Here is a 288358-nt window from a genome sequence, read left to right on the forward strand (position 1 = left end):
ATCCATGCTGTGGACACAACCCCCATGCGCTGATCCATGCTGTGGCAAACCCTGTGCGCTGACCCATGCTGTGGACACCCCCGTGCGCTGATCCATGCTGTGGACACCCCCGTGCACGGATCCATGCTGTGGACACCCCTGTGCGCTGATCCATGCTGTGGCAAACCCCGTGCGCTGACCCATGCTGTGGACCCCCCTGTGCGCTGATCCATGCTGTGGACACAACCCCTGTGCGCGGATCCATGCTGTGGACACTTCCCCCGTGCACAGATACACAACCCCCGTGCCTGATCCATGCTGTGGACACCCCCGTGCACTGATCCATGCTGTGGACACAACCCCTGTGCACGGATCCACGCTATGGACACCCCCGTGCACTGATCCATGATGTTGACACCCCTGTGCACTGATCCATGCTGTGGACACCCCCGTGCACGGATCCATGCTGTGGACACCCCTGTGTGCTGATCCATGCTGTGGACACAACCCCGTGCGCGTATCCATGCTGTGGTGGACACAACCCCATGCGCGTATCCATGCTGTGGCAAACCCTGTGCGCTGATCCATGCTGTGGACACCCCCGTGCACGGATCCATGCTGTGGACACAACCCCCGTGCGCGGATCCATGCTGTGGCCACCACCCCCGCGCGCTGACCCTTGGTGTGGACACCCCCGTGCATGGATCCATGCTGTGGACTCAACCCCTGTGCGCGGATCGGATCCATGCTGTGGACACACCCCCCCCCCGTGTGCTGTGCCAACCCCTGTGCGCTGATCCATGCTGTGGGCACCCCCCGTGCATGGATCCATGCTGTGGACACAATCCCCGTGCGCGGATCCATGCTGTGGACACAACCCCCGTGTGCGGATCCATGCTGTGGATACTCTCCCCTGTGCGCGGATCCATGCTGTGGATACTCTCCCCTGTGCGCGGATCCATGCTGTGGGTACTAAGTGCGCGGATCCATGCTGTTGATACTAAGTGCGCCGATCCATGCTGTGGATACTAAGTGCGCGGATCCATGCTGTGGATACTAAGTGAGCGGATCCATGCAGCAGCACACACCCGCGCGGACCCATGATGCTCGTGCAAGCTCAGTTAAGGAAGCTATTTCTCACAAAGAAAAAGTGAAAACTGAATCTTGAATCCAACCTAGGATGGGTTCACACCCAATACCTCATCATGAGTGCTACGAATTTCCAATTTACAAGGATGAGAGTCTGAGACAACTCTGCTGGGGTCCAAGGCTGCGGGCCTGATCACGAGAGTCCCTATTAGATGCAACAGTTATTACACCTGAGAACTGAAGAGATGAAAGCTAAAGATGGAACATGCAATGGGGAAGTGGAGGGAACGGAGAGAAGGAGGCGGTGCATGGGAGAGAGGGAGGCAGAGGGAACATGCAGGACAGAGGCAAAATAGCCAGGGAGGCTTGTCTATTAAGGTATAGGAGCGTCGCCTTGCTGGTTTAAATGCCCTATATGCCTCAGTGATGAAAAATAAATTGGTAATAAAGTTAATTTATTATCAGTATATTTTTCAAAAACCCCGTCCCTAGTCAGCGTCAGGACAGGGGCAGCAGAACAAAGTTATGGGCAGGGCAGTTTAAGCTTAAAGTGCGCATGTCTCCTTGGCCGGCTGTCTTGGATGGCCAGCCAGACAAGAGCACTTAAAACCTCTTTAAGCACTGAGAAATCCTGCTCTATCCAATCCTGGGGCTGCACTCATGCCAGGATGGGTTAGGGGGGTTGGATGGGGCCCGCGCTGGAGCAGAGAAGGGCACCGGACCTAAGGGAGGGCATGCAGCAAGGTAAGGAAGTTTTTCATCCTCTTTTTACGTTTTGAATGTATTTTGTGTATGTGCAGTGAATCGCCAACATGCATTACATCACCGTTTTAAAGTTAAGATGATGTAATGCATGTCAGCAATGTTGTTGCTGTGATATTGCGCCTGCACGCACCCGTGATCCTGCCCCACCCCTCCCCGCAGGTGGCAGCCCCCTCAACTGTAGCAGCATAGCCCAGGTTCACCAGCAACAGGCTTGAGAAGGGAAGGGGTCGTAGAGAAAGACACTAAATATGTGTAGTTTTATCCAGCGCGAACAGGACCCGACGGCATTGGAGCGCTTTATATGAGCACCGGATACGGGGAGGGGAAGTGTTTGCACAAAATCACAGGTTGTGGAACAGACGCCGAGACTCGAACCGGGTTTCTCAGGCTCCAGAGTCGGCAGCTCAGGTCTCTATGCCACATTTATACCGCAAACAGGAGGGAACAAAGGATGTGGGCCTACGGTCAGAACTGCCGACTTTGAATGTGGGGAACCACGGTCGAGCCTCGGCTCAGCATCCAGTGATGTTGGGCAAATCGCTAATCTCCCTGTTCCTACCAAAAATGAATGTAAAGCGCTTCAAACCCTGTGGGTCGTTAGCGCTTTATAAATCTGTAAAAAAAAAAAAAAACACCCATTACCTAACACACGCTGACAATTCACCTGCAGAAGATCACACGGCGCGCCAGTTCAGGCAGCATTTAGGAATGCCCCGGTTACTTACCGGTAATCTTCATTACTCCGAGTCCATGTCTTCCTCGCCACAGTAATTACCCATGAGCCTCCGGCTCCACACAGAACTCCAAGTATAAAAAAACGTTCTAGCCTCCCTCTCCCTCCTCCAAGATGGCCCCCAGTGGCTCCAGCCAATCATATAAAGGGATACAGATACAGCCAATCGACCTGAAAAACCAAGCCGCAGACATGAAGCCACCACCAGGGCCGGGAGGGAAGGAAAACTATACTGTGGCGAGGAAGACATGGACTCGGAGTAATGAAGATTACCGGTAAGTAACCGGGGCATTACCTCCTTGTCCTGTCTACCTTACCACAGTAATTACCCATGAGCCGATACCAAAGCAATCAGCTTCATGCAAGGAAAACACTCCACAGAAATCATGCAGAGAAACATATTTCAAACACAAGAGGTACAAATATTCCACAGAAACATACACCTCAAGGAATCCCAGCCGACAGTACAGAAGAGGCAAAGGAAACAGAACCCCCACTCCCAAACCGAAGGTGACAACGGGACATGAAAGTATGCCGGGAACGACCAAGAGGCAGCCCGGCAAACATCCCTCATGGACACCCCCATAAAAGCGGCCCACGATAGAGAAACAGATCTGGTGGACCAACCCCGAACAGGAAGAGGGGGAAGTACAGAAATAGAACCATAAGCCAACAGTATAGCCTCCTGAAACCAACGACTGACAGTGGACAGGGAGGCCTACAGGCCCCGACGAGACAAACCAAAATTGACATACAAATTGTCAACCTCACAAAAGGAAGAAGTGCGTGATAAATAAACCAACAATGCACGACGCATCCAACAGGCGGAGAAGGCAATCCACAGCCGAGGAAGGATCAGGACAAAGAATCGGAAGAACCACATCAGCAGAATGGTGAAAACAAGAATCCACCCCAGGAATAAACGTAGGATGAGGGCGCAAGACTACACGATCAGACAAAATGACCCAAAATGGAGCAGACCGCAGGAAGGCACCCAGCTCACCAATATGCCTGGCAGATGCAATAGCCACAAGAAACACCACTTTGAGTGCCAAGAACTTCAGGCCCACCGACTCCAAAGGCTCAAAAGGAGCCGTCTGCCAGGAACGCAATACCAGAGTAAGGTCCCAAGGAGGAGAACAGAAGATAGGACGGGGACGTGGCAAAGAAAGCGACTTAAAAAGCTGAGCCACCAAAGTAGAAAATTTAACCAAAGGCAGGACATGAAATGCCCGAAAGGCAGCCCATTGAGCCCCGAGTTTGGAAAATGGCCAAGCCCAAAAGGAAACCATCAAGCAAAAAATCCAGAATCCGAGCAGGGTCCAAAGAAGCCAACGACAGCCTGTGACACACACATCAAGAGGCAAAGTCATCCCAATGCTAAGCGTAGGACAGAAGAGAAGAAGGCCACCGAGATTGCTGAATGAAACCAGCAACCACAAAGAACAACCAGCACGCAACAGCGTACCCCACTCAAGAGCCAGGCCCGCAGACCCAGGGACCGAAACACAGGCAGAGGCAGAAGAGGACCCAACAGAGGATATGGCACGAACGGAAACGTCCAGCCCGGAGATACAGCCAATTCCAGCAATAGGGGATACCAAGGACAACAGCACCACCCCGGAGCAACCAGAAGGACAAACGACCCCTCCCTCATGATCACCCGCAACACCTTCGGAATCAGGGGAACAAGAGGAAAGGCATACAACAGGCCCCTCGGTCAAAGGAACGACAGAGCGACCACACCCCAAGCAACCAGACAAGTGTAAAAACAGCGGAATGTGGCAGAGGTCTGGGAAGCAAAAAGGACTACAATCTGAGACCCAAACATCCACCGCAACCATCTGAACATCAAGGGTGGCAGGGACAAAGACCCCATGGACGGAAACACACGGATCAGACAATCCGACACAAAGCACACCCGACCAGTCAGGAAAAGCTCAGACAGGGACGCCAGGCACATCTCCGCCCAACAACAAACCGACGGCCGAGGCAACCGAGGCAACGTGACAGTCCATCCGGACCCACACACGTTGACCCCATGGAGATCCGAAAAGGTCAACAGACCCAACAGGAAGGACCTAGCCTCTCGTAGTCGGAAGAACAAGACAACACCACCAGAGGATAAACCCCCGACGCATAGAAACCCCCTGAGAAGCACCCCACCTCAGCAGGCCGGGATCGGCAGTGAGAACCCGCGAGGGAAAAACCAGAAACGGGCGGCCCCTGGACAGACGACATTCGGCCAACCACCACTTCAGGACCAACCCCCGGGGACACAGGGAACAAAACACTGATAACTAGGGAACAGGGGTTCCAAATGCAACAAAAGTGCGGGACACCTACAGATATATGTGTAGGCGAGCCCATGGCACGGTCAGCAAAGAAGCAGATAACAGACCCCGAACCCGCAATCACAGGCTCACAGGATGAGAAGGCCTCGACAACAGGGACCGCACAGCAGACACCAGGGACAGAATCCGAGCAGGACACAGGAACACCATCCCCATCCGAGACCCGAACAGAGCCCCAACGAAAGTCGACACCAGCGCCGGAACCGGGGAGGATAATGGAACAATCACCAGGAACCCGTGAGGCACCAGTCCAAGGCACACCTACCGGACATGCAACTCCGCCTCCGAAGAGAAGAAGCAGAGATCGAAACATCGGAGATGAAGGGAAAAACACCAATGCCCTGCCCTTGCAAATGGCCAATAAGAGGAGCCAGAACCATAGTAAAAATCCTGGGCGAAGGTACCCGGAACCGAAAGTGATGACCCAGGATGCAGAAATAGAGAAACCTCTGAGAATCCGGGTGAACAGGCACATGCAGATAAGCATCCCTCAAGGCCACGGAGGCCAGGAAATCCCCATGAGATATCAGAGGGAGGAGCATCTGGAGGGAAACCAAAATGAACGTCGAACGACGAACGAGAGAATGCACCCACAGCAAAACCATCACAGGTCCGAGATCCCATGTGCGTCTTGACACCAGAAAGAGGATGGAACAAACCCCCAACCCCAATCAAACGTCAGGCACGGTAACGACGGCCCCCAACAGAACAAGGGACTCGACCCCTCCCAAATGAGCCACTCGCATCAAAGTGTCACTGGAACAAGGAGTGGACATGAAACCGTCCGGGGGAGCCAGGGAAAATCCAAGATGAACACCTCCTGTAGCACCCACTGATCTGACACAGACCAGCGCCAAGATACCACGTAGAAAGTGATGCGAACCCTAACCAGACCCACACCAGTAGAGAACCAGCCAGGACTAGGAAGCGGGAGCGGAGGATGAGGAAGCACCCGAGAACCGGGAGCAACCAAAAACAAGCACACCCCGGACACGCCCCCTCCCACGAAAGGGCCGACCAGCACGACCCCACCCGGAAGGACCAAAAGCCCTCCGAGAACAAACGGAACGGAATCGACCAGCCCGTTCAGGGGAAGGACCACACGGGCCACCGCCTACATCAGGAGACACTGCAGCGCAGCATCCGCCTTCCAGGAGCGAAGCCACAACTGACGCCTTGCAGCGACAGAAGACCCCGCCGCAGAAGCCGTCACCTCCAAGTAATCAAAGAGACATCAGAAATCAGGCGAACCTGGAGCTCCAACATAGCCAGAGTAGAAGAGACATCGTCCCCCTGGCCTAACAATTCAGCCAAAGACTGAAAACCCTCAATCAAGGAAAGGAGCGCGCAAGAGGAATAGGCCGCAGCCCGGACATAAAATCCAGCAGCTGCAAAAGTGCGACAAATCGCCCCATCCACCATACGAACCACAGGATCCGCAGGAGAGGAATCCTCAGAAACAACAGCCCCCTGAGAGGACATACAGGCCAACAATAAATCAACCCCAACCGAGGGCAAGAAAATATCAGCAAAGTCCAACAGAGGATAGCGACTTCAAAGAAAAAACGCGAAAAAGAGCCCATGCCCAAAAACCTTCAATACAGAAGAATACAGAGGCAAAGAATCAGGCTCAGGACGTAGATACCGTGAAAAAAATCATCCCCCAGAGGCACGACCGACCCGGGAAAAACCCAGTACAAGTTGCAAAAGTGACACAGCAGCACCTCAAGGTCGGCACCCTGCACAAAGCGACCCCTGACATTAACTACATCCTCAATGTCAGAATCAGCAGTAGCAGCTCCATCAACCTTCGCCATCTCAGGAGGAACAGGCACCTGCCCATGTAACACTGCAGACACAGCAGAATTGACCACCAGCCGTAACAATTCCATAGAAGGAACATGCACTCCTGAACCAGAAGCCTCTATCAAGGAAGCAGGAGCAGGACATACTGGCGAACCACTCTCCATCACAGCCCCCCCACGAGCGAAGCAACGGAAAGAATACAGGCAAGGAACGGGACAACACGCCCCGCACAAAAAGGACCTGAGGTTGCTAGGCAACCAGACAAACCAGCCCACGCCCGACTTTCAACATAGAAAGGCAGCACGAAGATCCACCTGCAAGCGCAAATACAGCTCATAACGCTACCGTCTGCAGGAGCAACGGAGACCCGAAGGCGCTCCCACCGCACCATGTGAAGATGTACAGAAACAGGCAGCAAGCAATAAGCGAACGGGAGCACCCGGCCCCCACAGCAAGCTCACCTGGCCCTGGGAATATGCACCAAACGCTTCCGGGAGCCTCCAGCCCCCAGACCAAGCGCACCGGCCTGCTTTGGGAGGGAAAAATCATACATATATTTTGGAGCCTCCGGTGCCCAGAGCAGGCGTACCGTGCCGCGCCACGTCCGCTCAGCAGGACGCGCGGCCGGAAGGAAATATATACAATCGGCAGAGCAGGTCCAGGCGACATGCACAACGAGCCATAAAAACGACTCAATAGCCCATAAAAAATGCCACGAAAAGCCCGCTAAGCAGGACAAGAGGAATCGAGGCAGAAGAAGGGGGGAAAAACATTATAAGAAGCACAGAAACACCAAACTACTTCCCCCAAACTAGATACCCTAGAACATAAGAGGACTGCTCAAGCAGGACCCCAGCCCCACTCACCTGACCAGCGGGGAACACAGCACTTGGAGAAGTGCAGAAAAAAGAACAGGTCGATTGGCTGTATCTGTATCCCTTTATAGGATTGGCTGGAGCCACTGGGGGCCATCTTGGAGGAGGGAGAGGGAGACTAGAACGTTTTCTTATACTTGGAGTTCTGTGTGGAGCCAGAGGCTCATGGGTAATTACTGTGGCGAGGAAGACAGGACGAGGAGGTAATGAAACTAAGAAAACTGTCCGCGGTGTGCACCTGTTTCAACGCATTTTTTACAACGCACTACCGTTACAACGCATCTATTACAACGCAGGTACTGTTACAACTCATGTTTTTACAACGCATTTTTTTACAACGCAGGTACCTTTACAACGCATACCATTACAACGTAAGTATTGGTAAGTATATAGTTATATTTTAAATGTTATATGTTTGTGGTTAAGGGGTATTTTTAGGGGTTAGGGTCAGTTTTCAGTTTTAGGGTTCAGGGGTATTTTTAGGGTTCAGGGTCAGTTTTCAGTTTTAGGGTTAAGGGGTATTTTTAGGGTTCAGGGTCAGTTTTCAGTTTTAGGGTTAAGGGGTATTTTTAGGGTTCAGGGTCAGTTTTCAGTTTTAGGGTTAAGGGGTATTTTTTAGGGTTCAGGGTCAGTTTTCAGTTTTAGGGTTAAGGGGTATTTTTAGGGTTCAGGGTCAGTTTTCAGTTTTAGGGTTAAGGGGTATTTTTAGGGTTCAGGGTCAGTTTTCAGTTTTAGGGTTAAGGGGTATTTTTAGGGTTCAGGGTCAGTTTTCAGTTTTAGGGTTAAGGGGTATTTTTAGGGTTCAGGGTCAGTTTTCAGTTTTAGGGTTAAGGGGTATTTTTAGGGTTCAGGGTCAGTTTTCAGTTTTAGGGTTAAGGGGTATTTTTAGGGTTCAGGGTCAGTTTTCAGTTTTAGGGTTAAGGGGTATTTTTAGGGTTCAGGGTCAGTTTTCAGTTTTAGGGTTAAGGGGTATTTTTAGGGTTCAGGGTCAGTTTTCAGTTATAGGGTAAAGGGGTATTTTTAGGGTTCAGGGTCAGTTTTCAGTTATAGGGTAAAGGGGTATTTTTAGGGTTCAGGGTCAGTTTATTTAAATTAATTAATTTTAATTATATTTAAATAAATTAACTTATTTTTAGGGGGGTGTTTGGGGTCAGTTTAGAGTGTCTGGGGTACAGGGGTACATGGTAAAAATAAAGTAATATTAATTTAAATTTAAATTAATTAATGGAAATTTAATTATTTAAAATTACATTTAATTATACTTTTAAAATTAAGTTACTATTATATTATTCTTATTAATATATACTTACCTATACTTACGTTGTAATGGTCTGCGTTGTAAAGGTACCTGCGTTGTAAAAAAATGCGTTGTAAATACATGCGTTGTAACATGACCCGCGTTGTAAATACCGCGTTGTAACGGTATGCGGAGTAAAAGTCCGCGTTGTAACATCATATATCCACTGTCCGCGTCTGCCATCCAGGGCTTTTGTGGTCGCCTCGCCATTACCAGTGACGTCAGAAGTGCGTCATCTAGTGGGGGTTGGTCAGCCGGGGGCAGCCCCAGAATCCCCTCTAATCCCCCCACCTAACCCATGATGAGGGATTGCAGGATGGAGGGATGAGGGGCGGAGCCTACAAGAACTGCTCAGCTGGTCCTGTATTGAAAGCTCAGTTCAGGAGTCTGCGTTTAGATGTCTTTATATACATTGAGGCAAATCTAACGCCCCCAGCCTCCCTCACACTCTGATTGACAGGCGTCAGTGAGCCCCCAGCCTCCCTCACACTCTGATTGACAGGAGTGAGTGAGCCCCAGCCTCCCACACACTGAAGAGGATACAAACAAGCACTGGCGCTGTGGACAGTTCAATTCTCCTGGCTGTGAGAGGAGATACAAACAAGCATTGGCGCTGTGCACACTACAATACTTCTGGCTGTGAGAAGAGGATACAAACAAGCATTGGTGCTGTGATTACAGGCTGTGTAAAGAAAGGGCTCGAGCACTAGGGACTGTGCTGGTAATTCAGAGCTGAGACAACGAGTCTGATCTGATCTCAGTTGTTTATTCCTGGATCTCCTGCTGGATTACAACACACAGGGTGCTCCGTTACAGGGATTACTGCCTGGTACTTTGCTGGATTACAACACACAGGGAGCTCCGTTACAGGGATTACTGCCTGGCACTCTGCTGGATTACAACACACAGGGTGCTCCGTTACAGGGATTACTGCCTGGCACTCTGATGGATTACAACACACAGGGAGCTCAGTTACAGGGATTACTGCCTGGTACTCTGCTGGATTACAACACACAGGGAGCTCCGTTACAGGGATTACTGCCTGGCACTCTGCTGGATTACAACACACAGGGAGCTCCGTTACAGGGATTACTGCCTGGGGGAAAAAAATGTGAAGGCGTTTTTAAGGATACGGGTATTGTGAGACCCGAGTTTTCTTGGTGTCGTGCACGTTGGTGCTTACCTTCACAATGGACTACAACCGCTTTGAAGTACCGGGTTTTTAAGAACCCAGCGATGCCAGGGAGAACACCCGTAGACTTCGAGTCCTTCCTGTTTCAGACTACAGAAACACAGAGTCTTCTTGGTGAAGTCCAAGATCGTATTTATTGGCTGCAGCCAGTGACAGATATCCTAGAGGTACAACAGCTTGTAAATTCTCAGGAGACTGCTCAATCTTACAAATCCAGCCTTCTCCTTTTATACAAAATAATATGCTTTAGGCAAACATTCCTTATTTTACGGTTGACCATTGACATATTTTCACTATAAAGAAAAAGCAGAGTCATGATGACAAGCCCATATTTCAGTTTGTCCAGCCCACGATCAATTGCCCGGCAAGGTCCAGTATTCTCATCAGATATCGACGAAACCCCAATAAAAACGGGCACCTCCTGCTCGTAAAGCAAGTCATAAAGCAAGAAACAGAGACAGGTGTGTGTAAGATTAGGCATGGTTTGTGTGCGATGAAAGGTTTATGATATGTTGTGCCTTGATACTAATCTCGCTCGGCCACTGGAAAAGGAACTGGTCGGACAGGTTTGGCTTCAGGCAGTGGAGTCAGCTTGCCCAGGTCACAGAGGAGGCAGCAAAGGTGTACGTGTCATTCAAACTCGTTTCTGGCTTAGTCATTTGGCTATGTGAGGGCAATCACAAAATGGCTGCCGTTCACAAAATGGAACCCAAGGGTTCATGACGGAAACGCCGATTTCAGGGTGATTCCGTCACCCGATCATGACGAAAATGCTTGTGGATAATATTGAAATCATTACCGGTCAGCTGACACCAAAATCGTCATGATACGAGCATGTTTATAACACGGGTCCAGAATTTTCAGTACCACAGCTTCCCGGGTCGGTGCAAGGCAGACCAGCCAGGAAATAAGATATAGCCAAACCATGATTGGGAGAGAGGGTCACATGGTTGAATAGAAATAAAAGAAGGACACGGAGGAGGCCATGTTGGGTGAATAAGAGTGAAGGGTCACATTGGCTAATTGCGACAGTGATTAGGGTGACAGGTTGACGGGGTGAGATCATGCAGTGGCAGTAATGCAGATAAAAACAAGGTTTAACATACACAAGTTAAAGACCCACACATTTCACTTGATATTTAGACTAGATAAGCCCAGTTTACAACAATCTATGTTAAGTTGGTCCAGTCCTCTTGTTGGTTGAGTCCAGAATTCAGACTGTCAGTTCGTAGTATCCATTTAAGTTCTTCCTTATTGAGAAGTTTGGATAGGTCCCCGCCCCTGGGGGGTAGGATTATTTGGCTGATCACAGTCCACCTCACATCGTTTTCAGTATGGCCTTTGTTGATAAAATGTCCGACGAGAGGGGATTTTTCGGTTTCGCATCTAATCCTGCTGTGGTGTTGTGATATTCTCAGTTTAATTTTCTGTTTGGTCTGTCCCACGTAGATTAAATTGCACGGGCACAGAATTGTGTAAACCAAATTGCAGCTGTTACAATTGGTGAAGGTACGCAACACATTTTTCGTTTCACCAAAGACAAATTCTTTTGATTCAATGCAGAAATCACACACCACACAACAACCACATTTAGAATGTCCTTTCAATGGGGGAAGTTCCCATAGATCTATGAGAGTGTTAGACGGTTTGGGAGGTGGAAGAGCAGCCCTTACCAAATGGTCTTTGAGATTTTTACTTCTCTTGAAGGCAAACACGGGGGCTTCAAGTTTTAGATCTCCAGAATTAAGAATGTGCCAATTCTTCTTAATACTTTTACGAATTTTTTTGACACTGCAGAGAAAGTCGTGACACATACCAATTGGTCGGATTGCTTTTTGTCTTTAGGCTCAAGAAGGGATTCACGGGGATAGTACCAAGCCCTTTTCATGGCATTTCTGACTAACCGCTGAGGATAGCCTCTAGATTTTAGTTTATCTGCCAGTGTATTGGCTTCCCTAAAATAGTCCGTTTTGAGAAAGCAATTCCGTCTCAAACGTAGGAACTGGGAGTAGGGTAGGCTATCTTTCAAGGCCCGTGGGTGACAGCTACTGTAACTCAGTAGAGTATTCCTTTCCGTAGGTTTCCGGAATAAGGACGTGAACAGTAGGCCATCTCTGTGCTGTATGCAGAGGTCCAGGAATGGGATGCTAGTTTTACTGTGGGTTAAGGTAAAAGTTAAACCATTACAGTTATTGTTAAGCCAATGTTGGAATAGTGGCAGTGTGGTATCGGGTTCCCAAGGCCTACATGCTCCGTAGATAACCCACTTACACTGAAAGAACTGTTGGCACGGAAACTGAAAAGTACAAAGAACAAGTTTATTAAGACCCCATGGGGTGGTGGTACATTCCTACAGCACCCTTCGGTAATGCAAGAAGTATCACCCCGAACGTTGGTGTGATTCGATCTTTTATACAGTTTACAGGTAATAAAAAGATAGGCGGTACAAAGTTACAGAGCTTTATGTACATATATGGTCATTTTTGGAACACAGCCAACTCATGGGAGGGGTTACAATCTCACTGGTCAGTTTGGGCGGCACATTCCTGAGGGACGACTGGTCAGTTGGGACTGCGCATGTACAGGCTTGACCGTTACTAAAAATAGCCTGTTGCTGGGCAAACTCGAGTGGTCAGTGGCACGGACAACAGACTAAAGGGCACGCTGGCCACGAGGCTGCTCATGATCTAAGATGGCCGCCGTAACATACAAGATGGCGTTTTCTAATATAGCCAAGGTAAGGAGAATAACATGTAGCAAAGCCAAACGCTAACCCAGCCATCGTCAAATTACGACAGACGACCCTTTTAGCGTTTAGCTGAAGCTACCTCATAGTGGACATAGGCCGGGTATTCATCCTCGATATCAATCAGCATTATTTGAGCAACTTCTTTATGTAGTACCATTTCATTCTGAGCAAGAGTACGTCTGGATGGGATGCAGGCTGATAAACACATGGAACACAGGGCAGGACCGCATTGCATACATAAGCATATGAAAAACAGTACCCCAATAATGACACATAGAATTGTTAACAGTTTCCAACCCCAAGCTGTAAGCGTTGACCAGAACCATCCTGAAAGAGTCCAAGTTCCATTGTCTGGGTGTATTTCGGCAGCTATTTTATGCAACTTCGAAATGGCATCATAAACAGATGGCGAATTATCAGGTACGTATACACAGCAGCTGCTTCTGATGATTCTACATGCCCCCCCCCCCACGGTCAGCTAGAACCACATCTAGAACCATTCTGTTCTGAAGCGTAACAATCCTAGAAATCTGGAGTTCTTCAGTAATATTTCCTAGTGCAATAGCAGTGTCATTGGCTACAGCCTCAACAACACGGGTCAATCGTCGTATTTTCCGACTATTCAAAGCAGCCCCCACAAAGGAAAACAATCCCAAATTGAAGTCCACATATTGTTGCAAAGCAGTATCAGTCTGGTTGATGTCGTCCAGAACAACAGTACGTTTAACACGATTCAACACGAAGTCGTGATAAAGTACATAGTCATTATGATACATTGGTGGGGCAATGAATACAGGGGGCAATACAAAGGATACGTAACAAGTGCCTAACCATCCCAACGGGAGCTGATGATAACCTTTAGTTCCACAGATAAAATAAGTATTACGAGATGCCACAAACGATATGCCATTCGGACTGTCAAATGTAAGTGTAGTGTTGCATTCACTTTTTCCAACCGGGATTGTACCTTTATTACGTACGCACAAATCAGCTTTAGTTGCAATAACATTAATAACATGTGAACTGGATATGTTAATGTTCCTTTGGTTGCTGTAAATACGGGGTGCAGATGCATTGTCGGGGCGGTATTCCTCCCATTCAAATCGAGTACCCTCAGCTCGTGGATACCCATCCCGGTCATGATAGCAAATTTTATTCAAACGAAAAAGCACCCCACCTTTCGTTGGCCATCGCAAAGTGAATAGAAGAGTGTACCAGGCATTGCAGGATCCATTATGTGAAAACGGGAGTGGAATGAGTGGAGTGCCCCCTTTCTTCTGATGACCAGGCAACATCCCACACACCCAACAATTGGACGTATTTGTCATATTATGAGTATGATGCAGAATCTGAATAAAACTATTGTTCAAATAAGTCTGTTGGTGTCGTTCTTCATGGTAGGGTAAGGTGAAGTGAAAATGTTCAGATGGAGCCGGGGTAGTCGGCAGCAAATGTTCACGTGCAGGCACCACGAGTTCAACTACCCAAGCTATCACTGCTATTACCACAATTGTCAAGACGAATAAAATGGCACCAAGTATTCTTTTATCTCGCGATGCAGTGGACGCCATAGTTCAAAGAGTTCACAAAGTCTCAAATAGTTCGAAAAGTTCACAAAGTCTCAAATGTACATATATATATACCAAAAAAAGAAAAATACGGTGCTGAGCTCCGAGGTAGCCGCTGTTTTCTTCTCCGGGGTCAAGACGGGTGTCGCTACTCTTGGCAGAACTGATCCCCCCCCTTGAGATTCCCGGTCTCCGTTTCACAAACCCCAGAGCGGTAACCAACCAGTTTCGAAAACCAAAAAAAATCTTCTTATCGTGGCCGCAGATTGTAACGCTGTCGTCCAGAAACAGTGTGGTCCGGGAAGGCTCCCTCGACTTCGGCCGACGTCACAGCTGGCCTCTTTTCTTTATCCAGAATCTCCTTGTAGTCAGTCAACACGGCAGGATTCACCAGGTCCGGAGAGACACGCCGGCAGTGAGTTGAGTGTATCCACCGCTTTCTGTTGGTCACCCGAACAGCTGTTCGGGTAGCCAGGAGGACCTGCTCGGGGCCACGCCACCTCAGTTCCAAGCTATTCGCCCTCTCAAACGACTTCAACATCACAAAGTCACCAGGACGAAGATTGTGAGCCTCTCCAGTAGAATTGTCAGGGAGCGCTTCTCGAACCTGATGATGAATAGAAAGCAAATCATTTGTTAATCGTGCCAAATAGTCGTTCATCATTATACAAGGCACATCATGTATCAATCGCGGCTTAGGCACTCCCCAAATATTCATAGGCCTTCCGAACACCACTTCATACGGTGTGAGGCCTGTTCGAGAGTGGGGCACTGATCTGAGAGAGAGCAATGCTAGCGGTAAAGCATCCGGCCACTTCAATGACGTAGATGCTACAATCTTAGCCAGTTTTAGCTTCAACGTAGCATTGTACCGCTCAACAAGACCTGCTGACTGAGGGTGGAACACAGCATGGAACTTCTGCTGGATCCCTAACCCCTTCAGCACATACTCCACAATTTTCCCGACAAAATGAGGCCCATTATCGCTCCACAAAAATTTGCAAACTCCGAAGCGAGGAAAATACTCCTTAAGCAACACCTTAGCTGTTGTCAAAGCTGTATTATCTTTCGTGGGGAAGGCCTCAACCCATTTGCTAAAAGCGCATACCACCACTAGGATATACTTAAGGTTATTGCAACGCTCAAGCTGGATATAATCCATTTGGAGTACCTCGAATGGTGCAGAAGGTGGAACGAACCCTCCTTTCGGAGTATGGGTCCCTTTCGCAGGATTGTGTTGTAAACATATCGGACAGGTCTGCACTACTCTCTTGGCTGTATTGGCAATCTCGGGATGCTCCCAAACTCGTGATAACAATCGAGTGATTGCAAGAGCTCCCACATGTGCTAATCCGTGAGTCATCTGAACCATCGCTTGCAAGTAAGCTGCAGGCAATTTCCATTTCTCCATGTCTTTGCTTCTCCAACAACCCTCATCGTCTAGCACCCCATCTGCTGCCCATGCCGCAAGTTCTGATTCAGTAGCTGATTTCTGAATATCTAGTATCTCTGCTCTAGCATCATACCATCGCTCAGCCTGTGATTGTGTCACGTACATGGGGGAGTCAGTTCGAGACATAGCCGTTTGTCTCGCTATGCTGTCCGCAAAAGCATTTCCTTGGCCCACTTTATCAGTGATCTTTTTGTGGGCACTGCATTTAATAGTCGCTACTTTCTTTGGACAAAGCAACGCGTTTAGGAGATCACGCACTAGTTCTCCGTGCATAATGTGTACTCCATGAGAAGTCAAAAACCCACGTTCTCTCCAGAGTAGCCCGAAATCATGCGCTACTCCGAAGGCGTACCGGCTGTCCATGTATATGTTCACACATAGGCCAACACTCAATTCCCAGGCTCTCGTCAAAGCTATCAGCTCTGCTGCCGGGGCTGATTTTTGTGGTATTCGTGCTGTTTCTACCACTGTCTTAAGTGTCGTGATCGCGTATGCTGCGGAAGTCGTACCATCTGGCAGCCTCAAACACGATCCATCAACCCACAGTTCCCCATCCACATCTGGAAGTGGCATATCCTGTAAGTCGATACGACCCTTTGTCTGTTCCTCGGTCAGGAAAACACAATCATGATATTTTTCTTCCTGACCCTCCTCAACCAGATAGGGCAATAAAGTGGCAGGGTTCAGGGTAGCGCATCTTTTCAGTGTGATATGTGGCGCCAAAAGTGTAAGCTCATATCCTGTCAAACGTGCACTCGTGAGATACTGGGTTTTCGTCTGATTCAACAGGGCATCAACTGCATGGGGAACTAACACCAACAATTTGTGCGATAAAACTATTCCCTCACTCTGTCGTATAGCTACCGCTGTTGCTGCAACTGCTCGAAAGCACCCAGGTAACCCTCGTGCTACAGGGTCAAGAACCGCCGAGAAGTATGCGCATGGCCTTTGTTTGTCCCCGTGTGCTTGCACTAACACTGATAACGCGCACCCATCTTTCTCGTGCACGTACAACGTGAAAATCTTTGTATAATCTGGTGTACCTAACACGGGTGCAGAACAAAGGGCTTGTCTCAATTGTTCAAAGGCATTTTGACATTCATCTGTCCATTCAAGGGGCATTGGTGTAGTTTTGGACAGTAATGCTAACAAAGGTTTAATGATGTACGAAAACCCCATGATCCACTGTCTACAGAAGGACGTTAATCCTATAAAAGCACGTACATCTCTCTGTGTGCGGGGGACTGGTGTATCTAAAATCGCCTGGATTCGATCTGATGTTAATGCACGCCCCTCCTTAGACAAAAGATGACCGAGGTATGTCACCTTGGGTCTACAGTATTGAAGCTTTTTCTTGGAAACCTTATGATTGTTCTGTGCCAAAAAGGAAAGCAAAGCAACTGTACTCTCCTCACATTGTGCATAAGAGTCTGCAGCTAGCAAAAGGTCATCGACGTACTGGATAAGGACAACCCCAGATTGTAACTCAAAAGAATCAAGCTGTCTTTTCAAAGCCTGGCTGTAGATACTAGGGCTCTCAGTGTAACCTTGAGGAACATGACAAAATCTATACGATTTATTATTTAACGTGAAGCCAAACAAATATCTGCTGTCAGGGTGAACAGGGATAGAAAAGAACACATTTTTCAAGTCAATAACACTAAATGTTGTTGCCGTTGGTGGCACCAGTGTAAGCAATGTTGTGATGTCAGACACCACCGGGTATTGGGGAATGACAATTTTGTTAATTTCTCTCAAATCAATAATAAAATGATAGACTTTGTCGTCAGTATCTTTCTTAAGGATCGGGAGAATAGGACTGTTACAAACATTATAGGGAACCTCCTCCACCACTCCTGCAGTTATCAAATCTTGGACAATCCGTGTCAGGGCAATTTCACCTTCCCTGGAAATCTTATACTGTGGCACACGTGGCAAAGAGACTCCCTCCTTTACAGTAATTCGAATAGGTGGAATACGCATCTCTCCCACATCCGTGTCTGAGGTCGCCCATAACGTATGCGGGAGAGAGGCCAAGCTGCAGTGTCTTGTATAGTGCAAAAAAAATTCCGATTCTGGGTAATTGTCATTCAAAATAACCCGCACTCCCTCGGGAGCGCAGCATATAGTTGCTCGGAAGTATTTGAGCAAGTCAATACCCAAGATGTTATCTGGTGTATGGGGAGATAGCAAAAATTGACCAAAACTGAAAAATTTATCGAGACAAAGTGCAAGGGGTTTTGACAATGGGCTAGGGGAGGGTGTGCCATCAAACCCTACACATGTTATCATTTCGCCAGACAGGGGAGCCCTCGGGACCAAGTTTTTTGACAAAGCGCTACGAGTAGCTCCTGTGTCAACTAAAAACTGATCAGTAGAACCCAAAATGCCCGCTGATACATATGGACCACTCTGATCTACTGGCACTTCAACTGATTCCTTACTCCATCCTACGCAATCCTATGCATGTACATAATCCTGATGCTCCACATTCTCGCCTTCCGATATCTGGTACTGGTTCTGTCTATCAAAGGTGTTACGCTCATCCTGGCCACGGCCCCTCTCCTCAAACCTGCCACGATCACCTCCACTACCTCTCACCCCCGAATAACTTCCCCTCGACCGTCCACCTCCACGACCACGCTGACTACGTTGCTCACGAAGTACCGGGCAATCATCAGCCCAATGCCCAAACTCCTTACAATAGGCACATTGATCCTCCGCTATATCCGTACGCCCGTACGACACATTACCCCCTCCTCGTCTGCCTCTATCATTCCCTCTAGATTGCGTTCCCCGAACCTGCGCCAACATCACCTTTGTTTTCAATCCCTTCGCTTTCTTATCAACACTTTCCTTAGCCTCCAATTCCTGTCGCTCATAATACTGAGCCATAGTTAACAAAGAAGCAGGGGTCGCCGTGGCCCAGGAACTTTCACTCGATTTTAATCGTTTTGCAATCTCCGGTAGGAGATTAGCCACATACTTATCTACAAATAAATGCCTACCCGTATCGTCTGTTAACGATTGACCACTGTAATCGTGAAACGCCTCTTCGAAGCTTGTAAAGAAATCTGAAACCGTTTCATCTGACTTTTGTTTACACTAAGCTAACATGGTCCAATCAATCTTTTTGGAAGGAACAAGCGTTTTTAATTTAATCAAAATAGCCGCCGGGAGGTTTAGAATCAACTCACATGGCTTGCATGCAGGTTCCCTATCTAAATCAGCTGCGTTTATTTCTTTCCATGTTCCCCCAAGTATTGTTTCATCATTATTTTTACGAATTAGTCTCCACATGTCAGGCGGAAGAATTAACCCAAAAAACAAATCTATATCAACCAGAGTCATGACACAAGACGAAATAGCCCCTTCAACCCCTTCATAAAATGCTGCCGGGATTTTACGAAGGTCAGGCAAAGAATTTTTCAACGCCATAACATCCGCTCTATTCCAAGGCGTATACACCCAATTATATATAAAATATCCCTTCGCATCCTTTGACATTTTATCATCATCTATACCCTCCCCTTTAGGCGGAACATACAAAGGTGCGGCTTCACGCATAGGCATAACATGCACGTTAGAATTCTTATCTGAACCCAGGAGAGAACACTCCTTAGCCTGTCCAGTAGTCTCCGACCCGGACTCCTTATTCTTTTTCCGCTCGTCCCGCAATCTGGAAGTCTCATCCCGCAGCTGGATCAGTTGCTTGAAACATGTATCAACATCTGCAAGAACAAATATACCTTTATCTAGATTCTCATGATGAACTGATACAGCCTTAGGTTCTAAAGTATCCGAATATTTACGGTATGCGGCAACAACTTCATCAGCCAAAGTAGACAAAAAACACATCAAATCTTGCTCTGTCCAGTTACTTCTCTCGGCAACAACGTCAGACACAGTTACAGAATTCTTATTCAATTTATGGGCCCAACTACGCAAATCCGCGGCTCTTTCCGCAGATAACCTGACACTCGACTTGCTCCCTTTCACCGACTTGTCCTGTTCGTCATCGTCCGAATCCACAGTCGGAGCCGTAGGTAGAACATACGGAGGCGGCGTTCGATCTAGTAACGAAAAATCATCAATTTCATTATTAAGGACAGGATAAAGCGGTCGACGAATAGGGAATTGACCAGTCGTTTGCAATTTGCGTTCCCGTTCCTCTCTCTCTCTCTTTTCCTGAGCCTCCTTTTCCTCAAGCTGTAAAGCCTTATCACGAGCAGCCTTGCGCTGCTCTTTGTCCGCCAAGGCAACCTCACGTTTCATTCGTTCACGCACCGCTTTCTCCCACATTTGCACACAATCAAACATATTTTGTCTAGACCTTCGTTGAAACAAACACTGCTCCACAAACTGAACCTTTCGCAAATCGAACGACCCATGTAGTGGCCATTGCAATTCAGGATCGGTTCTGGTGTATTTATGTATTTATTTATGTATTTAGTGAAGCAGTGTGGCTCACTGGTTAGAGGCGGCAGACCCGAGAGCAGAGGACGGCCCAGGACCAGGGTTCGATTCCCGGTGCGGCAGGTTTCTGGACCAGGGTCAGCGGACTCGATAATTCTCTCGCCTCGGTGCCCACTCTGATCAGCGATCACACTCGGCAACTCTGGGCATTAGCTTGCCTCATCTTCACTAACGGCCCCACCAGACCGCCGGGGATGCCTGGTCTCACCCTGGAGATACCCATTAAGGGACCATCTCTCAGGGAAGCCAGGAAGGGTTTCGCAGCGGTCGAAGCGCCTTGGGACCCTACGGGTAAGTAGTGCGCTATATAAATGCCAATACATTTACATTTACATTTACAATACATGCCATAATTTACTGTACATTATAGGGGGAAGACCAAATTTGATGTACATTTCACGGTTTGGAGTTCCTTCTGGGGGAGCCGGCTGTGATTCCGCTAACCTAATTGTGGTACCATTCCCAAGACAGCACATCCCTCGGAGTGTGCTTAAAACAGGCATGTTCAAAAAGTATCACAAAAGCGTGATACCGTATAAAATGGCATGTACAGTACTTCACACAAATGTGCCGCTCACAGTAGAAAACAAGATTAGAGAAACATCTCTACATGCCTGCCTATGTGAAGTGCACTACACATATGAATTCAAAGTTCACAAATTCACAAATGTTAGCTAATTCAAATCAAAGTCACAGTCACAGAACTTCGGCAAGCGTCCGTAGACTACCTTACCGATCACAAATCATAGAACTTCAGTAAGCGTCCGCAGACTACCTTACCGATCACAAGTCTTACCCAAATCTCAAAGGTCCAGATTCCAACTGCCAAGGTCTTTAATCGAATCAGCCAAACGGCACTTATCCAGCAACGCAGACGATCAAGAACTCAGTCGGAGACCGGCGCCACCTGGAAGGTCAGATCGGAAGGAAAGGAAGAAACACCGTGGGTGCCAAGACTCGGGTCACTCAGTGGCAGCGTACACATCCATGGCGAGTGCCCAAACCTTTGTCACGACCTCTCCTTCGAGCATCCGAGTCGCCGATGAGTCCCTTCGTGGTCGCCAATTTGTGGTATCGGGTTCCCAAGGCCTACATGCTCCGTAGATAACCCACTTACACTGAAAGAACTGTTGGCACGGAAACTGAAAAGTACAAAGAACAAGTTTATTAAGACCCCATGGGGTGGTGGTACATTCCTACAGCACCCTTCGGTAATGCAAGAAGTACCACCCCGAACGTTGGTGTGATTCGATCTTTTATACAGTTTACAGGTAATAAAAAGATAGACGGTACAAAGTTACAGAGCTTTATGTACATATATGGTCATTTTTGGAACACAGCCAACTCATGGGAGGGGTTACAATCTCACTGGTCAGTTTGGGCGGCACATTCCTGAGGGACGACTGGTCAGTTGGGACTGCGCATGTACAGGCTTGACCGTTACTAAAAATAGCCTGTTGCTGGGCAAACTCGAGTGGTCAGTGGCACGGACAACGGACTAAAGGGCACGCTGGCCACGAGGCTGCTCATGATCTAAGATGGCCGCCGTAACATACAAGATGGCGTTTTCTAATATAGCCAAGTTAAGGAGAATAACGTGTAGCAAAGCCAAACGCTAACCCAGCCATCGTCAAATTACGACAGCAGGGCTTCAATCGGTCCGTTCCAAATCATAAAGACATCATCTATATAACGTTTCCATTGTACCAGTCCTAGATGGAATGGATTGGTAGAAGGTAAGATGATGTCGCATTCAAGCCAATCCATGTAGAGAATGGCCAGGGTAGGGGCAAAAATTGCACCCATCGAAGTACCTTTCACCTGCTGATAGTATTCACCATCAAACATAAAGAAATTTTGGGTTAAGCAAATTTCAAGTAATTGAATAATGAAGAGAGTTGGTACAGTGTGAGGGCGTGGCCGGGTATTAAGAATTTTTTCCATGACCAGTAGGGCTTCTGTTTGGGGAATGTTAGTATACAATGATTTAACATCAAGAGTACATAGAGTTTCACTAGCTGGATCAAAAGGATGGTTCTCGATCAGGTTAATCATATACATGCTATCACGCACATAACAGACAGTACAAGGCACAAAATCTTTCAAGAAGTAGTTCACATAGTGACCAAGGGGTTCCAACACAGACCCACAACCAGAGACTATAGGGCGGCCGGGGGGATCCTCCAACCGTTCATGAATCTTTGGCAGGGTATAAATAACCAGAGTTCTGGGGTGGTCCACATTTAGGAAACTCAGTTCCTGTTTGGTCAGGAATCCGGTTTCAAAGGCCTCTGTCGTGACCTTTTTGATTAAAGTTTGAAGTTCTCTCGTGGGGTTGGTGTTAAGTCTGCAGTAGTGATCTGTGTTGGAAACCTGACGTGACAATTCGGTTTTGTAGTTAGCTATATTTTGAAGTACAATACCACCCCCTTTGTCAGCGGGCTTAATGATTAATTCATTCCTATCACGTAGAGAGGAAATGGCATTTTTTTCCTCAAGGGAGATGTTGTAAGGGATAAAGGTATGAGATTTGGCCAGGGTAGTTGTTTCTTTCAGGATGACTTTTTCAAAGGTAGTAATCTCTTTAGGTATCATGCTCGATGTGGGAGAAAAAGTAGAAGGGGGTCGGAAGGGGGTCAGAGCAGCTCTGGGTTGAGCTGGGTTGAGAGCAAAGAAGGCTCGGAGTCTAATCTTACGGAAGAACCCCATCAACTCAGACTGGAGATTTAAAAAGTCGGGGTAGATTGTTGGTACATAAGAGAGTCCTTTACTCAGAATGGAAATTTCTTGTGATGAGAGATTGTGTTCAGACAAGTTATATATGGGAATAGTCATGTCAGCAGGAGCAGTGTCGGCTACCACTGATAGAACTTGCTCCTCGTTTGTCCCTCCCCCGGGGGATTGTGCCATCTCGCTTGCTGTTTTACCCGCCCCCGTTTTGGTTCTTCCCCTCGTCCTCACCCTAAAAAATGTTGGTTAGGGTTACGATTTGAGGTACTACGGCCTTCACAGGAATCAGAGTTGTCAGAGGAGTCAGCAGAAGAATCTGTAAAACCAACCACAGTATTTCTTCGGTTGAAGCGGCCCCAGGGTCTGGGATTCTGTGGGTTCCTGTTGAAGTTACGGTTGGTATACACACAATAGATTCCAGGAGTCAGATGGAGTGGATTGACTGCCCTCGCCACTCACACAAAAAAGCCCACCCAAGGGGAAGGGAGAAGAAGAACTAGGGTCTAACTTTAAAACCCCTGAAACTATCATTAGCAACAGGGAAGAAACTGGTTGTAAAGGCTGCGGAGATGTCGCACCCACAAAAGCTTTGGTTTTTAACCCAAGTGGGATCAATGGACCACGAGATCAACTAAAAGATAGTGTAAGTCTAAAAATAATTTCATGGAACATTGCAGGCTTGATAAAGAACACAAAAGACCCGGGGTGGAATGAATATGTGAAGAAAAGCGATATATGCTTATTACAGGAAACTTGGGCCATCAAAACGATCCATCGTGCAGGATATAAAACCTTCTGTATAGATGCAATTCCGTCTAAAAAAGGTAGGCCATCAGGGGGCCTACTGATTTGGACAAAAGTCACCTTTAATGGTATTGTAAAACAGGTAGAGACAAATTCCCCTAACATACTGGGCATACAAATAGTGACCAACGAGAACAGGGTTCTGAATATTTATAATTTATATAATCGCCCTGGTCTGGCATCTAAGGAATCCCAGGTATTTGCCCAATTGGAGCAGGCTTTAAGTAAAACGCAAATTGGTACAGGCATAATTCTAGGGGGAGATTTCAACTGTGAGTATGAACCAATAAAAGGGTTGGACTGCATCCATGAAGATGAGGATATGGTGAATGAGATCCCCGAGTTATCTAGCGTGAAGCAGGTTGCATGCATATCCCTAGCTCTTCAAATAACAAGTATAATGACCACTCATGGACTAAGAGCATGCAATGGTCGACACACTTCTGATGTACCGATGGTTCCCACATTCTTAAAGAACGATATGCGAAGTAAGATAGACTATCTGGCTCTATCCCTTGACCTATGGCAATACATAGTAGACTTTAAAGTCAAGAAAAGGGTTGAAAGCGACCATCGGCCACTTGAATTAATACTAAAAAGAAAGGTTATATCTAGTACACTGGAATATAAACCTCCTGCTCTAGATACTTGTGATAATATAACTGTGACAATCAATCTTCGAGCAGTTAAATGGGCCCATACATTGGACAACAACGTGAAACTGGCAAACATTTATGATACACTGAGGTACTGGGTTTTTCAGAACCGGTACTGATCCGGTAACCCAGCGGTGTCAGGGGCAACACCCAAAGACCTCGAGTACTTTCCTGATTCAGACCACAGAAACACGAGTCTTCTAGGTGAAGTCAAAGATCGAATTTATTGGCTGCAACCAAGTAACAAGCGTCCTAGAAGTACAACAACACGGTGCGTATATTCTGAGGAGACTGCTCAAATTTAAAAAGCCTGGCATCTCCTTTTATACAGATTTTTAAGCTTCAGGCAAGCATTCTTAGATTTACAGTGCAAACATTCTTGGATTTACAGTGAGCTATTCACATATTTTCACTACAAAGAAAAAGCAGAGTCATGATGACAAGTCCACATTTAGTGTGTCCAGTTCGTGATCAATTACCCGGCAAGGCCCAACATTTTCATCAGATATCGGTGTACCCTCAATAAAACCGGGCTCCTCCTCATCATAAAGCAAAAGAAGAGAAAAGAGCAGGGACAGGTGTGAGCAAGATTTGGGCGGGGGTGTGTGCGATGGGAACAGTTTATGGCCTGTTGTGCTTTGATGCTATCTCGTTCGGCCACTGGGAGAGGACTGACCAAACAGGTTTGGCTTGGGGCAATGGTTCCAGCTTTCCCAGGTAACAGAAAAGTCAATTAAGGTGTATGTGTCCTTTGATAGCGAATTCAGCTGTGGTTACAAGCCTATGTGAAGGGCAACTCACAAAATGGCTGCCAAGCGTAAAATGGAACCCAAGGGTTCAAAAACGAAAATGACGATTTCGAGGTGAAATCGTTACTCGATTATGACGAAAATGCTTGTGCATAGTGTACTAGCCATTATCGGTCTTTTGATATAAAAATCGTCATGCTACGACAAAGTTTGTTGCACGAGTCCAGAATTTTCAGAACTACAACTCTTGCCAGCACCTTTTCTATTTATATAGCAATAGAGATAGAAATCGAGGGGAACCAATTCTTAGAACTACACAAAAGATTTATATTGGAAATAACTCCATTAATAACTAAGTTACTTAGGCCAGACTCTGAGAATAGAAACAAAAAATGATGGGGGAAACCTTGGTACGACAAAGCTTGCCGTTGTGCCAAATCTGAGCTAGTAATAGCAATTAAAACTAAATGTAATAGCTCCAAGGTGAGGGAAGCACGACAGAAGTACAAAACATCACTTGAGACTGCTAAGAAGAACTGGGATGAAGCAATATGGGCAGACATGCTGACCGCAGTAAAGAGCAAGGATTCCTTTCGCTTTTGGAAAATTGTTGCAAATAAGAATAGGGAAGCGAAGGGTTCTAGAGATGTTTTTCTGGAAGAAAAGACTTGGGTGGATCATTTTACAAACCTATATGCAGCACCTGACTCAGGGGTCTAATTGGATACTCTAAATTCTCCAAATCCACCTGAGCATAACTTAGAATTTACCCTTAAGGAAACAGGCTCAGCCATTAACTCTGTGAAATCTGGTAAAGCCCCAGGACTTGACTCCATACCAGGAGACTTGTTCAAGCACGACGTAAAAATTTGGGGACCATATCTTAATCACTTGTGTAATTATATAGCTGCGGGTGCTAGTATGCCTGATACTTGGAGGGGGGGCGGAAATCATTTGTATTTTTAAAAAGGGCGACAGGAGTGATCCTGCGAACTATCGCCCGATAAGTTTAATAGACATACAGCAAAAAATGTATGCAAGGCACCTTTTAAATCGGATCAATGAATGGATTGAGGAAGGAGATGTCCTCACCAAATACCAAGCAGGCTTCAGAGCAAGAGTTAGCACTATAGACCAACTATTTAGGTTCTGCTGCCTATGCTGGAAATACGTAAATCTACGGAAGGGCCATTTGTATGTGGCATTTGTTGATCTTAGAGCCGCATTAGACCTCATACCCAGACACTTGTTGTGGAAAGCGCTTGCCAATCAGGGCTTACCAAAAAATATCTTGGAGCAGGTACAAAGACTCCACCATAACAACTTTGCGAAAGTGAGGTGGGGTCCAGGCGGCGAACTCACTAAAGCGATACCAATATAAAGGGGTGTTCGCCAAGGCTGTGTCCTTGCCCCAAACCTTTTTTCCCTGTTCGTTAATGACATGCCCATATTCCTAAGCAAGTGTAAAAATGACTCACCAAAATTGGGGGGTGAAATTGTGTCTTCCTAACTATTTGCGGATGATACCATCTTGATATCCCAAACATCGAGAGGGTTACGATCACTGCTTAATACCTTTCACTCATATTTAGGCTGTCCGGAATTCGGTTTAAACTGAAGGTAGCCGATAATACCATACCGGATGAAAATCAGCTGACTCGGTTTAAACAGAGTGTCGCTGATTTTCTGAGTTATTGCATAACTTGGCCACTTGATGGAGCCAAAACATTACATGCAAACAGCAATTTTGACCAGCGAAGAAAGCAGCTCCGAAGGTGAGTCACCCCATTAGGTGTGAATGGCCCAAGGGCCAGGCCAACACCAGTCACCCTGCCTTGCTCGAGTGGGGGGAGAGGAGCTGTTGTTATCTGCCGTCTGTCTGACTGCAGCCGCCGCACCCACGTACTTCACAGGTCTTTGAAAAGACCATTTGCTTAACGAGTCTTTATTGTTATTTCGGCACTTCTTATAGCCCCTGCAGCTACCCTGTCTCCGGCTTTGCTCATGACTGTGCCCTGCTCCTAGCAGCCGAGGGCACCCATTGCGACTGGAGCCAATCAATCAGCCACTGCACTGCTGTGTAAAGTTGAAACCACACAAATAAGATTAGAAGTGTAGTTTATTGAAGGAACACAGGAGCAAGGTAGGGAACAGCCTACACAGGACTTCTTCATCAGCAACTACCATAGTTGCTAGGGAGGGGAAACCAGGATACAGTGGAATACCTACAGATACATTCTAAAAGAATTAAAGGGCAACATAACACATCTTCCCCTTTTACAAATGGAAAAGAGGAAAAAATAAACAAGTAAAAGAAATAAGACAATCAGCAAACAAAATCTTCTAACCACTTGGGTTTAGAGCAAATGCGTTTCCGGTTTGCAAATACATCACTGCTACATGGGGGTTCATTAACAGAAGTTGAATTGACATCATGGTTCGGTGAAATGGAAACAGAGGTAGCAGGAACTGACACATCTGAATTAGGAGGAGGGTTAATTACATTTGTACTGGGAGGGGCATTACATACATTGGAGGAGGAAGGGTTGGAATTGGAGGAAAGATTTTCAGAAACACTAAAACCACCATGATCCCCACAAGGAGTAGAATTAGGAGTGGAAGTACATGGAAGGTCAGGAGAAATAAAGAAGTCATTAGTTAGACAATTTTTTCCTCTGTAGATGGCAATTCTTTTAAGATTCCACACTTTACCATCGCTAAGAAGGACGGCATTTCGAAGTATCTTCTTGACCATAAGAGGTTCAGAAAATTGGGAATCTCCTTTACGGACTTTCCAGGGTTTTTTAACTTTGACCCACATACCAACATGAACTTCTGCAGTGCTAGAGCAACATTTCTTATCAAAGTTCCTCTTATATTCTAAGTGCTTATTGATAACATCAGTTCTAACTTTATTCATGCAAATGTCTAAGCAAGATTTTTTATGTAACCATTTGGGATTGCATTTAGTTCTGGCAACACGACCTCTCATGATTTCAAAGGGAGACATCTTTAAAGCATCGTGAATATTGGTCCTATATGACCAGACAGCTTTGAAGGCAGAAATTTCCCAATCCTCACCATTTTGTATAGCTATTTGTATAGCATTTTTCAAAACTCTGTTGAACCTCTCGCAAAGTCCATTACCGCTAGGGTTGTAAAGGGAGGTAGTCTTATGGACAATACCCACACGTTCAAAATAGGATTTAGTTAATTTGGACGTGAACTGAACGCCATTATCACTGATAACTTGGTTGGGAAGGCCTTCTTCAATGAACACTCTATCAATAAAATTCAAAACAGAAGAAGAATCAACCTTTTCAACAATGGTGATATTAGGCCATCTGGAAAATACATCAATCATAGAAATAATAAATTTATGATCGTCTCCGATTGGTCCCATAATGTCTATGGCAACAGTATGCCAAGGACCCTCTGGAATTAAGGGTTCACACATGTCGGGTTTGAGTGTGTTAAGAACTTTATCAGAATTAGCACAAGTGACGCATTCACGAACAATTCTTTCAGTAAGGACATCAATACCTGGCCACCAATACCATTGTTTAACATTCTGTTTGGTTTTTACAATACCACAATGATCTTTGTGGCACAGATCAATGATGCCCTTCCTTAAAGAAGAAGGTGGAATGGCTTTTTCACCCCTAAAAATTGTATCATCACAAACAGTTAGTTCATTTCTAACCTCCCAATAGGGTTTAAGATCGGAAGACAAATCTTTTTTCTCTGTCCAACCTTCACGAATGGAGGTGATAATAGAAATTAAAATATTATCTTTGAGATAATCATCCTTCCACAATTTTTTGTCTATACAGAAAGGATTACTGTCAAGAATATAGGCAATGTGAAGGGAATCCCACTCATTCACCTCACATTCTTGTAAATCAGTAGGCATTCGGGAGAGAAAATCAGCAATAACGTTGCTTTTACCAGGTAGATATTCAATTTTAACAATAAAATCTTGTAGCCGCATGGACATTCTGGCAATTCTGGCAGTAGCATTATAAAGACCTTCAGTAGAAAGGAGTTTAGTGAGAGGTTTATGGTCAGATCGCACAACACACTCTCTTCCCCATACAAAACTGCGAAAGTGCTCAAGAGCCCATACTACAGCTAAAGTTTCCTTCTCAATGACTGAGAATTTGCTCTCCGGAACAGAAAGTGCTCTAGACGCAAAAGCTACGATGCGTTCTTTACCTGAGCTGTCAATTTGAGATAAAACACTTCCCAAGCCTTTATTACTAGCATCAACTGTGACTACAGAACTTAGATCTAAATCAAAAGGACACAACACAGGAGCATTAATGATATCCAATTTGATACTGTTGAACTCATCTTCACAAAAAGGAGACCATTCAAATTTAACTTTGCTTTTTAGGAGTTGTCTAATATTGAATACTTTGGAAGAGAAATTTTTAACAAATTTAGAATAGAATTCTACCATTCCTAGAAATGATCTCACATCATCTCTACTGGCAGGAGGAGGAGCATCTTTTATGGCATCAACTAATTTAGCCTTGGTTGAAACACCATCACCACACAGCACGTGTCCAAGATAAGTCACAGATTTGACTGCAAAATGGCATTTAGAATATTCAATGGTTAGACCCTTATTCTCAAGAATGCTTAGAACCTCTTCTAGGATGGTGTTATGCTCATCTTTATCTTTACCGTACACTAGGATATCGTCCTGAAAAAATTTCACTTTAGGATGTTTCCCAAAAAGTTGGTGCATGATACGCTGGAAAATGGCAGCGGCAGACGCTAAACCAAATGGCATGCGTTTAAATTGGAAACACCCCATGGGAGTGATGAACGCAGTAAGTTGTCTACTCTCAGTGTCTAGGGAAATCTGATGATATGCGGAGGATAAGTCTATTGTGGAAAAGTACATAGCACCATTAACTAGGGACAGCATTTCATTAATCTTGGGTAAAGGGAATTTGTCAACGACAATATTCTCATTTAAGTGGCGGAGGTCCACGCAAAGACGGATTTTGCCATTGGCACGCCTTGCGATAACTACTGGAGAAATCCAATTAGAGGACTCAATAGGTTCAATGATGTCTTCCTTGACAAGTTTCTCTAATTCTTTTTCAACATCGCCCCGAACCAGAATGGGAATATTTCTGGCTTTGAAAATTTTAGGGTTAGCATTATCTTTGAGAACAATGTGGTGAGAAAAACCTTGAAAATTTCCTATTTTACCACTAAAAACTTTAGGAAATTTTTTAAGCATGGAATCACCAATTTCAGTTCCCTCATTGATAACTAAAACAGGATCTGGACTGTTAGGATTTAAGACGATATCTAAATCCCACTGATCTCTCCACCCAAGGACAGAAGGTCCAACCTTGGCAACATATAATTTACAAACAGCTTCTCTTCCTTTGAACTTAAAATTTAGAGGTTTGTAACCAATTACATCAATCTTACCACCGTTAAATCCTTCAGCAGAGATGTCAGGAGAGTAAAGTTCATTACCTAAATACCGAACAAATTTAGAATTCCAAACATTTTCATTAATGATGGAATATGGAGAACCAGAGTCAGCATATATGTCAATAGGAACTCCACCAATAAGCATGTTACAAATAGGTTTCTTGAGGACATTCCTTTTCCCTGAATCATTAATATTAAAAATGTAAACTTTCTCAAGAGGTTTAGGCATGCAGATCTCATTCATAGAACAAGGTGTGATACTCTTTACGCAGTCATCATCAACATAACAGTGCATAACCTTGTTACTTAAAACTTCTTCATCATCAGAAGATGAATCATAAACAATTTTAACTTTTTTGCTTTTTAGTCTGTTGCAAGCTCTTGAATAATGACCAATTAAATTGCAATTAGAACACTTTTCTTTCAAAGCTGGACAAAGCTTGTAATTAGCTAAGTGCGAACTGCTACCACAACGAAAGCATTTTAAATTATCACTCTTTTTAAATTCAGTAGGTTTGTTTTTATATTGAAACTTTTGCTTATAGTTGGATTTCCCTTGAACTTTTGAAACAGTTTGGTCACTAGTAGTTTTAGCATCAGGAATGGCTTTTTCTTCATTTTTGATAGCTTTAGCGCTTCGACCAGAAAGTTCTGCTTTTCTGACAATAGCCAATATATCTTTGAGATCTGAATCTCCATTTATCCACAATCTGTCTTGAATGGAAGGATCCGAAGCATGCATAACTACTTGGTCTCTAATAAACTGTTCTTGAAGATGATCAAATTTACAATCTTCAGCTATTTTTTTAAGTTCAGCAATATAAACATCAATGTTTTCTCCAGGTCTTTGTTTCCTGTGAAAAAACTTGTAGCGAGTAATACCTATACAAACTTTAGGCGAAAAATGACTGTCAAAATCTTTTAAGATGTCGTCAAAAACATTAGAATCACCACTTCCACTACTTTTGGGCATTTCTTCATAAACTTTAAGACCACCTGCACCTAATGAGTGTAAGAATAGTTTTTTCTTTCTCTCTGGTTTCATCTTACCATCCTCATCAATAGTGTCAATAAAGTTCATAAAATATGCTTTCCATTGAAGCCATTTCATACAAGGTTCCAAACCAGTAGGCCAAAAGGGTTGTGGTGACTGAATTGTGAAGTTTTGAGACGTCATTGTGAATTAGATGAGTGAATAAATAAATAAATAAATCTTACTTGGAGTTTCCAGAAGACAGGTGCAACAGGATTGCTTGAAAATAGAACGCTTTAAAATGATGAAAAACGAAAATAAGTAAGTTGAGAAAATTACTTATTAAACTTATTTAAATTATTTTTCAGTACTTGTAAGAAAAATTAGATAATTCCGTTTAATTAACGAGCGAATATACAGAAAAACGCTCTTAAAACGCGTTAAGAAAAGCGATGCGTTATTATGTTGTCATGGAGATGACTTCCTTCCTCTGAAGCGTCAATGCGTAGAGCGCGCTACTGTGATGTCATGGGGACGTCTATGCGTGAAGCTTTTCAAACGTCCTGACGCGCTCAACTTGACGAGCAACGTAGCTTGACGAGGTACGTCGGTAACAAGTGGCAGAGTAAACAATGGAGGGCGAGCCGGTTCAGAGCGCGCTGAAGAAGAATGTCGCGCTAAAGGTAACGGTCTCGCTGTGTTTTTAAAAGATGCAAGCAGAGTAACCCTAAGTCTCGGAGCTGAGTAGAAAGTCAATAATGTAAAAACGGATAGAATTCTGTATTTATTGAAGGAACACAGGAGCAAGGTAGGGAACAGCCTACACAGGACTTCTTCATCAGCAACTACCATAGTTGCTAGGGAGGGGAAACCAGGATACAGTGGAATACCTACAGATACATTCTAAAAGAATTAAAGGGCAACATAACATGCTGTCTTTGCTCATCTTGAATAGTGCGGAATATAGCGTGAACTTGGCCCAAAGCTGTTAGCGCATATTCCCCATATCAGTTGCCACTTAAAATTTAAAATAGTAACGTGAATAGCTGCTCCCCGGCACTAATCTGTACAAGTCCTGGCAGGAGTTGATGGAATCAGGTGCGGCAGCATGAGGGGCGTGTGTGTGTGTGTGTGTGAGGGGGGGGGGGGGGGGGCGGTGAAGCAGTGACCGGCGGTTGCAGCTGTCGACATCAAAGGTTTGAGGGGTCAGGCCGGGCAGCTTCCACACTCCTACGTCGCATCCTATGCTGTTGTCTGTCTAGCACTCGTCTGCTCTCAAACGTTATTAAGTGGTTATTCAGCTGCAATGAAGTAACTCAAACCCCCTCGCCCCCCTTAGCCCCCCCCCCTTCTCACAGTAAAACATGATGGTTTGAAGTATAAAACCTTCAGAAACTCCCTGCTGTTACCCCTTTCTGCCGATCATTGTGGAGTTATTTTTCATTTCAAATGGGGAGCTCTCTTCTGTGATTCTGCACGCTGGGAAATATGGAGGTTGTGTTCAATATTGTACACGAGTTACGTTTTATTGTTAGCAGATGTCTGAACTCGCAGCAGATACTTAGTTGGTTTACAATAGCGAGTGCGTGCACGCCTGAGCCTAATCTCCAGCTCCGCTTGCCGCGCCCTGCCCGGCAGTTACCAGATCTGAAATCCTCGGCCCCTTTGTATTGAACCATGGCGCCATTCTGGCAAGGTTGTATTAATTCTAAGGTGCAACACGTCAAAGATGAAACGGCTTGCGATTCAGTCTTGTTACACAAAAAGTATTAGTTTGCAGAGATAACATGTGAACTACTTTGAAATATAGCTTTATATAATCAATAATTTGAGATCACATGTAATGGACGCAGCTAATGAAGACTTTTGAAGTTTGTTTTGTCTGTGTTTTTTTGTTCATCTGTGTGTTCTTGGAATGTGACATTCCTAAGACTTCATTTGGTGAACAGCCTCTGTTCATGACGTGTTGCTCTCTTTGGGGAATATCCAGGTTTTAGTACATTCAAAAGTTTAAGAAAAGACTTAAGGCTGGCATGTGAGAGAAAAGCGCAACTTTACAAAGCACAGACAGCAATAGGCCATGGACAGGAATATGTTATCAGCCTCTCCCAGCCCGTGCTCCCACCCCCTGCCCCCCTTTAAACACAACACCCCACACTCTCAGACCCCGCCTTCCTTCCTGCCTGTGGTCTGGCATCAGCCCTGAAGCGGTAGGTGGAGGGGTGCGGCGGTTGCACTCAGCACCCGGAGAATGAGGTGCGAGGCCCGGACACATACATCACATGAGATCTCAGCAGCAGGTGCAATAACACACTGAGCTACCAGCTCGTGGGGGTTACAAGGAGAACCGGATTCACACCACGGATCTGCTGGTCACTACATATCTCCTGCACCTGCAGCTGACCTTCAGTGGGGAAGTTGCACAGTCTGATAAGGGTGTAATGAGTTGTTTTCTCCTGTCTTGCTTGGGGTGGAATACACACCAGCGCTGGTGGCCCTCGCGGGCAGCGTCTGCTAATTAAATTGGCATGCACAACTGAAAGGACATGCGTGGTAAACAAGAAGTGCAGGTGACTTTTCTTGGCAAGGAGCAGTCAAATGAAAGGCATTAAGGCACGGACTGCAGGTAAGAAGGCGCACTTATTTAAACGCTCACTGCTGACATCTTTGGCGATTTGCGTGCTATGGGCTTGAATCTGAGCAATGATAATTGTAATCCTTTAGAAGTACGTTAACTGAAATCCCATCACATTGAGTAATAGTAACACGTTGTTAAAAGTACTTAACAACAGAAGTGCACAATGAAGCTCTACATAAAAAGAAGCCATTGGTATCAATTGGCAAATTGAACTTAGTTCTCTCCGGTTAATGTATTGTTAGAGCTGCATGGAAAAAAAAAATTCAGTTGATATATGCCTTTAAGGCAAACAGATTTAAATAATAATAGGTATTTGTCGGTGTAAATTTTAATTCAGTAAGGTAAATCCAGTGAAGATTCATCATAAAATCTTTATTCAGCATGTAAAAACAACCATTAAAGAACAAGATAACACAGCAAAAGTTACAGTGCAAATATAAAACACATGCGCAACATTTAAATAAATAACATTTAACTACCAAACGTCAATAGGACAAGATAAACAAGCATTGGCATAGCCAATAGGTCTTGTCTTTGGGACCTTATAAGTGTTTAGTTATCCAGCACAATATCCTTATTGCAACAACATCAACTGTTGCATGGCTAAACACTTATTAAGGTCCCAAAGGCGAGACCTATTGGCTGTGCCAATGCTTGTTATATTTTGTTTTACTAGTGCCGGTTTTCGGAAAAGACAGCATTCAATGATTTGGTGCTTTCCCATGACCATTTCATTTAGAACACCAGTTTCCAAACACAGAAATTAACATAAGATTGCTTTTCCAGTTGGGAAAATACGAGACTAATGTCATTAATTCACCGGTAAAACACTGTTTCAGTTGTTTTTTATGGCGCGAAAATGAGTAACCACTGAAAAGCACTGTTTTTTTGAGGTATTGAAACCACTGGAAAACACTGAAAAAACACCACCAGAATTTACCGAAAATAGAAACTGAAAACAGGAAAGCCTACTCATATTGCAATATAAAAGGCCTTGAGATAAACACCAGCAAACCAAGTACATGGCAATAAACCCACATAGTTCCTTCAAGGGAAACTTGGTTTTAGAAAATCAAAAGTTGGAACATGTCAAAACTTTTATATACTTGGGTGTATCCTTTGACTCTAAAATGCAGTGGAAATCCCAAATAGCAAAATGTAAGCTAGTTTTAACACAGAATAGTCGTCCCATACTAAAAAGGCAAAGGGATAGCTGGAATAAAGCTGTGCAACCGGCACTTGAAGTTCTTCGGGCAAAAGCCCAATCGGCAGCCCTATAAGGGGCTGAGCTGTGGGGACCTCTCTGTAGAAAATCCTTTGAGGTCAAAGAGAATGATTTCTATAGAGCACTTTTAAAATTGCCAGTGCACACCCCAACAACACCAATGCTTCTTGACCTAAATATGAAGCGGACAGATCACCACGCCATACTAAGACCGCTAATGTTATGGGTTAGCCTATGGATTACACCTGAGCTGATACACTATAGAGTAGCTCTAGTTGAGTTAAAAGACCTTGATGTTTTTAGCCGTATTGCATGGTACGACCACATCAGAACATGGCTAGCGAGGGTTGGACTAGCCCATTTTTGGACAAATCCATCTGCACTTACTTCATGTTCAAAAAGGATTTTAAAAATCTCCTTCTGGGCTTACATGAATGAACGGAGAACTAGTGATTTATCTAATGGCTCTTTTTTTTAAGTTCAAAATGATTTTATTGAAATTTTGAGACAAAAGAAATAAACAAGAGCAAAACATAACAAAAAATTCTTTAACTAAAGAATTGTACTTGTTTAAAACAGAGCCTTGCTTCGAGACCTTTATGAATGAAGTAAACCCTCCCTTAGCAAAAACATTAGACCTAAAGCTTAGATATGGATCATTGATGATCAAAAGCCGTACAGCAAAGTGGAGATCAAACGGCAAAGATAGCGAAGACATGAAGGAGGACAACGCACACACACTGTTGTTTTGTCCCGCACATTTGGCACCCAGGAAAAAACGGATCAAACCCCTTTGTATGGATAGTGGTGTTAGGATGTACAGAGTGGCAGAAAGAACCTTAACAACTGATACACGACAAGTAATAGTTTCCTGTATTAGGAGGTACCTGCTTGCTGTTTTTTTTTATTAGGAAAAAAGAGGGCGAAAAACTGTAAAAATATGTAAAAATTAATTGGAAATCTCTGCTGATTTTATGTGCATTTTTTAATTAGTCATCTTTTAAAATATAATATGCCTCCCTCCAATAGATACTCTATCCAGACAGTCACCCACAATGGACTATGGAAAATGTAAATGAAAATGTTTTATCTTTATCTGCACATTTTATGATGTTTTATCGAAATAAAGGATATATAAATAAATAAATAAAATACAAACTGCAGCTGGTGTCCACAGGGGGCGGGTCACCCACAATTAATGTAGAGCCTGAACAAGGTAGGGGTGCTGTGTCTTCCAGCAACGGACATATCCACGTGACAGCACAGTTCCCTCTACACACAACTTGAGCACATTTGAAAATAAACATAGCGCCCTTCACTAGCATAATGAGTGCATGAACCATCAGAGCGCGTGCTGCTGAGCCGGCATTATAGACGTCATCTCCCCTATGCCCGGAAACAAAACAGGATCAAACTTAAACAAGCTTTCCTGTGAAAAATGCTCAGGAAAGCACAGAATCATAAAAGAAAAGCACTTTGGCCTTCTCTTATTGAGGAATCCAGCGGGTTCGTGCCAGGGTGCGCCTTGAAGGCGCTCGCACCCACTGACACTTAAGTTTTGTTGGTTTGCATTCGAACAAGTGTTTTTCTCAGCTGGGGTTTTAAGGTGGGGGCGTGAGAAGACGCATCCCCTGGTGGGGAACGGGATGTGAAAGAAGAGCTCCTTCTGTGGCCCCCAGCACTTGCCTTGAGAGCAGGGTAGCGCCTCGAAGGCAGCGCTATAGCGCTCCAGAGGGGGTGCGAACAGCGGAAGCGCACAGGAGGAGTGTCTTCTCCCCGCTGCCCTGACACTTGCCCCGTGCCCCCCCCCCCCACCCCCCACTCCACAATTTGGGGGGCGGGGGGGTAAACCCCCACACTTTCTACGCCCATGACTGCCAGAATAGGTGACCAACTGCAGGGATCTCTTTTAATTAATCCATTTATGCGTGATCACATGGCGCTGACATGACCCGGAGGTCGAGAGAAAGAAGAGGGTTCAGGTCCGTGGGAGGGGGCCGCGCCGAGCTGGGGGGACGAGAGCCGGAGCCTGGACTGTGTTTAGTGCGTGTGGGAGAAAAGTGTGCCAGCCCCCCCCCCCCCCCCCCCCGCAGTACGCGTGAGAGAGGGGAGTCCACGGGACCGAGCCTGGCAGGAGAGGCGCTCCAGGGATGAAGGGGAGAGTCTGCCCTGTCACCAGGGAGACGAAGGGCAGGCTCCGCCCCTTATCCCCCCTCCCGTCTCATCATTGCTTCGGGTGGGGCTGATTAGAGGGGATTCTGGGGCTGCCCCCGGCTGACCACCCCCACTAAATGACGCATGTCTAACGTCACTGGTAATGGCGGGGCGACCACACCAGCCCTGGATGGCAGACACAGACACTTGCATTCTTTTAAACCCGAAGTGCTGCTGTGTGAAGTGAGCGCGCCGTGTGATCTGCGGCAGGTGAGTTTGCGGTGTAATTGTGGCGTCAAGGCCTGAGCTGCCGACTCTGGGAGTCCAGGTTGGAGTCTCGGCGTGTGTCCTACATTCGGTGATTCTGGGCACATCCTCGCCCGTGCCTGCAGCAACACATGAATGTATCCCGGACGCATCTGCCCTCCGCGGAGGGGCTCCCTGGCGCGGGCTGGGCCCGTCCCGTGCATGCCCAGGGCTTGGAGGAGTCCGGGCCGGGCCACCACACTAGGCTCCGTGCTTCATACACTCCATGTTTTATGATTTGTGTGCATTATTCTTGCATTTCTTTTTGGGACAACTTGGCGCTATACCTCATATATATGTAATGCTCATACTCTGCGGAGGGCTCTGCGTGCGACTGACGCAAATGTTAAGGCCCAAGTTGTGCCCGAATCTGGAAGGGGCCTCGCCCAAGAACTGCGCCCCTTCGAGGGGTGCATGGAAAAGGCAGTGGGTGTCCTTGTCAAAGAAACCCTCCTCGCTGAAGGACCTCTGTAGACCCCGGGACTCCAGGTGGCAGAGGTGTGCGCCCCGCACAAGCAGGGACCTCCATCCTAGTCAGGGCAGGTCACAACACAACCCAGACTATCCCGGCTCACCCTTTGGTAGCGTGGCACAGACCAGGCAGGCTTGACTTGGAAGGCAATGTGTGATGTATTTGTGCCATATCTCATACAGCAAATACACCACAAAACCAGACCCCACACCTGGCTGGAAGAAATAATACATCTTTATCCGGGCAAAATGAAACCAAAACTACAGAAATCCAGGCAGGATATCACAAGCGATGCTTCTGTAACGGTGACGGTCAAAAACAATACTTTAGCACCAATGAGCTCCTCTCAGTGCCAGGGGCGGCTGGTGACATTTGAAAGTGGTGAGGCGTAAATACTGCACTGTGGCGAGCGCGCGCAGCGTGCAAGGCCCAACCACCTATGGGGGATTCGTGGGTTCTCCCACGAGAACATTTTGAAAAAAGAGTGGGCAAATGGTGCATTCTTAAGCACATTTAAGAAAGAGGTATCTTGGCCACTACATCTCTGGGAGTAGCCAGACAAGTCTCTTTGCACTTGCACAGATACATCTCTCTCCCTGCATTCGCATAGGCACAGTCACCCTGCACTCATAGACCCATTACTCACCCTTCCCTGACACATCACTAAGCCAGCATTCACCCATCCACATCACTCACCCTGGACTCACACAGACATCACTCACCCAGGACTCACACAGGCACACTGCACACCCTGCGCTCACACAGACATCACCCACCCTGCACTGTCACAGACATCACTCACACAGGCACACTGCTGACCCTGCGCTCACACAGACATCACCGACCCTGCACTGTCACAGACATCACTCACCCTGGACTCACACAGACATCACTCACCCAGGACTCACACAGGCACACTGCACACCCTGCGCTCACACAGACATCACCGACCCTGCACTGTCACAGACATCACTCACCCTGGACTCACACAGGCACACTGCTCACCCTAAGCTTACGCAGACATCACCGACCCTGCACTGTCACAGACATCACTCACGCAGGCACACTGCACACCCTGCGCTCACACAGACATCACCGACCCTGCACTGTCACAGACATCACTCACCCTGGACTCACACAGGCACACTGCTCACCCTGCGCTTACGCAGACATCACCGACCCTGCACTGTCACAGACATCACTCACGCAGGCACACTGCACACCCTGCGCTCACACAGACATCACCTACCCTGCACTGTCACAGACATCACTCACCCTGGACTCACACAGGCACACTGCTGACCCTGCACTCACACAGACATCACCGACCCTGCACTGTCACAGACATCACTCACACAGGCACACTGCTGACCCTGCGCTCACACAGACATCACCGACCCTGCACTGTCACAGACATCACTCACACAGGCACACTGCTGACCCTGCGCTTACACAGACATCACCAACCCTGCACTGTCACAGACATCACTCACACAGGCACACTGCTGACCCTGCGCTCACACAGACATCACTGACCCTGCACTGTCACAGACATCACTCACACAGGCACACTGCTGACCCTGCGCTTACACAGACATCACCGACCCTGCACTGTCACAGACATCACTCACACAGGCACACTGCTGACCCTGCGCTCACACAGACATCACCGACCCTGCACTGTCACAGACATCACTCACACAGGCACACTGCTGACCCTGCGCTCACACAGACATCACCGACCCTGCACTGTCACAGACATCACTCACACAGGCACACTGCTGACCCTGCGCTCACACAGACATCACCGACCCTGCACTGTCACAGACATCACTCACACAGGCACACTGCTGACCCTGCGCTTACACAGACATCACCGAACCTGCACTGTCACAGACATCACTCACATAGGCACACTGCTCACCCTGCGCTCACACAGACATCACCGACCCTGCACTGTCACAGACATCACTCACACAGGCACACTGCTGACCCTGCGCTCACACAGACATCACCGACCCTGCACTGTCACAGACATCACTCACACAGGCACACTGCTGACCCTGCACTCACACAGACATCACCGACCCTGCACTGTCACAGACATCACTCACACAGGCACACTGCTGACCCTGCGCTTACACAGACATCACCGACCCTGCACTGTCACAGACATCACTCACACAGGCACACTGCTCACCCTGCGCTCACACAGACATCACCGACCCTGCACTGTCACAGACATCACTCACACAGGCACACTGCTGACCCTGCGCTCACACAGACATCACCGACCCTGCACTGTCACAGACATCACTCACACAGGCACACTGCTGACCCTGCACTCACACAGACATCACCGACCCTGCACTGTCACAGACATCACTCACACAGGCACACTGCTGACCCTGCGCTCACACAGACATCACCGACCCTGCACTGTCACAGACATCACTCACACAGGCACACTGCTGACCCTGCGCTCACACAGACATCACCGACCCTGCACTGTCACAGACATCACTCACACAGGCACACTGCTGACCCTGCGCTCACACAGACATCACTGACCCTGCACTGTCACAGACATCACTCACACAGGCACACTGCTCACCCTGCGCTCACACAGACATCACCGACCCTGCACTGTCACAGACATCACTCACACAGGCACACTGCTCACCCTGCGCTCACACAGACATCACCGACCCTGCACTGTCACAGACATCACTCACACAGGCACACTGCTGACCCTGCGCTCACACAGACATCACCGACCCTGCACTGTCACAGACATCACTCACACAGGCACACTGCTCACCCTGCGCTCACACAGACATCACCGACCCTGCACTGTCACAGACATCACTCACACAGGCACACTGCTCACCCTGCGCTCACACAGACATCACCGACCCTGCACTGTCACAGACATCACTCACCCTGGACTCACACAGGCACACTGCTCACCCTGCGCTTACGCAGACATCACCGACCCTGCACTGTCACAGACATCACTCACACATGCACACTGCTCACCCTGCGCTTACACAGTCATCACCGACCCTGCACTGTCACAGACATCACTCACACAGGCACACTGCTGACCCTGCGCTTACACAGACATCACCGACCCTGCACTGTCACAGACATCACTCACACAGGCACACTGCTGACCCTGCGCTTACACAGACATCACCGACCCTGCACTGTCACAGACATCACTCACACAGGCACACTGCTGACCCTGCGCTCACACAGACATCACTGACCCTGCACTGTCACAGACATCACTCACACAGGCACACTGCTGACCCTGCGCTTACACAGACATCACCAACCCTGCACTGTCACAGACATCACTCACACAGGCACACTGCTGACCCTGCGCTCACACAGACATCACCGACCCTGCACTGTCACAGACATCACTCACACAGGCACACTGCTGACCCTGCGCTTACACAGACATCACCGACCCTGCACTGTCACAGACATCACTCACACAGGCACACTGCTCACCCTGCGCTCACACAGACATCACCGACCATGCACTGTCACAGACATCACTCACACAGGCACACTGCTCACCCTGCGCTCACACAGACATCACCGACCCTGCACTGTCACAGACATCACTCACACAGGCACACTGCTGACCCTGCGCTTACACAGACATCACCAACCCTGCACTGTCACAGACATCACTCACACAGGCACACTGCTGACCCTGCGCTTACACAGACATCACCGACCCTGCACTGTCACAGACATCACTCACACAGGCACACTGCTCACCCTGCGCTTACACAGACATCACCGACCCTGCACTGTCACAGACATCACTCACACAGGCACACTGCTGACCCTGCGCTTACACAGACATCACCGACCCTGCACTGTCACAGACATCACTCACACAGGCACACTGCTGACCCTGCGCTCACACAGACATCACTGACCCTGCACTGTCACAGACATCACTCACACAGGCACACTGCTGACCCTGCGCTTACACAGACATCACCCACCCTGCACTGTCACAGACATCACTCACACAGGCACACTGCTGACCCTGCGCTCACACAAACATCACCGACCCTGCACTGTCACAGACATCACTCACACAGGCACACTGCTGACCCTGCGCTTACACAGACATCACCCACCCTGCACTGTCACAGACATCACTCACCCTGGACTCACACAGGCACACTGCTCACCCTGGACTCACACAGGCACACTGCTCACCCTGCGCTCACACAGACATCACTGACCCTGCACTGTCACAGACATCACTCACACAGGCACACTGCTGACCCTGCGCTCACACAGACATCACTGACCCTGCACTGTCACAGACATCACTCACACAGGCACACTGCTGACCCTGCGCTTACACAGACATCACCCACCCTGCACTGTCACAGACATCACTCACCCTGGACTCACACAGGCACACTGCTCACCCTGGACTCACACAGGCACACTGCTCACCCTGCGCTCACACAGACATCACCGACCCTGCACTGTCACAGACATCACTCACACAGGCACACTGCTGACCCTGCGCTTACACAGACATCACCCACCCTGCACTGTCACAGACATCACTCACCCTGGACTCACACAGGCACACTGCTCACCCTGCGCTCACACAGACATCACCGACCCTGCACTGTCACAGACATCACTCACACAGGCACACTGCTGACCCTGCGCTTACACAGACATCACCCACCCTGCACTGTCACAGACATCACTCACCCTGGACTCACACAGGCACACTGCTCACCCTGCGCTCACACAGACATCACCGACCCTGCACTGTCACAGACATCACTCACACAGGCACACTGCTGACCCTGCGCTCACACAGACATCACCGACCCTGCACTGTCACAGACATCGCTCACACAGGCACACTGCTGACCCTGCGCTCACACAGACATCACCGACCCTGCACTGTCACAGACATCGCTCACACAGGCACACTGCACACCCTGCGCTCACACAGACATCACCGACCCTGCACTGTCACAGACATCACTCACACAGGCACACTGCTGACCCTGCGCTCACACAGACATCACCGACCCTGCACTGTCACAGACATCACTCACACAGGCACACTGCTGACCCTGCGCTCACACAGACATCACCGACCCTGCACTGTCACAGACATCACTCACACAGGCACACTGCTGACCCTGCGCTCACACAGACATCACCGACCCTGCACTGTCACAGACATCACTCACACAGGCACACTGCTGACCCTGCGCTCACACAGACATCACCGACCCTGCACTGTCACAGACATCACTCACACAGGCACACTGCTGACCCTGCGCTTACACAGACATCACCGACCCTGCACTGTCACAGACATCACTCACACAGGCACACTGCTGACCCTGCGCTCACACAGACATCACTGACCCTGCACTGTCACAGACATCACTCACACAGGCACACTGCTGACCCTGCGCTCACACAGACATCACTGACCCTGCACTGTCACAGACATCACTCACACAGGCACACTGCTGACCCTGCGCTCACACAGACATCACCGACCCTGCACTGTCACAGACATCACTCACACAGGCTCACTTCTGACTCTGCGCTCACACAGACATCACTGACCCTGCACTGTCACAGACATCACTCACACAGGCACACTGCTGACCCTGCGCTTACACAGACATCACCGACCCTGCACTGTCACAGACATCACTCACACAGGCACACTGCTGACCCTGCGCTCACACAGACATCACCGACCCTGCACTGTCACAGACATCACTCACACAGGCACACTGCTGACCCTGCGCTTACACAGACATCACCGACCCTGCACTGTCACAGACATCACTCACACAGGCACACTGCTCACCCTGCGCTCACACAGACATCACCGACCCTGCACTGTCACAGACATCACTCACACAGGCACACTGCTGACCCTGCGCTCACACAGACATCACCGACCCTGCACTGTCACAGACATCACTCACACAGGCACACTGCTGACCCTGCGCTCACACAGACATCACTGACCCTGCACTGTCACAAACATCACTCACACAGGCACACTGCTGACCCTGCGCTTACACAGACATCACCGACCCTGCACTGTCACAGACATCACTCACACAGGCACACTGCTGACCCTGCGCTCACACAGACATCACCGACCCTGCACTGTCACAGACATCACTCACACAGGCACATTGCTGACCCTGCGCTCACACAGACATCACCGACCCTGCACTGTCACAGACATCACTCACACAGGCACACTGCTCACCCTGCGCTCACACAGACATCACTGACCCTGCACTGTCACAGACATCACTCACACAGGCACACTGCTGACCCTGCGCTCACACAGACATCACCGACCCTGCACTGTCACAGACATCACTCACACAGGCACACTGCTCACCCTGCGCTCACACAGACATCACCGACCCTGCACTGTCACAGACATCACTCACACAGGCACACTGCTGACCCTGCGCTCACACAGACATCACCGACCCTGCACTGTCACAGACATCACTCACACAGGCACACTGCTGACCCTGCGCTCGCACAGACATCACTGACCCTGCACTGTCACAGACATCACTCACACAGGCACACTGCTCACCCTGCGCTCACACAGACATCACCGACCCTGCACTGTCACAGACATCACTCACACAGGCACACTGCTCACCCTGCGCTCACACAGACATCACCGAACCTGCACTGTCACAGACATCACTCACACAGGCACACTGCTGACCCTGCGCTCACACAGACATCACCGACCCTGCACTGTCACAGACATCACTCACACAGGCACACTGCTCACCCTGCGCTCACACAGACATCACCGACCCTGCACTGTCACAGACATCACTCACACAGGCACACTGCTGACCCTGCGCTCACACAGACATCTAGCCTACATACCATTGCTTAATACCAAAACTGTTTCCAATCAGCTGTTGGGCTTTGAGAAGGCAACAGTCTATATAAATGATGCCATTCCCTGGCTCTGAAATATTCAGATAAGGCCTGGCCTTCACTGAGAAGGTTTGCAGGACACACCTCGTATGAAGCACCCAAGAAAAGCAGAAGATGTTTCCCCCTGAAGATGTGTCTGAACCAGACTTAAATACCCTTTTGTGGTTATTATGCTGCACCACATGATTGATGATGGAAAATGCGAGTATTAGAAGGCGTTCTATTACACATTCACTAAAATATGCTAAATATTTTAATGAAGTAATACATGATATTTGAGCAATTGGCGCACCATTAAGCTATAATAAATCAAGCAATATGTGATAAATGTTCATTTGATACTAAATGAAACATACATTTATAAATGAAAATTATGCACTGGAATATATGAATACATGGAAACGCATACATTGCACAAGGGTCTAGGGTCACGTGCTTTATAATCAGAAGCAAAGATAGCACCCTGAGCTGCTGCAGCACTAGTACTAGCAACACCCCCCCCAGCTCTCTCAATGCAGCGCCAAGGCACAGTTAATCCTCGCCCGCAGCACGCCCATTAAGAGACCGAGGGGCTCCTAATGGGCATGCGCTAACAAGTTAAAACACAAGTGCGCATGAGTGGGCAAGGTGCGAAAATTCGCCCTCCGTCCCCACTCATGCGCACTTGTGTTGTGCTGCCTGCTGCCCCCATGTCTGACAATGCATGTCAGTCAACATGACGCCAGACCGTGGTCTGACATCAGGCCGGCTGGCATGCATTGTCAGTTCTCCCTCGGCGTCGGTCTTTGAACTTAAGTAAACTATTCAGTTTACTTAAGTTCATAAACGTCGGAGCTGCGGGCGGCTGCGGGCGGGGGAGCTACGCCCCCATGCCTTAATGGACGCACCGCGCCTGCTCAGTGCGTTACAATAATCCTTTACTCGTGTGACGTAAATAATTAATTTACTCTCTTAATTTCTATGCAGGTAAGTACTTAATCAATAATAACTCAGATCGGAAGAAGGAGACAGAGTCCGTGGTGTTAGAGTTCTTAGGGGTTTTATTCCTCAAAAAGGAATGGTCATGGCCAGGATATCATGTTCTGACCACCACAGGGGTGTCAGAAGGGATAGAGCGCTTTATTTTATTAACAGTACATAGCTTATATACTTAATTTACACCATTGGAAACAGTATAGAAGGCGTAACAGCTGAGAGAAGACAAGATAACAGTATACACGTGGTACAAGTGCGTAATCAAGAGGCGTGAACTAGAGGTGTGTGCTAGAAACGTCACTGATAGGTGTCACCAAAGGGGTGGCACTAACAGAAATGTTGCAATGTCAGCAGAAATCGGAAACTTGGATGCGCGCGCAGCTGCATGACGTGTGATTGACGTGAAGCTGGAGGGTGCAGGGGACTTGACATTTACACTGACGGAAAGAGACAGAAGTCTGGCATGTCAGATCAACTTGTGCTTCTATCATATCTGATATCTGATGTTTAGAAACTAAGCTATCTGGGCGGAAAGGTCTCTAGGGCAGAAGCTATTCTATACTTGCTGTGAGTGCGTGTATAAGCGCCTGAGTGTCTGTATGAGAAGCGTGGGGGCATGGGCCTTCCATGGAAGCATGGCAACAGAGGCTATGAATTTACTTGAATTAGTTGCATAGAGACAGGTCGGCCCTTTGGCCCTGCAGCTGGGGAAGGATGTTTACTGAAGCTAGCAGGCAGGAATGTATTTTTGGGGAGGGAAACAGATAACTCGAAGGTTATAGTCGATCTTGGCAGGCAGCAGGCTGAGCTGAGCGCGAGGGGCCGCGCTGAAAGTAAGTCAGAGTTCACGGGTACAGAGCCAGCCTGGGCAGAGGCCCTTGTAGTCAGAAGCCAGAAAAGAGGCTCGGTGGCAGAGATTCAGGGCCTACTCAGCCAGGGCTGAAAAACGTAGAAGTGTACTACAAAAAGACGTTGGCATAGCATACTTAGGAACGGACCATTCAACCCATTCATGGTGGGTCTGAAAGAGGACATATTAACGTTGGACGCAAATGTATTTGCGTCTTCATAGCTGGTACAGGAGGGAAGTTACATGAACTTTAACTCGTACATGGAGACGGTGGGGTACGCGCTAGGGAACACATCTTGACCATAAAATTTATATTTCCTCATTCCCTCCTTGTTCCCTACGGACCCTTCATGATATATCAATCATCATAAATTGATCAGTTTGTTCTTGTAACATCATTTGCTCATCTTTCTTTCTTTGACGGTTTGAGAGGAAACTGGAATGTTCAATGCATGATGTGGCACACAGTCCACATATCGCCGGCCCACACTGTAGGCACAGGCAGCAGCTGAATACTATGACAAGGCCGAAACCTAGGAAGGATAGGATCTTCCATCCCCAGGCAGTTAACGTTGTCCAGAACCAACCGGACCAAGTCCAGGTGCCTGGATTCTGATGTATCTGATTTGCAATTTTATGCAGACGGGTAATAGCTTGATAGACAGATGGTGCGTTTTGTGGAATGAAAACACAGCAACTCGACCCGATGACCTTACAGGCTCCACCTCTATCTGCCAAGATGACGTCAATTACAAGACGATTTTGAAGGACAACAACCCGCATAGCAGATTGCTCCTCTGTTAGGTTACCTAAGGCGGAGGCAGTTTCATGTACTACAGCTTCAAGTGTTCTAGTTAATCTACGTATTAATTTACTGTTTTGGACGGGGCCTAGAAAGAAAAAGAATCCTTTATTAAAATCAGTGTACTGTTCCCATGCCGTTTCTGTGTAGTCGACAAGTGGGATATCTCTTCTGGGTCTATTCTTTACTAGATTCGTATTTCTATGGTAATCAGGGGGAGCTAGAAAAACAGGTGGCAGAAGGAATGCAAACAGGTACCATCCCAATCCGGAGGCAAGCGTATGTATGCGGTATGACCACAAACAAAATAGGAGTGACTGATAGCTTTAAAGGACGATTTACCATGGTCACTGAATTCGACCACAGTAGTGCATTTACTATGACCTAAGTGTACTGAACCTTTCTTACGGACACATAATTCACCAGTGACTGGTAATACTAGCATGTGGGGCAGAACTGGAGCAGCTTCGGATTCAACAGTGAGGATCATAAGGCTAATTGTGTAGTTACCTAATCCATATACTTCATTTTCTAGATCAGTTCCTATTCGAGTAGGGAGTCCCTCCTTATCAGGGTAACAGACGTCGAGCAGGACTAAGTTCAGGTTTCCCCAAACCCAGCCTCCATCGAAAACAGCAATATCAGGATCTAAGGAATTAATTATTTTAAACCATGCCCCACAGGAGCCATTGTGAGTGAACGGGTACGGAAAGAGGGGCAGAGCTCCCTTGTAGTTCTGGTAGGGAGGGAGTCGGCCACATATCCAGCAGTCTGTAGCATTGTTCGTCTGATGGGAATGGTGTAACATACTAATGAACGTATTGTTGCGCAGCGCAAGTCTGTAAGAAAGTTCGTGTGCAGGTAATTCACTAAAAGTGTGTTCAGCAGAGACATTGTAAACAGATTGTTCACGCCTGAAAATAGGCCAATAGATAGGTAGCAGAATGCTGGCAATAATAATTAGAACACTTAGAAAAAACATTATTAACAACGTCACTATACAGTGACTACGCAGTGATTTGCAGTATGTATTTCTTTTGACTTGTCTCTCTCTCTCTCTATCTCGATCTAGGGGATACATGTCAGGAACTATTTAACCGATTCACCTAGGGGAGGACTTAAACAATTAAACTGTCTGACTTGCTAGATCGGAGTTTCATACGGTATTTTTCTTGGGGAGTTTTTTCTCGTTCGGATACTGTAAAGTCTTTTTCCTCAACACAGTCTTTGGTGGGGGTGGACGAGTCTCGATCAGGTTTCAGTCCAGAAATTTTTTTCACATGACTCGTGTGGACCCACCCCTTTCTCCCCTCTATCTTCACGGCGGTCCTCGTGGTGAGAAGGACGGTCTTCGGAGATTTCCAGCGGGGCTCCAACGGATTTTTCCGGTCGAAATTCCGGACGAGTACCAGGTCCCCAGGACGGACCTCGTGCGGCTTTACATCAGTGTTGTCGGGGAAGGCTGCGGCAACCTGTGAACGACATGATTGGAGTGCAGACATCAAGGAGGCAAGGTAATCTGTCAACATATTACAATCGATATCAGTGATTTTCTTCGGAATGGGCGTCCCCCACATATTCGGTGGTCTGCCAAAGACCACTTCGTACGGGGATAGCCCTGATCTTGAGTGGGCGACCATCCTCATGTAGAATAGCGCCACTGGCAGGGCGACTATCCAGTCGACCCCTTTCTCCTGACATATCTTTGCAAGGCGAATCTTTAGTGTCTGGTTATGCCTTTCTACAAGGCCTGCTGCTTCAGGATGTCGGACACAATGGAATTTCCACTGGTATCCTAGCAAAAGGGAAACCTGCTTCATTAACTCGGATGAGAATGGCTGTCCATTATCTGAGTACACGACACGGGGCAAACCGTACCGGGGGAAGAATTCACGAACCAACTGTCTGGCAGTGGTCGGAGCAGTGTAGTCTGGAACTGGGTATGCTTCGGTCCAACGGGACAGAGCACAAACAATTACAAGGACATACTTGAATCCTCGACAACTGTTCATCTGGATATAATCCATCTGGAGGACTTCAAAAGGGTGATCGGGAGGATGAAATCCACCTTGCTCTACAGGGACGCTTTTACCTGGATTGAACTGACAACAGATCATGCAAGTACGCACTTTCTGTTTTGCTGCTGCTCGTAAGTGTTTATTGTACCAGAGATTCTGTAGACTGTCTAACATCGCTTTCTCTCCTAGATGTGCCGGGCTATGTGCTGTATTAATCATGACTTGAACCATAGAGTCAGGGAGAAACCATATAGATTTTCCCTTCGTCATCCAACCTTGATCTGTCTGGATCCCTCCTAGTTCAGTCCATTTCTTTATTTCATCGGGAGTCGCATGTGTCTGGATATCGATTACGTCTAGGGTGGGATCTCTAACTGCCATACACTTTGTCGGTACTATTGTCTTTGTCACATCAGTAATCTGGGTGTGAGTCAGTGCTGTATGTTTTGCTGTCTGGTCTGCCAGGTCGTTACCCTGGGAAACAGAATCTGTAACTTTAGTATGTGCTTTACACTTCATGACTGATATGCCCGAGGGCAAATGTATTGCTTCTAACAGTGCTTGAATGAGGGGACCATGTTGAATCTTGGCCCCATGAGAGGTCAGGAAACCTTGTTCTTGCCAGAGGACTCCGAAGTCGTGTACAACTCCGAATGCATAACGGGAATCAGTGTATATGTTAACATTTCTGTTCTTGGCTAGAATACAAGCTCGGGTCAGAGCAATGAGCTCTGCTGCTTGAGCAGACAGTGTGTCAATACGATGTGTTTCTTTAACTTCAGTTTCAGTGGTCACGGCATACGCGGCCACTAATTCTCCTGTACTTGTTCTCATACATGAACCGTCCACATAAAGTGTCAGGTCTGGATTTGTCAATGGGACATCTGTTAAGTCTCGTCGTGGCTTTGTTACTGCATTAATTATTTCTATACAATCATGCTGAACTGAATCTGTCATAATTGTAGGTAACAATGTTGCGGGGTTCAGGATACTGCAGCGTCTGATTTCTATGTGTGGCTGGAATAGTGTTAATTCATAACCTGTCAATCGTGCTATAGTTAAGTGCTGAGTCTGGGTTCTGTTTAACAAAACCTCTACAGAGTGTGGTACTTGAACTGTTAACTGATGACCTAAAACAATTGAGTCGCTTTGTCTGATTGCTAACGCTGTTGCTGCTACTGACTTCAAACATGCAGGGAGTGCCTGAGCTACTGAATCCAATGTACTTGAGAAATAAGCGCAAGGCTTATGTGAACCTGCTTGATCTTGGGTGAGGACAGACAACGCTGTACCATCACGTTCTGTGACGAAAAGTGTAAACGGTTTGCTGTAACATGGTGTCGCTAAAACTGGTGCTTGGCATAATGCTTTCTTTAATTCTTCAAAAGCTTGTGTGTGTTCCTGAGTCCAAGGGAGGGCAGTCGAAGTTGCTGCCTCCTGTGTCGTTAACTGGATGAGTGGTTTAGCTAGAAATGCATATTGAGGAATCCATTGTCTGCAGTATGAGGTGAGGCCTATGAAGGCCCGCACTTCCTTTTGTGTCTGGGGTTGCGGCATATTTACAATTAACTGAATGCGATCGGGAGTGAGCTGTCTCCCCACTTTGGACAGCAAGTGACCCAAGTACACAACTTGCTGAACACAGAATTGTAGCTTCGAAGGAGACACCTTGTGCCCCTTGTCGGCCAAGAAATGTAAAACTGTCAATGATGCTTGTTCACATTCGGGCTCACTTCGTGCGGTGATCAGTAGATCATCGACGTATTGCAGTAAAGCGGTGTTAACTGGCATTTGAATACAATCTAGTTGTCTTTTCAGTGCTTGACTATAGATGCTGGGGCTTTCTGTGAATCCTTGAGGTGCGCGCGAAAATTTGAAGCTGCGTCCATTTAAACTGAATCCGAAGAGATATTGGCTCTCTGGATCAATAGGCACGCTGAAGAAGGCGTTCTTGAGATCAATTACAGTAAAGAACGTTGCTTCTGAATCAATGGCAGTCAATAGGGATGAGATATCTGGGACCACAGGGTACTGTGGTATGATGCATTTATTTAATTCTCGAAGATCAATCACCAACCGGTATACTGGCGGTGCATTGGGATCAGTACGTTTAAGAATCGGAATGATGGGTGAATTACAGATATTGGAGTCGGTCTCGACGACCACTCCTTGGGCAATGAGCTCGTCAATGATTTTCAGTAAAACCACTACAGCATCGGTGATAACTTGTATTGTCTGATTCGGGGTAATACAACACCTGCCTTGAGTGTAACACAGTATGGTGTAATGTGCATACAGCCTACATCTGTTGGGCCTTTTGCCCACAGGTAATCTGGTACATTTTTCAATCTGACATCGAATTCTCGCAAAACATAATGACCCTTGAAATCCCGCAGAAAGAGTCTAACTCCCTCCGGGGAACAGCATATTATAGCTCCTAGAGCCTTCAATGTTTTAATTCCTAACAGATTTTCTGGACATGATTTTGTAAGTAACAAGTCTGTAACACGTGATAACGGACCCACAGCCAGGGGAACTGGTTCTGATACCTCATTTACAATAGGCTGTCCTGAAAAACCAAGGGAAACATTCTGTGAGCCTGAGAGGGGTGCCCCTGGGACTTCATCATGGCTGATCGTAGTGCGACTTGCCCCTGTGTCAATTAAAAACTTTCTGTCTTTTCCCAATACTTGACTGTGTACATAAGGACCTTCTTGATCTACAGGAATCTCAATAAGAGGCAAGCCACCTTCCCTCTCTAGGCTGTTTCATGTATATCGGGAATATTCGGGATAAGCAGACTGGGCATACTGGTACATCTGTTGTGAAACTTGCTGAGACGCGGCAATAGGCTGTGGCTGTGGTATCGCTACTGTCTGTGCTGGAGTCGAAGAAGCATGCATAGGCTGTGTATTCTGTGTATTCTGTGAAGACTGATGCTGGTTATGGTCTTGTCTAGGTGGATGCGGTCTTTCTTTAGTTTTACCTGTCGCTATGTTATGTTTCAGGACTGGGCATTCATGTACATAATGACCTGGCTGCTTGCAATAATTGCATGTCCCTTTAACGGGAACTGCAGTGTGACCTGTCTGGGTCGTACCCTTTCTGTGACTGTCGGCTGGGACCGTTTGTGCTACTAACATTTTCATCTTCGTGTCTTTCATACGTTTCTGTTCCTGATCTTGTTCTTCTCTAATTCTGTTCTGGTGATATTGTAACATTTGTAACATCTGTGATGGCGTGTTCGCTTGCCATGTACTCTCGACCTTGTATACACGGTTTTCAACTAACGGTAGGGAATTCTCCACTAACTTTGATACAAAAAGATGCGGGTACGACTCGCTACTTGGCTTGAGGCCACTATTAATAATAAAACATTTCTCGAATCTTGAATAGAAGTCACTAGTATCTTCATCATGTTTCTGTTTACAGGACGAGATGGCGTCCCAATCTTCCTTTCTAGTTGTCAATAATCTGGGCAGAACCTGTACTATCAAACCTGGTAATGCTTTAGTTTTGTCCCCAAGGCCTAACCCCGGGACCCGTTTTCTTTCTTCGTCCTCTATTTCTGCCCATGCAATCTTTGTGTCCCCCACCTCCCATTCCTTTTCTTTTAATTTCTCGAAGATGCCCGTGGGCAACAGTACTTTTAACATTTTCATAATGTCATCATATGTGTAATCCCCCATCAGTAACATGTCTTTAAGCTCTCTGTGAAAACCTGCAGGGTCTTTATCATGGCACGGTACTAGTTTCTTCATTTCTAACAGTTCCAATTTAGTCAGAGGCGTGTGTACATACACGCGTTTCAAGACATTATCCTCACCCATAACAGGGTGCACTTCTCGTAAGGGGTTCTGACTTTCAATGCCACCCCCGCATTGCATGTGATACATTTTCCTTTCTGGGGGCGGGGCGGGAACGTATTCGGAGCTTACAAAAGTATTATATCTGTGTCGTTGTTCTAGAATTATTTGAATTAATTTGGTGCTTAAGCCTCTCCATCTATCCATGAGTAGTGCTTCTAGTGTTTCGTGTAAGGGACCGGGATCAGAATAGTGTTTCCTGTATTTTATGAGAAGGTGCTGAATCATGTATACACCTGCTAATTTCTGTTCGTCGGGGGAGAGGTTCAGAAATGTCTGCGCCACTGTGTCATCATTATATATGTCTGCATTTTCGGCCCATGATACAGCTGACTAGTTCTTGTTCATCCATAGAATTGAGTACGTGGTACCCAACTCGATCTCGAAGCCTTTTATCAGTTTCCTGGAACTGATGCTCAGCAGAATTCGGATTTGTCAAAGCAGAGAAGAAAACTCTCTTGCTTTCTGGACGGATGCCCTTCCTAAGGTAAGTTCCCTTACCTACATATGCTATGGTACCTGCAGTCTTTTCTGGTTCTTCAGGTTCTTCTTCCTCCTCGGAGGAAGCTTTGTCTTTCTCTTTTTGGTGTATCTCTATTACTGTTTTTCTTATTTTCTTGTACATACTGGCTATGCAATTTTGTCTATCATGTTTTCCTTCCGATATATTTTGACCCCACTTGTGGAGTGCCTCTATTTCATCCCGATCTGTCTCAGGCCGGTCTCGTTCTCTTATTAGACAATTTATGAAAAAACGTAATATATATGCTTGAGTGTCAACTTTCTGATGCTCCAAGGCATCTTTAATGCTTTCGGGATCTTTTCCAGTCTGTATAAACCGGTAGATTCTGTCCAGGTGCTCTTTCATACCGGAGAACATTAACAGAAAGTCAGTAGCGGCACGTAACCGCAATGATGCCATCATCATTCTATCCTCTTTTCCGGGTACTGGATCATATCTGCAGACTGTAAGTTGTCCTTTGAGTGCATCAAGACGAGGGGATTTGTACACGGTGGGACTCCGCAAGTCCCCTAGGGATAACCTGTGCGTTACGGGCGGGGTCCGGGGACCCGCGGTCGCACCTCCTGAAGCGGAAGCTTGGGCATCCTCCCTGTGTGGAGTCTGTAATTGAATTTGTCTTTTAGTAGGATCTGGTAGACGTGGTTTCGGTAGGTCTGTTTTGAGTGCAGGAAGCGGCGGGGCTGGCGGAACAGGGGAAGTCTGTCGTAGTACTGGCGAAGCATGATCTGGGGGCGGGGTGCCACCCCCGTCCCTGTCAGTAGGCAGGGCACGGACAGGCAGATTGGTGTAAGCTGGAGCTACATCTTCTAGGTAGGAATTCAGGAATATATCTTTAGTAGTCTTATGCATTACTTTAGTTGGAACCAGTGGTGGCGGCAGATTTTTCGGTATTTCTGAAATGGCGTCAGGTGTACCCTCGGCCATAAGATACATGCCGTTTACTTGGCTATTTCGGATGCGATCTATTTGTTCTGATTTTACTCGGATTCCTTCAGTAACTAATTCGTTTTCTTGAGCTTTCTCTGATTCTTTAAGTCTGTCTTCTCTACGGAGTGCTCTTTCAGCACGTTTATGTGATTCCTTACGCCAAAATTCTATGGCGTCTTTCTGAGATTGTCTGGCTTTCTTTTTCCGTAATGCCTCTTCTACCTTTATGATGCATTCGGCATCCCATGTTCCATTAGCTGGCCATCGGTATCTTTCGTCTAGGTGCTTTGTATAATCGGTCCATAATTCTAGATACAATATGGCATCTATGCCATGCTTGTTATACATAAAGTTACCTGGAGTGTCCCTAGGGGGGATAGGAATTTCTTCCTCTAACATCCCTTTCCTAGTTCCTATCTGCTTTAACTTGTTGAAGAACGGCATTGTGCCTACTTGATACTGAAATGCGTGATGCTTGATACTTAATTCTGAATATAACTAGTTATACACGAAAACACAATAATGCACATAAAAAAAAACAGTCACATTCATACCACGACATTAATTACATGAAAAGACATTTGAGACATAGATGACTACCCCCTATACCGGATGTACTGCTAAACAGTACAGATACACTGGTGTAACAGTGCAGAAATTCAGAAATTCGGAATACTAGATATACTGCTAAACAGTACAGATACACTGCCTAAAAACAGTGCAGACCGGACTTGTGTACCCAAACCCGTCTAGATACGTCCCAGCAATGGTACTCACCGGGAAGCACGGAAACAGAAGGCCTCGGAAAACTCGACTGGACTCGGCTCGATACTTCGGAAAACTTCGGAAAACTTCGGAAAACCTCGGAAAACTTCGGAAACCTGGTGGGCCTCTGGACACCTCGGACCTTGTTTCCTTCGGCTAGGCTCTGGTCGGGATCCTCCGCACTCCTCACCGCCTCGTCTGGGCACTGATCGCAGTCTTCGTCACCTCCGTGGGTTAGAGGGAGATGCAGGAAATCCTGCCGGTACGCGTATGGTCCATCTAACTGATGGCAGGGGACAGAGCTTGCAATGCGCCAACCGGCGCGTGAGGTGGGGGAGGGGTCCCTATTCGGGCGCCAAATGACGTAAATAATTAATTTACTCTCTTAATTTCTATGCAGGTAAGTACTTAATCAATAATAACTCAGATCGGAAGAAGGAGACAGAGTCCGTGGTGTTAGAGTTCTTAGGGGTTTTATTCCTCAAAAAGGAATGGTCATGGCCAGGATATCATGTTCTGACCACCACAGGGGTGTCAGAAGGGATAGAGCGCTTTATTTTATTAACAGTACATAGCTTATATACTTAATTTACACCATTGGAAACAGTATAGAAGGCGTAACAGCTGAGAGAAGACAAGATAACAGTATACACGTGGTACAAGTGCGTAATCAAGAGGCGTGAACTAGAGGTGTGTGCTAGAAACGTCACTGATAGGTGTCACCAAAGGGGTGGCACTAACAGAAATGTTGCAATGTCAGCAGAAATCGGAAGCTTGGATGCGCGCGCAGCTGCATGACGTGTGATTGACGTGAAGCTGGAGGGTGCAGGGGACTTGACATTTACACTGACGGAAAGAGACAGAAGTCTGGCATGTCAGATCAACTTGTGCTTCTATCATATCTGATATCTGATGTTTAGAAACTAAGCTATCTGGGCGGAAAGGTCTCTAGGGCAGAAGCTATTCTATACTTGCTGTGAGTGCGTGTATAAGCGCCTGAGTGTCTGTATGAGAAGCGTGGGGGCATGGGCCTTCCATGGAAGCATGGCAACAGAGGCTATGAATTTACTTGAATTAGTTGCATAGAGACAGGTCGGCCCTTTGGCCCTGCAGCTGGGGAAGGATGTTTACTGAAGCTAGCAGGCAGGAATGTATTTTTGGGGAGGGAAACAGATAACTCGAAGGTTATAGTCGATCTTGGCAGGCAGCAGGCTGAGCTGAGCGCGAGGGGCCGCGCTGAAAGTAAGTCAGAGTTCACGGGTACAGAGCCAGCCTGGGCAGAGGCCCTTGTAGTCAGAAGCCAGAAAAGAGGCTCGGTGGCAGAGATTCAGGGCCTACTCAGCCAGGGCTGAAAAACGTAGAAGTGTACTACAAAAAGACGTTGGCATAGCATACTTAGGAACGGACCATTCAACCCATTCATGGTGGGTCTGAAAGAGGACATATTAACGTTGGACGCAAATGTATTTGCGTCTTCATAGCTGGTACAGGAGGGAAGTTACATGCACTTTAACTCGTACATGGAGACGGTGGGGTACGCGCTAGGGAACACATCTTGACCATAAAATTTATATTTCCTCACGTGAACAAAAATAGAACCGGTGTGCCTGGGGACTCAGTGTATCCCTTCATTTTGGTACCTTTTGGGCGAGATAGGCATGTCTAGGAGTCTCCACCCCAGGACCCTCGCTGTTGCGGATGAGGGCCCAGTGTCTGGGTCTGCCTGAAAGCTGGGCCGAGTCCCACACAGTGGTCGGGGTCTCCAGCGGCAACAGACCCGCTGCAGGACGGAACTGGGTGGGAAGTGAAGCACCGCGCTCACTTCTCCGACTTGCCAGCGGCAACACTCAGGCCTGGGTGGTGCAGGGGTTAAGATGAAGCATGAGGTCTTTGATATTCCTGAGAACTCGAAGAGAACAGGGGGCACGCCGACAACCTCTTGGAGATCACTTTGGGGGGAAAGCAGAGTCAAACACTCCTTAAACAGAGTCAGGGAGTAGCAGGCAGCAGGGCAACAAACAGGAGCAGTCCAGTGGAGTCCTTTGGGCAGCAGTGCAGTTCTTCTGACAGAGTTTCAGTCCAAGGTCCAAAAGTGCTGGATTGTTTGGGGGAAGGGTAGTGAGAGGTCCAGTACTTATACCCTAATGTGCCTTTGATGTGGGGGGAACTTCAAACAGTGGTTTTGAAGTTCACCCGTACCCCCTTCAAACCAGTCTTGTCTGCCAGGCTATCTGTGGGGGTCATTAGCTCATTGTGTGAGGTCAGGACATTACTCTCTGATGTGCCAGTGCGAGCCCCTTCCTCTCATCTGCCAAGGCACGGCCATCAGAATGCAGATGGGTGCTCAGACACACCTGGCCTTCCTGTGTTTGAGGCTGTCCAAAGGAAAGCACAGAGGGGAACTGTCACCCAGTCCAGACGTGTGCTGGTGACAGGCTGCAGGTCAACAGAGTAAAGTTAAGAGCAGAGAAATAACCTCTTTCCAAAAAGGGCATTTCTACCATAGTAGTGTTAAATCTGCCTTAACCAGCAAGGAGGATTCATGACTACCATTCCAACCACACCAAACATGAGAAATCTACTCCTCTGGGGTCAGGAACTATCAACTAACTGAATGTCAGGAGATTCCCAATGCTAGTCTCAGTTGCCTTGCTAGACATTCCTCTGGTCTAGTAAAAGCAGCAGGGCCAATCCTTGGTGGCACTTCTAGATGCAACCATCCTCCAGCTGTGTGTCCCTGCATGGCTATTCTAGCAGATGTTCCAGTGTTATGACCTAGTGCAAGTGAGTCCACCCTCAACTCTGTAGACTGGATAAAAAAGATTACCAGGCTCCGTGGACGCCTCTTCTCGGATATCCTCATGGTCAGGAAGGAATGTGCATAAGGAATTTAAGGGGATTGTGTCATCGCGTCACCCTTAGGAATGGCTAGGGAACTAATTGGGTAACCAAAGCTGGCCAAATATATCAGTGGTAAAATAATAGTTCTGCCCCTGGATTAACACCACATGCCCTATCCCCTCGTCAACATCACAATTCTCTCTCTCTGTTTTTCACTGCATTACTCTCCAGGGTGATTTATCTGAAAATGACTGACTTAACCCTGCAATGTGCGTGACCCCTCATCTACCCCGGTGTCTAGTCGGGCCTGACCCATCTCGCTGCCCACCCCATCAGACCCCCTACTTTGGACCTCCCTATTGTCTCTACGTGTATCCGGACTCCCGCCCCCCTAATGAGCTGATTCTTTCTACACATGAGGACTTGGGAAATTATGCAGATATACTATTTTGGAAAATTAGAGGCCTTGTAAGCATATCAGATTGTGAAGAATAGGGACACTACATACATATTTATGATATGTTTTTTGCCAGGAGGCTTGGACCACTGAGGTCATTATTATGGATGGATGTTATTCCCACTCAATCCCGGAAGGGCAGAGGCGGGTCTAACTTCGTGGTTGAAAGTCACCCTGGAGTGTAGCATTATCCAAACTCGCACAGGTACCCTCCTATTCCAAGCTTTTGTATCCTTGTGGCCTAATTGCATGAGTATTGTTTTAATTAATTTTTACAATGGCTACTTTGACCTAGACCAGGTTGCTAATCGAAACAAATTGTCAAGAGTGTATCTCAGGCCTGGAGGGCCAGTACGCATCTTTGCACAATGGTTTTGATATTATGTTAGGAGGCGATTAGGTGGCAATTTTAATGTTAAATTAGAGCCAACCCTAGTGGAAAATGTCCAACTCATGTTTGAATGTTTTAGTATTGAGAATGACAGGTGACTCAGGGTGAAGGGGGCTGGGCTCTTTTTCAGTTTACCACAATGTTCCATCTCTCTGATATCACGGAACGTCAAGATCCACATTATACGACTTCGTGAGGGGGAGACTTCCTCGGAGATAGATTACATTTTTGTTAGTGTGGAGTTGGGTCCTTGGGTCTCTGGGGCCATAATTAACGGAAGCCGCCATAGCGATCATAACCCCCTCAGCCCTGGATTACGAACTTCCAGGAGAGGGGTGTGCCCAAAGATCCTGACTGCACAGACCCTTGAAGTTAAGACCCAGGGGTTAACTCTGGCATGGAGAAATGTGGATATGGATTCCCTCTTTAGAAACATTTGCTCTGATCACTTCCCTGCACTACGTGTCTGGTACCGCCCTAGAGGTACCATGTAGTGTCGACTCAGTCTGTTAAATTGGGTTCAGAGGTCAGTAGTCTGCAGACGAAACCTTGCAAACTCAGGCCAGACGGACCCCAGTGGTTTGATCATTCGTGCAGAAAGGCCTCAAAGCGACACCAAACCAAGGGACGCACTTTAGTGCACTAATCCCGAAAGGATTGTAGGCTTGCACCAAGGGTTAGATGTCAAGATCTACACGATGAGTCCTGGCGTGAGATGGTGGTGGCACTGATGCTGAAAGGATTGTAGGCTTGCACCAAGGGTTAGACGTAAAGATCTACACGATGAGTCCTGGCGTGAGATGGTGGTGGCACCCAGGATGAAAGGATTGCAGGCTTGCACCAAGGGCTAGACGTAAAGATCTACACGATGAGTCCTGGCATGAGAAGGTGGTGGCACCGATGCCGAAAGGATTGTAGGCTTGCACCAAGGGCTAGACGTAAAGATTTGCACGATGAGTCCTGGCGTGAGATGGTGGTGGCACCGATGCCGAAAGGATTGTAGGCTTACACCAAGGGTTAAACGTAAAGATCTGCACGATGAGTCCTGGCGTGAGATGGTGGTGGCACCCAGGATGAAAGGATTGTAGGCTTGCACCAAGGGTTAGACGTAAAGATCTACAAGATGAGTCCTGGCGTGAGATGGTGGTGACACCGATGCAGAAAGGATTGTAGGCTTGCACCAAGGGTTAGACGTAAAGATCTACACGATGAGTGCTGGCGTGAGATGGTGGTGGCACCCAGGATGAAAGGATTGTAGGCTTGCACCAAGGGTTAGACGTAAAGATCTACAAGATGAGTCCTGGCGTGAGATGGTGGTGGCACTGATGCCGAAAGGATTGTAGGCTTGCACCAAGGGTTAGACGTAAAGATCTACACGATAAGTCCTAGCGTGAGATGGTGGTGGCACCGATGCTGAAAGGATTGTAGGCTTACACCAAGGGTTAGACGTAAAGATCTGCACGATGAGTCCTGGCGTGAGATGGTGGTGGCACCCAGGATGAAAGGATTGTAGGCTTGCACCAAGGGTTAGATGTAAAGATCTACAAGATGAGTCCTGGCGTGAGATGGTGGTGGCACCCAGGCTGAAAGGATTGTAGGCTTGCACCAATGCTTAGACGTAAAGATCTACACAATAAGTCCTGGCGTGAGATGGTGGTGGCACCGATGCCGAAAGGATTGTAGGCTTGCACCAAGGGTTAGACGTAAAGATCTGCACGATGAGTCCTGGCGTGAGATGGTGGTGGCACCCAGGATGAAAGGATTGTAGGCTTGCACCAAGGGTTAGACGTAAAGATTTGCACGATGAGTCCTGGCGTGAGATGGTGGTGGCACCGATGCCGAAAGGATTGTAGGCTTACACCAAGGGTTAGACGTAAAGATCTGCACGATGAGTCCTGGCGTGAGATGGTGGTGGCACCCAGGATGAAAGGATTGTAGGCTTGCACCAAGGGTTAGACTTAAAGATCTACAAGATGAGTCCTGGCGTGAGATGGTGGTGACACCGATGCTGAAAGGATTGTAGGCTTGCACCAAGGGTTAGACGTAAAGATCTACACGATGAGTGCTGGCGTGAGATGGTGGTGGCACCCAGGATGAAAGGATTGTAGGCTTGCACCAAGGGTTAGACGTAAAGATCTACAAGATGAGTCCTGGCATGAGATGGTGATGGCACCCAGGCTGAAAGGATTGTAGGCTTACACCAAGGGTTAGACGTAAAGATCTACACGATGAGTCCTGGCGTGAGATGGTGGTGGCACCCAGGATGAAAGGATTGTAGGCTTGCACCAAGGGTTAGACGTAAAGTTCTACAAGATGAGTCCTGGCGTGAGATGGTGATGGCACCCAGGCTGAAAGGATTGTAGGCTTACACCAAGGGTTAGACGTAAAGATCTACACGATGAGTCCTGGCGTGAGATGGTGGTGGCACCCAGGATGAAGGGATTGTAGGCTTGCACCAAGGGTTAGATGTAAAGATCTACACGATAAGTCCTGGCGTGAGATGGTGGTGGCACCGATGCTGAAAGGATTGTAGGCTTGCACCAAGGGTTAGACATAAAGATCTACAAGATGAGTCCTGGCGTGGGATGGTGGTGGCACCGATGCTGAAAGGATTGTAGGCTTGCACCAAGGGTTAGACGTAAAGATCTACACGATAAGTCCTAGCGTGAGATGGTGGTGGCACCGATGCTGAAAGGATTGTAGGCTTACACCAAGGGTTAGACGTAAAGATCTGCACGATGAGTCCTGGCGTGAGATGGTGGTGGCACCCAGGATGAAAGGATTGTAGGCTTGCACCAAGGGTTAGATGTAAAGATCTACAAGATGAGTCCTGGCGTGAGATGGTGGTGGCACCCAGGCTGAAAGGATTGTAGGCTTGCACCAATGCTTAGACGTAAAGATCTACACAATAAGTCCTGGCGTGAGATGGTGGTGGCACCGATGCCGAAAGGATTGTAGGCTTGCACCAAGGGTTAGACGTAAAGATCTGCACGATGAGTCCTGGCGTGAGATGGTGGTGGCACCCAGGATGAAAGGATTGTAGGCTTGCACCAAGGGTTAGACGTAAAGATTTGCACGATGAGTCCTGGCGTGAGATGGTGGTGGCACCGATGCCGAAAGGATTGTAGGCTTACACCAAGGGTTAGACGTAAAGATCTGCACGATGAGTCCTGGCGTGAGATGGTGGTGGCACCCAGGATGAAAGGATTGTAGGCTTGCACCAAGGGTTAGACTTAAAGATCTACAAGATGAGTCCTGGCGTGAGATGGTGGTGACACCGATGCTGAAAGGATTGTAGGCTTGCACCAAGGGTTAGACGTAAAGATCTACACGATGAGTGCTGGCGTGAGATGGTGGTGGCACCCAGGATGAAAGGATTGTAGGCTTGCACCAAGGGTTAGACGTAAAGATCTACAAGATGAGTCCTGGCGTGAGATGGTGGTGGCACCGATGCCGAAAGGATTGTATGCTTGCACCAAGGGTTAGACGTAAAGATCTACAAGATGAGTCCTGGCGTGAGATGGTGATGGCACCCAGGCTGAAAGGATTGTAGGCTTACACCAAGGGTTAGACGTAAAGATCTACACGATGAGTCCTGGCGTGAGATGGTGGTGGCACCCAGGATGAAGGGATTGTAGGCTTGCACCAAGGGTTAGATGTAAAGATCTACACGATAAGTCCTGGCGTGAGATGGTGGTGGCACCGATGCTGAAAGGATTGTAGGCTTGCACCAAGGGTTAGACATAAAGATCTACAAGATGAGTCCTGGCGTGGGATGGTGGTGGCACCGATGCTGAAAGGATTGTAGGCTTGCACCAAGGGTTAGACGTAAAGATCTACACAATAAGTCCTGGCGTGAGATGGTGGTGGCACCGATGCCGAAAGGATTGTAGGCTTGCACCAAGGGTTAGACGTAAAGATCTACAAGATGAGTCCTGGCGTGAGATGGTGGTGGCACCGATGCCGAAAGGATTGTATGCTTGCACCAAGGGTTAGACGTAAAGATCTACAAGATGAGTCCTGGCGTGAGATGGTGATGGCACCCAGGCTGAAAGGATTGTAGGCTTGCACCAAGGGTTAGACGTAAAGATCTACACGATGAGTCCTGGCGTGAGATGGTGGTGGCACCGATGCTGAAAGGATTGTAGGCTTGCACCAAGGGTTAGACATAAAGATCTGCGCGAGGAGTCCTGGCGTGAGATGGTGGTGGCACCGATGCCGAAAGGATTGTAGGCTTGCACCAAGGGTTAGACATAAAGATCTACAAGATGAGTCCTGGCGTGAGATGGTGGTGGCACCGATGCTGAAAGGATTGCAGGCTTGCACCAAGGGTTAGACGTAAAGATCTACACGATGAGTCCTGGCGTGAGATGGTGGTGGCACCGATGCCGAAAGGATTGTAGGCTTGCACCAAGGGTTAGACATAAAGATCTACACGATGAGTCCTGGCGTGAGATGGTGGTGGCACCCAGGATGAAAGGATTGCAGGCTTGCACCAAGGGTTAGACGTAAAGATCTACACGATAAGTCCTGGCGTGAGATGGTGGTGGCACCGATGCCGAAAGGATTGCAGGCTTGCACCAAAGGGTTAGACGTAAAGATCTACACGATGAGTCCTGGCGTGAGATGGTGGTGGCACCCAGGATGAAGGGATTGTAGGCTTGCTCCAAGGGTTAGACGTAAAGATCTACACGATGAGTCCTGGCGTGAGATGGTGGTGGCACCGATGCCGAAAGGATTGTAGGCTTGCACCAAGGGTTAGACATAAAGATCTACAAGATGAGTCCTGGCGTGAGATGGTGGTGGCACCAATGCCGAATGGATTGTAGGCTTGCACCAAGGGTTAGACGTAAAGATCTACAAGATGAGTCCTGGTGTGAGATGGAGGTAGCACGTGGGCTAAAAGGCACCACAGCCGCTTGGGCAGCCATAGGTAACATCAAAACTGTGGGGGTGAAGTCCAGGACGGTCCTTACCACTATTAGTCAGGAGGCATGGGGCTGTCACTTTAAGCAGTCTGTGGATCCTCAAATGAAATTCTAGTGGATGAGGAAGAGGTGGGTTTCCCTTTCTCAGTGGAATTTTCTGTAGAAGAGGTAAGTGAGGCAGTCATTAGAAGTCTGTGTAAGAAGACACCTGGCCCGGATGGGGTCCCTATGGACTTACATTAATCTGCCCAAGGCCTCTGGGCCCCTCTACTGTGCAATAGCTTCAATGCTCTCTATAAGACACTCTGCCGTATGTGTCCTAGTTTTTAGAAAGGGCAACCCCCAATCCCCAGAATGCTATCATCCAATATTGTTGGTGAATTCTGCTGTTAATCTGGTCGAGAGAATGGTCTTCACACGCCTGTTGGACTGAGGGGGCAAGGCTGGCATTCTGTCGGTGAGTAGTATGGTTCCATGAGGGGTGGGGCACAATGGAGCAGTGTTTAAACTTACACCCGCAGGTGAGTAAATACACCATTGTCAAGCAGGGCTGCATCTGCCTGGCCGCCATGGACCTGTCATACGCCTTCGGCAGTGTGGTGAGGTTTAAACTCTGAGAAACACTGACTGACGTGTGGGTGGAGGGCGGCCTGGTTCCGTTTCTCAGAGCCCTTCACTACGACCACTCTGCCTCTTTCAGGGTTGATCCCTCTGGAGAGAGGACAGACAGGTATAATAAGGGGCTAGGGGTACGTCAGGGGGCACGTTTTAGCCTCCCCCCTCTCTTTCTAATGTATATAAATAGTCTAGGTACAGCTCTGTTCGCTCAAATCTCAGAGGCCCCCTCCGCAGGCAGCAGAAAGGTCCCCGTCCTTTTATACACTGACAGCGTCGTCCTGCTGCCTAGGATCCCCAATGGTTTGCATTGCTTGTTCCAAGAATTTGTCATCTTAATGGGCTCCCAAGGACTGGTTACTAATCGTTTTAAAACCTTTATAATGACAAATTAAAACAGACCAAGCTGTAGGGTATTACATTACAAGGTCTCCCAGTGGCTCTCACCCAGGAGGTTTCTTACCTGGGTATTGTTTTTGGTGCAAATTGTAATAGGGGTCCCTCTGTGGCTAAATTCCACCAGGAAAACTGTTGTATATTCATGGAAGGAGACTGGTTTCTTTAGCGTAGTTAGGCTTTATTCTACAAGAAAGAGCGAAGAGAAAAACCCAACAGCAGTGCTAGGCTCCCTCCCCTTCCCTGCCAACGGCTGTCCCCAGAACGCTCGGCTCGCAGGCACGAGAGGAAGCTGCCACGAGCCCAGCACGAGACAAGGAATAAGACACAAGCAATGAAAATGACATATCTCCTTTCCTTGTACATAAAACAGAGAACAAAAATGGAAATGAATTGATAAAGTATTGATTTAAGAAGTAAGTTGCTTCAAACGTGAAAGTTATGTGATTACAGAAACAAAGAAGGAGGAAATGTGGTTAATGCAGTAAAGAGAATAAAATATGCTAATCACTATATGCTAATAACTGCAATTTTATAACTATATGCTAATAACTACAAAATAGTCTTCCATCTCTTTCGATGTGAACTGTGTGCAATTGTCTGACAGGACTAGAGCTGGAATCCCTTCCCTTCTGAAAATATCATTAAGCACTTTAATGGTTGATTGCGCATTAATATTCTCTAAAAATGCAACTTCAACCCACCTTGAAGCAGAATCAACTAACACCATTGTGAATTTCTCACTCTCCTGAAGCTCATGAAACGGGCCTATGAAATCAATACACACTTTCTTCCAAACGCCCTCCTCAGATACTATTTGTCCACCAAGTCGAGCCTTCGCTCCCACCTGAAGTCTCTTTTCTGACTCTCTACATGGTTCACAGCGTTCCACCCAAGCCTTGACCTGTAAATCGATGGCTGGCCACCAAAAATGTTCTTTAAGACGTCTTGCAGTGAGAGTCTGGCCTAAGTGACCTTCATGTGCTAAGCCAATGATGCGAGATCTCAATGAAACTGGGGGAATATACCTTTCCCCTCTGACCACGATGAAATCACCATGCATGGATATCTCGTCTTGTAGTTGTACATAAGGTCTATGTCAGGTGACACAGTGCTCTGTCTAGACACTCCTTCCCTGCATACTTTAATCAGACTCCCCATAAGCTGGTCTTTCTTCATAGCCTGTACCCATTCATCCTTAGAAATAGAGCTTGAAAGATCTCCTACCAGATCCTCCAAATAAGCAACAACATTCTCAGTCTCAAATCCCTCTGGTCTAACCTTGGTGTCTGGCAACCTGGACAGGCAATCTGCTTCACTATTACTCCATCCAGGTACATACTCTATGTTGCACGTAAAGTCTTGGACACTAACAGCCAACCTAGCTAGTCTGCCGGAACAACTTTTAATTCCCCCTGGAGCCAAAATTTTCAACAGAGGTTTATGGTCTTTCCTGAGTGTGAATTTAACTCCCCACAAATAAACCCTAAAGTATCTTGTTGCCCATGCAGCTGCTAATGCCTCTCGCTCGATGACCGAATAGTTCCTCTCACATGCGGTCAAAGAACGAGACGCAAAAGCAACTGTGTTCAATTGTGCACCTTGTTTCTGTTGTAAAACTGCCCTAATTCCCACAGAGCTAGCATCCACAGTGAGGAATGTAGGCATAGAATGTTCAAAACTTGACAAAATGTTGGCATTTACAATATTATTCTTAATTAGTTCAAAAGCATCCCTTTGTGCTGCCCCCCACGTAAATACTTTTCCTTTCCTCAATATATCTCTCAGGGGTTCGACCTTTTCTGAAAAATTGTGCACAAATTTCGCATAGTACTCCACCATGCCCATAAAGGAACGAAGTTTATCCTTGTCATCAGGTTGTGCAACATTACATATAGCACTAATAAGATCTTTTTTTGGTTGAATACCATTTCCAGTAACATGGTACCTTAGATAGTCAACTTCTTTAACTGCAAAGACACATTTGTCTTTTTGCAATGTCAGTCCAGCTTGTGTTAGGCACGACAGTACTTTCTCCAAAATGCAATTGTGGTCATTCAAGTCTTTACCATATATTAATATGTTGTCATGAAAAAAAACAACTCTTTCAATATTCTTGAGGATGTTAGTGATAATCCTTTGAAAAGCACTCGCAGCTGAACAAAGTCCAAAAGGTAACCTCTTGAACTGATATGTGCCCTCTGGGGTGATGAACGAAGTGTACTCTTTAGAATCTTGATGGAGTTTTATCTGGTGGTAGGCACTTCGTAGATCAAGTTTGGAGAACACCTTACTACCACCCAAGCTTAATATAATTTCATTGATGTTGGGCAGGGGAAAATTATCCATCACTACTGCTTTGTTCAAGCTTCTCATATCGACACACAAGCGTAATGAGCCATCCTGTTTTTGAGTGATGACGACCGTACTTAACCATTGTGTTACTTCTATTGGCTCAATGATATCCTCTTCCAACATTTGACTAATGATCTTCCTCACCTCATCTCTGGCGGACAAGGGTATCTTTCGCGCAACATGTTTTACTGGTACAGCATTCTTTTTTATTTTAATAACATGTTGGTATCATATTGCCTCTCCCAACACTGTGTTGAAAACCTTCTCATACTTATTTAAAATTACATTTATATCACTTTTATCATCATCAATGCACATGACTGGTGGATCAGCCCTAGGGTCTATTCTTATATTTAAAGCATATTTATGTAACCAGCCCAAAATAGCAGTACCATGAGGCGAAACATAGATCCTACCGTGAGTGGATCTTCCTTTGGAGGTGATGGATGTTTCAAAATACCCTAAAACTCCAACGCTCACCCCTTGATAACCTTTTAAAATGACATCCGTCACAATTAACTTCTTTGTAGAACAAGAAGTGTCATACAATTCCTTTGGGATGATCGTGTACAGTGAACCAGTATCTACTAAAAGACTCAACGTCTTCCCATTCACATCAAAATCTGCTTTTGGACGGGACAAGAGAATGTGCCCCGTTTCCCCTGGATCATGGTTAGAAACAATCATCATGACTTCTGCCTCGTCATCCGTCGTGTCACATTCAGCCATCGCTATCTTTTTAGTGTTTCCAGTCTTACACATACGTGCAAAATATCTCCTCCTTCCGCATTTCAAGCAATCTCTCGTTAAAGCACTACAATTCCTAGAGTCAGCTAAATGAAATGGACCTCCACATCTAGTGCAAGAACGTACATTCTGTTTATACCTACTTTGTGGAGTTGATTTAGGAAATGAAATAGCACCCTTGTTGCTTGTTTTAAAAGGGACATGTTTTGTGCGTATTGGATTTATAGTTTTACTACTCTCACCTTGTACCGCTGCAATCTCTGTGGTGTTACCTTGCTGAATACTTTTCAATTCTCTCATACACCTGACACTTTCTTCTGCCACTTCCGCTATGGTAATGGCTTCATTCACGGTGGGGTTCTTAGCAGCCCATAATTTTTCTTGAGTTTTCTTACTGTGACACTGCACTATTAACTGATCCCCGATCATTTTGTCCTGTATGCCACCAAATTAGGACTTAACGGACAACTCCCATAGCCTGGAAACAAAATCATCAATAGATTCATGTTGTTTCTGCGGCTGTGTGACTTCTTCTTCTGTTGTATTTCGCTCGTTCGCCTCTCCTTTTCGCTGCTCGTTCGCCTCTCCTTAGCGCTGCCCTTCGAGTTACTGCTCCGTGGACCAAGTCGCCAGAAAATGTTGTATATTCATGGATGGAGACTGGTTGCTTTAGCGTAGTTAGGCTTTATTCTACAAGAAAGAGCGAAGAGAAAAACCCAACAGCAGTGCTAGGCTCCCTCCCCTGCCAAAGGCTGTTCCCAGAACGCTCAGCTCGCAGGCACGAGAGGAAGCTGCCACAAGCCCAGCACGAGACAAGGAATAAGACACAAGCAATGAATATGACAAAAACGTAGGTTCTCTTAACCCCTTCACCGTGGGGGTAATTCCCCAGCGGTGCAGGTGGGCAGGGCGGGTGCCGGGCGCTGCGGCGCGGAGCTCATGACGCAGCACGGTGGTGCTGTGCTCATGACGAGCTGAGCTCGTCATGACCACGCCCGTTTCCGTAGAACGCTCAGCACAGCAGGGGAATTATCCCCGCGTGGGAGAGCAGCGGCGGTTATGACGAGCTCGGCTCATTATGAGCACAGTGCCACTGTGCCTCATGACAAGCTGAGCTCGTCATGAGCACAGATGGTGTTCAGTTTGCTTGTTAATTCGGCCGGACGTATCAGAAAAAAAACAGTGGCCCCTTTTCTGGAAATATATAGGAGTGTCACCATATTTCAACTTACGGATCAGGCATCTGGGGATATATTAACCCCAAAATTTTTAGGGCACACAAAATGGAGAGTTAAGGAGACTCATGGGCTTCCCCCTGACTTGTTCCACTTTCATCTTTCACCAGGAGCTAGGAATGGATAATGTGGAGAACTCTATTAACCCGGCTCCCCTCCTGCTATGGTGTTCTATCTGGAACAAGCCATATGCTGCTTTTTTAGCAGGGAAATTGATCAGGATTGCTTATCTTGTGACAGAGGTCTGGATATTCCCTGGATTAGCGACGTTAAACGTTAAATCCTCCTTAACGGATTTGGGTGAGCCGCAGCTTTTTGTAAGCCCAAAACTTTGTCCAAACACAGGGCCTGTGTGAAAACCTTGATCGAAATGAAACAGCGCAATCTCAGAGAGGGGAATGAGTGATCTAAATCTAATGCTAGGGAGTATGTTGCTACTCCTAATACTCCAGACAGGGCACCCTCTCTGGAGGGGAAAGACTCCTCCTGGGACAGATGCTACTCACACGCTATCATTTGGGCTTTGTGAGGCGGCATTTGGGTTTTCCTTTGGGACAGTTTGGCCAATCCAAGATCATGATATGTCCATGTGATGCATCATCTGCCAGAGCCTGCCTTACTTATTTTTGTAAATGTTATTATAATTTTAGTAAGCAGTACTTACTTCCCATCCTCAGCGGTGTGTGCTGTCACTTGAATATCTGCGATTGCTGGATTCCCCATTGAATTGTGTCCATATATGCTCTTTCCTAAAATGTGCTGTTAATAGGAGAAATGTAATGCTTTTTAATCAGAGGGTTGTTTTTCCCTTAGAACAGAAGTAAATGTACAAGATTGTTGTTAGCTGGGCGATCCTTAAAGTGTGATATGTGGGGTCTATAGCGGGCGTGTGCACTTTAGTAGCTCAATGCAGAGGTGGGACGTAGATAGTTTTAACTAAGGGGGTTGACGCCACCTTATATGAGATTTGTCGGACCCTATTTGATGCCTTCTGCCCTGAATATTGTAGTTTATTGATGTTGTTTTTTGATGTATGGCCAATGTTATTTGATACTTGTTGTTTTTGATAATGTGCTCTATTTATACTTGCTGCACTTTTATGGCTACTTTGGTGGCCGAAAAAATATCTTAATAATAATTAAACAAAAGTGGGGGTCTGAGTAAGTTATGAAGTTTGCAAGTGACATCATGGCACGTGACATCATGATGTGTTACATCGCACGTGGAGTCACAGGAAGTGACATCAGATCTTTAGACCTCACACATGTTAAGCAGGTCTATCATAAGCTCATATGAGCGCATTACAATATTTAACAAATATGTTTTTGTGTTAGGGTTGTCCTATAAAAGTGACACAACCTTGACGCAAAATCCGGCCCCCAACTTTTACATACATTTTTTAAAACTCTACCAAAAGAAAATGACAGCAACGAGAAATGTGGCAGTAAATCTATTCTGCTTAGTTGGTTGAAAAGTCTGCATTATAAAATGTCTTATGGGCTGATGCAGAGATCTTTGTGTGCCAACTAAATCTCAGGGAATAATAATAATGTTAGATAACTCTGGAGGTTAACGTTCTTGCTGGAGAGATCTGAGTTTTGTCTAGTCTCAGTTTTGAATCAAAGTAGCACGGAGGGCTAATATGTCTCCTGCAAAGCACATTAATTAAAATGCCGATAACAGATTCTTATTTTATGTAACTGGGCGAGTTACTGCTTATAACACAGAGATGGTTTTCTTAACTGCAGTTTATAAATTGTAATCCTCCTAATATTGCACAATGAGTGGTGAAAGGCGTGATTCCTACACCTTGTAATTCTCACTGTCTTATGTAAGACATACTGTACACTGATTGATACACAATTGGTTTATTGTCACTCAGGAGCAGCTGGTGGAGGGAGTGCTGCGGGGGAGGAGCAGGGTGGGGGTAGTAAACTACGGAATACGGATAAACGGCGGTAAATAAATAAATAAATAAAACAGATTTCACTGCGGACGCTGCATTGCCAAATGCGATGCAGCACTCGCAACAAAATTGAAAGCAACACTCAGTCCAAGTAATGGGCACTGGAATGTAGACACTAAATGTAAGTTACAGGCAGTGAATGGACCGACGAGAGAGGCGTGGGTGTGAGAAATGGGGGACACAAGAGAGGTGCAAGAGGTAGGACATGAGAGAGGCGCTAGACAGAAGCCACAGGCACCTCTGAGTGCCCCTTGTCCTCACCTGTAACAGATCCGGAGTCACTCGGACCCCAAAAGTAAATAAGGCACGGTATTATACACTGCATTTCAGAAAAAGCGTTCTGTTGTGAAGGCACGGCTAGAAAGAGTCCAGTTCCACAATGGGTGGCATCATAGCAAATTATATTACATGGTACCTTGCCCCTAGTGTTTAAATAAAAGCGCAACTCAGCCCCTTAATCTGATTTCATCACTGAAATGACAAAACAAGGCCTGTAATTTGCAGCTAGAGTAGGTACTTTTAATTAGTGACTCAGAAGTTTGGAGACATCACTCCTCAGCATAAGGACAGTCAATTTATTGATCAGGCCCACTTTACTCATCCATTACCAATAATGCTGAGCTTACTCTGCATTCTTGTTAATCAATGTTTTGATTAATCTAATTTCTGATGACATTCAGAATCACTCAGTTGATGATAACACCCATTCGATATATTATTGATAGCGCCTACACACCGCCACAGCTCTTCTTCTAACAGCCACCCTATTACAGTCGTACAGTCCACACAATGCCTCATTAGGTCTCGCCTGTCGATGCGCATGCGCATCGAGCTTGCGAGACTATGGGGGCTTATCCACTCTTTACCCAACTTGCAAGGAATCGTGGTGATTCCTTGCAGTGCACGAGAAATTTAAGCTCAATGCGCATGCGCATTGAGCTTAAAAGCGCGTGCACATGCCCCCAGCCGCCTGCCTTGCCTACTCTCTCTCTTACAGCCTCCCCCAGCTCCGCCCCCTCACTTCCTGATTGCACGGCCGCTAGGCCGTGCCTCCCCTACTCTCCTCCCCCCTCCAGCCCGTCTGCAATCTGACTCATAGCGGCCGTGCCTCCCCTACTCTCCTCCCCCCTCCAGCCCATCTGCAATCTGACTCATGACCCTGAGAAGTCCGAGCCCGTCGGTGGCAACAGCTTCCTCCACTGCACTTCCCTACGCCAACCACCCTCTGTTCAGCACCGCCTTGTGATGACTCTACCCTTCGACCTGTGCCTCTGGTGCATCTAGTCCACACTGCCTTGTTTCCTTTCTTATCCGCTGCCATCACCCTCCAGAAACTCCTTGCACAGCTTACGGCCCACAGAGAGCTGAGCCTGTCCTCTGGGTGAACTGTGACTGGTGTGTCTGTCCCCGACTCCCGCGCCATTCAATCCAGCCGTAATCTTTCCCTTTGTGGGGGTACACATGATGCCAAAACACTTGAATAAATGAATTTGTATCCTTAACATGACATGTCACGTTCCTTGTCCGCCAGCACCAGGATACCAGTATTGGTGACAATCGTTCTCTATAAATGTCATAAATAAATAAAATAACAGTCTATCATGTATAGCAGGCTGAATGCTGTTCTAGAGGAAGGGTCACAATGACTTCAGTGTCATGGGGAGCAGCAGCCTTTGATGTGCCGGCCGGCCATGCAGTGAGGAGAAATGCCATCTGTTGCTTTGCGCTCGGCCTCAGGCCGGCATTTCTCCTCCCCTAATTATTCAAAGGCTGCTGCTCCCCATGCGTCTCGTCATCACCCTTCCTCCCTTGTTTACATCTCTCCTTCCGCTAACACGCTGTTCTCTCCCGAATCCTCCCTTCCCTCACAACCCATTACTTGCTCATTACATTTCTTGTTTGATATTCTAACGCACTTACTTCTGCCCAGATGCATAAATATAAAAATGGTCATGTATTTCTACGCCCTCCCCTAACGTGTGTTGTATGCTGCGCTAAAGAAACATCTAGCAGGGTTTGCAGTTTCAGCACTCTTATTTTGTTTGGCTGATTTGAGCACGACTGTGTATATGCACTTAGATGCAAAATATAACCTAATTTCATTGCACAATACATGCTGCTGATACTTTTAATATATAAACTACATTGTGCTTGATTTCTTTTTAATAGATTCGTATTATATTTTGTGAAACTGACACTCTGCAAAAAAGGTGCGATAGACTATTTTATAAAATCGAGCTCCTGACATTTGCTCGTAGCTCTGTAAGTGATTGCAGTTCTTGGGCATTCCAGCCAGTTCCCGCCAGTGCGCTGTGCTCTGGGTTCAAGGCGCTGTGTTTGGCTCGTGCCTTCGCTGGACACAGTCTCAGGCTTGGGGGCGATTGTGTTTCTTAATTTGCCGTGATTTCGAGGTCTACCTTTGTGCCAGTGCATCCCGCCAGCCTCTTTGTCGAGGAACTAGTAGACCGCGATGGACAGGGCTGACCTTTTTGCAAACCATAGATGTAACTATGGTCATGTACTTCTACGTGTGTTGTATGCTGCGCTAAAGAAACATTTAGCAGTGTTTACAGTTTCAGGACTCTTATTTTGTTTATTCAGTTCAAAGGGCATTCTAAATGTAGTGCTTAATGGCTGGTCGATTTTAAGATACATTTATTTTTCACTTGTCTTGAAAAGTTGAAGTGCATAAAAAAGTATGGAAACTGTAATCCTGAGTGACTCTCCTCCCCCCTCCTCCTCCTACTCTCCTCCCCTGCCTGCTGTGTCGCACCTCTCCCCTCTCCACCCCCTCCCCTGCCCGCCGTGTTACGGTCTTTGCAACTCCCCAGCCATATGTTGCTTTGTTTTCGCTGCTTCTTTGTTGTTGTGTCGCCCCACATCCGCCTCTCACCGCACCGACGCCACCTCGCCTCAGACAGCCCCCTCCCTCCCCTCTCTTTCTCGCACACTTCTTTCGCCCTTTAGCCTCCACCCTCAACACCTCACCCTCACTCACCCTCACCCTCACCACCCTCAACTCCTCACCCTCACTCACCCTCACCCTCACTCACCCTCAACCTCACTCACCCTCACCCTCACTCACCCTCACTCACCCTCACCCTCACTCACCCTCACCCTCACTCACCCTCACCCTCTCACCCTCAACCCCTCATTCACCCTCACTCTCACTCATCCTCACTCACCCTCAACCCCTCACCCTCACCCTCACTCACCCTCAACCCCTCACCCTAACTCACCCTCACCCTCACTCAACCTCAACCCCTCACTCACCCTCACCCTCACTCACCCTCAACCCCTCACCCTCAACCTCAACCCCTCACCCTCACTCACCCTCACCCTCACTCACCCTCACCCTCACTCACCCTCACTCTCACTCACCCTCAACCCCTCACCCTCACTCACCCTCACTCACCCTCAACCCCTCACCCTCACTCACCCTCACCCACCCTCACCCTCACCCTCACCCTCACTCACCCTCAACCCCTCACCTCACACAGTGCAATAGGTCTCGGAGCATTTGAGTTACAGATTTTAGAAATGTTTATGGCTTTTTTTATTTGTAATTCTTTAGCATTGGCTACAGGAAACAAAAATGCTAAAGATTTACAAAAAAAACCCATAAACAATTCTAAAAGCACTAACTCTAATGAAGCGAGACCTATTGTATTTCCAATGCTTGTTTATATCATTGGCACTCTGTCTGTTCTGTATTCTTCCCAGACTCACTTTGCTGTCGGTAGCGCCTAGCCCCACAGTGTTCTTCATAGCCCCTGCACTTGCTCCGCAAAAGGTTGTGCCTAGACCCGCTGCTCTAGATGGCATCTACACCTGCTCTGTTCAGGGTCATACCTTATTGTGCCCTTAACATTGCTATATCCGCTCTGCTATAGATAGTGCCTAGATCCACTGTGCAGTGCAAAGCACCTACCCTTTCTGAGCTATACTTTAGCGCCTATACCCGTTCCTAAATAGCATCTACACCTCCTCTGGGTCCTACCTTATTTTACCTTTAATATTCCTGTTCTCTCTCTGCTACAGCTATCGCCTAGATGCTCTTTGGTCTGTATAGGACCCTTGACCGCTCTGCATGGGGGTGTAACTGTGCTCTGTCCAGGAGTATTAACCTGCTGTGCTCTGGATAGTCATGTTGTTGCTCTGTGAGAGATAGTGCCCAGACCCACGATGATTGCAATCGCACCTACACCCGCCCTGCTCGGGTTATCTGTGGTGTCGCTCCGCTCTGCATAGTGCCTAGACCCATTGTGTTCTTTGTAGGCCCTGCACTGGTTCTGCTATAGGTAGCGCGTAGACCTGCTTCTCTAGATCGTATCTACATGTGTTCTGTTCAGGGTTATACCTTAATGTGCCTTTAATATTCTGATTTCTGCTCTACCAAACATTGTGCTTAGACCCGCTGTGCATAACGCATACACTTGCTGTGGATTAGCCCCAAGACCCACTGTGAATATCGCCCAGTTTCATAAACTGTTCAAACGCCGACCGCGGTCAAGGGTCAGTCGAGATGCGTGACTTCAGAAAGATTGAAAAATAACTGCCTCAGTAATAATAGGGTCACGTTTGCTCTGCACCATGTACTCTTTAAGGTAGTAGCTCTTATTTTAAAACTATTATGACAATTTGAGTAACATTTTAGGTCATCCTGAGCACATTTCTAATAAAAATCTAAAGCCAAATTTAAAAAAACAAATGCACACTTGTTCCCCTGAATTTTGGGGTGATTCTGCTGAAACCGTACGAAGACACCAACATACTTGACTAGGACCCCTGAGCCCCACTATTGACTACGGGATAATGTTATTAGGTTCTGGGACACCCCACACTTCCCTAATGAAGAGGCACTCCAAAGAGAGACCGTATGGTTTCTTGCATTGGTTTTGGGTAGACAGGTCTTTATTGCTTTTCTGAATTCTAGATCAGTATTGCCGGTCCATATTCTCTTTGGAAGTTTGCTCCACGGGTTGTATGTCTGTATGGAGAAAGACCTTCCAACAATTCAAAGTTTGTACCATGAGAGGAGCCATTCTTGAAATGAGGGTTCTCCTCTGAGTGCACAGGTTGAGTTTAGATTGTGAGAAGGTTGATCCATTCCACAGAAGGCTCAGTTTGAAATGAGGGTTCTCCTCTGAGTGCACAGGTTGAGTTTAGATTGTGAGAAGGTTGATCCATTCCACAGAAGGCTCAGTTTGAAATGCTCCGAATTACATAATCTTCCTACTGGATGCCAGTGTAGAACCCCAGTTGCAGGTGAAATTCCTTTCAGGAATCTACTCAAAACGTTCATATAAAAGTTCACCCATGTTGCGTTCTGCATTGCAGCTTTTGTGCAGGCCCTCCAACTGGGGGACAAACGTGGGCTTTCCTATTTTAATTCCCACAGGAACCTTTGCTCTCAAATACAGAATCAAAACTCTGAAGGATTTAACCCAACACGCGGCATCAATGTAGAACTTTTCTCAAGGAACTGTCTTTTCTTGGATTGGTTTAAATTGATTTAGTAGCTTCCAAGAAATGAGTGTTTAAAAACATTTTTGTTGGGTTTGAAATTGTTCACACGCAATCTGTGTTAGCCGATTTCTGTGGCCCCACCATTAAAAGAATGACTTAATCCTAATGGTTGAGGAAGCAATTTTTTGTGTCGTCCGTATCTGGTTCCTGAAATTGTCTGTGAATCTGATTGACTGGCTGTGACAACAACCAATCAGCATTTGTAGAGCACAGCACTGTCATCCCTAGGGGTATCAGGGCGCTGTCGGTGGGAAGTCCCCATCGAAAAGGCAGACAAATTAGCAGAAAAGGGCAAAATAGAGTGCAGAAAATGAACAGATGCAGCACAATCAGAAGGAAGGAGAGGGTCGGGGACTGTGGGCAAGCTGGACCAGAGAATTGTTGCAGAGGGAGCTGGCACGGAGACCTGCACAATGGGGTCGCACTGCGGCCTCTATTAAGGAATTCTGTAGGGAAGGCGGGGTCCTGGATGGCAGGAGGAGAGAGGCAGATAGAGGAGGGAGATAGTGGCATGAGCAGAAAAGGCAAAATGGAGTGCTGAAAAGGAGCAGGCGACGCAGAAAAATAAGCAGAAAATACACCAATTTTTGTAGGATTCACTCGCAGCCAAAACAACACTACAGGGCAAAATGAAAAATTAATCTCAGAGATGCTCTCCCTTGGTTCTAACCTTAAAGAACCCCTAAATTGACACAACAGATTAAATAACGATTTTCATTTCATCTAAATTCTGTATAATTCATTTTAATTACATGTGTTATGTAAATGCAGCGGTTTTAATGAATCATACATAAAAAATTACCTTACCAATGGGGCCACGCTGCAGCCTCCATTTAGTAAGTTCTGGTGGGAGGAGTGAAACAGCGGGAAGAGGGAAGAAAAGAGCAGAAAAAGGCAAAATAAAGTGCAGAAAAGCAGCAGCAGAACCAGAAAAAAAAGCATACTTGGTGGAAAAACTTGGAGAAAATGAACAGAAAAAGGCAAATAGAGTGCAGAAAAACAAGCAGAGGAGGCCCAAACAGAAGACAGCAGAGGGTAGCAGACTGTAGGCAAGCTGGGCAAGAGACTGTTGTAGGGGGATATAGCACAAGGACCTACTCCAACATAAGAAAAATGTTCCAGCTGTCATTATAGAAATCAGCCACTCGCTCCCCACATCCTAAAAGGTAAGGCACACTAACCTCAGACGGCCATGTTGAGCGACCCGAATGGTTCCCCTTCAAAAAACGACATTTTTAAAAGGTATATTTTGTTGTGGAACACTTCAGCATGACTCCCGAGATATGCAAACGTGCAGCAAGAGATAATGGTAAATTGTGGACCTCCTGCTGTTTTGTGAACCCCATGGGAGGTTGGACAAGGGACCAAGACCGTGCAAGAGATCCCAAATGGTTGACTACAGTCCACAAACCTCAGCAACATTTTTAGATAACTCCAGGCATTCACTGAAAAAGAAAGTTTAAAGTGAAGTTATAATTTGCGTTTGTTTATATGATCTTAATTATGTTAAAACAAATTTAGAGGTGTAAGGCTACCTTCTGCCATGGTGGTGGAGGACTTAATGCCTGAAACCCTGACAGATAGTAGTTCATACTAAAAAGAGATGACAGCTGACTAGCGGGAAGCTCTTTATGTTGAAAGGAAACACACAACACATCAAAGTAGTTTCCTTCATTATGCAAAAAGTTTCATAGCTTGCTGTCGTTTTTTTTTTACGGCTATCCACCAGACATATAATAATGTTTGTTTTTCAAAAACCAACTCCAGATGTAGTTATTGACTGTCTGTCTGTCTGTCCTTTTTAATTTCCAATGTCCCTCCCAACCAGGCAAGCCTGAAGCCACGTTACATTCTCACTGTAGTGGATGGCACCATAAATGCTGCAGTCCAGGCCTGAAACGACTTTTCATTGCCACTTTAGTGGATGAGACAATAAATGCTGCAGTCCAGGCATGAGGCCATGTTTCGTTGACACTCTAGTGGATGACACTATAAATGCTGAATGCCAGGCCTGAAGCCACGTTTTGTTGCCACTCTAGCGGATGACACGATAAATGCTGCAGTCCAAGGCAACAGTTTTGGCGTTAGCCTCCAGCCTTTTGACTTTGGAAATTCTTGATTTGTTCTGTCATGGTTTTTGCAAAATGTTATTGGTGAGGAAGCTGCCATGCCCTCAGCAAACTAAAAACATTGAGTAAAAGAATAAATACTAAAAAGTGAATGACACTACTGATGCAGTCTGACTGAAAGAGACCATATGTAGCTATGTATTACACATACATTTTGTTTTAAAAAAAACTAACACCTAACCTAAAAAAGCCAATTGATTTGGTGTTGGCTGCTAGCCTCTTCCTTTTCTAAGGCTTTTTATTTTTTGTAAACCTTTATTACAAATAGATATGGTTGAAAAGATAGCTAAATGGAGGCTTGCAAAATAGATAGATCGGCTCACAAAGACAGGTGGACACTGTTGGATAGATAGATTAATAGATATAACTTTGCAGATAAAGATAGATAGATACACTTCAAAAGGTAGGCACATTGATAGATTTGCAGAGATAGGAGTTGCATAGATAGAGGGATAAACAGGTACATAGAGGCAGAGTAGATAGGTTAATAGAAAGGTAGATACATAGACGAGCAGGTAGATAGACGGGTAGATTGACACACACAGAGCTAGATAGATAGGATTGCAAAGCTAGACTGCACAGCGAAGGTTCAATTAGTAATATAATAATTGAATATATAAGCACGGCAAACAAGAGCACAGAAAGCAAAATAGCAAGACAGACAAACAGAACGTACATACGAACTTAGTTTAAAGAATAGATGTATTCCTCAATTAAAATACATACAGGAGTGCAGTTATAAGTGCATTTCTTTGCATACATTCTAAAAAGTAAATTACTTTATAAAGAATAGATTCAAATGGACCACTCCTGGGATACTGTTACGTAACATCAACCAAATAAACACAGACAGCTACAAAAGAAATTTCAACATCATTAGCAGGAACTGATACGCTGGAATGTGTCCTGTGCTGTGAAGAGTTGGTAGAAAGTGTTCTGCTATACCCTGAGGCTTTAAGCGCACAGGCAACACTAACGTCATTAAGTACAAACGAGAACATTGGCACTGAAGGAAGCTACCTTCTTGTGAAATAGTAAAATGCAGTCACTTAAAGTGAAGTTAGCCTGTAGCTGAAGTAGGCAGACCCACTGCCTGATGCTGCATTCTCTAGTGGGCAGCAGTAAAATGTGGATGGCACAACAGCGGACCTATGGATGCAGAGCTGAAAGCCCCTTTAAGTAAGCATGTAATTCTTGTAATTTCTGTAAAAAAATGAATTAAGTTAACAACAGACCAAAAATGGGAAATGATGCATGTGTCATTCTGTAGGTGTACAAATTTGTAGAGAAACACCTGCATGCATGCAGAATGATGAAACAGTACCCACATCATTGCACCTTTTGTTTTTCTTTCTTGATGTTTTGCAGCATTGGGAAAGCCTATACATCGAAAAGGTGAGACTTATAGACTTTGCCAATGTGAGTTTAAAAGGGTTGTAAAACTCCTGTTTCTTGTGTAGCTCTGGTCAGAGCCTCAGATTTCTGGAGTTACACTGTGTCGGTGTAGAAGATGCTCAGATTACCTGTCCGGTTCCTATCCCGGGCTCTCTGACAGTATAATGGACTTGCTTGCAGCAGTTGCTTATGTTTCTCGCCATTATTGTAATGCTCTGTATTGCATGGTCCATTCACTGGAAAAGGCTCCATCTTGCATTATTTGTTACACTGTGTGATAATAGGAAGCATTCGCTGGATAAGAATGGAGGCATCTTGTCGCTATGGATTTAACATTGTAGTGTGTTGTGGGGAGAGGGTCTTACTCACTGAACAAGTAACCTCCTCTGGTGTCTTTGTTACCCCTTGAGTCCAAACTCTTCGATAATGGGATCACTGACGGATTGTGTGCCCTTACTCTGCCTACTGCATCTTTACCTTGAATGTATAATCTACAATTTCTTTAGCACACTTGTCTATATGGACAATTAAATAGCTCAATGAGTTCCAATAGATGTTTGTGAGTGACTCTGCATTTCAGCCTATTCATGACATTTTTCTTAATCTAACAGGTTAAATAAATGCAGTACTAAATGAAAAAGTTCAAGGCTTTAAACATCACTTGTGTAGGCAGCAATCTAAAAACAGTATGTCTTGAAATCTCTTCCCTTGAAGGCTTAAGCCTCACCAAAGTCTTTCTACAGCAGAAAAAGCAAACTGCCCAATGAGGCATGTACTTTGCTTTTGGGTATCAGATGATATACCAAGAAGACATAACACACTGACCTACTAAAGCATGTCTGATGAGGTGCTCATGACGAAGAAGTGCTAACCTGGAATCAGAAAGAAGACACAAGTGAGAAACTGTATAAATATCCGAAATGTGACAACTCATATATTAGACAGAGAAAGAGCAAGTGTGACATCAGCAGTGTCATATTGGAAAAAAACATATTGATGGACTGAGTGTGGAAAAGTGTTCTTTGCAATGAACGACCTAATGCAGCATCACAGTGTTCTTGTAGAGGAGAACCCATATACATGTATGGACTGTAATAAAGTGTTCAGAACAAATGGAAACCTAAAACAGCATCAAAAAATCCACAAGGGTGAGAAACTCTATAAATGTACAGAATGTGACAAAGCATTTATTAACAATGGACACCTAACTCAGCATCTGAAAGTCCACACCGGGGAGAAACCCTATAAATGCAATAAATGTGACAAAGTATTTAAAACAAATAGACAGCTAAAACGACATCAGAAAATCCACACTGGGGAGAAACCATATCAATGTACTGTGTGTGACAAAGCATTTATAACAAATGGAGAGCTGAAGCAACATCAAAAAGTTCACACTGAGGAGAAACAATATAAATGTACTGAATGTAATAAAGTGTTCAAGTGGAAGAGTAATCTAAAGCTCCATAGGCAAACCCACACTTGGGAGAACCCAGGTGAACGTACAGAATGTAATAAAGTATTACAAAGCAAAACAAACCTAAAGCAGCATCAACAAATTGACACTGGGGAGAAACTGTATAAATGCACAGAATGTGAAAAAGCATTTATGACAAATGGAGTGTTAAAGCAACATCAAAAAGTCCACACAGGGGAGAAACCATATCAATGTACTGAATGTGACAAGGCATTTATTAGAAAGTCATATCTAATGCAACATCAAAAAGTTCACACAGGGAAGAAACCCTATGAATGTACAGTATGTGACAAAGCATTTATAACAAATGGAGAGATAAAACGACATCAGAAAATCCACACTGGAGAGAGACCATATCAATGTACAGAATGTGACAAAGCATTTATTACAAATGGAGAGCTGAAGCAACATCAGAAAATCCACACTGGGGAGAAACCATATCAATGTACAGAATGTGACAAAGCATTTATAACAAATGGAGAGCTAAAACAACATCTGAAAGTCCACACCGGAGAGAAACCGTATCAATGTACAGAATGTAAGAAAGTGTTCCGAAGGAAGAAGAATCTAAAACAGCATCAAAAATTCCACACTGGTGATAAACCCTATAAATGTACTAAATGCAACAAGGCATATATTACCAACGCACACCTAGCGCAACATCAGAAAGTCCACGCAGGAGAGAAACCATATCAATGTGCTGAATGTGACAAGGCTTTTATTACAAATGGTGGGCTGAAACGACATGAAAAAGTCCACACTGGAGAGAGACTATTCAACTGCACTGATTGCGACAAGGCATTTATTAGAAAGTCACATCTAGCTGAACATCAAAAAGTCCACACAGGAGAGAAACCCTATGAATGTACAGAATGTGAGAAGTCATTTATTAGAAAGTCCCATCTAATGCGACATCAGAAAGTCCACACCAGGGAGCCACCGTATGAATGTACTGAAAGTGACCAGGCACTTAATACTCATGGAAAGCTAATGCAACATCAGAAAATCTATGCTGGGGAGAAACCGTATAAATGCACTGAATGTGACAAGGGATTTATTGCAAAGCTAAGTTTAATACACCACGTGAAAATTCACACAGGAGAGAAACCATATAAATGTACTGAATGTGACAAGGGATTTATTACAAAGCAAAGGTTACTAGTACATCAGAGAGTCCATACAAGGGAGGAACTGTATGAATGTACAGAATGCAACATGTCATTTATTACAAGGAAGAGGTTAATAGTACATCAGAAAGTTCATACCGAGGAGAAACCTTATGAATGTACGGAATGTAATAAAGTGTTCCAAAGGAAGAAGTATCTAAAACAGCATAAAAAAATCCACGCTGGTGAGAAACCGTATAAATGTACTGAATGCGACAATGCATATTTCACCAATGGACAGCTAATGCTACATCAGAAAGTTCACACAGGAGAGAAACCATATCAATGTCCTAAATGTGACCAGGCATTCATAACAAATGGAATGCTGAGGCGACATCAAAATGTCCACACTGGAGAGAGACCATTCAACTGCACTGATTGCGAGAAGGCATTTATTATAAAGTCACAGCTAACACAACATCAGAAAATCCACACTGGAGAGAAACCCTATGAATGTACAGAATGTGAGAAGGCATTTATTAGAAGGTCACATCTAATGCAACATCAGAAAGTCCACACCGGGGAGAAGCCGTATGAATGCACTGAATGTGACAAGGCATTTATTACTCATGGAAACCTAATGCAACATCAGAAAATCCACACTGGGGAGAAACTGTATATATGCACTGAATGTGACAAGGGATTTATTGAAAAGCAAAAATTAATACACCACCTGAAAATTCACACAGGAGAGAAACCATATGAATGTTCGGAATGTGATAAGGCATTTATTACAAGGCAAAGGTTACTAGTACATCAGAGAGTCCACACAGGGGAGAAACCATATGAATGTAGTGAATGCAACAAGGCATTCATTACAAGACAAAGGTTAATAGTACATCAGATAGTCCATACTGGGGAAAAACCATATGAATGCACAGAATGTGAAAAAACATTTATTGCAAAGCAAAATTTAACACACCATCTGAAAGTTCACACTGGGGAGAAACAATTCAACTGCACAGAATTAGAGAAGACATTTATCAGAGAGTCACAATTAATGCAACATCAAAGTGTCCACATAGGGACAGAAACGTTATGAATGTACTGAATGTGACAAGGGAACTATTAAAAGGTGATTGTTAATACTACATCAGAAAGTCCATACTGGGGAGAAACCATATGAACGTCCTGAATGGAAATAAGCATGTATTGCAAAGCACAGTTTAATGCAACATCATTAAGTTCATAAAGGAGAAAGACCATATTTATATCAAAATGTAATAAAGTGTTCAGAAGGAAGACTAGCCTAAAGCGGCTTCAACAGATCCACCCTGGGGAGTAGGTGAATAAATGTACTGAATGTGCCAATTATTTTATTTGCAGGGCCCAGCTGACACAGTAATAATAAATTAACACAGAGTCAAGTCAAGTCAAGTCATAAAATTTGTATAGCGCACTACATACCCAGAGGGTTTCAAGGCGCTTAGGAGGGGGAGGAGGATTATTTGTCAAATATCCACGTTTTAAGCTGCTTTCTGAACGCTAGGTGATTCTGGGTGAGGCGAAGGTAAGCGGGGAGTGAATTCCATGTTTTGGCAGCCAGGTATGAAAAGGATCTGCCTCCCATGGTGGTCTTGTTGATGCGAGGTACCGTGGCGAAGGCTTGGCTGGAAGAGCGAAGTTGGCGGGAGGGGGTGTAGAAGGACAGTCGAGAGTTGAGGCAATCTGGTCCGATGTCGTAGAGTGATTTGTGTGCGTGGGTAAGCAGTCGGAAAGTGATCCTCTTATTAACGGGTAGCCAGTGGAGGTCTTTAAGGTGACCAGAAATGTGTTCGTTGCGTGGGATGTCTAGTATGAGCCTGGCTGAGGCGTTTTGGATTCATTGTAGTTTCTTCTGGAGTTTAGCGGTGGTGCCTGCGTATAGGGTGTTTCCGTAGTCCAGTCGGCTCGTGACTAGAGCGTGGGTGACTGTTTTCCTTGTTTCGGAGGGGATCCAGCGAAATGTTTTTCTGAGCATGCGAAGAATGTTAAAGCAGGAAGAGGATACGGCGTTGACTTGTCTGTTCATGGAGAGTGAAGAATCCAGGATGACGCCAAGGTTCCGTGCGTGGTCTGTCGGGATGGGTGCTTTTCCGAGGGCTTCCGGCCACCAGGAGTCGTCCCATGCGGAGGGGGATGTACCTAAGATGAGGACTTCTGTTTTGTCTGAATTCAGTTTCAGACGGCTTTGTTTCATCCATTCGGCGACTTCTTTCATTCCTTCGTGTAGGTTAGTTTTGGCGGTGCTGGGGTCCTTGGTGAGAGAAAGGATCAGTTGAGTGTCGTCCGCGTAAGAGATGATGTTGAGGTTGTGTTGGCGGGCGATGGTCGCAAGGGGGCTCATGTATACGTTGAAGAGGGTGGGACTGAGTGAAGATCCTTGAGGTACGCCGCAAATGATTTCAGAGGCCTCGGATTTGAATGGTGGGAGGCGGACTCTCTGAGTTCTTCCGGTGAGGAACGAGGTGATCCATTCCAGTGCTTTTCCTTGGATTCCGATGTTTCTGAGGCGTTGTAAAAGGGTGCTGTGGCCGACTGTGTCGAAGGCTGCAGAGAGGTCGAGGAGGATGAGGGCAACTGTGTCTCCATTGTCCAGTAGAGTTCGAATGTCGTCTGTTGCTGCGATGAGGGCGGTCTCAGTGCTGTGTTTGGCTCGGAAGCCAGATTGTGAGGGGTCGAGTGATTTGTTGGCTTCGAGGAAGGCGGCCAGCTGGATGTTGACGGCTTTCTCGATGACTTTGGCCGGGAATGGAAGAAGCGAGATGGGGCGGTAGTTTTTGAGTTCGGTGGGGTCTGCTGTTGGTTTTTTCAGAAGGGCGGTGAGTTCAGCGTGTTTCCAGTCTTCTGGGAAGGTAGCGGAGTTGAAGGAGCAGTTGATGACGTCTCGGAGGTGCGGGGCTATGATGGAGTCTGCTTTGTTGAAGATGTGGTGAGGGCATGGGTCTGTGGGGGATCCAGAGTGGATGGAATTCATCAGGCGGATGGTGTCTTCAGTGGAGATTGGGTTCCAGGCGTTAAGGGTGTTTACGGGGGGAAGATGGTCAGCAGAAGGTAGGGCGGGTTGGCTTCCGGGTTGGTTGTCAAAGCTGTTGTGGATGTCAGCAATCTTGTTGTGGAAAAAAGAGGCAAGGGAGTCGCAGAGGGTTTGGGAGGGGGTGATGTCATTGGAGTTGGCCGAGGGGTTGGAAAATTCCTTGACGATGTTGAAAAGTTCCTTGCTGTTGTGGGCGTTGTTGTCAAGTCGATCCTTGAATGCTGTTTTCTTGGCTTTTCGGATCAGTTGGTGGTGAGTACGGGTGGCGCTTTTGAAGGCGTCCTTGTTGCTAGTGGATGGGTCTTTTTTCCAGGCCTTTTCAAGGGAGCGGCATAGTTTCTTGGACTTCTTGAGATCATCGTTGAACCATGAGGCCTTCTTGTTGTCAAGTTTGTGTTGACGTTTTTTCAGTGGTGCTAAGGTGTCGGCGGTGTTGGATAACCAAAGGGTGAGGTTGGAGGCACAGAGGAGAAAGTCATGATATTGGAGAATGCACATCATTGCACTCAATGTGGCAAGTCATCCTTTACAAAGGCAAGGCTAATGCAAAATCAGAAAGTCATTACTAGTGGGACACCTGTCCTCCACACAGGAGCAACACCATATCAGGTCTCAAAATCCACTCACCGACTCGCCACTGCGAGTTATATTTGATCAGGTCAGGTTGTTTTTAGGATCTAATGGTCCATTCTGGTGAGTGAACTCAAGCTGAAAGAAACAGGTGTTCTGTTCCTTCAGAAAATGAATGAGCATTAAAGATGTCTTTAAATCTTGTTTTTATCTTGAAAGATTTGCTGTCTGTTGAAGGAGAGAGGTCAAATATTAGTTTGTCTTTTTACTAATTGCTGCTGATCTTGGAAAATTGTATTTACTTTTCTTTATCTTACTACAGTTGGAGTTTTTGCCAACAGAGCTGTTGAATAATCATTGGGAAACAAAAAGGCTGTATTATATCATTTTTCTTTCTAACAAAATTTAAAAAGCTTGCAAATTTATAGTAAAGAAATTCAAAAATATGTCAGGAATTATGAAAGCACATTTTATTAACATTTAGAAGTGTGATGCAAACAAACATTTAACATCAAAATAAATCAGAACACTTTACTTGAGGTGCAAGTGACAAATATTTGCAGAAACTCAATTTACAAACATTGTTCGTACACTCCATAATTATATCAATAAAACCACATATCAGTGGGAAATCTTGTGGCCATTTCAATAGAAAATCGGCTTACTGCAAATGACTGTGTGCTACCACTTCATGCTTTAGTTATGTATTTATTAAAAGTGATAGTTTTTAAATATGATTTGAGAAAGATTCCTGCCCGTGCAACGATGACAATGCTGATAATGCTGTTAATAAACAAAGCAGCAAATTAGGGGTCATTTGTATTCTATATGTGGCTAGATTTGTATTATATATGGAGCAAATGTTTAGTCTATTAAAACAAACAAATAAAATCGTTTTTTGTACAGCAGACCTGCTGAACTCATATATTTGAAGGTGCTCTTACATTTAATAATGAAGAAAATGGCAGCTCAGTGAATTAAAATATTTTCCTTGGATCACATAGTTTGAAAGCAGTTTACGGGTCAAGAGCATTACAATTTGTTCAAGTAGGTTATTTATGTCAACAGACCTGCAGGTCTGGTAAAATGTTTATGATTTTTTGAATGTGACCAACCCATCATTACAAAGGGACAATTAATGCAGCATCTGAAAATTCACACTGGGAAGTAACTGAAGCAAAACATGTGACCAGTTGTTGATCAGATAGTCTATATTGGCAGAAACAACTTTTTCTTGTGAAAATGTTTTTTCACAGGTTTAACCTAATGTGTCAACATGCATTCCAGGTAGAAACTGTATTTGCCTTCGGTGTGACAAGACATTAATTACAAAGGAATAGCTAACATTTGATCAGAAATTATACACTGGAGAGAAGCTATGTGCATATTATACATGTGAAGGAGCATTTCCTACCACAAGCTCTCTGATGAGGCATCAAAAAGGCCACCTGGCTTTAAAATGTATTGATTGTAAAGTCCTTCAGTGAAAATAGCCTAAGTTCCTATGTCACAAAATCCACACCTGCACACAGATATAGGGGGATAAAATACCTAAACAAAATGTGCAACAAAGGAACAGAAATAGTGTCAGTGATCGCAGTTGCTGAAGGATTGGTCAAGAAAATGTCCTAGGACAACTTAGATCTTTCCCACAGAGGTGACAAAATGAAAATTCCAGAGAGCATCAACCTTCAACAGAATGCAAATGTTCTAGAAAGCAACAGCGAGCTTTCTTTTCCTGTTCCCAGCCTACTGTGGCATAAGGACTAGTTTGGCTGCCTTTTGATAAGACCTGGCTCTGCCTATTTTCGCAGTTTTATGAAATTGTTCTGCAAGGCCTTCTAGGGCTCAAGTCACAGTTTTGGGGACATTTGTGATAATAATATTCAGAGTTTATATAGGATGTTATGCTCATGCTGTTTATTGTTGACATTTTATTTCTTTCATTAATAATAATGTCCGGGAGTGGACGAGAGTAGTTTTGTAGTCGGTTGGAAGTCAGATGCCACTGGCCTTATAGGTGTACAGTGTAGTGTATTTTTAACATGCTGATCTGCAATAAATAAATATCTGCTGAAAGTGCCGACTGCAATCCTAGATGTTTGAACACTGTAAACATTCTTATACTGTTCATTTTATATAGGTATTTACTTTTCTAAAGCGCTCTCATGTCCATTCAGGCTATGCCTGCGCAATAGAAAAAAAACATATAAATAAATCTGTTTGTCTGAATAAAGAAAGACAAAGCAAACGTTTTATCTCCCCACGAGCCTTGTTCCAAAAGGGTAAACTCTGTGGCCACAATCCGGCGAGAGGGAGGGGATGTTGATGAGGAGAATCATACAGAGGATTTACGTTTAGAGGCCACTTAGAGGGACTCAAAATGTCAGCAATGTTTACCCCACCCCTTAGTCGCATAAAATGTGGACACCTCATTAATTGACCCCCTTGGTTTATTCTAGTGTGAGTAAATGGTATAGTATCCCCCTTGGTGTCTTGATGTGGATAAAATTCATTCAATTCCGATCCTTTCTATAATTATTTATACATTTTTATTTAGAGTGCTTTATAAAATGCGAACATGACCCAAAAGAATCCGAGCACAGTACGTAGGAAAAGATAGTGCAATTTGATCAACTTTATGTCCCCATACCTAGATTGAGGTGGTCTACGATGTCACTGTTTGTTATGTTGACGGGATAACACATCCAATGATGTGTCCCATTTACAATGGTGACTCATGGTCACTAAACATCTTGTCAAAGTTATTTCCTGTTCCAGAGCCTACTATAATGCACTGTCCTGACAAATACAACAGAGCTGTACCACACTCTTGTCCGATCTGGCCTCCAACTGGGCTCCCACCTAGTAACAATGAAAAAAGCCCATATTGTTACTGAACTGAATGGGCCCATCTGGTGACCGAAGAGCTACAGTGGAAGAATACAAAGCTGAATATTCAGTTTATGAATGGAGAGACGGTGGCAATTGATAGGCCATTATATCACCATCCTGAAGACATTGAAACTTGGATAGCGGCTCTCCACACATAGTCTTCTTTCTCCGATTGCAGCCCGGCCTCCAGGAAACTCCCTTGACCAATGCTGGTGCTGCTCTCATGCAGCATTAGAGCACCGCTCTGATTGGAGGGAGCAGGCTCACTCGGTGCTTCACAGCGCCCTGGAGGCTTGCACTTGCTCTAACCCAGCTGTCTCATGACAGCTGGGCCAGAGATGTTTAAAGTGAGTATGTGTGGCTGGCCATCGCAAGATGGCTGGCCAAAAAGACATGTGCAATTTAAACAGTGTATTCGCATCCCTCCCTGCTTACGTCACCCAGCAGGCCCCACCCATCCTGCTGTTCTGTTCAGGATGGAGGATGAAAAATAAAATGCTAATGAATTACCATTTTATATTTCATCTCTGGGGGTAATTTACGTAGGGGATGCTCATCTGCTCCAGAGGAGGAGGTACCCCTGCTCTCTTGCCTTTAAGATTGTAAAAGAGGAAGGCACTCAAACAGTTTCTGAATTACTGCCACAGCTCACCTCTCATGACTATCACAATATACCAGCATGACTCATATCATTCCTTCCAACACTTAGGAATGAACAAACGTCTTGTATCCTGGCTTTTGACCATATTACATGTTGTTGGTAATAGCTGGATACAGCTGGTGTTCATAGATTTTACAAATGATTTACCATGCATATGCAAGGTCAGGTTTCAAGCATCATGGAAACAGAATAAGCAACAAGCAATCGGCATAGATTATCTCAACTGGGACCTTCCGGAAGGCAGGCTTCATCAAATTAATCCGCTGCAATTGTTCCCGGCAATAAGCATTTAAAGAATGCAACCTTAGTGAACAGTCTAAACCACCTAGACGACAGCCTCATCAAATTATTCATATGACCTGTTCCTTGCTATAAGCAATTAGAACGTGACCTTTGTGAACATTCTAAAACATCTTCCAGAAGAGAGCCTCATCAAATTAATCATCTGCATTTCTTCTCTATATGCAATTAGAATGCAACATTTGTGAATGTTCTAAAGCAGTCTTATTTAAAGACTACCCATACACTTCCCCTTCACTAAGTCTCTTCACCTGCCACTTACCTGTTTCCCGACTTCTCACAATATATGACCAGTGTTTGAACACAAAGTCTGTGGCATCTGACTATCTGAGTCACAATAATCATGGGAGGAAGATCCTTCTCCTACCTGGCGGCTAAAACCTGGAACTCACTTCCCATTCACCTTCGCCTCACTCAAAACCACCTAGCATTCAGAAAGCAACTTAAAACCTGGTTATTCGACAAGTAATTCCCCACCCTTCCCCAAGCGCCTTGAGACCCTCTGGGTATGTAGCGTGCTATATAAATTAATTGAATTGAATTGAATTATTAACTCAGGGACCACAGGCAATTTCTTTCATCTGACCTGAGATGTTAAGCTCAGACTCACAAAGTTCCCAAAGAAAAACCTGAGCCTGTATGAGAAGTAGATGGTTCAGAGTTGTCTTCTGGACTAATTTGTTTTCAGACAAAGGTTCTAAACCTAGTGTGCAATAATGGGCTTACTGATTGAATAGTCTTTGATCTAATAGACACTCCCACCTTCGTGGTAATTTTGGGAGTACCTTGGCTAGAACACTATGATCCGAAAATTAATTGGGCACACCGCACAGTAACCTTGGACTCACCATTCTGCACTACGACCTGCTACCATGAGGCTCCAGAGGTGGGAATACCTTGCATTGCGTCTTGGTCCAATAAACAGAAACTTTAAACTGCCCAAAGAATACCAGGACTTTCAAGATGTTTTTGACCCTGTGAAAAGCTACCCAACTGCCCCCACACAGAGCCTTTGATTGCGGCATGGATCTCCTTCCAGGAGCAATGCTGCCCTGCAGTAGAGAATACACATTAACAGAACCTGAAACATAATATCTATGCAAGTATCTGGATGAACTACTATGATAGGTTTTATACACCTCTCCACATCGCCTGTGTTTTCCCCACTCTTCTTGGTACCTAAGAAGAATGGGGAGTTGCAAGCTTATGTGGATTATAGGGTGGTCAATAAGGTGACTATTAAGAACTGCTATCCTCTCCTATTAATTACGGTACTACTTGATCAGGTCAGAAATTTCACCATGTACATGAAACTCGATTTAAGGGGAGCTTACCACTTAATCTGTGTACTCAAAGACGATGAATGGAAAACCGCCTTCAGGACTCACTTCATGCTGTTTGAGTATACTGGAATGTCCTTTGTGTCATATAATGCTCTTGATGCATTTCACTATTTAATTAAAGAGGCCGTGATGGAGATTTTGGATGTTTGTGCAATTGTCTACATAAACAACATTCTGATTTATTCAGACTCAGAACAAAAAGATGTACAGCATGTACGCGCCATCTTGCAGCGCCTTAGTTAAAATGCTCTCTTTGCTGAATTAAAACAAAATTTCCTTCCATGTACAATCAGGAGTGTTTTTTGGGTACCACGTATCTCCAACAGGCATGACTATGAACCCCAGAAATGTAGAAGCCATTACCAATTGGACAACTCCAACACATGCCAATGAAATTCAACAGATAGTTGGCTTTTGCCAATTTTTATCATTGTTTCATCCCACACTTTTCAGAAATAGTAGCACCCATAACACAGCTGCTAAAAAAAGGGCCAATAATTTGCGTGGTCTTCAGAAGCCAATCAGGCTTTGCTACTGTTGAAAGCTAAATTCACCACCGCACCCATTCTTCATCATCCCAATCCAGACCAACCCTATTATATCAAAGCTGATGCTTCTCAGGTAGCCGTAGGAGGAATTTTATCTTAAAAGAACCCAGGAACTGGCCACAAGCATGCCATAGCTGTTTACCCCCAAAAACTTCTACTTATGGGGAAAATTATACGGTGGCTGAAAGAGAACTTCTGGCCATCAAACTGGTGTTCACTGAATGGAATTACTGTCACAATATTCTCAGATCATAACAATTTACAATTCTTTTAACTCTGTTAGGGCTCTTACCCCCTGTCAAATGAGATGGCTGCATTTCTTTAGAGGGTTTGATTTCATCATCACCTATCGCCCAGGGACCAAGCAGTTACAGGCTGATGATCTTTCTAGACTGGGTTTTGTTCACTCTTCCCATTCCCCATCATACTCCCCTACTATCCTTCCACGAGAAAAGATAGCCGCAGCCAGAATTGGTGACACTGTTATGGCAGCCTTGCATGAAGAATATAAAAAACAAAAAGCCGAAGAAGGGATAAAAAACACCTAACCCTACAATCACATACTAACTGTTCCTTTATGCTCACAAACTGTACATCCCTACTATAGAATTAAGACATCAGGTAAGTCAATGGAATAGCAACACAGCATTAGCAGGACCACCAGGTATAATGAAAACTCTAAGGAATTGTCAAAAAACCTTCTGGTGGAACAACATGCAGAAGGATACACATAAATATGTATCTGGTTGAAACAAGAACACTCACACTTCACCTGCAGGTTTATTGCAGCCTCTGCCTATACCTCCAGTTCCTTGACACATCATTAGTCTGGATTGTATTACCAACCTTTCAGCAAGCAATACCTTCACTACTATTCTAGTAGTTGTGGACATGTTATCAAAAATGGCACGTTTCATCACCCTCAAAAAGAAACCTACCGCCACAGAATTTAATCAAATATTCATTTATCATATCGTAAGACTGCATGGTCTACCAGCTAAAATCATCTCAGAGTTCAGTTCACACCAAATTTGGGAGGATAAATTAGGAAGAGAGTAGCCTTGTTGTCATCTGCCTTCCATCCATATACCAAAGGACAAACTGATGGATTCAACCAATCCCTAGAAACTACACTAAGATGCTTACTATCCATGTACACATGACAATGGGATAAGGCCTATCCCCTAGCTGAATTCACTTATAATAACAGCACCCACTCAGCCACCAACTACACACCGTTTGTCAGGCTCAGTCTTCCGATGTGTTCGGGATTGTGCTGAAGATAAAGGGTTCCACCTCTTGACGTCCCCGGTGTCTGGAGTTTGAATATACAGATCACCAGGATAATCAAGCGAGGAAGGGAAAGGAAGGGGACAGCGGGGAGGGAGATCTGCAACAACAATAAGTGTATTAAGAATACACACTACGAGGCTGCATATAGTCTAACTGAATTTCCTTCCTTTACCACTTAACAGCAGTGAGAACACTTTCCTGCCTGAAAAGGAAAATACGGGAGCCTCAAATGTAAGAAGAGATAAGGAGATACCAGGGGTTTTAGACCTACTAGAAAGAAACAAAGAACATATTGGAAACACGGAATTTGTGGCAGTAGAACTTTAGATAAGACGTCTCATAACATACCAACACGCTTCATGTAACGTTGTTAGGTCTGTAAATCCCAAGAGAATCCCCTGTAACTCTCTCTTCTGTGTCTCAGACAAAATAAACAGGTTGCGGAGAAAGAAAGCAGGTAGGGACAACAGATGTCGTTAATACGTCTTATCGTATCTGCACCCCAGCAAAGTCCTTTACTCAGTGAATACTTTCAGTCTTTAAGTGGCTGAACAAAACTCTTCGGAATCCTGTGAAAAAGGCGAGTCCTAGCTTGGACCCCCCCAAACCTGGTAGCAACAATTGCCCAATACACTTAATGTCTCGTGTTTTGACTCCACACGTCAAGTGTTTGGAATATAGGTCAGAGACCAGTTCGCAGAACGTCTGTTCCGTTCCACTGAACACAATAGAGGCACTCCCGTCCTCGGGAGCAACAAACCAATTCAGGATAGCAGGATCAGCCTACACAAAGAAAAACGCTAGCAAAACGTTTTCTTCCCGCTGAGCCAAGATCAACATACAGCAAAGTACCCAACCCAATACGGGGTACGAAGGAGTCAGTGCAAGCTCTCTAAGCACTTACCCCGATTCTGAAGACTCTCCGATTACCAGGGTCCACAGGCAAGAATATTCGGCAGCGCCGGCTCCAGCTCGCTACACTTTATTTCCTGCTTGTACGCGGATGCGTATCACGCCGCTTACGTCCCGGGCATGATGGGAAATGTAGTTCAAGACCCTAGAACTCAACTGAAGATTGGAACAAAGAGGTCAGCGTTACCGGTGCATAAACCGTGACACCGTTCTTCTGCATGTCAGAACAACATCCTTGGGCCCTTTCCATTGATATATATTGTGAGTTTCCACTACTCTACCTTCAGTCAAAGAAAGATCAGAACAACTGCAGGTGATTAAAAAACGCACGTGAACAAGTTTAGCAATCGCCAAATTGGTCATGAAGGCACAAGATAACAAGCATAGAATCCCTGCACCTATATACAAGGAAGGAGATGGGGTATGTTATCAACATGACACCTAAAGCAAGAAGGCCCGAGGAAACTATGACCAAAGTTTATAGGTCCTAATGACATTATCATGACAATCAATCCAGTCGCCATCATGCTATGGCTTTCCCCTGAATATACTATCCACCCAGTGTTTTACATTTCACTGATAAAGCCATACCAAATCGCCACATGAAAAGATACACTACCCCCCCCGTTCTGATTAATGGCCAACAAGAGTACGAAGTTCACTGTATCCTGGACTCTAATCGATCTCAGGGAAAACTATATTACCTTATAAATTGGAAGTGTTATGACCCTTCAGAGAGTTCCTGGGAACCATCCTCCTTGGTTCATGCCCCCCGTCTGGTTTGATGATTTCCTGTCCTCCACCCCGCCAAACTATGAATTGTAAGACTGCCTTTGGGAGGGGCGACTGTCAGGTTTCCTGCCACAGCTCACCTCTCGACTAACACAGTATAGGGCATGACAAATGTCATTTCTTCCAACACTTATGAATGAACAAACATCTTGTACCCTGACTTTTGACCATATTACATGCTGTTGGTAATAGCTAGCTGTAGCTGGTGTTCCCTGGTTTGTTTGAAAAGGCTCAAAAGCTTTTACAAATATTTTACAATGCACATCGAAGGTCAGGTTTCAGCTGCCATAGAAACATCCAGAAATTCCACCAGAATAAGCATCAAGCAACTGGCATAGATGACCTCAAAGTGAACCTTCTGGAAGACAACCCTCATCATATTTCCCCCTGTTCCTTGCTCTAAGCAATTAGAATGCGACCTTTGTGAGCATTCTAAAACACCTTCTAGAAGACAGCCTCATCAAACTAATCATCTGCACCTGTTCCTTGCTATAAGCAATTAGAATGTGACCTTTATGAACATTCTAAAGCAGTCTTATTTAAAGACAGTCCACACTCCCCTTCACCTAACCTCTTCTCCTGTCACTTGCATGTTTTCCGGCTCCCAGGACTCTGTCTTGCCAGCTTCCTTGATCCTCCCGATTCAACCTCACTGCGAAGAACTTCCCGCATTAGTCTCACTCCTGGATGGAAAAAAGAACAAGAAGAAAAGGAGAGACACATTAACAGATTTGATTTTACTATGCACTGAGCTCAGTCACATCGTGCTGCAAACAAATGTACACAATGTTTTTGTTCAACTTGTATCTACTGTTGGCAGGGCTGTGACAGAGAGGAGTTGGGTGAAGCTACCCCACTCAAATGTGGGTTTGATGCTGAAATCATACTCACTCCCGTTTCCAAAATTTTGATTAAAGGAGCCTCTATGGACAATCTAAATAAAAACAAAACTACTCTAAAACTAAAGGTTGGTTGAGATTTGAAAAGCTTTCATGAGATGATACTTTAAGCGATAGAGTTAATACTAGACTAAAGCCTTATTATTTCTTTGTTTATAGGTACCATATCTGCCGGAACCATTCTTCAGACTGGTGTGAATGCCTGCTGCAGTGTTGCTGTTGAGTAGACGAGCTATAGAATATTTGCTTCTACACGTTCTCTCCATCCCAACCCCCTTCCCCCTGGGATTTGCCATCAGAGCAGTGTCTGCTCATGTTAACCTGAGGACAAGTCTTGGAAGGATACGGGAACTAGAGTTGCAGTCCCATTGGAATCATCTGGAATCCAGGTAGGTGGCTTTTGACAGACAGTGTTAGAGCAAGAACAGGTCTCCCCCGCCCATAATTCACCAGCTACTAATTCTAAAATAATCACCCACAGTCTCAAGACAAGTTACATCTCTCATTGATATGAAACAAGGACAGGCATTTAACACTGCACTTATAACGAACACTGTGTAGCATCACATGAGTCTGAGAGACAATGTTATTGATGCCAATCTAGCCATTGAGGCGGGACAGTAATGCTCTGGCAAGGTTATTCATGAAATGTGGGTAGGGGTTTGTTGGGAACGCTGTTTGAGTGACTATGTCTAGAACACAGGTAGCAGAAGGGTTTGATGTCAAAAATACTTCTAATCCGACAGATAAGCTTAGAGGAAAGAGAGGTTTGACACTACAGATACAACACATATAGTTAGGTCAAGCACGGCATTTAAGATTAAGCTGCCCACCTAGAATGTGAGAGGGGTGAATGACCACCACCAGGCTCAAATGATGATTGTGTACCTCAATAGACCTAAGGTGGATGTTACAGTAATTCAGGACACATGTTCTGCTTCTGTGATTGTTAATCATTTTGCCAAACGATGGAGCTCATACCTCTATTTCGCTCCCCAGTCCTCCTTTGCTAGGTAAGTGTGATATTGGTTGAACAAGGCTTGTGATACAGTCCTGTTTATGTTTATGTTTACATGCTTATATAGCGCTCGATTGCCATGGCATCTTGGCGCTGGGGTGTGTGGACAGGAACAGTGCACTGGGTTGACAAAAACCTATGCAGACGTGAACAGCCAGGTTTTCAGGCTCTTCCTGATGAGCTGCAGGTTGGATTGGAGCTTCATGGATAGTGGTAGTTTATTCCAAAGCTTTGCAGCACATTGGGATATCGCCCTGTCTCCCCATCTTGCCCCTCTGGTCTTTGAGATCTTAATGAGACCCAGGCTGGCAGATCTATGGGCGCGTGCGGGAATGTACGGTGGGAACAGTTGTTGAATGTCCTCAGCACCACCACCATATATTGCCTTGTGCACAAGGCTAAGAGATTTGAATTCCACGTGCTGTTCGATGGGAAGCCAATGGAGTGATTTAATTCCTGCAGGGGTTGACTGTCTTCTGGGAATGTCCAGGAGTAATCTCGCTGCGGCGTTTTGTAAGGACTGCATTTTTTCTCAGTTGGAATTTGTCAATGCCCAAAAAGAGGGCACTGCAATAGTCCAGCTTGGAAATGAAGAGTGATGCCATCACCGTCTTTTGCTGCTCTTGAGAAATGTATGGAAACATTTTTCTCAAGGTTTTTAGTAAAAAAAGCAGGATGAAGTACGGCTGTTTTTACCTGGGCACCAAAGTTTAGTTTGTCATCAAAGATGATCCCTAGGTTCATGACCTTATTTACCGGGCGGGGACATTCTCCGGCCTCAATTGGCTACCCGGACTTGTTCCACAGGGGCTGGCCCGGGCCGAATTCCATCACCTCTGTCTTGTCTGTATTTATTTTCAGGAAGCTGTGCTTCATCCAGGTCATGATCTCAGTGAGACAGACATGGAACCTCGCTACTGTGGTCTCAGGCTTATTGGTAACAGAAATGACAAGTTGTGAATCATCAGCGTAAGAGACCAGGGCGAAACCATGCCTCGTAATAAGATTAGCCAGTGGGGTGACGTAGAGATTGAACATTGTTGGAGAAAGGGCAGACCTCTGTGGAACACCGCATGGGAGGTGGAAACTATCTGATTTCAAGCCATCCCAGAACAACCTCGGCTCTCTTGCCTCAAAGAAGGAGGACAGGAGGGCCAAGGCGGTTCCCTCGACCCCTACATCCCTCAGCCGTTGCACCGGAACCGCGTGGTTCACTGTGTCAAGCACGGCTGATAGATCCAGGAGTACGAGGACCACCCTACCCCCCTCGTCCACCACCCTGCAGATCTCTTCGTGGCAAGAATTAAGGCAGATTCAGTGGAATGGCGTGAACGGAAGCCATGCTGGGAGGTGTCCAGTAGGTTATTAACGTCTAAGTAGTCAGTCAGCACTGTATTTAATTGTTTTTCCAGGATCTTAGCCACCATATGTAGGCCAGCAATGGGGCAATAGTTTTTTGGTTTGTTGGGGTCCAGATTGGGTTTCTTTAAAAGAGGTGTAATCGATACCTTTTCCCAGATATCTGGATAGCAGCCTGATTCCAAGACTTGGTTTAAGAGGGGGTGAGATTGTCACAGAACTTATGAGCAGCCTGATGCATAATAGCGGGGGGACAGGGCGAGCCTGTTTTCATGCAAAGCAGGAGTTTTTGTGCTTCCTCGCTAGTTATTGGCTGGAAAAAGGATAGTCTGCAGTGGGTAGGTCCCATTGATACAATTTTGTCCTGAGGCCCTGGAGCAATTAAAAAATTGTTGTAAATTCCTTGCACCTTGTCTTGAAAAAACACAGCAAGTTTGTTGCACAAGGTTTGATCAGGCTTAAAGGCATTATCCTGTTGCGGTTTAGCAGGCATATTGACAGATTTAAACAATTCCTTTGTGGAGTTGCCGGCCTTCTTTATTTTGGTTGAAAAAAAATATTTTTTGCGGCAATTATCACCTCCTTGTATTGTAAGATAGCTAAGTTATACATTGATTTCATTTGATTATTATAGTCTTGTCTCCAGTGGGGCTCGGCTCTTCTACAGTTGATTTTTAAACGTTTGAGCTCTGGGGTATAACAGGATGACGATTTCTTGACTCTCTTCACCGTCAGTAGTTTTTTAGGTGCAACCTGATCGGCTGCTGACAGTAGCCAGCCAATAAACTGCAGGGCTGATTCATTGCTGTCCTTTCCTAGTGTTTGTTACTAAAGACAGGGGTCCCTAGAAAACGAATACTGGAAATCAAATTAACATACGCTAAATGGACGATATACTCTTTGTCCAGCCGGACAGAGTTTATTTAATCAGTGTAGGTGATAACAACATTATTATCAACAAGGGGGCACAGCCTGTGACCCACACAAACAAGAAAAAACAACAATAGGAAAAAGAAAATTCAGGCAAAAAGAGAAGGGGTCTGTTTTCTAGTAATCAGTAGACAGGCTTAATTGCATATAAGTACCATTGCGCAAAACATTCAGAATTTTTAACGCATATGGCACATTAGTGTCGACGATTCGATCCCTTAACTAAGATGTATGGGACCATCTTCAGGACAATAGTATTAAAGCATGTCTGTCTTGGACACTGGAGTGGGAGGATAAAATTTCACTTTACGCCAACGACATCCTGCTGTACCTCACCAACCCTAGGGAATCCCTGGTCTGCTTTCTTGACGTGCTTGCTATAATTGGGAGATACCCCATCTTCGGGATTAACTGGTTGAAGTCAGTGCTCTTTGTCCTTAGAGGAGAACCCCCGATGCTCCCGTGTACCTGCCTGACACAGATTGAGCCGGTGAAAGTCACTGATTATTTGCTAAGATTGGTCTGTGCCTAGCAACTGTCTAAATATTGCCTTTTCTCTTCTTTTTGCCCCCCCCTTTTCTAACCCTCATTCCTTCTTGTTAATGACCTATGTTTAAATGCATATATAAAGGATTTACATATGCATTTAAACATAGGTCATTAACAAGAAGGAATGAGGGTTAGAAAAGGGGGGCAAAAAGAAGAGAAAAGGCAATATTAAGACAGTTGCTAGGCACAGACCAATCTTAGCAAATAATCAGTGACTTTCACCGGCTCAATCTGTATCAGGCAGGTACACGGGAGCACCGGGGGTTCTCCCCTAAGGACAAAGAGCACTTACTTCGACCAGTTAATCCCGAAGCTGGGGTATCTCCCAAATATAGCAAGCACGTCAAGAAAGCAGATAAGGGATTCCCTACGGTTGCTGAGGTACAGCAGGATGTCGTTGGTGTAAAGTGAAATTTTATCCTCCCACTCCAGTGTCCAACGCAGCCCTCTGATTGACCGGTCCCACCAGACCCACGCCGCCAACGGCTCAAGTGCCAGGGCAAATAATAGTAAGGACATGGGACACCCCTGTCTGGTGCACCTGCCCTGAGAAAAGTCAGCGGACTTCCGATTATTCAGCACCACCCTGGCGAGGGGGTTTGCATACAGGAGACGGACCCAGCTAATGACTTTAGGGCCGAAGCCCATCTTCCCCAAAACTGCAAATAAGTAGGGCCACTCGACCCTGTCAAAGGCCATGGTGGCATCCAGAGGCACCACCGGCTCCTGAATCTTTGGGGCACCTTCCAATATCCCGTGCAGCCTCCGCAGGTGTAGGGCCGTGCTCCGACGCGGCATAAAGCCGACTGGTCTGGGTGAACCAGGGTGGTAATGACTTTGGCTTATTTCGTCAACAGGAGTTTCGCCAGAATTTTAGGCTCCGCATTAAGCAGTGAAATGGGCCTGTAGGACAAGCAGTGTGACTTAGGCTTCCCTGGTTTATAAATAACAACGATATTAGCTACCCGTTGGTCATAGGGGAACTTACCCCCCTCTTAACTCTCAACAAACATAGCACGGAGAAACGGAGCCAGCCTGTTCGCACTCAGTTTGTACAGTTCTACAGGGATACCAAAATGTACTCCCCTAACGGCTTGCGCCACTTCATCGTTCATGAGAGGGAAATCAAGGTATTTCTGGTCGCCCTCTGATAGTGTGGGCATAAGAATATCGTGTATCATGGCCGCGTTTTCTGCCTCTGTGAATCCTCCAGTAGAGGTATACACTTCACCATAATATTCCGAGAATTCATTAGCTATAAGTTGCAGGTCAGTTATCCTTCCGGAGTCACCTTTCCGCAATTCCGGCACCAGTGTCGACGCCCACACTTCCCTCTCGAGCCACGCTATCAGTTTGCCCGCCCTATCTCCTGGTTCGTATATCCCGCTTTGGGTGTACGCGTGCTGGGATTTGGCCCTATCTCTAGCTAGCTTCCTGTATTCATCATGAAGGAGCTGCAACCGGTGTTTGCCCTCAGGGGTCACTTCCTAGGATACCTCAGTCTCCATCCTAGTTAACTCCGCCTCTACTCGGTCTACTTCTGCCCAACTTTTCCTTTTTATCCGTGCAATTAAAGACAAGGCCTCCCCTCTGACAGACGTCTTGTACACCTCCCACAAGATCAGAGCCCAACTGGCTGTGTGCCTGACACACTCTAGCAATACACACTAACTAAAGGTAGTAACGGGGAGGAGAATCAATGTCCCATGCTCCCCTCCCAGCTCCACCCCAAACACAAGTCTACTGCCTCAGAGACGCCCGCTCACACCTTACAGCGCTGCACCTACAGGCAAAGCCCCAAAACAGGATCAGACTCCCAAAGTCTACATTGTCACAGTTTTACAATCAAGTCCAACACCTTCACTTTCACTCCCACTGTTCTTCTTCTCCCTCATGGGATTGTCCCTCTGCTTCGGCCGGATGGAATCAACCCAGTCTGCTGACACCTCCGGATTGTCAAAAAACCATGTTTTCCCTTTGGCTTAACTCTCAATCTCACAGGAAACATCATCCCGTACCTCATGCCCTTGTCTCTAAGTTTCTTTTTCACCAGTAGGAAGCTTTGTCGTTGTTTCTGCACGAGTTGTGTAAAGTCCGGAAAGAAGGAGAGGGAGGCATTTTCATACTGGAGGGGCCCTCCCAAGCGGTCCGCCTGTAATATAACATCTCGGTCCCTAAAATTCAGGACCCTCGCCTCATCGGGCGGGGTGGGGCTCCAGGTCTGGGCCGACCCCCAGGGACCCTGTGCGCCCGTTCAACAGTGAAGAAATTTCCCAGTCCCTTGGGTTTGGGGTGATTGAGGATTATATCTTCTACAAACAGGTCATGGGCAGGGTTCTCCGCCCCCTCCGGGACCCCAAGGATGCGAATGTTATTTCCTCTGGCCCTTCCCTCAAAATCATCAGGCTTCCTACCTGTCAGGGCTCGAGAGGCCATTAGATCACGCACCTCTTGCTGGAGCAGGGCCATATCATCTATGAGGCTGGCCGTCTTAATATCCAATGACTTCACCTTCTCGCTTGCTTTTGTAAGGTCTGCCTGGATGATATTTACTTCTATCTTTATCGTATCCAGTTTGGTGTCCAATGATTTCATTTGTTGCCCTAACGATGTCCGGATACCTTCTATTGCCACTATCACATCTGATAACGTCAGTTCCGACGGCGTTCCCGAAGAGTCACCACTCGTTGATTGGGCCCGTAGCCTTCACAGGCGAATCCCTGGGCATGGTGTAGCGGTCCAGCTTGTTGGACTGGACCTGCTTAGTTCCTCTAGAAGAACTGGGCAGGTTTTTTATCAGCATCTGCCTTGGCCGCCATCTGTAAAAGATTTAACATTCTTTCTCCTCTGACAAGCCGACACTCCAAATGCAGATATCTGCCAGTGAAGACTCCTGCTCTGCCATCATAGAGCTGTTATTCCCTAGCCAGAGCCGCACTTGTAGTCCCAGTCAGATGTACACATAAAGCCTTATAAAAGAACACAAGAGCACAAACAGAGACAACACCTTGTTGTTGGAGAAACCTTGGCATAATTGTATTTAAACTTAGGCACATGTAATGTGTTATCTTGAAAGCAATCCAAGGGTAGATGGTAGGATCTAAGATGCTTGCCCACCTGATAATCCACTGAGCTCAAGACTTATCCTTCATCCTGTGCTTAGACCTTCTGAGTCATCTGAGCTGCAGTCATCCAAAGAGGTGTAAATTTATGTAGGATGTGAGTAGGTTGTGCAAGTTCTTAAAGTTTGTGTTGCTCAATGAGTGTAATTTCTGATAATTATATGTTTCTAGTGTCTTCATTGCTTGATTTTTGCTTACGAGGAAGTGTCACTCATAGTAGTTGAATGTCACTCATAATTACACTGAAATTGTGAGAATGTCACACATAAGCAATCTGAAACCTTGGCAGCTATGGAGATCGTTTGGGTTGCCGGGTGTGGCAGGGCAAACATTGAAGTTCATTAATAGGGAAACGTATTTATTTGTTAACTGATGTTCAGTGAGGACGTGCCAGGGGGGCACGTCGACTGCTTAATGCGACAAGACACAGTGAGCATGCACCTTGGAGCATTGACATCCACAGCCCTCCAGTGCACCACCCCCCTACCTCGGGTCAGTTCAAAGCAGAACAAAAGCAAGCTCACAGCTGTTTCTTTATTAGCGCTTACTTGTCTTGAAGTTCCAGCTTAGTCTGGGAGACCGAAGACACCTACAATACGGAGGCCAGAGTCAGACTGGCAACATTGTGAGTGCAGCGATTTCTGGCTCCTCATCTGCTCCCAGCCTCGCTCACTGACCACAATCCCCATTTCAGATCCTGGCTCCATCCCTTCTTCTCCTCCTCACCCCAGCTCCTCTGCTTTCCGCGAAGGCCCAGGTGGTGTATAGTGCGCGCGCTTAGGGTAGGAAAGAAACGAAAATTGGTTCATGTTGACATTGTGCCAAGGTGAACCTAACCAATCCTGCAGCTGCTCTCAGCATGAGAGAAGCCCCAGGATTGGTTTGAGCAGGCTAACCTAGTGTTCCTTTTGAGCCTAGGTCCCTGTTCCTGTAATACGCGTCAGGTTAACACAAGCTGTACATTGTGCAGTGTGAAGTGCGCATGTCTAGCTGGCCGTTGCAAGACGGCCAGCCATTCCGACATGCGCACTGGGCAGCCAGCTTCCAAACTCACCCCACTCCTGCCTCTGCCAGGTTGACCGCCCTGAAACTCTGACACTCGCCACTAGAACAGCACGCACGTGCCTGACTGCCTGTGATAATTATAAAGTAGTAACAATGGTATGGTCTAGAGGCTGGGGGAGAGTCACCGCAGGTGGGGCGACGCTCCTCCGCCCTTTAAAAGGAACCCCCCAGGGGTCATATTAGATACAGTGCCATAGGGGCCCAATTGGCACTTGTGCACATTTTCTTCACATAGCGCTGTATAATTTTAGGCCAAGCGCCTGTTTGTTTTTTGTTCGAGTCTGGGCAGCGCATGTGCTGCTCTGCGAGTGTTGGACTTGGCCCTTCTGGCAGGTCCACCCCTGAAGTTTTTTCTTGTTATATGTAACCTGGGGATGGTGATTCCCACTCTGAGTGCGTGTGGTGAGAGAGGCCTACCCTCCCATAGGAATGCATGGGGAATGTATGTGTCCCTGGTAGTTCCTGATGCGTGGGGTGTGCAGGGTCAAGTCTAGTATGTGCGAACTCGTGAGATTGAATGCTGCGCAATGGTATATGCGGTATGATTGTGTCTAGTGTAGAAGCGCCACTTTTAGAAGTTGGCATGTTTGTGTAATTTGCGTCTGGCGTGTGATTGGCTGAGGTTGGCTGGTGAGCCTGGCTCCACGAGTCTGGGAGGGTCTGCCCCGGTGGTGAATGGAGTGTTTAGCATTCTGATTTGAGGGGAGGAGGAGCCTGGGCCTGCTTGTGGATTGACTGTCTGGTTTGAGGGTCCTGAATGAGGCTGGGGTTTCCCCACAGAATGCTGGCTCCACCCCCTGTGGTGCGTATGATGTCCCTAGCCTGGCCAGTGAAAAGAATCCCCCATAACCAGTTCTAGCTGGTTCTCCCCCTGCCTGCCCCTTTAGACTTAGGATGTTGTGTATAAAAAGGGTGCTGTGACACTCTGAAAATGTTCTTGTTTCTGACTTGAATCCTGCCAGGGGCGTGCTGCTGCTTGGGCTCAGGGGAAGGCTTGCCTCCCTGAGCCCTGCCCAGCCCCTGAACTACTGCTGTCCTGGACTCTACCAAGACTCTGCTACTTTTTGAGACCCTAGTGCCTGGAAGCGCTTTACTTTCTGCCTAGCGCTTGGGAAGCGCTCTACTTTCTGCCTAGCGCTTGGGAAGCGCTTTATTTCCCCTCTCGCCGCTGCCCTCGCCGCTGCTTGCCGATGGTAACCTCCCCTGATAAATGCATACCCTGCCCAGGGACCCTGCTCTGTTCCCATCGAGTGCCACCTCGATTTATGGCAAATTCTAAACGAACCGGTGCCCACCCGGCATTGCCCTGAGATTGTCCCCGTCAACGCCGCAGCCCGGAGTCAGCTGTGGAGGCGCTGCGCCCGCCTCCCTATCCAGGGCCGCGCTGCCATTGAAAGCATCGCCGCAAGTTCATTGGTTCCGGCCGCCGGGACTCCTGCTGGGCCGCGCAGGGATTGGCCCGACCTTGAGGGCTTCCCCACGCGCACCCGGGAGTCCCGGGAGCCCTGCCGCCTCATCGGAAAGCAGAAAAGAAGAAAGGCAAAGAGACAGTAAGCGGCAGGCGCCTACTCTGCGCCCCTGCTTCTCCCCCAAGAATCTGTCGTCTCCCCCCCAGGGGCTCTCAGGAGCGAGAGAGAGCCCCGGAGAGTGAGAAGAGACCGGCACGTCTCCATTGCTGCCCGACCCGGTGAGTGCTTCAGACACAGAGAGGAGGGGCGTCGGGGTACATTGCCGGTGCCCGCCCTTCCCTCCAGCACGAGCGCCGGTTGCTCGAAGGCCCGTGGGGTCCCCCCTAATGCCGAGTCCCCCAAGAAGGACTCCACCAAGCCCCCCCCGTTATTCTTGAGCCCAGAGAGGCTCGAGTGCCAGTCCTTGTGTGCAGAGCCCGAGGGGCTTACAGGCGGCCCAGTTGTTTCTAGAGCCCGAGAGGCTCCACTATTTGGCGCTCATTTCCTCCGAGCCTGCGAGGCTCCCACGATGGCCCTATCATTTACAGCTGCCCAGCACTTCGTGGGCAACTGCCACGTTTAGGTTTATATTGGCTACCTGCAGCCTGTCCTGACATTGAGACTTTTGGGGCGTCCTAGCCCATAGAGGCCAGATGGCCTGTTAAAGTTGTGAGCTCCTTCTAATGTGATTCCTGAGAGTTATTCTGTGTTACCTCCCTTCAGGTGCTTCGAACGCGTTATGTACCTTATCATTTTCCCCTCTTGAATATCCTGTGCCTCATGTATGTTGCTGCTGGTTAGAGTGAGTTCTAAGCTAGTTCTATGAATCTTCCAGTTTTTATATGTTCTAATGCCAATTCCATCATGTGCATATTCCTAGCAGTGGTCCCTTGGCCCTGCCCTGTACATAGTCCCTTGTAAATCCTGCCCGTGCCACTGGCACCTTGTAAAGTGTGTGTTCCTATCTAATGTGTCCTTTTTAATACAAAGACTATTTTCCTATATACCTTGTGTGGAGTTCCTTTTGTAGGGGGCCCTGGATGTTGTTGCTGGTGGGTGCGCGCGCAAATTTATTTATTTTTATTTATTTTAGGATTTTATAGAGCGCACGGCTACCCCCGAGGGGGTGTCCCGGCGCTAACAACTAAAGAGCCCAGAGACAAGAAAAAGAACAGAAAATCAAGAGGAGAACAACCAAGTCTTTAATTTGCGGCGAAAGATGGGTTCAGTAGAGGCAAATCTTAGCTCCAAGGGGAGATTATTCCACAATCTGGCTGCTGCTACTCCAAATGCTCTACCGCCTACTCTAGATAGGCGGAAGCGTGGGACAACCAGAAGACGTAGACTATTAGAACGTAAGGATCTCACAGAATGTGAGAGAACAAGCCTTTTTTTCAGATAGCCTGGGCCGAGGTTGTTCAAGGCTCGATAAGCAAGTATCAGTATCTTAAAGTGGATACGTTTTGTGATAGGGAGCCAGTGCAGTTGTTTACGATAGGATGCTACGGATTGACGATAAGGAATATTACCAATCAATCTAGCCGCGGCGTTCTGCACGATTGGTAGCCGTTCAATCTGGTATAAAGGGGCACCTGCGTAGAGACTGTTGGCATAGTCTAAGTGAGACGTAATTAATGACTGAACCACCGTTCTACGAGCATTCACAGGAAGGTATGGCAGAATCTTTTTAATCATACACAGTTTCGCAAAACAAGCAGATGTAGTTTTGTTAATGTGGGGAGCACAGGAAAGGGTATTGTCAAACTGGAAGCCCAGATTGCGAACTGTAATAGCTGGAATCGGGGGGGGGTCAAGGGCCATTGGCCACCACAGGCTGGAGGGGATGGTCGTTTTCTGATTAAAAAACATTACCTCCGTTTTATCAGTATTAAGCCTGAGGTGGTTAGTGGTCATCCAGTTGCAGATGTTATTAAGACACTGACGGAAGTTGGCAAAAGAGGTGTCAGAGTGATCCCTAAAAGAAAACACCAGCTGGGTATCATCAGCGTAGGAGATCACTCTGACTCCCCAGGATTCCACCACCTTGGCCAGAGGGGCAAGATATACATTAAATAACAAAGGGCTCAAGGCCGAGCCCTGGGGGACACCACAAAGAAGGGGTTTCCCAGCCGATGTAAAAGGCCTCAAAAAGACCCTCTGAGAACGATCCTTCAAGAAAGAACTAATCCATGTCAACACAGTACCTCCTATGCCCACCTGGCTCAGGCGATCCAATAAGATCGTATGGGAAACCGTATCAAAGGCGGCGGATAGGTCGAGGAGGACCAACATGGCCTCCTCGCCCCTATCCACACACTCTCTGACAGTTTCGGAGACTTCGAGCAGAGCCGTCTCCGTGCTGAAGCCTGCTCTAAAACCCGACTGAGAATCATGGAGGAGCATATTAGTCTCCAGAAATTCAGCCAGTTGCAGTTGAACTGCTTTCTCCAGGATCTTAGCTGACTGAGGGAGGAGGGAAATGGGCCGATAGTTTGAGAAAAGGCCGGGATCTGAATTCGCCTTTTTGAGGATCGGGACCAGCATGGCCTCCTTCCATATAGAGGGGAACTGGCCCGAACCAAGAGAGCAATTCCAGATATCAAGGAGGGGCTCAGTCAATAAAGGGGCTAGAATACCCATCATTGTAGCCGGAATCAGGTCAAGAGGGGAACCAGATTTGCATTGGGTAATTAATCTGTGAGAAGATTCAATAGTCATCTCCTTGAAAGATTCAAGGAGAGGATTGTCCCCGTAAATCTCACTAGGAGCTGGTAAAATTCCCTCCGCGGGGAAGGAAGACCTGATGGTCACGATCTTCTCCTGAAAGTATTCCGAGAGACCATTACATAGTGCCTGGCTAGCCAGGATCTGGGAAGATAAGGCAGCAGGATGCGAAAAATCCTTTACAATTTTAAAAAGGGATTTGGAGGAATTCTTAGATTTCTCAATTTGGAGAGAGAAAAAATCTCTCATAGTCGACCGTTTTAAGGAAAGAAATTTTCTCAGAGCGGCTTTGTAAATGGATTTGGCCTCTGAATCATAGTTTTTACGCCATAGACGTTCAAGTTTTTTACAACGGCTCTTCTCCTCCCTAAGAGTCGAAGAGAACCAGGGAGATGAAGGACGGGATCTAGAGGACGTGATGGGTTGAAGGGGCGCGATAGTATCTATGGCGCTCAGCAAGGTTGCATTAAGCTTAGACACCCTTTCATCAACAGTGTTACAGGACATGGGTTCATCGCCATAGAGCAAAAGAGGACTCAGAGTGGCACAGGTGACTTTGTGCCATTTTCTCCCGTACTCCTTATTGAGTGCGATAGGTAAGGGCGCCACGGTAAGGGTAAGATCAAAAGGCAAGAGATAGTGGTCCGACCAAATAAGCGGAAGAGGTGGGTGAAGCAAGATGGCCAGGTGCCTTGAAAAAATTAAATCCAGAGTATGGCCTGCTTTATGCGTTGGGCCCTGAACTAGTTGAGATAAATTTAGACCCTTCAAAGTATCCAAAAACTGGGTGGCCGGGGAACATAGTGGATCATCCACGTGTAAATTAAAGTCACCAAGCACAATAAAGTTCGAATGTTTAAGGGACAGATTTGCAATCAAGTGTACAAGCGACATAAGAGAACCAGACGAGGCGGTGGGTGGATTATATACCAGAATCCCGGCTAAAATGACGGCCGCGGAATCTGCCAAAGTGAAGTGCATGGCTTCAATTTTTCCAATATTTACGAGTTTAGTGGTCGTCACTTTGAGATGGGCCTTGGCTATAATAGCAATACCCCCACCCATTTGGCCACCTTCACGATGACAACCTTTGAAGAGGTAGCCCGGAGGCGTGGCCAAAAGGATATCAGGGTTCGAGGAATCCTTCAACCACGTCTCAGTGAGAAACAGTACATCCCAAGCGTCTAAAGTGAGGGATGACCAGATCTCACCAGCATGGCGTGGCAGCGAACGACAGTTAAGCAACGCAATTTTAAGCGTAGGCGCTCGAGTCTGCCGCTTATTTATATTACCATACTGAGAAACACGTTTTCTAGCTGGTAGCAGTCTAAATGTACATAGCGGGCATTCAAACGAGGAATCCTCTAGTAGACTAGGGCAGCATGAAGGAGTCAGGGTACACACCCTCGGGCGCAGTTGTAATAATGCTGTTTTGGACCAAGTTACGCTAGGAGCCCCTAAAAGACGGGCAGGGGGACCGGCACTAAGCACTGGCCAGGCGCGGACGGGCGCAGACGGGCTTGCCTTAGGCGCGCCTTCAGCGCGCCATCGGCGCGCCCGCTGCGCCCGTCCGCTGCAAATACTTAACCTACATAGCCTCCGAGTTTAGCCTTGCTGTTCGCCCCACGTTACCTAGAGGGTGAGCAGGGGTTATCTTGGCGTGTAACTCCCTTGCCCTGACTTAGGAGTGATGGTCTCTGACTGACTTTGGCGCAAGCCCTGGCCAGCCGGGGATCCCATTTCTAACAGCGAGGCATGCTATATTGAGGTATGGCATAGAAGCCCTGCCCATTTCCCAACAATCTTTTTAATTGGCTCTTGTTACTGTCCTTTCAAAATCGTTGCTTTTCATTTGTGAATAGGCTTAGTTGTCCCTCCTTGGTACCGCCTTGTCTGCATTTGTATCCTCTCATAACGACTGGACTTTTTACTTGTGTTGTTACAAGGTCTGCTTTTTCTAGTGGGTGAGCACTATTTTCTTTAATGGTCTTCCCTATTCCACCCACGATGTCGCAGCATGCCACCACCTTTTATATGATGTCATTTGCTCATGTATTTTTTTCATTTCCAGCGCAGTCCACTTTAACTACTGTGGTCGCGCTCATTTATTTAATTTTCATTGCGGTCCGCTTTCACTTGAGCAGCTGAGCTTATTTATTTATTTAATTTACAGTACAGCCGCTTTCACTTTAGTGGCTGTGCTACAAAAGCGTTCTTCCTTTCTTTTTATTACACTTTGTCTAAATGCACCCCAAAGGAACTTTCACTTTAATGTTGGCCACACCCCTTTTCTTAGATGCTGCACCCACACACGCGGTCTTGTTCCTGGCGCACATAACCTTGGCTGCCGCGCACAGAGACCTTACACTGCTGCACACAGAGGAAAAGAATTAGAGGGAACATTGATCTCAACACAAGAGCTGAGTCTGAAGCAGCTCCCCAGCAGGTACCAGAGGGGGCGTAGATCTCTGTCAGAGTCTGGTTACCCCAAAGAATGCCTGGTCCGTGCCGGTGCACCGGAGTAAGGATGGCAGGAGTAACTCGATCTGGAAACACCTACCCTCGAGGCAGAGAGACTGACTTGAAGGTGGGACTCGCAGCGATTCCTCCATGGGACTATAGTATGGCATTGGAGTACACAGCGTAGGCCACACAGTCCTGTGGAAGCCTGGTGAAGAGGACCTCAGGGAATCCCATGAGAGGGGAATCCTGGTGAGAGATGGGTGCTGGAGTTTACGCCACCGTCATGCAGCTGGAAGCGCTGCGGCATCTGAGGAAGACTCATCAGCAGTAACCAGCATGTCATCAGTCTTAGGAGGCTGGATGGTCTTGGAACCAGGACGTACTTTGAGAATGCATCATCCACAGACTTCACTATTGCTCCACGTGCACCCTCACAGCAAACTGTGCCTATAGACATTGCATATAGACTTCCACACATTGAGTCCAGGTGGGAGAGCATCCACAGTGCCCAACTGAACTGTGACAACTGGAACTGGTGAGCGAGAAATCCAGAGTTCATCTACACTGCCATTCATGCCAAGAGGAGACTGGTTAAACCGGCCCAGGCGTGCCATGATGCCTGGTGACCCCCGCTGCACTCGTTCGTTCATCCTGTCCGAAAAGCAGCCGAACAGACTCTGTGGAGTTGTTTTGTGTGGTTTTATTCTCTCCCACAGGTTGGACTTGTTCCATTTTCAATAAAGTTTGGGAGGGATGTTTTGACCGGCTGGTCATTGTTCTAGTGTTTCTAATTGTATGATCGTACCACCCACTCCCTGAGGGCTGGCGCACACCATCACCCGCACCCATCCACCACAGGGGTCACAGGTCATGTGAACTTGTCAATAAAAGTGGCCGGGCGCACATGCCATGGGCCCGTTCCTGTGTCTGTGTGGTTATTATTAGTGTATGGGGCCTAGGGCCTTGACACTTTACAATGCCCTGTGTAGTCCAATGCATAATATGTGTTTGTGGTTCAGGAAATTACCATATACCTGATGCCAGAGAATACATGTTATTCTTGTCAAATGGCCCTGATGTCTCACAATGTATATCACTCGTCCCAAGCGAACCCAGGTCAATGCATGTACAGCGCAGTATGTATGAACCCCCCTAACTTGCTATGACAGAGGGCCAGTGTCCCTCACCAGGATAGTGTAGGGCCATAACACTTACTCCACTCATAGACCTTTCCAAATACACGTTCAACAGTGTAAGATTGTAATGCATGGTTTACATTTAAAGTTGCATTCTGGGACTTGTAGTTTCATGTACTATTTGTCTATGTGCTTAAATATGGCAGGAAGCGAGCCAGGGATCGTTCCAAAAGACCCTCATCCAGACAGCAGCAGCTCTCTGGATGAGGGTCTGCTGCCTCCCAGCTGCCAAGGCCCTCTTGATGACTCGTCCCACAACAGAGTGCGTCAAAGCGCTGCATATGAAGAGAGGGTTCCCTGGGGGCTGTTAATATAACAGCCCCAACCCTCAAGAATTTGGTTGGGTAGGACTCCAGGGGGCAGGAATGAGGGCTATCGGAATAAGTGAACAGCCCCTGCTGTTAAAATCTAGTTTGCGGCATCAACACTATTGGCGCCATCTTGTCCCTTTTTAGGTCCCTTTGTGCGCGTAAGTGGCAGCCATTTTGAAAGCCATGGCCTCTCTGCCCACTGCCGACAGCCAGCGCGTCTCTTTCTCTCTCTCTCTTAACCTCGCAAGCATCCCCCGCGCGATGGCGGCCCCCGTTCTCACACGCTTGGACCATAAAAACCCCTCTCCAGCGCAACCCTGCCTCGGAACCCCATCCTGTTCCCGGCTCAACACCTCCCTCCATTCCTTTCATCATCCCGCGTCCTTTGATAAGACCCCCCCCCCCTTTTCTCTGTGCCCGATTGTCCTGCTTGTTCCCAGGCCACCACCTGGCCCTGTGGATGCTGTTTATTGCCCTCGTACAGTAGGAAGCTTCCCCATCAAAGGATCCGATTGATCAAGGCCCCCCCACCCCGTGAGATCCGATCAGATGTGCCCATTCCAGGAATCGGCGGAATATCCTGCTGTGGGATGATCATCACCTACCGTGACCGGGGTGGGGACTTCTACTGTAAATGTGTGTGGGAACGGGTTTGAAGTGGGGATTCTGTGGATGTCTTTTCCGAACATCAAAGTATTGACAAGGATGTGTCTTATGTAATAAAGTTATAAACCCGTGTATAAGAGGCCAGGCCACCAGGATGCGTTTAGAGCACCTCGAGGAGATACCCTGTTGTCTGATTTGACGTGTTCTGCTCCGTCGGAATAAACTCCTGTTTCCTGTCTTCCAGTCTCCAGCGCCTGCCTCTTTGTTTGGTAATATCGAATGGTATGAGAGGCGGCTAACGCCGGGCAAATACTGAAGCGTTCCAGGTCGAAATCAGCCCCTACTGTTTTACAATTGGCGTCCCAAACGCGGGGCCCATCAGCGACACGTGGATCCAGTGGGAGAGGTCCTGACGACAGAGTGAACGACGGCAGCGATCGGGAGGGCTCCTGTCCGATAGACCCTCGTCTGACAGCCGATCATCCGAACTTCACTGGTTCCGAACAGACCTCTCTCGAGTGATCTACGGTCCTGACTGGGAACCATCAGGAGTGCCGCGACAGAAGATAGAGGACGATCGGGCGCTGGATTCGGTAGACAAGAAACTGCCCATGCGGTCCGGGTAAGGTCGTGTAACACGACAAAATTGCGAAATGATTGTTGTTTGATTGTTTGGAAAATACTAGTATTACTCTTCGAATTGTTGGTTCTCTTTGGAGATTCTCTGTCTGCAAACGGAGAAGAATAGAAAGATTCTCTCTTCCTTTGCGGGTAGTGAAGGGTAGGTAACGCAGACTTTTGTCCCCAGTTGTAACCCATCGTGCCTATTTTTCTCCCCCACTGATTGATTGTTTGCCCGAACATTGTTTGTTCGAGGATTGTTCTCTCGAGAATTCTCTGTCTACAAACGGGGAAAAAGTACCCTATCCTCCTTTGCAGATAGTGAAGGGTAGGTAACGCAGACTTTTGTCTCCCGTTGTAACCCGTCGTGCCTATCTCTTTCTCGCCATTGATTGTTTGATTGTCCGAACACTGGTTGTTCGATATTGGTTCTTTGGAGGTATTCTCTGCTTACAAATAACGTGGAATAGAGATATTCTGTCTAGTCTTTGCAAGCAGTGAAAAGATAGGTAGTGCAGACTTTTGTCTCCCGTTGTAACCCGTCATGCCCATCTTCTCCCCACTGATTGGTAGTTGGGTCAGCCCGGACCGCTTATTAGAGATGAACCATCCGGCTCCACTGGAGGGCACTCCTAATAAGGACATGTACACAAAGCATGGACTAGTCGCCATAGCCTATAGTAGACTGTGGCATAAATACACCAAAAAGGATCAAGAAAGTCAGTGGCCACTGATAGGATCCTTCGATGAAGATAAAATAAGCGCGCTAGAAACAGCTCTTCGTAACAGCAAGACAACGTCTACTATGCTTGATGGCTTCGGCATGTGGCGTAAAGAAACAGAACAACGTAAGAAAAGAAACAAGATTAGATTAGAGAAAGAACAACGGAAAGCAGCTCACCTAGCTGCTAGGAAATTGGAAGAAGAGATTAAGGAGAGAGAGGAAGCCAAGCGGAAACAAGAGTCCGAAACATCAAGTAGGTGTCCTGTTAGAACGCCCTCTACGCTCTACCCTGAATTACCCTCGAAACAGCGAGCCAACGATGATCTCTTATTAGGTCCTCCGATCATCTACATGCCCCCTCCATATGCCCCCTCCCAACCATTAGCACAGCACCCACCGCCCCCAAGCACAGGTGAGAGTAGCACCAGGGCCTCGGCCCTCATGGCCTCTGTGCCGGCCGAACCCCTTGTACTAGATACAGCACAAGCAACAATGTTAGATGACCCGAGACCCGCAAGTCAGATTCCACAAGAATGAACAGGTTGAGCAAAGATGAGCGAGCAGGGATTGACAAGGTAGTGAGGACACTAGTAGAACGAAAGGAGAGTGAGGAACACATCATGGATATGTTCAACTCATATGCTGGGAGCCACAGACGACACTTTGTTGTACGATTATGTTATCATGCCCTAAACGCATATGAGGATCGATACCAAGAAAAAGGGCCAGAGAGCCTAACGAGCCTATATAGAAAGGTCGATATCGGGGATGAGAGTGAGAGTGATGTGACGGACCTCCTTGTGCGAACGCTCGAGGTTCTCCGCCACCTCACTGGACAGGAGTTGGAAGCTAAACCTACGATACCTGTAGCAACCGAAGCACAAACAGAACAAGCTAGCACCATGATGCCGATAAGAGAGGCCGCTCCCTATTGGGTCCCCCCACGAGGTCAGGGAACGCACGATGATGTTAACCATCAGGATGCAAGAGGGAGGGTCATGTATAAATGGGTTTACCAACCATGGGGCCGGCAAGACATCTAGACGTTCCGAAACTCTATGCCCGATTTGCGGAAAAACCCCACTGCCTTCTACACTGAACTAGGTACAGCCTTAGGTTCCACGATTATGACTCTAGCCGACATCGACTTGTTTTTCGGGTTATGTCTGCCAGCTGATGTGTGGAAGCAAATCCGGAAAGTCGACCACCTTGAGCTGTTCGGACATACCTGGTCACAACTCGATGGCATAGATAGACAACGAGAGCCCGGACAGAAGCCTCTGAAACCCATTTTAGAACTCCCAGACAAAATTGTACAGAAATTGAAAACCCTGATCCCAGAAAAGAAAGTAGACTGGTCGATAGTGACGGCCTGCCGCCAGAAACCCCAGGAAGACGTGTCAGAATATTTCTCCCGATTTGAAACGGTGTTTTCCGATTACAGTGGCCAAGACATGACCTCTGCAACTGGACACCACCTATTTGTCCAGAACTACGCCAAAGGTCTGTTGCAGGAAGTCTCCCAGAAACTGCAAGCCAGCGAGAGTAGTTGGGCAGCCTCCAAACCCGCGGCAATCCTCCAGATGGCTCAATATTACGAGCATCAGAAAAACGAGAATGACAGAGCGACGGAGAGAAAGAAAAAGGACTTGAAGAAAAGGGTGATGATTGCACAGTTGCAAGGGGTGACTATAGGACGAGAGCAGTACAAGGGAAATTACCAAACGAATGCCCCTAGGAACCCACCCCCTAAAGACCGTACTCCTGCACCCCATGTTGGACGTGAAGACATTAGCGAAGACCAAAGCGCATTTTGCAAGGGATTCGGCCACTGGAAATCCCAGTGTCCGGTTTTGTTGGAAATGAATACGAATAGGGACCCCCGAAACGTAGCGGGTGGTCCGAGAAATAGAGGTCAGGGGCGAGGGTCCACAAATGATAGGAATAACGACAGATCAGGCAGACCGAATACGTTTGACCGTCCCCGACAGAACCAATACCAACAGTCTGACTGCGACGACACTCACGACTCCGCATAGGACTGCCTAGGGCAAGGGAGGGATCCAGTCGAGCTCTATGTTGACCAGCAAGGTCCTTATGTCACCGCTAAGGTCCTTGGTACAAAGTCTCCGTTCCTGGTAGACACTGGCACAACACGTAGTGCGTTATCTAAACGACTGATTCCAAGGGCACCCTTGTCTGGCTCACTTGTAACATCGATAGGTTTCGATGGAACGCCCTCCACTAACCCTTTGTCCACACCGATCTCCTTTGACTTGGAAAATAACACCACTGACACGACGTTTTTGCTTTCCTCCAATACCCCCGACGCCATTATGGGTCTTGACTTGCTGAAGCACTTCCGAGCCACTATTAGGTGCTCGCAAGATGGAGTTCGAGTCTTTTTGTATGACAACCCGGCCCTGCTCAGACTTTGTCCCTCCCGACGCATGTTTTCCATTTCCGATGCTGACTCGTCCCTACTTGACACCCTACCCCCGTACCTGTGGGCCAAAACTGACTCGGACGTAGGGCGCATGATGATTGACCCAGTGCACATAACTGTTCGGCAGGATGCAATACTCCCAAAACTTCCACAATACCGGATATCGCCCGAGGGCGAGAAGGCCTTGGTAAAGATTATTCAGTCCCTGATAGATGCAGGAGTAGTAGAGGAGGTGGTTAGCAATGTTTGCAACAGCCCTATCCTACCCATCATAAAGAAACAAGGAGAGGGAGATGAGAAAGCGTACCGCTTTATCATCGACCTACGAGAAGTCAACAAGCTGGTGGTACCCCAGTACCCCGTAGTTTCGGACATCACCACTATTCTGACTCTGATTCCTTCCACTGCCACTACCTTCACTGTTATTGACCTCAAAAACGCATTTTTCCCCATCTCCATCCACCCAGACAGCCGGTACCTCTTCGGCTTCACCCTGAAAGCCCGCTCATATAGATTTTGTCGAGCACCACAGGGCTACACCGAAAGTCCCAGCATCTATAGCCAGGCCCTAAAGAGACAACTAGACACAGTCCAGCTACCGGATGGAGTGGTGTTGATACAGTACGTCGATGACATCCTTCTGGCGGCCGACACCACTCCGCTTGCAGGCAAGGCCACCATCCAACTCCTGCACTTCCTTGCGGAAAATGGCCACAAGGTCTCCAAAAAGAAGCTACAATTCTGCCAACCCCAGGTCACTTACTTAGGCCACCTTTTGTCCAAAGACGGAAGAAAACTTACTCCTGATCGAATCCAAACAATTCTAGAGACCCCCGTCCCAAAAACCCAGAAACAAGTCCTTTCCCTCTTAGGCCTCACTTCCTTCTGCCGACAGTGGTTGCCAAATTTCAGCCTCATTGTAAAACCACTGCTTTCCCTACTGGCTAAAGATGTCCCTTTCCCACTCCCTTGGACCACTGAATGTCAATCTTCCTTCTTAGAATTAAGAAATGCCCTCTGCTCAGCCCCTGTCCTAGGAACCCCCGACTACACGAAGCCCTTCTCCCTCTACACTCACGAAAGGGAGGGATGTGCCTTGTCTGTCTTGACCCAGTCTATTGGCCCGAAGCAACGCCCATGCGCCTACTTCTCTGCCACTCTGGACTCCGTAGCCAGAGCTTTGCCTGCCTGCCTCCGAGCTGTAGCTGCCGCTGCTATCTCTATCCGACAGAGTGAAGGGATCGTACTCTCAAACTCCCTCACGGTGCTGGTACCCCATGCAGTTGATACCCTTCTGAACCAGACCAAGACGCAACACCTGACTAGTGCACGACTGACTGGGTACGAGTTGACTCTGCTTGCTCCCCACATCACCCTGAAGAGATGCACCACCCTGAACCCAGCGACTTTGTTACCCCTACCAGAGAACGACCCCAATGTGCCCCCTGTACATGACTGTGTGACCCTCACAGACGAACAGACGAGGAGTAGGGCTGACCTCAGAGACACAGCCTTCCCAGACCCCGACGGAGAGCTGTGGGTGGACGGCTCTTGCATCAAACTCCCCGATGGCACCACCTCAGCCGCTTATGCAGTTACCACAGCCCAAACTGTAGTGGAAACCGCACGCATTGCACAACGATCTGCACAGGCAGCAGAACTGATTGCCCTCACCCGAGCATGCATCTTAGCAGCAGGAACCACAACAAACATTTACACCGACAGCCAGTACGCCTTCGGGGTGGTTCACCATTTTGGGCTCCTTTGGAAGGAGAGGGGATTCCTGACTTCACATGGTACACCCATCTTACACGGAGATCTAGTCTCCGCCCTGACTGAAGCCGTCCTCCTCCCAAAATGACTTGCGGTCATCAAATGCCAGGCACACAAGAAAGTGACAGACATCATTGGACGAGGAAACGCACTAGCCGACATCACTGCCCGAACAACAGCTGAGAATAGGACAATGACACGCATGTACGTGACTAGGTCACAGGCAGAGAAGTGGACGAACACTAGGGATACTATTAGAGACATCCAAATGGCCAGCACACAACACAAATTGACTGAATGGGCACGGGTGGGACTGAAAGATGATGAAGGCTGCTGGCGGACAAAAGACACGAACAAATGGCTGCTACCCGATTCATACCTGATCCCCATACTGACCATGGCACACTCCCCTGCTCACATAGGACCAGCCCCCATGAACGAACTTGTTTCCAAAGTCTGGCACAATGATAAGATCGCAGACTCCGCCAAACGATTAGTCCAGCAATGTTTGATATGCTTACAACACAACCCTGGGAAAGGAACTGTAGTACCCCGGGGAGGGTTTGGGGTTCCCAATCATCCATTCGAAGTCCTACAAATGGACTACATCCAGCTGGAAAGATGTCAAGGCCTGAAGTACGTGCTTGTTGTTGTGTGTGCCTTTAGCAAGTGGGTGGAGGCCTATCCAACCCGTGACAACACTGCCATTGCCACCGCAGAGGTACTACTAAAAGAATTCTTCCCTCGCTACGGCCTTTGTCGAATTTTGTGGAGCGATAATGGCCCCCACTTCGTAGCCGAAGTTATCCAACTCATCTTGAAAGGGTTGGGTGTAAAACAAAAGTTCCACGCGGTCTTCCACCCCCAATCTGCTGGACTAGTTGAACGACATAATGCCACACTGAAACTCAAATTGGCCAAAATAGTGGCTACCACAGGACTGAAATGGCCAGACGCTCTCCCACTAGCATTGCTCTCAATGCGTTCCACTCCCACCAAACACCACTTGACACCTTACGAGGTCGTATTCGGCCGTCCAATGAATGTCTGGTCTGCACCAAAACCGACGTCCATTCATGACGTCCCAGACGTCCTGATGTCTGATTACTTGTACCAGTTGACTAAAACACTGTCTGTTATCCACCAACAGGTGCTGCATGCTATACCCGAAGCTTCCAGGGGTCCCGGAAACACCATCCAACCTGGAGATTTTGTGCTGATCCGGAACTTCCAGCGTGCAAAGAGTCTGGAACCTCGATGGACAGGCCCCTGGCAAGTTCTAATCACCACCCGAACGGTGCTTCGAGTTTAAGGAAAACGCAACTGGGTACATGCACACCACTGCAAAAGAATCCCTTCGACTCTGACGACGACCGAAGACGTGGCCACCCAAGAAGAGCTCCTGAACAAAGACCGACCGTCACTGAACTGCTATCCGGACACAGAGACACTTGAATTGCCAAAAACTCCCGACCCCACTGTGCCATCCAGAGAAGGGTATAACCTGCGACGAAAGGAGGGAGCTTCGGCTAAGCAGACCATTGACTAAGTCGAAATTCTGAGAGCGGTGGCCTAACACTACTAGGGCCACCAGGAGAGAAGTCAGACGAAGTTTGTGGTTCTGCCCGCTATCGAGCCCCTTGAAGATGATGGAAGCGCCCGACAAGAAGGTGATGGAAGCAACCGGACATCAGAAGATCCACTACAGGAACCCAAAGACTGACAAAATCCACAGTTTTAAGACTATTGCCCTTTTTATCACCCTTCTCTTTTGCCTCCTCCTCATGACCACCCTCTGGATTGTGGAAGAGAGCACACCGGCCCATGAGACATTCCTAACCACTGCACAACCAACCACAATGAAGGAAAATTATCTGATTTCTCTTTCACCCCAGCTCCGAGAGAGGCGGAGGGAGTTTTGGAACAACTCCTTCGTGCAACTGCTGCACCAGCAAAATCTCGCTACCAATGCCACCAACTGCTGGATCTGCGGGTTGCTACCCCACGCCACTGGACATTCCATACCCTTCATCCCTTCGCCCTTCTCAGTTCACGGCTCCTGCCTTGCTTGGCTGATCCTCTTGCAAGAAAGCTATAGGGATAATACCACCTCCAGCAGGACTGTGGCGCACTTCTTTCATGAGGTTTGGCAGAACAGAACGAAGACGCACTTCTGCCCGCAGACTTCCAACGATTCCATCCATATGGACATCCCCGTCAAAGAACGGATTGAGATGCAGGTGTTTAACAATCCGACCAGGCCCACCTTCTCCTACCTCCGTAAGCGAACGGCCGCCACCCTGACCGTGGCCTTATCCGTCATCAACGTCACAGGCCTTATGTGCATCGAAGGGCTTGGGACACAGCTGGTAGGCCGTAGCGCTTGCCACATCATCAGAAACTTGGACTCCATTGATCCACCCTCTTTTGTCTCCTCACCAAATATGTACTTTGTTTGTGGTACAAGGGCCTACACCTGGCTCCCCAAAGGCTGGAGGGACACCTGTTATATTGCCTTCATCCTTCCCCTGACCTATGTGGCTCCAGCGAATCATCACAGACAGAAACGAGCCAAGGACATCGAACAAGCCGACTCCACCGGAACGCAGTTCCTCGATGCAATGAAGGGACTTGTTCCATTCTGGGGTCCGATGGCGAACAGCCGTGCCATCCGACATCTGACTCAGGCAGTTGAAATGACAATGAATATCACAGCTGGCATCCTCACGAACAATACGGCCGAGCTTCAGGTGGTCCGCTTAGTGGCTCTTCAAAACCGCCTTGTTCTAGATGTGGTTCTAGCAGACCGTGGAGGAGCATGCCGCATCATCGGGTCCAGCTGCTGCACCTACATACCGGATAATTCACCTTCGGTGTACAAAGCCATCGAACATCTCCACAGACTTTCCTCAGAAGTTCACCAGGAACAAGAAGAATGGTCACTTGGTGGATGGTTCTGGAGTACTGTAAAGAACTGGGGGTGGAGGCTGTTTACAATTATATTGATACCTATTGTTGTGATATGTGGGTTCTGCCTAGGAATCCAGTGCCTGCCACCTCTGTGTTCACTATGCGCAAATTGTATCTGCCCTAAGACTTTGGACTTCGAAAGGGAACGCATGAGAGCAATGTACGATGTTGAGGTTGGGAACCTGATGAAGATAGATGTCGATTAGGGCAAGCTGGCTAGATATGTTGAAAAGGGAGGACTGTTAAAATCTAGTTTGAGGCATCAACATTATCGGCGCCATCTTGTCCCTTTTTAGGTCCCTTCGTGCGCGTAAGTGGCAGCCATTTTGAAAGCCATGGCCTCTCTGCCCACTGCCGACAGCCAGCGCGTCTCTCTCTCTCTCTCTCTCTCTCTCTCTCTTAACCTCGCAAGCATCCCCCGCGTGCTGGCGGCCCCCGTTCTCACACGCTTGGACCATAAAAACCCCTCTCCAGCGCAACCCTGCCTCGGAACCCCATCCTGTTCCCAGCTCAACACCTCCCTCCATTCCTTTCATCATCCTGCGTCCTTTGATAAGACCCCCCCCTTTTCTCTGTGCCCGATTGTCCTGCTTGTTCCCAGGCCACCACCTGACACTGTGGATGCTGTTTATTGCCCTCGTACAGTAGGAAGCTTCCCCATCAAAGGATCCGATTGATCAAGGCCCCCCCCCACCCCGTGAGATCCGATCAGATGCGCCCATTCCAGGAATCGGCGGAATATCCTGCTGTGGGATGATCATCACCTACCGTGACCGGGGTGGGGACTTCTACTGTAAATGTGTGTGGGAACGGGTTTGAAGTGGGGATTCTGGGGATGTCTTTTCCGAACATCAAAGTATTGACAAGGATGTGCCTTATGTAATAAAGTTATAAACCCGTGTATAAGAGGCCAGGCCACCAGGATGCGTTTAGAGCACCTCGAGGAGATACCCTGTTGTCTGATTTGACGTGTTCTGCTCCGTCGGAATAAACTCCTGTTTCCTGTCTTCCAGTCTCCAGCGCCTGCCTCTTTGTTTGGTAATATCGAATGGTATGAGAGGCGGCTAACGCCGGCCAAATACTGAAGCGTTCCAGGTCGAAATCGGCCCCTACTGTTTTACACTGCCTCAAGCTTTTAGCGGAGGGAAGGTGAGTCTGCGGTGGTACGAACGGGGCCTGTCAGCAGGGGTGTAGGAGACAATACATTTTGGGGGGGCAGGGTCAACCTCAGGGCCCTACTACAAGTTGCATGTGGTCTTGACTCCGCTTGCTCAGATAAACCTGTACAATCAGAGTTTAGAAGGGAAATAGTAATATTAAAATAAGGTATTTTTATATAAAGTTAAGGTGCAGTTTTATCAAACACAGAGGTTAAGCCCAATGACAGGAACCAGGTAGGGCCAATAATACAACATACACAGAAAGAGAACCCGGATTCCCACTCTTAGTTTTTTCAATATACCACACTATATTCTTTTTGTGGTTGGGTTATTTTATTCAACCTCTTATTTTTCCTTTTCTGTATTTATTCTGAATAGGAAATCTCTTCTATTCTCAGAAGTACATATGCTTTACACCACAATTACACATTGAATACAACATATACACATAACTTTGGACAAAATCAATTAAACCAAATGGACATACTTATATACACAAAATTGCTCCAAAATTGCAACATACAATACAACGCACTACATTTCATTTATGCGTGTATAACCACGTTTCTTTTTTGGTTCAAAGAAAATGCTGCTCCATACAATTCATCAACAAAGCAACAAAGCAGATAATTGCCTATTTATAAAATCAATTCATTCAATTAAGAATATGCCTTCAATTAAGAATATGCCGACGTGTTTCCAGCCACAATTAAATTCTTCGTGGGCTTTCATCAGGGCTTCTTATTATGGGCATAATGAGGCAATCTTTTGGGCGTTTCTTAAATGGGGAGCGTATAGTGACTTCAAAAACAATTGTCATTCTTCAGATCTACAAGGGCCTTCTGCTGTCCTACAGTTATGTTTCTCTTTACATATTTAGAGCGTTTCTCTAGTTGTATCAATGAGGACATCACTGCTTGTTCATTCGCCCCGATTGCTTTTGGGACACTAGAGGCAGTGGGAATGAATTTAGATTTGTTTGCCAACCCTGTATCTTCAAGGTTCTGTTTATATTCTTTATCCGCAAAAAACACCTTTAGACGGATCTTGCGGCAAAACTCAAATGTTTCTAATTTCAATTTTGTAAAGTCCATCATTCGATTGGGAACAAATTTTAAACCTAATTCTAACACTGAACGCTCACTCGGGGTCAGTGTTTTTGTTGACAGATTTACGATCGAACTTTCTTCTAGGATTTTTAAAACTGCCTCCTTGTTCGCATCTCCCAAGGGGTTTGCTTGAACCTTACTTTGTTTTTTTGCTGGCCCTTTTCTAAAAAAGAAGCCCCACCCTGTTTCTTTTGTTGTTGTTGTCCTGTTCTAGAGTCTGAGTCAGTAGAGGAGTCAGATGATGAAGTTTCAGAAAGGGTCTTGAACCTATTTCTGGAGCGGCCCTGGTAATTTGCCAGTGCTCTTCGGGCCTCGCCTAATGTATAATAATCCTCTTTTAAATAAGGATAAGCTTGTTCTAAGCTGAAAGCTTTACTATCTTTCTCAAATTTAAATGTCTTATAGCTAATCGTGTTATCCTTAAAGGTCACGATTTCCTTTTCAATCTTTTCTAACAGAGCCTTAGCTTCAATGTCCGAGTGATTATTTTTTAGCTCTTCAGTTAATTTTTCAAGTTCTTCAAGCTCTTTTTTGCCTAGTCGGGCGGCAGTTTCAATCGTATGGACCATTAAATCCCTGCTGCACTTTGTGCTAATTCCACTGAAGCCCTTTTTATATTCTGGATCATCAATAAATATGACCGGGTGTTTTTAACTTGTAAACCCAGGGAATTGCGCCTGCTCTTAAGTGCTGTAGTAGGAAGTGTCCATGTAGTTCAGTTCTAATATGCTTCTTGCTTAATCAAACCAAACTGTCAGCCTCATTCTGTTGTTTTGCTTTAGTACTTAATGCGATAGCTGCAAAGGGGGAAGGTGCCGAACATAAATTCTGTATATGTTCCTCTGAGAAACAGAGAGTGTCCTTTTCTGACATCCTAATTCAGGTGGACAACCACCTCGACAAAGAAAAGCGTCAAACTACTTACTTAAATGCTTTTCGTTGTCCGAAACCCTTGCGAGTAAATACCCGCTCTATAGTCAATCAACCCAGGGGTTAAGCCCAATAACAGGAACCAGGTAGCGCCAATATTACAACATACACAGAAAGAGAACCTGGATTCCCACTCTTAGTTTTTTCAATATACCACACTATATTCTTTTTGTGGTTGGGTTATTTTATTCAACCTCTTAGTTTTATTTTCCAGTATTTATTCTGAATAGGAAATCTCTTCTATTTTCAGAAGTACAAACAAGGTGACGGTAAATAAAGTGAAAACATTGGTGAAAACAGGGCGTATATTCTATGTACTCATTATACAAAGGAGTGATTTTTCGATGCGGCCAGTATATTGATCAAGGCAAAAAGAACAGTTGATGGACAGAATGCAGAACAATGTCATACATTCACCCCAGTACAAAGATCTGGGCCTAAATCCATCGTTTTTTGCTCACCATGCCATTCCAGTTTAAACCCAGCCATATGCAAATCAGTCTTGACCCTGCGCCCAATGGGAACAGTCCAGCCCGAACTGCCAAGCCAGGTCCTCCCTGGACTGGAAACAAGCATCCTAGGACCGTTTTGGGCTTTCAGCCCTCATCAGCCAGGATAGCTTGACTCCAGTGGCATGGAGAGCACGGGACTACCGATTTCGTTTTAACGGGGTCAGTCAATGAACCGAAAAGCTGCGAGACGTGGCTGTAGTCAATGTCAGGTACCTGAAACAATTTAAGGACCTGGTTTCCAAGAGGAGCTTAGGTTCGTCAAAGGTGAGCATTAACAAGGTCCTCACCTTTTATGCATAGTACCACTGACCCACCTGTGAAACATGTTCATTATGTCCAATAGGCTGTCCTACAACTGCACAGTCCTGAAGAAGACCCGCCTTTGATGTTCAAAATCATCGCATCGCCCCAGGGTCGAAACGTCGACGCAATTCCTTCTTTTATGAACCAACTATACAAAATCCCCTAGGACCCAAGAATTAATTGATGTACCTAGTGGATTATTGCATATATAGTTGTCTCCGCCAATAAGTTTGTGAATTGACATTTTTATATGTTGTTTTAATGTGTATCAGCCTTGCACAGAATTTGTGTTTTTATGTTTTATGTTTGTTTTTGGACAGCAAAACTAACAATTGAATACAATACAGAGAATATAAAAGTATACGAGTAAAACTTTACTTGAATTTTCTTTGTGGCCAGTGTGTTTGGTTATACTGGTATATGTACCACGGTCTGTATACCCTATATAGGGACGGATGTTTGTAAATAACACAATTGAAATACTATACTACTGTGTATTTCGGTCCGACAAAACCATTATTACTTATTTCATTACCCACCCAGGTTCTGAGGGTTAAAGGGTTACCCCATTACATGAAAATACATCGCATTAGTAGGCAGCCCACCCCCTCCCTCTCCATATGGTCGCTCGAGCTGCAGGCAGCCCATCCCCTCCCTCTCCATATGGTCGCTCGAGTTACAGGCAGCCCACCCCCTCCCTCTCCAGGGCCTGCCTCCTCTCTGCCCACGCATTTCGCGGCCGCTATTGCAGCCGCTAATGCTTGTTAGTATTACTTCCCTCTGTCCGGGGTACACCAACCCACCAGAAGTGTGCCAGTACCCTGCTCTACCTCTCATGCCCCCTTTGTCGAAAGCCCAATGGCTCTCTTCAGTTCTGACTGAAAGCCAGCATCTGCATCTACCATCTCTTCCTGCGGCCAGCTCTGAATTACTGACCTCATGTCTTCTAGCTTATCAGACAATGGCTAATAAATAATTTTAAGGTGAAGGGCTTTCATCTCGTTTTCTCTATTTTTTTTTTAATGTAAACAACTTTTATTTTGCTTCACAATTACTGGATTCATGTGAATATTACACACTCCCAGGTGTATCGTTAGGGTACCTCTTATGAGGTGGGAAGGTACACAAAATGGGATACTTACATGGACGAGCTAGATTCTTCATCTGACGACTGCCCCCTTGAAGTAAGATGCAGGTTTTCTCTGTTTTTTTTAAACAAATGGTGGAGTACGTTTAGTTCTTTCTGGTGAGCAAATGGCAGTGATGTTGTGATGCTGTAATCTCAGCATGCGCCCATTATGTTAAGTTTCGGTGACACTGCGAGATTAGGGAGGCTTTCGTGCCAGGGGTAGGCGGTGTTTCACCAACACCCTGTCAAAGGCCGCTAAGAGTGTGCCATGCTTTGTTTTTTTTTCGAATAAGAGCGGATCTCCAATAGCAATGGCGTAGGTCATACAATAGCTGTCCACCTGTAATCTCAGAGATACAATGCAGCACTTCTATACAAAACGCAGCAATTATTACGCACTGCCAAACCATATGATAGAAATCTGCTATTGGCTTAGTATATCTGGGGCGTTTACTATAAGCTGCCGGGTGCATCCGGCCTCTACCCCTCGGGGTCAGGTTTGTGTGATGAATGTAGTTAAACTGCATATAACTTAGACCCGCATTTTTAGAAATGCTTTTCGCCGATCCAACAATGTTTTTCCATGATGAAGTTGACATTTCCTGCCCTAGTTTGGGCTTCCATGATTCTTTGGGTGGAGCCAGTTTTATATCCCTCCACTGTAATAATGCATGACATAGGACTGTTCCCGCCTTTTTATTTTGCTTGTTTGTTAACATTAACGTGCTAAAACATCTCCCGATGTGCCCCACGTTTCGTGTGTTTAGTAAGAATTATGTGGTCCCCAAGCCACATGTTATCAAGTTGTGAAAGGACCGCAGATGGCCATCATCTATTAGGTCCACTCACACCTCCAGTCCCTTATCCTCCCAGATGGCTGTACAGCTCAAGGATCGTAAAGCTCTATGTGCAATATTTGCTAAGGTCTCGAGGATCTGTCTTATCTTTCACTTCCATGAATGTTCTTTTGGCTGCAGTGTGTGTACGAAATCGGGATTATACTCTATTTAAGATACCGTGATATAGGGATATATGTAAACAAGGTCATCCAACCTAGATCACTGCCTTCTACTTTGAATCTTAATGTTGTTTTTGTCCTCCTTTTTTTGTACAGTGTATCTGAAGTATACTTCTCACCTCAGATTCCTCACCTGGCTTCAGAATGGATCAAGAAGTTTTCAGAGCAGTTCTCCTTTGAGCCACTGAGTGGCTGCAGCTTGACCTCAATATGCCCAGAAAGTGACAGAGGATCTGCATATAAGCTCCAACCCTGTGTGACGACGTCTGTTCCTTTCTTTCTGTACCTTTGAATGCTGTTCCAGAGCACCGCTCCCTTCTTCGTTGGTTCACGATTTTATCTAAACTAAATTGCAGATCTGCTCATTGTGGAAACGTGCTTATTTTATAGCGCTACCCCAGCATCACTCAGCACCACCACATTATCACTCAGCACCACCACATTACCCCTCAGCACCACTCAGCACCACCAGAGCATCACTCAGCGCCACCACAGCATCACTCAGCGCCACCACAGCATCACTGAGTGCCACCACAACACCACTCAGCGCCACCACAGCATAACTCAGTGCCACCACAGCATCACTCAGTGCTACCACAGCACCACTCAACACCACCACCGCACCACCCAGCAACACCACAGCACCACTCAGCGCAACCACAGCATCACTCAGCGCAACCACAGCATCACTCAGCGCAACCTCAGCATCACTCAGCACCACCACAGCATCACTTGTGCAAATATATTCTCTCAATGTTTCAAGCGTTATTACAAATGTCACAAAAAAGATGTTAATATTTCACTTCTGTTCTTGGATTTTCGTCACAATAAAACACACTGAACATAATCTTCACAAAAGTTATTTACAAAAGTTTAAGCTATTGCCATTATAAATTACAATCACTTTTATTTAAGTATTAATTATCTAAAAAAATGTAAAGCCATTGTTTTTTGTAATATCAATACATCTAAGTCACGTAAATACAAAACAAGTTGCATTACAAATATTATAGGTGTCACATTTGCGAAAGTTATAACTATTGGCATTGTAAATAACAAAGCTATTAATTAAGCTATTTTAAAAAACAACACCTAAATAAAAAAAAATGTCATTTACAAGACAAATAGCTCAAACTTTCCTAATGCGAGACCCATTGCATTTCCAATGCTTGTTGTATATATAATGTTTGTTTGTTAGCCACTTGTATGGCATGTGAATTGTTTGTTTTGTTTGCCAACATCTCCCTTTTTCTGAGCGTTACTGTCCCCCTTGTTTGGAACCTTTTTAAACAAAGCATATGTATAATAAATTATAATTGTTTTTGTAAATTTGTCAATGTGTGCATATAGGCTTCTTCACTCGCTTTTTTCACTTTCTTGATGTTCATTGTCTTATTGTTGATTTTTAGTTTTTCACCTGATCCTCTTGTTAGGTGTAATAATTGATTGTTCCTGGTTCAGGGTGGTTGGAAAGCCCCTGTAGTCTGTGAATGATTTATGTACATGGAGGCCACGCCCCTTTCTTTAGACGAGCCGCGTCTAAAGAAATGTTCACAGCCGCTATTAAAGTGAAACCGCGATATGGGGCGCTTTTGCAAAAGAAAGCATTTGCTTGTCTTGACAAACAAATGCTTGTTTTTTTGTAAAAGTGCCCCATACCGCGCTTTCACTGTAATTGCGCCAGGCCCTTTCTTTAGACAGGGCTCGTCTAAACAAAGGGGCGGGCCACCATTGACCTAAAGGTGCCGTGGGCGCTTTTACATAAAAAAAATATTTGCCATGCAATAGGTCTCGCATTTGCGAGGCTTTAAGCTAATGTAATTTACAATGCCAATAGCTCAAACTCTTGTAAATGCGCCAGCTATTGTAGTTCAAACGCGTGTTACACTTGTTCACACTGTCTGGGCATGGCTTGCACCTCATTTAGTACCAGTTTAATATCCACATACATCAGTATGCCACAGAAAGGTGACGTCAGCTCTTGCAGGGAGCCTTCCACTCAGTGCTTTAAATGGGCCGGTACTCACCGGTACTGAGTACCGGCACTTCTCATTTTTACCACTCTGAGTACCGGCACTTCTCTGCTGCCAAGGAGAGTACCGGTACTCATCAAAGGTAGGCTCATTGTTGCTTTGGCTCAGGCGTGCACGAACGAAGGAGGCTTTCTGACAGCCAAAGCGCCTCTAGCCCAAGCTGAGCCACCTCCTAACAGTTCAGCAGGGCTCATCTGCATAATGTCCAGTGTTCACCACCACGCTGTGTTTGACAGAGCAGGGTCCATTCACGCCCTGTGCTGTCAATCACATTCACACCATGGTGTGCATTTGTGCACACACTCGAATCCAGGCATCCGGCTGACTGCAGTAATTAAGAAAGCCACCGGAGATAAGCGGTGTAAAATGGCCTTTATCCCAACTGAGTCTTTTGTGTGAGTGTCTGTCTGCTTCTGTCTGGGCGTTTGCCTGCTTGTGTGCGTGTGTGAGAGAAAAGTGAGTGAAAGAGGAAGAGAATCCAAACTAGGGGGGTATTTTAAAGTACATTCTTGGAATGCTTTGTGTGAGCATTGCTGCTTGTTTATGTGAGTGCGCAATCAAGAATATATAAGTATTCGGCCACATAGTAGAAGCGTCTTATATGCCTTGTCCTTAGCCCCGCCCCTAGCCCCGCCCACTTGCTATCAATCAATCAATTTAAGAGTACCTGCACTTATTTTTTCCCATTTAAAGCACTGCTTCCACTGTGCGCCAACACGTGTCGCTGCGTTTTTTCAGCAACGTTTGAAGCGTTTGAGCCACGCTTAGTTTTCATCAGAATCCGCAGATTACGCGGCATGTGGTGGATTCTGTGGCAAATGTATGTATATTCGAAAAACACTGCGGCTGCGCAGTCACATGATTCCAGCGGGCCTGGGTACGACAGACTACATACATGTGCGTGTGCTACAAGCAATGTTTGTGGTGCACAGTCACATGATTCCAGAGGGCCTGGGTACGACAGACTACATACATGTGCGTGTGCTACAAGCAATGTTTGTGGTGCACAGTCACATGATTCCAGCGGGCCTGGGTACGACAGACTACATACATGTGCGTGTGCTACAAGCAATGTTTGTGGTGCACAGTCACATGATTCCAGCGGGCCTGGGTACGACAGACTACATACATGTGCGTGTGCTACAAGCAATGTTTGTGGTGCACAGTCACATGATTCCAGAGGGCCTGGGTACGATAGACTACATACATGTGCGTGTGCTACAAGCAATGTTTGTGGTGCACAGTCACATGATTCCAGAGGGCCTGGGTACGATGGACTACATACATGTGCGTGTGCTACAAGCAATGTTTGTGGTGCACAGTCACATTATTCCGGAGGGCCTGGGTACGAAAGACTACATACATGTGCGTGTGCCATAAGCAATGTTTGTGGCTGCGCAGTCGCATGATTCCAGCAGGCCTGGGTACGAAAGACTACATACATGTGCGTGTGCCACAAGCAATGTTTGTGGTGCACAGTCACATGATTCCTGCAGGCCTGGGTACCACAGACTACATACATGTGCCACAAGCAATGTTTGTGGTGATATCAGGGAAAGCAACAGTAAAAGCAGCCACCAGACCATGAAACACCACAGCAGCCCAACACTGCCCTGGAGCCTACAGGCGGGTATTCTGAAATTCCCCAACTCGACCAACGGAATCCCACCAATACTATTAATCAACATCTACCACAACTCGCAGGAGAACACAATTAACTCGCTCACACTCGCAAATCAACTAGAAACTTTACTGCTAGGCCACCCATCACTAGACTGCATTATCCTCGGTGACTTTAACATTCACAACATAGGGGTTTCAACCAAGCAAAAACAACACCGCGGGGGGACCGAAGCACTGAATGAACTCTTAAACTCTCACAAACTGGCGACGGCCCACACATTGCTTTTAAATAACACCCCGGGAGCCTTGATCGGTCACACGTATAATAACCAAACGACGATCGATTACATCATCTTAAGCGATAACCTGCAAGACAAAATGATAAATTTCATGGTTCACCAACGTAATGATAGCGACCATGCAGCTTTAACAATAACCATGAACTTATCGGTGCAATCACGTTATCAGCCGATATGTGTGGGAGCATCGGACGGCCAAGAATTAACAAAACTGCCCAGAAGAATAAAATGGGGGCAGGTAGCCACATCAACCTTTAACAACTGGGTAAACACGTGGGCAGGCTGGCCCCCGCGTAAACACAATCAGGAGATGATAGCCACATGGGAAGGAATCACTTTGACACTAGCGGCAGAACTCAGGGGAGGTGGAGACAAACCCAGAGCAATCCGCTGGCATCCTCCGACCACACTTGGATTCAATGCAGAAATTAAAACCAGTGCAAAGGACTTAAACAAAAAACGTAAAGCCTATAGTAAAAACCGCACAACTAAGAACAAAATCCAATTGCAAGAGGTTGCAAAGAGCCACTCCATAAAAGTGTGGGCTGCAAAGCGTAACCATTGCGAGGCCCAGTGGCTGAAAATTTTCGATCTACTGAGCCCCGGAAAAACACAAGAGTTTTGGAGTTACATCAGTCACCTTGGTCGAGGCACGAATCATAGAGAAAACGCCCTCGAGGCATCTGTCTGGGTTCGCCACGTAACAGCACTTTACCAGGAAGAAGGACTTACCATCAAGCCTCACAACACGACCCCACAAAAATTGGACCCGGCTTTAACTACCAACATAACATCCCCTCCTGGAAAAACTCTAGTGTCCAAAATATTGAAAAAAATTCGAGCAAACGGCGCACCGGGCCCTAACGGTCTACCAGGCCACCTATTCAAATCAAACATCGAATTCTGGTCCGAAAACCTGACCCACCTATTTTCTGACTGTTGGCTGTCGGGGGCTGTGCCTGACTCATGGCGAGGCTCGCTCCTGCACCCAATCTATAAAAAAGGGACCAAATCAGACCCAACAAATTACCGTATGATCGCCCTGCTGGACATAGAGGGTAAAGCTTATGCAAGTGCCATCCTGAAAGATCTCACAGACTGGGCAAGTGAAGAAAATCTCCTGCCATTCTGCCAAACCGGTTTCAGATCAGGGTCCTCGACCGCGGACAACATCACTGCACTTTCTTATCTAATCAATCGAGCACGGCTGCGTAAAAGCCTCCCCTTATTTGCCTGCTTCATTGACTATTCTGCCGCGTTCGATGGGGTAGACCGTACCATCCTTTGGAGAAAGCTGGTCCACTGGAACATTGATCCTTCCCTGTTAAGAGCGATACAATCCCTGTACCAAAACACCTGGGTAAGAATCAAACTTTCAAACGACTGCGCAACTGATAAGATAGACACGAACCGCGGTTTAAAACAAGGGTGCGTGTTGGCGCCCCTACTGTTCAACTTATATACAGCAGACATGGAGACAGCCTTGCAGGGGGCCACCTTAGTAACACCAAAGATCGGGGCAACCAAAATACATTTCATGCAGTATGCGGACGATCTCGTAATTTTGGATCACACAAAAACAGGACTCCAAAAGGCACTCACTGCCCTCGCAATATATAACAACAAAAACAGGCTGGTGGCAAACCCGACTAAATCAAAAATAGTCATTTTTGGGCACTACCCCAAAAAAAAAAGAGCAAAATGGAGCCTTGGCCATTTAACCTTGGACAGTACCCAGAAATACTTATACTTAGGGGCTTCCTTTCACGAATCAGGGTCGTGCAGTGCCCACTTAAAGAAAGTTCAGGGTAAAGGTAAGTCCATCACCTTCGCCCTATGCAAACTACAAGCTCTTATGCATAGTCCATCAGCAACGGCCATCCAAAGAGTCCTTAAGGCCAAGCTAATGCCGGCCCTTAACTACGCACAACAGGCGTACCCAGGCAAATTAAACAAGGAGCTGGAAAAAATCCATTGCGGGGCATATAAGAGACTGTATCACCTGCCGAAATGTATAAGAAACACTCTAATCCGCTTGGAATTCGCCCTTAACCAACAAACTTTGGAAGAAATGGCAGCCCTAAGCAAATATTATTACCTCGCAACAGCGGCACGCGATAACACACTAAAGGCTGTCCTGAAATACATCTTTACGGAACCAGGGAACCCCTGGTCAGTTACCATCGAAGCTGCTATGACGCAATTGAACCTGGCGATCGAGTCGTGGAACCCAGATCTTGTCAACTACACTACCATCAAACAAGTGATAAAGAGACAAGTGCGTGCACGCTCCCGGGAGCTGGACCTGGAGTCCCTCAGGAAAAGAGCCTTCCATGAGTCCTTATGCTTGCCACACATCGCGCAAAATCCTCGAAATCATCTCACGCAGGCCGTGGGCCTCCCAGCACTCCATAAGATCCTCGCCTACAGATTGCACCCCCTGCCGCTCAATGAACTATATGACCCGGAAAATGCAGGCGCAGGAGTCCGGGATTGCAGACTCTGCAACTATAAACGAGAGTCACTGGCCCACTTACTGTTTTGCTGCCCCGCCCTACGTGCACCCCGCACTCTCTACCTTAGGCCCATTCTGAGGGATGCTGGGACACGTACAGTCAAGGAAGCAATCCATCATCTATACACCTTGAGCGTTGTAAAACAGATGGCCTCATTCGGAAAATTTATTCAACAGACCCGGCTCGAATTGACAGCAGTAAGGGCCACGCAGGAATAGAGACCTTGCCGTACGAACCCCCGGTGGATCTCTCAGGCCCCCGACCGCGTGTGCCCGTACGAACTTTGGGAACTCCTTATAAATGCTTGTCACCAGAAACTCTGTGGCCTTTTGCCCTCACGAACTTTGGGAACTTTTAACATACGCTTGACTACTGGAATTTTGTGTTTTTTTTAAACTTTTGTAATTTTACACTTGATCTTAATGTAATGGTTTTAAGTAACCACACAATAAAAGTTATTCATTCATTCATTCACTGCCCTGGAGCCCCAGCCCCGCCCTCTCGCACCGCCAGAGCCCAAGAAGCCAGTCCGACCCACAGCAGGAAGCCCCCGCCACATCCGAGGGATTATTAACTGTTAAACTGCCGCCAGGAACACTTTCAGGTTCACTTGTCTGGCGTGTACGCGCCTTTCAAATGGGAAATGTAATGCTTAATTTAAGCCGGTGGTTTCCTTTTTCTCAGCACCTGCACTTAATCAACACCGGTGCTTTTCATGAGCACCAGTTCAGATACTCATTCATGGTAGGCGGGGGCAGATGCGTGTTTCGCCCTGAATCACAACAGTGTGAAGTGAAGCCGGGACTCGAACCTGCTTCCCCAGCTCCGGAGTCGCTGCTCTGGTCTCTCCCCCTCTTTATGGTCAGTAGTTCGCTCCGTTTTGGGTGTCCCGGAGAAATGGGCTGGTGCACGCGGCCTTCTGACGAATTAAATACTGCCCTCTATAGAGGGACCAACAGTGTGTGCTAAGTGGGGGCCGGCCCCAAACCTGGAAGAAACAACCCCCGTCTGGCTTCAGGAGTCTGTGCTCGGGCCCCGGCGAATAACCGTAACCCCGACCCTGGCAGAGGACAGGGTAGCGCCTCGAAGGCAGCGACGTCACAGGCAGCGCTATAGCGCCCAGGGGCCCGGCGAACAGCAGAAGTGCACAGGCGGGGTGCCATCAAAAAACCATCATGAAACCCCAATACTTCCTACGCCCATGGCTGCCAGAATAGGTCACCAGCATTAATCCTATAGCGCTGACATGACCCGGAGGCGCCGCAGCGCTTTACAAGAGGAAGATTTGGTTCGAGGAGAAGGAAGGGGTGTCAGGTCCGAGGGACGAGGCTGGGGAGGTCTGGAGGGAGCGAGAGTCGGAGGCTGGACTGTGTCAAGAGGGGAGGGGGCTGGGAGATACAGTATAGCGCCCCTCTCCCCTCCCCTCCCCCCCTCAATGTGTGTGAGGGACAGAGACTGGTCTGGACTGTGCAACGGGCGGGGGAGATAAGTATATCAGACCTCCCCCCCAGGAATGCGTGTGAGAGGGGAGAGACTGGGGGGGGGGGTGTGGCAGGACAGAGCCTGGCAGGAGAAGAGCTCCAGGGGTGTGAGGGAGAGGCCCCCCAGACTGCTCAAACACGCAGCCCCCAGCAGGACTTGGGCACCGGCCCCGCGGGCATTGCCCAATGCCCGCCTTGCCAATCCAACGCTGATTGGAGGGTGCAGGTGGGCTGCCCCCGTCTGACCACCCCCACTGGATGACGCAATTCTGAGGGCGGGGCGAGCACAATCAGTCATAAGCCCTGGATGCCAGACGGTGAGTTCTTTTCATCCCACAGTGCTGTGAAGTGAGCGCGCCGTGTGATCTGCGGCAGGTGAGCGCGCCGTGTGATCTGCGGCAGGTGAGGGCGCCGTGTGATCTGCTGCAGGTGAGCGCGCCCTGTGATCTGCTGCAGGTGAGCGCGCCGTGTGATCTGCGGCGGGTGAGCGCGCCGTGTGATCTGCGGCAGGTGAGCGCGCCTTGTGATCTGCGGCAGGTGAGCGTGCCGTGTGATCTGCGGCAGGTGAGCCGCCGTGTGATCGTGAGCTGTCAACGTGGTTAGGATGGAGGGGGCTGGAGCCGGGGAAGGTACAGAGTCAGATTGTTTTGGTCCCTCTTTCTGTAATTGTGGCGTAAGGGCCTGAGCTGTGGACTGTTGTGCTGGGAGGCCAGGTTGGAGTCTCGGCGTCTGTCCCACATCCTGTGATTTTGGGCAGATCACTTACTGGCCCATGCCCGAGCTGCAAACACTTCAATGTAGCTGTAAGCGCTGTACGAGCACTTTTTATAGCGCTTTAAACTAGGCCAGCGGTGCAGATGAATTCAATGGGAGTGTCGCTTTGCTGCTTTCAGCTGCCTTGCGCCTGTGGCCTCTCTTCCTGACCCCTGCTCTCCGGATCTGGCGCCTGTGCCCCCCCCCCCACACCCCTTGCTGGCTATGGCGGCCCTCGTACTGGACTTTCGCACTTGAACCTGTGTGCTCCCGCCATTTTCTTTTTATGACTCGCTTTTTCTTCTTCTACCTTTCTCCTCCGCCATGTTATCCATCTCTAACCTCCCCATCTGTCTTAGCGACCTTTCTATTGTCTCTGACACACGCCTCGCTGTCCTACTCGTGACTATCTGCTTCCCTCTCTCGTTTGTCTCCCTTTCCTGCCCTTCTCTGTCCCTCCCTTGGTGCTGTGACTGCATCCCCCCTCCGACCCCACCTAATGCAACTCTGCTTTTCTGTATACAGAGATTACTCTAATCACTAGTTTATGCAGTAGACCTTTGTACTCTCTACCATTCCTATGTGATTCTGAGTATATCCATTCGTATCTCTTCCTTGAGTGACTTTACTATTTGTACATTTGCAATTTTTCTTTGTTTGTATCTCTTCCTTGTGTGACTTTACATCTTGTACGTTTGCAATTTTTTCTGTTTGTATCTTTTATGTAACGCATGTAATCCTAAGTCCTTATGTTTTGCAACTGGTTCTTATGTAAAGCGCTCTGACACCTTCGGGTAAAGTTCGCGCTATATAAAATCGCTGCATGAGTGGCACGTTTCAGCACGACCCCCGGGGTCTGCAAACGTGCAGCTAGAGGACATAGTCGCTTTTTGGACCTCCTGCACTTTGGGGTATCCCATGCAAGGCTGGGCAGGGACCAGCGCCCATTGCAAGAGTTTGTACATGCCTGACCAGCACCTGCAAACCTCAGAAACATTTCAAAAGAACCCCAGAAGCTCACAGTCACAGAAAATGTTTAATGTGAAGTTTTGATTTGCGTTTGGTTATAAAATCCTAATATCCGTTAATAAAATTAGAAGTTTATCGATAGACTATATAGGGCAGGCTCCCTTTCATCACAGTGGATGAGGATTTAACAACCGCCACCCTTACAGACAGTAGGTCACCCTATATAGAGAAGGCAGCTGACCAGCGGCCAGCTCTGTATGTTGAAAGGAACCACCAATACAGCGGTTCCCTCAGCTGTACAAAAGGTGTCATAGCCAGCTGTTGTTGGTTTTCACACACTCTCTGTCTCTGTGTCTCTGTCTCTGTCCCTGTCTCTGTCTCTCTCTCTCTCCCACACACTCATACACGGGGGCTCCATATATGTTTTCGTTTCCATTGTCCCTTCCAACCAGGAACACATAGGCAGGCCTGGGGCCACATGGAATTGTCACTCTGGTTTATTGCAATTGTATAACAAAACGTTAAAATGTTATACATGTCACTACGTGCAATGTGATTATAATATGACGTGACAGAATTATGTAGGGAAATCAAAAAAAGGGGGGGGAGGAAGAGGTGGTGCTGTAGGGCACTGAGGTGGGCACGTCCTCCTCTTGCAAAAGTAACAGTAATCAAAAGAGGTCCACCTCTAGGAGGATCTGTGTGTATCCTGATGTCTATGGAATACACACACTGTGTTAAAATACCCCTCACACACCAAAAGGGCCCTTGGTGTCATGCTTCATCATCGGGGTCTTCCCGCCCGGCTGCCGGACGGGGCAGTGCTGCGACAAGCGACTACGCTGGAGCACCTTTTAAATGAGGGTGCTATATGAGTGAATTGGAGTGAGTGTCAGTGGGGTCAGGAGTGATGAAAAAGTGATGTTAAAAAATACCTGGCCAAGTGATAGAAAAAATTATTTAATAAACACTGGCTGGTATTATTAAAAGAAGTGGTGTCGGAAAGGGTAAGCGGGTTAATGGGCTTACTTTCCTGTGCGGGTCAACATGTTTCGGGGCGCCATGCCCCTTCGTCAGGACCGGGGTCAGATCCCCCTGTCACTCCCTAATGTATCTCCACAAAAGGTGTATGTACAAAAAAAGTTGTGGTAAATAAATATATCAATTTATCAATGTGTATAGATATGTAGTTTATATTAATACACTTCCCTTGCTAATGTTAAGATACTATTGTAGTATGCCTGAAAGACAAGAGCACCGTATTATTAATGCGCGGATCCCACATCGCTAATCTCTGAATTACCTGTGGGGGAGAAAAAGACATACATACAAATAGCAGTAGTCTGGCGTCATGGAACCCCATGTGAGGTCCATAGTTTCAATAATTAAAGAGGTGATTTGACTTGGCACGGTACAACACACACACACATGAACACACACACTATTGGCAGAGCCAGTAATTCTGTTGGAAGAATTCTGTACTTGTTGTTATTTATATACATACTTAGCAAGTTGAGGAAAAATGCCCCATGAGCCAACTCTAGACCGAAGGGTATTCAAGGGTCCAACTGCAGGTGAGACAAAATAAGGGAAAAGGGGGGGTTTCTAGTGCTAGGTTTTAAAGGTAAGTTCCTTCTAAGTTGTGGTGGTGACACAGCAAATGCCATGGTATTATTGTTTCCCCCAATCGGCTATGCAGTACTTACTCAACCCCCAGCCTCCATGTGCTTCCTCCTCCGTCCGTGGCTTCCGTGATAGTGAGGATGGAAGCAAGGGTGGGTGCTTTTATAGTGGTGTTAATAGGCATAACCGGGATGGTCAGGTTAATTAAGGGCTGCTGACTTCGGACAACTGTGTCCGAAATGGGAGGTTGCCTAGGTCTCGGTAACGTGGTGGCCATTGCTGACTAGTCATGCAACTAACTTCAAGTTTATGGAAGAATCAGCGAGATGCAAACGCTTTCCGCCATTACGAAGTATTTGTTTTGTTAATTTAGAGTAGCACATGATCAAACACGAAACAGCCCTACTAGACAGGGCCATGAAGTTTTAGGAGAGCACTAAGTCAAAAGAACAACATAATACATTTCAAAACACAAAGTAAAAATGACTGTCAAGCAAGTGGCGGAAGTGTCTAGTAAATGTCGTAGAGGCTATAGCTGGTGAAGTTCATCCAATAGTAGCAATTTGACCTGTTTTTTGAATGAAGCAATCAAATGAACAAAGGCATCTCCAAAAGGAATTTACAACATCATTAGCAGGAGGCAGGAACTGATAAAGCTGGAATGTGTCCTCTGCTGTGAAGAGCTCGTAGAAAGCATCCTGCTGTTACATGAGGCTCTAAACTCAGAGGCAACGCTAACGTAATGATTAAGTACAAACAAAAATATTGGCCCTGAGGGTAACTACCTCCTTGTTAAAGAGAAATGATAGTCACTCAAAGTGAAGTTAGCCAGTGGCTGAAGTAGGCGGGCCCACTGATCCATGCTGTATTCTGCAGTGGCCGAAAGCAACATGAGAATGGCACAACAACAGACCAATGGATGGAGAGCTGAAAGCACATCACAAAAAATACAGGGGCTCATCAAAAAGATACACCTGGAGTCCTCACTAATAAAGGTGACACGCAGAGCAATCCTAAAGAATGTGTAGTATCCAGATCCCGCTTTGTCCAGTAGATTTTTTCAAGTGCTCCCTACTAGCGCCAAGTCTTCAGGTCGGTCTGAGTCCGCTCTGGTGGTATTGTCTAACCAGGTTGGGGCGAGGATGCCGATGATGAATCATGACACTATTAGGTGTGTGAGGCTTCCTCTTCTATAAAGGATGTTACTGTTAATGTTAATTACATTTATAGAGCGCAGCTGCTACCTGGAGGTGTCCTGGCGCTGGAGTGAAGAACTCGAGAGGGATCATAAATGAGTGTGTTGCGTGGGCTAGTCTGTGAAAAGCCATGTTTTTAAAGCCTGCCTGGAAGCCATCAGATTGGGCATGCGTCTCAGATGTATTGGGAGGGTATTCCATGCTTTAGCAGCGCTGGCACTGAAGCTTCTGCTGCCCCAACTAGCATTTTTCATCCGGGGTAACATCCCTAATTTAGCATCTGAGGACCGGAGAGCTCTTTTAGGTGAGTAACAACGGAAGTGTTGTTTTAAAAAGTCTGGGCCTGTTCCCTGGAGGGCCTTGAAGACCAGACATAGCGCCTTGAATTGGGTTCGCTTCCTAATCGGTAGCCAATGAAGTTTTTTGATCTCTGTTTTAACCAGTGGATATTATGGAGTGCCCGTAAGGAGTCAGGCCGCTGCATTTTGCAGCATTTGTAGTTTATTCATTGCTCCTTCTTGTAACTTGAGTTAGAGACTATTGCAATAGTCTAACCTCGACATTACCAAAGCTGTAACTACTATCAGTTGCGTGTCTTTAGGTAGTAACTGCATTATTTTCTTGCATGATCTGTTAATGTATGAAGTTTCAGATGCCACGAAGTTCACCTGGTCCTTGAAACTAAGTGTATCGTCAATCCATACTCCTGGGTTCTTAACCTTTCTATTTGGGGAGGGCAGTGGTCCTAGTGAGTTCGGGCAACAGTCTGGGGTACAGAAGGTTGGACTATTGCCGAAGAGCACCACCTCCATTTTGCTGGAGTTTAGCTTTAAACAATTTTGTGCCATCCAGGTTCCTACTGCATTCATGCAGTCTTGTAGTCCGGATGTGATATCCTGTAGCAGCTCTGGTTGTATCGCCACCACAAGTTGGGTGTCATCTGCGTACGTTGTTAAGCTAAAACCGAAGGATTCAATAAGGGGGGGCCAGGGAGGACACATAAATGTTAAAAAGTGTCAGACTCAATGAAGACTCCTGAGGAACTCCACAAGAAAAAGAGAATGCCCCTGCCTCAAATTTGTCCAGGTTGACCCTTTGGGTACTTTCTGAGAGAAAGAATTTGAGTAGTTTAAGGGCCGTGCCCTTTACTTCTATTTCTTCTTATTGGCCCACCAGTAGAGTGTGATGGACCGTGTCAAATGCTGCCAAGAGGTCCAGCATGATCAGGGCGGCCTTACCTCCCTGATCCAGAATGGTCATCATTTCCTCAGTGGACTTTAAGAGCGCCGTTTCTGTGCTGTGGCCCTCTCTGAATCCATATTGGGTCGGGTTCGGAGCCTAGGATGATTTTAGAAACTGATTGAGTTCGGTGTTCATATTCCTTCCTATTATTTTTGCTGAAGGGGTAGTCTGGAGATAGGTCTAAAATTATTCGGATCTTTAACATCCAAATTGGGTTTCTACAATTGGGGTGATATTGAGGCCTGTTTCCAGTCTTTTGGGAAGTATCCTTCTGTGTACATTAATTTGAAGATAGATGTCAGTTTACCAGCCACTATCTTTGACGCTAGTTTAGCTATCTCTGTCGGACAGGGGTCATACGGGGAGCCTGAATTCACCTTGGCAAGTAGATTATGGGTATCCCCTTCTAAGAGGGGGCTGAACCTGTTAAGTTCGATGTTATCATTTAATTCTTTCCGGTAAGTAGGTGTATCAGGAGGCTTTGTGTTTGAGAAGGTAAGGAAGATGGCATTAACTTTGTCTTTTTTTTAATTTATTTTTTTGAAGGTTTTATACAGCGAGAACAAGACTCTTGCGAGTATCAGAGCGTTTTACAAGTCAAAGTAGACAGTGTGATATAGTCTACCACGAATAAAGAGAGTAGGTTATAATAGTACTAGAGAATACAGTGCTAAGCTAGCGCAAACAATATAAACAGCAGGATGAATATGAGCACAAGACACAGCAAGTAATACAGTACATTGAATAGACAAATAGTTCACTTGAATTTAGCCACGAGGATAGCTTTCACTTCTCTTTTGAAGGAGGCGGAGGAAGGATTCATTCGAGTTTCACTGGGCAAGGCGTTCCATATTCTAGGAGCCATACCAGAAAAGGACCGGTTATACGTTTTTTTCTTGCCAAATCGTTGAGGTTGTAGAAGAAGAGTCTTGGCACTCCTGGAAGATCTGCTGCCCGCTGAGAGCACCAGTTTCTGAGCTAGGTATTGTGGGGCTTTGTGGTGGAGGGCCTTGTGCGTCATACACACAATTTTAAAATGAATTCTGGCTTCAAACAGAAGCCAGTTGAGGGCTCTCAAGTCTGGGGATATATGAGTGTTTCTCTTAGAGCCAGTAATGAGTCTTGCCGCTGAGTTGATCATGGCTCTTAGCGGGGCTATCGAAGATCTTGGGAGGCCGCATAAGGTTACTGCTCCATATTCCACGCGGGGGATAACTAGAGCTTGCACAGCATGTTTGAAATCGTGGGAGGGCAGATAGGGTTTCAGTTTTCACAGGGTTTTTAGGTGGAAATTAGCTCCTTTTGTAGAGGCGCTGATGTGTTTCTGCATCTTGAATTGATTGTCCAGCACTACCCCAAGAGATTTTGCTGAGTCGACTATGAGTGGTTGACCATTGAGAGCTGTTACGTGCTTCATCCAGTCCAGGATAGAGTGAGATTTGTTAGGAGGGGTGATTAAAAGGAATTCCGTTTTGAGGGCTTTAAGTTTCAAATGGTTTTCGGCCAGCCAACTTTGGGTTTTTTGAAGTGTGGTGTTGAGTGATTTGATGACCTCCAGGGAGTGGATCTTGATGTATATTTGGGTGTCATCTGCATACATGTGGAAGTGAATCTTGGAGAGGCTGAGAAGATCAGTAAGAGGTTCCATGAAGAGGTTGAACAGAGTTGGAGAGAAGGTAGAGCCTTTTGGAACTCCCAGTGTGACTGGTGCGGGGAGGGACAGGGATTGGTTGACCTTGAATCTTTGGGATCTATTTTGGAGGAAAGGTGAACCAGTTGAAAACAGTTCCAGACAAACCCATTCTGTGTTTCAGGAGATCCAGCATGTTTTCGTGTTTGACGGTGTCAAAAGCAGATGACAGGTCGAGTAGGATTAGAAGACAGGCTTCATTTTGGTCTAAGATTTTTAGAGCGTCATCTAATACATGTGTCATGGCTGATTCTGTGCTGTGACCAGCTCTGAAGCCGGATTGAAATTGGTTCAGCAGGTTGAATAGATCAATGTGACTGTTCAGTTGTATGTTGACGCATTTTTCCAGGAGTTTGGCTAACATAGGGATGTTAGAGATCGGGCGATAGTTATTAGGGTTTGTGGGGTCCTCTGTGGGTTTCTTTAGGCGATTGATAGGCGAGACCTGTCCAGTTTTCAGGATGTCTGGAATGGACCCTTGAAAAAGGGATGTGTTAATGATCTTGGTCCAGAGGGGTAGTAAGAGAGGGATGAAGTCTTTTATGTAGTTCGCGGAGAGCGGGTCCGAGAAGTGATTGGAGGGTTTCGGCGCATTTAGCGTCTTTAGTATGGTATCTTCACTGTAAGTATTGAAGTGGGACCAGGATGCATTGTTTTTTAGTTTGAGTAACGGAAGGTCATTAGCTGGGGAGACAGCTAGGGGCAATGATGAGCTGTCTTTTGAGTCTGAGATGGATATTAGGTCCATGAGTAAATCTGATTTAATGGATTCTGTCTGAGCGGCAAAGTAGGAGGCAAATTCATCACAGTGCCGAGTAGAAAGAGGGTTGTCAATGTGGACATTGGGTAGGTTTTTGGTTTGGGCTTTGATCAGACCGAATTGTTTCTTGGGGCGGTTCTTGGCTAGGTCTAGTTGAGACCTGAAGAAATCGGTTTTGGATTTTCAGATTTTTCTAAAGTAAGCATTTCTAGCATCCAAGTTTGAGGAGGTCAGTAGAGGGTGTAGCTCTCCAGCGACGTTCAATTACTCTAAGAGAGCGTCTGTCATCATTTAGCCTCCCATCGTACCATGGTTTAGAGTCTTTTGAGGAGGTTCTTTTCAGTTGCAATGGGGCAATTTTGTCTAGGAGGTTGTTTATGGAGTGAAAGTAGTGATTTGTCAGCCCCTGTACATCAGTTATGTCTTCCGGGGGACTAAGAGGGTTTGAGTTAGCTAAGGCTGCAATATCAGATCCAACGTTTTTCAGGTTTCTCTTCCAGATCTTAGTTCTCAGGGGTTGAGTAGGGAGTCGTTTAATGGTTTCCAAGACTTGGAATGAAATGACATGATGGTCAGACCAGTTGCAAGGGAGTATCGAGTCGAGCTGAGTGGAGTCCAATTTTGGAGATAATTAGGTCGAGAGTTGCACCTTTGTCCTGTGTCAGGCTGTTATATATTTGGTTGAGATTGAGGCCTGTGAGAAAGGCTTTGAGGCTGTTTACCCCCGGGTCGTTGTGGTCGTTCCAGTGAAGGTTGAAGTCCCCCAAGAAAATTTGCTTCATGTGTTGGTTGTCATTTGATGCTAGAATGTCCATGAGGTGTTCTATGAAAGTGAGGTTATCTCCCGGAGAATGGTAGAAGGTGTGTAAAGAGCATATTTGTTTATTGTTGTTGGCGGTGTTTAAGCATAGGTTTTCGCATGAAGATAGAGCCGGGGCATTGGAGTTGGTCACTGTTAAGCAGATCTGGTGTATGCAAGCTATCCACCGCATAGCCTGTCTTTTCTGTCTGGTCTGGTGATGTCATAGTTAGGGGGTAGCAGAATGTCCATGATGGGAGTAGAGGTTTCCTTTAGCCAGGTTTCTGTTAGGATCATAACGTCAGGTTTGTTTGTGATAATTAGGTTAGCTATATCTGCTGCATGTCTAGAGGCGGACCTGCAGTTTAGGAGGATACAGCTTAGAAGTGGCTGGGAGAGTATTGAGGTGGGCTCGGCAGTGATGGGAATTCTGGTGAGGTTATTTTCTACAATGCCTCTGGAATTTAATCTGGTGGCTCTATGAGTGTTGATCGGGATGAATTGTATTCGGGAGTCTGTAAGTGGGCTAACTGGACTAACCACAAGACCTGTGCTAAGCCGAGTGTACGGCTGATCGTACAAATGTAAAAGGGCCACTAGATCTGAGTCAGATAGCAAGTTTAGTCCCCTGATAGGGCGGAAGATGGCATTAGGGAGTGGGACTGTGCTACAACGTGGGGAACCATGTGCTTGGAAGTTTGCCGGAAGATGTTGGATGCGATTATTGATCTTGGGGGGTGGAGACGGGTTGTGATCCTGTTTAAAGCAGGAGGACTTGGATTATAGTACACTTAGGTTGTGAAGGGTTCGGCTGTCCGATTTGACCTGTTGAAGGGCTGATAATATTAAGTCAAGTCTAGTGTCAGGTGTGATGGTTTCAATATTGGATTGTTGGACAAAGGGAGTAGACTGTGTAGTGGTTTCTGAGGGTACGGGAGTGCCCAGAGCAGTGGGGGTAAAGGAAGGGCTGTTGGGCCAAAGGGGGGAGCTGTGGGTAGAGGTGGGGAGGGAGGGTGAGATATGGAGATCAGGATGAGTGGTAAGGGGGGTGTCTAAGCTGGGATCCAAAGGTGAATTGGAGGGGCTATTAATCTGAGGGGAGGTGCTGGGAGTGAAGATGATGGGGGGGAACGAGGGTCCGAAAGTGTAGGGTGAGGGCGGAAGGTGGGATCCAATGGGGAGTTGGGGAGGCTGTTAAGTCGGGGTGGGGTGCTGGGATTGGAGGTGAGGGGGGATGTTGGGGGCAAAAGTGTGTGGTGAGGAGTGAAGGTTAGTGAATTGGTGGTGCTACTACGTGAGGTGGTAGTAAGGTAGAGAGTGATGTTGGGTGGGTAGTCGGTGAGATTAGAAGGTAATGTCGCGGGAGATGGAGTCTGGGAGTTCTGATTAACTTCGAGAGCTGGATGGGAGTTGAAGATATCAGCATGAGTGGATGGAGGGGAGGGATGTGTATGAGTGACTGTCTCTTTAATGAGCGGAAAAATGTGGTCGATCAAGTTGAGGTTATGGTTATTGGATTGGATTAGGATGATACCATTATGATAGATATTGACGGTGGCAGCTACGTTGAAGAATAGGGAGGGGAGGATAGATAAGGCAAAACCGTGCGCTGTTTTCCTCAGGTTAGATACCTTAAAGAGAGCGAGAAAGGCTTTTCTCCATTGAGCTCTTCTTTTAGTGTAGAAAATGATGTCATTCTTAATGGGCCCATTATTCATTGAGAAGTAAGGGTCAGAGATGGGGGTTTCTGGATGAGATTTTAATAGGTTATGTTTGAAGCCTTTGGCTGCCTTTTTTGAGAGGTGCAGGGGGTATGTGATGGAGTAGGTGCATATGCCAGAGCCCGCCATAGTGTAGGTGTTACAGAAAGGACGGAGGATGGACCGACGTGAGGAAGTCTAATCGGGGGGAGCCCTTAAAAGGGGGTCTTTAAACAGGGTAATAAGGGTTGACCTATAGGGGGAGGGGTGGCAAGGTAGTGAGGAATGTTGCCCTAACGGGGTCGGTATGTGTGGACCTTTAGGGGGAGGGGAGGCAAGGTAATGAGGAATGCTTCCCTGACTGGGTTGTTGCATCTGGGTTTAAGAGAGAAGCTGACCTAGGTGGGGTGAAAGTGATTGTGTTGTGAGGTGAGACGGTCCAGGCAGTCAATATTAATTAAATATTAGTGAAGAGCTAGCAATTGTAGACCGTTTCTATTTCCGGACCAGAGAGGCAGTCTTATAACTATGGAAAAAATGTTTGCGGCCATTTTGGGAGCTCAGTAGAGGAGGCAGTGAAGTCCTCTTTCTATTACCATTGAGCTCAGTAGAGGGGGGCAATGAAGACCTCTTTCTATTGCCATTGAGCAGTGACTCCAGGGAGGTAGTCCTTTTTAGGTCTCGCCTGTCGATGTGCATGCGCATCGAGCTTGCGAGACTATGGGGGCTTAAACAGTCTTTAACCAACTTGCAAGGAATCGTGGCGATTCCTTGCAGTGCCCGTGAAAATCAAGGTCAATGCGCATGCGCATTGAGCTTACAAGCGCGTGCACATGCCCCCAGCCGCCTGCCTTGCACTCCTCCCACACCCCGCTCCGCCCCCTCCCCTGCCTGCCGTGTCACAACCCCCGCTCGATAATTCTCCGGCTGAAACCCTCGAGAGGCAGGTTCAGGAGGAAAGCCTGCCTTTCTCATCACCGGGGCAGCAAGCATCCAGTGGCCGCCTCTCGCCCCTCCTCAGAAGAGCATGCAGAGTTAGGAGGGGGGGGGGTGGGGGCACCACTGGGCGAGAGAAGAGTGCTTGAAGTGCTGCGGCAGACCGGGGGAGAAGGGGGAAGAAACAACGCAGGCCCAGGGAGGAGCCCGCATATATGCATATCGGCGCAGGTCCCTCGAGGCGCAGCCTTTGTGGAGGGCCGACGGTCTGTCCGGGTCTTTGAACCTAGCGCAAGCCAGAAGCCCGGCTACCAGGATGCGAGACCGGAACTTAGAGGGCCACAACGAGACGGGTCCGGAGGCCCAACATACGTCACCCGGCTTCCACAGACATCAGTGGAGGAGGCGCTCAGCTCCAGTGACGAGCTGTGGTGGCAAGGTGGGTTTTCTGCGCTATCTGCAGCTAAGCGGGAGGTTCGCAGATAAAAAGCTTTTTTGGAATCCCAGCGAGTAAGGCGAACGTTTTGCTTTAGTAATTGGTTCACTTGTGATTTTCTCCTCATGTATCCTTAACCTTCCTATTGCGAAGCGCTTTGACACCTTCGGGTAAAGCCCGCACTATATAAAAGAAAAAATAAGAATAATAAATAAATAAATAAAGTAAGGGAGGGAGGGCTGTAGTCAGCACTGAGGCTCTAAAGACAGGTGGTCCACCATACTTGTGAGGGGAGATGGGGGTGAAGCCTCCGTGAACGCCAGTAACCCACACACACAATCTTTGGACTACAGTTAAAAGCAAGGATATTGAATTGCTCACGGCCCCAGCTGAGAAGGTAAAATCCGTCCAAAATGGCTTCATGTGGTTGGTTGGACGATGCCTCGAAGTAACGGACGGCACGCTGTTGGCCTTAACCCGGTAGTTCTGCCTTAGCGATGCCCACTCGCTTTACCAGGGCCCGCATCAGGCATGGGGGGCCGCTTAATTCTAATAGGGCACCGGGCAAGTGGCGCAATGGATAACGCGCCGGCCCACGAAGCAGAAGATTCCAGGTTCGAGTCTCCTGGCTGGCACCACGCTGCAGCGTGCTCACCTCTTCCTGCGATAAGAAGTGCAGTGTAGATTTTAAGTAAAAGGCAATTACGGCAGGTAGAAACTGCGATGCCCTACTGCCATCACTAAAATGGTGTTCATTTGTCCCACAGTGGCGCGAGGACACTGGTGGGAGAAGAATTACAGCTAATTATTATACCTTCCTGATCAGAAACCTAGCGGATAGGGGAGCATGTGCAGCGCAAATGTACTTTTTTCTAAATCCGATCTGTACACGGTGCGGGCACTGCCGCTTTACAAACGGCATGGGGCGGACGTGGCGTAAGGGCCAGAGCCACCAACTTCGTGTCCGAGTTCGTGCCTCGGCAAAATCCCGGGCCTCGAGGCTAAGCTCGGCGCCCACCAGTGAGTTTAGCCGGTGTGACTAGGGGAAGTTCTTTTGAAACAGTCAGCGCGTAAATGAATATATAAAATGCTGCCACACGAAACTGCGTGCAAAAGGGAGAGGCCCAGGGGCAACATTTCTGTGAGGTTAGCGCGAAGTGCTGCTGTGAGGGAAGAACAGCGGATCAAAGGAATCCGCAGGAGCTTGTGAACTGCTCGCCACTGGGTCAGTGAAAGGGGGCGGCGCCAGCATCCTCTCGGGGGATGGAGCGTTTCTGAGGAGGCGGCTGCAGCACCGACACGCGCTCTCAGAATGCAGTGTAACAAAACAACTATCCCATTGCAAAAATGAGGAAACAGTCCCTCGTCATCACCATTGCAGGCACCCAGAGGATGCACAACGACACATCAACCTTAGGGATATATGACGGTGAGAGAGCATTTCTCCCAGAACTGAGCTAAAATGCAAATGTCAATTCCTCAAGCCAGCAATTGACTGGGGGACAATAAAACAAGGTTTGTTAGGGTTAAAACCATCACGACACTTAGGAAGGCAAGTAACTTTAAGAAGTACACCCCCCCCCCTTTTCTCTTAGCACACGCTTTTGCCGGTGCTCACCGCATATGTACCAGGTTACAATAATGCTGCCTGTTGAAAGCCACTTGGCGGGGTAACAGCAGTTCCCGTGCCATAATACGAGCGTTTGCGTGTGTAATGAAACAGGTTTTCATAGAAGGCGCTCTAGTACCTTCGGGTCGACCTTGCGCTGTATAAAAGCACCGGGCTATAAGTAGAAGATACAAAACGCTTCGCAGAAAAGGTGGGGGGGCATCTCCAAATATGCAAATCACGTGCGTCCGAGCAGTGCATCATCTAACAGGACATAGTAGTAGAATTAAGCATGCGCGCGCCATCTACCATCGCTGCGCTTCCCAGCTTTCTGGCGCCCGTACCGAAGGGGCCGGTCCAGTTGGTATGGTTTTAGGCACACAGAGCCGAAATTACACAGCGCTGCCAAGGGAGCCCCAAGCCTGTATCACCAGGTGTCACTGGGGGCGGTATTCAGCACAAGGGAAACACCAGGTTAAAGTGTTCGTTTACTGTGAAAGAGGTTTTGAGAAATTGTAGTTCTAGCGTTCCAAAGAGCCTTTGAGTCCAGCGGATGTAAAACACATGCGGGAGTCCACGCAGTGGGCGCAATATCGGAACACTTTCCTTGCCCTCCTTTCCCAAGCGTCACATTTGTAGAGGCCTCATCTGGTGTATCAGTGGATTTCTGTACCCATCACCGGAGCCGGTGTTAGACCTCATGGTCACAGGTTCAAATCCCGGCGGGCCCACCCAGCCTCTCATTCATCTGGGGTCGATAAAATGAATACGTAGTGGGGGTAACATGGAACGGCTGTTCTTCAGCAGCGAGGTGAACGCGCGTGCTAAAATACACATGTTCGGTTATGTCATGCTAATGAATCTGAACAACCGATCCAACCTGAGGAAATAGAAATTTTTAGGTAACCAATGTGTCCCCCACTTGCACCCTATCCATGTACCCATGTTCTATGTATGGTGTGTATTTCCCTTTCCGTGCATGCTAGGAAGACGCATATGCATTTGCGTCCAACGTTAACATGTTAGTTATTCAGTTCTCCAAGAAAACCACATTTATTTGGCTTCTAGGCCTATGGTGCCAACGTCTTTACATGGTGCACTTTCAGATCTCGCACACGTTTTCTCCATGTTTTCTGGCTCAGTCGAGCCAGGCCCTTAATTGAGGCTCCGAGTCTCTTCTGTTTCTGAAAGCTGTAGTTTAGGTATGCATCCCTGACCTCTGCCTTACTTCCTGCCCAGCGAAGCGGTGCCCGGCTCGGCCTGGCCTGCCTGCCAAAATAGTATTTTGCCTACAAGTTATCTGCTCAGCCTCCTCGAACACATTCCAGTCTAGTGAAATAGGTAAACATGTTTCCGGCTGCAGAGCAAAGGGCCCAGTTCTCCTGTCTCCATGCAAGTGATTCACTGAACCCGTTACCATGGTAGGCCCATGGCCCCCGCTCATTGCACCAAGACACGTCTGCACGCACTAGCATTCAGTATTGAACGGCCTCTGCCCGAGAGACCTTTTACTTCAGATAATACATCCTCCAAACACAAGATACCAGATATGCTATAGGTTCAGGTCGTTCTGACACCCCAGATACCAGACTCCTCTACTAGTGCTAAAAGTCAAGCCCCCAGCTCTCCCCAGTTATACGTCATGTTTAGTTGCGCGCGCATCTTTAACAAAGGTTTCTGCTGACCCTGCAGAATCTCTCCATGCATCCATCCACTTATGACATTTCTGTGACGTTTTCTAGCACACACCTCCGTGTCTGCCCATGTACACGCCTTCTCTTACGCACATGTGTTCTTATCTTTCTCTTTCCACTTGTTACGCCTACTGTATTCATTTCAATTATACTGTTTTACTATATATAATGTGAGATGTTAATAAAACATTGAATGTCCCTTCCTGAACCTTAGTGGTGATGGAACCCGATGTCCCATGCCTCGAGGCATTTCATTAAAGCCCTTATGACTCAGATACCACGGACTCTGCCTCTCATTTATTGAGCTATCCTTATTATTTGTCATGTAATGTATAGAAAAATAGTACGGTAAATTTATTTACCACAAACCAGTCACTGCTACTGACCTCCACCGACCCAGAGACATGGCTGAGATCGGCAGACTGGTGGCAAACTGTCGCACGCCACCGCAAGTGCTCCAGTGGTACTGTGTTTGAACGACGGGCATTTTAAAGGGTTTAAAGTAGGCAAGGCTTTCTTTGGGCCTAACTACGTTACTTTAGCAAGCAAGAGAGCGATGCGTCAGAAAACAAACACGGGCGGTTTTGAACAGCCGAGTGAGATTATATTGCGTGAGGAACTTGATATACTGGTTGCGCATATGTCAGTTACCTACTGTCTTGCAGCAAGCCGTTAATTAAAAAAAAAAAAAAAAAGAAGAAGAGATATGAAGCTCTTATCGGTACCCTGTGGAGCAAAAAGATGCGAATAACACAACAACTACGGCCGTCAGATTTCATTGTTAAGCGTTGTAACGCGCAGAATCACGGAAGGCCACAGTTCCTAGAAAGCCCCCGCTAATATTCAGTTCACAAAGGGTGCTTAATCTCCAGGCAAGGGCTGTGTGCAGGCGGACAGCCAATGCAGCATAGTGGTTAATCGATTTTTAGAGGAATGTGATGATAAACACGCACACAGGCGGCTCTCACGCGGCAGACAGAGCCAAGCAGCGATTTAAAAAAAAAAAAAAAAAAAAAAACGTGGAGCGGAAGGCAGTGGGCTGCCGGGCACGTGTTGCCATTGAATACCGCAAGGAAACAAGAGGTGATTGTTGCGCCGGGTGCGAGTGGCCCCGAGCGCAGATCCCGCGCCCACCTCGGCGTGGAAAAGGGGGGCCGGCCTCACAAATAAAGGAAAAAGCACAGCTGCGCACAGGTCCAAAAGGCCGGCTCAGAATATGTGTGGCGGCTTTCGCTTGGGGTTTGCCAAGGTCGCTCAGACCCTCTCGGCCACGACCGAGTGCAGCTGGCGGAAGGAGGGATGAGAGTCAGCGAGGTGACGCAATTGCGCACGTAAGCCACAAGAACCACGGGAGCTGGGGGGAGCCGCAGGAAGACGTGCGCCTCCCTGCGGCGTGGCGGGAATGGTTACAACGGATGGCTAAGGAGACACACCAACAGGGCGGTGTGTAGAAGTAGGCCACTCATTTTGGGATGCCGCACGGCAGGGTGAGGTGGCCTGGCCAAGGAGGGGAGTAGCGAACGGAGACGGCGCTCGCGGCCCAGACCCGGCCGGACGGCAGGGCACATAAAGGTAGCGAGTTGGGACATAACTCCTTGGAGAAGCTACCCCTCCATACACTCAAAGGGCGTGGGTGACCAGCCAAAATGGCGGTCCCTGAGGTAACACGACAATGAGGAATACCAACGGACCAACAAAAGAACTGGTTTGGTAGGCGTGCCATCTACGAACTGAATGTACCACGATATGATCTGCACAATATGATGATTGACATGTTTATGACCCAGATATGATTTATGACAATGATGACGACATGTATGATTTATGACCCAGAGATGATTTATGATGATGATGACATGTATGATTTATGACCCAGATATGATTTATGACCACGGCGATGGCATGTATGATTTATGACCCAGACATGTTGTATGACACGTTTATGACCCAGATATAATTTATGGGATATTGTGTTGACATGTATATGACCCAGATATGATTTATGATCCCAATAAAACTGCGGCCAACAACCACCACAACAATTACGACCTTGTTAGCTAAATGTATTGGGATAACATTGGATTGGGTCTTTGGGTAGATACTTCCCACGGTGTGGGGGAGTGCGGGGGTTATTGCAGAGGCCGCCGCACCCCCCCCCCCTTTGGGGGGGGGGGGGGAGGCTCAAGGGCCGGCGCCTTAATCCACGCCGAGCCCCAGTGAAAGAACCGGTTCTGGGCACCCAGAAGCGGCAGGAAGACTTAACACCTCGCAGGGGAACATCCTGTTGACACCAAGGAACCCTCAGCCAATCGGGGGGACAGCATGGTACAAACCCCCCAATGGGGGGCCAGCTACAAGGAACCGACGAGCAGAAGTGGGGGGATATAAGCCACCGCTCCCCCCAGTTAGCTCCTAATTTTTGCGGAGCGGGGGAAGCGGCGCACCTGAATTTTTGGACCCACCCACCCACACCTAGGAACCAGCAGTTGTCGCAGTGCTGGACATCAACACAAGCATTGACGGGAATGGTTACAACGGATGGCTAAGGAGACACACCAACAGGGCGGTGTGTAGAAGTAGGCCACTCATTTTGGGATGCCGCACGGCAGGGTGAGGTGGCCTGGCCAAGGAGGGGAGTAGCGAACGGAGACGGCGCTCGTGGCCCAGACCCGGCCGGACGGCAGGGCACATAAAGGTAGCGAGTTGGGGCCTAACTCCTTGGAGAAGCTACCCTTCCATACACGCAAAGGGCGTGGGTGACCAGCCAAAATGGCGGTCCCTGAGGTAACACGACAATGAGGAATACCAACGGACCAACAAAAGAACTGGTTTGGTAGGCGTGCCATCTACGAACTGAATGTACCACGATATGATCTGCACAATATGATGATTGACATGTTTATGACCCAGATATGATTTATGACAATGATGACGACATGTATGATTTATGACCCAGAGATGATTTATGATGATGATGACATGTATGATTTATGACCCAGATATGATTTATGACCACGGCGATGGCATGTATGATTTATGACCCAGACATGTTGTATGACACGTTTATGACCCAGATATAATTTATGGGATATTGTGTTGACATGTATATGACCAAGATATGATTTATGATCCCAATAAAACTGCGGCCAACAACGACCACAATAATTACAACCTTGTTGGCTAAATGTATTGGGATAACATTGGTTTGGGTCTTTGGGTAGATACTTCCCACGGTATGGGGGAGTGCGGGGGTTAAGGGAATGTTGGGGCCTGTGCCAGAAAAGAAGTCTTTAAGTCTCAGCATGCCCACTGGAGGTCGATGTTAACTAGCCCCCACCATGATCCGTAGTAAAGGTCTCTTGTGGGTCCGAATTACAGGGTCATACAGAGATAAACGGACAACTACTTCCGATCAGAGCGGGGGGGATCCCTGAGATCGCCATTGTGTGGTAGATAACCGGGGGGGTGGGGGTGTTCAGAATCGTGTTGACCCATTACCTTGAATCTGGAGAGATTGAGCCCAAACGCGTTCCTTCCACGAGCCTGGAACGAGTCTCCCATGTCTCTGCATCTGCAATCCTAAGCAATCCTGCAGTCCTGAGTCCCTGCGTCAGCAATCCTCCGTGAGCTACAGGATCAGCTCCGAAGTCCTCGGTCATACAAATAAGGTGACAGGACACCCGAGCGCTCTGGGGGCAGACATGGGCCAGACGTGGGAGAGGGGGGAGGCAACTGGTGCCCGATCGCGCTACCGTAGATGTACGGGCTAGCATCTGAGGAGGATCGTCCGCCCGCCGTGCTGGCTCAGCTGTTCTCCTGTAGGGATTGTCCGTGTCCGCTGCTCTATCCATGATCCAGGGCGCCGTTGTCTCGCCGTCGGTGAAGTCCCATAAGCCAGGGCTCGGTACATCAGTCAGCCTGGTGCAGCTTCGGTAAGTTTAAAGACAATGCTCCTATTTCTCTTTAAATGCGTTTTAATTAGGTTGCGAGTTGGGTGACAGATGGAGCTAATGACGGGGAAATTTGGGTGAATGATTCCTCAGCTAGCGGAGCTCCCTTGAAGAACTCCTCTCCTGTTGGCCTGTTATTTATCTTATTGCATAAGTCTTGACTCGCTGGCATGGGAGGGGAACTGGGGTGGGCAGGGTATTAACTGTTTTAAACAGCACTTTGGGGGAGTTTTTGGCCTCCTGAATTTTTGTTTAGTGCTTTGTAGCATTTGTTTGTATTCAGCCATGCTCAGCTTGTATTCCTTTTTATCTTCCTCGTTATACTCTTTCCTCCAGCTTCTTTCCTTGTGTTTGCAAACTAGTTTTTGGTCCCTGAGCTCTTGTGAATACCAGGGTGATGATGGCCGTTGCCTGCGGATGCGTACCCGAGTGTTGGGGGTTAGCTTATTTCTTGCCTCCTCTGACCAATTTGAGTAGGATTTGGTTGCTTGATCCAGATCTGTTGGGAGCTGGTTATTCGTTGCCGAGAGCAGTCTAAGTAGCTCCTCCTCATCTATACTTTTCCAGGCTTTTGTTTCCAGAAATTTTTGGGGAGGATTGTTTCCCGAATGGTTGTGTGTAATGAGCTTGAACAGTATACCCGTGTGATCGGACCATGTTAGAGGGTGAAGATTCATAATGGATAGCTTAGGGTTGTTTGAAAAAATGCCATCAAGAGTGTGGCCTGCTTGATGGGTGGGTCCATTATAAGTTGTTCTAGATTTCCGCCCTTCATCAGGTCTATCAAATTGGCGGTGTCAGGGTCCGTGACTAGCTCCAGGTGGAAATTGAAGTTGCCCAGAATTGTGTATGAGGGACTGTTTAAGACTATTTCTAATATATTGCCTACTTAAGTTATGCACCAGATTCAGGGGCCTGGGGGCCTATAGATAAGGGTGCCTCTAAAGGAATCATGGTGTGTGAAAGTCTAAGGCTTCGCATTCCTCATTAACTAGTGGGTTGAACGATTACGTAATTGTATTGTGGTGATTATCCGCTAGTCCACCTCCTTTTCTCTGTGCTCTATTTAGTGAGTAACAGAGATAGTCTGGTGGCGTAGCTTTTACTAGGTCAGGACGTGAAGCATCTTCAGTCCAGGTTTCAGTGACGAAGGCAATCATAATTCCCTCTTCCACCAAAAAGGAGGCACATACAGTACTATGCTTGACCAGTGACCTCGCATTGATGAGGACGCAGCTCCAAGCAGTCCCTGTCCTTTCCTGTCTAACATTAAGAGCAGACACTGGGATAGATGTTATTTCCGGTAATTTTTTATGGAAGCCAGGGCAGTTTGCCAAGTTTTTAGTATTCCTGTGTTCTGGTTGAAAAATGTGGCATTTATGGTCTGCCTTGTTGGGGTTGAGGGACTTTAAGAGATTACTGGAGTAGAATATCCTTTTTGTATTACCTGTAGATGTTTGGGCAGGGGGGCTGCCGCTGAGCGCGGGACGAGCGCAGACAGGCGCAAGCGGGCTCGCGTGTGATGCACCGGCAGCGCGCTCATGCCAGCGTATGTTTAATGGCTTTTCTACGTGGCCTGGCAGAAGTCCTGTTATGCACATTGTGAACCATTATGCACATTTGTTGAACATCTTCCTGAAATTTAAGGAACTGTTTGCCTTGTGCTCCCTGCTTCCTTTTTGGTGAGCCCAGTACCTTTATGCGATGTGCTAGATATTTTGGAGGGACGTTCGGTGGCCTATTCCTCTACCTCTCTATTTTGTGATTATAGTGGAGAGCTGAAAGCCCCTTTACGTAAGTATGTTATACATGTACATTTTGTAAAACAAAAGTGCTTGGCTAACACCAGACTTATCAGGAACAACTGAGTCCCCTTTTGTCAATCATTGCTACTTGAGGCTCTGACTCAGGTTGGACCTTCCATTCTTCTTATCTCTTGGAATGGTAAATTGAGCCTAAGGATCAACACTTGATCCAATTCTGCTACCCCTTCTTTGTTACATTTCTGTATTTGTGCACATATGTGGAGAAGAAGTTGCATGACTACAGAATGATGCAACGTAGTCACATCTTCTCACCTTTTGATTTTCTTTCTTTCCTTGATGCTGTGCAGCATTGGCAAAGGCTATACGTCTAAAAGGACAGACTTATTGACATTGCCAGTGTGTGTTTAAAATGGTTCTAACCCTCCTGTTCCTTGTGTAGATCTGGTTAGAGCCTCGGACCTCTGGAGTTACACTGTGTGGAAGATGCTCATAGTACCTGTCCGGGTCCTATCCCAGGCTCTCTGATACTATAAAGGACTCCCTTGCAGCAAATACTTATGTTTCCTGCCATTATTGTGATGCTCAGTGTTGCGTGGTCCATTCACAGGAAAAGGCTTTTTTGTAAGGCTGTGTGATAATGGGAAGCAATCCCTGGATAAGAAGGGAGGCATCTTGTTGCTATGATTTAACATTGCAGTGTGTTGTGGGGAGAGGGTCTCACTCGCTTGAAGAGGGAACCTTCTCTGGTGTCTTGGTTACTCCTTGAGTCCACGGTCTTCGAACAAAGGGGACCATCGAAGGATCGTATGCCCTTACTCTGACGATTGCATCTTTACATTTGAAAGTGCAATCTAGAATTTCTTCAGCTCACTTGTAATTGTTATTTATAGAGCGCCTTATCACCTGCAGGTCTCTAAGCGCTAATCAGAGCACCTATCCAAGCAGAGGGAGATGTCAACAGTTAAATGCTCCCCAAGCTTCCAAAAACAGAATCATCTTCAGCTTCTTCGTAATGGGAACAGAGCTTGTTCCTTACGAACATTCTCTGGCAGAGTGTTCCAGATTTGGGGGATAGATGCTGAAAAGGCTCTGCAGAGGACAGTTTAAAGCGAGGGCAGACTAGTAGGTTAGCTTCTGTCGACCGAAGTACCCTACTAGGGATGTAGTTAACTAAACGGTCTTTGATGTATCTCGGTGCCTGGCCATAAATGGCTTTGCGTGCAATGCAGAGGCCTTTAAACTTAGTTTGTTGCCTGACTGGAAGCCAGTGCAACTGACGCAATAGAGGGGTGGCATGAGATCGTCTGGGCACTCTGTAAATTAATCTGACAGCATTGTTCATAATCACCTGCAATCTGGCCAGCAATTGTAATGGGAGGCCGATGTACAGGGAATTGCCGTAGTCCGAGTGCAACAATATCATGGCTGATACAGCCTGTCTGAGAGTGGCAAAGGTGAGCATAAGAGCAAGTTTCCGCAGCTGTCTCAGCAAGCCGACACATGTTCCCACCACTGCTGACACCTGTTGAGTCATGGAGATTTTGGCGTCAATTTTGATTCCCAGACTCTTAACGGCCTCAGACGGCTCCAGATAAGTACCTAGCTCCTGTGGCCAAAAAAAGATCGATCCAAGGATTGGAATATGTAGTGACAACCAATATCTCCGTCTTGATTTTCAGGGAATTGGCCATCATCCATTTAACAATAAACGTAAGAATATTTTGAGTGTTTGCTGAAGATAGGCATTAAACAGAAGGGGTGACAGTGCTGAACCCTGTGGAACCCCACACATAAGTGTACCAGGGTCAGACATGTGATTAGATAGTTGAACTCTCTGAGACTGGCCACCAAGAAAGGATGTTAACCATGCCAGAGCTGTACCCTGGATTCCCAGCTCGGAAACCAGCGACAAAAGTTGGTCATGATTGACCGTGTCAAATGCCACGTATAAGTCCAGCAGAGCCAGGGAACAGAGCTTTTTATTATCTGCCCTCCATCTCAGCTCATCCAGTATGGATACCATGATCAATTCTGTACTGTGGTGGGCTCTGAATCCTGCCTGATTGGCTTGTAAGAGATGCATGTCCTCTAGGTGGTGTGGAAGGGAGCATAACACATGCTGTTCAAGCACTTTAGCAAGAAATGGCACCTGGGAAATAGGCCTGAAGTTTTTAAGATTCTTCGTGTCAGCCCCCGTATTTTTAGAAGCGGGATGACACAGGCCTCCTTAAAGTTAGCATGAACATGACCCATTTCCAGGAATTGATTAAGCAGTGAAAGAACCTGGCCTTCAATCCCAGGGGGAGCCACCTTAAAGATCTTTGGCGGACAGGGGTCAGCCGGCGAACCTGTTTTTACCCATCCCATTAGGAGAGACGAGGATTCAGTAGTCAGGAAGGGGAACACGGTCAAAGGATTATCAAATATAGGGGGTAGGAAAGTAGGCAGTACTGAGCAGGGTATCGAGGGGGTGAGAGAGATTTCCCTTACCAGATCATTAACTTTAATTGTGAAAAAGGACTGGAATTTATGACAGCCTTCTTGACTGAAAGAGGGCTTGTGTTCCTTCTCTTGTCTTAGCTCTTTTATGATTCAAAAGATCTCCTTTTGTGGATTATCAGCCGTCGCAATTTTTGCTTCATAAAATTCTGCTTTCCTAGTCAGAATAGCCTTTTTATACGCATCAAACATCGGGTGATAGTCTGCCCGGGTTTCTGGGTCATAGGTCTTCCTCCAGGCTCTCTCGCATTGGTGGAGTATTTGTTTCATTTCTCTCAAGGGGTCATTAAACCAAGGTGCCCCTTTCCCTTTATCCCTTATTCTCTCCCTGCGAGCTGGAGCTACTAAATCCGTAGCATTCGTAAATCTTATCACCTGGGCAGAGCTTTCTTCCTCAAGGTCAACCGTAGTTTTCCCTGGAGTGGACGTCTTATGGAGAATAGTGACCAAATCATCAGGTTTTTTTTATGAGTTTTATATAGCGCGAACTTGACCTGATCCGAATCGGGTATCCGAGCGCTTTACATATCACCAGTTACATTACATGAGGACACACATTCATTTTTGTTAGGCACAGGGAGATTAAGTGATTTGCCCAGAACCACAGGATGTTTGGCGTCGTTACCGAGACTCGAACCCAGATTCCGAGGTCGAGCGCCCTAGCCCTTAGGCCAACTCCTATCTCCTCTCTCTTTGATCTTATTCCATCTCCGTAATACTCTCCAGTCCATGGGTGAACTGGCTGTTTGTTTAGAGAGTGATAAGCGGCCATGAATTGCTTAATCGCCGGACCAGGGACAGGGGTCAATGACTATGCGGCTAGTGAGCAGACGTGATGACCAGACCAGGTCAAGTGTGTGGCCCTTCTCATGAGTGGGCCCATCCACTAGTTGGCGGAATTCTAAAGAGGTCATTACTTTGTCTAGCTGTTTAGCTTGGCTATCTTTGGGTGTTTGTTCCCAATGCAGGTTAAAATCCCCCATTACCACCATGAACTGGTATCGTCAACGTAGGTCATGAACTAATTCCATAAAAAGATCAATGAACCTTGGTGCCGTGTGTGGAGGGTGATACACTAGCAAGGTTACCAAAAAATCGGTCTGGGAGCAAAACATTGCCCCCAGAACGTCAGCGCCCTCTATGCTTTCTGAACAAAGGGTCTCAGCTTTTAGTTGATTACTATTCAATTCAATAACACTTTATTTCGGTTTAGTTTGCAAACCACAAAAGTACAATACAGCAAATAGTAGATTACTATAAAGAAGTGCAACACCCCCCCCCTCTGGAATTACCCAGTCTGTTATGGTGAAGGGCTGCATAGTTAAAGGGCATAGCAGCGACCTGGTCCGGGTTAGAGGACTCTTCAAGCCAGGTCTCGGTAATACCCAAAATATCCAAAGTATCATCTTGGAGAAGTGAAAAGACCTCAAGTTATGTTTCTGAAGGGAGCGGGTGTTCAGAGTGGCAAACCCCAGACTTTATGGGCCAGTGAGGTGGCCTGGGGTGAGATGTTATCTGTTTTAAATTCCTCCTGCCTAATTGGAGCCTCAGCAACCCTTCCCTCCTGAGTGCAACCAATGCATTGCCATTAAGTGGCTGCGGACCTTGATTTAGTAGCTGGAGTTCCTTCATGGAGGACAGGAGGTGGGGACCAGGGGTCCTGGCCCCTGGTCCAGGCTGGGCACGGACAGGCACAGACAGGCTTACCTTAGGCGCGCCAGCTTGCTCCATCCTGTTTAAATGCCCTAGGACTCCTCCCACCCACCACTCAGCCCTGCTATGCAGCGGCTGTCAATTCTCAAAACACTAGACCCCCAACCTTGCCGGAAGTGCTGAATATAGGAAGTCAGGGTGCTGGGAGTGAGCCAAAAGTGCAAGGTAAAACACAGAACACAAAGTAAAAAATTTCAAAGTATTTAAAAGTTTTACAAAGGTATCAGCAGCGTGATAAATAGCAGGGTTCTATGAACAATTCAGGCACATTACTTTTTGGTAAGTGCAGCGGCATTCTGAGCCCACTGCAAGTATAGGCCCAGCTCTTTAATTCATGTCTATATGAACAATTAAATGTCTCATTAAGTAGCAAAATATTTTGTGATGGACTCTGCATTTCAGCTTGTTGAGTGTTTCTTTTTCTTACTCCAACAGGTAAAATAAATTCAGTGATAAACAAAAAAAGGTAAAGGCATTAACCATCATTTGTGTTGGAAGTGATATAAAAACAGTATACCTCAAAATCTATTCCCTTGAATGCTAATACCTCACCAAAGTCTTTTTTTCTACAGCAGAAAACGCAAACTGTCCAATGAGGTCTGTACTTGGCTCTTAGGCATCAGATGATATACATTGAAGACATGACATACTGAAGCAAGTCTGATGAGGTGCTCAGTACGGAGAAAGAGCTAACCTGGTATCAACAAGAATGCACGAGAGGGAAACCATGTGAATTTCTGAAATGTGGCAACCTATTTATTAGGCAGAGAAAGAGGAAGTGTGACATACTGGAAAATAACCATATCAAAGGACTGAATGTGGAAAAGTGTTATTTGTAATGAAAGACCCAATGCAGCATCAGAGTGTCCACATAGAGCAGAAACCATATCAATGTACAGAATGCAATAAAGTGTTTGAAAGGAAGAAGACTCTAAAGCAGCATGAACAAATCCACACTGGTGAGAAACCGTATGAATGTACAGAATGTGACAAGGGATTTATTAGAAAGGCACAACTAATGTTACATCAAAAGGTCCACACTGGTGAGAAACAGTATAAATGCACAGAATGTGACAAGGGATTTATTAGAAAGGCAAAACTAATGTTACATCAAAAGGGCCACACTGGTGAGAAACAGTATAAATGTACAGAATGTCCCAAGGCATTTAGAACAAATGAAGGGCTAAAGCAACATCAGAAAATCCACACTGCGGAGAAACCATATCAATGTACAGAATGTGACAAGGCATTTATAACAAATGGAGACCTAAAGCAACATCAGAAAATCCACACTGGGGAGAAACCATATCAATGTACACAATGTGACAAAGCATTTATAAGAAATGGAACGCTAAAGCAACATCAGATAATCCACACTAGGGAGAAACCATATCAATGTACAGAATGTGACAAAGCATTTATGAGAAATGGAGAGCTAACTCGACATCAAAAAATCCACACTGGGGAGAAACCTTATCAATGTACAGAATGTGACAAAGCATTTATTTTCAAGAAAAGTTTAAAAATACATCAACAAGGTCACACAGGAGAGAAGCCATATCAATGTACAGAATGTGGCAAAGAATTTAAAACAAATGGAAATCTAAAACAGCATCAGCAAGTCCACGCTGGAGAGAGACCATTCAACTGCACTGAATGTGAGAAGGCATTTATTAGAAAGTCACAATTAATACGCCATCAGATAGTCCACACCGGGGAGAAACCCTATGAATGTACAGAATGCGACAAGGCATTTAATACCAATGGAACCCTAATGCAACATCAGAAAGTCCACACTGGGGAGAAACCATATGAATGTATAGAATGTGACAAGGTATATATTGCAAAGCAAAGTTTAGAAATACATCAGAAAGTTCACGCAGGAGAGAAACCATATCAATGTACAGAATGTGACAAAGCATTTATAAGAAATGGAGCGCTAAAGCAACATCAGATAATCCACACTGGGGAGAAACCATATCAATGTACAGAATGTGACAAAGCATTTATGAGAAATGGTGACCTAATTCGACATCAGAAAATCCACACTGGGGAGAAACCATATCAATGTACAGAGTGTGACAAAGCATTTATTGAAAAGAAAAGTTTAAAAATACATCAAAAAGTTCACACAGGAGAGAAGCCATATCAATGTACAGAATGTGGTAAAGCATTTAAAACAAATGGAGAGCTAAAACAGCATCAGAAAGTCCACGCTGGAGAGAGACCATTCAACTGCACTGAATGTGAGAAGGCATTTATTAGAAAGTCACAATTAATACGCCATCAGATAGTCCACACCGGGGAGAAACCCTATGAATGTACAGAATGCGACAAGGCATTTAATACCAATGGAACCCTAATGCAACATCAGAAAGTCCACACTGGGGAGAAACCATATGAATGCACTGAATGTGACAAAGCATTTAAAATAAATGGAGAGCTCAAATGTCATCAGAAACTCCACATTTGGGAGAGACCATATGAATGCTCTGAATGTGACAAAGCCTTTATAACAAATGTAGGGCTGAAGCGGCATCTGAAAATCCACACTGGGGAGAAACCATACCAATGTACAGAATGTGACAAGGCATTTATAACAAATGGAGACCTAAAGCAACATCAGAAAATCCACACTGGGGAGAAACCATATCAATGTACACAATGTGACAAAGCATTTATAAGAAATGGAGCGCTGAAGGGACATCAGAAAATCCACAAGAAGATAATTCCCATGTATGTACAGGATGTAATGAAGTCTTCCACAGGAAGATTAAGCTAATGCAGCATAAAAAAGACACTCGAGGCAAAAACCAAAAATAATGTACAGAGTGCAACACATTTATTACTAAACAAAACCTAATATGACATCAGAATATTCACACAGGAGAAACAATATCAATGTATTGAATGTGACAATGCATTCATAAGAAATAGAGAGCTAACGCAACATCAAAAGTCCACCCTAAAGATGGCACTGAATGTGGCAAGGCATTTATTGGCAAGAGAGAGTTAAAACAACATCAGAAAGTACCCAGTGGGGAAAATCTGTATGAATGTACAGAATGTGACAGTGTTCTTATTGAAGTAACCGTATTAATGTACAGAAAGTGACAAGGCATTTATTAGAAGGGCACAGCCAATGCACTAACAAAGTCCACACGGGAGAAACCATGTCATTGCACTTATGGTGACAAAGCATTGTTAAAAATGCAAGCTAACACAGCCGAAAGTTCACACAGGAGAGAAATTACATGAATATACTGAATGCACAAAGCATGTATTTGATAAGGCACAGTTAATGTACCATCAGAGTACACACAGTGAAGAAAGTCATGACACAAAGAACGCATACCACAGCAAATATGTCCTGGCATTTGTCAAAAAAGAAAGACCGAACACAACATCAAAAAACCACCCTGGAGAGAAACCATGTAAATATACTGAATATGGCAATTCATTTATTGGCAGGGCACAGGTAATACAAGAACAGTACGTCAACACAGAGGAAAAAGTCATGTCAGTTGAGAATGCATATCACTGCACTCAATGTGGCAAGGAATCCTTTACAAAGGCAAAGTTAATGCAACATCAGAAAGTCAGTGGATACCCGTCCTCCACACAAGAGCGACACAATGGAAATATACTGAATGCAACAAAGCCATCATTACAAAGGGACTATTCATGCAACATCTGAAAATCCACACTGGGAAGTAACTGAAGCTATAAATGTGACCAAGTGCTGATCAGATAGGCCATATTGTCAGAAACAACTTTTTTTTCTTGCAAAGTATTTTTTTGCAGGGGGAGCCTAATGTGTCAACATGCATTCCAGGGAAAACTGTATCTGTCTTTAGTGTGACAACACATTTATTACAAAGGAATAGCAAATAGTCATCAGTTGCTATGACAAAAAATCCACACCTGCACACAGATACAGGGGGACGAAGTACCGAAATAAAATGTGAAACAAAGGAACAGAAATAGTGACGGTCATCATAGGTGTTGAAGGATTAGTCAAGAAAAGGTCCCGGGACAGCACACCCCTTTCTCACGGAGGTGCAATATGCAAACTCTAGAGCGCATCAAACTCGGACAGAATGCAAGTGTTATACAAAGCAACAGCTAGCTTTCTTTCCCTGTTTCCAGCCTACTGTGGTATAAGGACTGTTTTGGCTTCCTCATGATAAGTCCTGCCTCTGCCTATTTACTCAGTTATGTGAGATGTGTTCTGTAATGCCTTCTAGAGACCACAGTTTTTGGGACATTTGTTGACATTGGTGATAATAAAATTCAGAGTTGGTTACATAGGATCTTATGTTCATGCTGTTTATCGTTGACGTTTTGTTTCTTAAATTAACAATACTGCCCGGGAGATGACAAGTGGAGTTTTAGGGTCAGTTGGAAGTCAGTTGCCACTGGCCTTAGAGGCTTGCAGACCTTGAAGTATGTGTGCATCAGGTTTATGGTTTCATGGGGTCAGGAGCTGCCACCACTTGTGCAGACATTGCAGGACAGCTTGCTGGGCAACCTGTGAATAAGAGGCCTCTACTTACAGCAGTGATTACAATCTCCATTATCACGTGTAGGCAACAACTGTATTCTTTCTACTTTTGTGCAGTGTAGTTTTTTTAGCATGCTGATTTGTAATAAAATGAAGATCTACTGAAAGTACTGACTGCAATCCTAGATGTTTGAACACTAAACTTTCTTAAACCGTACAGTGAATATAGTTATTTACTTTTCTAAAGATCTCTAATGACTAGTCAGACCATGCCCATGCAATAAAAGAAAAGAAATAACCTATTCAGGCCAACTGATTTATTTAAGACAAAGCAAAGGTCTCATCTCTTCACAAGCCTTGTTACAAAAGGATAAACTCTATGGCCACCATTGGGGAAAAATGGGAGGGGATTTATGAGGAGACTCAAACTGAGGATTATGTTTAGAGGCCTTGAATGGGGACTCGAAATGTCAGTAACGTGTACCCTACATGTTAGTCTCATAAAATGTGAGCACCTGGTTGATGGACCCCCTTAGTTTCTTCCAATGTGAGTAAATTAACTAGTACCCCCTAGTGTCTTGCAATGATGCGGATTTGACAAAATGATTCACTCTTGATCTTTTTTTTATAATTATTTGTTTATTTTTATTGAGAGGGTTTTTTAAAAGCATGAATATTACCCAAAAGAATCTGAGCACTATACATAAGAAAGATTGTGCTGGTTACATATATAAGCGTAGTGCAACTTTTATGGGTCAATTCAGTTTATTCATTCTGCCTTCTCAAGTTAATACACAGCATGTCTCCTACAACCCCAGGAGGCCGGCCGCGCTCAGATGTAAAACAGTCAGAGTCGTTTATGACACAACTTTTGCCTGCAACCCTTCGGTCGGCAGCCTGGTTCAGGCATTAAAAAAATAAAACAAGCATTAAAGTAAAGAAACACCCCGCCCCCTTCCTAATTCTCCTTCATTATAGTGATGGAGCCATCAATTATACGGGTACAATATTAGGGGGATGTGGTTATAACGGGTGTAGTAACTGCAAGGGTTAGTGTAGGCCTTGGGAGGGGCCTCATCTGGGATCAGTTGTAGGAGCCGTAAATAGGCTGGGCAGGTTAACTCTCAGAATTCAGTAGAAAGAGTTTGTATAAGGAGACCTATCTGAGTAGGAGGTGTGACCTGGGAGTGTTGCTGAGGAGAGCTTCTCCATCCCCAGAAGAAACCACAATTTATGCAACAAGGAGATGTAGTCTGGAGCCCTGTCTGTGCCCCAGAGAGAGAGTATAACTTGTTTTACTGCTCCCAAAGTGAGGGCCATTTGCTTCCCCCTGTTATAGCGCAATGAATAAGTCGGGGGTTTGAAACACCCAGAAGGGTGTAAGCTGGAAACTTCAGGATGGAAGTGTTAAAAGCAGAATCAATTTCATCCAAAACTTGATTCCAGTATGAAGTGAGCTTAAGGCAGGGCCATAGGAGATGGAGTAGGGCCCCTGTGCCTCCACAAATGGGCCAACAATCCTTCGAGTACCCAGTGTTCTACTTCTGAAGTCTCATCGGAGTGAGATACCAGTAAGAAGCAATTTGTACTTTCAGTACTGGCCATGTTATTTGCTGTGTGATATTCCCTATAAAAATGTCATCCCATTCCTCAGTAGAGAGATCTTCCTAATTCGGTCTCCCATCTAAACTGCCCCCCTTGATTTTATCTGGGGCATCCCACCTCCCAATAAGGCATAACATTCTATTATGAAACATCTGTCATCTACCTTAAGAAGCAGCCCTTTCTTAAAGGGGGTCATCGGCCTTCCCACACCCTGTGGCTTCTCAGAACCTGTTACCCAATGTCATAGTTTTCGCTATGAGACGTGGTCTGAGTCAATTAAGGAGTAATCAGATTGGAGTTGATCAAAAATGATGAGCCTGTGTGTCAAAAACGCATCCCACGCATATACAGCCCCTGTCTAACCAGTGTCGGAACTTCTCTGTACGCATTCCAGGAGTAAATTTGGGATTAGCAAAAATTGCATCATCGGAGAAGGGAAGGTTGTCAGGCCTGCTCTAACCGCCTCAGATTTTCAAACTTTGAACGTAGCACTTGTTACCATGGAGGAGTAGAGGCTCCAGGCTCTGTGTTTACAGGAAAGCCAAACTTCCTTCCATATATTAGTACCCTCAACTGTCTAATCCATGAAGGACCAATGCTTCTCAGAGTTAGTGCTTCCATTCCACTGGTGGATTGGTAATAGCGGAGTAGCTGGGGCACTGCCAGACCTCTGTCTCATGCCGATCAATACATACAGGGCCCGATTCACAGAACAAACTTATGACAAAATCCTAAACTTACTACTCATGGTATTCACAGAATGCACTTACGACTGTCCTAAGTTTACATCTGCACCCGAATTTCTGCACCAGGAGTGTAAGCACCACACCTGGAGTGGAATTTCCACCATCGGTCCGGAATCTCCACTCTCAGGCAGGAATACCCACAATGCCTCAGGTATAGGCAATTAACACCAGATTGTGGGTATTCCGGCCCGGAAGAGGAGATTCCAGTCCGATGGTGGAAATTCCGCTCCGGGTGTGGAGCTTACACTCCGGGTGCGGAGCTTACATTCCGGGTGCGAAAATTCCGTCCAGAGTGCGGGCGTAAACTTAGGGCAGTCGTAACTGCATTCTGTGAATACCATGAGTAGTAAGTTTAGGATTTTGTCGTAAGTTAGTTCTGTGAATCGGGCCCACAGTGTTTGTGAAGGAGGGGTTTCTTCCCATCCCAGATAAATGTATTGATGTCCAATTGAAGGGAGTGGATAGTAATTGTGGTGGGAACAGGGATAAAGTTTGAACTAGATATAAGATGCGTGGGAGCAAAGTCATCTTAACAGCCATGATTCATCCTAACCATGAGATGCGAAGACGGCTCCAAGTTGACAGGTCTTTGCACATTTCAGTGGCAAATGATGCATTGCTAGTGGCTAAAGTATTTAGCAGAGAAATTCAGTGACTAGGGCCAGAAGGGAGGCAATGGGCTCTGATGGATTAAATGACATTTTCAGCATAAAAGCTAATCAGATGTTGGTCGCCACATAAAGGGAATCCCTGTGATGGCCAGATTGTCCCTCAACTATTGCACCAGGTGCTCCATGTATAGAGCAAACAGAAGTGGGAACGAAGGACAGCACTGGCATGTACCCTGCTGGATGAAGAATGGAGGTGAAGATACGTCATTAACCCTGACCCAGGTACAGGGGCGCTATAGATGCTATGCAGCCAGTTGCAAAACCTTTTACCAATGCCGAATGTCTTCAGGTTATTTTTTTAAAAATCTTTTCATTAACAAAACCAAAAACGAAAACATCAGGTGACATACATCGCTTCACATTTGTCTTATATACTTTTCCATACCACAGGATAATGCATACAGAATAACTTTTGGGGTTCACGGGGACTCCTGTGCTACCGCTTCGTCCCAAACAACTGGAGGAGCGCAAATATCACCACGATACCTATTCCAGGCTCCCCAAACCTTCCCCCACTTCGCGGGACAGCCCCTAGCAATGTAGACCGACCTCTATCTGTACATGCACCAATCCAGGTCCTCCACCCACTTCTCGGCCCGGGGTGGTTGACCAGCACACCACGACTGAGCAATGTTACGCTTGGCAATCATTCACGCCAGGGTCGCCCACTGTCTCTCATTCACACTCAGATTCATGGGTTCCCAGACATTTAAAACACATCTTCGTGGCTCCAGTGTCATCTCCACCCCCAACACTTCTAGCATCTTGCCATAAATTTTACTCCAATTGTCCTGTATCGCTGCACAGTGCCACAATATATGCATGAAGGTTCCAAGCTCCCCGCACCCCCTCCGACACTCCCCATCCTCCGCCCGACCCATGTGTACCAACTGGGGCCTATGTAGGATCTTTAACTGGACTAGTCGGAGTCTCATATGAATAGCCACTACCTTTGGCGAGGAGACTGCCTCCCTCCAGTCCTCATCATCTAATTCCAAGCCATCAGTGCTCCATTGTGCCCTAATAATTACCAGCTGGTCTTCCATGTTATTGATGAGTTTTTTATATATTAATGAAATGGTCTTTTCCGGGAGATGACCGTCTAACACTCGATCCTCCAGCGGAGAGGCTTCTGGGAGTGTAGTGCCTCTGGGGACATGAATAAGCAGTGCGTGCCGAACCTGGAGGTAGCGATAATGCTCACTCTCCCGTAGATGGTATTTTCCCTGAAGGGCACAGAATGTAAGAATGCCATCCTTGCCCAGACATCCCTGATCTGCGTAATCCTGTTGAGATCCCATTTATCAAATCCCTTTGTTTTCCACAGGCTGCCCAGCTTTTCCGAGCTCCATAGTGGGGTGGCCAGTGTGAATTTCCTATCCCATTTAAGATATCGATTAGCTGCATGCCAGACACGTACTGCATGAGCCGACGGTCCGTCGAGGGGAAATCGGCCATCCCTGGCATATAATGCCCTTTTGAAATCGCCCTCTGGCACCAGACCACGGTCCATAGCATACCCGGGGTCACCGGGAGACCCACAGACAGCGTGGTTCACCGCCGCCAGCTAGGAGGCCCAATAGTACTTCCGCAGATCTAGCAAGCCAATTCCATCATCATACCAGGAAAGGGAGAGTTTAGAGAAGGCAATGGGCGGTTTCCCCCCCCAAAGAAGCTGTTGTTGAAGGGCCTCAATTTCCCTAATATAGGACCCCGGCACCGGGTCCTTTGCGTTCTGAAGCACATACAGGAATCGGGGGAGGGCCATCATCTTGAAGAGCACAGCCCTACCCAAGAGAGAGAGCGGTAGTACTTTCCATCTCACCACGTCCCTCCTGAGCTGATTCAGCGGGGGTCTAAGTTGTTTACATATCGCAACCGCTGGGCCAGCGTCACATAAACTCAGAGGTATCGGAATCCCACCGGCTCAATCTGTATCAGGCAGGTACACGAGAGCACCGGGGGTTCTCCCCTAAGGACAAAGAGCACTGACTTCGACCAGTTACTCGCGAAGCTGGGGTATCTCTCAAATATAGCAAGGACGTCAAGTAAGCAGATCAGGGATTCCCAAGGGTGGTGAGGTATAGCAGGATGTCATCGGCATAAAGTGAAATGTTATCCTCCCACTCCAGTGTCCAACGCAGCCCTCTGATCGACCAGGCCCACGCCGCCAATGGCTCAAGTGCCAGGGCAAATAATAGTGGGGACAGGGGACGCCCCTGTCTCCTGCCCCTGCCCAGAGAAAAGTCAGCGGACTTCCGATTATTCACCACCACCCTGGCGAGGGGGTTTGCTTATAGGAGACGGACCCAGCTAATGAATTCAGGGCCGAAGCCCATCTTCCCCAAAACTGCAAATAAGTAGGGCCACTCAACCCTGTCAAAGGCCATGGTGGCATCCAGAGGCACCACCGGCTCCTAAATCTTTGGGGCACCTCCCAATATCCCGTGTAGCCTCCGTAGGTTGAGGGCCGTGCTCCGATGCAGCATAAAGCCGGACTGGTCTGGGTGAACCAGGGTGGTAATGACTTTGGCTAATCTCGTCACCAGGAGTTTCACCAGAATTTTAGGCTACGCATTAAGCAGCGAAATGGGCCTGTAGGTAGGACGAGCAGTGTGACTTAGGCTTCCCCGGTTTATGAATAACGACGATATTAGCTACCCGTTGGTCGTAGGGGATCTGACCCCCCCTCTTTACTCTCAACAAACATAGCACGGAGAAACTGAGCCAGCCTGTTCACACTCAGTTTGTACAGTTCTACAGGGATATTGTTTGGGCCAGTGGCTTTCCCGGAATACACACCCCTAACGGCTTGCGCCACTTCATCAATCGTGAGAGGGGAATCAAGGTATTTCTGGCCGCCCTCTGATAGTGTGGGCATACAGATATCTTGTATCATGGCCGCATTTTCTGCCTCTGTGAATCCTCCAGTGGAGGCATACACTTCACCTTAATATTCCGATAATTCATTAGCTATAAATTGCAGGTCAATTATCCTTCTGGAGTCACCTTTCTGCAAATCCAAGGGATAGATTGACCTCCGTGAGGGATCGTTTAGGTGTAGCTTGCATTAGATCTGGAAGATGATGCGAAGTGGATGACCCCAGGAGTAGGAAATGCTGGCACTCCTCTGGTGGGCCACACCTGGTAAAAATTGTGCCGTTCTGTAATATAATAGTCGCTATGTCCTGCTACAGAAGAGGTGCATGCCCTCTGAATAGGAGCAGATGGGTATTTCAGGCATTACGCAGAATAGGTTTTGCCTGAAAGTCATGTATGCACAACAAAATGTCAACCGGGGAACCTTTCACAGGTCTTAATGGTCTCACCCAGTGGAACCAATCCATATTTTATCTCTGGGTCCGCCGAGGCCCCTAGGATGTGGGGGAACTGGGCACCCATGTATTCTTCCAGGTCTGCATGCTCTGCATCAGTTGGAACCTCCCTGATGCTACTAGTGTTCTGCCGAGCCCTGTTTTCTAGGACATCGACATTGCCCTGAAGGTCGATTTGTTGATCTTGGAGACTAAGCTTCTCCTGTTGCAGCCCTTCAATTTCCGCATCACGACCGGCTTCCTTGTCCCCCAAAGAGGAGACTATCTACGCTACTTCATCTAGATCATTGCAGACTTTGCGAATGTCAGAGGAGAGGTCTCTCTGGACCGACTGCAGGTCTTCACATACAGACACGAGAAAGCCTCTAGGAAAGGGTGAGTTACTGGGATGTCCGCGTCTTCAGCCTTAGGAGGATTCTCAGTGTTTGCTGTTGAGGGGGAGTGCCGGTCAAGTGCAGTCTCCATGCCGCCGCATCCGTGACATAGCTTTAGGTTCCCGCACTACAGGCTGTCCATTTAGACATGAGACTTAAGAGTGTATGTAGTAGTGGGGCAGTACAACTCAAAAATGGGGGGAAAACCTTTATCAATGCCCTCTGTGCCAGGCATCTTACAGGCTGCTCGCAGAATACAGCATGCTAGAGATAACTCGATGAGGGGGGGAGTCTAAAGTCACTTTCTTTAGTAGCAAAATTGTTAGGACTTCTTCATACAGACCAGGTCAGGCTTCTAGGGTGGTCAGAACAGGCAGTAGACTGGGGACTGACAGCTATGGAGCTCAAAGCATCATCAATCACCTACAGCACTTTTATAGCAAATGGGTATCTGGCACACTGGTAGGAGTTGTTCAGGCTCTGGGGACACATAGTGTTCACTCCTGTGGAGGGAGCCTAGGGAAGGGACAAGACTCGGGGCACGCACTCACCCGGCCATACCTCCTGCTGAGATCACAGCCCCAGATCGACCTGTCTGCACTTGAGGCTCAGGAAAATCCACTGTTAGCAGGTGTCGGTGCCCAACCAGCGCAGGAGCAAGCCGTGGATCATGGGAAGCGCAGGCCCGATCAGTGGCCTGACCACACTCCAGAAGCTCCTATAGAATCTACACCACAGGTGGCATCCGAGCACTGCTCAGCCACCTCAACTCCAGTCACGGGAGCACAACGCAGGCAGTCCAAGATCAAGGAAGGGGAGCCCTGCCGCCAGCCTCACCTGCTATGTCTCTCGAGGCTCACCCCAGAGGGTCCTCAGTCAGTTATCTGGCGAAGCCCACTAGATCAACCTTTCCTCCCTCTGGGCTCAGCAGGTATGCTAGGCTCACTCAATATACCACATCAGACACAACACAGGCCGCCAGTCACCATCTTATGCTCCCAGATGGCCTTCAGAGATCCTTCAGGAAGCTGACCACTTCCATCATTTTGATGTCAGCAGAGACTCCCACAGCACCATCTCTAGTGCAATGCTATCCCAACCAATACCTGCTGTTGTTGAGTGTCAAATAGCTCGGTGGGTGGGGTGCTGGACGAAACTTTTTCAGTGGCAAGGATGGAGGGCCAGTTAGGAACCTCCTAGCCACCTGCCAATTTGGTCACGTCTCATAATACAACATTTAAACTATCAACACAATGTGAGGGAGACATTGTAACTATTTTATCCACTCTATGCCCGCATACTTATATTGAGGTGGTCAATGATAACACTGGTGGTTGTGGTGGAGGGATAACGCATCCAGTGATGTGTCCTGTTTACAAAGCCGACTCTGACCCCAACACCACCCTCAGAGGAACCCTCGTCTACAGACCGCCAGCACGTATGCCCTTGCCTCCACAGACTACATCCTCCTCGGAGACCTGAACTTCCACCTCAAAAACGCCAACAACAGCAACTCCATCACCCTGCTCAAAAACCTTGCCAACCTCGGACTGAAACAGCTCATCACGACTCCCACCCACTCCACCGAACACACGCTCGACCCCATATTTTCCGCCAGCAACCACGTCACTTTCAGCGACACCACCAAACTCCTCTGGACCGACCATCATCGTGTCCACTTCATCTTCAAGAAACCTACCATGCACCACCACCCGCAGCGGATGCCCCACTGCATCTGGAACAAGGTCACCAAAGACCAGCTGATCCCCACCCTCGCCCGAGACCCACCAACCAACACTTCCGACACCGACAGAGCCGCCCGCAACCTCAGGCAATGGATTGAGGACTTCGCCAACACTATCGCTGTGATCAAGAAACCCTTAAACAGATGCACTGACAGAAAGGCCAGCTGATTCGTCACCGACCTCCAGGAATCCAAGCGGACCTGCCGAAGAAGTGGTGCCACGAACAGACACAGGACAACCATGCCGCCCTCAAGAACGCCAGCCGTAAGCACCACCAACTCATTTGAGCCACCAAAAAGTCCTCCCTCAAGGAACGCATTGACAACAACATGCACAACAGCAAATAGCTCTTCAACATCGTGAAGGAACTCTCCAACCCCAACCCCAGCTCCAGCTCCAACGACGTCCCACCCTCACAAGACCTATGCGACTCCCTAGCCACCTTCTTTCACCGCAAGATCGCAGACAACCATGACAGCTTCAAGTCCCTGACCCTCCCGACAACAACCAATGCTGCAGCCTCACTGCCCCTCAGCCACTCCAACCTCATGCTCTCCTGGACCCACGTCAACGACACCGTCAAAATCATGAACACCATCCACTCCGGCTCACAATCTGACCCCTGCCCTCACCACATCTTCAACAAAGCGAGCACCATCATTGCACCATCAATAGCTTCTTTGAGACCGCCACCTTCCCGGAAAAGCTGGAAGCACGCCGAGATCAACGCCCTACTCAAGAAACCCAAGGCGGACCCAAAGGACCTCAAAAACTTCCAGCCCATCTCCCTGCCCCCGTTTTTGGCAAAAGTCATTGAGAAGATCGTCAACAGGCAACTGACCCACTTCCTCGAGGAGAACAACACCCTGGACCCGTCCCAATCTGGTTTCCGCAGCAGCCACAGCACCTAAACCGCCCTCATCGCTGCCACCAATGACATCGGGTCCCTGCTAGATAACAGCGAAACCGCAGCCCTCATCCTCCTGCACCTCTCGGCCGCCTTCTACACCGTCTGCCACCACGCCCTACGTACACATCTCCATGACGCAGGGATCCGCGACAAAGCCCTGGACTGGATCACCTCTTTCCTCACCGACAGAACGCAGAGGGTCCGCCTCCCTCCATTCCGATCCGAAGCCACCAAGATCACCTGTGGCTTAACACAAGGATCATCCCACAGCCCGACCCTTTTTAACATCTACATGGCACTGCTCGCCAACATCGTCAAATCACACAACCTCAACATCATGTTATGGAGACAACCCCCAGCTGATCCTCACCCTTACCAAGGACCCCACCACCACCAAAACCAACTTCCACGAAGGAATGAAGGCCGTCGCCGAATGGTTGGAAAACAGTCACCTGAAACTGAACTCGGACCAGACAAAGGTCCTGATCCACGGCCCCACCCACTCCACCTGGGATGACTCCTGGTGGCCGACCGCACAGGGAGCCGCACCTACACCAACCAACCATGCACACCACCTGGGATTCATCCTAGACTCATCACTCTCAATGACCCAGCAGCTCAACGCCGTCTCCTCTTCCTGCTACAGCACCCTCTGTATGCTTCACAAGATCTACAGATGGCTCTCCACTGGAACCAGAAAGACATTCACCCAGGCCCTCATCCGCAGCAGACTGGACTACGGCAACGCCCTCTACGCAGGAACAACAGCCAAACTCCAGAAAAGACTACAACGCATACAGAACGCTTCCGCGTGCCTCATCCTCGACATCTCCCGCCGCACCCACATCGCAGCTCACTTGAGAGACCTGCACTGGCTCCCAGTCAACAAGAGGATCACCTTTAAACTCCTCGCACATGCTCACAAAGCACTCCACAACACCGAACCAGTATACCTCAACAAATGACTCCCCTTCTACACCCCGAACCGCCAGCTTTGCTCCGCTTGCCTCGCCAACGTCCCGCGCATCAACAGGACGACCACCGGTAGCAGATCATTCTCCCACCTCGCCGCCAAGACATAGAACACGCTTCCCACCCACCCGCGACAGACCCAGGACCTGCTGACCTTCAGGAGATTTCTCAAGATCTGGTTGTTCGAGCTGTAGCTGCACCCCTTTTCCCCTCAGCGTCTTGAGACCCTCATGGGTGATTAGTGCGCTATACAAATGACTGATTGATTGATTGATGGTCACTAAGCAGCTTGACAACACTCTTTTCTTATTTCATCTTCCATAGCCTACTATAATACTGTCAGACAAATGTAACAGCGCTGTACCACACTCCCGTCGGACCTGGTCTCTTACTGGGCTCCTACCTAGTAACAATGGTAAAACATATGATATTCCTGAACTGTATCTGGACATTTGGTAACCGAAGAGCCACAGTGGGAAGAATATGAAGATGAATCCTCAGTCCATGGACAGATGGGGCAAATTGATAGGTCGTTGTTTCACCATCCTGAAGACATTGATTCTTGGATAGAAACTATAAAAAAACTAAGCTACGCTTCGCTTCCTTATGAAAGGCTAAATGTTGTTAATTCCACAGTGAACAAGGCTTGCTCTTGTGTTTTAAAGATTGTAAAAGAGGGAGGCACTCTGTGTGTGTTAGAAAAGGTCTCCCTGCCCACAATTCACCAGCTATTAGTCCACGAATAACCACCCACACTCTCTAGACCAGTACGTCTCATCGATATGGAAGATGGAAAGGCCTCTAACACTACTGTTCTATCTTACACTGCGGAGCATCACATGAGTCTGAGCAGTAATGTGATTAATACCAATCTATCCGCCCAGAGGCTAGACTGTAAAGCTCTGGCAAGGTCACTCATGCAATGTGTGTAGGTGATTGTTGGGAAGGCTGTTTGGGCGACCATTACTAGAGCACAGATGGCACAGAGTTTTGATGTCAGAAATACTTCTGATCTGACAGGTAAGAGGGGGTGAAAACAGAAGCACAACACATGTGACTGGGGCAAGCCCCGAATGTAAGGTTAGGCTACTCACCTGGAATGTGAAATGGGTGAATGACCACAAGGCCGGACTGGTGACTGCATACCTCCATAAGCCTAAGGTGACTCATTAACAACGACCTGCAACTGAACCACGACCACCTCAACAACTACTACATTAAACAACGGGTAGCCTTATCAACGAATATAAACACGAACACAAATGTAATGTTTTCATTTACCTTGTGAGGCCAATAGATGGCGCTGTAGGGGTTAATTAATTTATTTTCCTCAATTCTTATCTATATTCTGCCATTATTTCTGTATCTCTGGGAAAGGCTCTGCAACGAGTATTTTCCTGTTTGATGACAACATCCTAAAACAGGAGGCCCAGTTCGCAAAGTAAAAATAGATTTCCCTTTAAAAAAAAAAATCAATACAAGCAATATTTTTATTTAATACAAGTATGAAGAATAACAGTTAGTACCAATGTAGAAAATTACATTAAAATCAGAAAGCGTCTAAGTGTAAATATTAGAATCGTTAAAGAAGAAAAACACTGTAAGAATGGCATTTTCAAAGATAGCAGGTTTTCATTTACACCAGTTTAAAAATATAGGTAGATTCGGTTTGCAAGTCAAAATAATTATTTTCGTGGTTCAGTTAAGTCGTGGTTGAATAACTTGATTAGCATTTGGTCTTTGTTTAGCCTTCGTGGTTTAGGCACTCGTGATTTCATAGGTAGTTATTTAATCATACAACCCTCTGTTTCTATTCCATAGTTGATAGTGAAGTGGCCATATTGGTTAAACGAGGCTTATGATTCAGGCCTGTGGACAGGTTCTGTGATGGAGAGTGCTGATTTGTGGTTGTGCAGGGGTGGTTGGGTTTGGCGCACATTACACTGATTAATGTATATGGGTCAAACTTCGACCATGGCTTGTGGGTTTATTTTGGTGGGGGGGGGGGGGTTAATTTTACCAAAGTTGGAGGGAAGCCGGTGACCTCTTCCCCTCACTTTGTAAGATGTGGAGAATACTTTAATGCTGCATGCTGATTTGGATAGTACTGGCAGCGGGTCTTGGGAAGATCTATGAGATATCTTGCACGCACAAACTGCTAGACTTGTACCATGTTGATTGCCCCAAATCCAGAGTGTATACATTGCATTTCGAAGTACATGGATTATCTTCCAGGATCGGTTACTAGTTAGGATCTAGAGATGAGATGGGATGGGTTGAAACACGCACGACTGGACCTTTCTAGGATTCTTCTTCTCTGTCTTTAATCCACTGATCACAGCAGTAAAACACAGAAAACACTACATTTCCCATGAGCCACTTTGCCCTATTCCACCAATCAGGCCCCATACAGCTTATATATCCTCTTGTAACCATAGTCCTCCCTCTTTCTTTACTGCTGACAATCAATCAATCAATCATGGGTTTGTTGAGCGCGACTTCTCAACCGAGACGGTCTCTAGGCGCTGGGGGTACTGGGGGGAGCGGCGAAGGTTCAGGACACAGCTCAGATTACTGCTTTCCACCCTTACTCTGATATATGTCAGCCCGCCGGGGCTGCAGAGACGATAAGGGCTCTGCCCTAGGAGTCAGGTGCCTCCCTCCTTCACTGGCCCAGTGTTAAATACACTCATGGCACCTCCTGAGGCTGCCCCCATTTCCTTCCTTCTTAAACCTCCACGGTCTGCTTCTTTGGAGCTACTGCAGTGCACTGCACTACAATTGCATGTTACTACCAGGAAGGCGATTCCTATGGAGAATGTGCGGAGGCTCCTTATGAGCAACAAATGAAAGAAACTCGTGGAAGCCCTTGAAGTCCAAGTTCACGAGTCGGTAAACAGGGTCATGGTCAGGGCTTTGAAGCCATTCACCCAACCGTTATTGAACTACAGTAGGGGAGAATTTGGCATGGGCTCAGGGGCTGCTCCCTACTTGGAGGTGTTGAATTTGGAGCCCAGCCTCTCTCCCTCAGAAGCCCCTGGAAAGGCTTGTAACTCATCTTTGCCTGACCACCAATATGGCTCTTCAGCCACGCCAGGCCCCTTATGGTTGGCGCATGGGCCTGACCACCCCTCAGATGATTCAGACTCCCAGTGCTCCAGCCCGGTGAAGTCCCAACAAGAGTCACGATCTGCGTCAAAGTGTAAGCGCAAAAGCCATAATAATGTTTACACTCCTCCTGCTCCTCAGAGGAAGAACCTAAAATTCAACCCACATGAGATTATGCACTCTAGCTCCACCCGCTAAATTTGAGGCCCCGAAGTGATGAAATATGTAAATCATTCCTTCGCCAGGGCTTTGATTGAGAGGAATGCAATACTCTGCACTCCTAATTTCCTCACCCATTCCTCCAGGCCAAGCTTACAGACCTCAACTCAAACATATCTACTTTCATCAAGAAGTACACCAAGGACCCGAAGAAGGGCATAGACCAGGCCTGGCGTGGGTGTCAGGACAAGCTCCTAGACGTACCGAGTCCACTTACTAAAATCTTGGACTGAACTGTTCAAGCTAAAGATTCTCATTGCCCGGTGGACCCAGACGTTCTTATAGAATGGGCCCAGCAGGCCATGTGCTTTCTTGGCAATGCCAACTGCACTATCTTGGTGGAAAGGAGCAAATCCCTTTACATTCGTATCGACCAACATTTGCATCCACCAAAGCTGGCCCTTTGGTAAATGGTCTCCTCTTCGGAGATAAATTAGTGAACGATATAGGAAAATACGTGACCATCGACTCTGCTTTGGTTAAGGTCCAATCGAATATTAAAAAAGTTTTCCAAAGAGGCCTTTTTGGGCAGGCTGGGGACTACCGAGGTCATGCGTTAGGTGAAGTAATTACTAGACCTCAACCCAGAGGTTCAAATGCCTGCAGAGGACAAGGGAATGACTACACCGGCAACTCTAACTTTTACTTCTCCCGTCTCAGAGGTGGGAGGGGCGGCTACAACAAGTAATCTTACAGAGGTGGACAACCTGTGATGGATTCATCCTATACAGGTACTGATCATATCTTCTTCAACTGTGATTTTTGGTGGGTGGGATAATGTAATTTTATCACCATTGGAAACCTTACTCAGGATCCTTAGGTTCTGGAGATGGTGCAAGGGTTACGCTTAGAGTTTTATACTACACCCTCTCAAGCAGTCTTTATAGACTCCGAACTGCTAAAATTGCTTCGCAAAGGAGCAATTGTGTATTCCTCTCCTCACCTACGGGGATTCATAAGCACTGTTTTTCTCATGCAGAAAAAAGGCGGAGGTTTCCGCTTGGCTCCCAACTTGCGAAGGTTCAGCTCTTGGATAGTTTCTGCCACTTCAAGATGGATGGCATCCACCTTCCTCACAATCTACTTCAGGAGAGCAATTGGATGGTGCACCTAAATTTGAAGAATGCTTACCTTATGGCCCCCATATATCCTCCTCATCGAAGGTATCTTTAATGTTTCTGGCGCACACATTGTTACAAATTCACAGCTCTAACCTATGGCTTCTCTTCGACCTCTTGGTGTTTCACAAAGCTTTTGTGTCTGAACATGTAGTGTCTCAGGGAGAAGGGGGTGTGGCTTATAGTCTATCTATACGATATTCTCATCATGGCCCAGCACTGCGACACACTTCTATTACATCTTTCATGGGCCATTCAACTTCTCCAAGATTTAGGGTCATAAGAAACAGGGAGAAGTAGCTGCTGAACCCCTCACAATATCTGGACTATCTGGAGTTTCAGATAGTCCAGACATTATCTGTCCAACTCAAACTTCCCCGTCCAAAGATTGTGCCCATAAAGAAGAAATTGAGATGGGCCTTAGCATCTCTGTCTATATCACTGCAGATTCTGGCACGATTGGTGGACCTTCTGGCATCATCCATTCAAGCCATATTTCCGGGGCCTCTGCATTATCAAGACCTTCAGAGGCTCAAGATTCTTCATCGCCGCAAGGGTCTTTCCTACGCAGAACACATTGCTTTGTCGGAGGAAGCCAGGATTGAGATCTCCTTGTGGCTAGCTCATATGGACGCCTGAAATAGCAGAGCAATCTTTGCCTCCTTTCCGGAGAGGATCATTGAGTTGGATGTCAGCAGATGGGATGGGGCTGTGGTGCACGGTGTGGCTCAATCGAGACGAGAGGCCGCTGGTCTCCGGAGAAACATGCCCTTGACATTAATTCTCTGAAGCTCCTCGCAGGCTTTTTTGTGGTGAAGACCTTGTCCCTTCACAAGGCAAAATGTTATATTCTCCTTTGGATGGACAACATTTTGGCAGTTCATTACATCAACAAGCTGGAGGGGTGGACTCGGTCTCGTCCCCTGGTGCAAATCGCCAAGAATGTTTGGCATTACTGCCTGGAGAACCAAATTGCGTTACAAGCAGAGTACATTCCAGGTCAGGTGAATGTAGTGGTGGATTGGAACTCTGGCTTCCTTTGCAACTCCAATGACTGGAGACTTCACCCTCACCTAGTGCGGGCTCTCAATCAGATGCAAGGTTCTTGTGCAGTCGATCCCTTTGCGTCCCGCCTGAATGCCCAGCTTCCAGGCTTTTCCAGCTGGTGTCTGAGCCTAATGGCGGAGAGTTCGGGTGCATAGCTGCAGTCTTGGTCAGTGGCAGTGATGTATGCTTTTCCCCCATTTACAATGATTCAACAAATCCTTGTTCAGACCCGTCTTTGGCAGGTGGAAGTTATATTAGTGACCACATTTTGATTGAGCGCAAATCATGGTGTGCGGAAGCCATGGCTCTGTCATGTGCTCCTCCATTGCAGGTATTTTCCTCCCTGAATCTGCTTTTGGATCCGTTAGGGCTTCCACAAAAAACTGATGCTCAGGGGTCATCTTCCTCTGAAAGCTTGTACACTTTCTCTAGACAATGGCAAATGGCGGGAATTTCAGATCAAGCTCTTTTCTTTTTATCCCAATCATGGGCTCTTAGTACCCACAAGCGATACGCTGCAGCATGGAAGCGATGGTTGTCTTGGTGTGGTGAACAGAGTCTTATGTGCCCGGGTTAGGCCCATGTAGCGAAGCTGCTAATTTCTACAATTTCCTCTTTTGCACAATAACATTACTGTTGCAACCTTTTGCACATATTCATGTGTGTGACAATGTTGGATTAGTTTCTCTGAAACGTCTTCTGTTTACACATCTGGCCTTTCATAACATGATCATGATGCCTCAACCATCAAGTACAAGGTCTGCACGCACTAATGTACAAATGCCGTTCTAACTTCATCCACGGGGCGACAGAGCTAGCTACATATCCATAACATTGCTAATCTATAATTACTTTGCAAGGATGCTTTTTATTATAAATAATTAGCATCTCATAGAATGAGCAGAGGAGGCACTGCAGCTGACACCAAGGATCCCTCCATGCTGAGGCTTCACCAAGCAGCTGTCTGACATTTCGTGAGGGGTGTCCAGTTCATGACCAAAATAGGAACCTCCATTTTCTTCCACCAGGTTATGGGGTTGGATTTTCCATTCGGGGAATTCTGCCTTTACACCTACACACACTCTAGGCACACATATGGTAGGGTTTGCATAGTGGGAGTATGCTTGATTACTACCTTCTTTTATATCCCTGCATATAGGCACTGTTTTAGCACTATAGTGGAACTGTATCTACGATTTAGAGAATGCCAACAGGTATCACTGAACACAACCCACAGCCAGTTATCCTGTCTCGACTGCCGTCAGACCCTCACCGGCCTCCGACACCGCCGACGCTAGCACCGGCGACACCCAAAAATGCATCCTCCTCAATGTATGCTCCATACACAAACACGCCATGGATATGTGCAACCTACTCGACTCTCTCTCGTCCGACATCACCTTCTTCACAGAGACCTGCACCAACACATCCTCCGCCCCCGACATCAGCACCACCATCCCAGACGGATATAAGATCTAGAGGAAACACCACCCCAACCACCCAGGAGGGAGCCTGGCCATCGCCCACAAGAGCACCCTCCACCTCACCACCTCCAGCGAAACCTTCCCCTCTGCCGAACACCTGCACTTCCAGATCCAGACCACACCCAAAGCCACACTCTGAGGAACCCTCGTCTACGGAGCCCTTGGCTCCCAAACACCCTTCGCCACCACCATCACAGACTTCATCGCACCCCATGCCATTGCCTCAACAAACTGCATACTCATTCGAGACCTGAACTTTCACCTCGACAACCCAGTGACCCCAACACCACTATCCTTCGTGACAACCTCGCCAGCATTGGACTTAAACAACTCGTCAACACACCAACCCACAGAGCAAGACACATCCGACCCCCATCTTCGTGGCAAGAAACAGCGTCCAATTCAGCTGCATAACACAGCTGCCATGGACTGACCACCACTGCGTACACTTCGCCATCAACAAACCCAAAGCACCCAAACCAGTCCCACCCCCACCCCACCACGAAGGAACTGGAGCAAGGTTACTGATGCGTAACTTAACTCCACCCTCACCCGAGACAACCACACCTAGGCACCCGACACAAACGACACAGTCAGAGAACTCCACACCTGTATCTCCAACTGCGCAGACGAGTTCATCCCGCTACGCGACCCCAACAGACAATGCCCCAGGAAAGCCACCTGGTTCACCACCGCTCTCCAAGAAGCCAGACGCACCTGCAGACGCATGGAGAAGAACTGGAGAAACACCAAGACAACCAACAAGCATTTGCAATGCAATAGGTCTCGCATTAGGAAAGTTTGATCTATTGGTATTGTAAATGACAAATATTTTATTTATGTGTTGGTTTATAAAATAGCGAAATTAATAGCTTTGTCATTTACAATGCCAATAGTTTTAACTTTCGCAAACGTGACACCTATACCATTTGTAATGCAATATGTGTTGTATTTACATGACTTAGATGTATTAATATTACAAATAACAATGGCTTTTATTTTTTTTAAATAATTAATACTTACATAAAAGTTATTGTAATTTACAATAGCAATAGCTTAAACTTTTGTAAATAACTTTTGGGAAGATTATGTTAATTGTATTTTATTGTGATGAAAATCCAAGAACAGTAGTGAAATATTAAAAACTTTTTGTGACATTTGTAATAAAGCTTGAAACATTGAGAGAACATATTAGAAACAGTTGTTGTTGAATGGTTGCACAGAGTGATGCTGTGGCGTTCAGTGGTGCTGAGTGATGCTGTGGCCTTCAGTGGTGCTGAGTGATGCTGTGGCCTTCAGTGGTGCTGAGTGATGCTGTGGCATTCAGTGGTGCTGAGTGATATGCCACAGCATCATATGTATATGAATATGTATAAGCCTAATTGGTTATGTGTAATTTTTAAAATAGAAAAGGAGGCCAAACAAGCATGTGTACAATGTTTCTAGAAAAAAAGTGTAAATACAGTGTTAAGTGTCCCGGAAGACCCCGCCCTAATTTAAGCTTTTTGCACGTGATAACAATATGGCACTAATTTGACTAAACCGGAACAGTTTTGCACAGTACATTGTCAAATAGGCACTAAACTGTTTATAAAAATTTGATTGCAGAGGAGTAGGCACTGTTTATTAACGGCTCTGGCAGCCTCGTGGAGCTTGAGTGAAATGCGTGCTACGAGAGTCATCGATTAATTAGCCCTGAAACGGAAGATCCTCTACGGGCAGGGACGAATTGTGTGTTGGTGATAGGGAGAGAATTTTAATCTTTTTTATGGACCTTTTATATAGCTCGAACTGGACCCGAAGCACCAGCTGCACATTCATTTGTGTTGTTGTTGGGCATAGGGATTTGCTCACAATCACAGGATGTTGAGCGTCCTCGCCGAGACTCAAAACCGGTCCTCCAGCTTCAAGTTCGGCTGCTCTAGCCGTTAGGCCAAATCCTCTTCCCTACTAGACTGTTTACCGGATTTCAGACTGTCTCGTGGAAAATAAATAGTGAACCATTGAAGCACAAAAAGTGGACAATGAATGAAAGAATGATTATATAGACACCGACTGGGGAGAAAGGGCGAGCAGGGAGTAGCAGAGAGTGGACAGTGAAGTGTGGTTGCTTCTGGTTTGTCTTCACAGAGGCCTGCCCGTGCTCGAGTGCAGTGATTCCTAGGGGCTGGGGGAGATGTCACTCCTCCCACCTCTGCTATCCCGACAGGGAGAAACAGGGAAAAAAACACATTCTGCAAGTGAATCAGGACACATTGTCAAGGAACCTAAATAAAGTGGGCACCGGGCAGTGGTCCAGAGCGGAGAAGGACCCCATGTGTGCAACGTGGCGCAGCGTTGCATGATAATAATAAAAGGGAGCAATGAATGAACGCAGGGAAGAAAAAGGACTGGTGTGCGCATTTGGAAACTGCAGGGGGGATGTAACTGAGAAAGAAACTGAACAGGAGGCCTTGATGCTCCTGTACGGCCTAGTATGGTGTCACGTAAAATATTAAGGGACCCCTTGGAGCGCTGAAAGTGTGTGCTGGAGGACGGGCGAAAGCGATGTGTTGATGACCAGTTACCCCATGTATGATGGTCCGTTGGGCAAAGATAGAAGCAGATCCTGTGTGAAACAGGAGCAGATAGATGCCTCGGGATAGTGAGGGTCCTGTAAGTAGGGACAGGAGGGTGGGGGAGGAAAAGTAAATAGCCTGCATGCTAGAGATGTGGCAGCGCCAGCTCTAGTATTACCGGCAGGAACGTGTGTGTGGTAAAAGAAAAATGCCTGAAAGGTCAAAATATATCAGTGCCCGTGCCTGTTGCTATATCTGGAAAGAAATGTGGCATGTCTGACATGCAGTGAAAGTCGAGAAACATGCGTGAAGATGCGTTGGCGAGAGGGTAAGATGAGATGCCATTCGAGGAACGTGTGTGTGGTAAAAGAAAAAAGCCTGCAAGCTCGAAATATGGTAGGGCCCGTGCCTGTTGCAATTTCAGGGAAGGAATATGGCATGCCCAATACGCAGTGAAAGTCGAGAAACATGCGTGAAGATGCGCTGGCGAGAGGGTAAGATGAGATGCTGTTCGAGGAACGTGTGGACAGAACTAATGAAAACAAGTCGGATGGGGGTGGGGGCGGGGGAGCAGGGGAGTGAGCGAGTGGGAGGGAAGCGCTGGCAAAGCTTCGCGCTTCAAGAGCCTGGTGGGGGGTAGGGCAGCGAGCGAGTGGAGCGCATTCCAATGAAGTCTGGTGCGAGGCGTGGGGGGCGGGGGAGGGGGAGCAGGCATATGGGGTGTGAGTGCGCCTGGTGAAGCTTCACGCTCCAGTACACAACATGCATTGTGAGAAATCTGCTTGTTCAAGCGAGTTTGTTCTAACCCAATAGTTCAGAGCAATAAATTGCCCGACCTAACCAAAAGCCACACCACCTACAAGGACGCCATGATGGACTACCACAACCAGATCAGAGCCACCAAGAGGAATTTCATCCACAAGAAATTCCTGGCCAACTCCACCAACTCCAAGTAACTTTTCAGTGTCATTTAAGAATTCACCAACCCACGCAGCGAAGCCACAGACATCACCCCATCCCAAGACCTCTGCGATCAGTTTGGAACCTATTTCCACCTCATGATCAAAAACCTCTACGACAACTTCATCGACCAACCACCAGGTGCCGCAGACGACCCCCACCCCACAGAAATACCAGCCAGGTCACCATCTCCAACTGGGCACCGATCATGGCCGAAGACACCGCCTCTCCCATGAACAGCATCCAGTCGAGGGCCCCCACTGACCCCTGCGCCCCTTACATCCACCACAGAGCTGCAGCCTCCATCGCACCCGAACTACAATGCAACATCAACACCACCGTCAAAACAGGCACCTTCCCAGATGACTGGAAGCACGCAGAATTCAAACCCCTACTCAAGAAGCCCACAGCTGACCCCACTAACTTCAAGAACTATTGGTCCATCTCGTTCCTCCCCTTCGCAGCCAAAGTTGCAGAGAAAACAGACAACAGGAAACTGACCCGATTCATTGAAGAGAACACCTTCCTCGACCCGTCCCAATCTGCATGCCAAAGCAACCACAGCATAGAGACCACCCTACTCACTGCCACAGATGACATCCGCACCCTCCTGGACCAAGACCACTCCGCAGCCCTCATCCTACATGACCTATCAGCGGCCTTCGACACCGTCTACCACAGTACACTAGTTGTCAGACTACACATCTCAGGCATACAAGGAACAGCCCTGGACTGGATCCAATCATTCTTCCCCGGAAGAAGCCAAGGGATCAGACTCCCACCCTTCCTCTCCAACCCCACGAAAATCACCTGCGGAGTCCCATAGGGTTCATCCCTGAGCCCCACCCTCTTCAACATCTCCATGGCCCCCTTAGCAGCCATCGTCCAACAACACGGCCTCAACATCATATCATACGCCAATGACACTCAACTCATCCTCTTCCTCACCAAAGACCCCACCTCTGCCAAACTCAACTTCCAGAAAGGAATGCAAGACGTCGCAGTCTGGATGACCAACTGCTGCCTGAAGCTCCGCGCCGAGAAGACAGAAGTCCTCGTCCTCGCTACCACCCCTTCTGCATGGGACAGCACCTGGTGGCTGACCGTCCCCAGGAGCCCACCTACCCCCTCAGACCATGCCAAGAACCTCGGCATCCTACTTGACTCATTACTCACTATAAACCGACAGGTCAACGCCGTCACCTCTAGCTGCTTCAACACCTTCCGCAAGACCTACAAGTGGATCCCCACTGAGTCAAGGGAGAAAGTCACCCACACACTCATCACCAGCAGACTGGACCATGGAAACACACTCTACGCCGGCATCAACAAGTTTCTACTTTGCAAACTCCAGACAATACAGAACACCGCCACCAGACTCATCCTCTGCATCCCCGACATGAACACATCAGTCAACACCTACAAAGTCTCCACTGGCTCCCCGTGGAGAAAAGAGTAATTTTCAAAATCCCCACTCACACCTACAAATGCCTACACAACAATGGACCCAAATACCTCAACAACAGAATCAACTTCCACGTACCCAAAAGAAACTTCCAATCTTCCAACCTTGTAATGGCCGAAACCCCGTGCATCCACAGAGCCAGAACAGGCAGAAGATCCTTCTCTCACATTGCATCCAAGACCTGGAACAAGCTACCGGCAGACATCAGACGCGCTCCCTCCCTGAACACCTTCAGGAAGACCCTCTAGACCTGGCTCTTCGGCTAACAGATCTGCAGACCCCCCTCAGCACCTTTAGATCCTCACGGGTGAGTAGTGTGCTTACAATTCCCTGATTGATCGACTATTTACTCTTTTGGTACTTGTAAACACTGTCATCTGCTTCTGTCTACTGATTATCGCAGCACATGTATTTTATATAAGAATAATGTTGGTTCAATAAATATATTGAAAACATCCCAGTATATTTTAGAGCACAAGATGACTGAGCGAAAGGTTCTGATCTTTTACCACGATCCCTGAGAGGTCAGGGTTGTCAAGGTTGACCGTCCTGCTCCCAGCAGAAGAGGTCGCTCCACACGCTGCTCCCTGCTTCGCCTGGTATCGTAGCGCCTACCGCCAGACTGCTGAGTGCTCAACTCGCCTTGCTCGCTTTAGCCTGATTCATTAATTATTTAATATAGTTCGTAGCGCTAGACTGCCCCGCCTGTTTATCATTAAATAATCACTGATGTAAAATAGATCGTAGCGCTTGATTGCCAAGGTACGCTTTCACGATAATTAGTATTTGTGCTGTGCTGCCTGCAGGCTCGTGCCTGATTGTGCCGGCGCCATTACCGTCTGCATCGCGCTATTTACAAGTGTGCCCCAATCCTGTCTGCCATTTTGGTTGTTGTTGTTGTGCCTCCCTGCCCTGATCTCCACCCCTCTCCCACCTCCCAGCTGACCCTCCCTCGCCCCTCCCCTTCCATTATCCACATATGACAGATGCTCTTGCGCGCAGCGTTCACGAGCTGCGGACGCGCCCCATGTGCGCCAAAGGTAAGCCCGTCTACGCCCGTCCGTGCCTGGACCGTGCCCAGCACCAGACCCCCTGCCCCCCGCAAATCCCATTCCACCCGCATAATATACGACGCCACAACGCTCTCAGCACTCAACCCCGGCCCACTCCCAAACTGCTACCAAGCCGCCCCAGGACACACCCATGGATCCTTCACCTGGCACTCCTGCAAGTTCGACTTCATCAGGAGCCACACCAAATCCACTAACCCCAAACAGAGCTCGGACTCTAACCACCTAAAGTGCTTACTGCTCAACACCCGCTCAGTCCACAGACACTCCATCGAACTCTGGAACCTACTCGACACTACTTCACCGGACGTCGCCTTACTCACAGAAACATGGATGAACGCCTCATCAGCCCCCGACATCGCCATAGCCATCCCGGAGACCTACAAAATCATCCGAAAGGACTGCATCAACCAAACAGGAGGAGGCATCGCCATCGTCCATAAGAACACCATTCGCATCACGACCAGCTCCGACGATAACCTCGCAGCCGCCGAACACCTTCACTTCCAGATACACACCGACCCCAAAACCACACTCAGAGGCACCCTCATCTACAGACCCCCAGGACCCCGCTCACAATTCAGTGAAGACATCGCTGACTTCATCAGCCCACATGCCCTCCCATCCGAGAACTACATTCTACTGGGAGACCTCAACTTCCACCTGGACAAGAAAAACGACAACACCACCACCACCCTCCTGGAAAACCTGGCCAATCTCGGACTCAAACAACTCATTGACACCCCCACCCACTCTGCCGGACACACGCTTGACCCTATCTTCACCTCCAGCAAGCATATCTCCTTCGATCACACCACAGCTCTCCATTGGATGGACCACAGCTGCGTTCACTTCCACTACAAAAAATCCACGACCCTTATCCCCCCACAACCAATTCCCCGAAGAAACTGGAACAAAATCACCACCGACCAGCTTTTCTCGTCGCTTCAACAAAACCCCCCTACCAATTCATCGGACCCTAACCAAGCAGCCACCAACCTAACACAATGGATCACCCACAGCGCAGATGAACTAGCACCCTTGAAAAACCATCCTATCAAGCAAGGTAACAAATAAGCCCCCTGGTTCAACGATGACCTTAAGAAATCCAAGAAGCTCTGTCGTACTCTCGAGAAAACCTGGAGAAAAAACACTGCCACTGACAACCTGGCCTCCTTCAAGAACGCCACCCGCAAGCACCACCAACTCATCCGATCCACCAAGAAATCAGCATTCAAGGATCGACTTGACAACAATGCCCAAAACAGCAAGGAACTATTCAACATCGTCAAAGAATTCACTAACCCCTCCGCAGGCAATAACGACAACACCCCCTCCCAAGATCTATGCGACTCTTTATCTTCATTTTTCCACAACAAAATCGCCGAAATACACAACAGCTTTCAAAACCAGTCCGAAGACCAGCCCACTCCACCCACCTCCGAACCAAAAACCCCCTCTAACAACCTTTGCGCCTGGAACCCAATCACCACTGAATACACCATCCGCCTGATGAACTCCATCCACTCAGGATCGCCAACCGACCCTTGTCCCCACCACATCTTCAACAAAGCAGACTCCATCATCGCACCCCATCTCCGAGACATCATCAACTGCTCCCTCAACTCCGCCACCTTCCCGGAAAACTGGAAACAGGCCGAACTCAGCGCCCTTCTGAAGAAACCCACGGCTGACCCAAACGAACTTAAGAACTACCGACCCATCTCGCTCCACCCATTCCCCGCCAAAGTCATCGAGAATCCCTCGACTCCTCTCAATCAGGCTTCGGAGCAAACACAGCACCAAAACCGCCCTCATCGCAGCAACAGATGACATCCGAACACTATTGGACAACAGAGAAACAGTCGCTCTCATCTTACTTGACCTCTCCGCAGCCTTCGACACAGTCTGTCATAGCACCCTCATACAACGCCTCAGCAGCATCGGAGTACAAGGAAAGGCATTGGACTGGATCATATCGTTCCTCTCCGGAAGAACCCAGAGAGTCCGCCTCCCCCCTTTCAAATCAGAGGCCACCGAAGTCATCTGCGGCGTACCACAAGGATCATCTCTCAGCCCCACCCTCTTCAACGTATACATGAGCCCCCTCGCATCCATCGCGCGCCAACACAACCTCAACATCATCTCCAACGCAGACGACACCCAGCTGATCCTCTCCCTCACCAAAGACCCAAAAACCGCCAAAACCAACTTACACGAAGGAATGAAAGAAGTAGCCGAGTGGATGAAGAACAGTCGTCTAAAACTAAACTCGGACAAAACAGAAGTCCTCATCTTAGGATCATCCCCCTCTGCCTGGGACGACTCTTGGTGGCCACCGGCCCTCGGAACCGCACCCACACCTACGGACCACGCACGTAACCTTGGCTTCATCCTAGCCTCCTCACTCTCGATGACCAGACAAGTCAACGCCGTATCATCATCCTGCTTCAACATCCTATGAAAATCTTCAGTTGGATCCCCCACCGAAACAAGAAAGACAGTCACCCACGCACTGGTCACAAGCCGACTGGATTACGGCAACACCCTTTACGCCGGAACCACAGCCAAACTACAGAAAAAACTCCAACGCATCCAAAACGCCTCAGCCAGACTCATTTTAGACATCCCTCGGCAAGCTCACATTTCCGACCACCTGAAAGACCTCCACTGGCTCCCTGTCAACCAGAGAATAATGTTCTGTCTTCTGACCCACGCACACAAAGCCCTCTACGACCTAGGACCCGAATGCCTCAACACGCGTCTATCCTTCTACACCCCCTCCCGCCAACTACGATTGTCCAATCAAGCCCTCGCCGCATTTCCCCGCATCCACAGATCCACCATGGGGGAAAGATCCTTCTCCTACTTAGCGGCAAAAACCTGGAATTCTCTCCCCATCCACCTCCGCCTCACTCAAAACCACCTCTCTTTCAGAAAGTAAATCACCTCCCTCCCTAAAGCGCCTTGAGACCCTCTGGGTGAGTAGTGTGCTATACAAATTCTGAACTTGAACTTGAACTTGAACATGTTCAGTGATATCAGAAACCTTTCACTCCCTGTTAAGGTTAGGGGGGCTTGGGGGCGTGGCCACGGAGGTGACCAAGATGCCCGCATCCGCCTGAAGCTCCGCCGGTCCGGATGAAATGTTGCCGTGAACGCTGAGTAAATAGCCCCATTAATGCTGCGGACACTTTCCTGCTGTTCCCAGAGCATGCAGAGCCCCATCGGATGCCTGGAGCGGTGCACCAATTCCCCCAGGACGGCTGCAACATGAGCCGGCGAGGAGGGGTGACGCGACCTCACAGCCGCCATTGTCGCTGGTGTTCGTGGCTGTCGGGATGGTGAGTTCTGCCCCAATTTTTGCCCTGGCATCGCCTGCCGCTCCCTGATTGTTCCGCTCGTGGGCCTTCCACTTCCCTCCCCTCCTGCTGTTCCTCCGATCGGGCCCCGTCGACTGCGGCACGCTCACTGGGCATTGCGGCCTTGTGGGCGGTCCCAAGCCGGTGCCTGCCGTACTTGGTTTGGCCGGGTAGGGGGTTGGGTTTGCGGGGAGGCCCCGTGGCCTTGTCAGGGGATGGCGGAGGTACAGGTGCTGGTCGGGTGTGTTGGCTCCCCCCCCGCCCCGGTCTCTCCTGTGTACATGGTGGCCTGAGAGCAGCAGAGGCCAGTCCTGAGTACCACCCTCATGCGTTGCCCCACGTTGCTGGCTCCGATTTCTACAGCGCTGAGATGATGATGGAGCTGTTGACTACCCTGGGCCCCCGCTTTGGTATGGGTGTCTCCTGCTGAGCTGTGTCCTGGGCCCACCATGGTTACCGGCGCCGTCGCGTCTGGCGCGCTTGTCACTGCCACTACTGCCGTGCAGACCTGCGGCCCTGCTGTTGCCTGATCCCGTTGCTGTGCTGGTTGCATGGGTTACCCCCCGCTGCTACTCGGAGAGGTCTCCTTGCTTGCCTTGTTGCCTGCAGCTGTCGTACATGCTTGCCATGGACGTCATCCCTGAGATTTGCTTATAGCTGTTGGATTCAGTCCACCCCCTGCTGGAGCTATATCGGGGCTGCTGGCTGACCTGAAACTCCGCTTCAGTCTAGGTGCCTGCTGCTGCACTGTGACCTGGACCTACCACAGTCACTGTTACCGCTTCACTTGGTGCGAATTCACACGGCTCGGTTGTCGCATAGACCTGGAGCCCTACTAACATCTGAGCACTCCCTTGTGTAGACCGCAGGGGTTCCACTGACTGTTTGCAGGCACTGTGCGGGCCAATTTGCGGAGGTTGTCCCGTTAACACACTGCGTCCCGACAGTTCAGCTGTGAGCATGCCGCTTGGTTTGCGATACCTCCTCCGTCCTCTGTGTCCCTCCATCGTCAGGACCCCCCTTTTTCTCCCTTGACAAGATGGTGAAGAAGGACCCCAAACAAAGCAAGCTGCAATTTGTCAAATCAGATGTCTCCGCCGGTCAGTCAGATGAAGCTATGGCCTCTTATGATGCCGAAGAGCCTGCCTCCCTAGCCACGGCCAAGTTAGCCGAAATGAGGGCCGGGTTCAAGGCGTTAGATGGCTGGTTTGATGAGCTGGACAAAAAGTTGGCGGACATGGGGTCTAACATCCAAGTACATAACCGGAGACTGGATGTTGTAGAGGCGAGAGTGTCGGACGTTGAGGATGGAGCTACATCTTCCCTGGAGCGGTTGGACAGGATGGAAAAGATTCTTAAGGATGTGGCCATCAAGAACAAGGACTTGGAGGCTCACAGTCGCCGCAACAACGTCTGAATCATTGGAATTCCAGAGACGACAGCCACTGGCCGGATTGACACCTTCGGGGAACAACTTCTGGTGGACCTGTTCGGCAGGGACACGTTCTCGCCGAGCTTCGTGATTGAGCGTGCCCACAGATCGCTGGGGCCTTGTCCTCGGCCGGGCCTCCCCGAGGCCCATCATTGCCAGGCTCATGAACTTCAGAGACAGTGATGCCGCTCTCCGCTCTGCCCAGGACTTGGGAGATGCCCAATGGCAGGGAAACAAACAGGCTTTCTTCCCGGATTTTACCATCATGGTGCAGGAGGGAAGACGTAAATACCAAGGGGTCAAGGCTGCTTTGAAAAATCTGGGTCTCCGATATGGCATGCTGTATCCGGCAAGGTTAAAGGTGAATGTGGACGGCAGGTTCCGGGTGTTTGATACTCTGACTGAGGTGCAGGAATTCTGCCAGGAATACAAAAAGAACCGTGCTGGGGAGTCTGGTGTGCCAAGATCTGCCTCCCCGCCACAGGGGAACTTCCAGAACAGTGTTGAGCTTTTTTCCCAACCCGGGACTGGATGATTGATTTTTCATAATAGTTCACTGTGTCTTGCTAAGCGTAAAATGTTCACTTATCTTTTTCTTTAATGCAATGATGTTTTTTGTAGTATTGCCCGACTGGCGTGGCGTTGCCATGCCCTATGGTGAATACCGCAGTGCCTTTATTTAGTAGGGTTGATTTGCTATGTGCGATCTCTGCTTCTATATCTTACTGGTTGCATTGCTCACACACCTGTCTAGTTATTTCGGGGACTGCCTCTTTGGGGCTAGCAAGAGGCTGGGTGGTGGGTGGGGGGGGTTGTTGGTACAGTTTCTATGGCTTTGCCAGTGTATTTGATCCATTTGTGATGGCGTGGCACGGTTCAGACAAGCATTGTGATGCGTTTCCTGCTACGATGTTTCAATGGTTAAGTTAGGGAACGTGCCCGGGCCTTCCGGGCTGTCGCTGATGACATGGAACGTCCGAGGCCTTAATAACACTAGGAAGCGTAGACAAGTCCTCAACTATATTGTACGACACAACATAGATATAGTTTTTATGCAGGAGACGCATTTGTCGACTTCTGACCACACTTCGGTTGCAGTAAGTTGGGGTACCCATAGATTTTTTTCCAATTACAGTCGCTATGCTCGAGGGGTTGCAATCTTTATACACAAGCGAGTCCCATTTGCTCTGCATGACACAGTAGTGGACACTGAGGGCCGCACCCTGATCGTCACTGGTTCCCTGATGGGGCATAAAGCTACTTTGGTTGGGGTTTATGGCCCTAATGTGGATTCCCCCGCCTTTTTTCATGACTTACAGGTACGACTCCTGTCCCTTGACCCCGGGCTATTGATTCTAGGAGGTGACTTCAATCTGCTACTTGACCCAGTAAGGGCCAGCACTTCCACTTCTCCCGACACGAAGCCCCGTGCCAGGCAAACCCTCAAGGAGAAATGTGCTCATTTTTCTTTGTTAGATGTTGAGCTTCAACTACATGCGCATCTTCCAGAGTTCTCGCACTACTCGGCGTTCTATAACACCTGGACCAGGATAGATTATTGGTTGGTCTCTCCCAGGGTGACTGGATGGTATACTTACTCTCCCCCGCACAGTTTCGGACCATTCTCCAGTGGTATTGCGACTGAGTGTCCCCAGAGTGGGGAGTTACGAGAGGCAGTGGCGGTTCCCCGGCAGCGCGTTGCTAGATTCGGTATTCAATGAGGAGGTCAGGCAAGTGATTGAAGACTACTTTGACATCAATACTGGTTCTGTCGACACATGGGGGGTGCTCTGTGAGGGTTTTAAGGCATATATTAGAGGGGTCTGCATTGCCAAGCACGCTGGAGTGCTGCAGGACCTCCGTTCCACTTTGAATCGCATTGAAAACGATATTGCTGCTTTGGACCGCGAATTACTTGCCGCGACATCCGTTACTGGTGAGGCTAGACGGTTAGCATTGCTGATTGAATTTAGAGATGCGGCGGAACGGGAATTGTTGTTCCTCAGTAAACAGCATGTACCGCGGGGATACGGAGAAGGCGAGCGTCCCGGTAAACTGTTAGCAAATACTTTGCACCCCCACGTTACTTCGCGTACATCACTGGAATGACTGGCCCGATGACGTCCCTTTGTATTCTACTCCGGATATCTGCGGCCATTTCCTTGCCTATTATAAGACGCTCTATACCTCCAGACTTTCTGGGGACCTACGTGAGCAAGGGGACTATCTGGCGGAAATCGCCTTGGTATATTTAGAACGTTACATGCAGGACTTCTGTCAGTCCCCATTACCCGGGACAGTATTGTGGAGACCATCGATGCGCAGCGAAGCTCTTCGGCCCCCGGACTGGATGGGTTTTCGGACGGTTTTTATAAGGCTTATAAGGACATCCTGGTTCCGCGGCTGGTGAATGTATACGCGAAGGCGCTGGAAGTGGGCATCCTCCCCCCGACATTCAGGGAGGCAGTCATTATTCTTCTTCCCAAACCTGGGAAAGATCCTAAACTGTGTGGCTCTTACCGGCCGCTATATTTACTTAACCTTGACTATAAAATTTTGGCCAAAGTCATAACGATCCGACTGTCCTTATTGATGGAATCTATCATTTCACCGGCACAGTCGGGCTTCGTGCCACATAGATCCACCTTCCTTAATTTGAGGACCTTGTACATTATCCTGCACAGGATAGACCCCTCCACGCCTGCTGCTGCAATACTCCTTGACGCTGAAAAAGCGTTTGATTCCCTCGAATGGCTCTTTTTTCTCTCCGTTATGTGCCGCATGGGCATGCCAGAATGCTTCGTCTCTACGGTGGCCCTTCTGTACACCAGGCCCACCGCCAGACTGCGCCTGAACGGTACTCACTCAGTCCCCTTCACTTTGTCTCGTGGCATGAGGCAGGGATGCCCTCTTTCCCCGCTACTTTTTATTCTGGCCATGGATCCTTTGGTGCGCCAATTTCAGGAGAAGCACTTGCAACGGGGTCTTCAGTTTTGTATGGCCCCCTCTTGAGCTCACTGTATGCAGATGACACGGTTCTCTACGTTCGGTTGCCCCATATCAATCTGGAACCCCTGATTTTGGAAGTTATTAGGTTCGGCAAATTCTCTGGACTCAGCATCAACTGGCATAAGTCAGTTATGTTCTCAGGACACCCCCGCGCCGCACGGCCACCAGCTGTGTGTGTGCCTTTTGCCTCGCTGCTGCCCGCAGCCTTGTTGTGCCTGCCTCGCTGATCCCTGCCCCTCCGCCCTATTTGCGTGTGTGTGATTAATCGTTTTGTATTTGTTTTTATTTGCCTTTTGACTGTTGTCACTGCTGTCCTCTTGCACGTTGTTGTATTAGCTTTGTTTCTTGTTAATCAGTCCCCCTGTGCCTGCCTGCCCCGCTTCCTGCTTCCCGCTGCCGTCCAAGCGGCCATGCCCCCTTTTCGTTTTGTGCCCTCCCCGCTCCCGCCTCCCAGCTGTTCCTCCCTCCCTCCCACTTAGCCATAAATGGCGACCGCGCATACGTGCAGCTGGCACGCGCAGCAGGCGCGCCGATTGTGCGCCGAAGGCGTGCCAAAGGCAAGCCCGTCTGCGCCTGTCCGCACCTGGACCGCGCCCAGTGCCAGAACCCCTGGTCCCCACCGATGCAAGCTGACCCAACAGACCTACGAAGCTGCGGCCCTCAACGCACTCAATGCCGGCCAAAACCCCACCTGCTGCCGAGCCGCCCCAAGACGCATTCACTGACCCTTCACCTGCACAACCTGCAAGTTCTCCTGCCTCCGAACCTGCACCACACCCGTCAAGCCAAACTCCAGCAGCGACCTCAAATGCATCCTGCTCAACACTCGCTTCGTCCACACACACGCCGTGGAACTCTGGAACCTCCTCGACACAACATCACCAGACATCACCTTCCTCACTGAAACATGGATGAACGCCTCCTCAGCCCCCGACATTGCCATCCCGGATGAATACAAGATAATCAGGAGGGACCGCGTCAACCAGACCGGAGAAGGCATCGCCATCGCCCACACGAACACCATCCGCATCACGACCGACGCCGACGACACCCTTGCCACCGCCGAACACCTCCCCTTCCAGATTCACACCGACCCAAAGACGACCCTCAGAGGCACCCTCATCTACCGACCCCCGGGACTACGCACGCAATTCAGCGAAGACATCACGGACTTCATCAGCACACACGCCCTCCCCTCCGCCGATTACATCCTCCTAGGGGACCTCAACTTCCACCTGGAGAACAACAAGGACCACAACACCGCCACCCTGCTGGACAACCTCGCCAACCTCGGCCTCAAGCAACTGGTCAACACCCCCACCCACTACGCCGGCCACACGCTTGATCCCGTCTTCTCAACTAGCAAGCACATCAGCTTCAGCCACTCCACCGGACTCCACTGGACCGACCACAGCTGCATCCACTTCAGATTCAGAAAAACCACAACCCATCACCACCCGCAACAGGTTCCTCACAGGAGCTGGAGCAAGATCACCGCCGACCAGCTCACCACCTCCCCCAGCCAGAACCCACCTGCCAGCACATCAGACGTCAAGGAAGCAGCCCGCAACTTCACGCAGTGGCTGACCACCTGCGCCGATGACCTCGCACCATTGAAGAACCCTCCCAGCAGACCCAGAAGCAAGAAAGCCCCCTGGTTCACCGACAAACTCAAGGACTCCAAGAAGACCTGCCGCACCCTCGAGAAAGCCTGGCTCCTCGACCGGACCACTGACAACATGACCGCCCTCAAACACGCCACCCGCAAGCATCACCAGCTCATCCGCATCACCAAGAAGAAATCACTGAAGGAGCGACTGGACAACAACGCCCACAACAGCAAGGAACTCTTCAGCATCGTCAAGGAGTTCTCCAACCCCAGCACCGGCAACAACGACATCACCCCTTCACAAGATCTCTGCGACTCCCTCGCCTCGTTCTTCCACTGCAAAATTGCCGACATCCACAACAGTTTCGGCGCACCATCCACGCACCCAACCATCGAACCAACGAACCCCACCGCCAACCTCCGCACCTGGACCACGGTGACCACCGAAGACACAGCCAGCACGATGAACACCATCCACTCTGGCTCTCCAACCGACCCCTGCCCCCACCACGTCTTCAACAAGGCCGACTCCACCATTGCACCCCCAACTCCGGGACGTCATCAACACCTCCTTCAACACCGCCACCTTCCCGGAGAGCTGGAAGCATGCCGAGCTCAGCGCCCTACTGAAGAAACCAACAGCGGACCCCACCGACCTCAAAAATTTCCGCCCCATCTCGCTCCTCCCTTTTCCTGCAAAAGTCAACGAGAAGATCATCAACAAACAGCTTGCCGCCTTCCTCGAGACAAACGGATCCCTCGACCCCTCGCAGTCCGGTTTCAGAGCCAACCACAGCACCGAGACCGCCCTCATCGCAGCCACCGACGACATCCGAGCCCTGCTCGACAACAAGGAAACAGCAGCACTCATCCTCCTGGACCTCTCCGCAGCATTCAACACTGTCTGCCACCGCACCCTAGTCCAACGCCCCGACAACACCGGCATCCAAGAGAAGGCACTGAAGTGGCTCATCTCATTCCTCGCCGGAAGAACACAGAGAGTCCGCCTCCCCCCGTTTCGATCCGAGGCCACCGAAGTCATCTGTGGCGTCCCGCAAGGATCATCACTCAGCCCCACCCTCTTCAACGTCTACATGAGACCTCTAGTTGCCATCGCACGCCAACACAACCGCAACATCATATCCTACGCTGACGACACCCAGCTGATCCTCTCCCTCACCATTGACCCCGGCACCGCCAGAACCAGCCTGCACGAAGGGATGAAAGATGTCGCCGAGTGGATGAAGAACAGCCGCCTGAAACTGAACTCGGACAAGACGGAAGTCCTCATCCTGGGACCATCACCCTCCGCCTGGGACGACTCCTGGTGGCCCCCAGCCCTGGGCACCGCCCCCAAGCCAACAGACCACGCACGCAATCTGGGCTTCATCCTGGACTCCTCCCTCTCGATGACCAGACAAGTCAACGCCGTATCCTCATCATGCTTTCACACCCTTCGCATGCTTCGCAAGATCTTCCGATGGATCCCGACCGAAACCAGGAAGACGGTCACCCAGGCCCTCGTCACCAGCCGACTGGACTACGGAAACACCCTCTACGCCGGAACCACAGCCAAGCTACAGAAAAGACTCCAACGCATCCAGAACGCCTCCACCCAACTCATTCTGGACATCCCCCGACGCAGCCACATCTCCGGCCACCTGAGGGACCTGCACTGGCTCCCCGTCGACAAGAGGATCACGTTCAGGCTCCTCACCCACGCACACAAGTCTCTCCACGACCTGGGCCCCAAGTACCTCAACGACCGCCGGACCTTCTACACGCCCACCCGCCAGCTACGGTCTACCAGCCTCGCCCTCGCAACCGTACCACACATCCGAAGAGCCACCGCCGGAGGCAGATCCTTCTCCTACCTGGTGGCCAAGACATGGAACTCCCTCCCGATCCACCTCCGGCTGACCCAGGACCACCGCGCCTTCAGGAGACAACTCAAGACCTGGCTGTTCGAGCAGTAGCGGACCCCTTCCCCCAAGCGCCTTAAGACCCTTCCGGGTGAGTAGCGCGCTATACAAATGCTGTGATTGATTGATTGAGTTAATTTCCCTCTCACTGCCAGCACAACTGTCTGGGAGTGTGAGTTCCCGCTGGAATGATGCAACCACGCGGTCAAATTTCTTGGTGTGCATGTTCATCTTGATACAGCCACTATGATTCGACTTAACTACGTTAGGGCGGTTAGTTCGCTAGAGTCCCAGATTGTGAAATGGCTACGCCTTCAACTGTCTATGGCTGGGAGGGTCCCTATAATTAAAATGGTGGTCCTTCTCCGATTCCTCTACCTTTTCACTAATATCCCTATCCCACTGATGAAAACCTTTTTCGCAGCTGCGTACATTGTTGCTTCGACTCGTGTGGGGGGACAAGACTCCCCGTGTTTCCTGGCTGACCCTGACTTTGCCATACAACAGGGGGGGGGTTTGGGGTCCCAGATTTTTACTTGACTATCTGGTTGAACAATGCTGCTACGGGCATGTGTGGTTCCATCTGGACGCACGTGTTCCATACTTTAAACCGGAGGTTGATCTGGTACTTCCGCGCCAGCTTCTGACTATCCTCCCTACCGGATTCCCCCGAGATCCGCGAGATGTGCAAACTGTCTCTACCACATTTTGGGCATGGAGCAGACTGCGTAGGTTGTTGGGACTGGATTCGTTGTACTCGCCGGAGTTGCCTCTGCCTAACCCTTCTTTACTGCCCATAACAGGGGAAACCCTGGTCCAACGCACCCTGGAGAAATTTCACATTCGCACCCTCGGTGACTTATTCCCAGAGGGCCATGGCTTCTCGATATCGGAAGAGGCCCGATTCAGTGACCGCTCCTTTATGGACACCTTTGTCATGATGCGTATCCGCTCCATACTTAGTGCCACTTTCCCTTCTTTCCCTTCTGCCCCTGAACCCACCCCGCCACTGACATTGCTGATACAGAGTCCTACTGGCGCACATCTGGTCTCAAAGCTCTACGAACAGTGCTGTGCGCTCCAGCCTGTGTCTGACGCTAGGGTGCGGGCTGCGTGGGAGGGGGATCTGGGTAAACCCATTACCGACGATCAGTGGGAGCAGTGTTGTAGGGCCACTAAGGAGGTCTCATTGAACAGCAGACACAAGTTACTCCATTTTAAGTTCCTTCGCAGAATGTACCACACCCCGCTCGCTCCCATAGAATAGATCACACCAGGCCCCATCATTGCCGGAAATGCTTGGCTCCCTTTGCCGATTTTGCCCACCTCGCGTGGACATGCCCTAAGAGTCATGAGTATTGGACCCAGGTCCACTTGACTCTGGGAGACATGCTTTCCATGCAGCTCTTACTCACTCCTGAGATTGCACTGTTGTGTTATGTATTCAATTTCCCTCGGAAGGTCAGAAAGCTGGCCGCCTTGGGCTTCCTTTTGGCCAAACGGGAAATCACATTGTTGTGGGGTAGCAGGAGAGTTCCCTCTCTGCATGCGTGGCTCAGGAGTCTGGCCTTCTGTAATGTAAATTGTGAAGAGTTTTCCACATTAATACCTAGCTCATCCAGACCAGGGGATATATGGGGGCCATATAGAGACTACATCGCCAGGCAAAGGGCAACACAGGGGTCTCAGGTGGCCATCGGAATAGTCCTGGAGGGGGTGGGTTAGGTGTCCACTCTTGACTGCATATTGGGGGTGGTGTCTATTGCTGAGTATGGTCATAGTTCCTTCACGGTTGCCAGGTTGTTCTTTTGGCTGCTATGTCTACTGCTGTTCCCTTCTGCCATGATTTGCGGGGTTGTGGGGGGCTCTGAGAGTACTTTTTGCCTTCAATGTATGACCATGGTTCGCCTCGCTTATTTCTCCCTGTAAGTGAATGTATCATGATTGCTTTGTAATGCTTATACTTTGTTCATGTCAGTGTTATGATCTGTATTGTGCCATCACCCCAATGCCTGTATGAGAAAACTGGAAAATAAAAGTAAAAACAAAAAAAGGTTAGGGGGGGGCTAATGGTGGCACAGTGAGCTCGGTGGTCTCTATGCCAACATGTGCAAATGATTGTTAACTTTTTCTCTCACCTTGCCTCTCAAGGGAAAGCTTATAGAACTGTCAATAATTCCCAATCTGCCATCTTGGCGGGTCACGCTCATGTGGATGGGCAGCCAGTGGGAGGACATCCTCTGGTGTGTAACCTTCTACATGGGGTCAGGATGGTCGTTCCTCCAGTTCCTAAATACTCAGTCTTGTGGGATGTTGATGTGATATTGCGTTTTTTGCAGGCTTGACCGATGAATATCGACCTCTCGTGAAAACAATTGTTGGCTAAATTGACGGTCCTTTTGTGCCTCATTTGTAAGAGAAGAGTATCTGGCGCTAAAGCCCAGGATATAGGAGGTAGGGGGTTTCCTTTCGTATTTCTAAAGGGACTAAAACTAATCCTCGCTGTATTACATACCCAGCTTTTCCCAATAACCCAAAGTTGTGTTTTGTTCGCTCCCGTTCCGGACTGGAAGATATTATGGTGGCTGTGGATTGGTCATCCGACTCCACATTTAAAGCGCTCTATCATAAGCTTAGTGTGGATGTTGCCTCTGTTGTGGTGGCTCAGCTTTGAACAAGCATGGTCCAAAGCCTCTGTTCCTGCCATATAATAAAACGTTTTCTAGTTATTGTGTCAAGAATTTTGAATTTTATCAAGGATACAGAGGCAAGGATTATCCCACCCGCAAATATTGTAACATATTTATGGCATTACATTGTGTTTAATGGCATTATTGATTATATTGATTATGACTGCATTGTCAATGTTTGTTATTTCTCTCCCAATGTTGATTTTATCTTGCTGGAGAATTGCAGTTACTCTGCATTGTCTTTACGTTGTAGGCATAGATTCTAAAACAGCGTAGGAGATGTGCGGGCTCTACTGGCTGATTCCGCTGGTGTTCCTGTGATGCAGAGGCACAGATTCCAATTTGGCATACAAGATGCATGGGCACGGTTCATCTGATTCTGTCGGCATTCCTGTTGTGGACAAGGTTCCAGGTCCCTTGGATTTTCAGGGATTCCTGATTGAACTATTCCTGCATGGTTTGGACAATGGGCTCATGTTTGAATTGGTTTGTTACTTATGGAAGGTTTCACAAAGCTAAAGGAAGGACTATGGTTACAAGAGGTTAAATAGGGCTGTTGTGGGGCTGATTGGTGGAATATGGGTGATGTGGCTCAAGGGAAATGTAGTGTTTTCTGTCTTTTACTTTGCTGCTGTGATCAGTGGATTAAAGCAATATAAGCATAATCCTCGCCTCGATATCTTTAATAGAACTGAAAATTCTTGACGCGCAGGCTAGATTTTTTTTTATCTCTGTAGAACATGCGATAAACTTAGTAGTCTATCTTAATGAAGATTGATGCATGACCCACAGCTCGACACTGCGCCAGATGCACCAGATATGCATTGCGCCTGGAGTGCTGTGGTATACAGAACCCACTCTCCCATGGACAGCACATTCCCAGGATCGTCCTACAAAAACACAAGGGTCTAAGATTCTCTGCTTTGGCGCCACAATTCTGGAATTCTCTCCTCCCCGAACTGCGTTTGACCACCTCCTATACTCAGTTTAGGAAAGCTCCTAAAATTTGGTTATTCAGGCTTACAATTAATTTCCACTTTTTCTGTCCCAGCAACTGTTTGACCCCGCTTAGCGCCCAGAAACTGTTGGTGTATGTGCGCTCTATAAATCATTTTTAACATAACATAACCAAGCTCGTCCTTGGGCCCGTGGACTTGGCGTCTGCATTTTAACTTCTGCTGGTGGAACTGCAGCTTCCATACAAGATCCTGGGGTTCATGCAGCTCAGAGTCAAGGGAGGTATGTCACCAGAAAGTGAAATGGAACAAGAGCCTTGATCGCCAAGTTCTGGGCTGCAGTTATGTGGATCAGTGCAAAACGGAACCAGAGCGCAGAGTTGGCCAGAGGAATGCCTCCCAAGTTCTCTTTTCTGGTTTTACCTTCAGCGTCTCGACACACAAAGACCACTGAGGCCAGCTCAGGTCTTCTCTACAGCACGCTGTGCACAGCACTCACCGGGCTGCTGTTAATACATCTTCTGACAGTTGTGATCACTCCCAGCTTCTCCCTTGGAGCTTACAGGTGGGGTCAAGGTATTAATAATGTTAATGTTAATGTTAATAGTGCTTATAAAGCACAACATTCATCCCAAAAGGATATCACGGCGCTGAGATTGAAAGGTGTACAGTGAGGTAGCACGAATGACTGGGAAATTTGGTCTGCTTTGGGAAATAGTAAAGTTTTGAGTTTTTTCCTAAAAGTAAGGTAGCAGTCTGTGAGTCTTATATCTGTTGACAGATCATTCCACATATTTGCAGCGTGATGTGAAAAGGCACGACCACCCATCCTGACTCTTTTTGTTCGTGTAGTGGCGGCTCTTGCAATAGATTGGGAGCGAAGGTTTCGGTTCGGTACGTAGAAATTGATCCTGTTTTTTAGGATGCTCGGGCCAGTAATATGCAGCACTCTGTGGGTGATGCATAGCATTTTGAAGGAAGCTCTTTGCCTCATTGGGAGCCAATGCAAGGCTCTCAGACAGCTTTTAGCAGAGTCATACTTTTTTTGTTGCAGACAGCTTTTGCTGCCACATTCTGAACAAGCTGTACCTTTGAGAATAAATAGTCTGCCATGCCAACAAATAGGGAATTCCCGTAGTTGAGTCTACTCATTAGCAGTGACTCGACTAATATCTTTCTACATTCCACGGGAATCCATTGGAAGACCCGTCTTAACATTTTTAATAACGCAAAGCTTTTACCGCAAATTGTTGTTACATGATTTTTCATCGACAGTACGTTGTCAATTTGGACTCCCAGGTTTCTAGCAATCTGGGTCGGTTTAGGGGGCGTACCGAGATTATTGGGCCACCAGGTGTTATCCCAGAGCTGTTGGGATCCACCAAACAGAAGGATCTCCGATTTATCCACATTTAATTTCAGGCAGTGGCTGTACATCCAATTAGATAGCTCAGTAAGGCAACTGAGCAGTCTGTTTTTGGAGTCCTCTTCACCGTTGAGGGCAACCATTAGTTCCGTGTCATCTGCGTATGAGCAGATGCTAATGCCCCACTTTTTCCCGATGTTTGCTAAGGATTATACATAGACATTTAATAATGTCGGACTTAATGACGCCCCTTGTGGTACTCCATATTTGATCTTTTGAGTGTTGGAAGTAAAATTGCCTAGTCGGACCGATTGTGATCTTTCAGTTAGGAAGGATTCCAGCCAAGACTGGGCTTTTCCCTGTATGCCTTTTGCGGCTAGCATTCTTCGTAGAAGGTTGTGGGATATGGTATCAAATGCCGCTGATAGGTCTAAAAGTATCAGGGCGACCGTTTTACCCTCATCAACCTGTGTTCTTATGCCATCCAGCCCTGCCAGGAGTGTTATTTCGGTGCTGTTGTTGGCCCTAAAACCCGTTTGTGAAGCATCCAGCAGGTTATTAGTTTCCAAAAAGTCAGATAGCTGTTTATTTACCAATTTCTCCAGCACTTTTGAAAGATATGGTAGCTGTGAGATGGGTCGTTAGTTGGTGGGATTATTTATATCGGCACCAGCTTTTTTAGTAGGGGAGTGACTACTGCATTTTCCCATGTAGCTGGAAATTCAGCTCGGTCAAGTGACAGATTTAATGCTTGCGTCACTATTGGACTAATGAAAGGTGTTAGTTGCGAAAAAATATGATGTGGACATGGGTCCAATGAGGATCCTGATTTAGTTTCCAACATCATTTTTCTTACGTCCTCCTCTGCAAAAGGGCCAAAAATTGAACAGCTGACTGATGCGTTGGATTTCAAGTCTAAGTGATGCTCAGCCTGTTCTTGATTATTATTGGAAAAAGACGTGTAGATTTTATCTATTTTTTCGCAGAAGAAATTACTTAATTTATTACACCCCTCTTTTGTGGGAGTTAGGCTAGATGTAAGACTGGGGGGGTTACAGAGTTCTCTAACGATTTTAAAGAGCTCTTTGGAAGAATGTCTGTTTGCAGATATCTGCTGGGAAAAATAGTTTTTTTTGCCTTTCTTATGGCTGCATTATAATTTTTCAGCTCTCTTTTGTAGCCTAGTCTAGCGTCCATGGTTTTGCTTAGCCTCCATTTGTGTTCCAGTGTGGTACATTTTCTTTTTAGAGACTTTAAGTCTGGGCCATACCATTTCTCTGACAGTGTTCGTCTGGAGTTGTGTCTGGTACCATTTGTTGAGCAATGTTCAAGTGCATTCCCGATGCTTTTTTGCAGGTGGAGTATTTCCTGCTCAATGGAGGATCCCGGATCAATATTGTGGTGCAAATGCTGCTGGAATTTCTCTACTGAGAATTTTTTCCAATTTCTAGCTGTGGCTAAGGTCTGTACAGTTGGTCTCATATTTTTAATGGGTAGAGTAATAGTGAAGTCAATCCTGTAATGGTCAGTCCATGTCAAGGGCATTATATTATTGATGGTGGTTTTTTCTATGTTCGTGAAGATCAGATCCAACCTGTGTCCCGCACTGTGTGTGGATTGATTAACTTTTTGTGTTAATTGCAGAATTTCCATATTGTCTGCTAGATGTTTAGCAAGTGGATTGGTACATGATTCATTGTGGATATTAAAATCACCTAATACTAAAACGTTTTTGTGTTTTAGACAGGCTGGAAGAATTTGTGCGAGGAGGTGAGTGCTAAAATCTACTGTGCTCACCGGAGGGTTATAAATGATTGCACCTCCCAACAGTAAGTGGGTATCTAAGGAGACTGAAAAAATCATAACTTTGTGTTTGCTTTCTTGTGTCGGTATTTCTTGAATACAGGTGAAAGTTTCTTTAAATAGTATAGCCACCCCACCTCCCTTCTTGTTTAATCTGTGGAGATTTAAGATTTTATACCCAATGGGAATTGCTGCTGAAATATCTGGGGTACTATGGGTGTCAAGCCAGGTCTCCATGAGGAATACTAAATCAGGTTTGATTTGATATAGAGTGTCCCAGAGTTCAAAAGAATGCTTGGGAAGAGATCTTGCATTGAGGTATATGCAGGAAATATCGAGGTTAGGGGAGTGTCTGTGTGCTGAGCTATCTATGGGATTGCTATCCCACCTGCAAATCCGACAGGCGAAGGGGCCCATGGTGTTAGCGGGCTCCGCTTTGGTACATCGCATGTAACCGTGTGGGACTTTAGTGTTAAGGGTCATAAGGTTACCTCTAGAGTAAGTCAGTCTGGGTATACCTGACTTGTCGCTGGTTAATGAGGCAGGGGTTGTGGCCCCTGGTCCCGGCCGGTCGCGGACGGGCGCAGACGGGCTCGAATGTATTGCGCTTCCCAGATCGGGGTCCATTTTATGCTATCGAGGGTGGGAGGGGCCGAGCACTAGTCTGCTCGCCCTAATCCTCACCCAAGATGGCAGATCGTATTCCGGATCCCAGGCAGAACCTAGTCGTCTGCTGAGGGGCAGTCCGGTGAAACAAAAGGTGGCAAAAATGATGCGCTATTGCGGATCAGCGCCCAAAAAAGCCAAGGTATTGTGCAAATTAAAATTTCAGGTCTGACTACTTATTTTAAAAATGATGTGAGTGCCACCATAAATCGGCGATAAGTGCAGGTTAAAAGTAGCAGAGATTACTTGCCACACGCACACACCAGGTTCCGGCTTCCGCCTCAAGACCACACTCGTACACAATGTCAATCCACAACTAATACTTTTTAGCGTGGTAAATAATGTGGATCACCACACTAAAATGCGTTAGTATAATTAACCCCTAACAGCTACTTGGCAAGGCTGATCACAGCGTGGCAGACAGAGGCCACAAGCGTAATGTTTTAGGAGGCAATTACACCCTAAAACCACAAAAGTGAAACTTAATTTTTTCCAAACTCTCACAGTGTTCTTTGAGGATACACAGCCGTATTAAATAGAAAAAATACACAACAGAAACAGGATAATTAGAAAAAAAGTATTTTTAAAGTTTTATTGGAGCAGTTTTTCATCATTATATTGTATGGCCTGTTTTTCCCAGCCTTAAACAATATAGGGCCAGATGTATGACCATTCCGCTGTGCGGGTCGCAAATTGCAATTAATTGTGACTCGCAATTTGCGACTTGCAAAATGAAATGTACTTATGTGTCTCAGACACATTTAGGGGTTCCCAATGGGGTCACAAATGACCTGCCTCATCAATATTCATGAGGCAGGTCACAATTTGAGACCCATTAGGAATAGGCTACAATCACAGGGATGGTGACCTGCTGGGGGCAGCAGACCACCATGTCTGTGTTTGCTTTTTAAATAAAGCAATGTTTTTTTCTCAAATACAGCCCTTTTTCCCTTAAGGAAATCGGGTGCATTTAAAAGATAAAAATGAAAAGTTTTCCTTTCATTTTTTAAGGGCAGGCACTGGTCCGTGGGACCACTGCCTGCCCTTCAAAAATATTTTTGCTGACAAACACAAAGAAGAAGGGGTCCCTTAGGGACCCCTTCCAGTTTGCGACTGGCTTACCACCAATTTGAAATTGGTGGTAACTGCACTTATTTTGCGCCGCATTTGCAGTTGCAAAACAATCCTATAGCCCCCTGCGACTCGCTACTAGGAAGTGACGCCCTTTGCACGCCCCTTCCTAATAGTGACTTGCAAACCCTATTTTGGAAGTCGGTAACAGGTTACCAACTCACAAAATAGGGTTTGTACATGCTACAACCCTTTATAGCGGTTGCAAACGGCCCGATTTTTCGTTTGGGACTGCTAATAACGGTCACAAAAATGGCCCATAGTATGCACTTAGTAGTAGCCGTTGTCTACATTTTCATATATTTCATCAAATAAATGTTTTCTGTTTCATCAATCTGTAAAGAAACTTGCATTTGTCATTCACGTGAGTAACGTCCAGAAACTCATGCTTTTCTTGGTCGGTGTTTGGCCACTAGAGTGCAGCAGAGAGCAGCAAACGCCAAATGGCAAACGGGAAACACGAGGAGAGAGAAGCGCCAGCTCCAGCGGTCCTGCGGCGTCCCTGCGGGGGGACTGGGAATCGACCGCGAACCGACTGAGCCAACTGAACAGTCGACAGGAGGTGAGAAGCGGTTGAGCACCGCGGGATAAACTGTGTGCGGGTGCCGCGGATGCCGGGAGTGCTGTGAGTGCTCTGGAAGGTGCTCTGCAAGGGCCGTGAGAGCCGTGGGTGCCACAGGTGAGATGTGTGTCTTGAGCCCCGGAGTCCTGGGTCTCTCACCTGAGCCCCACTCAGAGTCACGACGCTGATCTCCCGGCTAAAAGAAAAAAAACCCAGAAAAGCAGAAAAGCAGCAACCCAAGCATTTTTTAAAAGGCTAAATAACTTTAAATAACTTTAAATAACCCTAAGCAGCAACGCAACCAAAGTGAGTAATTATATAACCAAAATTACATAAGAAGACATATCTTTGGTCATTGAGTTTTGCGTTCCAGGCCTCGCTCTGGCTGTCCATTGCTGTTCTCAGTGGAGTATGCTGCATGTTTAGGATCGTGTCTTCTTGCAGCAGATGTTAACAAGCTACTAAGGTATCCTGCCATCCCTGCAGCACAGGAGCGGACTACTTCACACACCCACGAAAATCTGATCTGACGAACTCCTGGAGGGCAGGTGCCGACTTGGGCAGCATCGGGCAGCGCAGACGACCGAACACAGGCGTCAGAGGCGGCTTGGGAGAGCGAGCGGGCTCTGACCTACTTCCACGGCATAGCCTCGAGCAAAAGGAGCAAAGGAGGTGAGGCCGACCTTCAGGTGTGCAAGAGAGGGGTTGGACTAAGACACGAGCGCGGCTGCCGATAGAGGCAGCTGAAAAGTAAGAGCCCGGAGGGTTGTCAAGGGAGAACTGACTACGTCAGAGCTTGCCCGTGGCACCCCCTGAGTGCTCCGCTTGAACCCAGCCCCCCTGCTTTTTTTGCCCTGCACGCCCGTTAGTTGTTACTGGTTGCCCACTAGTACACTATTCACAGCCTTGACAGCCCCCATTGACCTTTCGCCAGCAGCAGCAGGGGAGGGGGGGGGGTGCCGTCTAACACCTATTATTCACCCTTCAACACCCACTGCTGCCATTTACTCCGCTGAGTAAAACCAAGGAATCCTACAAGAAGCAAGCAACTCGCCTGCAGCCACGCCTACCGTCCGGCGGGGGCACGGGCTGTAAAATTGCCCCTCAGATTCTGCGTTCCACCATCGAGCCAACTAACTTGACGTCAGCCAAGGAGAGAAGGGGGTGTTAGGCCCACAAACCAGTCGCTCTTGTAATCGCACTCCTTGCACTACTTCCCCATCATGAGGTCTGGAAGAGTCAGAGCAGACCTCACAAACAAACAAAAAAAAAAGGAACTTAAAACATCACAGACTATATGAGCAAAAGAGAATTCGATTCCTCCGATGAAGAAAAAGGAGAGGTGGAAGACAAAAAGCCCAGTGCTCCCTCTTCCAAGAAGCAGAAGATCATACCAGGGCTTGAAAACTACAAGATCACAGACTTTTTGATTCCATCCACACCATCTTTATCATTGGCTCCCTCGGTGCGTTCGGTGTTTCCGGTGTCTCAAGCACAGAACATCGAAACAGTTACAAGCAACAAAAGATTGTCCCAGTCAGTGGGCTCGCTACCGAAAGATTTGTACCCTCAGAATTACATCCTACCGGAGATAATCCAAAGCCAAAGTCCCGGGGAATCTTCCAACATCACGTCTAACATATTAACAGTGATAGCACAAATAAATATAAGTGAAGCAGCAAACAACGTTAACGCCCAAAAGGAGCAGTGCACAGACCCATCAGTGTCATTAGAGGACAAAACTCCTAACGCGCCAGTGAGGTGGCGCTCAGCAAGTCTGGGTTCATTCTTTGGAAGAAAGGGGCCCGACTCAGGGACCGACAGTCCACCAGCGGCAAGCATGAACATTACGGATATGTGGCACAGAGGCAAAACAGATAAAGAAACCTTAGAACGGCAACAGGGGGAACTGACGAATGCCCGGACACCCACAAATGAAGAAACTCTTGAGGCACAGGAACGCCTGCCAACCCCCAAGGTCCCATTACAGGATGACAAAACGACAAAAAAGACTGCCGGATGGGAAACACAGGAAGTACCGGTCAGCGCAAGCGCAACCAGCCCAACTATCCGCAATGAGGCCTCAACAAAATGCACAATCAGCCCGTTAGGAGAATCTCTCCCACGACATTATATTCCCTCTTCAATAGAAGCAACACCACCAAAAGGCCTTGATCCCCAGAAAAAAGGTCATATACAAACAGCGACATCAGATATAGGTCGGGGAGAAGATCCACGAGATGCTCGAGACTTCCTTTGGAGCAAACCAGGAGACAAAGCCTGGGTTAGTCCCCATGCCGGCAGTAACCAAACAGATCTTTTTCTCCCAGCACATGCTCCCCTATGTCCTCCGTTCATAAGCACCATGGAAACTATATCAGAGGCTTTGCTCCAACACTCTGAACAATTAGAGCTTCAGATTGACCTTCTCCAAATCCTGGCCTCTCACGTAGTGGGAATAGACAGAAAGATATTAGACCTAAATTCTTTCATTGAACGGGTCCAGAAAGATCCTCAGACAAAGTATCATGAATGCCAGTGCACTGACACACTGAATCAACTTAAAGCTCTCCCGACCATCCTCACAGACATTTTGTCAGAAGTAAAAAATAAAACCAAAGCGCTGCAAACTTTTACTGAAACCACCGCTGTAGAAAAGGCTCCTGACCGCTGGTCATCCACAACTAGTAGTGACACAACGCTCAGTGAGAGCTCACTCACGGACCCTACAGAAGGCACCCAATAGAAACCACAGTAAATGCTCAGTTAACAACTCCCACAAACATGCAATTCCAACTTACAGACACCAATGACCCAGGAAAGCAAGGGAGAAAAGAGCCCGGGTCACCTCAAAATGGGCAAATAAAACAAATCAACGCCTTAACAAAACGAGAACGCAAACGTTTAAGGAAAGCCAGACAAAGGGAGCACCAAGGAAAGAAAGCAACTGCATTGACAAATAGGGTCCAGGACAAAGAGCCCAATAGGCATCAAGACCAGGATCAAGAGCTCCCAACGGCGAGCAATATAATACAAACTCTGACTCCAGGAACAACCTCAAACTGACTGAATGGCAAAGTAACAAGTAAAAAGGATCAAGAAGACAAAGGGGAAATTTTGCAGGACCCCCCACCTCCAACTCCGCTACAACCGGCCATATCAGACATGCACCTTAGCAGCCAAAGCGATCACAAGTCACCACAAGTAATAAAAAAAACCACAACAGGCAGACAGCTTACCCGCGCAGAAGATACTAGTAGAACAAAAAAGCATTTCGTACTACTTCACAAAGTTGGGCACGGGGCCAAAAGAAAATCCCTTGGCCAAGGTGCAGCAGCAAAAAGCCCGACCAGAAGGCCCAGAGCGCCCCAGACCCCCACAGCCAGGTTTCAGCACCGCGCCAGCAGATCAGGCTAACATCTTATATCAAGGCAACCAGGCAACTTCCGAAAAAAATAAAATCCAAACCAGGCATGCGGCTCCGAGAGAAGAGATGGATCCCCCTTACCCTGCAGGAGCCTTAGTACATGAAATCATTCCCCACTACAGCTCCAGGGGGAACCATGACATTCTCAATCGGAGCGCCATCCTAAAACTTACCAAGTCAATTGAAACACTACGCCACTTGAACACGAACCACATCGAAAGTATTGAATTCAAACCAATCCCAAACACAAACGGAAGAGAGATGACAGTGGCAACATGGAAGGACCCTCAGAAGGCCAAAGAATTTTGGCTCCACAGAAAAGAGTTCGCAAAATGGGGAATCGAAATCAGACCAGTTGAAGTGGAAAGATACCCGGGCCCGCTAGCAATGCTGGCTGCGTCAAGATCACCGCCAGACAGAGGAACACTGCGGGGTGTGGTAAATAAAATATTACCCTGTTGGAATTTCAATGCTCAAACAATGGGCCATGCATATAATGAGAGGCAGAGTCCGTGGTGTCCGATTCAAAAAGGCTTTATTTCAGTAACTCGAGTTAAGGGAGAATCGGGTTCCATCACCACTAAGGTTCAGGAAGGGTCTTCTAAACTTTATTCACAGAGTACAATATTTATACATTGAATATACATTGCATTGCATAGAGAAGGAGGAGCGCTCCAGGCAGAGCAAGAGAAAGAGAGAGATAAGAGCATGTGGGCGTGCATGAGGGCGTACATGTAGGCGTTCACTTGAGGAATCATAGGTGAGTCATAGGTGGGTGGATACATGGAGGGGGTCTGCATGGCCAGCTGGAACTTTGCCCTACTAGTGTGCGCAACTTGGTCATGACGTTTAATTGACGTGTAACTGGGGGAAGCTGGGGGGAGCTGACTTTCGATCTAGTAGAGAAGCCTTCAGTGTCAGGACGGCCTGCACGTCTGTTATTATCTGATATCTTAGTTTTGGAGGATGTATTATCTGAAGTAAAGGTCGCTCAAGCAAAGGTTGCTCATCTCCAAGAGCCAGTGCGGGCATATATTTCTTCGTTCATTGCGTGGGGGCCATGGGCTTTCTATGGATGCGAGCTCTGTAAATCACTTAAACGGAGACAGAAAGGCAAGGCCCTATCTCTGCAACCGGGCTCTGTTTACCTTCTTCACCAGGCAAGACTGTGATTCCGTAGAGCAAGTAGATAACTGTGTGCAAAATACTGTCTTGGCACCCCGGGCTGGGCTGGGCCCCATTCGGCTGAGCCAGAAGTATGCGAGAGGTCAGGGATAAGTAGCTAAGCTGCAGCTTTCAGAGTGTCTGGAGGCAGGAAAACCTTAATTCGGGTCCTGGCTCAGGCTGAGCTACAAAATGGGTTTGACTTTTAAACGTGCACAGTGCAAATACATTGGCAACATACGCCTCAGTGCAGAATTAACGTTCCTTTCATGTGGGACTTGGTAACTGACATTCTAATTTGGGACGTAAATGCAGAGGCATTATTATTGCAGGCCATAGAGGGAAAATTGCATGGGCGATATGCACATACACTAAACGTTGGGGTATACGCAGGGGACACATTGGCCATGTAAAATTTAATTTTCCTCAATCCCTCCTTGTCCCCTACGTTACCCTTCAGGACACATCTATATTCATGAGACCGTATATCTGATCATACAACATCATTTGTTCGTCTTTTCTCTTTTGTATATATGGATGGGGAATACAGGCAGTGGCACACAAGCCGCAAATCGCCGGGCCACATTGCAGACAGAGGCAGCAGCCGAATATCATTAGCAGTATCATTCCTAGGAACGACAACACTTTCCATCCCCATGCTGATATTACACCCCAGAGCCAACCGGACCAAGTCCATGTGCCTGGGTCTTGATGTATCTCATGAGCAATCTTGTGAAGTCTTGTTATTGCTGCGTACACAGATGGCGCGTTATTCGGAATGAAAACGCAACAACTGGAGCCGATCACTCTACAAGCCCAGCCCCTATCTGCCAGGATGACGTCAAGAACAAGGCGGTTCTGAAGAACAACAAGTCTCATGGCGGACTGTTCCTGGGTCAAGTTAGCCAGGGCAGATGCAGTCTCATTTACTACTGCTTCCAGAGTTCTTGTCAACCTGCGTATAAGTTTACTGTTTTGGACGGGACCTATGAAGAAAAAGAATCCTTTATTGAAATCTGTATATTGCTCCCAAGCTGTCTCAGTCTGATCAATCTCGGAGGAATCGGTCTCTCTCCTTTGTCTAACATGCTCTAGTCGTGAATCTCGATGATAATGGGATGGGGCCAGAAAGACAGGGTGCAGCAGGAATGCAATATAACATGTTCCACCCCAGTCTAAGGGCAGATGTGCATAGGCTGTCTGACTGCAAATAAAATAGGAATGGCGAGATGTGTTGAAGGAAGACTTTCCTTGATCATTAAACTCGACTACAGTATTACATTCACTGTGTCCCAAATGTACCGATCCTTTCTTTCTGACGCACAAATCACCTTTTGCTGGTAGGACTGTAATAAACGGTGGACCTACATTTTGCTTGGGCTGAACATTCAAGATCATGAAGTTAAGGGAAGCATTTCCTTGCTCGTACTCTTCATTTTCTAGATCGGTCCCCTTCCTTTGGGGAAGTCCGTCTTCGTCTGGAAAACATGCCTCATTCATTACTTTATTCAAATCTCCCCATATCCAATCGCTCTGGGAAACTGTGGACTTTCTGTCTAGTGATGTCATTAAAGCAAACCATGCTCCGCACGAACCATTGTGGGAGAACGGAAAAGGGAAGAAGGGCAGTAGTCCCTTCGTCTTTTGAAAAGGTGGAAGCTGGCCACATACCCAACAATCTGTCGCAAAGCTGGTCTGATGAGAACGGTGCAACATCCGAATAAAAGTATTGTTGCGCAGGGCTAGTCGATATGACAATTCATGAGGTGGCAGATCACTAAATGTGTGCTCTGTTGTGCTATTAATGGAGAAGTGTATACGTGAAGAAAGAGGAGGAAAGAAGACATGTAGTGCCAAGCTGATACATATGATAGTGATGCACAGAAGAGACATAAAAATCAGAGTTATTATACATCTACTGCGTAATATCTTGCAGTATTTCTCTCTCATCTTGCTCTTTTTACTATTTTGGTCTACGATCTTATACATGTCAGGAACCTGTCTAACCGATTCACCACCTAGTGGACTTAAACAATTAAACGCTGTCTGACTTACTAGATCGTAACTTGGACCTATATTCTTGTTGCGGAGTCTTTTCTAGCAAAGGGGGCTTAAAGTCCGTACTGTCTTTAGTACTGTCTGTACTGTCCTTTGTCTTTATCAAAATTCCAGGATCTCCAAAATATTTTCTACAGTGATGAGCGTGAAGCCATCCCTTACGTCCTTCGACCTTGACGGCAGTCCTCGTGGTGAGCAGTACTAATTTCGGTGTCTTCCAGCGCGGTTCAAGGGGGCTTGATCGATCAAAGTTCTGTATATAAACAAAATTTCCAGGGACGATGGCGTGCTCCTTGACTTGGGTGTTGTCAGGGAAGGCGGCGGCAACCTGTGAACGACAAGAGAGTAGTGTAGACATCAAGGAAGCCAGGTAATCTGTCAGCATATTACTGTCAACATCAGTTATTTTCTTAGGCATAGGCGTACCCCACATATTCGGTGGTCTACCGAAAACCACTTCATAAGGAGATAGGCCTGTTCTGGAATGAGCTACCATACGCATGTAAAAGAGGGCAACCGGCAAGGCTACCAACCAGTCCACGCCTTTTTCTGCACAGATCTTCGCTAATCTCGTCTTAAGTGTCTGATTATGGCGCTCTACAAGTCCTGCTGCTTCAGGGTGTCGTACACAATGAAACTTCCACTGATATCCTAACAGAAGGGACACTTGTTTCATTAATTCAGAAGAAAAGGGCTGACCATTATCTGAGTACACGACACGGGGTAATCCATATCTGAGAAAAAACTCACGCACCAATTGCCTGGCGTTGGTCACAGCAGTATAATCTGGGACTGGGTACGCTTCCGTCCATCTAGATAGTGTACACACAACGACCAAGACATACTTGTAACCTCTACATCTGTCCATTTGGATATAATCCATCTGGAGGACTTCAAAAGAATGGTCAGGAGGATGAAATCCGCCTTGTTCCACCGGAATGCCTTTGCCTGGATTGAACTGGCAACAGATCATACAGGTACGTACTTTCTGTTTCGCTGCTGCACGCAGGTGCTTGTTAAACCAGATATTCTGTAAGCTGTCTAGCATTGCCTTTTCTCCTAAGTGTGCTGGACAATGTGCTGTGTTTATGATCACTTGTACCATAGAGTCTGGGAGAAACCATGTAGCTTTGCCTTTAGTCATCCAACCTTGGTCAGTCTGGACCCCTCCTTGTTCAGCCCATTTCTTTATTTCGTCTGGAGTGGCATGTGTCTGTATGCCGAGTACATCTTGTGAAGGATCCCTGACTGTCATGCTTTTTGTCAGTAATGGTACCTCTGTCTTTGTCGTGTCTGTTGGTGTCTGAGCTGTCAATTTAGCAGTTCGGTCTGCCAGGTCATTACCCTGGGAAATGGTGTCTGTGACTTTGGTGTGTGCCTTGCATTTCAGGATAGCTATGGCTGTAGGCAAATGTATTGCTTCTAACAGAGCCTGAATGAGCGGACCGTGCTGAATTTTGGCACCATGAGAGGTCAAGAAACCTCTCTCTCTCCATAACACTCCGAAGTCATGAACAACGCCGAATGCATACTGTGAATCTGTATAAATGTTCACTTTCAAGTTCTTAGCTCTTATGCAGGCTTGTGTCAGAGCGATGAGCTCTGCTGCTTGTGCTGACAGTGTATCTATTCTGTGTGTCTCTATGACTTCAGTAGCAGTGGTCACGGCATATGCGGCCACTAGCTCTCCTGTGCTTGTTCTCATGCATGAACCATCAACATAAAGTGTCAGGTCAGGGTCTGGAAGTGCAATATCTGTCAGGTCTTGTCTTGGTTTCGTCACTGTGTTCAATATTTCCACACAGTCATGTGGTGCGGTGTCTACTGTACCTGAGGGCAAAAGTGTAGCAGGGTTAAGAATGTTACATCGTCTGATCTCTATGTGTGGCTGAAATAGTGTCAGTTCATATCCTGTCAGTCTCGCTACAGTCAAGTATTGTGTCTGTGTTCTGTTCAAGAGAACTTCCACTGCATGTGGTACCTGGACTGTCAGGGGGTGTCCCAGCACTATGGAGTCGCTTTGTCTTATGGCTAGGGCTGTTGCTGCAACTGATTTCAGGCACGCAGGCAGAGCCTGGGCCACTGGGTCCAGTGTACTAGAAAAATAAGCACAAGGCTTGTGTTTTCCTGCTTGATCTTGTGTGAGGACAGATAATGCTGTTCCATCTCGCTCAGTGACAACAAGCATAAAAGGTTTGCTGTAGCAAGGAGCCGCTAAAACTGGCGCTTGACATAAAGCCCTTTTTAATTCTTCAAATGCTAAAGTATGTTCTTGTGTCCAAGGGAGGACAGTCGAAGACGCTGCCTCCTGTGTTGTCAACTGTATGAGTGGTTTGGCTAGATAGGCATACTGGGGAATCCATTGTCTGCAGTATGAAGTGAGGCCAATGAAGGCTCGTACTTCCTTTTGTGTCTTTGGCTGTGAAAGGTTAGCAATTAACTGATTACGTTCTTGTGTCAGCTGTCTACCCCTCTTGGACAGCAAGTGTCCAAGGTACACCACTTGCGGTGCACAGAATTGCAACTTCGAAGGGGACACTTTGTGCCCCTTGTCTGCCAGAAAGTGTAAAACTGTCAGTGATGCATTTTCACAGTCTCGTTCTGATCGTGCTGTAATTAGGATGTCGTCTACGTACTGGAGCAGTGCAGTGTTGGTAGGCATATGAATACTGTCCAGCTGTCTTTTTAATGCTTGGCTGTAAATGCTAGGACTCTCTGTAAAACCTTGGGGAGCTCTCGTAAATTTAAAGCTGCGTCCATTTAAACTGAATCCGAAAAGATACTGGCTATCGGGATGAATTGGAACACTGAAAAAGGCATTCTTCAAGTCAATTACAGTAAAGAACATTGCCTCAGAATCAATAGCAGTCAGTAATGAAGACATGTCTGGGACCACTGGGTATTTTGGGACTACACATTTGTTCAATTCTCGAAGGTCAACAACTAGTCTGTAAACAGGTGGTGCATTAGGGTCTGTTCGTTTCAGAATAGGGATGACAGGTGAATTACATACATTCGAGTCAGTCTCCACTACCACCCCTTGTGCAATGAGTTCGTCAACAATTTTCAATAAGGCTACTACGGCATCAGGTGGTAACTTGTATTGTCTGATACGTGGTAGTACTACTCCTGTCTTGAGAGTGACACAGTGTGGTGTAATGTGCATGTAACCAACGTCAGTCAGACCTTGTGCCCATAGGTGCTGTGGTACATTCTGGAGTCTGTGGTCAAAATCCTTCAACACATAATGTCCTTTAAAATCGCGTAAAAACAATCGTACTCCTTCCGGAGAACAACATATAACTGCTCCTAGTTCTTTTAATGTCTTTATACCAAGCAAGTTTTCTGGACATGATTTAGTAAGTAGCAAGTCTGTGGTACGTGACAATGGACCTACTCCTAGGGAAACCGGTTTCGATACTTCATTGACAATAGGCTTTCCTGAAAATCCCAGGGAAACATTCTGTGAGCATGAGAGGGGTGCCCCTGGAACCTCGTCATGACTGATGGTAGTCCTGCTCGCCCCTGTGTCAATCAGAAATTTTCTGTCCTTTCCCAATACACGACTATGTACATAGGGACCTTCTTGATCTACAGGAACCTCAATAAGGGGCAAGCCAACTTCCCTCTCTAGGCTGTTTCATGAGAACTGTTGGTAGTCTGGATAGTCTGACTGCGTTTACTGATACATTTGTGTCGGGGCATTAACAGGTGGCGGTGGGGGTGGAAAATTCGCTACTGTCGGGTTTGTGTTCTGTGGGGTGCTATTCTGCCTGGGAACGTGTGTTCGTTCATTGGTTCTGCCTGTAGCTATATTGTTTTTCAGAACAGCACAATCTTTTACAAAGTGACCTGGCTGTTTGCAATAATTACAGTTCCCTTTAACAAGTGTCGTGGCATTTTTGTTCGCATTTGCCGGCACCGTTTGGGCAACGAGCACTTTCATTTTTGTCTCTTTCATGCGTCTCCTTTCATGATCCTGCTCTTCTCTAATCCTGTTCTGGTGATATTGTAGCATTTGCAACATTTGCGAAGGACTATTTGCTTGCCAAGTACTCTCAACCTTCAGTACTCTATTCTTGATCTGGAGTAAGGAATTTTCTACTAATTTGCTCACGAAAAGATGTGGATATGACTCGCTACTGGGCTTAAGGCCACTATTAATAGAAAAACATTTCTCGAATCTAGAATAGTAATCACTCGTGTCCTCGTCTTGTTTCTGTTTACAGGCTGAAATTGCATCCCAGTCTTCCTTTTTAGTAGTCAATAGTCTCGGCAAAACCTGTATCAGGAGTTCAGGTAGTTCTTTAGCTTTGTCCCCAAGACCAACCCCCGGAAGCCTACCTTTATCCTCTGTTTCCAATGCTTCCCAACTTAACTTTTTCTCGCCCACCTCCCAGTCTTTTTCCTTAAGCTTTTCATAAATACCAGCAGGCAACAGTACTTTCAATAGTTTCAGAATGTCAGCGTACGTATAGTCTCCTATGCGGAGAATATCTTTTAATTCTCGGTGAAAACCCCCCCGGGTCTTTATCATGACAAGGCAGCATCTTTTTCATTTCCAGTATTTCTAATTTCGTCAAGGGTGTGTAAACATACACTCGCTGAAGCTCACCCGCTGCATTTTTGACGGGATGCACCTCTCGTAGGGGGTTCTGTCTGTCTATGCACAAGTTCTTTCTGTCGTGGTGTGGGGCGGGAAGCATGCAGGTGGTCAGAGAAGATAAGTACTTATGTCGTTGATCCAGAATGACATTAATTAAATCAGTACCTAAGCCAGTCCATCTTTCTAGAAGTATATCGTCCAGTAACTTATACAAGGGACCGGGATCAGAATATTGACTTTCATACAACGTTATCAAATGTTGAACCATGTAAATACCGGCCAAACGCTGTTCGTTTGACGGAAGGCTCAAGAAAGTCTGGGCCACTATATCATCGCTATATATGTTAGAATTGGACACCCACTGGACGGCTGACCGGACCAATTCCTTTTCGTGTGGGGTGTGGGATCACTCGCTCTCTACCCGTCATTTCAGGGCTTTTTCAGTAGCTTGGAATAAGTTTTCAAGGCAATATCTTTCTTTTATAGCCTGTCCCTGTTTGCGGTAGTCGAGGCCCTTGGGCCTGTCAAACTGTCGTGCTTTGCCTACGTAATTCATTTTGTCCTTTGCCTCGTTTTCTGGGTCAAAATCTTCCGATGATGACTCCAACTGCCCGTCAGACACTTCACTGTGTATTTCTAAGATCTCCTTTCGTATCTTCTTGTACATACTTTCTGTCTGTCCCTGTCTATCATGCCGACCGGCAGCTATGTGGTCACTCCAATCCTTCAGACTTTTCTTTACATCTTTGTCTGGTTGGTCTTGTTCCCTGATCAGACAGTTAATCATAAAACGTAGAATAATGTTCTTAACCTCCACCTTTCTGTGTTCCATGGCCTTTTCTATACACTCGGGTCCCTCCCCCGTTCTAATGAAATGGTAGATTTTATCCAGGTGTTCCTTCATGTCTGGTAATGTGACCAAATAGTCGACGGCATGTCTTAATTTTAGTGAAAACACAAGCATTGAACCCTCTCCTGGTACCGGATCGTATATACAGCGTGGGATCGCTACGGAATACTTAAATGGCGTTGATGTCAATTGTGGCGTTCGTGGTGGCCCTATCGGTGTTCGTGGCGTTGACGGTGGCCCCCCTCCCACTGCCCCGGGCCCTACGTCGTCTTTCACGATCTGCTGGAGCTGTTGGAGCTGAGCCGCTGTTGGGGGCGGAGGAAAATCTGCGTTTACATAGTCCGGTGCGGGCTCCTCTAGATAGGAGGTAATAAAAGCCTCAGATGCTGTCGGCTTCGTTCTACGTACTCTAAAGGGTACTGGTGGTGGTGTATGCGACCTACGGGGTATTTCTGAGGGGGTCACTCTAGCTAGTTCTTCTGAGAGGACGGGATATATACCAGCAACGAGGGCATTTCTTTCTCTTTCAGCCTGTTCTGCCTTGACCCGTCCCCCCTCCTCCCGCAGTTCTTTTTCTTTGGCTTTTTCTGCTGCTTCTTTACTTCTCTCTGCTTGGTGGAATTCTTTCTCTGCCCTCCTATGCGCTTCTTTACGCCATAACTCAATGGCATCTTTCTGAGACGGTCTTACTTTCCTTTTCCACAGCGCTTCCTCTACTTTCATAGTGCATTCAGAATCCCATGTTCCTGAGGCAGGCCATCTGTACTTCTCCTCTAAATCCTTCGTGTAATCTACCCATAAGTCTAAAAACAATATGGCATCTAGCCCGTGTTTATTGTACATGTAATGACCAGGTGTGTCTATAGGCGGGACGGGAACTGATTCTTCGAGTATTCCTTTCCTGGTTCCTATCTGACGTAATTTCGAAAACAGTGGCATGTTGAGACTAACTTAACGAAAACACAATACACACCAAAATAGACTGACTGAAACAATCATTCACACTACAACACTAAAACACTAAAACAGATACGTTCTAACTAATACATGGGGAAAAACATGAACTTGAAAACAGTTAACTTTATGCACTGGAATACAGTACAGCCATACCGATCTCGTAAGGAGACACGTCTTTACCGTGCCCACCGAAATGGACCCGTCTTTACCGTGCCTGTATGAACGGACACGTCTTTACCGAGCTCAAATAAATGAACCCGTCTTGAATCTTTATGCGTTCCCTATAACGGTACTCACCGGGAAGCAGAACTTGAAGGCCTTGGAAAACTTGATACTGCGCATACGGAACAGGTGGGCTTCTGGAAACCTCGGACCTTGCTCTCTCACGGCTTGGGCTCTGGTCGGGATGATCCGCAATCCTCACCGCCTCGTGTGGATGTCTGGTCGCAGTCCGTCCTCCTCGTGGGCCTGAGGGAGTAAGCAGGAAGTCCCGCTGGCGTGTACACTTTGAAGTCCGTCACGGCTGTAGAAGGGGGCAAGGGCTGGACCTACATCACCGGCGCGTGGGGAAGGGGACTAGTCCCTAATCGGGCGCCAGAATTATGTGGTAAATAAAATATTACCCTGTCGGAATTTCTATGCTCAAACAATGGGTCATGCATATAATGAGAGGCAGAGTCCGTGGTGTCCGATTCAAAAGGGCTTTATTTCAGTAACTCGAGTTAAGGGAGAATCGGGTTCCATCACCACTAAGGTTCAGGAAGGGTCTTCTAAACTTTATTCACAGAGTACAATATTTATACATTGAATATACATTGCATTGCATAGAGAAGGAGGAGCGCTCCAGGCAGAGCAAGAGAAAGAGAGAGATAAGAGCATGTGGGCGTGCATGAGGGCATACATGTAGGCGTTCACTTGAGGAATCATAGGTGAGTCATAGGTGGGTGGATACATGGAGGGGGTCTGCATTGCCAGCTGGAACCTTTGCCCTACTTGTGTGCGCAACTTGGTCAGGACGTATAATTGACGTGTAACTGGGGGAAGCTGGGGGGAGCTGACTTTCGATCTAGTAGAGAAGCCTTCAGTGTCAGGACGACCTGCACGTCTGTTATTATCTGATATCTTAGTTTTGGAGGATGTATTATCTGAAGTAAAGGTCGCTCAAGCAAAGGTTGCTCATCTCCAAGAGCCAATGCGGGCATATATTTCTTCGTTCATTGCGTGGGGGCCATGGGCTTTCTATGGATGCGAGCTCTGTAAATCACTTAAACGGAGACAGAAAGGCAAGGCCCTATCTCTGCAACCGGGCTCTGTTTACCTTCTTCACCAGGCAAGAATGTGATTCCGTAGAGCAAGTAGATAACTGTGTGCAAAATACTGTCTTGGCACCCCGGGCTGGGCTGGGCCCCATTCGGCTGAGCCAGAAGTATGCGAGAGGTCAGGGATACGTAGCTAAGCTGCAGCTTTCAGAGTGTCTGGAGGCAGGAAAACCTTAATTCGGGTCCTGGCTCAGGCTGAGCTACAAAATGGGTTTATCTCGACTTTTAAACGTGCACAGTGCAAATACATTGGCAACATACGCCTCAGTGCAGAATTAACGTTCCTTTCATGTGGGACTTGGTAACTGACATTCTAATTTGGGACGTAAATGCAGAGGCATTATTATTGCAGGCCATAGAGGGAAAATTGCATGGGCGATATGCACATACACTAAACGTTGGGGTATACGCAGGGGACACATTGGCCATGTAAAATGTCATTTTCCTCAGGGGGCTGTTTGTAGCTCGGAAAGCATCAAGGGAGGCTGGTCCAACTTACGCATTCTCCGACAAGGTTGGTTAGGAGACGCAAGCCGGGCCCGGAAAGTTCTCCCCCCAACCCCAAGCCCCGCGGATGGCATGACTGATGAGGCATGAAAATTGAACTTGAAGGTATGCTCATGGAACATCAACGGGCTGGGGGCAAAACAAACGACTCAGAACTACTAGTATGTCTACAACAATTTGATTTTATATTACTCCAAGAGACCTGGTCAATCACACCCGAACATATAAATGGCTTTAAAGAAATTCAACAACACGCCATCAAAAAGGGCTTAGTAGGCAGAGCTTCCGGAGGTCTATCGATGTATCTGAATACCAGCATCCCATGATCTTATGACACAATCGACACGGGACAAACATGGATCCAGTGCATCAAAATTGAACCTCAGCCTGTCCCCACTCCAGGAGCACAGGTCACACAAGACTCTCGGTCATTGGTTAACTGCAACACCTATATACACCCAGAATCGAGGAGGAAATTAGAAAAAATCTTGACCCTGAAGGCACTAGTCAAATCTTTGCAATCCACCTTCCCACAGTCGGGGCTGATAGTTTCTGGGGATTTGAACATGTTCCTTTTACAGAGCGATCATGCACAGAATATCCAACGAAACAAAAGGAATGGGAAACCAATTCCCCCTAAAATAACTAACCATCTAAAAAAGGATAAATACGGTCAACAATGTGCCCTAATGTTCGCGGAACTGGGAATGCTTAATTTGAACGGCCGCTTTTCGCAAGATCAGCCCGCATCTTCGACCAGAATTGCCAAACAGGCGCAAGCCGTATTAGACTACACCACAGCTTTCCAAACTGTGTGGCGCGACACGTTACTGTGTCGCGCCCCATGCGTAGGTGTGTCGCGCGATGCGATGCACTGACGTCAAGGGCTATGAACTGGGTCCGTGCGCTCGAGTCTCACAGACACACTTTCAGTGAGCTAAATCACAATCATAAAGCAGATTATTTGCTAGGAGACTGTACCTCAGACATAACATCACTCGAGAGCCCCGCTCTGATAAAGGTCACTTTTTTGCCTCGGTTAATGTAGGAGTTGTTTGTCTCGTACAGGGCGGAACCTACTTTATTACAAATCCCCTGTAGAAGCATTACAGGGCCAGCAGCTAAACCACAGGAAGAAGACGGATGTAAACCCAAAGGAAACATCAACGGAGCTCTGGCCATTTAATGAAAAATGCTCACAGTGTCTCAAAAGCGCAACTCACACACGAGAACAAACAGGCTTCTACGACGGAGCGAGACTGCGCCTGCTGGGCTGATCGAGAGAAGTGTTAAATATGCTCTCACGAAGGACGCTTTGTGATGGTGATCTGATCGCGTGCTGATGGCGGGGATCTCTGCCAAGTGGGATGCTAATATGTTCTGAGTGGGGTTAAGTGAAGAAGACCACAGCGGAGATTCTTAAAACTTTCATGTTCTGTGCCATGTAGGGGACCTCGTTTGCAAACAAAGCATTAATTGGCATCAATTACACGACTTGAGTGACAAGACGCCAAAATCCATTGGGAATGTCACCCAGAGTAGTCTCCCGACGGATGCACAGCAAAATTTATTAATACCCCTGATGCACACACACACTGCACACCCAGGGGATATTTAGGGGTGAAAAAAGGTGCCCATGGCATGAGCCTCAGGATATGCAGTCAGTTACACCCACTGATGGAACTTAATGTGGAAAATCCACAAGTATACAATTTTGTAAGCTGTAAATGCAGAGTTGCTTTATAGGCAGCGCTTAAAATGGAACAATAGGACTGCAGGTACTGTGTATCAGAGTACCTGCTTGTTTCTGAGAAGTGCTGGTACTCTCCAATTAAAAATATTACCTCTCCCTCTGAAAATAAAACAAGCATTGGCATAGCCAATAGGTATTTACCACACATTTACACCTGTTACGTTTATGCAGGTTTGACCTGCTAAAATTTACTAGGAGAAAAGTGTGCAAGGTATAGTATTCACCCCGATACGAATTCTAATGTGTGCGGAAACGAGAGTTACCACACATATCAGAAGTAACCAAACCAAGAGTAATATGGCGTGCGTCTAGTACTAGAGGTGGTGGGATTGTAGCCAAACAGTGTGGGCCAGACTACACAAATGTTATTTCTTTCTTTGTATACACTCTGGGGCTCATTAACAAGCCCTGTGTGCTGCTGGCAAACTAGAGTCAAAGGTATAAGAGCGCTTCACATGAGTACCAGTTGTGTTACAGACGAACACTTGCATTTTTGTGTGTGTGGGTGTGTGGGTGTGTGTGTGGGGGTGTGGTGTGGGGTGTGTGTGGGTGGGGTGTGTGTGTGGGGGGTGTGTCTGTGGGGTGGTTTGTGTGGGGTGGTATGTGGGTGTGTGTGTGTGGGGTGTGTGTGTGGGGTGTGTGTGTGTGGTGTGGGGGTGGGGGGGGGGTGTGTGTGGGAGGGTGTGGGGGGGTTGTGTGTGTGCGGTTGTGTGTGGGGGGGTTGTGTGTGGGGGGGGGTTGTGTGTGGGGGGTGTGGAGTGTGTGGGATGTGTGTGTGGGGTTGTGTGGGGGGTGTGGGTGTGTGTGGGGGTGAGGTGTGTGGGGTTGTGTGTGTGGGAGGGTGTGTGGGGTGGTGTGTCTGTGGGGGTGTGAGGTGTGTGGGGTGGTGTGTCTGTGGGGTGGTGTGTGTGGGGTTTTGTGTGGGGTGTGTGTGTGGGGTGGGGGTGGGGTGGGAGTGGGGGTGTATGTGTGGGTGTGTGTGTGTGGGGGGTTGTGTGTGTGCGGTTGTGTGTGTGGGGGGTTGCGTGTGTGTGGGGGGGGTGTGTGTGGGGGGGTGTGTGGGGGGTGGGGTGTGTGTGTGGGATATGTGTGTGGGTGTGTGTGGGGGGTGAGGTGTGTGGCGTTGTGTGGGGTAGTGTGTCTATGGGGGGTTGAGGTGTGTGGGTTTCTGTGTGCGGGGGGTTGTGTGGGGTGGTGTGTCTGTGGGGTGGTGTGTGTGGGGTTATGTGTGGGTCGGGATGTGTGGGGGCCAAACCCACCATAGGTGGTTCGAGCTCACTCGCTCGCTGCGCTTCCTCGCGTTACCGTGTCCCTGAAAATTTTTTCACAAAAAGGCGTGTCACCAACATGAAAAGTTTGGAAAGCTGTGGACTACACCATAGTGGATCTCGAGGTACTCCAAACAATTGTCTCCTACAGAATAATCCACAAATTGGAGAGTGACCACAGTTTACAATCAATTGAGCTCAGCTTCCAACATACCAGGGCTCCAGCATGCAAAGATTTGCTCCAAATCCCGAGTCCCTACAATCTTAAGCGACTAGTTTGGAATGGGAAGAACGTCGAAGAAATCATGACATTTGTGAAAAGTGTGCAGGCAGAAGAGGGTGCGCAAAACTTATTGTCACACCAGGATAATTGGGAACACATGATTGTAAGTCTAACCAACAGATTTGGCCAGCAACCCCAGAATCACATAAGAAAAACTAATGAAGCACATCGGGGGCTCCTGGGACCAATAGGGCACAAAAAAAGGATCCTAAATCAGGAAATCAGAAAACTACAAGGAAAAAAAAAATAAAAAATCCAACAAAGGGTGTAGACACCAAACGACAAATCCATAATCTAAGGCAAAAATACAAAAAAGACATATGGTCGGCAAAGACAAAACATCAAACTGAAATTTGGCTACAACTACTAGAAGCCAGCAAAACAAACAACAATCGGAAATTCTGGGCAGAAATCAATAAAATACCAAATGGAGCTGCCCACGTCTTTAATGCAACCATACTACAGGAAGACTGGATCCACCATTTAGAGCAAACACAAATGACCAATTCCCAAGAAGACCATCCAACATACAAGAAAAATGAGAAACAAGAACCGGACCAAAACGTTGGTGAAAATTGGTTCACGCCACGACAAGTGCAACTGATCCTAAAAAAATTGAGATCACAAGGTGCACCAGGCCCAAATGGCTTGCCAAATGGACTCTTTAAACATGACCAAGCGTTTTGGGCTGAATACCTTACCCCTTTGTACAACAACGCTTTTCAAACAGGAAGCATTCCCCCCTCATGGAGAGGGAGCATCCTGCATCCAATTTACAAAGCAGGCGCGCGAACAGACCCAGCGAATTATAGGCTGATAGCGCTTATCGACGTAGAGGCCAAAGTATACGCATCCAACCTCCTGCAAGCACTGGAGGACTGGGTCAGCTCCAACAACATTCTGCCAGTTACCCAGACGGGGTTTAGGCCAGGAACTAACACATCATGCAACCTGTTAGCGCTAAACCTCCTTGTCGACAGTGCAAAGCCCAAATCAACAAAACTCTACACCTGCTTTGTCGACTTAAAAGCGGCGTTTGACACAGTCCCAAGGGAGACCTTGTGGAAAAAGATGGATAGCTGGGGCATACCATCGAAGCTGTTACATGCCATCATTGACTTACACACATCGACCTGGGTCTAGATAAAAATAGGCAATGGTGTCAGAACAACAGAAAAAATCCCCACCCGAAATGGCCTCAAGCAGGGATGTGTCTTGGCCCCTACCCTCTTTAAGATCTTCACCGCGGATCTGGACAAGAGCATTGCGGAGATTGAAAGCGACCCCCCCAAGCTAGCTCAGCACAAAATAAGGAGTATGCAGTACGCCGATGATATCGTTCTTTGCAGCCAGACCCCCTTGGGATTACAATGCTCCATCACAAGGCTGTATGAATTTACCCTTACGCACGGGCTGCAACTCAATTACAAAAAAACAAAAATCGTCTGCTTTGCATCACGGTCAGGGCGGCAAAAATTCAAATGGCACATTGAGGGAAATATGATAGAACAAAGCCCCTCTTACAAGTACCTGGGAGTACTGGTCGACGCAAGATGGACATTAAAAGATAAACTACTGCACAGAAAAGCTCATGCCAATAAACTACGCTTTGCTTTAAATCTACTTAAAACAAAACTGAATTGTCCTTCCAATTCACATCTGTTGAAGGTCATCGCAGCAAAATTTTTGCCATCGATCACGTACGGCTCAGAACTATTCAGAGGCAAAGACGCAAACTTCCTGAATCTCCAACAGTCAGTGCTGTTGAAACACATATTTCAAATTCCGAAGTTCGCCTCACAAGCGCAAGTACGCCTTGAATTTGGGCTATTAAATCAGCACCAAGCCAGACAATCGGCAATGCTAAAAATGTGCTGGAAAATAAGAGCAGCTCAAGAGGACACGCTGATGGGTCTCTGCTGGACTGAAATAAATAAACAAACAAAAGGAAAAGACGCATGGATAATAAAACTTGAAGAAAGTCTGTCAAAACTTAATATGCAAGAGGCCTGGAACACCGGTCACACCTTTGCGACCTTCAAAAAAGCAGCCAATGGTGCGGCAAAACTAGAATCTTGGGGCCTTCTTTATGAAGGCCTTGCGCCACCGGTGCGTCACTTTTTCCCATTTTAAAAGTGACGCACCGGCGGCGCAGGGCCTTCATAAATAAGGCCCTTGGATCACTGACAAAGCTGCACTAGCAAAGAAAAAACACGGCTGGATGGTACTTGCAACATATGAGAGGTGTATACCGCAACCATACTTAGTTAACCATATTACACCATCTACACAACAGATGCTCCTACGAGTACGGCTGGGAACTTACATCTCAAAAGACCAGACCCCTGCATGGAAGCAAACGTGGCTAACACCACTTTGCAGACTATGTGGTCATGCAGAAGAAACTTTGATTCATCTTATGTGTATTTGCCCAACCCTCACAATCCTGAGACGCTACTGTCTTTTGCATATATTCAGCTCATTTCAAGTTACAACATGTCGGCAGGCAGTTATGCTAGCACTGAACAGCCAGCAGCTGCAGACAGCCTGTAGGGCCACCAGATTTCTTCAGAAGGCGAGCCTCCTAATAATGCAAACTGAAAAAATGGCGAACAATGGCATCAAATCAAAGGATTAAGGATTACAAAACATTACAAGAAGGGGGTTGAACCAATGCAGTCACGGGGACCTGGGCGTTGTGTGGTAAATGTAAGGAGAGGGTCCCCGTGAGGAGAACGTGTAAACAAACAATATCACAATTATACACTTCAAATAAAGATCAGAAATAATTCATATAAGAATGTTGTCATTTTATTTAACAACACTACGTTGAATTTTTAGTGAAGCATTTTACAATCACTATTAAAGAGAGTGAAGGATTGGGAAATTGAAATGGCCCCAAGTTGGGAAGGGAAGGGTAGAGGGGGTGGTGCTCAAGGGCTGTGAAAAGGTTAAGGAAAGTACACAGACTAAAACAGAAAATAGATATATACAAAAATCAAAACAGGAATTGGAATTATTCCAAAAACCAACAGCCTATATAAATTATGGCAAAGGTTCAAATCACAATTCAACTCAGGACATTCTACGGTCACATATGTAGTTTAGTGTGATCCTGGAGATGCGCCGGATGTCCGAAAGTTAAAAGTCGTCGACGTTTCGACCCCTACGTGTAGGCTAAATTAAGTCCTTTTAACGGGGTCTTCATCAGGACAATTGCAATGGGGGAAGGGACGAAGTGGGGCCGTCCTGTCTGTAAGATTAAAAAACCAATGTCAGAAAACTTTAGATTAGCTGCACATCACAGTCACAGTCCTGTAAACCATAAAGGTTGATTAATCAAATACAAATTGTACCATGGAGTCCGGGTCATTAGGGCCTCTGGACAAGAAGGGGAACTAGGAGGCTGGGTATGCAATTCATCATGCTCAAGCCCAATGGTATAAATCATAATTACCGAGGAAAAACAGTAGCCAACATGAATTGTTTTATAAAAAAGAACATATATCATGATCAGTACATAACGCTGTCTGAGGGAAAGACTCACTAAGAGTATGCAATACTTCATGCTCATGCTCGATGGTGTGAATCTTAGTTGCTGAGGACAGCAATAGTCGATAGGGATTTATTAAAAGGATATACAGTAACCAATAAACAACATTGTATGAGGGAAAGACTCACTTGGAGTGGCGGTGCAGTAGACAATCCAATTGGTGTACTGCTCCCAGTAGGAAAAACTTCTTAAAGGAGGTTGTCAACTATGGAGTGAACCACAGGTGTTCATTAGTACACGTGTGTAGTGGTAAAAGGCCATTACACGAACAGGCTATAATTGGCTGCAAGTCCAAATAGTAAATACCAGATTCCGAATATGAAAAAAGGTAGGGTGAGCTGGAATAAGGTGGCAAATTACCTTGATTTTAATTGACCTGACACCGTGAAGATATGTGTCAGCGGAAACCAAATGCTGCCACGACTTGTGTGCGGCATACTGGTGTGCTACAGATGTATCTGGCAACCCTAATTGGAACCACACAGGTCTGGATATTAGGTTTTATACAGAGAAAACAAAGATAAAACACGCTGGTTCATGAATGCTATTAATGGCTATTAATGTGTAGAGAATGCGGTCCCGCTAGACCAAACCGTCATACATTCAATAGATATTAGATGCACACTTGATATATCCATAAACAAAAGAGTTGTGATTGGTAGTATCATACAACTGCTATGGGGCACAGACGGCGTTTAATACAACTGAGAGTTGCAGACAAGTAAATAAGGTAACTAACTCGTATAATTCACCTCAACTCTTAGTAGGAAACAAACCGGCAGATATATCCATAAACACAAAAGTTGTGATTGGTAGTATCATACAACTGCTTTGGGGCACAGACGGCGTTTAATACAACTGAGAGTCGCAGACAAGTAAATAAGGTAACTAACTTGTATAATTCACCTCAACTCTTAGTAGGAAACAAACCGGCAGGTCCCAGCGGCGACCGCCAAGATCGATTGGCCGACTGGATGCTGGCACGACCGAATCCTAAATGACAGGGAAATATCAGAATTAGCTAGCGTATTCCCGTTAGTTGCAAAGACAGTTAGTCGGGACGTCGGGAAGTGGACACTTACTAGCAGCAATTGAGGCACAATCCTTCAGTACGATTCACGGAACTCCGTCTCCCGCTACGCGGAGTTTGGGGCGGAGCCGTCAACTAACATGGGTGGTGGAAATAAAAGAAATACTGCAAGCGCCTGAAGAGGACACCCTTCTTCCGAATAACAACAAAACAGTGAAAGTCAATCTAATTGCGGCGGTAGTGTGGACCCGTTTAAAATGAAGGAAAATACCATTTAAGATTATTTAAGATTATTTGGTACTCGCATCGGATATTTAGGCGACAAAGGGGAGGGTTTGAATAATGGCACAGAAGCTTGCATGTCTCAACCAAAAGTTGTGTGCAGGTACAGTACAGTGTGGAATAATCATATCATACATCCGTTAAAATGTTAGGTAAGCAAGCACACAGTATGTAAAAATGATTCATTCTCATTCATGTGTTAGGCTGGGTATATATCAACCAGTATATGGTAAATAGCGCTCACGCACTACCCAAGCATGGGAGTGTAGGCGAGCCGACACATCATAAACCCGGGATCATATAATGTGAAAGAGCCAGATTAGTTACACTCGTGCACCTATCAAACATGGTGGTGTAGACGAGTGTGCCATGGGGTTAGCAGATCAAAAAAGTCAGATAGGTGTAGACAGATTAACCTTGGATGCAAGGATTTGCATCATCTTAATGCTGCCAATTGCGCAAGACTGCCGTCCTGCTCATTCAAACCATTTTTAATGGAGTCCAGAAGGGACATCCATTTACATTCTCGTAAATTCAAGACAGATGCTAAGTTCCCACCTCTCCTACCCAGGGATACCTTCTCAATTACCAACCACTTTAAATCTGACACTGTGTGGTCAGTGCTCTGCCAGTGGTCCACCAAAGGGGCTCCTGGGACCTTGCAACGTAGCCTGCTACAATGTGAAAAAAATCCGAGATTTTATCTTTTGCTGGGTTTGTCCAACGTACACTTTGTTGCATGGACATGTTATGATGTAAATGACACTATTTGTGTTACAGTTGGTAAGGTGTTTTAGTGTGAAGACCTGGTCACCATGTGTGAAGGTTTTTGTCTGAATCGTGGCCTCACAAGCTGTGCACGTGCCACATCTGAAGTGACCTATCACTGGGGGTAGATTCCATAGACTTGTAAGTGTGGGAGGGTTCTCAGGTTCCAGATATGAATGCACCACCATGTCTCGAATGTTTTTGGACCTCTCAAATGAATGGAGGGGGAGCTGCGGTTGATCAATCACGTCAGCTACAAGAGGCCAATTCTTGTTGATGATTTGTTTCACTTCGTTGCTTCTTGTAGTGAACGTGGTGACACAAATCATCCGATTCATTTCAGTAGCATCGCGGGTTTCAGGATTCAACAAATTCACTCGCGGGTTGTACCATGCTCGTTTTCTAGCACGTCTAACCATGCAAGCAGGGTAGCCACGTAATATGAGGTGTTCTTGTAAGATCTCAGACTCCTTGATGTAATTGGTGCGTGTGGAACAGTTTCTTCTAATTCTGAGAAACTGGCCTACAGGTAGGTTGTCTCTAAGTCCTCTCGGATGGTGGCTTCCATACTGTAACAGAGAGTTACGCTCTGTCGGCTTTCTGTAAAGTGTGGTCAGGAGGTGATTGTTCTCCACATAAATGCAGATGTCCAAGAAGGGTATGGATTTGTTGCTTGATTCCAAGGTAAATTGGATGTTGGGGTTCTGCTGGTTCAGCCAAACATGATAATCCTTCAGTTGGTCGCTGTTGCCTTGCCAAATGCATAAAACATCATCGATGTATCTGACCCAAAGGGTCAGCATTGATGAGAAGGGATTGTTTGATGAAAAAACATGTTCCTGTTCGAAATGGTCCATGTAGATAATGGCCAAATTGGGGGCAAAAGTTGCGCCCATAGCCACGCCCTTGGTTTGCACATAGAATTTTTCTTGGAAGATGAAGAAATTCTTCTTCATAGCAATGCACAGTAAATCAATTATAAATTCCGTTGGGACTTGGAACGGCGCTGGTCTTTGGTTCAATACAGCTTCCATCACATCCAAAGCTTCCTGTTGTGGAATGCTAGTATAGAGTGATATAATATCACAGGTTACCAAAAGTGTGGTCTCTGGATCGAATGGTCTTTCATCGATTAGTTGAATCACTTGGGTGGTGTCGCGGAGATAGGCTCTTGTGTTGAGGGCAATGGGCTTCAAGAAGAAATCTATGTTTTTGCATAGCGGCTCTAGCATAGACCCACAGCCAGACACTATAGGACGTCCTGGGGGGGTGTCAAGATTCTTGTGAACCTTAGGTAAGGTGTAAATAGTTGCCAACCTCGGGGATTTCTGGTTCAAAAATTTAAACTCTTGGTCACTCAGGAAGCCAGCTTCCAAACCCTTTTGAGTAGTAGATAGAATCATGAGGGCTAAGTCTCTAGATGGGTCACTGGATAGTTCTTGGTAACTGACCCCATCAGACAGTTGTCTGTTGATTTCTTCCATGTACTTAGACAAATCCTGGACAACGATTGCCCCGCCTTTGTCGGCGGGTGTAGGAAGGTGGCTACCTGACTATGGTTACCCCAGATTTTTTGCCTTGTGTTTAGCTGGTTTTCGACTTAGTTGGCCTGGTTCCCTGCTAATCAGGGCCCCAGGCTATCTGCTCTCTCTGTAAAATGGATTCCATGTACCCTAGGTGCATAACTAGATTGGCTTGGGTCACCTTATCAGCCCCTGTACAGAGCACTATAGGTGCCCAGGGCATAGGTGCATCCAAGGCCTACCAGGGGCTGCAGCATATCTTTTGCCACCCCTGGCTGGCTATCTAAATTGACACAACTGGCTGATCACTCAGCTGGGGCAAGTGGGTGTAATCACCCCTTGCTTAGATATAGTATACCTATATCTAAACCTATATCTGGACACATATATAGCCTGTGAGCCACTCCTATGGAAGGCCTCATCAATCCTGGAGGCAGAGTGCGTGGTTTTATGTGAGATGGAGCTCTGGCATGAGCTGAGCCTGTCTGCAGCTGTCGGGAACAACTCCCTAAGCTGATCCGGGATAATGCCATACCATATACTCTTAAGCGCCTTATAATCCTCGCGGTTATATAGCAACTTTGGTTTGGCTTTATCAAAACATGTCGTGTAAGGTGTCATACGAATTGGAATACTACCCCCTCGCCAGTTCTGGCGACGGGGGTAGCATTCCACCCTTCTAGAGGGAGAAGACATGTTACTTTACTGAAACGCGGTTGATTTAAAATGAGCCTCAGATCCACAAAATGGATGCCCCTGCCACAGACACGGGTCTGGCCTCCTGCTGCTGACCGAAACCCGGCAGAGGAGGCCTGGACAAAGAGTTTCCTGTCACAGGGCGGTGTCAAACCACCCCAGACAGGAGATAGTGGATTGGAGTAGGGAGGTTTCAAAGAAACCAGACACTGCCTGGGGAGCACAAGGCTGCCCCTTGCAGGATCCGGCCAAACCGGTTCTGGGGCCTCCCAGCCCCTGTCCCAGTGCGGCCAGGATCAAAGGAGAGGGGTGTAACCACCCCCTTCCTGGGTCCCACCCATAGGAGGGGACCTAGCAGGATGTCCAACCCCCTAGATTCGAATAAGAGGGGGAGCAGTCCCAACGGACTTCAGATCATCCTGAAGAAACATAAGAAACGAAATCTGGACCCTTCGACTTTCTACACGACGTGAGAAGACTGAAGAATCTCCCTTGTGGTCAAGGAGTGACCACCCTGTGCAAACAGGCACCATCCAGCCCTCGACCCTTGCTTTGTTGCAGTTCCCGCCGGAACTCGAGCGACAGAGATCGACGAGATCAAGCTTGCCTGCCTTCTACCTGCCCGATCCACAGTCCCTGCAGAGCTGAGACCCGTGGAGGCGACCGGAAGCGTGGGGCACGCCATCTTGAAAAGGCCACGAGACGCTGACCGTGCAGCCCACGAGTGACCCTCGAAGCTGTACACCGGGGTTTGAGAAGCCCCAGCCCCGAGCTCCACTTGCACCAAAGCTCACCCCTCCACACTCGACGAGTGCTGCGTGGGGCCCTTCTGCCTGTGTGTGCTCGACGCGTTGGCCCGGTCACTTGCCAGCTGGCTTGTGGCCCCTGTGCCGACGAAACTTGAAATCCGACTTGCTTTTCTGGTTGCTCCAGATCTGCACCAGCTCCTGTGAAAAGGAGCACCCACTCTGAAACTCCTGGTTCGAGTGATAAGCAATCTCCCGGTTCCGCGTGGATTGCTTTTGCCAAGTGCTGTTTGCTACAATCTTCAAGCCGACGGTGCTGACGGCGAGAGCCTACGTGGGACAGATCGTGACCGGCTCCTGGACGTCGCAGATGCCCCAGAGCCCACGTGACAGCGGAGAGAAGCCTATCGACAACCGCCTGATTGCGCCCGACATTGCCTGGTTCCGTCCTGGTTCCACCCTGGTCACTGCTGAGTGACCCAGACTCTGTCCCCTCTGCTTTCAGGTACTTTTCTACTTCGATCCACCCTTGGATCGCACCGGACACTTCTGCTTCACAGCGCCTGCAGCTGCAACAGCTCCAAGCACCAAGAACCTGCGTGACAGAACCCGACGCCACTTCGACCCTGTGCACCCACGGCCTGTGGGTGAGGTAACTTTGCAACGCCGGTGTCCTTACACTGGCACACACCTCTAGGGTCTATGTCTGAAGTTTTGTGTTCCTAGGTTCAGCGGAAGTATCATTTAATTCACTTTAACTAACTTTTACGCACCATTGACTTTACATTGGTGCGCGCCGCACTTTCCGTGCTGCACCCGTATCCTGTGGGCTACTCCCGACTTCTTCATTGCTTGTCCTGACTGCTCCCAGCGAATCTCTAGGCCCTAGGCCTAACCATTGCTCGATAAGTGTTACTTATACCATTTTTTTAGTATATGGTCTGAGTGGCCCCCCGCCCTCAACCATAATTGTGCCAACTTTATATGTTTAACAGTACTTTTGATTTAACGCTTGTGCCCCTTTCCTCATAAAGAGTACTGGGGAGTAATTTAGAAATAAATACATATATTTTTACAATATATACTTGTGTGGTGTCCTTTCATTTGATTACAGGATTGTATGTGGTAAAACAGCTCGCTTAACACGACCTCTTAAGTTTAGCCTTTAGGCTGCTTAGTCCATGCTACCACTAGGATAGCTTGTCTAACAAGGTTGACTTACAACCAGACATCTTTGGGGTTTGTTTGGACTGATACCCAGTGGTTCCAGAATTGGAAACACTACATATCAGGCCAACTTCTCACATTGGTGTGCAGCGGTGGGATTTGAGCTTGCTGTTTGTTTTACCATTGCAATCTTTATCAAATTGAAAGATCACATCAAGTACCTCTAGGTACATATAAATCAAAAGCTTAGCATATTAAGTTCTACTGAACTTAGTAGTTGTAGATTAAAGGGATTAGCACACCCTGACTACAACTCACTAGCAAGGTACAGTAGGAAAACACTCAGTGTAGGTAAGTGCATCACTTACACCTCACTAGCAGTCATGTCTGATACAGGTAGAGCCTCAGGCTCTGCTCCTGTAGAAGTTGATCCTATAGGGACAACATCCAGATATGACAACCTTAGCCACAAAGACCTGAGTGCCTTGTGCACAGCCAGGGGGCTAAAAAAGGGCAGAGGCCCTACCATTCCTTCCCTAATAGCTCTCCTAGAAAAGGATGACCTAGATAAGGTGAGTCAGGCTCCCTTAGAATCAGGTGAAGGGATACACTCCCCTGAGAATGAGAATCTTCCAGAAGAAGAAGAGGAGGAGGAAGAGGAAGAGGAAGGCTCTGATTTAGAAGAGCCTGAAGATCAGGATCAGAGGGGAAACCAGGTACAGGTTGCCAGCCTCAACCAGGCCAACTTGGACCTACATGGGAATGGGGAGGGCCAGCACCACCCCAGATCTCATAACCAAATTCTCCCAGGTAATAGGAGGGAGAGGTCTCTATCAGGGGACTCTCACCTTTCTAGTGCCTCAAGAGAATCTCAAAGAGGGATGACTTCCTCCCAGAGAAAAGAGCATAGGGCCAGAATGAGGGCTGTCCAACTCCAGATAGAGAGGGAAGAGGTAGCCCTGGCTCAAGCTAAGCTTACCTTGGAACAAGCTAAACTTACCTTGGCAAGGGAGAAAAAAATAAGTGGCTTAGATGCCACTGGTGGCAGCAAAATTCCTAAAGAGAAACCCAGGTCCTATGATAGTAGAAACCTGACAAAGATTGTGCCCCCCTATCAGGAAGGGGATGACATCCACAAATGGATGACTGCTCTGGAGAGAGCCTGCATGGTACAGCAGGTTCCTGAGGAACAGTGGGCAGCAATCTTATGGTACTCCTTTTCAGAGAAAGGGAGAGATAGGCTCCTCACTGTCAGACATGAGGATGCCAGCAATTACAAAGTCCTGAAGAGTGTTCTGATAGATGGGTTTGGCTTAACCACTGAACAGTACAGGTTAAAGTTCAGAGACACCCAGAAGACACAGACTCAGGACTGGACTGATTTTGTTGATTGTGCAACTAAGGCTCTGGAGGGTTGGCTAAATGGCAGCAAAGTACATGACTTCACAGGATTGTATAATTTGATTATGAGGGAGCAGATCCTTAGTAATTGTCAGAACCAGCTCTTACACCAGCACCTGGTGGACTCAGATTTGACCTCTCCCCAAGAATTGGGAAAGAGGGCAGATAAGTGGGTCAGAACCAGGATTAGGCCTAAGAATCAGGACAATAACCAGAAGAAGGAGTCTACCAAGCCTCAAGATAAGGGTGGGGATAAAAGTAAAGAAAACACTTCCCCAGGGCCCCAAAACTCCAAGAAGGGGGGTGGGTCCCAAGACACTTCATCAACTGACAAAAAGCCTTATTGTCATGCCTGTAAACAGGTTGGGCATTACAAAACAGACAGCTGTTGTCCCAAGAATGCCAATAAAGAAAACATACCTCCAAAGCTAGCTCCAACACCTCCTGTTACTGTCAGCAGTAATCCCCCAGGAAGTGGGAGCACACCCAGGAATCTGGGTGGGTTTACTTTTGGAGCCCAAGGGGACCCTGGCCTATCCAGGTCCCCATCCCCAAATGATCTTGTTTATGAGACTGGCATGGGGTTTGCCAACTTCTCAGTTTGCCCAAATACCTTGAGCAAATATAGACAAGAACCCATCATCAATGGTTTGAAAGTTGAAGCTTTTAGAGACACAGGGGCTAGCATCACCATGGTGGCTGACTGTATAGTCCCCTCTAAGCAACTTTTACCTGGTGCCACATACCAGGTAACAAACATTGATGGCATCCAAACAAATCATCCCATGGCAGTAGTAAGTCTCAGCTGGGGAGGTGTCATTGGCCCAAAGAGAGTGGCAGTGTCACCAAACTTGCCTGTAGACTGTCTACTGGGTAATGATTTGGAAATCTCAGCCTGGGCTGAGGTTGAACAGGAAATCCATTCTAGAATGGTAAATTCCAATGGAAAGGTTAGTGGGGCTGTACTGGCTATAGCCCCAATTCAAGATGTCCTTCCTGAAAGGGTTGGTAGGGCTGAGCAACTCTCTGCCCCATCTTTACCAGAAGCTCTTCCAAAACAGAATAGCAAAGCTGTTATGATAACAGCAGAAACCCAAACTGAGTCTCCTCCTGAAAAGGTTGGTGGGGCTGTGATGGCCACAGCCCAAACTCAAACAGATATGTGTGTTGTGAAGCCTGAAATGATGGATCACTCCACCCAAACTGAGAGCATGGAGGAGGAAGAGAAATCTCCCCCTCACCAGACAGTAGGACAGGATCAGCCTCCTCAGGGAACTGATCTTACCCCTGATGAAGGAACTGCCCCAGAGGTTGTTAGGCCTGGCCTGGCAGAGCCTCTGATGGCAGTGGACCCTTCTCAGGTGGGATCCAGTCTGGAGCAGGTAACCTGCCCCTCTCTACCTTGTCTCAGTCAGCCCAGGGCTGCAGAGGACAAGAAGGACAGTGAGACCCAGAGGGCCCCCTGTCAAATAAAGCACCCCCATCAACAGATTAGGGGCACCAAAACTAGTAGGCCTAGTAAGGTGAAAACTTTAAAAACTCCTGAGGGAGCCCCCTTAAAAACAGTTAGGGACCTCCCACAGATGGATTCTGTTGGGCACAGCCAAACCTGGGACCCAAAGGGCCCAAACCTGAACTGTCCCTCCAGCAAGCCAAACAGAGGGACCCAGCCTCCAGCTTTAGGTAGCCAGAGGTTGACCCTGAGAGCTCAGTGCAACTCAGTTGAAGAAAGAAAGGCACACATGGTGGAAGATAATTGGAGGAAGTTGAGCCCAAAAATAGTGGAGCCTCACTTCAATACTCCATATCCAAACCAGCCTTTAACTTTGCATAAACACACCCAAGGTAGTGATTCCCTATGGTGGAGACCCTCTAATACCCCTAGGGTGAGGGACTGCTTAGTGGACCATGAGACAGGGGGTACCCATGCTAGTGCAGGTACTTCCTTATATGGCCACTCAGGCAATAAAGGCTTACCTGGCCAAGGATAGCCTTATCTCCTTTCGTTTGGGGGGGGGTTATGTAGGAAGGTGGCTACCTGACTATGGTTACCCCAGATTTTTTGCCTTGTGTTTAGCTGGTTTTCGACTTAGTTGGCCTGGTTCCCTGCTAATCAGGGCCCCAGGCTATCTGCTCTCTCTGTAAAATGGATTCCATGTACCCTAGGTGCATAACTAGATTGGCTTGGGTCACCTTATCAGCCCCTGTACAGAGCACTATAGGTGCCCAGGGCATAGGTGCATCCAAGGCCTACCAGGGGCTGCAGCATATCTTTTGCCACCCCTGGCTGGCTATCTAAATTGACACAACTGGCTGATCACTCAGCTGGGGCAAGTGGGTGTAATCACCCCTTGCTTAGATATAGTATACCTATATCTAAACCTATATCTGGACACATATATAGCCTGTGAGCCACTCCTATGGAAGGCCTCATCAATCCTGGAGGCAGAGTGCGTGGTTTTATGTGAGATGGAGCTCTGGCATGAGCTGAGCCTGTCTGCAGCTGTCGGGAACGACTCCCTAAGCTGATCCGGGATAATGCCATACCATATACTCTTAAGCGCCTTATAATCCTCGCGGTTATATAGCAACTTTGGTTTGGCTTTATCAAAACATGTCGTGTAAGGTGTCATACGAATTGGAATACTACCCCCTCGCCAGTTCTGGCGACGGGGGTAGCATTCCACCCTTCTAGAGGGAGAAGACATGTTACTTTACTGAAACGCGGTTGATTTAAAATGAGCCTCAGATCCACAAAATGGATGCCCCTGCCACAGACACGGGTCTGGCCTCCTGCTGCTGACCGAAACCCGGCAGAGGAGGCCTGGACAAAGAGTTTCCTGTCACAGGGCGGTGTCAAACCACCCCAGACAGGAGATAGTGGATTGGAGTAGGGAGGTTTCAAAGAAACCAGACACTGCCTGGGGAGCACAAGGCTGCCCCTTGCAGGATCCGGCCAAACCGGTTCTGGGGCCTCCCAGCCCCTGTCCCAGTGCGGCCAGGATCAAAGGAGAGGGGTGTAACCACCCCCTTCCTGGGTCCCACCCATAGGAGGGGACCTAGCAGGATGTCCAACCCCTAGATTCGAATAAGAGGGGGAGCAGTCCCAACGGACTTCAGATCATCCTGAAGAAACATAAGAAACGAAATCTGGACCCTTCGACTTTCTACACGACGTGAGAAGACTGAAGAATCTCCCTTGTGGTCAAGGAGTGACCACCCTGTGCAAACAGGCACCATCCAGCCCTCGACCCTTGCTTTGTTGCAGTTCCCGCCGGAACTCGAGCGACAGAGATCGACGAGATCAAGCTTGCCTGCCTTCTACCTGCCCGATCCACAGTCCCTGCAGAGCTGAGACCCGTGGAGGCGACCGGAAGCGTGGGGCACGCCATCTTGAAAAGGCCACGAGACGCTGACCGTGCAGCCCACGAGTGACCCTCGAAGCTGTACACCGGGGTTTGAGAAGCCCCAGCCCCGAGCTCCACTTGCACCAAAGCTCACCCCTCCACACTCGACGAGTGCTGCGTGGGGCCCTTCTGCCTGTGTGTGCTCGACGCGTTGGCCCGGTCACTTGCCAGCTGGCTTGTGGCCCCTGTGCCGACGAAACTTGAAATCCGACTTGCTTTTCTGGTTGCTCCAGATCTGCACCAGCTCCTGTGAAAAGGAGCACCCACTCTGACCCTCCTGGTTCGAGTGATAAGCAATCTCCCGGTTCCGCGTGGATTGCTTTTGCCAAGTGCTGTTTGCTACAATCTTCAAGCCGACGGTGCTGACGGCGAGAGCCTACGTGGGACAGATCGTGACCGGCTCCTGGACGTCGCAGATGCCCCAGAGCCCACGTGACAGCGGAGAGAAGCCTATCGACAACCGCCTGATTGCGCCCGACATTGCCTGGTTCCGTCCTGGTTCCACCCTGGTCACTGCTGAGTGACCCAGACTCTGTCCCCTCTGCTTTCAGGTACTTTTCTACTTCGATCCACCCTTGGATCGCACCGGACACTTCTGCTTCACAGCGCCTGCAGCTGCAACAGCTCCAAGCACCAAGAACCTGCGTGACAGAACCCGACGCCACTTCGACCCTGTGCACCCACGGCCTGTGGGTGAGGTAACTTTGCAACGCCGGTGTCCTTACACTGGCACACACCTCTAGGGTCTATGTCTGAAGTTTTGTGTTCCTAGGTTCAGCGGAAGTATCATTTAATTCACTTTAACTAACTTTTACGCACCATTGACTTTACATTGGTGCGCGCCGCACTTTCCGTGCTGCACCCGTATCCTGTGGGCTACTCCCGACTTCTTCATTGCTTGTCCTGACTGCTCCCAGCGAATCTCTAGGCCCTAGGCCTAACCATTGCTCGATAAGTGTTACTTATACCATTTTTTTAGTATATGGTCTGAGTGGCCCCCCGCCCTCAACCATAATTGTGCCAACTTTATATGTTTAACAGTACTTTTGATTTAACGCTTGTGCCCCTTTCCTCATAAAGAGTACTGGGGAGTAATTTAGAAATAAATACATATATTTTTACAATATATACTTGTGTGGTGTCCTTTCATTTGATTACAGGATTGTATGTGGTAAAACAGCTCGCTTAACACGACCTCTTAAGTTTAGCCTTTAGGCTGCTTAGTCCATGCTACCACTAGGATAGCTTGTCTAACAAGGTTGACTTACAACCAGACATCTTTGGGGTTTGTTTGGACTGATACCCAGTGGTTCCAGAATTGGAAACACTACATATCAGGCCAACTTCTCACAGCGGGTTTGATGACAACTCGCTGGTTGGTAGAAAGATCCTTCAGTGCTTGTTGTTCTTTCTTGCTGAGATTAAACCTAGCAAACTTTCTATGGCTCAGAGTATGGTCTACTGCTTTTGTGACGATATCTTCAAAGGCCAGGATTCTAGGGCTCATAGCATAGGTGGGTGGAAAGAAGGTAGATGGTTCCCTCAATCCCGTGATGGATCCTTGTTGCCTGGTGGTTTGGTTCCGAAAGAAATACCTTAGTCGAATCTTTCTGAAGAATCTATATAATTCAGTTTTCAGCTGAAATTTGTTGGCTGAAGCAGTGGGCAGATAGGAGAGGCCTTTGCTTAATACCTTAATTTCTTCATCCTTAAGGTGGTAAGTCGAGATGTTGATCACAGGGTTAGCAGTTGCGATAGTGGTGGGTGATACCTCAGGTAAAGTGGTGGCTGATCTCGTCACCACCGGTAAGTGTTTCTCCGAGTCGAGATTTCGCCATGTGGTTCGGGGCGGAATGTCACTTGTTTTGGTGATTTGCCCCTGTTGCCATCCCATCCGGATTTCTGTGGCTGCCCTCTCCTCTGTCCTCTGTTCCAATTGGTCCCACGTCCTCGTGGGGGCCGCCATTGTCCCCGGCCCTGCTCTAAAAAATGAGGTTGGAATTGAGGGGGGTATTGTTGGTAGTTGGTATCCCCGGGTGGTTAATTATATGAGGTGCTGGGGCCTGCCTCACCGTCACTCCCCGAGCTGTAGGAGGAGTCGGAAAATGTAGAGAAATTCCGTCTTCCTCTAAACCCACCGCGGCCGCGGTTGGAGAAGCGTCCTTGGGTATCCTGCTTGTAGTAGTCTGGTTGCAGGTAGGGGTAAACAGATTTTTTATCAAAAGTTCTCAAATCTCTCGCCAATTTCTCCAATTTCTTGGTTTGGGCAGTGATGTCAAATTCTTTGATTGATGCTTCCAGATTCTCAAGAGCTTCCTTACTTTTGGTCAACGTGCTGTCCCCTAGGATCTCGGCTTTGAGGTCTGCAATTTCTTTACTAAGTGTTACCACTTGTTCAGCAGCCGTCTCCACTCCCAGCACCATCCAGTGCCGGGAGCAGTTGTTAGCTACGTAGCTAAACCCTTCTTTAAATTTTGGGACGTCAACAAAAATCGCGGGCTCAATTTTTATTTGTAAACCTACCGGAATTATGTTCTCTTGCAGGTACTTGGTGAACAAATGTCCATGTAGCCTAGTTCGAATAAGCTTCTTCTCTAATCTCTCTAACCGAGAAATTTTGTCATTCAAAGTGACATCAATTATAGGTGCAGTAGTGGACAAAAAGGTAGTAGATAAGTCTTTCGTTAGTTGGCTAATGTATGCCTCTGTGTAAGATAGTGTTTCTAGTTCCGCCATGGTAAGCTAGAGTTAATCTAGGGAAACCTCGCAGGTCAATTAGGGTTGCCAGATACATCTGTAGCACACCAGTACGCCGCACACAAGTCGTGGCAGCATTTGGTTTCCGCTGACACATATCTTCACGGTGTCAGGTCAATTAAAATCAAGGTAATTTGCCACCTTATTCCAGCTCACCCTACCTTTTTTCATATTCGGAATCTGGTATTTACTATTTGGACTTGCAGCCAATTATAGCCTGTTCGTGTAATGGCCTTTTACCACTACACACGTGTACTAATGAACACCTGTGGTTCACTCCATAGTTGACAACCTCCTTTAAGAAGTTTTTCCTACTGGGAGCAGTACACCAATTGGATTGTCTACTGCATCGCCACTCCAAGTGAGTCTTTCCCTCATACAATGTTGTTTATTGGTTACTGTATATCCTTTTAATAAATCCCTATCGACTATTGCTGTCCTCAGCAACTAAGATTCACACCATCGAGCATGAGCATGAAGTATTGCATACTCTTAGTGAGTCTTTCCCTCAGACAGCGTTATGTACTGATCATGATATATGTTCTTTTTTATAAAAAAATTCATGTTGGCTACTGTTTTTCCTCGGTAATTATGATTTATACCATTGGGCTTGAGCATGATGAATTGCATACCCAGCCTCCTAGTTCCCCTTCTTGTCCAGAGGCCCTAATGACCCGGACTCCATGGTACAATTTGTATTTGATTAATCAACCTTTATGGTTTACAGGACTGTGACTGTGATGTCCAGCTAATCTAAAGTTTTCTGACATTGGTTTTTTAATCTTACAGACAGGACGGCCCCACTTCGTCCCTTCCCCCATTGCAATTGTCCTGATGAAGACCCTGTTAAAAGGACTTAATTTAGCCTACACGTAGGGGTCGAAACGTCGACGACTTTTAACTTTCGGACATCTGGCACATCTCCAGGATCACACTAAACTACATATGTGACCGTAGAATGTCCTGAGTTGAATTGTGATTTGAACCTTTGCCATAATTTATATAGGCTGTTGGTTTTTGGAATAATTCCAATTCCTGTTTTGATTTTTGTATATATCTATTTTCTGTTTTAGTCTGTGTACTTTCCTTAACCTTTTCACGGCCCTTGAGCACCACCCCCTCTACCCTTCCCTTCCCAACTTGGGGCCATTTCAATTTCCCAATCCTTCACTCTCTTTAATAGTGATTGTAAAATGCTTCACTAAAAATTCAACGTAGTGTTGTTAAATAAAATGACAACATTCTTATATGAATTATTTCTGATCTTTATTTGAAGTGTATAATTGTGATATTGTTTGTTTACACGTTCTCCTCACGGGGACCCTCTCCTAAGGATTACAAAAGACGCCGATTTCAGCAAATGTCAAATTGTTTTATTTTTTTATTTTTTCTGTCTTTCCTTTTAAAACAGATAGTAAATGTAGGTTTTCATTCATTTTTCATTTTAATGATTTTATGTTATATTCTCTTTGCAAATTTTGTAAAGGTTTTAATTAACCATATACAATAAAATATTTACTTACTTACTCATGTTTTTCCAGTGCATTTATGTTTGTTTGTGTTAAATGTATTCATTCCTGGAGGCGGAAATTCTGTCTGTGGCCACAAGAGGGCCCTCCTAAGCTGCTGATGAAACCCACAGTATGAAAAGGAGAAGGGTTTTCTCTTCTGGGTTAACGTCGGCAAAGAAAGCGATGTCTGCGGATGCTGACATCACTTCTGGCCTCACCCTGTGTGTCCAGCCTGCTGCAGAGGAGCCCCTGTCTGTCTGTGCAGTTATCCTCCTCTTCAGACCCTCACAGATCCCACCCTCCTCAGACTCCAAATCTGCACCAGCCCCAGAGGGAGGAGACAGCCTGGAAATGTCTGCACAGGTTTCTGCTCTGGTAGGAGATTGTCAGCAGCTTCTGCTGTGTTTGTACAAATAGACTGAATAATCCTGGAGGAAATCTCTGACAGGAGCCAGTCTGAGCTGGGCCCTTCCATCTGGCAACCTCTGGGATCTTTCCTTCTGGCCCAGGGGGTGTTTTAAAAACATTTTCTGGTTTTTGGGACCAATGTCACTCATACTGCAGAGCAGTGGCAGAATTGAAACATCTCGGCTCCTCTGCTCATACATAACTCACATAATTTATCTTTTTGTTTCTAGCATCACTGGAGTAGGTCAGCCTTCTCCCAGCAGAGGGGAGACAGAGTGGGAAGAAGAGGTGGGGTGGACAGTGTGGAGATCCTACCACAGCTATTGTTATGTAAACGTAGCCGTGTAAATGTGTGCGTTTACAAGGCTACCTTTACATCTGACCTCCTATGGCGCTGTCTGATCAAACAAGATACATAATGAAAGTAATGAAGCAAAGAGGCTCCTTAAGATAGTAAGGTTTATTGGAATCAAAACATCGCCTGCTTGCAGTAAGACGCTTCTCCTGGCAATGCCATCATCTCTTCGCATAACATTCCATCATAAATTCCCAGTTTCCATTCTAAACAGAACGAACCAAAGGGTAGAAGCATGGAGTGCGTAGGGTTGTAGAGACAGGGAAGGAAAGGAAGGTAAGATAAGAGAGTGGGCAATGTCAATGAGATTATAACACATCTCCTTTACTAACACAAAAAATATATTAATGTATATGGTAAGATATACTCGGGTAACAGAAAGTACTAATAGAAAATTCACATCAATACAATATGCACTGCTGCAAGAACACAGCATACAAAAGAAACTGGAGGATACAGGATCAAATAGGAAGAAATGTGCTGCTACATGATCTGGCCCCTTTGCCATGCGGGAGGGTTATACATCCTTTAGTTACTTCCGCTGTGGTGAAGGACTGGGTTCTTTTGGACCCAGCGGTGCCAGGGCACAACACCTGAAACCTTCGTGGGTAACCTGTTCCGGCGTACAAGTCACAGAGACACGGGACACTTCCTTCGGCGTCAAAGAGTCAAGGTTTATTTACTGCAGGGAACACAGAAGTCACAGGAAATACATCGAGTGTAGTTCGGGGAGACTGCTTCAAATTGGTTATGTGGATCGCTCCTTTTATACAGTTTTTACCCATAGGCTAACATTGAACACAAAGGTTTACAACTCAGTTCCCACATCGAGCTCCCAGAGGGGTCGCTTTGGTCGCTTTGAAACACATAAGGTCCGGAACATAAGTGCGGAAACATTTGGCGGTTCCCAACTGTAAAAACCCATCTTCCCACCATTAGCAAATTCCAATCAGCAATCAAGTAGATCGAAACAGGAACGAAGACAGGTGCAGAGGAAGACGGAGACAGTGGGGAGATCGGAAAGGGTGTAAAAGGGGAGGTGTCGGGAGCACGAGATACAGGCATCAAAGGGACGTGCCTAATGAGATGCACGGCTGAGACAATAAGTCCGTGCGGCAAGATGAGCCTCGAGCGGCACCACCTGCCTTACAGTAGCAACCCCCTCGTCATAAAGACACTTTCAAAGGACATGTGTCTTCCGCAAATATCTTGGGAGTCCCAGGGTCGCGAAGCGGACAGCGTCCGTTCGCTGACTACTTGAGGGCAAGAGACAAAATGGATGCCGTATCTAAGATGGAACCCGTGGGTACAGATGAAAAGCCCACGTAACAAACGAACAGTTTAAGTTAGCACAGCGAAACTGCGCACACTTACTAAACTCGTCATTTGCGGTTCATAGATACCAGACTCGACCATATTCGTGCGAGTCGAAAACACCACTTACAATTGTCACGGAACCTCAGACGCTCCTTTTGCCCTCATGTAGGCAAGCACTAGTCGGAATCATATTCGATGTTCATCAGACCATCAAGGTGTCGTTGTAGCATAGCCTTGTCCAACCGAGTCCCCTTGGTAACAGGTGGTTGTCTCATACACGTTGTAGCACAGAGGCCACATAAGGCAGGACCACACTGCACACAAAGGCAACACGTGAACAGGAACACTACCACAACTCCGATGATCATCAGAATCTTCCAACCCCAAGTCGACATCAGGCCCCAAAACCAACCAAGTAGCGTCCAATCCCCTACATCCACGTGTATGGATTCGGAGATTTTATGCAACTTCGAGATGGCTTGATAGACAGTAGGAGCATTATCTGGAATGAAAATGCAACAGCTCGAATGGATCACTTTACATACCCCACCGCGATCTGCCAAGACGACATCTAAAACCATACGGTTTTGTAACGTCATAAGTCTCTCCGCCTGAAGTTCTGTGGTGATATTACCAAGGGCACTGGCAGTAACATTAGCTGTCGATTCTACCACTCGAGTCAAATGTCTCAGGTTCCTACTATTAACCATAGGTCCCCAAAACGGGAGGAAACCCTTGAAAAAGTCTCCTGCCTCTTGACCGGCAGTATCCTCTTCGCTAATTACGCCTCGTACAACTCTAGTCTTATGATAATCGGCATCTACAGTGAACGTCGGAGGCAACAGATTTGCAACAAAACATGAGCCCATGAAGTCTGAGGGCAACCATGTGTATGCACGATCATGACAGATGAAGTACGTACCCTTGGCAGCCAGAAACACAGGGGTCGGGGACATTGGCAGAACGTAACTTTCAATGCAAGCACTTACTCCAAGTGAGGCTTGCGAACCACGACCCACAAGACAAAGATTACCAGTGTGGGGTACGACCCATATTGGAGGCGAGCTTTTAAGCTGCTTTTCATTGGTGAACATACTATATTCCCCTCTACTCAGGACCCTATAGGCTTGTACCTCTTCCTTAGGGATGAGAAAAGCATCATGGATCTCATCTTCCATATCCTCTATTGCCATCGATAGCACCCACTGGTACGAGGTAGGACCAGGTTTGGGGGAACGTTGTTCTGGAGTGGGGTGGAAACCTAGTGCGCTTCGAAGCATTGTTTGGAATGCTCGAGCTGACCCTTGGGAACTATACGGTAACACCAGATATGGAATTCCCTTACCCGTAGTATGTGGCATCAACCCACACACCCAACAATTAGTAGTGTTAACCACTAATTGATGCTGATGGAGGAGCTGGATAAAGGAATTGTTGCGGAATTCTACACGTCTAGCCTGTTCGTGTTCCGGTAAAATGTGAAAGGAATGGGGAGAAGCAGTAGTAGCAGTAAGAGTAAGATTAGGGTAAGGAGTAGGAGTAGGGGTAGGAAGTAAAAAGTAAGACATAGCGTAATACACCCCACCCGCCAAGAATGCAGAAGCAGTTAAAAACAATACAAACAACTGAAACACGACACATTTAGTACGACTGAGTTTCTGCAGTTTGACTCTATACGCCTGAGCTCCTTCCAAATCGTTCAGCTTCGAAAATGCCATTTCCCTACGACCGTCCGCAACGTTTCTTGACGCACTTCGTTCTGTGCAGCAATGGTCAATCCCCAGGAGTTCCTAGGAACCGACGGCCTTTAACCTAGCGTCAAGACCTACTGTCCAGAAGGAAGTACGCGCGCGGCCCTACGGCCCTCAATACACAATATGTATTTATTTAGCACAATAATTCAGCTGTGGAAGGAAAAAGATACAAGGAAGAAGCTTAATATATATACAAACAAGTTTCAATGATACGAAATGTTCAAAGTTGATCAGGGGAAACGAGGATATTGCAGCTATCAATTTCAGCAAAGCAAGAAATTTTATTAGTCCTTAATGCGAGAACGCAAAGAATATCGATGTTTCCCGGGACGTGTCTGCTCGTCGAACAAAGGATCCGTTGAAGAGACAGCGTCCTGCTGATCAGTTTGTTGATTTGATCTTGAGTCCTTAGCTGACAATGTTTCAACAATGGCTTTCTGCTGCGCTGAGTGTTCACCAATGAGCTGTGCGTCGCTAAAAGGTACAAACGCCGGCAATGTCTCTGCTTCTATTGACGCAATGCCTTTCCTCACCCACGGGTCTGCCGGTAAAGGAATAGGGACTCGTTTACAATGGGTAGCATGTACCCAATTCTTCCGCCCCTCAAGACGAACGGCAGTCCTCGTGGCCAGGAGCACCTGGTGAGGTCCAACAAAACGGGGGTCCAGATTCTTCTTGCGTGAGAAGTTACGGGTGACAACCCAATCACCGGGCTGGAGCTGGTGGCCTGGACCCTCCGTCTGCGTCGGCAAGGCGTCGTAAACCTGTTGATGAATTAACCTCAGTTTAGCAGTCAAGTCATGTAAGTAGTCAATCAACATCGGATACTCAAGATCAACGAATATACCTGGCCTAGGAACCCCCCACACATTCGCAGGACGGCCGAACACTATTTCATAGGGACTAAGCCCTATTCGGGAGTGTACAGTCGCCCTAGTTGACAGTAATGCTAGAGGCAAAGCGTCAGGCCACGAAAGTCCAGTCGTAGCCTGAATCTTCGCTAGCTTTAGTTTAAGGGTGCCATTGTACCCTTCAACCAATCCAGCTGACTGGGGATGATTGGCGCTATGGAATTTCTGACTAATTCCAAGGCCCTTACACACACTCTTCATCACACTTCCAACAAACTCGCTTCCATTATCTGACCACACAACTCTAGGCATCCCATACCGAGGAAAGTATTCCTTCAGTAGGATTTTCGCAGTAGACAAAGCAGTATTGTCTTTGAGGGGATAGGCCTCAATCCATCGGGAGAATGCGCAAACCACAACCAAAACATATTTCAAGTTATTGCATCGCTCCATATGGATGAAGTCCAATTGGATCACCTCAAAGGGATACGAAGGAGGAGCAAAACTGCCAGGGGGAGTTGGGGTTCCTTTGCCAGGATTGTACATTATACACACCATACAATTCTTCACCAGACGTTCAGCACACTTTGTAATGCCATCATTCTTCCACACAGGCGACAACAACTTGCAAATGCCTTTCGCGCTGATATGTGCTAACCCATGTGCCATTGTCACAACGGCCAGCACATACGCATCAGGCAACATCCATCTTTTCTGATCCGACAAATCAATCCAACAACCATTCACATCCAACTTTCCCGTACTTTCTTTCCACTTCGTCTTTTCCGTATCGGTGGCCTCATTCTGAATTGCTTTCACGCTCTCTATAGTATTTTCACACATACTCGATTCTGTAGGCCACCTAACCGAACTCGTCACATACATTCGAGTGCTAAGGTTCCGGGCAGTCTCCTTAGCAATCTCATCTGCAAACGCGTTACCACGACCAACATCATCCGTTACTTTACGATGCGCACTACACTTAACAATCGCAACTTGAGCAGGCAAAGTCAATGCATCCAAAAGATCATTCACAAGCTGGCCATGCTGTATTTTCGTGCCGTGTGACGTGAAGAAACCACGCTCTCGCCACAATCGTCCAAAGCTATGCGCTACACCGAAAGCGTACTGGCTATCGGTGTACACATTCACACGTTTCCCTTTCGCTAATACACATGCTCTAGTAAGAGCAATCAGCTCTGCAGCTTGGGCAGAATTCTGATTCAATCTCGCAGTCTCAACAACAGTATTCAACGTCACAACAGCATAAGCAGTAGTCACATCACCATTCGGCAATTTAAAACATGACCCATCCACATACAAAGTGCCGTCAGGGTCTTCCAATGGGGTGTTTTTAAGGTCCACTCGACCTTTTGTTTCCTCTTCTGTACGCAAATAGCAGTCATGTTCTGTTACTGCATCTGACTCTGCACTAATTGGTAACAAAGTTGCCGGATTTAGGACATTACAACGTTTTATCTGAATGTGGCTTGCCAGAAGCGTCAATTCGTACCCAGATAACCTCGCACTCGTCAAGTGCTGAGTTTTCGTACGATTCAAAAGAGTGTCGACTGCATGCGGAACCATCACCGTGAGCATATTATCCATGACCAATCCTGCTGATTGTCGGATGGAGACCGCAGCTGCCGCAGTTGCTCTCAAACAACTCGGCAATGCTCTAGCTACTGGGTCTAAGGTCGAGGAAAAATATGCACATGGACGTTGCTTACCACCAAAAGGTTGCGTTAAGACACTCAACGCACAGCCTTCTCTCTCGTGAACATATAACGTGAACGGTTTGCTGTAATCAGGGGTACCTAACACAGGAGCCGAACACAATGAATCACGTAGTTCAGAAAAACTTTTCTGACATTCTTCCGTCCATGGTAAAGGAGTTGAAACATCCTTGCACGTAAGAGCCACCAATGGTTTCGCTAGCAATGAAAAATTTGGAATCCACTGCCTACAGTACGACGTGATACCTAGAAAGGCACGCACATCTCTTTGGGTTTTTGGCACAGCCATTCGCGCAATCGCTGCAATTCTCTCTGGGGTCAATCTCCTTCCCTCCTTTGACAATAAGTGACCTAGATAGGTTACTTCTTGACAACAATATTGGAGTTTAGAAGGTGACACCTTGTGATGTAGCTCACAGAGATGTTGCAGCAATGACACCGTAGCAATTTGGCAAATGTCCTGAGTATCAGCAGCCACCAATAAGTCGTCGACATATTGAATTAAGGCCGCACCAACCGGCAACCTAAACGCATCCAGTTGACCCTTCAAGGCTTGACTGTAAATAGACGGACTTTCACAGTAGCCCTGAGGAGCGCGTTTGAACCGGAAGCTACGTCCACCAAGAGAGAAACCGAAAAGGTCCCTGCTCTCTTCGGCGATCGGGATGCTGAAAAACGCATTTTTCAAGTCAATCACCGAAAACCATGATGCAGTAGCTGGAATCAGAGTCAGTAGCGCCGTGATGTCAGGCACAACAGGGAATTGAGGAACCACAATTTTATTCACCTCCCGTAAATCGATAACAAAACGATAAACAGGCGGTTTCGTAGGATCAGTACGTTTAAGAATGGGTAGTACAGGGCTGTTGCACACGTTTCCCCGAGTCTCCTCAATAACATCTTTCTCGATCAAATCATAAATGATCGCTAACAGTGCTCGTTCACCATCAAGGGAGATACGATATTGGGGAATACGTGGCAATCGTACATTTGATTTCAACTGAACAACATAAGGGGAGATATCAAGTAGGCCCACATCATTTGGACCCGTCGCCCACAAAGACGCAGGAAGAGAATCCAATTCCGGTGGAAGCTTATCGAGAGACAAATACATAGGAGAGACTACTTTCTCCCCAAACGTAAGCTTTACACCCGCAGGAGAACAATACAAAGTTGCATACAAACGTTTAAGCAAATCCAGACCCAAAAGATTTTCGCCACAACCAGTGGTCAAAATCAGTGGAGCTTCGAGCTCACGCGGCCCAATTTGAAGGGGCAAAGGGCGAGAAACTGGATTGCTAACGGGGGCGCCAGAGAATCCAACGGATACATTTGTTAAGCCAGACAAAGGTGCGCCAGGGAGTTTCGAATGCATAATGGAACTTTTCGCTGCACCAGTGTCCAACAGAAAAGGCTCGACGACGCCCGATGTAGCAACTGCGACGTAAGGCCCTCTCTGATCAACCGGAACTGATACCACTCCCTCTCCTTGTCTTCGGCTGTCCTAGTAATTACTGTCGTCAGTTCCCTGATCGACGTAATAATCGTCTACATTGTACTGCGCAGATCGTCCTTGCGATGATCCACGTTGGTCGAAACAATTATTAGAATTTGACGAGTTATCAGAACGGTCGTTCTGAGTACCACGACCTCTACCACGTGATGCATTCTGTGAACCACCACGGCCTCCTCTAGACGAATTACCACTATTACGATCATTTAAAGCAGGACAATCAAATTTAATGTGTCCCTCCTGTCTACAATAAGCACATTGATTGTACCCCAACGAAGATCTGTTGAAAGAGGAATCATTACGCAACTGCGATCGATTCGATTGCGACTGTGATCTATTTTGCTGAGACGCATTCTGATTAGAACGCGGCGGATATGCTTGTTGTAACAACACTTTAGTTTTCAGCTCTTTTGTCTTTTTATCAGCTCGGTCATTTTCTTCTTTCTCTCTATTTTCATAGTATTGTGCCGTAGCCAGAATCTGAGCTGAGGTAGAAACGGCCCATGCACTTTCTGAATTCTTCAATTTATTGCACAAGTCGGGCAATAAGTTCGACACGAATTTATCCACAAACAACCTCTGTCCACCCTCAGTACCCATATCCTGTCCACTATGATCAACAAATGTTTCCTCAAACCTCGTAAAGAAGTCTGAAACACTCTCATCTTTCTTCTGCTTACAGGCTGACAACTTGTCCCAATTTACCCTCATAGCTGGCATAAGCGTTTTCATTAATGTAATGATTCGCTGGGGAAGAAGTGCAATCAACTGATCGGGTTTAGCAGCGGCCACTTGTCCAGCGTCTGCCGCTGTAATGGCAGCCCAATCACCACCTAATTCATTTGTGTGATCTTGATGACGAATCTTAGCCCATACCGGTTGCGGTACGACATTGCCAAACAACATGTCAATATCGGCAAGATTCATTACCGTAGCATCCACAAGCTGCGATAATTCTTTGTAATACCCCGCAGGATTTTTGCGAGGATCAGGCAAAGTTTGTTTCACCTGAAGCACTTCCGATCGTTTCCATGGGAGATGTATCCATATTCTCTGGAAATGCGCCGCCACTGGAGCGTTAACATTAGTATTATCAGCGGGTACCCAAACCGGCGGAACTTCACGCATAGGATATTGGCCAGACTCGGCTTGTTGGCGTTCAAGATCCTCAACAAACAGTGCGTGAGGAATAGGAGCGAGGCGATAAGACAGCAACTGCTCAATAGCTCGTCGGACATTAGTATCGACTATCAGTCCAGTTGCGAACTGAAGCCGAAGATTAGACAGGGCGGTCAGCACCTCGTCAGGCGCAACAGCCGCTATCTGATCATGTAGGAGTTTACACATTTCGTCAAACACATATCTCTGAGTCGGTATGTTGAATTGACTAAATGTTTCAAGAACGACTCGGGGTGGATTTCTTTGCGGATTGTCCATCCAACCCATCGCCATATTGTATAGCGCAGCGCGTTCCCTATTACCAGGAAGCTGGCTACGTCTCTGAGGACCATCAGAACCAGCGGACCCAAAGACAGGTCCGAGCGACTGGAAAAAATTTGTCGCAATGGGAGAACTACGATTACGAGTAGAGGGACAAGAGTAAGACACAGGACTAACAAGAGGAGGAGTAGAAGCGTTAGCAACAACAGGAGTTAACAACACAGGAGCAGTAGCGCGAGCAGGAGTATGTGGAAGCGGAGGAGCAGTAGGAATAGAAACAGGCACAGGAGCAGGAACAGTCGGAAGAGCGGGTGCAGATTGAGGAACGGGTGGAGGAATAACAGGTGGAAGAACAGGTACGGCAGGGACCACAGGAGCTGCGGTACCCTGTACGTACGGGGGTGGCGACTTCATAAGATAGGACATTAAAGGATCCTCAACTGCCTCTTCCTTCTTATCCAACTCCGTAGGCAAAGCAGGATAGCATTTATCTATGGTCATACGTTGTAGCCTCTCAAACACTTCCTTATCCTTATCCTCCTTATCACGCTGAAACTGCTCAGCTTTCTTCACAATGGTAGCAACATTATCTCGCTCACTACGTTTATTCTGTCTGATCTCTTTCTGTCGGGCTTCTTTGCGCCACAACCGAAAGGCATCAAACATGGCCGGCCTAGATTTGCGTTCGAACAACTTTATTTCCAAATTATCTAAGATCGATGCTTCGAAGCTACCGTGAGGTGGCCAACGAAGATCGCCGTCTTTCTTTGTATATTTTATCCAATAATCGTTAAAAGCAATCGGGCCTAGCCCATGTTTGCTATATAAGTCATAAATAGGAGTTCCAACCGGAGGTATCGGACACGAGTCCTCCAGCAGGGAATCCGCACCACAAGGTCTACAACAACTGAACAAAGTACTGCGACCAGGCATCTTGCACACTAGCCGAGTTTCACAAACTTCAAGGGTTACGGGATTTACCAAGTCCCAGCAAGAACAAAACCCTCGGTCTTTGGCGGCTGCAGTCGTCAAACAAATACAACAACAAAGTACGCTAGCAAAGTGTCACCGACAAAAACACTCACACAGCGTGTACAACAAAGCCACTAGTGTTTACAACAAAGACACTCGCTGAAGTGTCTACAACAAAAACACTCGCTAAAGTGTTTACAACCAAGGATTCTGGGAGCGACCCACAAATACTTAACTCAAAGATCAATGGCGTCCTCAGGAAGGCCCGTCAATCGTCTCGCTATACCAAGGTCTACGCCAGGCGCCAAAACAGGTCTACAGTCAGGGCAGCAGTCCGTCGCAGCCGTTAGGAGGCGGGAATCTTCGCGGGAAAAGTCTTCGGGCCACTTATTTCGACAACAGGATCGATGAAGCGGGGTGCACCTTCCCTCGGAGATTTCACACGAAGTTCCTCACGATCGTCGGGCTTGGACCGGTACCACTGATGCAGCCCCACGTTGGGCGCCAACTGAAGGACTGGGTTCTTTTGGACCCAGCGGTGCCAGGGCACAACACCTGAAACCTTCGTGGGTAACCTGTTCCGGCGTACAAGTCACAGAGACACGGGACACTTCCTTCGGCGTCAAAGAGTCAAGGTTTATTTACTGCAGGGAACACAGAAGTCACAGGAAATACATCGAGTGTAGTTCGGGGAGACTGCTTCAAATTGGTTATGTGGATCGCTCCTTTTATACAGTTTTTACCCATAGGCTAACATTGAACACAAAGGTTTACAACTCAGTTCCCACATCGAGCTCCCAGAGGGGTCGCTTTGGTCGCTTTGAAACACATAAGGTCCGGAACATAAGTGCGGAAACATTTGGCGGTTCCCAACTGTAAAAACCCATCTTCCCACCATTAGCAAATTCCAATCAGCAATCAAGTAGATCGAAACAGGAACGAAGACAGGTGCAGAGGAAGACGGAGACAGTGGGGAGATCGGAAAGGGTGTAAAAGGGGAGGTGTCGGGAGCACGAGATACAGGCATCAAAGGGACGTGCCTAATGAGATGCACGGCTGAGACAATAAGTCCGTGCGGCAAGATGAGCCTCGAGCGGCACCACCTGCCTTACAGTAGCAACCCCCTCGTCATAAAGACACTTTCAAAGGACATGTGTCTTCCGCAAATATCTTGGGAGTCCCAGGGTCGCGAAGCGGACAGCGTCCGTTCGCTGACTACTTGAGGGCAAGAGACAAAATGGATGCCGTATCTAAGATGGAACCCGTGGGTACAGATGAAAAGCCCACGTAACAAACGAACAGTTTAAGTTAGCACAGCGAAACTGCGCACACTTACTAAACTCGTCATTTGCGGTTCATAGATACCAGACTCGACCATATTCGTGCGAGTCGAAAACACCACTTACAATTGTCACGGAACCTCAGTGGCCAGGTGGCGGCAAACCCTCATCCAGGGTGGTAGCACTCTTTGATATTAATGAAGGAACAATTCTATCCATGCTCCACATGTGCCTATCATCAAAAATGGTAACACTCCCATTTACTGCTGTTATTCTGGCAGGTTTGTGGAGTGTGTCAATTTTATTCTGGCTGTTGCAAGATTTCTTGATCAAAATCAAAACCCATTGTTGTACACTCCATTCCTGTTGTTTGACACCCCACTTGTTATCATACCAAGAATTATTCTGATTTTGATGACGTGTTTTTATTTCTCTCATGCCAACCTAATCCTTGTTCATTACCTTTTCTCAGAATATCTTTCTTGGGGTCATCTTGGTATTGGGCTTCCTGCCCCTTAGTAACTCAAAAGGGGAAAACTCAGTGACTCCATTAGGGGTGATGTGATATGACCACAACATCTCTTTGACAGTTTGAGCTACTGGTTTGCCTGCTCGATAAACCAAGTTGAACATACTCCTTAAGCAACTTATCTGCCCTTTCCACTAGTCCATTCACCTTAGGACACTATAAATGTGTTTTTACGTGCTGTATAGAATTTTTTTATAGAATGTATCATTTTATTGGAGCAGAATAGCAATTCTCCAATTATCATACAAAGAGAATCTTGATTTCATTAAAGACAACGGAGGCTAACATTATGCAATAACCTTTTATTGCTGCCCCAACATGCAGCCCTTTAAAAACTATGCATTACATGACTGTCCTCACCCATCTTGGTGATTAATAATGAATGAGCTATAGATACTGCCTTATACTCTCCTAAAAGATATTAAACAGAGTAAAATTGATAATTTGATAGATAGCTGTTTTCTGGAAAGATAAGAATAATCGGGTCATAATGGGGCGTGGATGATGCGGAAAACAGGGCTCGTAGAAACAATCTCCATTTTGTGGGATTTCTGGAAGGCGTGGAGGGAACGGATCTACCTGCGTTCTTGACCACATGGCTGAAAAATATCATCCTGCCTGAACGCTTCTCTACATGCTTTGTTCTTGAGCAGGCACACAGGGCCCTGAATGCCAGGCCTCCCCCTGGTGGTTCCCCAAGGCCCATGATTGCAAAAGTTCTTAACTTCATGGACCAAGACATGATCTTACGAGAGTAATGCAGGATGGAGGAAATCAGACATGAAAATTCTAAGATTATGATCTTCCCCGACTATAACCGAGATCTGCTGAAGCGAAGCAGAAAAAGACTTTTGATTCTGCTAAAGCTAAACTAAGCTCAATAGAAATTCAATATATGCTACTATTCCCTGCAAAGCTGAAGGCCATATACAACAGCAGAGTTGACTCCGGAGGAAGTGTGGGCCTGGATTGAGGAGAGAACGATCCTTCACCCCCACGGACCTGACTCCGGAGGAAGTATGGGCCTGAATTGAGGAGAGACCGATCCTTCACCCCCACGGATCACCAGTCCAGAAGTGAGGGCGGAACATAGAAAGCTAGATGAAAGGACCGACAAAGGAGAACCAGGAGAAACTGTAGTGGAACAATGAAGATGGGACCGATGACGCCCTATACACTCAGGAATCCCATAAAAAAACCTGGGTCACAGGTGGATGAGCCGACACATGATACGGATGTGGGCGTCGATGACACAGTCAGATCTGGCCAACATGATATGCAGGTGGAGATGGAGGACTCAAGGGACTCCTATGGAAACAAGAGCACCCACCCCTTGGTGGCGGAGATCACGGCTATGGAAGTGGGAGCGGGGGGTGGTCAACTCTTGTGAGATAAATGACCCCCCAGATTTCTTCATAAAATTATGCAAATTTGGCATTGTTTCCTGGTCCCACCAGGTTTGATATCTACAGCCTCTAGAACATAATTATTGTTCCATTTTCTCATGGAAGGTCTTACAGTCTATGAGGGTGAATTGGGAACATGAGTCACCAAAAACAGTTATTTTTGGTTCCATCCAACAACACCTCACAGGTCGGGTACAACATCTTAACATCAGTCACATTACCACTGATATGGAAAATAAACTACTCTCTATTAGTACCCCTATCGCACTCAACCGTATCTTCCACCACATGAACTTTGTTTTCCCCCTCTCACATACTTTAGCAAAGTGTCCTCATTTATTGCATTTCCCGCACAGGACACCCCTTGCTGGACATGTAGGACTGTTCGCCAAATTATTTTGATATCCGCGTCTGGAAAACTTAAGTTTATTGTCTCTTTTAACAGTGTTTTGGTGCATCAAGTTATCCTTTACCTTGTACGCATTTTCTATGTCAGTTCGTTTTTTAACTTTACAATTCGTTTTCAAGGTATCACTTTCATTTTCATTTCTTTTTCACAAACTGTAGTATAATCTATGCTCTTTGCAAAATGTAGGGCCTCAGATAGAGGGATTAAAAGAAAGCTGCCTTTTCTGTACTTTTTGATCATTGATCCATCTCACCAGCTGATCTTTATTAAAGAATCAAAAAGGACCCCAAACTCAAAGGTAGCTGAAATCCCATTCAGCACAGGAAAATGAGTTGCTACCCTCTCATCTTCTCCTTGTGTTCTATTAAAAATGTGTTTTCTCTTTAAGACAACATTCATGGATTCTTTAAAATGGGTCCCTGGGGGACTTGGCGAGAGCCGGTGTCCCCCTGGGTAGGTCGCGCAATGGAACAGGTCCACGCGATGAGATTGGGTCAGCCTGGGAAGAGGGAGGGGCTTGTGGGGCTCGGGGTGGGAGCGGGAATTGCGACGTCACTCGGGCAGAGCGAAGGAGCTGTGGCGACTGTGTTTTTTGCGCGGAGCGGATTCCTGTCAGCTGTGGCCTGTCATAGTGACGTATATTTGTCAAAATATCGTCGGAGGTGAGGAGAGAGAATGTCATGTGATGCAGAAAGAAGAAGCAGCATTTTCAGGAGAGATAGCACCAGTGACTTACACTATATGTACTGATAACAGACGGATTGATTTAGCGCCAGAGGTGTGGGCTGGTGGTTCTGTGGCTGCGCTAGTGGACTACCCCACTGACAGTGAGGAGGAAGAATTGGGTCAGGTGGAAGCTGCTGTGGTGATAATGGTCGTGGAGAGCCGGTTTTGACTGATCTCAGTATCCAGACGCAGGAGTGTTCAGAGTTACAGGAGGTTTTGCTGCTTCAACCTAGAGGACCTCCGAGGGAGAACATTGACGTGGAGCACATGCGGGAGCAAGACAACATGGATTTGTTTGGATATGACTTCCAGCCTGGGGGGGGCTGTCTTGGGCAGGGGTGGTGGGGAAAGTTATTTGTGGTCTGGGGGTCACGGGCTGAGTGGGGCTGGTAACATGGGCAGTGAAGTGGGGGCGGTTTTTCCGGAGCCCCGGCCACCGCCACGCCACCCACAAGTGGATTTTGACTCAGTCTTGGGTCCACAGCAGGGGCAGTGGGTATAGGTTGAGCATGCTGACTTGCCCAGGAAGGTGTTGTCTGGTGTAAATATGGATCAGAGGACGGGTAAGTTGACGGCGGTTCCCGGCAGGAGCGGCAGGAACTTGGTAGTGGACTCTGCTTATAGGTCTGTCTCTCAGAGTTCTTTTCCACTTACGGCGCAGCAAGGTGCGGCTTTGGGTAAGTCAAAGCTTACCCATTACGTATCTGGTGCGGATTCAGGGTCATCGGCCGGGCGCGCTAAGCAGCGGCCCGTGTCCAATTGGGGGAGATATGATGGAAGTATTGATGATGGCGCAATGCCAAGCACAAGTTCTGAGTTTCATACAGGGCATGATGACTATGGTGTTGAATATGATGGGTGTGATAAAGAAAATAAGGATAATTTGAGGAATTGGTTTTCGAAGGATGCGGCTCATGGCTTGAGCGGTCAAGAGTTTGGTGGGGGTGGTAGGGGACATTTCACGTCTTCTAATGTGTTTCAGAGAGCTGGAGCGGATTTCTCTGCAGAACGGGGTAGCCGTGGCGGACATCATAAGCGTGATGGTCTAAAAGAATTTCAGCAAAGGGCTACACAGCTGCCTTCATGTAAGCGGGACTGGTGGGCTGCGTGGACGCGGCCTTTGGTGAGCGGCTCAAGTGTGGGGCTGGGGGTGGGGGAGGCTGAAGGGAATGTAAATGTTCAGTTCGAGGTAAACAAGGTTCCACAGGATATGCCTCGGTCAAATACGGGGTCAAATGGGCAAGTAGAGTTGGGTGGGGGGGCAAGTCCGGTTTCGTCTGTGGGTGGTACTTTGCAAAGTGGTGTTCAAGGGTGTGGTCGGACAAGATTACCCTATATGGGAGTGGCCATGCCTTTGGGCACACACTTGTCGGAACGGACGAGACAAAACATTTGGAGCCATGGTTATGTGGATGTTTTCAGTTTATTGCATAGAGATCTGCAAGCTAGAGAAGGCTCAAAGGAGGAAGAGATGGAGTTGTCACGCCGCCCTAAAGTGCCTAAGACTATAGAAAATTGGGAGGCCGCTTTTATAATTTATGCTAGTGTACACTGTGAGCGGTATCCGGAGTGGGCGGTGGCAATATTCAAATACATTGACATCGTTAGGAGGGCACACTTGCAGGTGGGGGGCTATGCCTGGCTTAACTACGATGAAGAATTTAGGGCCAGAGTGAGTCTTTTCAATGACAGGCCGTGGGGGTAAGTGGACCAGGAGCTCTGGCTCCAATGGATGTCCGTGCATCAATCCTCAGCGACTATACATACGGCAAGTGGTCTCCCGATAACATATCGGCCCTTTCTCCAGCGTCCCGCTCCAATGGGGGGCGGGTGGAATTTGAAGAGCACAGTTGCCTGCCACGGGAGCATGTTGGAGCTTCAATAGGGGTGCCTGTGTCAGGCAATTCTGCAAATTCAAGCATGAGTGTGCTCAGTGTAGGGGTGGACATGCCGTATTTCAGTGCTTCCCCAATCTTCACCATGGGGACCCGGGAAGGGGGCAGAGAGGCAGGGGAGCCCTTCCATCTCTTATCCAAAAAGGCTCCTACCCCAGTTAAGCTTCAAGCCATGTTATGCTGTCTGGAGGAATACACGGATAGGGTGGCAGCAGTTAAGTTGTTCTGGGGTTTTCGAGTAGGTTTTCGTGTTGGATACCAAGGTCCTCGAGAGCAGCGTTGGGCTGACAATTTCAAATCAGGAAAAGACTTGCCTCAGGTGGTGCGAGCCAAGTTGAGTAATGAGGTGGAACTTGGTAGGATTGCGGGTCCTTTTAGTAGGTGTCCCCTGCCCAATTTGATGGTCTCGCCTTTGGGAGTTATTCCAAAGAAAGCCCGAGGTGAGTTTCGACTCATTCACCATTTGTCTTGGCCGGAGGGCAAGTCAGTCAATGACTTCATTGCATCGGAGGATGCGGCGGTTTCATATGCCTCGGTGGATGATGCTTTGCGTTTGGTTCGCCTGGTGGGAGTAGGTGCGGAGCTGGCAAAAAGTGATATTCAAGCGGCTTTTAGGTTACTGCCCATCCACCCATTGGATTTTGAGCTGCTTGGGATGTTTTTTGAGGACGTTTTTTATGTTGATCGTGTATTACCCATGGGTTGTTCCATCTCTTGTTCTCTGTTTGAGACTTTCAGCACGTTTTTGAAATGGTGTGCAGTACGGAGGTCTGGTCATACAGCAGTTTGTCACTACCTGGATGATTTTTTGTTTATTGGACAGGCGGGGAGTGAGCAATGCAGCAGGGCGTTGGCTTGTTTTCAAATGATGGCAACGGAATTTGGAGTGCCCTTGGCGCCAGATAAAACGGAGGGTCCAGCCACTAAATTGGTCTTTTTGGGCATTGAAATCGATACGGAAGCAATGGTGGCTAGACTGCCCCTGGAGAAGGTACAGAAAATCAGGTCCTTTTTGCGAGAAGTTCTTAGTGCAAGGAAGATCGAGCTCAGGCAGGTTCAGCGGCTGCTGGGGTTTCTAAATTTTGCCTGTAGAGTATTGAGAGCAGGAAGAACTTTCTGCAGACGGCTTGACTTTGCTGTGTCGGGTGCTTCCCTGCCACACTACCGCATACGTTTGACTAGAAAATTGAAGGAGGACTTAGTCATTTGGTTGCGTATTTTGGATGAATTCAATGGGGTATAGATCAACTTTGTGGAAGATGACACAGTATGGCAGGTGCAGATTTATTCAGATGCAGCAGGTTTTGGGCTGTTTTGGGAAGGGCGCTGGTGCGCGGAGCTTTGGCCGGAACATTGGATATCGCAAGGTCGTAGTATCGCCTTCTTGGAGTTTTTTCTGGTACTGGTAGCATTGCAGGTATGGGGAGAGGAGTTCAAGGACCGTACGGTACTCTTTCACATTACCAATATGGCGGTGGTAAGCTTGGTCAATGGGCAGAGGGCTAAGGATGTGCGGGTGTTGCAATTGCTACGTGCATTCATGTTGCAAATTCTTAAACTCAACATTGTTTTTAGAGCCAAGCATATTCCCGGTGTGAATAACTCAATATGTTGTTATGTTATGTTATGTTAAAAAGGCTTTTTTATAGCGCACGGCTACTCCAAGGAGTGTCCCGGCGCTTTGGCAAAGAGCCTAAGGAATAAGGAAAAACACAACACAACAAACACGAAAAGAAAGAAAACAGAGACCAATTACTGGGTGAAAAGCCAGGTTTTAAGTCCTTTTCTAAAGGAAAGCAAATCCTCAGTTTTCCTGAGTGGGACAGCCAGGTCGTTCCAGCCTTGAGTCGCTAGAAATCGAAAGGAACGTCCTCCGGTTCTAGTCAGGTGGATAGAGGGAGTCAAGGCTTTGAATAGAGAAGCAGAACGTAACCTCCTGCGAGGCACATAAAAAGCCAAGCGTTTCTAAAGGTATTTGGGGCCTATCCGATGAAGGGACTTGAAGGCGAAAGTAAGCGCCTTGAAAGCAATTCTTTTAGCGACTGGAAGCCAGTGCAATTTCTTTAGCAACTCTGTGGCTCCAGCTCTGCGCTGGAGGCCAAAAATGGCTCTAGCCGCAGAGTTCTGCACAATCTGCAATCGGGCCAAAAGGTATTTCGGCAGGCCAAGATAGAGAACGTTCGCGTAATCCAGACGCGAACCTATCAAGGCCTGCACGATGATCTTTCTATGCTTGAGCGAGAGCAGCGGAAGAAATTTCCGCAGCATCTTTAAAAGGCCGAAGCATTTGCCAGTCAGTCCAATGATCTCGGGGCCGAAGGTGAGGCCATCATCTACCACAACGCCTAAGTTTTTGGCTTTAGAAGAAGCAGCATCCAGTGGAAACATGTCTGAAGGCCACCAGGCCTTCCAGCCAGGGTTTGGAGGACATCCGAAAAAAAGCTATTCCGATTTATCGGAATTGCATTTTAAGCTGTGACGCTGGAATCAGGCAAAGACAGCTCCCAAACAGTCTCTAATCCGCAAACCGTCGAAATCCTTGCCCTTTTCAGATGTAAAGAGCAACTGGGTGTCATCAGCGTAGGTTATGATCTGGGCACCAAAAGATTCCGCAACCGCCGCCAAGGGGGCCATGTAGATGTTAAAAAGTGCAGGGCTCAAAATAGAACCCTGCAGCACCCCCACCTCCAGCGGCGGCATTTCAGCGGAAAACGGAGGTGCCCAGACTACTTGCCGGCGGCCGGTCAGAAATGACTTAAACCAATTCAACACCGTCCCTCGAAAGCCGATCTCTTGGAGTCTTAAAAGGAGACCTTCATGGGGGAGGGTGTCGAAGGCCGCCGTCAGATCCAGCATAACCAGAATGGCCTTCCCTCCAGTATCCAAAACCTCTCTGATGGCGTCAGTGACCTTGAGAAGGGCAGACTCAGTGCTAAAATTCGTGCGAAAGCCCGATTGAGAGTCATGGAGAATGTTGTTACTCTCAATAAAGTTAGAGATAGAGCTATGCACGTGCTTCTCGGTCACCTTAGCCAGAGCAGGGAGGAGAGAGATAGGTCTGTAGTTAGCCTGGATAAGAGGATCAAGGTTAGTCTTCTTGATCAGTGGAAGAATCAATGCCTGCTTCCACGCTTTGGGGACAACACCTGTGCTCAATGAAGCATTGAGCAAAGGATTAAGCAGCGCATTTAAAGGAGGCGCTACTCTACCTATGCATTTAGCCGGGCAGGGGTCAGACGGAGAGCCGGATTTAAGTCGAGACAAAAGATCTAAAGAGACCGTGAGAGACATCACCGGAAAATCCGAGAGAAATGGTCCTTCTTCAATTGTAGATATAGACGAGCCAGATATGGAAATATTATCAGTCAGAAAGGTAGTACAAGAGAAGAGTTTATTAACAACCAGAGCAACCCCTCCTCCTCTGCCAAGCACTCTATCCTTCCTAAATATAGTATAGTCAGGAGGGATGGCATTGGCTAGATCGGGGCCAGAGCCTTCTCCAAGCCATGTTTCAGTAGGAAACAAACAGACACGGTGGTTTAGACTCTGTCAGAAGGTTCCATATATCGAGGGAGTGTCTGCCGAGGGATCTCGTATTGAGAAGGAAGCATTCATTTAGAGCAGGTACCACGACCTGCCGGTTAGTGCCTTTAGGTGGAAAGCGCCAACCACAACCCAAACAACCTCTCTTAAGAACTCGCCCTCCCGGAAAAATATGATGGCAAGACGAGGGGTCCCTAGGCAGAGCCAAAAGCTCCGAGCGGGAATAGGAAAACATTCCTACAAAGCCGCGCTTACCAAGGAGCCAGAGTCTGCCCCCGACCGCCTCCGAGACGCGGACGAGCGCTGACGGGCAGGACTCTGGCACGACTCAGGCGCAGGGATGGCGCACCCGCTGTGCGTCACCGCTGCGCGTAATGGAGCGTCTTAAGTAGGCGGTTCCGAATGCCCCCGAGAGCTAGACCGCTCCAAGATGGCCGCCAAAGTCCCTCCTTACCCAAGGTGGTATAGGTAGCACCCAAGCCTCCCCGGAAACCGGACCCGCAAAGCAGCGGTGGGGATACCGAAGAATTATAGTGCAAGTGATGGCCAGAACACAGCGCCAGGTAAAATCAAGGGAAATAAAATTGAATAAATGAAGATACAAAACAGGTTGTATTAAAACAGCATCAGCAGCGCTCTAAGTGCGCGAAATCGCCTTCTATCGCGCTATGCAGCTCCCACCCAAGTGGTCACCTCTGCCGGCTGACCGCGGGATACTGACGCCTTAAGTAGCCGATGCTCTGTCTTGTTGTAATTGGCAGAAGTTTCGAGAGTTGGCGCCAAATGCGGACAGATGCAAGACGGACCTTCCTTTGGACATCTGGGACCTGGGGAAGTGAGGATTGCTGACTTGGTGGAACACTCCATTGCTCGGTCCACAAGACGAAGTTACCAGCAAGTGTGGTCTGAATTTCTAATTTATGCTGCTTCGCAGAATCAAGGTGGTGCGGCTGTGGGTGATGAGCAGTTCATGTTAAGTTTTGTGTTGCAATTGATGGAAAAAGGTTTGTCACACACAACGATTTCCGGCAAACTGGCTGGCATTTCTTTTTATAGTCAGTTGCTGTTAGGAAAAGAAGTACGGGTGGGGTTTTTGTTACGCAGAATGTTAAAGGGTTTTGGTAGGACTAAAGTCCATTCCTTGCATTTACGGGAACCTATTACTTTCGAACTCTTACGTGGCATATTAGATGTTTTGCCTAGATGTTGTTACAATGAACGGGAGTTGGTTAGGTTCAGGTTGTGTATGATATTCTTGACCGTGTCAGCGCAGCGGGCATTCCGGGGCCCGCTCTCTCCTGGATCACGTCCTTTCTCACAGGACGCTCACAAGCTGTTCACCTCCCTGGTTTTTCTGCCCCCCCCCTTCCGGTGTCCTATGGGGTTCCCCAAGGTTCCTCCCTTTCCCCTCTTCTTTTTAATCTTTACATTCGTCCTCTTATTGTCTCTCTTCTCGATCTGGGGGTCTCTGTGTACAACTACGCAGATGACCTCCAGCTCGTCTTCGATCTTTCCTCTTCTTCTCATTCTCTATCTTTTTTTCGCTCTACTCTAGTTTTCATCTCGGGGTGGATGGGCGCCAATCAACTCAAGCTCAGTCCAGACAAGACTGAGCTTGTCTTGACTGGCGGCTCGTCCAGCCCTTGGTCCTCTGCTTTTTGGCCCCCTATCTTTGGTCCCCCTCCCACCCCTGTCCCCTCTGTCAAAACGCTGGGTATCAAGGTCAGCCATGACCTGTCTATGCACGGCCAGGTCAGTTCTGTAGTGTCTTCTTGTTTTCTTTCCCTCCGTCTTATTCGAAAAATCTCCCGTTTCTTTTCCCTTGATTCTATTAAAATTATTATTTCGGCCCTCATCACTTCCCGCCTTGATTATGGAAACAGCTTGTTCGTGGGTATCCCTGCCTACGAAACCCGTCGCCTTCAAGCAATCCAAAATCAGGCTGCCCGACTCATTTTTCACCTTCCCAAAACTCACCATATCACCCCTGTTCTCAAATCCCTCAACTGGCTACCTGTTTTGCAACGTTCTTTGTTTAAACTAGGCTGCCTAGTCTTCCGGGCTGTTGATCGCTCTGCTCCGGCATTCATCACTTCCCTGATTTCCTCTCACACCCCTGCCCGTACCCTCCGCTCATCTTCTTTGGCCCTCCTCACTGTTCCCCGTTTCCGCAAATCCCGCACTGGTGGAACCAGATTCTCTGTCCTTGCCCCCCGTTTCTGGAATTCCCTCCCTCTCTCCATGCGCTCTATCCCCATCTTTTCACACTTCCGTAAAGCGCTCAAAACATTCTTGTTTGCCCAGGCCTACCCCGCTTAACTTCCTCGGCCCTGTTTGTTCTGTTCAGTAGAGCTCAGCGCCAGGAAGCCGTTTGGCCACCGTGCGCTCTATAAATACTTTATTCATTCATTCATTCATTCATATGGATGTTCTTTGGTGCTTTCCGGGTTTCGGAATTGTTGGGTTTGCGGAACCAGACTGGGATCCACACGTCTGATATACAATTTTTAAATGAGACAGTATTGCGGATCAGATTACGACAGTCAAAGACAGACCAAAAAGGGGTAGGTACTTGGATACAACTGGGAGGGAGTGGGGTGTTGGGATGTTGTTCATTGGAAGAATGGGAGTCATTCTTAAAGTCACCTGTTTTCCGGGCTGGGGTTATATTTTGTCATGCTGATGGGGGTCAGGTATCTTGTTTTCAATTGTTAGCAGTACTGAGAAAAGGTTTATCGTTGGTGGGTAAAAATCCATTGTGTTATGGAACGCATTCTTTTCGAATAGGTGCTGCTACAGAGGCTGCCAGATTGGGTTGGGGGAGGGAGGAAATTAAACACATTGGGCGGTGGAAATCTGACTGTTGCTATAGATATGTGAGTCATGAACAATGCCAAAACAACAAGCGAGGGTGGGAGTGGGTGGAGCCGCAACGTCGATGCCCAATTCCCACCCTCCCGATGAGGAGCTGCGGTTGTTAGAGAAGGGCTGGCAGGCAAAGCTTCAGTTGTAACTCCTCGGACTGACAGAAACTCGAAACAGAGGCGTGTCATTATGCCAGCGTGAACACTGACTGAAAGCGAACCCGCCTGAGGGCACCGAACACCTGAGGATTTCCATGAAGCACAAGAGCGTTATCAGCCGAAATCCTCTGTGCTGCATGCAGGAAAGCAAACATGCCGGATGGCAAAGACACCAGCGGACCCAAACGTAACTCCTCCAATCCTAACAGGAATCAGGGCAATGGTTCCTGTCTCACAAACTACAGGCACCTCCAAGCAATGAGCTTAATACTGCGAATGCCTCAGCAGCGACAACAGAAACACAACTGAACGAGTTAGAGGGACGTAACTGACGGTAGGCAAGGTGACACATAGGGTGAAGGTGTGCAGTTGTCCCCTACACAGCACATCCCAGCTTCAGACACCAACATATTGGAAGTAATGAAGAAAGGAGGCTCCTTAAGGTAGTAAGGTCTATTGGGCCCAACACATCATTCGCTTGCTGTTAGGCGCTCCTCTTGGCAATGCCGTTAGCTCTTCACATAACATTCTATCCCAAAACCCCTGCCAACAGTTTACATCCAAAACAGATTGAACCAAAGGATTAGAAGCATGGGGTGTGCACAGGTGTAGAGGCAAGGAAGGAAAGGAAGGCAAGATAAGAGGGTGGGCAATATCAATGAGATTACAACAATAAATTACATACGTTTTTTCAGAAAAGGAACTCTTAAGTTATGGTGAACATACTTATGTCAAAGTAGATTATACGAGGGTACCTCTTTTTGATTTAATCCAAAATTTACACAAGCCTGGGGAGGCTATTGCGAGCAGACTAGAAAATAATTTGAAGTACATTGCCATTTGTGGAGAATATGCCTTCTTATTTAAAGGATTCTCAGATTTTCTTAGACACACTTTGGACATTAGCTGGCAGGATGACTTCCTGCTTATAACATTATGTGTGTTGTAGCTTTACTACCAACACGTCCACATAGGACAATTTATTTTATTTATTTTTATTTTGCAAACTTGTACCGCGCTGGGAATCGACTCCCTGAGGAGTATCTCCGCGCCTTTGGCAGCATCTGAGAGCAAAAAGGCCCTGTCTTATATTTTTAATTGCCCAACCAGAACTAGTAATTAAACAGGAAAGTTTTTAGTTTTTTCCTAAAGGGAAAATGTTCCTTACATAATCTGATTTCATAAGGGAGTTCATTCCAAAGCTTCGGGCCTGCTACTGATAAAGCCCTTCCCCCTTGTCTTGTCTTCCAGAACTTGGGGACACATAACAATTCACGATCTCCAGATCTCAGAGATCTTGAGGGGATGTATGGAATGAATTTTTTGGTTAAGTAATCAGGACCTTTACCAGTGAGGCACTTGTGGATGATGCAGCACGTTTTAAACATCACCCTCTGTTTCACTGTGAGCCAGTGAAGTTTATTTAGTAGTGGTTTTGAGGGAGTACGGGCCGGGGCATTGAGAACGAGGCGTGCAGCCGTGTTCTGCACAACTTGCAATCTGGCAATGATCCCCTCATTGGCGGCTAGCAGCAAACCATTACAGTAATCCAGTCTACTCAGCACGAGCGACTGAACTAGTGTTTTCCTGGTGGTGTCAGGTAACAGGGGGAATACCTTTCGGAGAAGCCCAATAACATGGAAACAGGCGCTTACCACTTGATTAGAATGATGTTTAAGGGCGAGCTCCTGATCCAATTTAACTCCTAGATCTTTCACTACCACTTTGGGCTCAGGGTCTAAGGGAATGTTTACCGACCAAAGAATCCAGATTCAATCCCCAACTCAAGAAATCAAAATACACAGAAATCTGGTGGTCTACACAAATATAGAAAAGAAAGAGAATTTTAAACTAGTCGACCAATTTTTCTTTTAAGAATAGCAGCATATTTGTTTTGACGCCGCAACTGCAAGAATTTTATTAGGTTTGGGAGAGATATCCAGAATAAATAAGTTCTTTCTACCCCATATCCTTTTAAAATCACTTTATCACATGCACTGCACTTTCCTCCATCACGTAGTCAGTAGATTTGGTGTTGAAAAATTGGATGACTGAGGTACAGTTTTGAGCATCATAAAAACTTCATACACTGGTCATAGAGTTCCATACGGATTTTGTATTACACCACTCCCTTTTGTTTCAAGAGGTTTGAGTGTTGAAGGACAACAAGATAGCCACATGATGACACTGGCCACAGAGGGCAGTTGATGGAGATCTGGCTGTTCCGTATTGGCCTCTATGTTTGTCTACGGTGATGGTATGTGGTCCGAATAAGGGATGTGATATTCTGTTCGGTACTCTAGCTAACATCATAAGATATACGTTAGACTTGAGCTGTCTCTCTTTCTTTTCTATATTTGTGTAGACCACCAGATTTCTGTGTATTTTGATATGTTGTAACTTTACACCAGCATTGAACATACTGGCAGCCAAGCACTATTTAAGGTTGAGACTATTGAGGTTGTTTTGCCACACCAAAATGCTTCTTAAAATTATTCTTTTCTTCTTAAAAGAGAGTATCTTCATGTTCAACAAAGAGAAGTTCAGACAATGGAGGGGGACAGCTATGGGCACCTGTTTCGCTCCCAGCATTGCTATTGTGCATATGGGCTGGTGGGAGAAACAGGTAATCCATAGCACCCATGTGGAACAGTGGTCACATCACATTTTATTGTGGCTGTGATACATAGATGATCTATTTTTAGTGTTGAAAAGCCAGAGGAGTATAGTGGATGAATTTTATCCATGATCAATGCAAACAATTTTAATATCTGGTTCAGAGCCAACATTAGCAAGACCTCAGTGGTCTTCCTAGACTTGAAAGTCATGGTGTTGATCTAAAACTATACACTAAAATGCATAGAAAATCCACTGCTGGTAACAACATATTACATGCTGACAGTTTTCACCCTATTAGACTCAAAGAATTCATTCCATAATGTGAGCTAAGAGAAACAGTACCAGCAACACACTATATGTTAACGTAAGGGAAGGTACACTGCAAAAATAAAGGGACTAAGGGCACAAAGCAGACAGAGAGCAACGGAAAAAGTTAACAATTTGAGGAAAGAAGACATACACTTCAAAACAGATAGAGAATATAAAACAAGGTCTGATACTGACTCTAACACACTTAGATGTATAACAACCATTTTACATAAATACTGGCCTATTTTAAAGAGTGATCCAGTGAGAGGGGAAAAACGAATTAGCAAACCAGCAGTAACTTTTCACACACCATCCTCCATAGGAGACATGTTAGTACACAGTAATATGAAAGAGGAGGAAGCAGTAGACTGGCTTGAGCAAGAAAAGGGTTTTTTCAAGTGCATGAAGTGTAAAGCATGCAAATATAGGAAGAACAAGATGTTGGGTAACAATCCCCTTTAAGGAACTGAGAAATATCTCAAATACCGCTACAGCTACAGGGATGTTTTTGCTGTGTATATGTTAGAATTCCCGTGCCAGAAAAGGTATATTGGCAGGACAAAGTTTCCTGTATACAGACAAACATTGCAACATCTGAGAGTGATTGATAAACAGGACAGCAGCTATGTGGTGGTGAGACACTTAAGAGAGGCACATCAAGGTTACAATGAATTCCTAATAATTTGATAGGTGGTGTACCTAGTAATATACGAAGTGGTGACAGGGAGAAAGAACTGAGCAGGTCGGTGAGTAGGTATATTCTGGCATTTGACATTCATTAATCAAAGGGGATTAATATGGATGCAGAAATGTATTTTCATTTTTACATTTACTGATTCTTAAATGTACAGATGCTCCCCTCTTGAATAGATATTTCAGTCGGTATTTACACGTGTGGTTGTTTATTTTATATTTGCATTTCCATTGTACGTAGAATTGTGAAATACAGAGAGTAAAAAATATTTGTGGCATCTGAAGACGAATTTTTGAGTGACTATGGACATTAGTTCAAACAAATATGGTCTATACCTATTCATGACTGATCAATGATAATAAAAGGGAAATAATGGATTTATGTTTTTGATGCTATCAATAGTTTTTAATTTACCCACTTGGGCTTAATTGCAGTGAGAAATGTAGTGATAGGTGTATTTAAAATTAATTTCTTATTTCCTTATGCGACACAGTCATGGATATTGTGGAATCAGAAATGCGAGTAATTATTTCTTGTCATTCAGCAATTAACTCCTTCGACGCTCATGACGAGCTGAGCTCGTCATGAGCCACGGCGCTCCGGTGCTCATGACGAGCTCAGCTCGTCATGGCCCGTGGAACGCTCAGGTGCGGGGAGAATTCCCCTGCTGTGCTGAGCGTGCCACGGGAGTCAATACACCTGTGATGAGCTCTGCTCATCATGAGCACCGGAGCGCCGTAGCTCATGATGAGCTGAGCTCATGGGGGCGCTGTGCGTGCCCCCCTCACCCCCAGTACAGCGGGGGAATAACCCCCGCAGCGAAGGGGCTAATGTGTATGATGCTTCCTATGTTTTAAATTAGGTGAACATAGATGATGAGTTCTATAACATTTGAAAGTATTTTGAGCATGTCTCCCTGTGTTTAACACATGGTGGTAATAAAAGGTAATCCAAAGATGCCCCTTATCATCGTGACCAATGCAGCTACAGTGGGCGAAATGCTTTGAGCTTTCCAATTGTGTGTGGACAGTAAAGCACATTTACAGTTTATGGTAGAGTGCTGGTGCCTTTTTTCATGATTCGAGAGGAGAGGCATTTGTAATATATGTAACTGAGGAGGGCGTACCTTGGAAAAGCCATAGACTGCCCTTTTTTATGCAGCTTGGGAACAGATCAACATCACAAAAGAATACATTAACAAATATATATATATATACATGAAAATAAAGGTCTCCACGGTTAGCTTCCACGCAGAAACCCCAGCCGCTTGTCGGTGGCTGGCCCAGACGGGGTCGCGAACCCCTAATTATCCAAACAATCATTACACCAGTGAAGGAAACGATGTCCAGGCCACTTTATCCTTATCAGCTTGTTTTTTATTTTTCAATGCCCAGTCACTGGGTGAAAAATAAAAAACAAGCTGATAAGGATAAAGTGGCCTGGACATTGTTTCTTTCACAGGTGTAACGATTATTTGGATATATATAAAGGTGTATATATCTGGCCTGTCCCTGTTTTTATTTGTATGTGTTTGTGTGTGTATACATCTACAAATAAACACACAAATAGAAACAGGGACAAGCCAGATATATACACTTTGACAATTGTCAGCCTTTAGTCCTACTTCTATGGCCTGGCCCGGTTTTTACTTCACTAAATCTTGCCACTCTGATGTTTGTGATCATTATTTGTATTAAAGATGAGATTTGTGCATTGTGCTGCGTTTTGCAGCACTATGAGGAATCTGTGCATGTTGCACCGCATCTTACTGCACCTCGACGAGTCTGTGCGTCCTGCACTACTTTTTCATCCAGGGTCCTGGCACTGTAGAAATGCTTATCTGTCGCTTGTACTGTGACCACAGGTGCCCTCACACTAGAGGACAAAGGACAGTCCCATGGACTTGAAACAGACAGACAAAGCACAACTCGGCAATGCAGTGAGAGCGAGGTAAATAGTTTTATTTATTTATTTACTTACTTTACTCCTGGCCGTTGTATGCGCGACTCCACTACCCTCCACCCTGCCCATCCCCCGCCCCACCACCCCGCAGCACTCCCTTTGGGTTGCATTTACTAGTGTGTGAAACTATGCATGACTGGGCGAGAATGACACAGGGTTAAAAATATTTAAACCTATCAGGATCCTTTTGTGGATAGCTGTCAGGGATCCGTAGATCACTTTACAGCAGCAAACAGGTTTTCAACAATAAACGGCTTTCCGACCGGACACTACGACTTTTACCACCATAAAACTCATGCACATTACTAGGGTGAGACACACTAGATGGGGCTTGGACACAATGAGTTGGCCAGTTTCTACCAGGCATCACTTTCCATTGATTAGATTTGTTGGCAAATATTGTAGAAAAATCTACTGAGTTCAAACACCCAAGCATTGTGCTAGAGGGTAACTTTAGACACTGATTCAATATTATTTCAAACTCCAACTTTATGTGCGTAAACACGATAAATGGTTAAATGTTTTGGGTTTTTATCTCGGCCCAAGGGAGTGCCAGCACCTTCAGTATATTTTTAGCTGCTCCTTTTAGGTCGAGCTACAGCACGCATACGTTGTCTGCAAGACCTGCTCTAATTGATAATCCAACTTTTTTCCTGCCTGCTGCTTACCATTGGTTGATCCTCGTGAGGCTCTTCTTTGGTGCCTCCTAACTGGTTCCAATAGCTGATATGTCACTTCCTTCGAAGGCTAATGAGCACCAGTAAAGTACCATTTCCTTATTCCTTCAGTGTTCATCTGTTGTTTGGGGAACTCTTTTTCTTCTGCTGCATTACCATTTATTCTGCTTGCAACCTATCTTCTCTTCAGGCTGATGATGGTGTAGTTAGTCTGCACTAACGTAAGCACGGGAAGTGCTGCGATACAATGCGCTGTAACAAAGCATTATTTGTCGATCTCCTCTGTTGGGCCGGTCTTCTGAGGGTCGGGCTTAGAGTGCGGATAAAGGCTTGTGTGTACATGTGCGTATTTGCCGATGGGTCCCTGTGGGTGTGCCTTTCTGTACGCTGGCTTTGTTGTGGTTTTTTTGAGGTGAGCCTATACAGCGCGTACGCTGTCAAGTGATCTGTTGTAGATACTTGTGGGGGCCTGACTCCTCTCAGGCTTTGGATTGGCTTTTGTCTGTATCCCTAAAAAATCGTAGCCTGCAAATAGCTGATGCTAGGTGCAATTCCCACCTTTTTTTAAAAGTTCACTACCATGTAGTATTGCCGCGGGAGTGAGCAGCAGGGCGTATGGCGGTGGCTGCTGCGGTGGGACGCACGCCTGTGCTCTGACTGCTTGAGCGCCACGACTATAGGTGCAGCCACTTTGCTTTCCATCCGTCCATACTGCCTTCATTAAAAATGTGTTTTAATATAATGGAGTGGGGTAACAGACTTTTCCCTGGGAGCAAGATCAGGAGAGGGTCAGTAGAGCATGTAAAATTGTACGTAGGCCAAGGAGTGGTCTTAGTTTTATTGACATCTGTGGACTGGCACAAGAGGTCAGACATACTTTTGGGCAGTAGGGACTTGATCGGCGCAGAGGTGTAGGTAGAGGGTTCTCTCCGATGAGGCAGGCTTCCTGTTTATAGGGGTGGACGGGTGCAGATGTGTTGCGGCGCTCCCGCTGCATACTGTTGTGCCTCAAAAGTAACCCAACATGTAAAGCGGTTGCAGCTACACCATGGCCCAGTGGCATTCAATATGAAACACAGAGGGACAAAAAAAAACTGAAGTGCAGCTGCTTCTCCCACATACAGAAGGCATCATATTAGAAATAACATCTTAAGAGGACTGTCTTTACAGTGTGGCAGCAGCTTGTCCTAGGAGGGTGGCACCTCATGCAAAGTATGCGAATGGGCAGTGTTTGGAATCCATCGTCATCAAAGTCCATCCACACTGTTCAGTTCTGCTGATGTAGGGAGCTGAAAGTTTGAACTTGCCTCCCATATCACACTAGACTAAAATGCGAGGAAAAACACATCCCGAGCATGGTTTTATTGTAGCAAGCAATTATTATAATTGTTGTGAGGGGTCACTCATGAGCCTAGTGAAACTCATTTTCTGGTGTCTGTTGCATTGCATTAACCTTCCCTGGGATCTTGTGATCTTGCCACAACAATGGTGGTTCTAAATGAAATATTCTTAAAATTCATACACGTGGGAATATGACATAATTCGCCGCATTCAATCAAATCCGTAGAAAGCCCATTCCCCCTTGCACTGCAGTTCATTACACTTCATTATTCTGCAAATGAAGGTGCATAGATCACTTTTTTGATCTTGCATAGGCAGCGTGAATGCGCTGTCTCTCCGAGACATCTTGTTATCTGTATAGCGAGGGTAATCCCGCCTGCTGCATGCATGCTTCTTGCAATTGGCTTATTGCCACATTTCTGAAATTTCCAGCCTCCTATTGGTTGCTGGTCCTATGCATCACTTCCGTTTTTATCAGAAGCAGCACTGACCAACTATAGTTATATTGCGCTGTAGGGCTTTGTCCGTTTTCTTGAGGCACTACTTGGGCTTTTTTCTTTAATTCGCCACGGTGCCAGCTTCATGGACCTTGGAGATTTAAAAAAACAGATGCTTTTTTTTTCATGGTGACGCGCTAGACCGAGAGAGTGATCAAAGACAAAAAATCTATATTATGGACCCGGACAGCGAAACACCACCTGCTATATTTTAGAATGGCTTTCTTTAATCAAATATGCCTTATGTCAAATGTTTCTTTCTTAATAACATATAACTAACTGCTGCATGTATGCCGTTTCAAAGCAGTATAAATATCAGATGTGAATATTACACAATCAATTGTACTCAATGTTCCCATCTTGGGAGAATTCATAGTCATGACCTCTAGAACACCACATTTGTCAGCGGGGAGCGTTCACATCACTAAGCAATCCATTAGTAATCGTTTTAGTCCAGAATAGAACAGTGTCTATCTAGTTAAAAAGTTCCCAGAAGTCTCTAAGTAACGTTCAAGTGCACATTTTCATTTGTGAAGTGTTTTATAAGGGTGGGCATAGTTCGCGAAGTAGCACTACGCATAGCCACACATAGTGCACTTCGCACTACGCGAACTATGCATAGCTACGCGAACTGCATAGTGCACTGTGCAAAATGCTGTTCGCACTAATTGCACAGTGACGGATGCTTGTATGCACTGTGCAATCAGTGCAAACTGCTTCTTGCACAGTGCAAGCAGTCATTTTCTGCTGCTGGAGTAGATTTCTACTCGAGCAGCAGCTTTCTCAAGGCGGATTGATAGTTTCTCATTGCGAGCGGTGGCGAGCATACTCGACCACTCGCAATGAGAAACCTGATCTCCCCGCGTTGAGAATCTCAACGGGAGGTTTATTTTCCACGCTCGTGATCGGCAACTTGATGTTGCTGCTCGCGAACGAGGGAAAAGTCTCACCTCGATGGAATTTTGCTTGCTCGCAGTCGCCAACTTGACGTCGAAGACCGCGAGCAAGCACAAAAATGACCTCTACACTACGCTTTGCTACGCGTGTTTGCCCTGTGCTACGTGTAATTCGCTTAGTGTGAAGAGCGCAAACTTTGCAAACTACGCGAGCGTAGCATACTGCTTTTCCCAGAGTTAGTGTGATACCACTCATGGGTTAAAATTTACAGCAGTAATAAAGGTTTCAGGATGTCTGAAGATTGCAGATTCATGGTGTGCTCTTGGAAAACAGTTGTGAATTCGGAATTACTATCATACAAAGTTATAAAGGCATACATAACTTGTTATACTGTACAATGGTGACTGGGGAAAGGCATTCCCATGGGTGCAATGCATGTATACTTTTTTTCCAGAAACCCTAACCCCCTAGCTAGCTGCAATTGTGAGAGTATTTTGTTCCCATTAATCTCAAAAAATGGATTTACTTCTGTCTTTGAGAGGAGTAAATCTCAGACTGCTTCCAGAAGGTGACTTAAATACACATGCAAAAACAACAGTTGATGGACAGAATGCAGAACAATGTCATACATTCATCCCAGTTCAGAGCCCTGGGCCTAAATCCATCGTTTTTTGGCTCACCATGCCATTCCAGTTTGAACCCATCCATATGCAAATTAGTCTTGAGCCCGTGCCCCATGGGAACAGTCCAGCCCGAACTGCCAAGCCAGGTCCTCCCTGGGCTGGAAACGAGCATCCAAGGACCGTTTTCGGGCTTTCAGTCCTCATCAGCCTGAATAGCTTGATTCCAGTGGCATGGAGAGCACGGGACTCACGTCTGAGCATACCCGTCCCACTCAGAGTGACAAATGCAAAAACAGCAGTTGATGGACAGAATGCAGAACAATGTCATACATTCACCCCAGTACAAAGATCTGGGCCTAAATCCATTGTTTTTTTGCTCAAAATGCCATTCCAGTTTAAACCCAGCCATATGCAAATCAGTCTTGACCCTGTGCCCCATGGGAACATTCCAGCCCGAACTGCCAAGCCAGGTCCTCCCTGGACTGGAAACAAGCATCCAAGGACCGGTTACAGGCTTTCAGTCCTCATCAGCCTGAATAGCTTGATTCCAGTGGCATGGAGAGCACAGGACTCACATCTGAGCATACCCATCCCACTCGGGTGACAAATGCAAAAACAGCAGTTGATGGACAGAATGCAGAACAATGTCATACATTCACCCCAGTACAGAGATCTGGGCCTAAATCCATCGTTTTATTTGCTCACCATGCCATTGCAGTTTGAACCTAGCCATATGCAAATCAGTCTTGACCCTGTGCCCCATGGGAACATCCAGCCCGAACTGCCAAGCCAGGTCCTCCCTGGACTAGAAACAAGCATCCAATGACCGGAGAAGTTGCCCTGATATGTGATGTCCACTATTCTAGTGGGCACCCTGGATCAGTCCAAACAACCCTTATGGTGACGGTTGTAAAGTCACCCTTATAGATCAGCTATCCTAGTGGTAGCATGGGCAAAGCAGTCTTAGGCTAAACTCAAGAGGGCATGTGAAGCCAGCTGTTTTACCATATGCAATCCTTTTAATACCAAATGAAAGGACACCACACAGGTTATATATTCAAAATATATATGTATTTATTTCTAAATCAAATCACAAGCGCATAACAAGTAACTCAATATAGCATACAATAAGTTGCACAATATGGATAGGCCCTGGTGGCCCGCTAAACCATATACTAAAATAGTGGTATAAGAACCACGTCACGAACAATTGAAAGGCCTAGGGCCTTGGGAATCGCTGGGACTACACTGGGCTAACAGTAGTTAGGAAGCAGGAGGCCCACGGGATGCGGGTGCAGAGTCTAAATGCACACGTGTGCACACATAGAAGTCAATGGGTGCATAAAGTTAGAAAGTTAAAGGTTTAGGAGTCTTCTGACTGGACTAGAAGCTAACCACTTGAAACTAGGACACTAGGAGAGTTAATGTTCACAGGAGCACAGCAGTACTCGCATTACCTCACCCACAGGAAGCGGGGGCATAGGTTCCAAAGTGTGTTGGGTTTCGTCGTGGTATTCTATGGAGCCTTGGAGAAAAGATGCTGCAGGCGACCAGGAGAGAAGAGTCCGGTTGGATCCAAGGGCGGATCGAGGGTGAGGAGTACCTGAAAGCAGAGAGGACAGAGTCTGGGTCACTAGCCAGTCACCAGGATGGAACCAGGAAGGAACCAGGCGGTGTCGGGAAGCAATCAGGTGATTTTGTGAAGCTTGTCTCTGCTGCCAGGTGGACCAGGAGGTGTCGAAGATGACCAGGAGCTGGGTACCGACTATCCCACAAAGGCTCTCGCTGTCGGCAGGGTCGGCTTCCAGATTGGAGTCAACAAACCTTGGCAAAGGCAACCCATGCAGGATTGGAAGAGGGTTTCTTACTCAAGCCAGCAAGGACTAAGGGGCTTCTCCTTCGCAGGGAAGCAAGGGCCAGTCTGGAGCAATCAGACCAACAGTGTAGATTTCGGGTTTCATCGTCACAGAGGCCACTAGCCAACGGGCAAGTGACCAGACAGACGCGTCAAGCAGGAAAATGCTAAAGGCCCCACACAACACTCAATGAGTGTGGAGAGGTGATCTTTGGTGCAACTGATGCTCGGGGCTGGGGCTTCTCAATCCCCAATGCACAACTTCGAGAGTGTCTCAGAAGTTGCACAGAAAGCGTTTTGCTGGCTTTCCAAGATGGCCGGTCCCACGTCTCGCGTCGCCTCCACGGGTCTCAGCTTTGCTGTGGCTGTGGATCGGGCTGAAGGAAGTCTGGAAGTCCGGGTCTTGTCAGGATCTGTGTTCGGGCTCCGGCGGGAGCAACGATAAAGCAAACCGTTGAGCGCTTGATGGTGCCTATTTGCACAGGGTGGTCACTCCTTGACCACAAGGGAGATTCTTCAGTCTTCTACGTCGAGTAGGATGTTGAAGGTCCAGAGTTTCGTATCAGAGTTTCAGTCAGGATAAATGTAAAGTCTTGGGACTCAGCTCCTACCTATATACCAAATCTAGGTGCTGGATTACCTGCTAGGTCCCTCCTATGGGTGGGAACCAGGAAGGGGTGGTTACACCCCCTTCCCCTTTGTCCAGTTTCATGCCAGGGCTGGGGCTGGAGTGCCCCAGCACCGGTTTGAACTGGACTATGCATGGAACACCTTGTGTGCCCCAGGAAGTGTCTCATTTCATTCAGCCCTCCCTGCCCCAATACACTATAGCCTGTCTGGGGTGGTGCTATCATCTTGAGACCCTATATTCCATTGACACCATCTTATATCAAATATACAGGGGCAATTATCACAAAGGTTGAACATCTGCCTTTCATCCTACACAGTGACCTTTTGGTCACCTTAGATGTTCAATCTTTGTATAGCAACATTCCTCAATCAGAAGCCATAGATGCAACCATGTGGTTCATAGAAAAGTACTGTATACCATGTTCCAAACCATTTATCCATGAATGTCTTTCTTTAGTCCTCAAGGAGAACGTTTTCCAATTTGGTGAGTACATGTACCAGCAAATAAAGGGCGTGAGCATGGGGGCAGCCATGGCTCCGTCTATAGCAAATATATATATATGGCTTTATTTGAATCAAAACATATCTACAATGAGCGGGTCTTATAGCCGCTCCGGAATGTCTGAGGTGCGGTGCTGAAAGGGGGACACTTTTCCATACCGTGTGGTCCTGTGAGAGACTGACTAGATTCTGGGCTGGGGTTTGGGACTGCCTGTCGGAGGTGTTGGGGTGGGACCTGCCCCGTACCCCTAGACTGGGCCTTCTTCATGTCCTGGAAAACGTTGGGGGCAACATTTACAAGCGTCACCTGTTGCTACTGGGGCTGGTAGTGGCCAAGCGAGATCTGGCCCAGGCCTGGAATAGTGAACGTGCCCCCCCGCTGGGTGCCTGGAAGGCGGGATTGGACTTTCTCATGGGCCTGGAGCAGCCCGTATTTGAAGCCCGGGGGTGTCCTCGTAAACATTACAAAATCTGGAAACGGTGGGCGGACTATAGGGGCCTGGCCCTTGACCCCCCGATGGACATTGATGAAGTGCTGCCTCCAGATATAGATCCTGTACCCTAGGCTGTTGTCCGACGCCGCCTTTGCCTTTCATCTCCTGTTGTTAAACTGTGATCACGTGCACTGGGTTGGGGCGGGATAAGGGGTGGGTAGTTGGGACCGGGGTTGGAGGGTGTTCTTGGGGATGGGTGGGATGGGGGAGGTTTGGGGTATGTCATTCTAAAACTCTGGGTTCTATGCTGTGCCTTTATATATGTGTCATTGACAGTCTCCTCCTGACTGTGGAGGGCTGTACCGAATCTTGCTTGAACTCTCAATAAAAACGGTTTTGAAAACATATCTACAATGAAATGGCCCCGTTCTTTGAGTCTGTTTCCCATTGGTACCGATATATTGATGATATTTTCTTTGTCTGGACCAATGGGGAACAGACTCTAAAAGAATTCTTGATCTGGCTCAATCTTGCTGACACCAATCTCCGTTTCACTGCCCACATCAACACAACACAAGTTGAGTTTTTGGACATTTATATCAGAAATGAATCTAATATGCTTGAGGTGGACCTATACACCAAGCCGACGGCGAGGAACACCCTTCTTCACTTTACTAGCTACCACCCAAGGAACCAGAAGGATAGCATCCCTTTTTCACAGTTACTTAGGGTAAGAAGAAATTGTACTAACTTGAAGGACTACAACACTCAATCGGTCGCAATGGAACAGAAATTTCTTGAACAAGGCTATCCCCACCGCCTCGTTAGAGAGGCATACAAAAGGGCACGGTTTTACGATCGGGATGCTCTGCTCAAATCCCAAAAAGAAAAACAAGAACCAAAACTGGTTTGTATTACTAAGCATTCCACACTAGATGCAACTGTTAGACAAACCATTAACGCCAACTGGCATCTTCTAAATGTGGACTCAACACAAATAAAGTTAGGAAAACCTATGTTTGCACGCCGTCGCAACAAGAACCTAAAAGACCTTATAGTTCGATCGCGCTACACTGCATCTAACAATAATCTTCCATTTATACAGAAATCAATTGATGGAACTAATCATGTAAGGGGCATCTCTCGATGTGGCTCATGCCAGTCATGTGATGGCATTATCACAGGAGAGTCATTTGTTTTTAATCATTTTAACATTCACGCCAAAGAACTATGGACGTGTAACACACGTAACATAGTATATCTGATCATATGCCCATGCAATTTGGGCTATGTGGGAGAGACCTCACGCACAATAAAAACGCGGTTACCAGAGCATAGGTCTGCCATCAAGACACGTAAGCTCACAGCCCCACTTGCCAACCATTTTTCTGAATTCAAACATTCCCCCTTAGATATCCGATGGCGCATTTTGGAGAAAATTCATACTCCAAACAGCAACGGTGGCGACAAAATCAGAAAGAAAAAAGAAGTATTCTGGATTTTTTCCTTGGGTACCTTTACCCAGGGTTTAAACAATGAATTACCCTGGGAAAATGCCATTCTTTAGAACTGAAATTAACGGACACCTATTTAACATTATAGTCCTCCCTAGGTACCCCACCCCCGCGCCCCCGCGCCCCCCCCCTTTCTTAAGAACACCATAACCAAAACTCCCATCGGTCTCTTTAAATATTTCTGCCGTCCTCTGACACTAACTTGCAATGTGACATAACATATGTTTTCACTATGCCTTCTAATCACTATATGAGATAAATATGGGACATGCTACAACGCATTAATCGTCTGCACTATTGGCCCGTTATGACTCACAAGGTCGAAGAATTAACATGATAATGTAGCCCCGACAAATATGCACTAACCATCGATTTATCGCCATACTACTCTCGTATAGCACGGACAATTATGGCATATACCTTTAAAAGGCGGAATCGTCAACTCACGCTACCTATCGCAATGCGCAGTATATAAACGAATCATTAGGATTGTACCAAACTGACTCTCTGAGGTTACAGGCGCCAGGCCACGCAGCTCCGGCTCGCTATGCAGTTTTAAACACAGGTAATGACCGCGTAGACATTTCCCTACTTGATAATACCGCTAGCACTTGAAGCATCTAACCGTAGCATTGTTCCACATTTGTCGTTGTTCTTACTTTTAGATAGCCGGTAATTTGATCTTGCCTAGACCTTTCCTAGACGCGAAGCCACGCTGCTCTGGTTTGCTATACAGTTTTTTGACACAGGTAACGACCGCTTAATCATTTCCCTGTTTGAGAATACTGCAGAAATTTGAGAATACTGCAGAAATTTGAATCATCCAACCGTTAGTACTGGCCCACATTTGTCGTGTCCTCAGCTATAGATATCCGCCTGGACGACTATGAGCATTGACATTACTAAGTCATCAGTGCTTAACCGACAACATATGTTTTCTCAAGTAAAAAAAACATTTTCCTCCCACACGCTCATGCAAATGAGGCCGCATTCACACTTGACTATCTATATATATATTTTATTTTCAGCACTCAAATAGCGGCCCATAAAGGAATACATAAACGATCCAGATAAACCAGATTGATATCACAAGATATCAAACGCGAGGCTACGCCGCCCCGGATGGCCACGCGCCTGTTCATACAGGTAACAGCCACCAAAATAAATGTTTCCTTCTTTTTGATATAACAAAAATTGTAGAAGTACGCAACATGAGTCTGCAGCAATGCCCGTTATCTTTTCTGTTCTCACTCTTAGACAGCCATCGACTTGACCTCTGTCATTTCAACCAGATAAACACAAGCTTTTAACACCTACGAACGTACTAGTGCCCAATTGATAGGAGAGCTGTGTTACATGTATTTTCAGGTAAAGAAAGCTTCCTGCCCATATGTCTACTTTAATGAGAATGTATTACCCATTTCTTTTAGTTAGGATGTTTTTCTTGCGCCTATTTCCTGTTAGTTAGGATACATCAAACTATCTACAGAACATATATACATGTCGCAAGAATTGCATGAAATAATGATTATAGAACCTATTCAACTATAATACCTTCTTGGACACCGGTAATCTGATGTGAGCATTAAGCTCCCTATAGGCACATGGAGTTAATCTAAACTTAATTATACGTAAATCTTGCTCTCAGTAGATTAATCCATACGCACGATGCGTATCACCAGGGACACTAATCAAATAATCCATACTTTTAACCTTTCAGGATCTGAAGACGCCCTTATGATAATTTGACCCATCGCGAGTCACGTTGATGCAATTTTTCTACAAAAGGAGCTATATCATTACGTATCAGCTGTACCTCAGGTATTTGTCAGGAGATAACATCAGCTACAGATATATCATAACTTCCACAATGGGAAAGCCCACTAATATCATTTTGAGTCTATTTTAAATTGCCCATATCACATCTTCCCCTGCATAAGAGTTTAAACATCTAAATGCACATCTTTGCATGTGATAACGTTTTCCACTATTTATTACTACCGAATCTATGAGAATTAAGAAATCCCAGACAGATAGGTCATGGTTACCTCACCATTTTTATCTTTATTCTGTCCAATATAATCTCGTCCTGAATCTAACAGGTGATTTCTATTTTTTGTTCTCCGACTTTTTCAATGATTGAAACAAACTGATAAAGAAGTCCTACATTTAGATTCGAACTGAACGTGAACTTATTTTATCTATCCTTCTCCACATTATTTGAAGATATAATATTTGGTAAGTACTGACATTACACATTTTGCTCGTCTAAACAATATTCCCAACCGTTTAGATATTTCCTGTATCTATATTAATTATAATCCCTCTTGCCCTTTAGTCACTTTAGGCCAGCTTTTTGAAATACTGTTAAATAGGTAAAAAAGAACCCTTGACCATCTCAGTAAACTCAGTGACTGGAGACACACCGGCTCTTCTCTGTTAAGTACTTATGTACCATCTTTATTCTTTTCTTTGACCTTTCTGGTGCTCTCCTTTCTCACTATGTGCCCATATAACGAAATGTCAACTGTCTGGCTTAACTGGACTATGTTTTATTAAAATCTTTTTATGCAACAAATAGAATGAATTAACTATGCCTTGTTAATATCTCTCTTTACGATAAATAGAATGAACTGATGTAATGCGATATAGCATGGTATTTTATCAAACCACTGGCTCAAATGTGCTAGTATATTGTATTAACTATTGTACACTGCCTAGCACAGAGGCATAATTTTAAAATATTGTTTATCTATCTTTAGTAACAAGATGGTAGTGTCCTGAAGAAGACATCTTCAACGTGTCGAAACGCGTAGACGGAAACCAACTCCCTACTGTATCATCTTATTATATAAACAAATAATGTATATCTGTTAGACGTTTACCTATTGCTTTTTAACCAATATGTCAATGAATTACTTCATGACACTTTTTATCAAATTTATTAAATTGTACTTTCTGAGCTAATCCAGTGTCTTATCATTAATTATTACTTTTTTGTTACCTGAACTGTGCCAGTGTTTATGTGTTTGCCTGGGTGTATTACTTTTCACAAGCTAGCACCACGATGTGACAGGAAACCTATTGTCCAAGCCTCCCTCGCTGGAAGGACTCCCAGCAGCAGGAGGTCAGACTTGTGTCTGTGGCAGAAGCATCCATTTTGTGATGCTGAGGCTCTGGTTAACTTTAACCGGGATTAATGGAAGTAACATGTCTTCTCCCTCTAGAAGGGTGGAATGCTACCCTCGTCACCAGGACTGGCGAGGGGGTAGTATTCCAAAGCGTATGACACCTTACACGACATGTTTTGATAAAGCCAAACCAAAGTTAGAATCTGA

At 47.0% G+C, this 288358-nt stretch overlaps 2 protein-coding genes and 1 long non-coding RNA gene across 22 annotated transcripts; all 3 read left to right on the forward strand.

Moving 5' to 3' along the window:
* Positions 1-37884: 37884 nt before the first annotated feature.
* Positions 37885-129860, forward strand: LOC147709808 (uncharacterized). Its single transcript, XR_015296733.1, has 3 exons — positions 37885-37995; positions 97265-97494; positions 128688-129860. It is a non-coding gene; the product is annotated as an uncharacterized LOC147709808 (long non-coding RNA).
* On the forward strand, positions 81845-88370 carry LOC147709809 (uncharacterized). Its single transcript, XM_086928239.1, has 2 exons — positions 81845-85238; positions 87359-88370. Exon 1 carries the CDS (start codon positions 82261-82263, stop codon positions 84916-84918), a length of 2658 nt encoding a protein of 885 aa, XP_086784365.1. The 5' UTR covers positions 81845-82260; the 3' UTR covers positions 84919-85238; positions 87359-88370.
* A 6954-nt stretch (positions 129861-136814) lies between the features above and the next one.
* LOC147709810 (uncharacterized) lies at positions 136815-166189 on the forward strand. 20 transcript variants are annotated; one of them, XM_086928261.1, is made up of 3 exons: positions 136853-136918; positions 162314-162344; positions 162451-166189. In XM_086928261.1, exon 3 carries the CDS (start codon positions 162717-162719, stop codon positions 164658-164660), a length of 1944 nt encoding a protein of 647 aa, XP_086784387.1. In that variant the 5' UTR covers positions 136853-136918; positions 162314-162344; positions 162451-162716; the 3' UTR covers positions 164661-166189. The 20 variants fall into 20 exon arrangements, with proteins under 20 accessions (XP_086784370.1, XP_086784387.1, XP_086784382.1 ...); XM_086928256.1 differs by having other exon boundaries at positions 136863-136972; XM_086928258.1 differs by having other exon boundaries at positions 136865-137053.
* Positions 166190-288358: the final 122169 nt, after the last annotated feature.

The sequence above is a fragment of the Lissotriton vulgaris genome, chromosome 6, assembly GCF_964263255.1.
Source record: "Lissotriton vulgaris chromosome 6, aLisVul1.2, whole genome shotgun sequence".
In the NCBI taxonomy this organism is placed as follows: Eukaryota; Metazoa; Chordata; class Amphibia; order Caudata; family Salamandridae; genus Lissotriton; species Lissotriton vulgaris.

What these genes read in the sequence shown, in the direction of transcription:
- LOC147709809 (XM_086928239.1), top strand. Translation starts at nt 82,261, where the DNA reads ATGAACGACCTAATGCAGCATCACAGTGTTCTTGTAGAGGAGAACCCA.
- LOC147709810 (XM_086928244.1), top strand. Translation starts at nt 162,717, where the DNA reads ATGAAAGACCCAATGCAGCATCAGAGTGTCCACATAGAGCAGAAACCA.